We start from the raw sequence: 251,980 nt of genomic DNA, 5'->3' as shown, positions 1-251,980 counted from the left end.
TGTTAAAAATTTCCAGTAAGGGTGAGAAAAAAGGAGGAAACCTGTATTTGAGTCTTGGTTATGCACTGTCTTTTTTCTAAGCACCTCTGTCATTTAATACCTATGCTTAAATCTTTATTAAAACTTTGCTTAGTAAATTCCAACTTTGCTTCAAAGGAAAAAAAGAATTGGAAAAAGGAATGATTATTGCTGCATGTGGGAATGCAGCTCCCACCTTTTGAAGAGTTCTTAGGTGGAGGAGAGAGGAATTAATAAAGGATAGATAGAAAGAGAGACCTAGACAATGAGAAGAAAGACAGAAAAACAGGATAACTTCGGGAGGGCCTGGGTCAATACCCAACAGCCTTGTCCTTTATTGAAAAGAGCTTTTTATAACATGCCAAGGGGAGAGGCAAAAGACCTCCCCCTTGCACAATCAAAGCACACCATATAGACAAATGTAGAGCCTTCCAAACACCTGGTAACCATGCCTGTGGTCAAATCATCCCATTATGCAGTTCTTCTGGGTAAAGCAAGCCCAGATTCTCTGGCCCTGAGTAAGTTCTCACTAGGAAACCTTGTGGATCTCCACATCTCCCCCTTCTTAATATTTTAAAGGGCCCCTCAGATCCTTCAGATGGACTGTGCCTTTCACCTTAGGTCACCTTCTACCACTAGACAGCCTTACCCATCACTGAGATACACTTTCCACCAAGTGCACTCTGTCTTAAGTTGACAGCTAGCAAGGAGGACTTACCTGTCTCTGACTACCAGCCTCTGGCAAGGGAGAGTGCAGAGCTTAACACTATGCAACCCTGAATCAGGTTCCCACTAAGATCTTGCAAATAGCTGGAATGATTATAGCAATACTCCTGCTCCTTATGGTTGCTAGGCCTCCTAGTAAAGGAGTAGAGGATGATAAAGATGGAATGGCCTTTTTGAATGGGTCTAAGATGTCTATAGCAGTCTCAACCACACCAAGCCCTTTTTTAAATCAATAAACTCTTGATGCAACCACATCAAATAAATCAGCAAACTTCTTATAACATTAACAGGTTAAAATAATTCTAACAAGTATTACTATGCATAATTACATTTCTTACAAGCTTACATCCAAAAGCAAACTTGCAATAGAACTATTTACACTTTACAAACCTTAGCAAACACCCAAAAGCAATTTCTTAATACAACTTTTTACATTTCTTGCTAACAAAACATAAGGTACATTAACACAAGTTAACATTAATTCATTCAAGGGAGAAGAAAAAAATTTTTTAATTAAAGAGATTGAGGCATATTAACTCTCCCTTTTCTTTATAATTTTTTAAGCTGCATCTTGAACCTGGGTAGAAAAAAACCAAACTTCTCCATTTCTATACAAAACAGTTCATGAGTCACCACATTTAATAAAGCATATATGCATACACAAAACAATACATAAGTCATCACAGTTGATAGAGTCTATATGCATAAGTAAATTCAAAATCGTCCTATTGCAATTGAATCACTCCTGTCCATCCCATTTCTTAAGTCTGAAAAGTTCAAAAAGTGAGTTCTGCTACCAGTCTTAAATTTCCTCTGAGCACTTGAAATCAGGGCCTGGCTCGTCAGCTGCCCTGAAGTCCCTGTATAGCAGTATAAGTCATAATGCCTCTGAAGCAAACAGCTCCAAATATGAGAAGTCCCATGACCAAAACTTTTTTGGAATTCCCCTGAATGCAACAATTTAGTTCAAACACCAGTCTCTGAAACTTCACTTTTAGTTACAGCAGCATTTTATGGCAGTCTTATCCTAGGAACTCTGCCTCAACAGCCTTGTCCTTTATTGAAAAGAGCTTTTAATAATATGCCAAAGGGAGAGGCAAAAGACCTCACTCTTGCATGACCAAAGCACATCATGAAGACAAGTGCAGAACCTTCAAAACACCTGGTAACCACACCTGTGGTCAAATCATCCCATTATGCAGTCCTGCTGGGTAAAGCAAGCCCAGATTCTCTAGCCCTGAGTAAGTTCTCACTATGAAATCTCTGTGGGTTTACACAGCTACAAGTTAGCTAGTATTGTGCTGGTATTACGCAAAATACAATATTTTTAAACAAGTATACAGTGCCAGGAGTTGGGCTATGTCTGTTAGCAATCTTGTGTGGGTTTTTTGGTGAGGGACTTGGAGGACTGGCCTCCATGTTAGCAGAGGAAGACCCTGATGACCTTGAACTCCTGATCCTCTTGATCTGTCTCCCAAGCACCAAGACTAAAGGCATCCATCACCATGCCTCACTCTGGTTTCTATTCTTCATAAAAACTTTATGAGAAAGGTATTATATTTTTATTATTATTATCATCATCATCATCATCATCATCATCATTATCTTGCTTGCAGACAAGAAAGTTGAGCTTCAGAGGGACAGTGAGTTGGCTCAGCAGGTAAAGGTGCCTGCTGTCAAGCCTAACTGCATGAGTTCAGTCCACATGGTGAAGGGAAAGAACTAGCTCCCACAACCAGTCTTCTGATACCCATCCACACTGTGGCATACACCCACTCTCACACAAAATAAATAAAATGCTTTTTCTTTATTTTTTAGAAGGTTGAGCTACAGTGAGGTAGTGTAGCTGGCCCAACACCACACACTCTGTTACTTGAAGCAGGTGAGCTGGCTAGCACCAGACTCTGTACTCCCACCCACCAGCTCTACTTCATTCTTGTGTCCACCAGCTCTTGCCATGGGATGATCTTTCTGTATGCTGTGAATATGTGTTGCTAAAGAAACTGTTTTTGGCCTATGGCAAGACAGGATAAGAGTCAGGTGGGAAATTCTAGAGAGATGCAGGGAGAAGTGGGTTGAGTTAGGCAGACACCAGCCCACTGCCCAAGGAGCAACATGTCAGCAGACAGGTAATGCCACAGCCATGTGGCAAAACATAGATTAATAGAAATGGGTTAATTTAAGATGAGAGAGCTAGCAAGAAGCCTGGGCCATAGGCTAAACAGTTTGTAATTAATATAAGCCTCTGTGTATTCACTTGGGACTGACAGGCTGTGAGATATGGGCAAACTTCTGACTACATTTGGCACCCAGATGTGGTGGCAAAAAACCTGAGAGAACTTAAGAAGAGATTCTAGAACAGAGTTAAGAGCAGCTTCCTATTTTTTGTCTCTCATGTGGGCCATGGTACAGAGACTCCAAAATACAGAGAAGCCACAACATCCAAACTTGAGCACAGCATGGCAAATTCCTGCCACAATAAGCAGATGCATCTCCAAGCCTCAAAGTATGTTGTGTGGCAGATTTAGCTTTTGCTATAATGTTTCTGGGCTGCACACTGCCTGGTGGATGCATAGATCCATTGCTTCCTGAACTGGCAGTAAATGTACCTCCACCATGTTGGGGAAGCTGAACAGGTGGAGTCAGCAGTCAAAGCCACAGATTCAGTCCTAGCCAAACAGCTTAACAGTTTAAAAACTCTCCTGGTCAGAAAATAATTACAGATACACAATAAGAACAGATTCAGATGGAAAAAAACTCTAAACAGGTTACATTGTGTTTAAAAATATATGTATGCTTGAGAGAGAAAGGAAAAAGGGTAGAAAATGTCCTTAAAAAAAGAAATAAGAGTAATAAAAAATATAATAAGCCACATCAAGGTGGAAAATACATAGAGAGTCTAGATTATGTATATTATTATGTTTTCTTTGAATTTTTTGACTGTTAATGAGCTAACCTCAGAGAGACATTTGGTTTGGGGGGCTGCTAAGCTAAATACATACATACATATATATAGCTTTTCAAGACAGGATTTTTCTGTGTAGCTTTTGTGCCTTTCCTGGAACTCACTTTGTAGCCCAGGCTGGCCTTGAACTCACAGAGATCCACCTGCCTCTGCCTCCCACATGCTGGGATGATCCAACTTCATAGACTACTCTAGTCAGGATTTGACCATAATCCTAAATTTTCTCAGCATCCCTATAAGATTAACAGCACACTCAATCAGCAGAAGTAGCATAGAAAATTGTTCCCACATTCCCAAAAAAAAATGGATTATGGATGCTTGTCTTTGTTTAGGGGGTTTGGTTACAAATTGTTATTGGTCATAGTCAATCTCTTTCTAAAAAAAGAAAGGGGATATGATATAAAATGTATGATATAGAAATGATAGGATGAAAGGGTAGCTTATTGAATCTACTTTTATCCCCAAAACAACAGTTAATATCAAAATATTTTACATTGGTATGAATTTCAGTTTATTGATACAAACTTAGTTTTGTTATACTGTATGTATATTTCTACTCTTCCTTAAGGTATTATGTTTATGCAACTCATTTAAAATTGTAATGTATAGTTAAGAAATACAGACTAATAATTAGTCATCCACAATAATCAAACTTATAGTCATGTTAGTTAAGTTTTCTATGTATACAAAGATATACTTTAATTAGGTAGGTAATCTTCAAACACTTCAAGGACCTGCAGAATATGATATTTAAAATGTTTTAAAAACTTAAATTTTTCTGGACAATGAGATATGTATGCTCCTGGCAGCACCAATTTACTTCAAAGAGGAAGATGGGCATTGAAGACACTCCATATGGAGTTTCTCTTCTTGGCAAAACTTGCCATTTGGGCAAGAAACTGCTCTTGCCTGGACCGCTTGATAGTATGTTGTATAAACTGGACATACAGGACCCATAGGAAGATGACCACTGAACTTTGTCAAAACAAGACAAGATGGTTCTTCAGGTTCCTGCTTCACAGAAGATACTGCCAGACATTCTGCAAGACACAGAGGAAAGTGACTGATGAACTTTGCCAAAATAGGTGGCACAGTTTTTCAAATTTCCTCTTAACTAAAAACTATGCCAGAGACTCTAGGCCTATAGGCTAAAGATGGACGCCCCAGTGTTACAGAGGAACTTTGGGTGACTGTCCAGGTAGCTTGTCATTTCTAGAATTTTGGAAGTTGCTTGCAATACAATTCCTGTTTACTCAGATAATATTATATCCTTCTGGGGTCTTTGATGGAGTTGAAGACTAGATAGTTAAAATTATAGTTTTCCTTAGTCATGATAAAAGGTAAATTAGATATTAAATTTTAGACTCACAAAACTAGGAGAGATGATATTCTCTTTAATTTTGCTAAATATGAATAGACTAGATATTGTAACTGTAACTCTTGCTTGATGACTGTTCTATTATATGTAATTTTACTACATTAAAATGAAAACCTTCCTTTTTGATAAGACAGAAAAGGGAAAGTGCTGTGGGATGATCTTTCTGTATGCTGTGAATATGGGTTGCTACTATTGGTTAATAAAGAAGCTGTTTTGGCCTATGGTAAGGAAGGATAAGAGCCAGGGAAATCTGAGAGAGATATAGGGAGAAGAGGATGGATTCAGGACAGATGCTAGCCAGTTGCACAAGAAGCAACATATAAGCAGACTGGAAACACCACGGCTGCATAATAAAATATAAGTTAATAGAAATGGTTTAATTTAAGACGAAAGAGAGAGCTAGCAAGAAGCCTGAGCCATAGGCCATCCAGTTTGCAATTAATATAAGCCTCTGGGTGTTCGCTTGGGAGTAAGAGGCTGCAGGACACAGGAAAACTTCCAAGTACAAGATCTACTTCATCCTTGTCCACCAGCTCTACTTCATTCATCCTTGTGTCCACCAGCTTTACTTCATCCTTATATTCTTTGCCCTGGTACCTGCCACCTCTAAATGATCTATTTCCAAAGCTTCCTTTGGGCTCATATCTCTGTTATGACTGATGAGAGATATGTTTCTTTTGGATACTTGAGGCAAGTAGAAGAGGTTGGGGATGGGGATACCAAAACACAGGCAGACAGACATATAGTCACAATGAATTGTTACATATTTTATGTAATTCTCAAAGAGTGGGACTCAAGCCTCCAAACATAAAGAAATGAGAAGAACAAAATGCTAACTACCCAGATTTAGCCAATACATGCTGCATGCATATCAATGTATCACACTGTGTATCATTAATGAGTATAAATAGTCCATGTTAATAAAAAAAAAAAAAAGATGTGCCAGGTGATGGTGGCACACACCTTTAATCCCAGCACTCGGGAGGCAGAAGCAGGTGGATCTCTATGAGTTCAAGGCCAGCCTGGGCTCCAGAGTGAGTTCCAAGAAAGACTCTAAAGCTACACAGAGAAACCCTGTCTCAAAAAAAAAGCCAAAAAAAAGATGCAAACATTTAAAGATTTTTATTAAATAAATGTTATGTTTTTCTCCATGAAAGAAAGAAGTACCCTGTCCCTGACTAGCATTTGTGTAAATGTATGAAACTTAACCTGGAGAAAAGTATGCTCTTGACCAATAATAAATTAGTTATTAAATGATAAGCAATGAGGGCTGGAGAGATGGATCAGTGGTTTAGATCACTTATTTCTCTTGCAGAGGACCTGGGTTTAATTCCCAGTCATGTTGACTCACAACCAACTATGATTCCAGTTCCTGGGGATCCTTTACCCTCTTCTGGCCTCCACAGGCACCAGGCATGTATGTGCACACATACATATATGCAGACAAAATACTTACACATATAAAATAAAATAAATAAATCTTTAACAATTTTAATGATAAATAAACTCTCAGGAGTTTTGAGCACGTACTGCTCTTGGAGAGTACTTGCATTCAGTTCCCAGTACCCACATGCAGCTTACAGTAGCCTGTGCCTCCAGCCCAAGGAAAGAGATGTACTTCTGTACTTTTCAGGCACCTCTACCTGTATGTGCACATTCTCACACAGAGACACACAATTTTGTTTTTAACCTTAATAATAAATAAAGCCTGAGTGTTGTTTTAACTAAGCATCTATCATTCTATTTTACCAATAAACACTCAGGAACCAGATGCTGGGGTGAAAACCTAGTAGCTCACAGAGTCAAAGAAAGCATCTGGCTGACCGTCTTCCTCTGCTGACATCCCAGAAAGAGAGCTTTTTCCTATGTCAACTCAAACAAAACTCCTCAAACTCAATGTCCCTCCCTTCTGCTTTCTGTGCATCCCTCTATCCATCTTCCTGACTCAATTTTACTCTCTGTTTTTTTCCTGTCAACTGGTTGCTTGCTCCACCTCTTAACATATGGTTGAATTTATTTAATCCTGTTTACAATATTCAAGCAGAAAGCTCTTGGATTAAAGGTGTGTGCTAGGGCTGAGCCACACCACAGCTAGAAAGAGGTTTATCCAATAAATAATGCAATCTTGGGGTTTACAGTGTGATCAAATATCCTGCAACACCTGGGTTCTGAATGTTTTGTGCAAGCCAAGTGACTAGCTTGGTGATTTTTCCAATTGAAGTATAACCAGAAGCAGTCAGCAAAATTGTTAACATACAAACTGGTAGACCCTGATCCCAGAACTGCTGCTTCAACAGGTCTGGGGCAGAGCCCAAACATGTGCATCTGACAAGGTCCCAGGAGCTCTGACGCTGCTAGTGGAGAACCACGCTTTGGAATTTTTTTTACATGGTGTGACACAAGTCAGGACTCACAAGTGTAAGCACCCAGTGCCACTGCTCTCAAACTGAGAGTTCCTCTTACCCCAGACCCCCACCCCACCCATAACCTCATCCTAAAATAGGTAAATGACAGAAGAAAAAAAACATACACCTCAATCTGCAATAAACAACTGGAGTTGTTTACTGAAAAACAAAGTAATTGATTTGGGAGTGGTGGAAGTTTGAATGTGTTTCTTTCTTTTTGAAATTCATGATTACTTTTTTAAATTTTTACACTTATTTACTTATTGTGTGTGTGGACATGCATGTGTCACAATGTGCACACAGACATCAGAGGACATCTGTGGAAGTAGGTTCTCTCCTTCAACCCTGTGGATTCCAGAAATGAACTCAGGCTATCCAGCCTAGCTGTTATAAATTATTATGCAAGGGGGGGGAACCCCTGAGGGTATCCTGGGCATGCAGGGAAACATGTTGGACAGATGCAGTGGCGGGATGGGCAGATGCATGCCAGGAGGGCATGGCAGTCACCAGTAATTCACAACCCAGATGCTGCATCTATGTGGAGAGTTTATTATAATAGAGAGATGAAGATAAAGATAGGAAAGAGAAAGACAGAGAGAAAGAGAGAGGAGAGGGGAGAGAGAGAGAGAGAGAGAGAGAGAGAGAGAGAGAGAGAGAGAGAGAGAGAAAACACTTTGTAGGAGGAAAATTGGAAGAGAGAGAGAGGATGGGACGAAGTCTTTCCTTAAAGAGAGGCTTTCACATCAGGATGCAGGGCAGTGCCAAGGGATGGGACTTCAAGGAGTGGATCAGAATATTAACACTAGCAGTTAGCACCCTTATGAGATACCTCACCAGCCCCTAATTACTTCTAACCTGAGAGGAAATCAGAATATATCTGTTTGAAACTTTTGGGGTTGCATTAGTGCCAAAATATCTAATTAAATTCACTTATCAGTGTAAAGAATAAAAATTTCATTTGTTACAAAAGTCTAAAAAAAAAAAAAAAAAAAAACCTGCAGGGGTGAAAACTAAAGCACTCATGCGCCCTCTAGTGGGAATTGAGTTCTTCATCATTCAAAGGCTGCAAAACACAAAACTTCTAAATCTCACCTAAACAATAAATGAGATTGTTATATTTTTAACACTCTAAAGTTGGTGAGTATTTTATTTCTTAAAGAAAAAAGATTAATAGATAAGATATATTTGGAAAGTTCAATTATAAAAATAAAAAGAAGCCGGGCGGTGGTGGCGCACGCCTTTAATCCCAGCACTCGGGAGGCAGAGCCAGGCGGATCTCTGTGAGTTCGAGGCCAGCCTGGTCTCCAAAGCGAGTTCCAGGAAAGGCGCAAAGCTACACAGAGAAACCCTGTCTCGAAAAACCAAAAAAAAAAAAAATAAAATAAAATAAAAATAAAAAAAAAAATAAAAAGAAGTTAAATAAAGCTTGTGTTATCATCTGTTGATAATTCTTGCCTAAACCAATTAATATTGTGCTGGCAGAAAATATTTTAACATAAAGTATTAGGAAGAAATTCAGCAATATGTTAACATACAGTCATAGAATTATAGTAAACTCTTGTGATTATCCCATTATTAATATTCTGTTGGTCTCACTTGAAAATGCCTGATTCCCATTTGCTTAGATTTTTGTAAAAGTGGTTTTTAATTTTGTAAAGTTTCCTAATCACCAATCTCTCTAGGTTTAAATCAGACCTAAAGGATTCAGTTAATATCTTTTTACTTTAAGATTTTATTTTTATTTTATATGTTTGGGTGTTTCGTTAGCGTATCTGTCTGTGCACCCCATGTGTGTAGGGCCCTTGAAGGCTGGAAGAGGATGCTGGACCATCTGGAACTGGATCTAGACAGTTGTGACAGAGTTATACATGTGGATGTTAGGAACCAAACCTGGGTCCTCTGGAAAGGCAGCCAGTGATCTCTTAACAGCTGATCCATCTCTCCAGTCCTTTTAAAAATTGCTCTTTATTATTATTATTATTACTATTTGTATATGATGGCATGTGGATGGAGATAAAAGGACAACAGGTCAGTCTTCTCCCTCCATGTGCGGTCCAGGGATCCAAGTCAAATCGGCATGGCAGTAAGTGGCTTCAACACTGAGCCATCTCACTCATGAGTCCGCGTCTTTTCATTTTTTTTTTTTTTTTTTTTTTGCTGTTTTTGTGTCTTTATTGGGGTTCATTATGGGTAGGAACTGTCACCTTAAGGTATGCCCCTCCCACCCAAGCATGTTCATTCTAATCCTCCTGGGATGCTTTCTGGGACTTTTTCTTTTTCTTTGTGCTGCTCTTTGTGCAGCTAACAGCAGCTTCAGGTTCCTCCTTAAAAGAAAACTTCCTTTTCTTCTTGGGGATGCTGGGGCTTGCTGCCTCTTCTGGTTCACTGGCCGTTTCGTCTTTTCATTTTTAACTAGTAAGACCAGACTAAATCCAGTTCCCAGAACATATTGCTATTTTGCACTTTTCTGCTTTTTTTTTTCATAGATTGATTTTCCCTTTGATTTCCACTCCTCTCCCAGGGCCTCTGTGCTGCATTACCACTGGGGCATCATTTACACAGGACATAAGTTGTGCTAGCATGGCCCCTGGCACCTTCAACTCTGTTTTCATATATGGTGAAGTCACACCTGTCATTCAGGCTCATTTCAATATTCATCTTTCTCAGGAAGCTTCCACAGAAGGTTTCAGTAGCCTGTAAACATGGTTTCTATCACAGGCCTCTAATACCTTTTTGTTTTTCAATTCTGTTTATTTTCTCTTTTCTGTTATCAGAGTTGAGGAGAAAGACTATGACTTCTCTTTGTAGACTCAATTCCTAAACCAATGTCTCATATGTTCAGTGAGTACTAGTATTATAATGTAGATATGATGTGTCCCCAGTAAGATGACATATGAGAACAGCTTAGTCCCCAACAGAGATAGCATCTATTATTTTAACCTCATGTTATAGGACAGTATTACTAACAAGTACTTCATTTTGTGAGACCAAAACTGACATCACCTTCTCTGCAAACTTCTCAAAGCTAAGATTTCCTGGTCTTCCCCTCTTCCTCTTACCCATTACTTGAATCACAAACCAAACCAACTGGGAGGCAGTGAGATCATGAGGGTGCTAGTCCCCTCAATGATTTCTGAGCAAATGAATTGCCAGGAGGGGGTCCTGAGATGTAGCTTTGAAGGGAATCTTGTCCTCAGACCCTTCCTTTTGCTTTCTCCTTGCTTCCTGGCCACTGTAAGAAGAGTGACTTTGCTCTAACAAATGTCCTGCTGCCATGATATTCTGCTTCTCTTCAAGCCTCAGCAATAGATACCAACTATGAACTGAAACCTCTGAAACTGAGTCAAAACCACCTTGCTTGAGTTGCTTACCCGAGGCATTTTCTCAAAGTGGGACAAAGCTAACTGACATAGCTAGTTACACTGGAATCTTAAGTTCAGGCTGTCTCACTTTCAAGGTTGAATTGCTGGAGGTGAGAAATTCTGGCATCCAGTGCATCTCTTTACATTATCCATAATTACCATGTATATACAAAGTTAATTGAACCTCATAATCTCCTGATGAGATTTGCCCTTTTGATTTTAATACAGTTTTACGAAGTTAAACAAATCACAAAGGCATCCTATGTGAATTGAAGTTCCCAGAAAGGAAAGAAAAAAACTGTTTAAAATTCTACTAGGCCAAATGACTTGAGTTTGATCCCTAGAACCCCATAAAAAAAGACAGCTCTGGTGGCATGTGCTTATAACCCTAAAGGTAGGGAGATGGAGACAGGTGGGTCTTTGGGGCTCACTGGCCAGCCAGTCTAGCCTATTCAGTACAGTGAAAGGCCATATCTCAGCAAACAAGAAAACAAACTCCTGAAGCTGTTCTCTTGACTCCTGTACATGCACACTCACACAATTGCACTCACATGCACACATATACACACATGATGACACTTAAGAATCTATGAGTTAGAGGGAGCTGAGATTTTAAATAATCATAATAGTGTTATAGAGAATCTATTTAAGGAAATTATACCACAACAATCCTCAACCTAGAGAAAGAATTGAACATCCAAATGCAAGTAGCATTTAAATAGTAAATTGACTTTAGAAGGAAATACTCTCTCCATGACACATTATAGTCAAGATGTAAAAAACAAGCACCAACAAAGGACACTAGAGCTGTAAAGGAAAACACCAACTCCCCTACAAAGGCAAACACCAGCATAACACAAACCTGTCATCAACAACAAGAGTCACAAGAATGTACAATGTAGTATTCCAACACCTGAAAGGAAGGAAACTGCCAAGAAAGATTGCTAAATCTAGCAAAGCTAACAAAAATTAAGTCAGTTCATGACCACCAAACCAAACTGCGGAAGATACAAAAGAAATATGAAACAGAGAGGAGAAAATAGAATGTTAGTCACAGAGGCACACAAGAAGAATAAATGAGCAAAGGAAAGCTACAAAGGAATCCATCATGTTCAACACAGCATACCAGCAAATCCCTAATACTAATAGAAGATAAAAAAAAAAAAAAAACCATAATCCAACTAACCAGAAAAGCAAGTAACAAAATTATAGGAATTAAAGTCTGGGTGTGATGGCAATGCTTGTAATTCTAGCATGTGAGAGGCTGATGTGAAAGACTCGGGAATTCAAAATCATCTCTGGCTACATGGTCAGTTTGAAGCTGCTCTACAAAAGACCCTGTCAAAAAAGAAAAAAAAATTACACAGGCTTGGGAGATGACTCACCAGGTAAAAGGTTCATCATGCAAATGCCACAACTTGAGTTCAGCCCCCAGAACCCACATTAAAAAGTGTGTACAGTGGTGTGCATCTATAATCCCAACACCTCCACAGAGATATGCAAGGCAAAAGCAGGAGAATTAGTAGAAGCTCAGAAACTTACAGGTTAGCAAGCCTAGAGTACACTGCCCAAGGGCAGAAATAACAAGGGAGACACTGTCTCAGTGTGGTGCTAGGTGAAAATCAACTGTTGAAAGTTGTTCTGAGACCTCCATATGTGCACTGTAGCAATACACATACACATTAAATAAATAAAATAAAATTACAAGAATTAACAAGTCCCTTTCAACAGTCTTAAAAGTCAAGGGTTTCTATTTACCAAGAATAAGATACAAATTAACTGACAGGATTTAAAAAATTATATCGGCCGGGCGGTGGTGGCGCACGCCTTTAATCCCAGCACTCGGGAGGCAGAGCCAGGCGGATCTCTGTGAGTTCGAGGCCAGCCTGGGCTACCAAGTGAGTTCCAGGAAAAGGCGCAAAGCTACACAAAGAAACCCTGTCTCGAAAAACCAAAAAAAAATAAAAATAAAAATAAATAAATAAAAAAAATTATATCAAATTGTTACTTATCTCAAAAAAACACACTTCAATGGCAAGACACTCACAGACTCATAGTCAAAGGATGCAAGTCAATTTATCAAGCAAATAGAAACCAAAAACAAGATGGCACAGATACTCTGATTTATGGTATCTAATAAAGTAGACTTCAAACCAAAACTGACACAAAGGTCATTACATAAGAATAAAGGCAATAATAAGATCAAGAAGGTATAACAGTTACAAATATATGTGCACAGGATACAGAGAGGTAAGATGAGTCAGATGAGATCTCACATAATGATAGTTCATTTTAATATCTTGTTCTCATCTCTAGATAGGTCTTCTCAACTAAATAATCACTTCAAAGAAACTTCGGATTTAAACTATGCTATAGAGCAAATAGACTTAACAGAATAGTCTAGCTAATACATATTGAATGCACATTATTCTCAGTGTCCCATAGAACCTTCTCAAAAATGTATTACATTATAGCTGACAAAACAATCCATAACAAGTACAAAAGGGCTAAGTAACTTATTGTGTCTTAGCAGATCAAAGCAGAATAAAACTAGAAACCAATAGCAAAATAAAAAACTACAGAAACTATACCAATATTCCAGTTTAAATAAGACACTCTTGTATTTTTAGCAAGTCATTAAAAAAATAACCATGGGACAAATGTAAAAAAAAAAAATCTAGAATAAAATGCAATCTCCCTTGGGAATGAAGAGGCAGCAGGAGCTGGATCAGCAACATGGGGCAGCTTTGTTCTGTATCATGAGTATACTGTAGTATTTTACCTGATAATAAACTCTGACTGGATCTCAGACTTCCTTCCCTCTTTACCTGACACCCAATCCAATGACCGCCTAATCCCACCCAGCCCCATGGCTAGCCTGTGTGGACTGCTGGCCCTAGGACTCTACAGAGCCCGTCAGTGTTTGTGCCTTCCCCCACCCCCACCCCCACCTTCCAGTCCCCCACACAATGCTAAGCCACTGGTCTCTGCAAAGCTCTTCCCATAAAAATAAATAAATAAGATAGATAGATAGATAGATAGATAGATAGATAGATAGATAGGGTAAAAGAATAAGGGAAGGATACTCTGTAGACCTTTCCCAGGTCAATGGTGGGAAATACCACAATGCAGGGAATTAGGGCCCTGCTCACTGCTACTGTGAATGAGATGCTAGAAAAATTTACTGAGGAGATCAGCAGCTTAGCTGGGATCAATCCAATTTCAGTCATAATTGTTATTAGTCTGGAAATTTATATCTTATCTTTAATAAAGTGGTTTAATAACAGTTCCAAAAATGAGAAACTGACTGAAAAGATAAGGGCTTGGAACATACTATGCAAGCCTTATAGATAGTCACTAAGGGAGATAGGACAATTTTGATTGATAAGATAAAGGCCTTAGAAGTTCTTATAAATGAAGAGAACAAAAAAGTGACTGATAATATGTGAACTTTAGAACAACTTACTACTCAGGAGATACAAGCCTTACAAAAGGCAAGTACTAATAAATTACAAGCCTTAGAAAAATTTATTAGAACTCATAATAAAAGCATTCAGACACAGACAGAATAATTCAGAGGAGAATCAACCTCGCCATTACCTTATGGAATTAGAGAAGAGTGGCCTAAGGTTGTTAAAACACCAACCATGATTTAAACTATTACTGTTTATGAAAAGAGTGACAAGTATCCCCAGGGATATACAGAAGTTAAATGGGATCCTATACAAATGTTAGACTTAAAGAGTATTATGGAAGCAATAGTTTCCTATGGTATACATCCAGCATATATGAGGCAGATTTGAATACATGGTCCTCTTAGAACAAAATTACTCCAAAGGACTGGAAATATTAGTTGCAGCAGTACTGGAATATGGTCCTCAGTTAGAGTGGAACAGCTGGTTGAAAGAAGCTAAGGTCCTTGAACAGCAAGGTAGGGTTAGAGGTTTTGAGATTTCCCAAGATCAAATATTTGGCGAGGGCCTTTATGCTGATATGGATAGTCAGGCTATATATGATGAACACATCTTGTCCCTATGCTGTACAGCAGCTTTAAATGCTTGGGATAAGACTCAGGAATCAGGAAAGAGGACCAATCCATATACTAAAGTAATACAAGGCTGAAAAGAACCCTTCACTGAATTTTTACAAAGATTGACTTCAGCTGTAAATAGAATGATATCAGATACAGAAGTTAGACAAGTACTAATTCAGTCTTTGGCATTTGGAATGCTAATTTACAATCAGATCAGCACCCATAGGAGAATAAATCCAACACATGGTCAATATTGAGTCTTAACTATAATGATGCTTGGGTGGAAGAGGTGATTTCCAAAGGCTTAAGGAAAAATCAAAATGTCAAGTGTTTTAACTGTGGTAAACAAGGTCATCTCAGAAGAAATTGTAGGCAGGGCATTCCTAGAAAGAATGTTTCTTCTAGAGATAACCCAAAGAGAAGGCCCCAACCTTCTGGATTATGGAGAAGATGTGGCAAAGGCCGACATTGGACCAATGAGTGCAGATCAACAAGGGACAGGCAAGGCAACCCTTTACCATTGGGAAACACCTTGGGGGGCCTCTTGCAAGCCCCCATGATGAACTTGGTTCAGTCATTCCCTGTCACCATAGGGGAATCTCCTCTTTGATGTAGCTGAAGACTAGATAGTTATAATTTTTCTTGGTTATGATAAAAAGTAAATTAGATATGAAACTTTAGACTCACAAATATAGGATAGATAAAATATTTTCTCTAATTTTACAAAATACAAATAGACTAGATATTGTAACTGTAATTCTTGCTTGATATATGTAATTTTACTAGGTTAAAGTTAAAACTTCTTTTTGTTTAGAAAGAAAAGGGGAAGTAATGGGGGAATGTCTTTTTGTATGCTGTGAAAATATGTTGCTCTGATTGGTTGTTAAATAAAGCTGTTTGGTGAGGCAGAATAGGGTTAGGCGGGACATTCTAACTAGAGAGGAGGAAGGAGAAAGGAAGAACAGAGAGGATGCTGCCAGCTGCCACCCCGAGAAGCAAGATGTAAAGATACTGGTAAGCCACGAGCCATGTGGCAAAGTATAAATTTATAGAAATAGGTTAATTTAAGATGTAAGATCTAGCTAGCAAGAAGCCTGAGCCAATAAGCCATACAGTTCATAATTAATATAAACCTCTGTGTATTCATTTAGGTCTGACTAGCTGCATGACCAAGAGGATGCAGGAGCCAGGGGAGCACAGGAAAACTTTCAGCTACAAAAAGATCTAGTGTCTGTGGTAAAAAAAAGAAAAAAGAAAAAAGAAAAAAACATGCTTCTTGGGGCTGGAGAGATGGCTCAGAGGTTAAGAGCATTGACTGTTCTTCCAGAGGTCCTGAGTTCAATTGCCAGCAACCACATGGTGGCTCACAGGCATCTGTAATGAGATCTGGTGTCCTCTTCTGGCCTGCAGTCATACATGCTGTATACATAATAAATAAATAAATCTTAAAAAAAAAAAACATACTTCTCTGGATAAAACAAAAGCTTCAGGAGAAATCATAAAACAAATATTTTGACAGACTTCTATAAATGATCAAAGACCAAAGCTAAGGGTATGAATAAATGACATTGTAATTGAAGGTGTTTTAGACATAGGGGCAGATGTAACTATAATTGCACCAGAATCATGGCATCTAAAGTGGCCTCTTCAGGAGATAGATGTCAAGCTTTTAGAGATTGGAAGTAAAACAAAGCACAACATGGGTTGAATGTATAGAGCTAGAAGGACAGAGAGAAAAATTAAAGCCATATGTGGTTAATATAGCAATGAATTTATATGGATGTAATTTGTTACAGCAATGGAATATCCATATTAACATTCTTCCAATCTCATAAACAGACCATAAACAAATACATGTTTCTGGGGAAAATGTTAAAAGGTATTATAAAGAGCAGTGATGAAACATTCAGGCTGTAGAAAAAAAGGGGGGCACAACATCTTTCAGAGGTACCAATAGCCCTACCTTTAAAATGGTTACCTAAATACCTGTCTGAGTGGAACAATGACCTTTGACACCAGAAAAATTTCAGGCCTTAGAACAGCTGGTACAGGAGCAGATAAATGGTCATTGTATTGATTAATCAACCAGTTCTTGGAATTCTCCTATATTTGTTATTAAAAAGAAATCTGAAAAAAATGGAAAATGCTGTCATATTTGAGAGTCATAAAGTAACAACCAATGGGCTCTTTACAGCCTGGAATTCCTTTGCCTTCTCTGTTACCTAAAGGATGGTCTATTATAGTTATTGATTTAAAAGACTGTTTCTTCACTATTCCTCTACAAGAAAATGATATGGAAAAATTTGCCTTAAAATACTTCAAGACCTACAGAAAATGGCATTTAAAATGTTTTCATAACTTAGAATTCTTTTGACATGAGACATGTCTGCTCCTGGCAGCACTAATCTACTCCTGAAAAGATGATGAGCACCAAAGACACCCCATAAGGAGTTTGTTTTCCTTTAGGCAAAACCAGCCTATTGGGCAAGAAACTGCCCTTGCCTCCACTGCTGACATTAAGTATACCATCCAATCTGGACAAGCAGGATACAAAGAAAAGTGGCTGCCAAACTTTTCCAAGACAGGATAGGACAGTCTTTCAAATTTTCCTGCTTCTGAAAGAGGTCTGTCAAATATTCTAGGCCTATAAACCAAAGTTGGATGCCCCACTGTTACAGAGAAACCTTGGGTGACTATTATTCCTTGTATTTTTTGGAAGTTGCTTGCTTGTACTTCCTGCTTACTCAGGCAATATTATTTTCTGTCTCAGGTCTTTCATGGGATTGAAGACTAGATAGTTACAAATACAGTCATCCCAAATCTTAGCTAAAAACATAACAGACACAAAACTTAGTCTTCAGGAGAAGACAATTATTGGAGTAATCTCTATATATTTGCCTATTACCTATGGTCTGGACATATAGAATGTGTTTCTTACTTGATAATTGTTCTTGTTATATGTAGTTTCATTTTTAATAGGTTATTACCTTTCCTTTCTTCTGGACAATACTTGATAATAGTTTTTATTGTATTACCTTTCCTTTCTTCTGGAAAATTCTTGGTAATAGTTTTTATTGTATATAGGTTAATTATGTTAGGATCAGAACCTTCCTTCTTAATTAGATAAAAAGGGGGAAATGATATGGGGATTACTGACACTAGCCTGCTAGCCAATTGTAAGGAGTAGCTTAACCCAATGGTCATGGTCTACTCTGGAGAGATATGACCCAATGAGAAGTGGGGGAGGGTACTCTCTCTTGGCCAGTGTACTGCTGGCAGTGAGCTATTGAGAAATGTGGCTGGCAGTTTGGTCCCCATCTCCCTTGGGAACAAAGAGGCAGCAGCAGCTGGATCAGTGTCAATGTGGCAACTTCATTCTGTATTATGAAAGTACTGTACTGATTTTACCTGTTAATAAATTCTAACTTGATCTCAGACTTCCTTCCCTCTTTACCAAAGTAGTTGATAGATGTACTAAAGATCAAGCAGAAATTAATGAGACAGAGACTACAATGACAAGGCATAGAACCAATCAGAATTGTTTATTCCAAAAAGGTAAATAAGAACTACAGGTCCCCAGGCAATTTAATCAAAAGAAGGGTAGCAAATACCTAAGCTAATAAAATCAATGATAGAAAAGGGAATATTACAGTGAATTTCAATGAAATTCAGAGAATCAGAAATACTGTGAATACATACATCAAAAAAACATGAAAATATGGAAGAAATAGATAAATTCCTAGACACAGATAACATAGCAAAATTAACTCAAAAGAAAATAAACAATTCAGAGATCCCTTAACAAGCATGAAGACAGAGAGAGAGCAATAAACCATCTCCCAATGTGGTAAAACTCAAGAGCAAATGGATTCAGGATCTAATTCTATCAAACCTTTACAGCAACAGTTCTCAACCTGTGGGTTGTGACAGTATGAATCATAGCAGTAGCAAAATTACAGTTATGAAATAGCTACAAAAACAATTTTTTAGATAGAGGTCACCACAACATGAGGAACTTTATTAAAGGGTCACAGTACTAGGAAGGCTGAAAGCTGCTGCTTTAGAAAGGCTAGCACCAATGCTACTTAAATTTTAAATTGTTCTATGAAATAGAAAAGGAAGAAATGATGAAAAATTCCTTCTAAAGATTATCAAAGTTGAATATGGAGCCAGCAACAAAACTGTAAAGCAAAATACTTGATAAACATAGACACAAAATTTTTTCAGCTTTTTAGCATGTATTTACTTAGTGTGCATGTGTGTGTGTGTGTGATCACAGCATGTACATGGAGGTCAGAGCTAGTCTTCTCCTTCACCATGTGTGCTCAGGGGACCAAACTTGGGTCATCCGGTTTGTCATCAGGCACTTCTAACCATGTAACCACCTCACCAGCCCGACACAAAGATTACTAATAAAATACTGCATGGTGAATTCAAGAACACATTAAAAAGATCATACATCACAATCAAGTTGGTTTCATCTAAGGATGTAAGGCTGGTCCAACATACACAAATCAAATAATGTCATTCAGCGCATAAATAGACTTAAGAGCAAAAATCACTACTAGACATGGTAAGATATGCCTTTAATCCCAGCACTTGAAAGAAGGACCTCTGTGAGTTTGAGGCCTATATAGAAGGTTCCAGGCAGACCAGGAGAACACAGTGAGACCTGGTCTCAAAAATAAAACATTTATAAAAGAACAGAAATCACATAAAAGGCCTTTGACAAAGTTCAACATCTCTTCATGACTAAAGCCCTGGGAAAACTAGAAATACAAGGAATATAGCCCAACAAAATAAAGTCTATATACAACAGATCTATAGACAAAATTATCCAAAATGGGGAACTCAAAGCATTTCATTTAAAATCAGGAACACTGTTTCCATGCTTAATCAATACATCATTCATAGTCTCAGCTAGAGTATTAAGACAAGAAATCAAAATAAAAAGGATCCACATAAGATAGGAAGATATCAAGGTGTCCCTATGTGATAGTTTGAATGTAAGTGGCCTCCATAATCTCATGGGGAGTGGCACTATTAGGAGGTGTGTCTTTGTTGGAGTGGATATGGACTTTTTGGAGGAAGTGTGTCACTATGGGGACAAGCTTTGAGGTTTCTTATGCTCAGTATACCACCCAATGTCTCAGTAGACTTCTTGTTGCCAGCTAGATGTAGGAATCTTAGCTATTTCTCTAGGACCACATCTGCCTGCACATAACCATGCTCCCTGCCATGATGATAATGGACTGAACCTCTGAAACTGTAAGTGAGCCCCCTCAATTAAATGTTTTCTTATAAGAGTTGTCATGTTCATGGTGTCTTTTCACAGCAATAGAAACTTTAACTAAGACATCCTATTTGCAGAAGACATGATCTAATACTTAAGAACCCTTGAGACTCTTCCAGAAAGTTAGATCTGATAAATACTATCATCAAATTAACAGAAGACAGAGTACAAAAATCAGTAGCTTTTCTACACAGCAACAACAAACTTGCAGGGGGAAAAGACAGAAAAACAATCCCATTAGCAACTAGGAAGGCTTTAGAGGGGATGACTCCAAAACTGTGGGCTTCTGCTAGGAAACTGAAACTCCATATCAACTCAAGCTCAATCCATCAGAAACCAACTATCTTCTAATGAGGGACTTCCATTTTAAACAATAAAATATTTTCTTTGTCTTCTTTGGGGGAAGGTGTGTGTAGTGATATATTATGTACCCTAATAAAATTTATCTGAAGATCAGGGAACAGAACAGCCACCAGATTAAACATAGAGGCTAGGCAGTGGTAGCACACACCTTTAATCCTAGCACTGGGAGGCAGAGATCTATCTGGATCTTTGTGAGTTCAAAGCCACCCTGGACTACATGAGATTGACTCAGTCTAGGAGAGAAAACAGCCAGGCAGTGGTGGTACATACCTTTAATCCCACTACTGGGAAGTACACATGCCTTTAATCCCAGGAAGTAATGGTTGGGTGGAGAAAGGTATAGAAGGCGTGAGGAAGCAGGAACTAAAGGCTTTTTGGCAGAAGCGTCCCTTTCAGCTAGAGACTCTTTTCAGCTGTAGCTGTTTTGGCTGAGGACTAAGAGGCATTTTGGCTGAGACCCCTTCAGGTGAGGACTCGGAGGATTTCAGTCAGAGGATTCATAGAGTTGGTGAGGTGAAATGTGGAAGTGGCTTGTTCCTTTATCTCTCTGATCTTTCAGTATTTACTCCAATATCTGGTACTGGGGTTTTTATTATAAAACTGTTTAGTAATTCATGTTATGGGGGGAGTTGAGACAGTCTCTCTATGTAGCTCTTGTATGGCCTGGAACTTAACATATAGACCAGGCTGGCCTTCAACTCACAGAGATCCTTCTGCCTCTGTCTTCAGAGCGCTGGGATTAAAGGTGTGCATCACCATGCAAGATCCATTTTTTGTTTTCTTTTCTTTTTTTAAATTTTTTAATTTATTATGCATACAGTGTTCTGCCTGCATCCCTGATTGTCTTCTTTTCATAAACACCTTACAAAAGTTTTCCCTGGCACCCTCTCAATAGAACCCCAAGTGATTGTGATCTGTGCTGCTCACAAACCTTTCCTCAAATAAATCCTTCACAGTTTGAAGGCATCTGAATTTATCTTTAAACACAGCAACCAAGCTTTACAAATAATAAAAACTAAAACCAAAATTTTGCATGAGAAAATACCAGGAGGCTGGAGAGTTATAAGTCTCAGTGCCCAAAGGCTCAGGTTTACAAACAAAAAGACAAGAAAATATTAAGGAGGGGGAAAATATTAGACCAAATCAAATTAAAGGAGCCTTGACAACAGGGTAGGAGAGTATCTCATGATCCCTGTCAACCTTTTATTTGTAGGTGTTAAATCCAAGGAAGTCCTTATTTTAAGGAATTAAAATGTAAATGAATTTGCTTAAGAAATAGCTGTGTTTCCTCATGTTCTGGTATCAACTCCACACATGCTTACTGATCATGAGAATGATGGAAGAACAGGGAGAGGGAGGGAAAGGAGAGCTCTAAAAACAGGAGCTACCAAACATGGATGCTCAAATGAAAGGGATGATAAAAGAAACCATGGGTCTTTTATTCTTTTATTCTTGTTGCCTCCCTGAGGCTGTTTGCCCTGGGAGGGCAGAAGAAACCACCAGTCTACTTGGCACCTTGTGGAACCAGGCAGTCAGGCACCATTGTGAGCAAATATATGGTGGGGTATGGGAGAAAGAGAGGCAAAATGGTTCATTCCTGTGGAGAGAGGCAGATCTAAAGAGGCAAAGGTGGTGAGGAGCCTGCTGAAGTGGATGGCCTGCTTACCACCCAGGCTACTGCAGCTGTGGTCTGTGTTGATGTCCATAGCTCCTGTTATCACTGAAAGTTGTGAGGATAGGGTTGCAGAGAATTGGCCCTGCCCCTTACTGGCTGCAGCACTAGGAAGAGCTGGCCCTGCACCTCAAATGGGCAGCACGGTAGAACATCTGGTGGTGTGGGTGAGGGTGAGCTGGACCCCAACGGTGTGAGAACAGGAGAACTGGCCCTGCTCCTTGCTGTCTGCTGCACTGGGTGAGCTAGCTGGGCAGTGTTAGAGAGCTCATCCTGGTGGTGAGGATGAGGGAAAGCCAGAAGGCTAACCAACCCAGCTATCACCCAGGCCCAGAACCAGGGCTATGAGTTGGCCCACCCCAACATTCATCCCATCTTTGAATTGCTGGAGCATGTGAAGGGGCCATTCCTACAGATCCAAAGCTGCAGGATCTCCATGACACAGGCCACAACAGGATATTCAAGAGCATTTTCAGTGGGGGCTACTATCAACAGTATAGCAAAGACAGAGATTTCGAACCAGACCAATGACTCATTGCAATAAACACCTGCAAGTAAATATGTATGGACTAAAATGCATAGTGTGTGTCTCATTGTGTCATACTACAGCTTCTATGACAATTTTTTTCTTTTAAATTTTATTTTATTTTATTTTATTTTATTTTATTTTATTTTATTTTATTTTATTTTGGAGAGGAGGTTGCAAGGACAAAGGACAGGGAGATGAGATCAAGATGCAGGATGTAAAATCCAAAAAGAATCAATAAAAAGTTTTAAAATACATATGAAAGACTAAAAATATAATCAAATAGTAAAGTTAATATTATTGCTCAAATTTAAAGCCTTTTTATTACATTTATTTGTTGTAGAATATTATTTTCAGATGTGTTACATTTGTTTATGCTGTAGAAGATTTGTTTTAATGATGCAAAGATGTGTTGTATTTGTTTATGTTGCATTTGTTTAACTCTGTGAAGCTGTGTTACTTTGCCTGTCTAAAACACCTGATATTTAGCTAATAAAGAGCTGAATGGCCAATAGTGAGGCAGGAGAAAGGATAGGTGGAGCTGGCAGGCAGAGAGAATAAATAGAAGTAGAACTCTGGGAGGAGGAAGGAAAAAAAAGCAAGAGAACAAGAAGGAGAAGGACATCAGGGGCCAGCCACACAGCCACACAGCCAGACATGGAATAAAAAGGAAAAAAAAAGATATACAGAAATAGAGAAAGGGTAAATGCCCAGAGGCAAAAGGTAGATGGGATAATTTAAAGTTAAGAAAAGCTGGCTAGAAACAAGCCAAGCTAAGGCCAGGCATTTATAAGAAATAATAAGTCTGTATGTGTGCTTATTTGGGAGCTGGGTGGTGGGCCCCCCAAAAGAGTAAAAAGAACAAACACAACCAACAACATTTTGGTGTTCCAACATGGGCTGGATTTCCATGTAAGGTCTGAGAAAGCTGAAAAAAAAGAAAAAGGACACAGCTCCTTTAAATACTAAATAAAAATGGCAAGCTAAGTAAAAACCACTTGTGGCAACACAGGTACCAGCTTCCTACAGTTAGGAAAGTTGAATGCAGTTCCTCTTCACACACCTCCAAGCAGGCCATGAGCTTTAGGCTTCAATTTCATGACCTGAGGGCAAGGCAGAGCCAGCTGATAGAGCCACATGGAGAATCCAGGTGTAGCTTAGCAGTCTAAAGTTTGCTTGTGCAGTCAAAAAGATTTTGGATATACAGTAAAAGAGGTCCAGATAGAAATAACCTCTAAACAGGTTCTAGTGTGTTTTACAGTATGTAGGCTTAAAATAAAACAATATGGGTACAGACAGTCATAAAAAGAAATGAATAGCTGAAAAATAAAAGTGTTTAAAGAGAGAATATAAAAAAAGAATAAGCCACATAGAGATGGAAAATACACAAGGAGTCTGGATCCTGTATGTTATTGTGTTGATTTTTAATTTTTTTGGTGACTGATGGGCAAGAGACAGTTGCTGAGACATAGAATTATGAGCAGGACTACAAAATTGAACCAACCTATATACTTTAGGAATGCCTTAACTGTAAAAAAAAAAAAAGAAGTCAAAAAAAAAAAAAAAAAACAAAAAAAGAAGTCAAAATGTATTTTTCAAATGGAATTTTTTTTTAAAATGCTTTGGAGTTTTGTTCCTACAGGAGACTAGAGGTTGTGGATTCCTTCAGGAATAATATGGATCAGGTTTGATCAAGTGAGACCTCCTGAAACTTGACAGATGATATCTATCAGCAAAGATTACTGCTGGTCTTCCCAGGACTTGAAATTTTCTCAGGAACCCCTGGGGATGCCTTCATCCACAGACAGCAGGAAGCAGGTTGGAGAACATGATGCCCACATTCCCAAGAGGGATGTGGGAGGCTTTTGGTTAAGTGGTATATCATGCATGTTTGTAATATTTAGGTTAATATAGGAATATAGGATAAAAAGACAACTATTAATCTCAGATATTGTGCATAGGCATGGACTTTTTATTGACAGAAATTTAAAGTTACTTTTGATATACTGTATATATGTTTCAACTCTTCTTTGGGGTATTATGCTTATGCAGCTCATTTAAAAATGCAATGTCTGAATAAGAAATGAGGTTAGTAGTTAATCTATAATAATCAAACTTATAATCATATTAGTTATGTTTTCTAGGTTAAATAGATATTCTTTAGACAGATAAATGGTCTTCAAATAATTCAAAGACCTATAGAATATGGCATTTAAAATGTTTTATTAACGAAGTTTTTCATGATAATGAGACACATCTGCTCCTGGCATCACCAATTTACTTCAGAGAAGATGAGCATTAAAGAAACTCCTTATGGAGTATGCTTTCATTGTGGCAAGGTTAGCCATTTGGGCAAGAAACTTCTTTTGCTTTGATTCCTTCACAGTATGCTATATAAACTGGACATGCAGGACCCACAGGAAAGTGACTGCTGAACTTTGCCACAACACGATGGGATGATCCTTCAGGGTTCCTGCTTCATCGAAGAGTCTGCCAGAAATTCTGCAGAACACAGAGGAAAGCAACTGATAAACATTGCCAATACAATGCAGGAAAGTCCTTCAAATTTCCTACTTCACTGAAAAAAATCTGCCAGACACTCTAGGCCTGTAGGCTGAAGATAAGTGCCCCAACATTGCACAGGTACTTTGGGTGACTGTCCAGGCAGCAAGATATCTCTATTGTTAGGTAATATTACACCCTTTGATAGAGATGAAGACTGGGTAGTTATAGTTGCCATTTTCCTTAGTTATGATAGAAAGTAAATTAGGTATACAACTTTAGAATAGATAATGGAGTATTTTCTCAGAATTTGATGAATACAAATGGACTGAATATTATAAACATAATTCTTACTTGATAATTGTTTTGTGTGTAGTTTTACTATGTTAAAATTAAAACCTTTTTATTCAGACAAAAAGGGGAAAGTGTTGTAGAATATTATTTTAGATGTGTTACATTTTTTAACAATGCAAAGATGTGTTGTATTTGTTTATGTTGCATTTGTTTAACTCTGTGAAGCTGTGTTACTTTGCCTGTCTAAACCACCTGATATTTAGCTAATAAAGAGCTGAATGGCCAATAGTGAGGCAGGAGAAAGGATAAGTGGAGCTGGCAGGCAGAGAGAATAAATAGAAGTAGAACTCTGGGAGGAGGAAGGAAAAAAGAGCAAGAGAACAAGAAGGAGAAGGACATCAGGGGCCAGCCACCCAGCCAGACATGGAATAAAAAGGAAAGAAAAGATATACAGAAACAGAGAAAGGTAAATGCCCAAAGGCAAAAGTTAGATGAGATGTTGGGGTTCACAGAGGTTTTCTAGTGAGATCTGAGCTTGCTTTACACAGCAAGGCTGCATTAGGGGATGGCTTGACCATGTGTGTGGTCACCAGGTATTTGGAATGTTCTGCACTTGGCTGTGCTGGGGGGGGGGGGGGGTCTTTTGCTCCACCCCTTGGCATTTCTATAAATGGTGAGTTTTGACTCAGGCCTTCTCAAGGCTATCCTATGTTTCTCTCTGTCTCTCTACCTCTATATTTCTATCTAAATATTTCTCACTTCTCCCTCCTCAAGAGTACCTTGGGAGAAAAAGTGGGAGTAAGTCTCCCACAATAGGATAATTTAAAGTTAAGAAAAGCTGGCTACAAAAAAGCCAAGCTAAGGCCAGGCATTTATAAGTAAGAATAAGTCTCTGTGTGATTTATTTGGGAACTCGGTGGTTCCCCCCACCCAAAGAGCAAAAGAGCAAAAACAACCAACTATGGGGGGCCTGCTCCCACTCCCCCAACCCTGGTACTCTTGAGCAGGGAGAAGTGAGAAATATTTAGACAGAAATATAGAGGAGAGAGACAGATAGAAACGCAGGATAGCCTCAGGAGGGCCTGGATCAAAACTCACTGGCCCCTTCTGTCTCTGCTAAAGGATTATTTATAGAAATGCCAAGGGGTGGAGCAAAAGATCTTCTATCACAGCTAAGCACAGAACATTCAAAACACCTGGCAACCACGCCCATGGTCAAGCCATCCCCTAATGCAGCCCTGCTGTGTAAAGCAAGCTCAGATCTCACTAGGAAACCCCTATGGATCCCAACAACCAACATTTATTTATTTGTTATTTGTGGAGTATGGTTGTGGGTATTTGTGTATCAGTATTCTACAAGATTGAAACAGTCTACCCTGCAGGGAGGCTCCTTAATCTTGAAGGTAAACAACTCAGAATAGCTTCAGGAAGTTCCTGAAACTAATCAGATTCTCTATGCCCCCCCTGAGAATGAACAATAAAGACTACTGAGAGTCTCTATTACTCTCAGACAAGCAGAGCAGCAAAGACTCTGAAACCAGACCACAGCTTCCTGGAAGAAGCAAAAAATACCTCAGCTGCCTGGAAGAGGTTTAGGTCAAGTAGTCACTTGGAAAGAACACTCTCTAACCTGCTGAGCTGCCTGCAGACTGTGCAATATGCTCCAGATTACTAGCTTTCATTGAGCTGTCACTCATGCTGGGGCAGGACTTGGTGACACAAGGTCTCCTCAAGTTATTTCTGCTCATGTAGGTAACTTCTTGCCTATATTCTAAGTAACCTGATAAAATGCATTTGTTCACCAAGTGGGACTTTGGTGGTAACCATACGTTGATCTGTCATGGGCTCCCTATATGGGGTGAGTAGACATGTGTATTGTGTCTCCTCAGTAAGAGTCTTGTCACCCAATGTGGGAAAGTGTGGTTTGCATATGTACCCTGACCAGCATTTGAGGACCTGAGACTAGAACTCTGCTCATCAGTCTTGGCAGCAAGCACCCTTACCTGCTGAGTCATATCACAGCCTGTAATAAGTCTTGTTTTTATAAGTGATATCAATAAATAACCACAAAGAGAAGTTTTACTTTAAATACAAGCCTTTCAGAAAATACCACATAACCTTGGATACCATCTCTTTAAAAGATAACAAGTCAGCTGGGCGGTGGTGGCACATGCCTTTAATCCCAGCACTTGGGAGGCAGAAGCAGGTGGATCTTTGTGAGTTCAAGGCCAGCCTGGTCTACAGAGCGAGATCCAGGAAAGGCGCAAAGCTGCACAGAGAAACCCTGTCTCAAAAAACCAAAAAAAAAGATAACAAGTCACAGAAGACATAGAATTGTAATGAAGGTTAAGGGAGAGAGAAAAACTAGGCACCTTTGTATACAATTGAAAGGTCTAAATTTTCCCAATTTTACAATTGGGCCTGAGTTTCAGTTTCCTAAAATGATAATGATGGAGATATCATGTATCAGGCCTGAGCCAGCCCCCACAGTACCTCAAGGCAGTGACAAAAAGGACAGTTCCTGTAACCTCCCTAAATCATACCCTATCTTGCCAAAGTATGCCCCCAAAATGGTACAATTATAACCACAGCCAATTAAAATTGTACTAATGTATCTACCAATTATGTTTAGATGACCTAACTGTTCCATGAATTCCCCTAGCTGAGCTTAAAAGGGACCTGCGTGCTCCTTTTGGGGTCGCCATTTTGTACAAATGGTAGACCCCTGCATGCTGGAATAAATGTTCTTTGCTTTTATACACTATTTGGGTCTGGGGTCTTTTTCAGCAATTCTCAGACCCTTACACCTGCTACCAGCAGCTCCGCCTGTCTGCTGAGCAGCCTGTTTTATTCATGTCCCAGACACAGTGAGTGCATTTTAACACAAAAACTTAAGTTACTCCAAGACCACTTAGGTCCAGATCAATGTTATCATTTTACACAACTTGCCAAAATCCAAATTCTTGGTTTCCTTCCCTCCTGGCCATTCCTTGGGTCAAATGTCAAATGGAACCAGAGAAAAATGGATGGAGAATAATTTTCACATTCTCCCTTGGCAAACTTTGAAGTGAGCCTACCCCAAAAATCAGTTAAAAGATGTCATTATTCTGTTAAGAAAACAGAGCAAATTTAAGGAAGAAGAGAAAATGTTAATGTCATCTGAAATTCCCTCTAGCATCATCAACCCAGAACAACTCCCAAAGTCTCCTCCAGATTTCAATGCACATTAATTACAACTGTCAAACACAGTTACTCTGAACTGTAATCATCTAAGCTCATTTGACTGAGCGTGCAGTGTAGGGTTGGCAAAGAAGACTTGTGCTCAATTGCTGTTCATTCATGCTGACTCAAAAGAACTGTTTTGTTTTGTCAAAGAGAACAACAACCCACTCTCCTAAAAACAGTTAACCAAAGGTGAATGTTTAAACAGCAGTCCAATGTTGTTCATTTCGTTAGAAACCAACACAAGTACAAACACTAATTAAAGTCTATTTTCAGAGGACTCTGGTTATTGCAAAGCTGTAAAACTTTCTCTGAAACAGTGTGTGACAAGGCGTGAAACCATGAGACTGTGATCAGCAAGGAAATACAATTGTAGGAAAGAATGGCAGCTACTGGTGCCAGCAAATCAGTTCAAGAAGTAACAAAGCAACCACCAAAGTGGTGATTGGCAGCACCCTGGCACAGAGAGTACCAAGAGGATCTAGATATTGCATCCAGCTGTTTTGAGACCTGGGAAATAGGCCAGTCCCCACAATGGGAGAAATGCCTTTCTCATATTCTCTTTTATTGAGCTGAAGAAAATTGTCATACCAAGACACAAAAAAACAGGCTAAAGGGGTATTTTAATTACCCTTCATCTTTCTGAAAAAAGGTGGAGGCTTTCAGTTAGCCGAAAGTTCAGAGCCCCAAAACAAAAACTATGCCTTCCGTCTATACCAGCAAGGCTGGGTAACAAAAACAAGGAAATAGTCCTAGCCACTGTTAGGATTTCCTTCCAGATGGAAACTGCAAACCAGCAGAAGGATCTAGTCACAGCCCTCTTAATGAACACACAATAAGGAAGAGCTGTTTCTGTTTTCTATTTTTAAAAAGCAAGGAACAATGTTATATGCATTTGCTTTTCACTGATGTGAAGATGAACACACATCTTCATTACTAATAAAACACATGAGGCAGGGTGATCCTATAAAGACAAGAAATTTCTTAACAGCACAGTTTTGTAAGTTCAGGGACATCACATTGGCAATGGCTTGGCTCCAGAAAAAGCCTTCTTATCTGCATTATGTCACCATAGGAGTACATGTGAGGAGAAACACATCTCAAAACAGAAAAGCAGGGAAAAGCTAGAGTCCCACAGTTCTTCCCAAAGGCACATCCCCAGTTGACCTGAAGACTTGTCACTAGAGCCCATCTCTTAAATGTTTCATACCATCTTCCAATACTGTCAACTTGAAGGCCAAGCTTCCAATGCATGAGACTTTATCCTCAACATCTAAACCAAGGAAGTTCTCTTTCTGGCTTGTTCCAGAAATGTCATCTATATTTTGGATAGTACACCAAGGTGCCAATTATGTACATAATCTTTATGAAATGCAATGCAATTGGCAGTCATGCATATATACACACTTGCCATGTGTTATTTGTGATTGTTACACACTTTTGAAATGATTCCAAATACTTGCATAGTTTTGGAAATGATGTTTTTGTTTTGGAGTGTAGTCTCTCCTCCCTTTGAGAATACATCTTATCAGACCCCATATGTGAGAGCCTGCAATGAACTCACTCTCTCTCGGGAATATTCTGTCAAATTTTATCGGATTTTCCATATGTGAGTTACTGACCTCAACCATTGACTACAAGTGCTTATAAGGTCAGGAGTTTGCCTCACATTGATGGCAAGGCTGAACTCTGCCAGCTGTCCCTGAAAATAGACAGCATTCATTGTGATGAACTGTACTCTGGGATCAGATTTGTACAGAAGACTCAACTCAGGCTCCGGATTCTAAGATTTCCCACACCAGCACCAGAAATGCCCCCTAGTGTCAAGGACCACAAGTTGCCTCAAATTTCTAAGATCATCAGGCTGGCTCCTCCTAAGAATCACGACTACAAAGCCACATCTGAAACATTTGGTTGCTTTGTATTTGAAGTCACATCTCCTCTTATAAGGACACTAATGTAAGATGAAGTGCTAAACGGTCTTTTTTTTTTTTTTGGTTTTTCGAGACAGGGTTTCTCTGTGTACTTTTGGTGCCTGTCCTGGAACTCACTCTGTAGCCCAGGCTGGCCTCGAACTCACAGAGATCCGCCTGCCTCTGCCTCCTGAGTGCTGGGATTAAAGGCATGTGCCACCACCGCCCAGCACAGTCTTAATAAAAAACCCAGAGCCAGATATTGGGGTTAAAACTGAGAGACCAGAAAAACAGAAAGAAGACAGCCACACTCTCACTACTTGGAGATCCTCCACCAAAGAGACCTACTTCCTGTATAACCATGCCTATATGCATTTCTGTTCTGCCATCTCACTTCCTCTCTCTGCCCAGATACATCACTTTCTCTTCCTGCCCAGCTCTGTCACTTCCTGTCTCTCTGTATAAACCTCCAGATCTTTATGGTTAGTGCTGGGATTAAAGGTATGTACCACCTGGCTCTGTTCCCAGTGTGGCCTTGAACTCACAGAGATCCACATGGATCTCTGCCTTCTGAGTGATAGGATTAAAGGCATGTGCTACCATTGCCTGACCTCTATGTTTACTAAAGTGGCTGGCTTTTTCCTCTCATCCACAGATAAACTTTATTAGGGTGCACAATATATTGGGGACACAATACATCACCACATTTCCCCTTTTTGTCTAAAATAAAAAAATTTTTAAAGTTATAACTAATATAAGAAAAACTATATACAATAAGTACAATAACTATATACAATATATACACGCAATAAATACATCAACAGAGAAAATACTTCATTATCTATCCTACTTTGGTGAGTCCAAAATGTACCTAATTCATTTTCTATCCTAATTTATACTACCAACTGAAAACTATCTTTTGATATCTTTCAAATTTATACACTTAATACCTCTTAGTGAGTTTCTTTTCTGAATTTCTAAACAAGGAAAACTATAACTATCTAATCTTCAACTCCTTCAGAGACCAAGAAGGAAATAATAACACCTAGTAAAACAGGAAGTGTAAACAAGTGACTTCCAAAAAATGTTAGTTATGACAGAGACAGCCAGCTGCCTGGACAGTCACCTGAGGTTCCTCTGCAATGTTGGGGCATCCATTCTTTGTCCTACAGGCTTAGCGTATTTGATAGACTCATCTGTGAAGCAGGATTTTCTTTCTTTTTTTTTTTGTTTGTTTGTTTTTTGGTTTTTCGAGACAGGGTTTCTCTGTGTAGCTTTGCGCCTTTCCTGGAATTCACTTGGTAGTCCAGGCAGCCTTGAACTCACAGAGATCCGCCTGGCTCTGCCTCCCGAGTGCTGGGATTAAAGGCGTGCACCACCACCACCCGGCCGGGAAGCAGGATTTTCTAAACAGCCTTCCTACCTTGTCTTGGCAAGGATCAGCAGTCCTTTCTTTTGTGTCCTGCTTGACCATTTTGGACAGCATACTGTCAGCAGTCGATATGAGGGCAATTTCGTGCCCAGTGGCTAATTTTTGCCACAGTGAAAGTAAACTCCATATGGAGTTTCTTCAATCCCCATCATTTTCTCTGAAGTAGATTGCTGCTGACAGGAGCAGACATGTCTCATAGTCATTAAAAAAAGAAAAAGAAAAAAATCTGTGTTATTAAATCATCTTAAATGCCATAGTCTGTAGATCTCTGAAGTGTTTGAAGAATACCTGTATATCTAAAATATATCTCTGCTTGAACTTGAAAACATACCTAATATGACTACAAGTTCAATTGTAATAACTAACTACTAACTTTCATTTCTTTATATCCTAATAGTTGGCAATAATAACTTTCAAGGATTAGCAAATTGCATTTCATTGTTAACTGAACTGTAGAGGTACAGTACCTTGAACCAGATTAAAAATATACGTACAATATTTTCTAACAAAATCAATCTCAAATTCATATCAATATATATAATTTGTATACAACATACAAAAATCCAATCCAATATAAAATATTTAAAATTAGTAGCTGCTTTTCTTTTTTCTTTTTTTTCTTTTTTTTTTTTTTTTTTTGGTTTTTTGAGACAGGGTTTCTCTGTGTAGCTTTGCGACTTTCCTGGAACTCACTCTGTAGCCCAGGTTGGGCTCAAACTCACAGAGATGCACCTGGCTCTGCCTCCCGAGTGCTGGGATTAAAGGCGTGTGCCACCACTGCCCAGCAGTAGCTTCCTTTTAAAAGTAGATCAATAATATACCTTTTTATCTATATCATATCTATATCCTCTCTTTTTTCTTTTCAGAGTAGATTCAATAAACTACCCTTTATTCTATCCTTTCTATATCTTTTTTCAGAGTAGTTTCAATAATCTACCTCTTATCTACACCCTCCTTTTTCTTTTCTTTTTTTTCAGACAAAAGACTTAAATCTAATCTCCTTTGTTTAGCCTTTTTCCTGACCATTAACAATAACAACTTGTAACCAACCATCCTAAACAATGACAATTATCCAAAACCCATAGAAAGACCAAAAACCACCCACTCCACCTATTGGGAATGTGGGCATCATGTTCTTAAAATTACTTCCTGCTGTTTGAAGGCAAAAGCATTTTTAGGGGATCCTGAAAAGAAAATCTTGGGATTAATTGTCAAGTTCTAGGAAAGGTAGCTGCATCATCTGTTGTCCGGTCTCTGCATAATGTGAAAGTGCAGGGCTTGTCTCAAGTCCTTGCTCGAGTAGTCTATGAAGCTGGATCATCTCAACTAACCATCTCAAAATTGTCCTGAGCAGTTTGTAGTCCAAAGTTGATCTTTGGGTGATGTTTGTCAGCTTAATGGCATTATTATTGTCCATGTGGAATTGTCATTGTGGGGGTCCCATCATCTTTCTGAAGACTTCAAATTCACTGTTAGGCCTGGTCATGATTCCCTGCAGAAAACTGATAGAGACTCCAACACAAAAACATGTACAGGCAGCTAGATGAAGCCTTTTTTCTAGAATTAGTTAGTACTCTATATGATCATTAATATCATGACAAAGGTTAAAATATATATTAATCTTATAAATTTTGATATAAAATTCATACCTTAAGAAAAGTTTAAAGAATCAAAATAGAACCAAAGAATTATGAGATTAGTGGCAATAGAATAGTCTCTTAATTTTTTCGGTTTTCTTCTGTCCCATATTAGATGACACTTCTGACATAATACAGAGATGTTTGCATTTTCCTTTTAACAACATGCTTGGGTTTAGAGAAGGAGAGAGCCACGTTCCAACTCCAAAGCCAGCTTTAATTTTTAATTGAACTGGGACTACAAAAAGACCATTTGTGTTATGTGTCGTCTGTGGAGAACAGCAGAAACAAACATTTAGGAAGACTTATGAAATCTCATATGTGATATAACAATAGGCCAATTGACTCTTTTTCTTGGAACAATTTTCTCTGGATGATTTGTCCTTTTTCTTCAGATGTCTCATTTGTCCAGTGTTATTCAGATTCCTTAGCTGGATGCCTTTATCTCCTGAAAGACAAAAACAAAAATCCTTCCCCAACCCTAACTTTGGGGAGGTTCCCTTTTGGCAAGTTATATCTGATTAAATGAAAAAGCATGTGTTAGTGGTATAAGTTAGTTTAAATTGGATGTTCATGCTGGTTGATGAACTATCACCTCTTCTAATTAAGAGGTCTCTCTTGTTCAAATCGAAACTTTATCAATTTTGATGGTATCCATAGTTTATCTTTTCCTGTAGAAACAAAAGCAAAACCTCATCTCCAAGTAACACATCTTCTGGTTTCCATTCTGGAGGTCAGCACATCCTTAAAGTATATAGGCTGATTTAATTCTGTAGGTTTTTTTTTCTATTATCCAATACTTCTCTACAGCTGTTGTTCCTTTCTCATTAGCATTGAGAAAATTCAAAATTAATAGAGGATTATTTAATCTATTTCTGGGGGTATTTGTTACCCCTTTCTGTTTATTTAGCATATCCTTTAGAGTTTGATTTGATCTTTCTATAACTGCTTAAAATGTAGGATTATGTAGTATACCTGTAATATGCTTTTTATTGTAATAAGCAAAACACTGTTTCATTTTACCAGAGACATATGCTGGAGCATTGTCAGTTTTAATTTGTGCAGGTATATCCATGATGGTCATAACTTCTAGCAAATGTGTGATTACAGAATCAGCCTTTTCAAAACTCAGAGCAGTTGCCCACTGAAATCCTGAATAGGTATCAATGGTGTGGTGTACATATGTCAGTTTTCCAAATTCTGCAAAATGAAACACATCCATCTGCCAGATTTTATCCCTCTGAGTACCTTTTGGGTTATATCCTGCTGGTGGTGGAGTTTGGTTATAAAAACAGCAAGTAGGACATTTCTTTATAATTGCCTTGGCTTGTAGCCAGGTTATGGAAAAATGCTTTTTTAAGCCCTTACTATTGACATGATTTTTTTATGAAATTCTGAAGCATCCAGCACATTTCCTATCAATGGTTTATTGATCTCATCATTACCTTGTGCTAGAGGTCCTGACATACATGTATGGGATATAAGTTATATATAAGGGATGCTTCCTATTCCTGATCATATCTTGTAACTGAATAAATGAAGTTAATTCTGACTCATCAGGGATAAATTCTGCTGTCTCAACATGTAAGGCCACTCTTCCAGCATACTGAGAATCAGAAACCATTTTATATCCTAAATAATTAATAGAATCTCCCCTTTGTATCTTTTCAGGAACAATTTGTAATCTCCAATAAGGCAAAAATTTCTTCACTTCTTCAAACATTCTTTCTAAAGTATCTGCATTTGAATCAGTCAGTAAAATATCATCAATATAATGATAAACTATAGATTCAGGAAATTGTTTACATATTACTTCCAACAGCTGTCATGCAAAATATTGGCACAGGGTTGGGCTATTTAACATCCTCTGTGGGAGAACACTCCATTGCTATCTCTTAGCTGGCTAAGAATTATTATAAGTAGGCACCATGAAGGCAAGTCTTTCTCTGTCTTTTTCTTGCAAGGGTATTGAGAAGAAATAGTCTTTTAAATCGATAACTGTAAGAGGCCATCCTTTAGGTAACAGAGTAGGCAAAGGAATTCCAGATTGTAGAGAGCCCATTGGCTGAATTACCTTGTTAATTGCTCTTAGGTCTGTTACCATTCTCCACTTACCAGATTTCTTTTCAATAACAAATACAGGAGAATTCCAAGGGTTGTTTGATTCTTCAATATGCTGAGCATTTAACTGCTCTTGTATCAACTCTTCTAAAGCCTGCAATTTCTCTGTTGTTAAAGGCCATTGCTGAACCCATACAGGCTTGTCTGTTAACCATTTTAAAGGTAGAGCTGTTGGTATGTTTGAAAGAGCAACAGCTGTTGTGCCCTGTTATTGTACAATCTGTGTAACATACATCTTAAATTATTAATAAATTCTTATTAATTAAAAAACTCAGTGCCAGCAATAGGGTAAATTCTGAAAGATCAGCAAGACAGAACAAGCCACAGCTATCCTCACCTCATCAACTCCTCAGTTGATCTATTTCCTCAAACTGGAAGCCTCTGAGTCCTCATCTGAATGGATCTCAGCTGAACTGTTGCTAAAAGCCTAAAAGCTTAAACACCTCTAGTTCCTGATCCTCATGCCTTATATAACTTCCTGCTTCCTACCATCACTTCCTGGGATTAAAGGTGTGTGCCACAATGCCTGACTGTTTCCAGTGTGGCCTTGAACTCAGAGTTCTGGATGGATCTCTGCCTCCCAAGTGACAGGATTAAAGGTGTGTGTGTCACTATTTTCTGGCCTCTATGTCTATCTAATGGCTGTTCTGTTCTATGACCCCAGATAAGTTTATTAGAGTGCACAATATATTTGGGGACACAATATCACCCCAAATCTGGATGGCCAATGACTGTTCTTTATCATATCTCCTATTATTTCTCTCAGAAACATATGTTAGTTTATGGTTTGTTTCTGAGATTGGAGAAATGTCAATCTGGGTATTCCATTGTTGTAATAGATCACAGCCCCATAAATTCATAGCTATATTAGCCATATATGGCTTTAATTTTCCTCTCTGTTCTTCTGGACCTATACATTCAACCCATCTTGCACTCTGTTTCACTTGAGATAATGTTCTAATCCCTAACAATTGAACATTTACCTCCTGAAGAGGCCAATTTGGATGCCAAGATTCTGGTGCAATTATTGTGACAACTGCACCTATGTCTACAAGACCCTCCAAGAGAACATCATTTACTCGTATTTTTAATTTTGGTCTTTGTTCATTTATAGAAGTTTACTAAAAATTCACTTTATGGTTTCTCCTGAATTTCCTGTTCTCTCTGCTATAGCTGTTCTATCACCCCAAGCTGTCTGGTTTATTCCAATAGGCATTTGGTTATTTAATTGCTCTGAGAAGGGGTTTCTTCTATGATGGCAGAAAAAGACTGAACTGAATTTCCCATGAAGGCCTTTGAGAGGCCCCTCAGGGAGTTTCCCAATGGCAAAGGTTTACCTTGTCTGTCCCTTGTTGATCTACATTTGTTTGTCCAATGTTTACCTCTATCACAACTTCTGCATAATACAGGAGGGAGTAGCATTCTGTTGCCATTGTTCTTTGAAGAAACATTGTTTATAGGAATGCCCTGTTTACAGTCTCTTTTTAGGTGGCCTTGTTTATGGCAATTAAAGCATCTGACATTATTTTTCTTCAAACCTCTTGAAATCACCTCTCCTATCCACATATCATCATAGTCATGAGATTCAGTATTGAATGTGTCCCTGATCCAATCCTCCAAGGGTACTGATCTCACCTTTATTGGCCTGATTACGCTTTTGCATGATGCATTGGCATTCTCAATTATTATTTGTCTAGCTTCTAAATTTGATATCATTCTATTTACTGCTGAAGACAGCCTTTGTAAGAAATCCATGAAGGTTTCTTTTGGGCCCTATATAATTTCCATAAATGACTTAATTTTCTTCCCTCCTCCTCAATTCTGTCCCATGCATTCATGGCTTCCATGTGGCATAGAATTAGGGTTTGGTTGTCATATAAACATTGTCTTTGTATATCAGTGTAATCCTTCTCGAAGAAGTTGATCTTGGGAAATTTCCACACATCTAGCCCTACACTGTTGTATAGTTTTAGCCTCCTCTTTCCACCAGGTTCTCCACTGTAACTGTGGCCCAGCCTCTAGGACTGTTGTAATCAAATCTTTCCAGTCCTGAGGGATAATTCTATTACAGTTTGATCACAAGTTTAACATCTGCTTTACAAATACAGAATGCATACCATATGATACTATAGCTTCTTTAAATATCCTTAAATCTAACATTTTCACCAGAGTCCAATTAGCTCATCCACCCCCTTGAGCATTTGGCAGTTCCTATAAGGTTACTGGGTAGATTATGTTTGCTATCTGGTAACCTTAGGCTGTTTCTCTGTAACCATATAATTAAATGCTGATATAGGTTCACCTTTAAATTCTTCTGTCTGGGTCTGAATTTCTCTATAATTCACTTTAACAAGTTGTTCTAAAGCTTTTATCTTGGCACTCAAAATGGCCAACCTCTTTAATGCTAAAATAAAAATGATCAAACAAATAATATTCATAATTGATGTTATGCACATCCCATCATGTTCCATTTTCAGACTGTCTAATGTGTTATCAAACAGAGACCAAATTCTTTCCATTGTAAAAATGTTTCCCATTTTCTAATGTGGGAGAATATTCTCTTTTAACTAATTTCTCCCTTTAAGCTATCTTAATTGACTCACCAAGTCCACTGACTGTGTAGAACAATAGAAGTCCAAGGGAATTTCAAAGCAGCTACTTAGTGTGGTGGCAGTCCAAGATGGAAATCCAGAGAGAGCCCACCACCCACCAGAAGAGAAAAAGTCAAAGAGACTCTGGCCCATGTGGGGCAGAGACTCTGGCTGTGTGTAGCTTGGGCCTGAGCCATGCAGCTTGGGCCTGAGAAGGGGGCCTATAAGGCCACAAGTGACTTTTTAGTGAATTCTTGCCACAAACATTAGGGTGCCAGATGTAAGATGAAATGCTAAATGGTCTTATTAATAAAAAGTCCAGATCCAGATACTGGGGTTAAAACCAAGGGATCAGAAAAGCAGAAAGAAGCCAGACATGTTCTCACTACTTGGAGATCCTCTGCCAAAGAGAGCTACTTCCTTTATACCCATGACTATATGCCTTTTTATTCTGCCATTTTCTCTCTCTGTCCAGATACATCACTTTCTCTTCCTGCCCAGCTCTGTCACTTCCTGTCTCTCTGTACAAACCTCCAGATCTTTATGGTTAGTGCTGGGATTAAAGGTATGTGCCACCTGGCTCTGTTCCCAGTGTGGCCTTGAACTCACAGAGATCCAGATGGATCCGCCTCCTGAGTGATAGGATTAAAGGCATGTGCTACCATTGTCTGACCTCTATGTTTACTATAGTGGCTGGCTTTTTCCTCTGATAGACTTTATTAGGGTGCACAATATACTGGGGACACAATATATCACCACACACTAATTCCACTGGAACCTACCATTAGGATCTCATTTGACCCTATTCCAAATTCAGTCACACTGAGGGCTAAGGCTTCAACATGAATTTGCTGGGGCAAGGGACTGTAGCTGGAGTTTTCCTGCCTGGCCCATAGTCAGGGCAAATCTCTCTCACCTGCTAGTCCCACAGCCATCAGACCTGACCAAGTAAACACAGAGACTTATATTGGTTTCAAACTGTATGGCCATGGCAGGCTTCTTGCTAACTGTTCTTACAGCTTAATTTAATCCATTTCCATTAATCTATACCTTGCCACATGGCTCATGGCTTACCGGCATCTTCACATGCTGTTTGTCATCATGGCGGCTGGCAGTGTCTCTCTGACTCAGCCTTCCACTTCCCAGCTTTATTCTCCTCCTTGTCCCGCCTACACTTCCTGCCTAGCCAATGGCCAATCAGTGTTTTATTTATTGACTAATTAGCAACACATTTGCCATACAGAACATCCCACAGCAAGGGACAATTCAGTCCATTGTCCATCCCCCCTCAATTCTGAACTTACATTAATCCTCTACCATTCATTTTTTCCCTCATGGCATCACAAAAGAGGTAAACTAGAAAATTAAGTATGCCTATTTCCTTCTAAAACTTTTTATCAGGAACCTCTAAAGGCACATAGCAATGCTGCTGCAATGTGGGACTAGACTCTAGAGTAAAATCAAGTTTATTAAAGAGTGATCAAATAGGTACACTCACAACAGAGAACAGAGCTGAGATGCCCCGATGATTCAACTGTAGCTGTGCTGCCATTCTTCCCAGCGGAGACAGAGCCAAGCTGTCAGCCACACTTCTTTGCTGCTGTATCCTGCTCAGACTGGCCCAAGAGAAAAGAGACCCCTTCCTCTTGAATTCTTAAAGGGTCACATCTCTTCAGAGAAAACCACACCCATAGGGCCAAACCACTCCCATAGGTCGTTGGTCTGAATGAAAGAACATTTCCCACAACATTTCCCCTTTTTTGTCTAAAATAAAAGGAAGGTTCTAATCCTAACATAAGTAGAAATTATATACAATAAGAACATTTAATATGTGTTGTCCAGAGGGATAGAAATGTAATGATCTTAACAAAATATGAAGCTACATACAACAAGAACAATTATCAAGTAAGAAAAACATCCTAGATGTCCAGAGCATAGGTAATAGACAATTTTTAAGAGATTACTCCAATAGTTGTCCTTTCCTGAAAGATCTAAGTTTTGCATTAATCTGTCCATATCTAGGATTTGGGAAGATTATAATTGTATCTATCTAGTCTTCAACCCCATCAAAGACCTAGGGAGGAAAATAATAGCACCTGAGTAAGCAGGAAGTGCAAACAAGCAACTTCCAAAAAATTCAAGGAATGACAGAAACAGTGACTGCCTGAACAGTCACCCAAGTTTTCTCTGTAACATTGGGGCATCCAACTTTGGCTTATAGGCCTAGAATATCTGACAGACCTTTTTCAGAAGCAGGGAAATTTAAAGGACTGTCCTATCCTGTCTTGGCAAAGTTCTGCAGTAACTTTTCTTTGTGTCCTGCTTGTTCAGACTGGACAGTGTACTTACTGTCAGCAGTGGAGGCAAGGGCAGTTTCTTGCCCAATAGGCCAGTTGCCAAAAGGAAAACAAATGCCATATGGAGTGTCTTCAGTGCCCATCATTCTCTTGGGAGTAGATAGGAGCTACTAGGAGCAGACATGTCTCATGTCAAAAGAATTCTAAGTTATGAAAACATTTTAAATGCCATATTCTTTTTTTCCCCCCGGAGCTGAGGACCAAACCCAGGGCCTTGCACTTGCTAGGCAAGCGCTCTACCACTGAGCTAAATTCCCAGCCCCTATGCCATATTCTTTAGGTCTTTGAAATGTTTGAAGATCACCTATCTATTTGGGAACATATATCTGCATGCCTAGAAAACCTAACTAACATAACTGTAAGTTTGACAAACACGGGTGACTATTAACCTATAATTCTTTGTTATATATTATATTTTTAAGTAAGTCTGACATGAGACCTCAGTTCTCCTCTCTTCTTTAAAGATCATGGCTCCATTTCTAGCATGAACATTATAGAGTGAAGAATCACCAGCTTTTTTTTTTTTTTAATGAAGCAAACCAACCAGAATTAACCTAATATGGTCAAATTTCCAACATACTTCACAATTTCTTTTCAAATTCAGTATTCGAAGGTATGAAGAATCAAAGCAAATATAGTTCACATCCCCTCTGGCCTTCTACAACTTTTCTATATATTTTCAGGTCAGTGTTTTTATCTCCATTCCTTTGATTCAGCCAGATATTTTTACTTTAGACAAATTCCTCTTTCCTTTCCCTTCTCTTCATTATTCCAGTCTCCTGCCTTCTCTCTTACTTTCCAGACAATACAAAATCTTTTCCTGAAGTCTTTCTTGTGGTTTCCCTCCATAGTCTGGAATATTGTATGGCTACAATATTTTAAACATATATCATAACAAAAATAACTCTAAATGTGTATTAACACATAAAAACCTGTACTAACATAAAGCTCTGATACTAGCAGTAGTTTTTTCTTACCCTAACCAATAACAATTTGTAACCAATTCCTCTAAGCTGTAAATTGTATCAACCTTTTAGTCCTGAGAGGCAGCAGGTCTCCAAGCCCATCTCACAGATCATGGAATTTTTCCCAAGTATCCCCCACCCCTGCCCTTGGCTGGTGGGGCCAAACTGCCAGCTAGATCCCCTCCTCTCGAATTCTTAAAGGGTCATATCTCTTCAGAGAACCGTTCCCATTGGTCATTGGTCCAAATGACAGAATTCCCACAACACTGCTGTCTGGTGATGGTGCTGTTTCTAAAGTAGATTCATTCTTCCAGCCTCTAAAATAAGTTCCTTCTAAATGTCACACACCTTCTCTCTTCTCCCTTAATCTCAGGTGCTGTCCCTGCCTCAAACTTCTCCAAAGAGAGAAACCTTCAAATTCATCTGTATCTATGCCCAATCTCACATTCCCTCCCACCTTTTAATTAAACAGCATGTTTAATTATTGGTAGAAATATTAAGGCAACTCCATGTAGTTAAAAGGGAGGTTTATTTTGTGGGGTAACTTACAAGTGAAGGGATAGGTTACAGGGTCTGGGAAAGGTGCAGTGCAGTCCACTGGTGTTCTCTGGAGAACTCTGCTTGGTCCAACTGCAGTGTCCAGGGTTCAGGAACCAAGAGAGCTGGCCCATTCAGATCTCAGGTCTTCAGGGGTCCTCTCTCAGCTCCGCCTTGTAGGCGTGACAGTTACCGAAGCCTCAATGGGGGTAGTACTTGCAGGTCAAAGCTGGAACAGCTGCCCACTACATTTAATGAGAGTTTTTGCTAAGATATCAAAACTGAAAACAATTAATGACCACTACTTCTAGTCAATTTTAGCTGTCAGCATGACATGATCCAGAATCTGAAGGGTTGGGGAAATGCATCTATCAGACAGGTCTACAGGGAATGATCTTGATTGCTAATTGATGTAGGAGGACCATCCCACTGCAAGTGATTTATACCTAGGCCGGTGGTTTAAGAAAGCTAACATGCATGTACGTACATGTGCACCAGAGAGAGAGACAGAAACAAAGAGAGACAGAGACAGACAGAGAGAGACAGAGACAGAGAGAGAGACAGACAGAGACAGACAGAGAGACAGAGACAGAGAGAGACAGAGAGACAGACAGAAAACAAGAGGAATGTTCCTCTGTGGTTTCTGCTTGAAGATCCTGCTTTAGTTCCTGACCTGATTTTCCTTAATAAAGGGTTGTGACCTGGAAAAATAGGTGAACTAAATCTGTTCCTTCCTGAATTGTTTTTTGTCATGGTGTTTTACCATAGCAACAGGAAGCAAATTAAAATACCACTACCAACATTCTATAAAATATAAAAGTAGACAGGCTCCATAATAAATTCTCAGCACCCATGCCAACTGAATGAGAACATTAATGTTTGAAAGTGGGATTAAGGAGAACTGTTGAAGAAGAGCTGCCACCCTCCCTGGAAATAACATGCCATTCTACCCACTCCACAAGAGAGACAGGACACACCCAACCATCCCCACACTCAGTTAGACCAAGCAAGGGGGCAGAGAAAGAGGAAAAAATCAGCATCTTCCCCAAATTCACTCATTTATTTGCCAAGCAATAGACCTATGTTGTCATGAGACAGGAGCTTTCAGAAAGCTGGTATATGCCCCTAGAACTAAAGTACTCTATCGTGAACTTTAAGTCCATTTTGACATGGGATTGCTGATTGCTTTTGTTGGTGATGGTGTGGTCTGTTTTGTAACCTAGTTTGGCCTGAAACTCTCTGTGTAGCCCATTCTGGCCTCAGACTTGTAGAGATCCTCCTGCCTCAGTCTTGTGGATTCCAGGATTAGAAACGTGCACCAGCATGGCCAGTTGGGATTGCTGGTTGTCTAGACATTTCCTTACTTCCTCTTCTACCTCCCCTGCATGTGGGCAAGCTGATATGAAAGCTCACATCCTTCCTCCTTTGGCACCTGTGGGACAAACAAACACAGGACCTCTGCCCATACATGCATAGGGCCCCCACATGAGCCCTTGCCTAAAATCACAATAAAAACCCCAGATTACTCCCCTGTCTCTACTTTTAGACCACTTTCAGATCAGGTTCTGAAAGTCTACCTTGTTGTCCTCCAGAGCCTTTCTGTGTAAGTAGTAAACATTTTCATACCCTCTTAGATATGCAAACTAAGAGGGTGATAGTCTATCTTGCTGCTTCAAAGTTTACATAGCAGGTAAATTTAAGACTAGATACTACTGGGCCAGCAAGATGGCTCATCAGGTAAGATTGCTTGCCACTAAAGCTGACTTCCTGAGTTAAACTCCTGGAACCCACATTATAGAAGAAATTAATTGTCTTCCAATATCAACAATGTGCCTTGGTGTGTGCATGCTCATGTCCACACACACATATATACACAAAAATTTAATTTTAAACAAAAATTTAAAATATAAAAAATAGAAATTAGTGATTGCTCCTTGCATAAAATGTGAACAGCAAAGACTGACTAGACCCACTTGAACTGGCAGAGCAAAAAGAGAGGTAAAAACACCAGGTTTAGTAGCCTTATGCCTATAATATCAGCATTTGAGAAGCAGAGGTAAGAAAATGCTGAGAGAGGCCAGCCTGTACTGCACAATTGGATCCTGTCTCAAGAAGCAGAAACCAGGAAGGAAGGAAGGAAGGAAGGAAGGAAGGAAGGAAGGAAGGACGGAAGGAAGGGGAAGGGAAGGAAAAGGAAAGGAGAGGAGAGGGGAGGGAAGGGAAGGGACAAGAAGGGAAGGAAAGATGGAAGAAAGGAAGGTAGGGGAAGGGGAGGTAGGGGAAGGGAAGGAAGGAAGAAAGGAAGGAAGGAAGGAAGGAAGGAAGGAAGGAAGGAAGGAAGGGGAAAAGAGAGACAGACAGAGAGGCAGAAGCTAATAGTTAAGACAAGCTACAACCCCACCTATCTGTGGCACAGAAATGTATGAGTTCACTGTCTAAAAGAACCTGGGAATTCCATTTTGAAGGAACCTCATCCAAGATAGCTGAAGCTAAAGCAAGAGGGTCTCCTCAGCAATGTGAATCAATGCAACAGCCATAAGGACCAGAGACTGAGAAGACCACAAAAGAACATCTAGAAAGTGCTCACATTAGGATATTGTGCTTGTAATCCCGACAGACAACTACCCATTAGCAGGGTCAGCTTTTGCACGTCTACTTTAATAGCAGACATGAAAACCAGCCAGTGTTAGTAAATAAACACATTATTAAGAGCTAGGGAGATGGCTCAGTGGGTAAGAGTACAGAAGACATGAGTTTGAATCTCCAGCACCATGAAAAAGTGATCATGGCAGTTTATGCCTACAACTCCAGTGTTGTAGGGCAGAGACAAGCAGATGCTGGAAACTCAAGGGCCAGCCAGCCTAGCCAAATAATGAGAGGCCTTTGTCCAGGAAATAAGGTGAGCAGTGATAGAGAAGGACATCCAACATCTTCCTCTAGCTTCTGCATGCTCATACACCTGCACACATACATTCACGTACATGCATACACACCACAAGACACACACACACACGCACACACTTCTTTCCTCACTCATTTGCTCCTTTTTCCTGTATTCCAATTCTGAAACAACTCTAAAACTTACAAAGCAGGATGTAGCTATTTTGGCTTGTTTGTTTGTTTGTTTGTTTTACTATTTGGGGGCCCACCACAAGGCACCCAAATAAATACATGGAGACTTATTCTTACAGATGAACACCTGGCCTTTCCTTGGCTTGTTTCTAATCAGCTTTTCTAACTTAAATTATCCTATTTCTCTTTAACTACATTTTGCCTCTGGGCTTTTTATGTTTCTTTATTCTATATATCTTTCCTTACTTCTTACTCCATGGCTGGCTGTGTAGCTAAGTGACTGGCCCCTGGTATCCTTCTTTCTTCCTTGTCATGCTCCTCACTCTTTGCTATCCTCCCTATATTTCTCCTCCTATTTATTCTGTCTTCCAGACACACCTGTTTTTCTCTCCTGCCAAGCTATGGACCATTCAGCTCTTTATTGGACCAATTAGGTGTTTTAGGCAAGCAAAGTAACACAGCTTTACAGAGTTAAACAAATGCAACATAACAGAATGCAACACATCTTTGCATCATTAAACAAATATTCCACAGCATAAATGAATGTAACACATCTTAAACTAATATTCCACAACAGCAGGAAGAATACCCCTCTTGAAACTATGAAAGAAAAATTTAACATTAAATCTCTGAACTAGTGAGGGAGAGCCTCAGCTTCTGCCTGAGCTGCATTAGATCTGGAAAGAACATTCAATTCTTTGTCACACAGCAACGTTGAGAAAAATGGATAATCTGAACAGCCCTTGACCCCATCAGCCTGTCCCTTCATCTCCATCCCATGTGAAGATATTGTCAAGATCTTAGACTTCCTGGCTTACAGAGGGTAAAATTGCTTACAACAGCCAGCTTATGGTATTCTATCAGAGCCATCTAAGCCAGCCACTTGAAGAATAAGGTCTCAGAGGACACAAACACAAAAAACCTTGATAGCACTCAAGCACCTCTCCATGGAACTGAAACAGCAAGAAGCACTAGAATAATTGGAGAGCTGAGCCAAGCAAATAGGGCCACCTAGCAAGAGGAAAGGGACAGAGGGACATAGCCATTGCCCCATGAAGAGTTATGGCTCTCCTACAGACAATCAATGGCTGCTGAAGAAGGGGAATCAGTCTTCTCCAGAGACAAGACTCCTGGTAGGTTATCCAACCTCAAGTGGTCAGGCCAAAAAGCATACACAAAAGAACAACAATAAATGGACTCTGCAGGTTTTACACACATGCCACATCATGTGTATGTGTGTGTGTGTGTACACATATATTTTCAGATACATAACAGTAAAAATTGAAGAAGAGATCAATAATTTGAGAGGGAGTGAGGGGACATAGTGAAAGACCCCCACCAAAGGCCCAGACACAGTTCCAAAGGCCCAGACACAGTTCTCCCAGAAACCCAAAAGAGCTGAGGGAAGAGATACCTTAAAAATAAACAGAACTGAGTCAGTTCCCCCTTCCTGGAGAGGGTGAAGTCAGGTGTTTTCAAAAGAACAGAGTCAGGATGTCTGGTGGTGACCAATTAACCACGATTATGGACCATTATGCCCCTCTCCGGAGATAACATGACCAGACCCCAGAGATGGGTTGTAAAACTCCTAACAGGGCAAACAGATAAGCTAGAATAAGACAAAGTCCAGGCCTGGGAAAAACTGGACCAATCAAGGACGGACCCGTACTAACCCCCTCCCCTCTAAGAAATTTTGTGGGTTTTGCCTATAAAAACTAACTTCCCCAAGAAAGAGTAACTCCTCCCTGCCTCACTGTGCTGCGGCCAGTGAGTGCTTGAGATGAGTTCTCTGTTGCGACTTGTAACAGAAATAAACCTTGCTATTGCATTCTGGACATCTTCGGTCTCCAGTGGTCTCTTTGGGGGTCCTAATCTGGGCAGAACAATAGTAGGATTTGGAGGGGGTAGAAATGATGTGGATACAGTACTCATAAAATTCACAAAAAAAATTAAATTTTAAATTAAAAGAGAGTACTATGGCCCTCCATTTTTCATTTCTTTTTTTCTTTTGCTCTCTGATCTCTCATTTGTGCCTCCCTAGCTGTCAGACCCAGCCAAAATCCACAAGTCTGAGAGCTAGAGTATTATACCTCATAAACAAGAAAGGTAATGAATGTACAGGGGAAGGCAGATTAGAAATACTCAGCAGAATGTATCCCATATTGCTTGCATCCATGCTGGCTCTGTCTCTACATCCTTGATAGACTCTGCCTCCTTGGGGTTCAGGTCCAGGTCCTGTCTTTCTACTATCTTTTTAGGTGATGTCATACAGGTCCCTGGATTGTGATGTCATTGACATGACAACTACTTTCATATTTACATTATCTTAGTTTTCTCTGAGTTCTATGCTTAGATCTGTCTTTTGACAAGTACCCTGTCTTAGACACTGCCTTCCTGACTCATCTAAGACTATTATATAGCCCTAAATCCTCCTTGCCTATATCGAAACCATCAAGTCTTTCCAATCACCTCTCTAAAATATATTCCAACTCTAAGGATTCTGTCCTTAATTACGTCATCAGCCTGCGATGGCGTCCCAGCCTAAAAAGTGGGTGGGCCCTCTGTGCATCCCTCTCTTTCCTTTCTGCTCCTTCCTTCTGTCTGTCCTCTCTCTCCTTCCATCTGTCCCCTCCCCCTCCCTCTCTTTCTCTCTCTCCCCTTCTCTCCCAATAAAGCTCTAAAAAGGTAACCATGGCTCGTGAGTCTCCTCCAGCACTCTCCTCTGGCAGTCTCCACCAGCACCAACCATTACACTTCTCTTTCTTTTCCCCTCTGTTCTGTTCTAAATTGGGAACCAAAGAGACCATCTTAGACTCTAAATCAGCTCATACTTAAACTTCGAATCTTTATTAAACCCTGTAGCAGCTCCCCATTCCCAACCTTATCTCTCCCACACTTAACTACTGACCCAGCAGTTCCCTGTCTTCACAGAAGTCACATTCTTCCCTAACTCAGGGGCAGCCCTCTCATTACAGGTCACTTATCCCTCTGTTGGAAAAGCTGAGTTGCCTTCTTTCTCATGCTTCTGCTGAGCTAAATTCTCTGCTCCTTAGAAAGATTCTCCCTGGTCACCCTATTTGAAAAATCATCCTCCCCTATCCCATTATTCTCTCTTTGCAGCAGTTTTATTTCCATATCATTAACCAGACTCTAACTTGTCTATGCAGTTCTGGTTGTCTCAGATTAAGCTTCAAACTGTGTAAAAGTAGGGATTACTCCCTGTGACAGCAACCTATTCCTGAGTCTAAAACAGCCTATGGTATAGCATAGGGCTAACATTGAGGTTTAGCCATTGGCGTCACTGGGATAATGAATATATGGAGAAGTGGGAAGGCACTGCCTTTGGTTATTTCTGTGAGGATGCTCCAGAGACAAGCATGTGAACTAGTAGAATGAATAAGGAAGATCTGCCTCTCAGTCTCTCCTAGTCACCCTCTGTCCTTCTCTCTCCTGCTCCTTTCCCTCTCGGTCCCCTCTGTCTCCTTCTCCCTTCCCCTCTTCTTTTTCCTGTTCCCTCTCCCTCTCCATTGTTCTCTCTCCTCTCCACTCCCTTCTCATTCTCCCTCTTCATCACTCATCCTTTCTTCTCCCTTCCTGCTCTGTGTCTGCAGACTAATACTGTAGCTATTCAATAAATGCTGTGATAGGAAAATTCCCACTGGGCTACACCTGGTCTGGCTCCAGAGTGCTAGCACCTACCCTTAATCCATCTTTTGTTTCTTGGTTACCTTTTGTTTCTCTTGTTGCCCTCTGTGTGAGTCTTGTCTGAGAGTTTCCCAAGGGCACAAAGCATATGCAACACTTGTTCAGGAAAAATCCAGCAAACTGTGATATTCCTAAATTGGATATTTGCATTTGTCATTGTCTCTTTGGAGGCCTAGTCAGGTTGTTTTGAGGATATGTAAATCAACTTACTTAATTGTAAATTTTGAGAACAATAAAAATCTCTTTGGCTAAGGGAAAATGTCTCAGTCCCAGGAGAGACTGAGTCCCCCTGTAGCTGGAAAGGCTAAGACATCCTAAAAGTGTACTGTGTCTTCTTCCCATGGACCTGCATGAACCCACACCAGTACACCAACAAAGCTGCACCATATTCTGTGTGAAAGGAAGAACTTTAGTTCCATAAGAATGCTTGCATTCGGATCTGCAGCAGCCCTAAAAGGTAGGTTTCATCAGTTCCATTTTACATGAGGAAAGATGGGGAGCAGCAGGAGAGGAGGCAGCTTACCTGAGTCATAGGGTTTAGAAGCTGAAAGTAGTAAAATTCTAACCTAGGGAATTTGGTGTCATAGCCAGCACTTTCAAACTACCGTCATATTCTTAATCAATGTTTCTGGAAACCAATGAATAAACTAGAATGTCAGGCGTAGATTTACCTCTATGCCAAAGACCTGCTTCAGGGGGGAGTCCAGGTCCCAAAGAGGATGCATAGAGGGGATGTGGCTTTGGTGGAGGGAAAGAAGGAAGATATGGACAAGATCTGAAGGTGAATTGAGATGGCTGCCAGCAGCATTTAATTAAAAATAAGACTACACATTTTATATTGTATAGTTGCACACAGGATCAAATGGGAGACAAAAGGAGTGTGAGCTGGGGCATGGCTTGAGATCAGGAGTTGAGGAATCTAGCATTGACCTTGATGATAGGCACCAGTCAAATGTTAAGGGAAGGACCACAAGTTCCTCTTGCTAGAGATAGGAATGACAGCAGAAACATTCCTCAAGTCTTCAAGGGATAAGGGTCCCCTTATCCAAATGTCTGACCTTGGGAAAAGGACTTCTGGGGAGCAGACCCTATACTACAATTTCTTAAGTCTTACCATATGGGGCCTTTCCCCCTTGTAATGGTCCCAAAAGGGAAGTCTTGATGTTTTACTCTTTTGCCATTATACCATACCATTCTGATTTCTCTGTATTTATTAACTGAACTCTTGCCCTTAATGGCCTCAAGCTCTAGATCTGAATTGTAGGCATTTTATCCTTGGGACCAGATGTGTCTAGTAAATCTCTAATATTCCTGTTCTTGGTGTAATTAGGAGGGCACAATGGAATTCCTGGTTCCACAGTGGTGGGGATTTTTTCCCCCAAAGGATTATTTTGTTTAGAGCAGTTATCATTGTACACATTTTTTCCCTTTACCAGAGCCCACACAAAATTTCCCAAAGGGAAAGAAAGGCATTAATATTGAGAATCATTAAAAATGAAGTAAAAAGGTGCTGGAGAAGTGTTGTCTGCAATGTCAAGATGCTGGAACTTTAGTTGCCAAGTGGTCCACTATAGGAGCCCATTTTCAGGTTTACTAGTGGCTTTACCCAGCAGGTCTGCATAGAGAAGATGATTGGATCACGGGACTGAGTACAGGTGTCTGAGATGGTCCATACATGGCTGTGCTGGGGGAAGGCCTTTTGCTCTACCCCTTGGCATTTATACCCTAGGGCAGAGACAGTCTGGGCCTGTTGGAATAGGTTCCAGGCTCTCTTGAGGTTATCCTGTATTTTCTGTTTATCTCCACACTCTAAATCCTTCTATCTAATATTTCCTGCTGCTCATACTCAAGAGCACTCTGGGGAAATGTGGGGGCAGTGTGTAGCTCCCCCACAGAATGGTGCCATGAACAGGGACTGAAGACAAAGGAATAATGTTAGTTTTTCGACTGCGTTGTGTGCTTACCCTGCAAGGAAATGCCACGAAACACGACAGAATCCGCTAACAAGAGTTTTATTAAAGGGACAGAGAGTGAGCAGGCCTGTGGGAAACACGTGTGTGGAGAGGAAAGAAGAAGAAGAAGAAACCGGGAACATGGCGCCGGATTTTAAAGGCTGGGCGTGGACAGATCAGCGTCACTACTACACGCAAGCGCGTAGATCACATGGCCACGTTGCGCGCTTACGTGGCTAGTGGGACGTCATGGATCTTGGTCCCGCGAGATGCCCTGACCCGGAAATGGCTATCTGGACCTGGACCTAGCTAGGCGGAAGTATCCGCCAGGCATAGGCAGACACGTCTGACCGTGGGGGCTTGTTGTAAACCTTTCAAATAATAATATTTATAATTATTTCAGAGTGATTGGTGAAAGTGAGAGTGGACCACCAGTGTTTTAGTGAATGAAAAAAATGAAATGGGGCACAGGGTCTTATCCTCAAGAGACTAGAAGGATGTCCGATGCTGCAGCACAAAATCTCCTTTCTCAAGATTTCTTTCTGTCTCTTTCTCAATTTCTATCTGTGAAAAATAAGGAAAATATAGTGTAGCAATATAGTGCAGGAAAAACTTAGAAATGTAAGGTAGTGTAGAAAATTTTACTTAAGATAAAGTAGACAACTAGACAGAAAAACTAAGTCTTCAATTTTCTTACTTTGGGGGCTTTGAATGCAAACTGGGAAAATCTATCTTCTTTGAGCTTTACGGGCAGAGAAAAGTTCTTCTTTGAGCTTATCAGCAGAAAAAGATTCCTATGGAAGCCTTTAACATGGTTGTAATAATTCTGTCCTTAATTACATCATCAGCCTGCGACAGCGTCCCAGTCTAAAAAGTGGGCGGGCCCTCTGTGCATCCCTCTTTCCTTTCTGTTCCTTCCTTCCATCTGTCCTCTCTCTCTCTCTCTCCCTCTCTCTCTCCCTCTCCCTCTCCCTCCTCTCTCTCTCACCTCCCCCTCCCTCTCTCCCACTCTTCCTCCCTCCCTTTCTCTCTCCCCCTCCCAATAAAGCTCTATAAAGGTAACCATGGCTGTGATTCTTCCGACCAGCACTCTCCTCCGCCAGCATGGCCGCCTCCAGTGGTGGCCAGCCACGAGGAGCCGTGCCACAGCGTAACCAACATCCATTTAACCAACACTGGGGACAGCTGAAATGCCAAGTCCAAACAGCAGGAGAAAGTGATTTCTCCCTGAAGCAAAATACAAGGGGTAATAAGCCAAAGTTTAGGAGTTTGGGATGAACTTGATGGTCTTTCTCTCTCTTGGGGAAAAAAAAAAAGCCAAGAAGCCTTTCAGAACTCTCTGAGTTCCTTTCTGTAAGTGCAAACATAAGACTCACCTGTTAATGACAACTACCGGAAACCACCTGTGATGCACTCTAAGGAAAAATAACAAACCTCTTAGAAAAGCAAAACCTCTCTAAGTTCTGCCTTTCTTTCAAGCCAGAAAAATCCTCCCTGCAATGAGGGAGGCAAGGCTTGAGTTCCCAAAAACCTCTCTTCTAAGCTCTGTCTCTTCAAGCCAGTCAGTAAAAGACAGTGGTCAGAATCCCCTGAGGAAATGCTTGGGAGAAGCTACAGAGTGCCCAATGGGACAGGAAACTGTGTGGTAAAAGCAGTAAAAGCCAAACCTTTCAGCGGCAGCTGAGCTGAGGCATCAAGGGTTTTGTTTCTGAGTGAGTATCTATCAGAATGAAAAGGTACAACTAATCCTCCTAATGCAAAAATCCCCTGAAGCGACAGAAACCCTCTCTGTTAGCATTGTATCCGCACTTCTAACCTACAACTGAGAAGCAACTAGCCAGTACCTCCAAGTTTGAGTGCATTTCGGAGACACCAGGGTTCCTACACTTGTCAACAGCCTCCGCAAGCGCAGAGCTGAGACAGGAAAGTGCAGGACCCAGGGAGATTACTAGCATATAGGCAAAGCCGAAGCCAGTGGAAATGGCACAGTTGCCAGCTTTCCTGCAAGTCCTGGGTTGATAGGTGGGGCTACACAGTATCCACAGCGCAAAAAAATCTCTCTGAGAAAAGCTCTTTCCTATCAGAAAAAGGACCTTTCTAAAACAAATGTTTTGAGGTGAGGGAGTGTAGCCCTGAGGGGTTAATTGCCTCTGATGATAAGCAATCTCGCTTCCCTCAGTGATAGACTATACCCTGTAAACTGGAATAAATCCTTTTCTCCTCCTAAAGTTGCTTTTAATCATGGTGCTGGAGAACTGGGCCAGGTGAAGGCCTGATTAGGGAGGTGCACCTGTCCTAATGCGAAAGCAGAGGTCTTGCTGGCGGGTGGTGGCGCACGCCTTTAATCCCAGCACTCGGGAGGCAGAGGCAGGCAGATCTTTGTGAGTTCGAGGCCAGCCTGGACTACAGAGTGAGTTCCAGGAAAGGCACAACACTACACAGAGAAACCCTGTCTCGAAAACCAAAAAAAAAAAAAAAAAAAAAAACAAGCAGAGGTCTGAACACAAGCTGCACAGACCCTGAAAATAGAAATGGAGAAGGGACAAATTCCTCCCCAGAAGGTGCAAGACCTGGGGAAAGCTGCTAGAGTTTGAGGCAGATTCAGGGGGAAAAGCCTCTACCTTCAGAAGCAGAAAAGCTGCCACTGTGGCATCAGGAAAAGTTTCTGGGGCAGAGGGAATAAACTGAGACCAAACTGAGAGCTGTCTGGGAGAAAATCTCTCTGAAGGAACTGTGGTAAAGCTCTGTTTTAAGTGCTTTGTTTTTTAAGTGCTGTCTGGCTAAGGAAAATGCGCTACGCCCCCAGGAAGTTGGTATCAGAAGTGCCCACCTCAAATGCAGGCTGGTGGAGCAGGTGCAACTCTGATCTGGGGCCAGAAAAACGTCTATTGAAGCCAGTTCAGGGAGAATGGAAATCTTCCCATCTCCCATGGATGACAGCTCAAAATGCTTGGTTCAAACCTCCTGGATGAAAACTTTGAAAGCAAGCTCAGTAAAACAGAACAAGAAGTTGGCTCCTGAACCTGAAAAGAACTATGGGGAATGGAGTAACAGCAGGCTGATATAAGAGAAATGCATTCTGGGAAAGGTAGTTTTTCTGCTAAAAATGGCAACATTGCCTGGAAAAAAATTTTCAGCTCGAAAAAATGTTCATAGTAAACTTAAAATACAGCTTTTAAAAGATTAAGAAGGAGCAAAATCATCTATGAAGTTGTTAAATGTTAGTTCCAAGGAAAAATTATAAGAATACGAAACTTGGAGCTGTGCAGTTTTTTGGGGTTTTTTTTTTTTTTTTTTTTTTGGCTACTTTGGAGAAATACCTTATTTTCCCTAATAGCTGTGCAGTTTTTTTTTACGCTAGTTGGATGACAAAAAGCTACCTATAAGAGCAAAGAAGCCACTTTAAAACCCTTAAAAAGCAAGGGAAAGCAGTCTGTACACAGAACATTGTTTTAGATATGAAGAAACTTATGGGCAATTAAAAAGTTCTTTGCCTGTGATTTATCACAGGGACAAATAGCCAAATGAATGGAAACACATGAACTATGAACCAATGGCTGAGGGGTCCCCACTGGATCAGGCCCTCCGAATGGGTGAGACAGTTGATTGGCTTGATCTGTTTGGGAGGCATCCAGGCAGTGGGACCGGGTCCTGTGCTCATTGCATGAGTTGGCTGTTTGAAATCTGGGGCCTATGCAGGATTGTTTGGCTCGGCCTGGGAGGAGGGGACTAGACCTACCTGGACTGAGTCTACCAGGTTGACCTCAGTCTGTGGGGAAGGCTTTGCCCTGGAGGAGATGGGAATGGGGGGGGGGGGGTTTGGGGGAACGTGAGGGGGACGGGAGGGGGGAGAACAAGGGAATCCGTGGCTGATATGTAGAACTGAATTGTATTGCAAAATAAATTAAAATAAATTAAAAAAAAAAAAGTTCTTTGCCTTTTGAACAAACAGCCTGCAATGAATGATTCTTTTTCAAATCTAATAAGGGGACAAGGAAACAGGCATTCAAAAAGGAATAACTGCTTTATTTTATTTTATTTTATTTTATTTATTTACTTATTTATTTTTGGTTTTTCGAGACAGGGTTTCTCTGTGTAGCTTTGCGCCTTTTCCTGGAACTCACTTGGTAGCCCAGGCTGGCCTCGAACTCACAGAGATCTGCCTGGCTCTGCCTCCCGAGTGCTGGGATTAAAGGTGTGCACCACCAACGCCCGGCAATAACTGCTTTATAGATGGATATCAAGCTTCAAAAAATCCAGCTGTCTTACAAAATAGAGTTGCTTCATAAGAAAACAATGTTAAATCAGGATGTTTGCTTAGTGGATGCACTAATGTTTGTGAGAGCAATCTGAGTTAAATAACTCACAGTTAGAGTGTATCACAGCTGCTAACAATAATATCATTAGGGGTTGAGAAGTTAATGAAGACTATGAAACAAGAAAGCCTATTTATGTTCTTGACTCCTTTGAATAGTAGCAGTTTTGGTGAAAATATTGGGCTCACAAAAATCTATCAGAAACATCAGCATTGTTTTTTTTGTTTGTTTGTTTTTCTTTTTTTTTAATTTTTATTTTTATTTTGCAATACAATTCAGTTCTACATATCAGCCACGGATTCCCTTGTTCTCCCCCCTATGGCCCCCCTCACCTTCCCCCCAGCCCACCCCCCATTCCCACCTCCTCCAGGGCAAAGCCTCCCCTGCGGACTGAGATCAACCTGGTAGACTCAGTCCAGGTAGGTCCAGTCCCCTCCTCCCAGGCTGAGCCAAGCGATCCTGCTTAGGCCCCAGGTTTCAAACAGCCAACTCATGCAATGAGCACAGGACCCGGTCTCACTGCCTGGATGCCTTCCAAATAGATCAAGCCAATCAACTGTCTCACCCATTCAGAGGGCCTGATCCAGTTGGTGACCCCTCAGCCATTGGTTCATAGTTCATGTGTTTCCATTTGTTTGGCTATTTGTCCCTGTGCTTTATCCAACCTTGGTCTCAACAATTCTCACTCATATAAACCCTCCTCATTCTTGCTAATTGGACTCCCAGAGATCCACCTGGGGCCTAGCCATGGATCTCTGCATCCAGATCCCTCAGTAGTTGGATGAGGTTTCTAGCACAACAATTAGGGTGTTTGGCCATCCCATCACCAGAGTAGGTCAGTTCCGGCTGTCTCTCGACCATTGCCAGCAGTCTGTTGTGGGGTTATCTTTGTGGATTTCTGTGGGCCTCTCTAGCACTTTGCTTCTTCCTATTCTCATGTGGTCTTCATTTACCATGGTCTCCTATTCCTTGTTCTCCCTCTCTGTTGTTGATCCAGCTGGGATCTCCCGCTCCCCCAAGCTCTCTTTCCCTCGACCCTCACCCTTCACTACCCCCACTCATGTCCAGGCTGTTCATGTAGATCTCTTCCATTTCTCCGTCATTGGGCGATCCCCATGTCTTTCTTGGGCTCCTGTTTTCCAGGTAGCTTCCCTGGTGATGTGAGTAGCAGTCCAGTCATCCTTGTTCCACATCTAGTATCTTCCTATGAGTGAGTACATACCATGTTTGTCTTTCTGAGTCTGGGTTACCTCACTCAGGATGATTTTTTCTAGATCCATCCATTTGTCTGCAAACCTCATGATGTCATTGTTTTTCCCTGCTGAGTAGTATTCCATTGTGTATATGTACCACATTTTGTTTATCCATTCTTCAGTTGAAGGGCATCTAGGTTGTTTCCATGTTCTGGCTATTACAAACAATGCTGATATGAACATAGCTGAACAAGTGCTCTTGTGGTGTGGTTGAGCATTCCTTGGGTATATGCCCAAGAGTGGTATAGCTGCATCTTGGGGGAGATGGATTCCCAATTTTCTAAGAAAGCACCATATTGATTTCCAAAGTGGTTGTACAAGCTTGCATTCCCACCAGCAGTGGAGGAGAGTTCCCCTAGCTCCACATCCTCTCCAGCATAAGGTGTCTTCAGTGTTTTTGATCTTAGCCATTCTGACAGGCGTAAGGTGGTATCTCAGAGTTGTTTTGATTTGCATTTCTCTGATGATTAGGGATGTTGAGCAATTCCTTAAATGTCTTTCGGCCATTTGAGTTTCCTCTGTTGAGAATTCTCTGTTTAGTTCTATAGCCCATTTCTTAATTGGACTGTTGGGCATTTTGATGTCTAATTTCTTGAGTTCCTTATATATTCTGGATATCAGTCCTCTGTCAGATGTGGGGTTGGTGAAGATCTTTTCCCATTCTGTAGGCTGTCTCTTTGCCTTGTTGATCGTATCCTTTGCTCTACAAAAGCTTCTCAGTTTCAAGGGGTCCCATTGATTGATTGTTTCTCTCAGTGTCTGTGCTACTGGTGTTCTATATAGAAAGTGGTCTCCTATGCCAATGCGTTCAAGACTACTTCCTACTTTCTCTTCTAGCAGGTTCAGAGTAGCTGGATTTGTGTTGAGGTCCTTGATCCACTTGGACTTAAGTTTTGTGCACTGTGATAGATATGGATCTATTTGCAGCCTTCTACAGAAACATCAGCATTGTTAAAAGAACTCATGGCAAATACAGCTTTAACTCTTGATGGAAAATTGTCTGTTGAGTTACCAGCTGAGCAATCCAGAAACAGAACATTCCTTACAAGGTTTTCTTATCTCTTTTCTTTCTTTTTGGGTTTGCTGTAAACTAAGATAGCTCTTAATAGAGTTTTTGTAGAAGATCTGGAAGCATAAAGTACTATTTAGCAACAGAACTCATTAAATCCCAGAGTTAAGAGAGTCATTAAAGAAATAGACTCTTGGCCGGGCGGTGGTGGCGCACACCTTTAATCCCAGCACTTGGGAGGCAGAGCCAGGTGGATCTCTGTGAGTTCGAGGCCAGCCTGGGCTACCAAGTGAGTTCCAGGAAAAGGCGCAAAGCTACACAGAGAAACCCTGTCTCGAAAAACCAAAAAAAGAAAAAAGAAATACACTCTTGTTTCAAAAAGAACTCTCAGAACTATCAAAGCTAATTATAAACTCTGAATTTTAGAAATGATTTGCATTCAGCCTGTCTAGTTAAGAGACTCTTTCTAATAGTTATAGTGATAATAATTAAGAAGTAGAAAATTACTCTGTCTTGTTACATCTCTTCTAAGTGTTCAGAAATTTTTTAGGTGTTTGCTAAGTTAGATATATGCTAATGGTAGCCCTATAGAGTTTGCTTAATAGTTCTTAGGAATATAAGTGTGTAAAATAGATCTATAGAATTTAAGACATGCAGTAACAGGTTTGTAAGAAGTAAAAACGTGAAGGAAATGGCCATGATGTAAGTTTAAAGAAGTATATAGGAAATATATTTGCTAATATAGTCCTATAGAGTTGTAAGAAATAAGTATATGTTAATATGTTATATGTGAGTTTGTGAAAAAGTGTAAATATTGAGTGTGAGTCTATGCTTAATGTATGTGGTGAAGGAACCTTAGACACAGAAGATAGTATCCTAGGAGACTGCAAGCTGGCAGTCTGAGCAGGTTTCAAAAGCTCCAGAAGCCGCTAAGAAGCTAAGAATGGCAAATGTCAGAACTAGCACAACAACCACAAACAGGCGTCTGCAGCTGAGATCCACTGGAAAATCAATGCAACACAGAAAAACCTGAGATAGTAGCAAAAACGATGCAGTTTAAAATGCTACTGTAACTAAAAATGTCTCTGGTTTGAGAATGAAAGTTTCAGAGATGCTTGTTTGAACTAAAATTGTTAACAGCAAAAAGGTTTTGGTTGTAAAATGTTTCTTCATATTTAGAAATAGAAGTCTAGTACCAGAATTTTTTTTGAACTTTTTGAACTTAAAAAATGAGATAAAACTACAAAAAGGTTTTGATTGTGGATTTCTTCATATTTGGAAGGCTGATACCAGAATTTATTATTTAAATTTTGGGACTTAAGAAATGAACAATAGTGATTTCATTGCAATGGGACAATTTTGAATTTACTTATGGTGATGACCTAGGAACTGTTTTATGGAACTGTGTATGTAAAAATGGAATTACTTATGGAACTGGTTTTGTGTTACAAATGGAACTGTTTAAACAAAAAAGTTTGGGTTTTCTTCTAACTAGGTTTGAGGTTTTGTTTTAAAAAAATTATTTATAAATATAAAGGAGTAGTTACGAGTGAATTAAGTTGAATGTATGTTTGCAGAAATTATGTTAACCTATTGATATTAATGCACCCTGGTTTTGTGAAGTTAAGGAAATATTTAAGTTTGATGTGAAAACATCAGAAGCTTTTCTTATGTTCTGTTAGCAAGAAATTCAAATGGTTCTATTAAGAGTTTAAGTTGTAAGACTGAGAAAATTGTAACTATTTATAGCACCATTTATGTTAGTTCAAATGGTTCTATTAAGAGTTCACTTTGCTGGGCAGTGGTGGTGCATGCCTTTAATCCCAGCACTTGGGAGGCAGAGCCAGGCGAATCTTTGTGAGTTCGAGTCCAGCCTGGTCTACAAAGTGAGATCCAGGACAGGCTCCAAAGCTACACAGAGAAACCCTGTCTGAAAAAAAAAAAGAGTTCACTTTAAGTTGTAAGATTGTGAGAATTGTAACTATGTACAGCAATATTTATGTTAACCTGTTAATGGTAATGATGAAGCTAAGGGATTCTTTAAGTTTGCAGTTACATTAAGAGTTTTTGGTTTACACCAGGTGGTGGTGGCGGCGGCGGCGGCGGCGGCGGCGGCGGCGGCGGCGGCGGCGGCGGCGGCGGCGGCGGCGGCGCACGCCTTTAATCCCAGCACTCAGGAGGCAGAGCCAGGCAGATTTCTGTGAGTTCGAGGCCAGCCTGGGCTACCAAGTGAGTTCCAGGAAAAGGCACAAAGCTACACAGAGAAACCCTATCTCAAAAAAAAAAAAAAAAAGTTTTTGGTTTAAAAAGGGCTGGATGCAGCTAAAGACGGCTGTAGTCACCTTGAATCCAATCCAAAACCAAAATGCCATCTTTATCATCCTCTTCTCCCATACTGGGAGGTGTGACAGCTATGGAGATTGCGGTGAGCTCTTAATGAGGAGTTGTTTTTTATATATTAAAAAAGGGGGACCTGTGGGAGCCCATTTTCAGGTTTACTAGTGGCTTTACCCAGCAAATCTGCATAGAGAGGATAATTAGGACCATGGGCCTGAGTGCAGGTGTCTGAGATGGTCCGTGTGTGGCTGTGCTGGGGGAAGGCCTTTTACTCCACCCCTTGGCATTTCCATAAATACCCAAGGCAGAGACAGTCTGGGCCTGTTGGAATAGGTTCCAGGCCCTCTTGAGGCTGTCCTGTATTTTCTATCTGCTTATCTCCACACTCTAAATCCTCCTATCTAATATTTCCTGCTGCTCGTACTCAAGAGCACTCTGGGGAAATGTGGGGGTGGTGGGTAGCCTCCCCTCCCCCTGAAAGGACCAAGCAGATGCCATAACAGGCTGCTCAGTCTTCTCTCAGAAATCAGGCCTCAGTTCCAGTTTCCTGAGACTGAGCAAGCAGTTTCTGGGAGGGCCATGAACAAAAGACATAGTCCTTGCAGTAGCTCCCTTTCTGCATGTACTCTGACTGCTCAAAGTTAAGCCAGATGTTTACTGTCTGGGACCCCTCACCAACTTAGAGTTATGTGCATGAGTCAAGGACAGAGCTTAGACCATTGAGCCAGCCCCCACAGTCAGTACGTGCTAGGCCAGCCAGCCCCCGTGGCAGCTCAAGGACAAAGCCTGGGACTTGTGCTGGACTGCCCCCAAAGTGATAATTGTAACCACCAACCAGTAAATTCAAAGGTTACATACCCTCACCCAATTAAAAGAGAACAGAGACCTTCAAAAATAAAAATAAACCAATCCGAGTTGCACCCGTGCAAAACCCCCAACTCCCCCCCCCAAACTGCCCTGAAGGGCTTGTGGTTTTTGCCTTTAAATAGCTAGCCTCACAAAGAAAGAGCAACTCCTCCCTGCCTCACTCTATTGGGTGTGGGAATGAGTTCCCTGTCTAGACTTGTATCTATAGAATCAACCTTGCTGTTGCATTCTGGATATCCATGGTCTATGATGGTCTCTTTGGGTCGTGATCTGGGCATAACACCCCCAGTCCACACTATCTCCCCCTTTTTTATTTTTTAATTTATATGTCTGGAAATCATGTTGAAGAGATCTAACAGGGCTTGTCAATCGCTAGAGGGTGACTGGAACAAGTATAAGAATGAGCACAACGGCTAGAAAAATGCCCAAATTGCTAATAAATGACCAAAAGGTTTTTCCTGTCAGAAAGGAATTTAAAGAATTCATACATCTTTTCACCACCAAGGAAGCTGAGAGAGATTGTAGCAGAGCCTCTGAGGAAAGGGCAGCCCAGCCCTTGAGCTGGAGAATTCAGGGTCGAGGGCAGGGTATGTGAGCCACACCCTGTAACAGATAGGGACTGAGGATGCTGAGAGAAGCTGGCAGCCAGGTCCAGCTTTGATATGTTAATTAGGCTCCTTAGCCTATTGTCCTGAGTTTGAAACTTAACATTTCACTTTTTTTGCTGACAATAAATGAATGATCAGGGACAAGGAAATCCATCTATGATTATATTCTGCTGACATTGGGGTGTGGTAGCTAGGGACCCAAAAAGCTGGAATGTTGACCAAATCCAGGAAGAGCAGCTGTTTCACTTGTCCAGGCTCCACCCCCACATTTCTGGAGCTAGGAAAACTGTTAGGCAACAGTTGGAGCAGTATGTAGTCTTTAAATGATTGGAAATCAGCTGCAACAGATGCATAGTAGGGGCAGAACATAGTTAAAGTTTTTTTTTCTTTTAGGTGTACATTTGAAACTTCCAGGTCCATGGTCCTGGCAGCTGAGGGAGGAGAGTCCCAAGACCAGGAAAGGGAAGAGTTCCTACCCCATAGGAACAGGCAGGTGGGGAAACAGGCTATTGACTGACAGTACTTATCTAGAGTCTATTTGAGAGGTGGATCCAAGTCGATTCCCTGAAGCTTACAAGAACTTTTTCTAAGTTCACAAAAAGTTCCAGATATGTTGGCATTACCATTGTTTGTAATCTGTACCATTGGGTGTAAATTCACACTGTAGCCAGACGGTGGTGGCACACGCCTTTAAGCCTAGCACTTGGGAGACAGAGGCAGGTGGATCTCTGTAAGTTCTAGACCAGCCTGGCTACAGAGTGAGTTCCAGGACAGGCACCAAAAGCGACACAGAGAAACCCTGTCTCGAAAAACCAAAAGAAAAAAAAAAAATCACATTGTAGAAAAGTCAATTAACTGATGTCTGTAAAGAGCTGGAGTTGATTCATGCTTTTGAATCCTAGCAAAAGCTTTATCTTTGGGTTAAAAAGTATGAACATTTTTTTCCTCTGTCCAGAGAGCCAGATATAGACTGAACAGGTCACCATGCAGTCCACACCACCTATATGTCTGCCTGGGGAAAGGACAGGGCATCTTACTCAGTACTGAGTTCACCAGAATGACACATGGGACAAAGAGTGCATGTGCCAAGCACACAGACGTACATGCAAAGACACAGAGGCATGAGAAAAAGTGGAGCATTGCAGGGGAGTATGTTCAGTTTATTTGGAGTATAAAAAGGAGATAGAGATAAATAGATTGGTAAATTAAAGTTCATAAAAAAAACAAGTAGAAAACGAAATGTTTATACACCATGAGAAACAGGAAGCTACTGAAATTTGAAATAAGACACCTTGTATTTGAGATCAGAAAGCACCACTTGGCTGTGATGTAAAACTTTGTAAGATTTTGTGTGTCCTTGCACTTCTGTGGAGATCAGAGTTCAGCCTGCTGGAGTCTGCCCTCTCCTTTTATCGTGTGGATTATAGGAATCAAGCTCAGACCATCAGACTTGGTGACAAAGGGATGAGCCATCTTGCAGGCACCAAAGCAGTGTTTTAAAGTTGAATAGGCTGTGTTCTTTCTTAAGAAAACTCTCTTGCATGCCTCAGTGTCCCCTGATACTTTTAGTTACAATGTTAGTAAATGTCGACAAATGTATAATAAGATGTAGACTCATTAGTCTTGCAGTTTTTGGACAGTTATCTGTCTCAAGAAAAAGTAAAAAGTAAAATAAATGTATATCATTTCAAACCAAACTACAAACCAAATTACACTTTGATTAAGCATATCTTTTTTTTTTTTTTTTTTTTTTTTGGTTTTTTGAGACAGGGTTTCTCTGTGTAGCTTTGCGCCTTTTCCTGGAACTCACTTGGTAGCCCAGGCTGGCCTCGAACTCACAGAGATCCGCCTGGCTCTGCCTCCCGAGTGCTGGGATTAAAGGCGTGCGCCACCACCGCCCGGCTGATTAAGCATATCTTAATGCAATGATGCTTTACTTTAGTAACATTGCCACACAAAGAATACGGTGGTATTATCTTGATGTAGTTTAATTTGACTATGAAAGAAAAAAGAGAAAAGGGGATATAAGAAACACTGCTAGTGGATTTAGATGGAAGCACCTTTAATATTCTCCAAGAGTCATAGAGGAATTCCTTTTAAATTACACTGTAGCTGTGGAACATAGTTAGCAAAACTATACTTCCAGAAAGGTGAAAACCTCAGAAATCAGTTTCAGTTGCTACAGTCACAAGAATTTAAACTTTGTTATATTTCTGTCTTTGTGCTAACCCTAAAACTGCCTAGCATAAAAATACTGTGAAAAAAAGCTCTGGCACAGATTTCAAAGCTTGTATTAGCTTTTGAGTTTATGACTCAATTACTACCATTCTAATCATTTTAGACTGACATAAGGAAGTAAAGATAGACTCCTTCGCCATTTTTTATGCACCTTTCCAACATTTACAACTGAACAAAAACTAAATTGTTCCAGGGGGTTCTCAAAAAAGAGCTAGTTTGTTTTGTTTTGTTTTGTTTGCTTATGTATGTGTATATGGTATTTGTGTGTATGTGTATGCGAGTTGACATGTGTGTGGATACATATGTGTATGCAGGTGCACCAGCATGTGGTATGCACGTGACATCTGCCTGTGGAGGCCAGAGATTCACATACGGTGTCTTGCCCAATAAGGCTCTACTGATTTTTTGAGTCAGGGTCTCTTGCTGAACCTGGAGCTCTCAGGCAAGTCTAGCAAGCCAGCTTGGTCTGTGGAATTAATATGAGCCTCCAAGAGCTGGAATTACAGGCAGCTGCCACTGGGTGAGAGGGAGATCTCTTCCAAAGCCCTTCCATAGATATGAAGCTAGTCCTTACTTAACCGAACCAAATAATTATGGTTTGTTCAGTACTAATTTTTTTTTTTACCATAATCAGGGCATATTTTTTTTTAAGATTTATTTATTTATTATGTATACAATTCTGCCTGCATGTGTGCCTGCAGGACAGAAGAGGGCACCAGATCTCATTACAGATGGTTGTGAGCCACCATGTGGTTGCTGGGAATTGAACTCAGGACCCCTGGAAGAGCAGCCAGTGCTCTTAACCTTTGAGCCATCTCTCCAACCCACTAATTTATTGTTACATATATTTATTAAATACATTGTTCCAAGACTTTCTTTTAAACCGTGATAAAACAGACAGAGAGAGAGAATTATTTAAAGGGCTTTCTTTAATTCTGTGTAACTTTTTAAAGCTATTTATTTTTCACTAGTAAGGTCAGAAAAAAAAAAGGAGGAGGGGGGAAGTTGAACAGAAACGCATTCTGGTGGTTTGACCCTTTCGGGCTTCCCTGGCGGTATCTCGGCTCCCCAGAAACGAAACCGCGACAGGCCCCGCCCACAAGGCCCCGCCCACACGCGGACTGGCCAATGAGGAGCCGCTCGGGGCGCGCGCGCGGGTGTCATGGCGGCCTGCAGGCAGTGCTGCTCTTACTTGCGGCTCCGGCCGCTGGGCTGCGGTCCTCTCCGTCTCCTCGGCCGGCCCGGGCGGAGTCGGGCACTCACCTCTTCGCAGGTGCGAGAGCTGTGGAGCAGCACCGGGTCCCGAGCGGTGGCTGTGGACCTGGGCCACAGGTAAGGAACAGCGCGACTTCGCCGACTTTTCACGCGGTGTCCCGTCCAGCCAGCCTTGGTAGCCAAATCTCCCAGGGTGGGACTCCAGCAGCCTGAGTCTCTTTTAACCTCTCTACTCCACACCTGAGTTCGAGATTTCCTTTTCCGGATCTGAAGTCTGTCTCCCTGGGCCCTCCCCTTTCCCATCTGACCGCTGCCCATTGCTTCTTGATCCAACCCCTACCTCTGTGGTGGATTTCCTTCTGAGTCTGACCTGCCTGTGCCCCTGACACCCTTTCTCTGTATTTTCCGAAACCTTGGGCTCTGAATTGGGAAACCTGCCACCTCGAGGTACCCCGTTGTCTGTGTGCGCAGCTCAATTCTGCCAAAAGCGAGGCTAGTGTGAACCTGAGTGGGAAGGGACCGTCGTGTTGTTGAATACCAGTTATATGATAAACACAGCCCTGTTAAACCTGTAGTGAAGGTACTATTGCCTTACTTTGTAGTTAAGACAACAGAGGGTCAAAAAGGGTGAATTTCTCAGAATTAACAAAGCTAGGACACCTGCACACAGACACACACGAGGAAGAGAGACAGAGAGATGAGAGTGAACATGTTTTTTCCCTGAAGCTCTACTTTCTGTGGCAGACAGCTGCCCCTGTCCTTCCTTGGCATCTTTCCCATCTCACCAGGTCCTGCTTATTGTGTCATTCTTCTTATTTATTTTATTTTCAGAGTATTTAGGTAGGCATTCACTCACATGGTTCGTCATATTAAAACTTCAGAGCTCTTCCCCCAGTTCCCATAACCCCCAGTTTCAAACCCCAGAGGCCATCCATGTAGTATGGGTCCTCTATGCATTTGGAGATATTTTATACATATAATATTGAAAAGTAAATTGGTAAGAGGCAAAGTGAACAACAACAAAAAATCATAAACTCAATAGTTTTCTTGGCAACCACCAAAGTCCATGTTCCCGAAACATAATCATCCCGTCTTTCTGCATTATCAGAATTCATTGAGTAACAACAAATTCACACACTATGTCAGTTCTGTTAACCAAAATTTGCCAAGTAGTTCTACTTTACCTTGATACATGCTGGCTGTTGGCGAACATGGTGTTTTTTATTCTGCTGGCAGTTACTAATATCAACTCTCAGAGTACACCTTACATCCCACACAGTAATAATAACTGTGTGTTTGTATATATGTTGGTTGCAGGGTGACTACAGAATCAACTATGCTGCATATTCAAGGAGTTGAAAAAGACTTACTAGACAAAAAGCAAAGAGCTAGGACAGATAGAGACCGCTGCTGGAGACCCATAGGGGCAGGCCACAGGGTGGGGCTCAGTTGAGGAGCTGAGGGTCATAACTGAATTCAGATGGGTGACATACAGATATATAGGCCTACAACAGTTTGAGTGGCGCATGCCAACCAGCTCAGCTGAAGCCTTGGGAACAGTCGGTTCTCTACTAATGAGACAGCAGATCATTGGGTTCATCACTAGTGGTGGTAGATGTCCTTCTGGGGCCCAGGTGAGAGAGTTGCACCCTTCATTGGTTGGCTGAGTTTGATGAGTTCTTGGCCCTGTTTTTTTCTTACACACCTTTAATATACCTGTGTGCTCATATATATGTTCTCAAAATGTTTGATAAGTTTATAGGTCATACCTTTTTACTTTTAGAACTAAGTTATGTACACACCTGTGCCTTATGGATGGTTCTAGACAGGAGCTATGTCTACTTGCATAAGTTACATCTAATGTGTTTGGGCTTTTAATGCACATCAAAAAAGACATTGTTTAATCCAAGTTTATGAAGATTTACTCCTGCTGCTTTTTCCCCCAAGAGTTTTAAATTTTTTGTTCTAAAAGAGCTATACCTAAAAGGAATAGTGTCTATTTTGAGTTTTTACTTTTGTGTAGAGTATGTGGCCATCCAGCCATCTCCACACCTTTGACTGAAAAAGACTATTCTTCCACCATTAAATTATCTTGACACTGTTGAGCATGAAAGTCATTATTAATAGTATTATTATTTATTAAGTTTTTAAGTTAGCATTCAAAATACTGTTATTTATCAGAAGATAAAAGTCTTTATTATTTTTAACATAGCATAACAAAATACTATTATATATCAGAACATGAAAGTATTTGTAGTCAATATTCAAAAGTGTATACTTTTTCCAGAAAGTAATGGGGGAAAATTTTAAGGTATTTTAATTAGGGAAGAGAAGAGTTCACATGTTAAGGTTTCTACAGCGAATGAGTCATGAGATGGGACTACCATTAGTAGTTAGGAATCCTGTTTCTCCCTGACCTGCTTACCCGTCCTCCAGGTGAGTCCTTTGCCTTGGTTTCTATCATCCAGCTGCACTTACATCTCCTGCATACTTTGGCTTTTTTTTTTTTTTAAGATTCTCCAATTATTTTTACTAAGCTAAGACATGTGCTGGTGTCATTTTGTATTAATTTTTTATTTTTAAACAGAAAATTAGAAATATCCTCTGGAAAACTGGCAAGATTTGCGGATGGCTGTGCTGTGGTACAGGTAAGAAACTAGTCTGTATTTTAAAGTGAAAGTGTGGCTGGGTATCTGTGTGCCATCATAAGTCATCATATGGTATTAGGAATTAGTTCAGATACAACTAAGTATTTCTGTGTCAGAACTATGCATGCTAGGCCAGCAAAGTCAGTGTTGGATCTATTAAATGACCTTTAGGAACTCTTCCAAACTTTGGCCTTTATTATATTCTGTTAATAAAATCTATTATGCTTTTGTTCTAGAAAAGGTGTTTTTATTATGCTTTTTATTCTTGAAAATTTTTCTTTATACTGTAAATTTTCTCATAAAGAGTAAAAAATGTGATTCAATTAATAGATGTGACTAAGCCATTAGCCATTTCTCCATGTGAAAACCTCAGTGAGTATTCTAATACTGATCATGATCAGATAGAAAGGATCAATATTGCACTGGTTACAGTCATGGAAAAGAGCTCTTTTATTGAGCCAGGTGTGGTGTTGCAAGCCCTTAAACCCCACGCTCTGGACCTCTGTAGGCAGAAGAAGGTGGATCTCCCAGGCCAAGGAGGGCCACATAGTGAGACATGATTTCAGAGAGAGAGAGAGAGAGAGAGAGAGAGAGCGCTTTCATTGAGTTTATTTGGAGTGGGGATTCATTCAGTTGCTGTTTACACATTAATGTCTGATTTCAAAGAAATTTACTGGTATTTTTGTATATGTTCAACCAAGTCAGGCGATACTGCAGTAATGGTCACAGCGGTCAGTAAAACAAAACCCTCACCTTCCCAGTTCATGCCCCTGGTGGTAAGTATTTGCTTATTTATCTGCCTCCAGAATAGTATAAATGTAGCGTTTTTAACACCCTGTCAAGTGTCTGAAGTTAAAATTAAACTACACAACAAAGGATTGTTCTTACATGTTTGAGACTGTGTCAGTTAAGAGGATGTGAACTGATGGCTAAGAGTGAGCTTATGTCATTTGTCGAGGTTGACAAGCTCGTTGGAAGTGTGCAAGTATGTTGGTGTTAAGGAAGCAATGATTCGTTGTCTTTGTGGGTATTCTTCCAGTTTAAGTGTGCAATTATATGTTAAGTGAAGGATTAATTAGGATTTTTGTGTTTTTCTAATATGCTAAGCAGAAGGCAATTGTGTCTCACAGGGTTGATGCACAAAGTGGGGAGGAAGGGGCACTATTTGACTGGATCAAGGTGAGTTGCTGTGGAAAGTAGTGAGACTCAGCAGTCACCTGACTGCCAATGAAGGGCTTGTTTTCATCAGAGTTGAAGCACTCTATATACTCTTCTCCCCCTAAGTGGTTTAAAAGAATGCTACAAGCAAATTAAATATTATCTTCCTGTCCTCTAGAATATGTTGTCAGCACCTCAGGAAGTTGGTGCTCATGTAGCAGTTCTTGGGATGTGAGACTTAACTCTTCACTGCTACTCCAGGTTGACTACAGACAGAAGGCTGCTGCAGCAGGGAGAGTCCCAACAAACTACCTTAGACGAGAGATTGGCTCTTCTGACAAAGAAGTTCTTACAAGTCGAATAATAGGTAAGATACTAGCAGGGGTGCTGCCCCTCTCCACGTGACTTTTCCACCTCTGCTCTACAGGGTCTCCTAAGCTTCCTTTCGTTGTATGACTGTGGTTGTTATTTACTATCAGATGTATGCTTCATGAGAGGAAAAACTTGTGTCTTCACTATCAAATCCTTATACCTAGTGTAGAGGCATTCAGTAAATACTGACTGAATGAATCCGTTGAACATGTGAATACCATGTCCATGTCTGTTCTCTGTTAAATGTATCCCTTGTGGTTTTTCATTTTTATGTTCAACTTAGTAACTCCTAAAAGCATTGTATTTATCACCTATTGAAGTATGTCTATCATCTTCCAGGTCTTTTTTGAGAAGGAAGAGGCATGAGTGTGTGGGTGGGTGGCTGTGGGGGGGGGGGGGGGGGGGGGCGGTGGTGGTGGTGAGGGGGGGGGATGGAGGAGTGGTAGTGGGTGGTGCTGATGGTGGTGATGAAACACTAGGCTATTCACATGCTAGGTAAGCACTGTATACTAAGTAAAGTTACCAACCTAAAAATATTTCAGCTCTTTGACATCTACAAATATTATGGGATCATATGTAGTCTACAGCTTTTCTACCCAATGATTGCTAGCTTGTACATATTTTTTTTTTGCTTGTATATATTTATATACATTCCTCAGACACAGTGAACCAGATGAAGGTTTTCTTTGTGTCTGCTATTGGTCTTCAGCCTCTTCCTCTGATTTGTTGTTAGGTAATTATCTGTATTAATGAAAGTATTTATACTTATCAGTGTTTTTCTTAACACGTAGTCTTTTTGTTTGTGTCTGTGACATATTCAACAGCTGTCTATTAGTTCAGTAGTTTTGAATTCTAAGCAGCTCTGCCAGGGCCATTTAATATTTTTTTCTTTGTTTTGACAGATCGTTCAATTCGACCTCTCTTTCCAGCTGGCTATTTTTATGATACTCAGGTAAATTCTGCTTTGGTTTGTTACCAGATAATATATTTAAAATTATTTAATCCCTATAACTCTTTTTAAAGAAAGCTTTATAAAGAATTTTTATGGTACTTATGGATATACTTCAAGTCACTTTAAAAGGCAGTACTTTGAAAAACTATGTGATTGGTGTCATTTTGAGCTAATGCCTGAATTATGAGTATGAGTAAGGGATTGTTGGGAACTCTCTAGCAAGGCTGAACAAGAATCTAAAAAGTTCTGTGTTAGAAAATAAATGAGTGTATATAAAAGTGTGATAGGGATGGGTGTAGCCAGACTAGGTGGCTGGATTTTGTAGGTCTAATTTATAATAGTCCATTAGGATAATCAACATAACTATTTGTTTTGATTTGGTAAACAACATCTAAATCTCTATAGCTCAGTCTGGGTTTGAACTCTGTGCATAGCCTAGACTAGCCTCAAACACATGGCAGTCTGTCTGCCTTGGCCTTCCAGGTACTGAGATTACAGCAATGAGCCATCATGACCAGCTTATCACAATTTTTTTTCTGTTTTTTTCAGGACAGAGTTTCTCTGTGTAGTTTGGAGCCTATCCTGGAACTCTCTCTGTAGACTAATCTGGCCTTGAACTCACAGAGATCCACCTGTCTCTGCCTCCCCAGTGCTGGGATTAAAGGCGTGCGCCACCACTGCCTGGCTCACAATTAATTTTTGTAATACATCTTTATTTCTAGGTCTTCTGAACTTCTATTATATTTTATAATACTTTTTGAATATTCTTTTCTTTCCTCAAGGTGATCATATTATTAGTTAGGTATACTTAGAAAGCCATTTTATTAACTGCACTAAATAGTATACCTTTGAGAGGACATCAGAGTCTCAAGGAAATTATTCTTTTAAAAATTTAACATAGGTACATCATTGCAATATGAACTGATAATAATTCAAGTACGTAGCTAACATTTACAGACTACTGTAGCATATCTAGTATTGTCACAGGTTCTTTACACCCCACAGTTCTGTAGTTCTACAGAACTCCTCAGGAAGATGCTATTGTTTCTCAAAGAAACAGAACTGAGTATGCGATTTGGTAGTAAAAATGAAGCCCTGGGTTCAACAATGCCTGGGAGACACACACACACACACCACGTACCCTTAAAAAGAAAATGAGGAAACTGAAGTTTTAAATGCCTAGTGTCAAAGATTTAGTTAAATGATATCTAACTTTAAGGGATTTGGATATTGATCATATAGTTCTTTTATTTTAGGCCAAGTTGCTAATTTAAATCATAATCTGCCAACATCAGTGGCTGTTGTTGTTGTTGTCTATATGTCTAATTTGTTTCCCTTGTTGCCAGGTGATTTGTAATCTGCTAGCAGTAGATGGCATCAATGAACCTGATATCCTGGCAATTAATGGTGGTAAGTATAAGAATACCAGCTAAAGTGATCACTGTTGATTTTTTTTTTTAAAGCAATGAAATACTGTAATTTCATTTTTTTATTTTTCTCCTTTTTTAAAGCTTCCGTAGCTCTCTCTTTATCAGACATTCCTTGGAATGGACCTATTGGTAAGTTACAATTTGAAAGTATGAGCCGCTGTTTGTATTCTTTCAGTGATGATGAGCATGTTGTTGGTGCTGATTTATTACTTCTTGGGAAGCTGAACTAGATAGCATTCTAAGATTTCTTGCAGGTCTTTCAGGCCTTTTCATTCTTGCTTTGGGTTTTGTTACTAGTAACGCTGTTACAGTGCTATTGATTTTATGGCCTAGACTTCTTAGTTCCCTTTCTTTGTGAGATCTTTTCTTTCTTTACAGTGGGGAATTACCACAGTACATACTTTTTCAAGATAAAACAAACATGTTTGTAACTTAAAACTCCTATAAGGGTAACCATACAGTCTGCTAATGACTTCAGTTTGTAACTGTCGAGTGTCCTCAGTACTAGCAACAGGGTAAGCACTGAAGGAAAAACGGCTGTCTGGGTAGCAGCAGTAGAAAGGTTGAAGAGGCTCTTCTTGCTTTTAGCATGAGTAAGGGGAAGAGAGGGAGATTTAGTTACAAAGAGTACTTATTATAATGGCACAGACAAGGTGCTTGAAAAAATGATATAGAAGGGCAGGTCTTCTTAAAGTAGCTAGTGTGTAAGGGAAACGTCAGTGGGAGAGAAGTGCAAGCGTTTGCTTTGGATGGAGTAGTCTGGATATAGAGAAGAGCAAGAGCGTGATCAAAAGGTGTGCAAAAATCATTTGACTTGAGGGATTCAGAGCATCCCACTGAGCCTACCAAGGAAGATGGGATAAGGGTCTTTCTGGACTTCATTTACATGGGAGAAATAGAAATTTCATTCTGTTGTCAGAAAGACAGTGGATTGAAGCTGCTACTAGAATAATACTGTGAAAATTGCCAGTTTTAATTAAACAATTGCTAACATTTTAATATGTTTTAGGGGCAGTACGAATAGGAATGATTGATGGAGAATGTGTTGTTAACCCAACAAGGAAAGAAATGTCTTCTAGTACTTTAAATTTAGTGGTTGCTGGAGCACCTAAAAGCCAAATTGGTAAATAATTTAAATATATTCAGTCTGGATTTTACTTGCAAGTTGTACTTTCTTCTTTTGTTATTTGTGTCTTTGTTTTTCATTTTAAAATACTCTGCTGGTGAAAGGTTCTCTGACAGTAATCATCTCCTTCCTCTCTAACTAGTCATGTTGGAAGCCTCCGCAGAAAACGTTCTCCAGCAGGACTTTTGTCATGCTGTTAAAGTGGGAGTGAAGCATACACAGCAGATAATTCAGGGCATCCAGCAGTTGGTAAAAGAGATTGGTGTTGCCAAGAGGACACCCCAGAAGATATTCACCCCTTCACCAGAGATTGTGAAATATGCTCATAAGTAAGGACACCTGTGCAGATGGGACATTGTCACCAGGTTCAGTTTCCTCTGAGGAAATGCACTTTGTATTGCTTCACATGTAGCCCTTAAGTCATTACTGTAAACATCTGTCTGATACCTACAGGGGCATAAACCCAGCATACGGCATAAACTTAACCCAAGACATAAATTTAAATCTCAAGTGAAAAGGACAGACATTTGTTGTTTAAAAATCAGATCCTTTATCTCTCCATGTCCAGGGAAAAGATAGGATATTTGAATATCTAGGAAACTGTTGGATTTCTCAAAAAGAACCAGCCCTATGCCTAGGGCTTACAACGGTGCCTGGCAATGCTTAGAACAGGGAGGCACTCAGCAAATATCAGTGAATCTGAGTTGGAATTAGATGAGCAGTGAAGACAGAGGAAGTATCATGCCATGTGAGTGACTTGCCTGAAAGATGGAAAGAAATCTGTTCTGGGTTAGAATAAGCATGTAGCAGTGACATGCAGCAACATTTAAGTTTTGTGAAGTGCTAATTATTTAGTTTGTAGTTCATTGCTGTTTAATATTTGTTTCAGTTATAAGAACTTCATAGTTCTATTATTGTTTTGACAACATTTATTTTATACTTAATAGAATTGCCATGGAGAAACTCTATGCAGTTTTTACGGATTATGAACATGATAAAGTAAGTATACCTTAAGTTTTGTTTGAAGATTACTTCTGTTATAACTCATTCACACCCTGTTGGTGCATGTCAGTCCTGTTTGTCTTCAAGAAGTCTCTGGCCAGGCCTGAGGCTGTGGCTCAGGAGTAGAGAGTTGTCCTGCGTTCATGAGACCTGTGGTGGACTGGCAGCACTGCAGAGTGAGGAAGTCTCTCGCAAACGTTAATAGAGCGATTCCTCTTTAGAGCTCACACCCACACCCACGTGTGTCTTGCTTCTTTTCCGGTGCCTTTCTTCCTCTTAGCCCTACTGCTTAAAAACTCTCACCTTCAACTGGACTTTCCTTTGTAAAGCTAAGTCAAAGCCTACCTGTTTGTTTCTCTATTCTTTTGTTAATATGCATTTTAAGGAAATGGGCAAATGTAATTTGAACTAATTAAATCAGGTTTTAATCTTCAAGGAATGTTCTTACAGTGCGCTATTTGTGTAGCATTGAAAACAGAAATGAGAATGTTTCATATTTATATACTAACATCAATGCTGTTTTAGATTTCTAGAGATGAAGCTGTTAACAAGATAAGACTAGATACAGAGGAGCAACTAAAGGGTAAATTCTGTTTTCATTTCTAAGGGGGTTGAAAGAAAACCATTGTTGTTTTTTTTTAAACACATACATTTGTTTTCAAATTTCAGTAGTAAGACCTTGACAAACTCAGTTATTCTCATAATTCCTCAGTTTTATCTTAAATCTGTAATAATGACAGACCATGGAGTGACTGCCATGTTAACTTCTAGAATGTGGCTAACACTAGGCTTGAGTATATAAAAAATATTCCTTTCTTATCTGCTTCAGGGTCTTAATGTGCTAGTCCTTTGCCTGTCATTTGAAAACCTAAAAAATATTTTTTTAATTCTTGAGTCAAAAAAAGAAAAAGCAGCTGGGCACACACCTTTACTCTCAGCAGTTGGGTGGCAGAGGCAGGAGGATCTCTGTTAGTTTTAGGCCAGGCTGATCTGCATAGTTCCAGAACAGCCAGGGTTGTATAGAGAGACCCTGTCTCAAAAATCAAGAAAAAGAAAAGAGAGCCAAGGAAGGAGAAAAGACCCCAGGTTGGGGTCTAGCTCAGCAGTGTTCGCCCAGCATGCATGAGGCCCTGTGTTATTCCTCCAATACTAAAAACAAAGAGCACTTAACAATACATTCTTGAGTCTATCTGTGACATAATACCAATAATTTCTGGTTTATATATATTAAATGATATTTGCATCTGTGCCTGGCACATACATAGACATCATTTAACACGCTACTATTGTTACTCCTAACATTGTCTGGAATCACAAGAGGTGGTTAACTCTCCACAAATCACTAAGCAGAATATCTTATTATATAACATTATTCTTGTAACCCCTTAAATATGAGGAAATATTGACTACAGTTCTTAATAATTTTTCTACCAAGAGAGAAGTGCCCTCTTGTGGGAGTATTTATTCGATTTTAAAATAAAAATTCTTCTGCTGCATTTATGTTAATGCCATTACTTATAATTATCTTCAACATAGTTTAGGTTTTTTTTATCAAGGGTAAGAAATTATGGTCAGCAAGATGGCTCAGCAGTCAGCAATGCTTGCTGAGCAAGCCTGGAAACCTGAGTTTGACCCCTGGAATTCACAAAAAGGTGGAAGAAAAGAACTGATTCCATATAGTTGCCCTCTGACCTCTATACCTACACCATGGCATGCATACCCGTACACATTTGTCATGCTTACATATGCAGTAATCAATTGATCAATAAGTTTTTAAGAGAATGGAAATGAGTCAGAGGTAGTGGTTCAGGCCTGTAAGCACCCTGGAAGCTAAGGCAGTAGCATTGTGGATTCAAGGACATCCTGGGCTACACAGCAAGACTGTCTTAAAAAAGCAAAACTAACAAGTATTTTAAACTGAGAGTCTGGCTTTGTAAAAACCTGTCTCATGTGTGAACCCTGGGTTCTGCCCAGCACTTCCAAAAAAAACGCTCGTTGTGTGATGAAAATACAATTCTATCTCTTTCTGTGGCCATATTTTATGTTCAGATTGCTTTAAAATTATACATTACTTAATAAAGCAAGAGACTGGTCCACGACATTACTTAAAGGCAGTGTAACAACATTTAAAAGCATAAGCCTGTGAGGCAGGCAGATGAGTATCATGTCACAGCTGGATGGTTCTCTAGATGTGCTGTGTGATCTCAGGCAGTGGGTTGTTTGTTTCTTTTTCTTATAGTCCTCCACTTGCCAGGCAGGCAGCCTGCCATAGCCTTCAGCCCCAGCCCTACTTTACTTTAGGCCTTGCCTGTCTTCTGGTTTTTTGGGGGTTTTGTGTGTGTGTTTGTTTGTTTGTTTGTTTTGGGGGGTGGTGGTAATAATAGACTCTTCCTTATAGGCTGTTATGGAAGTTAGAGGCATTTAAAACAAAGCATGCCTGTAAAGAGCCTGGCCCATGAAAATAGTTGGTAAGTGTTAGTTTAAAAGGTAGCTGGGCAGCTGGTAGGGATTTGTAATGAAGAAAACGGTTTCTCCGTTTACAGATTAAAAGTTCACAAAGTAAAAGATAATTGAAGGTCAGCTATTAGTTAACCCTTTTCCTAATGTAGGTGTCTGGATTGGTCAGGTAACACGACAGAAGAGAAGTGGATCATAGCATGTCGTTCTGGTAAAAACACAAGCTAAGTTCCTAGGACTGGCTTAAGAGCGTTTGATTTATGTGCTTTGTTTGCCCAAGACCTAAGTGTTCGGACATCTCCCTTGGTTTATCTGCAATACTTGATTTGATGCTGTGAACCTTGGAGAACTTATCTTCCCAAAAGATGTTTTTTATTTTGTTTTGATTTGTCTCTTTTCTATAGAAAAATTTCCAGAGGTCGACCAATTTGAAATAATAGAATCCTTCAATGTTGTTGCAAAGGAGGTTTTCAGAAGTATTATTTTGAATGAATACAAAAGGTAAACATACCCTCCTGTGGTAGAATTGAAGCAGGTGTGTGCCTGCAAGTTGCCTTGAAAGTAGCAGCTGACTTAAAGGAGGGAATGTATGTTCATTTTATAAATGAGCACCTGTTGGCAAGTGTATGGATTGTGTGGCTGTGGCTCTCTCTTGATGTATAAATCACACTTCCAGACACTGATTCGGTGGGACTCAGATTGGAACCCAAGTATTTATATTACTGTTTACAGTTCTAACAAGTTACTGTAGGCAGCTGGTGTTGAGAACTTAATGCAGAGATAAATACTTTTCTGACTTCCTATACGACTTTACTACTTTATTACAGGTGTGATGGACGGGATTTGACTTCACTTAGGAATATAAATTGTGAGGTAGATATGTTTAAAACACTTCATGGATCAGCATTATTTCAGAGGGGACAGACACAGGTAAAATATGTTTGAAAGTTATTTGTTTAATTATATCTTCAATGTAGATACTGTACGTTTGGGGTGTGTGTGCGTGTGTGTGTGCGTGTGTGTGTGTGTGTGTGTGTGTGTGTGTGTGTGTGTGTGTGTGTGTCTGTCTGTGTGTCTGTGTCCGTATTTGAAATCAGGGAATCCCTTTTGTTGTTTATAACTACATTTGCATAGGAAGCTGGACTGTGAGCTTCTACTCTCTCCATTCCCCATCTCTCATCACCAGAATTACAGATGCATACTACTGTGCCCAGCTCTTTTGTTTGTTTGTTTTTGGTTTTCAAGACAAGGTTTCTGTAGTCCTGCTGTCCTGGAACTCGATCTGTAGACCAGGCTGGCCGCTAACTCACAGAGATCCACCTGCCTCTGCCTCCCAAGTGCTGGGATTAAAGGTGTGGGCCACTGCCACCCATCTTTTTTTTTTTTTTTTTCTTTTTTGAGATCGGGTCTCACTGATGTATTGTGTTTTATTTTGTTGTGATAGTGTTACTGTAGCCTAGGTTGGTCTGGAACTCATAAATAAGCCTTTGCTTTCTGAGTGCCTAAAAGTACAGGCATGCATCACTATGCATAGCCTCAATATGTTTATTAATATAATTTAAATACTTTTAAGGCATAATTTCAATGTAGTAAAGTATACATTTTTAACATATATGGAATTTTTGTGTGTAGTTTGTTGTTTATTGTTCTTGGAGTCCCACTGTGTGGTTTGGGCTGGCCTGGAGCTTACTCTGCAGCACAAGCTGACCCCAAACTTGTGTTCCTCCTGCCTTGCTGCCCTGAGTGCACAGCTTAGCCCAGTGTCTTAAATGTTTGATTTGATATGTTTCAATGTATATACATGGACAACAGGTGCAACAATTAAAATTAATTAATGTGCGACGGGCGGTGGTGGCGCACGCCTTTAATCCCAGCACTCAGGAGGAAGAGACAGGTGGATCTCTGTGAGTTCGAGGCCAGCCTGGACTACCAAGTGAGTTCCAGGACAGCTAGGACTTTACACAGAGAAACCCTGTCTCGAAAAACCAAAAAAAAAAAAAAAAAAAAAGAATTAATATACTGGTACCAGGCCATAGCTCAGTTTTGGGACTTCTCCAGCATGTGAGAAGCCCTGGGTTCAGTCCCCAACACCACAAAAAGAAAGCACACAAGCATGATAAGCACACAGTAACTCCAAAAGTATTCTCACCTGTCTTTGTAGCACCTTCTTCCTGCTTGCCTTCCTCCAGGAAACTACTTTTATTGCTATAAGTTCACTTTATTTCCAGGACTATTGTCTATTTTAATTTTTGTTTTAATATTAGAAGTAGCACAAAACTAAGTTACTTATTCTCCTTGTTCTAGGGTATGTTGTCATTGTTCATCCATTCATGATCCTTTGTTTGCTTTCTACATTCACTGTGAACCTGTCATACTCTTCCTCTTGGAGAAGTTTAGATCAAGAGTGAACCCAAATTTGAATTCTCCACTTCCCATGTCTTCAATCTGCCACTCTTGTCTGTTTCCAGCAATGGACTTTGCTCTGTATTTATTGAGCAGCACAGAAAACATGATATGGGAAAGGAATGAAGACTCTCTTAATCAGTTCTTTACCAGAGTTCACAAGGGAAGAAATTATGTCCACTGTTGCCACAAACAGTTATTGTGGATACTTGTCTTCTTTAAGGTTGCTTTCAACCTATTGGCTGCTGTCAGCAAATGATCATCACAGCACACACACACACACACACACACACACACACACACACATACACACACACGAAGGAAAGACAACTGAGGCAGAGTAAGGTTAGTTATATTGCTTTCTTCAAGGCTAGTTAAATAGGCTGAATGCACTGTAGAGAAACAGATTGAATACATAGTTTTAAATGGTCTCAAGGCCTATTGTAGACTTGATTGTGAGGTTGAGCAGAAATTCAGTTTCTAAAGGCAAGAGTTATTTTCAGAAAAAGCTGTTTTAATACCTGATGATCCAAGTTTTCAGTAATACTATTTCCATCATTCTGACCAGACTGACTTCAGTATTGTCCTGTAGGTCTTCAGACAGACTCTTGGTTTTTGTTTTTGTTTGTTTTTTTTCTAATCTGAAAATGCTTCTGTTTTGCCATTATATTTAGTCCTTTTTCTTAGGATAGAATTATGGATTGGATTGGTGGTGGGAGTGTTTGCTTTTTTTTCTTTGAGTACTTAAAGATGTGGTATTTCTTGTTCTTTATTTTTTATCTGATAAGGACTCATCCAAATCATTCCCTATATATTATTTATTGTTTTTATGTGAGTTCTGTCAAGATGTGTTCTTTGTCTTTGGATTTCAGCAGTATGACTATGAAAAGGTGCTTTTCTTGGAATATGTTATGCTTAGAATTTCAAGCTTGGGTCTACAAATATGTCTTTTCATTAAGCCTGACCAGTTTCAACCATTATTTTTTTCAAATATTACTTTTCTTGCCTTACTTTCTTCTCTCTTGGAGTTGCAAATGCATATTCCATACTCTTTCATATTATCGTACAGGACCCTGTGAATGTGTTCCCTTCAGAGTGGGTGACTTCCATTTTCCTTTCCTTTTTATCTTCCTCTTTCCTTTCTCCCATGCTTAAGATCGAATTCAGGACCATGCTAGTTAACTGCTCTGCAGTGAGCTGCCGCCAACAACTGGATATCTTGTATCTGTCTGTCTGTCTATTCTCTGACTTTGTCATTGTTCAGTGCCTCATTTATAAGTCTAGCTGCAAGAAATCTTTGACATGAATCAGATTTCAGCCAAGGATCCTGTTCCATTCCTTGTCTTTTCTCTTGAGAATGTTTCCAGGTTGCTTCTGATGCTGAACCTTGGGAATGATATACTGTTGATCTCTAGGCTGTGTTTTCAATCTACAAAGAGGTTTTTTTTGTTGTTGTTGTTTTGTTGTTTTTTTTTTTTTTTGACTGAACCTGTGTTGAGGCTTCTTTTATGGAATAACATTCTTTTTTTATGAATATTCCTTCTTCTTTCTCCCCCTCAGCAGCCCTAGTGAGCAATACTTAGGCTATGTGTTAGCCTTTTGAATTGTTGAGATTTACAGTGAGCTTGAGTATTTCAGGGTGAATGTATACTTCCTGCAATAACTGCCATTGCTAGCATTATGTATTTGTACATTAGTATGTATTTATATATTAAACTTTTTTCTTCAAAAAAATTAAGTTTGCTAGATATTTTTAGTTTGGGGCTGGGATTATAGCTAGTATGCAAGGCCCTCAATTCAATCCCCAACACACACATACATACACACACACACACACACACACACACACACACACACACACACACACACACACACGGAAAGAGAGAGAGAAAGAAAATGAACAGACAAACTGCGTATGCATGTTTGTATGTATGTGTACTCATTTATACATGAATATTTCCTTTTGGTTTTAATCTTTGTTGTTAATATTTTCAAGCTTAAAGAATAATTTTTTCTCTTCGTAGGTACTCTGTACTGTTACATTTGATTCATTGGAATCCAGTATTAAGTCAGATCAAATTATAACAGCTATAAAGTAAGTTATATTTTTATGTTATATTTTGTGTTTTCACTAAATAGTCTTTTTGTGTGCACTAGTACTTTATTCTACTCTCATCACTAGCAAACCCTTAAAGGGCATTGCTGTGCTGTTTGTTTGCTCTTTTGAGATAAGGCCTCAGTGTGTAGCCCCAGCTTGCTTCAGGTTCATAGCAGTTATCCTGCTTCAACCTTCTGAGTGCTGGAATTATAGATAGGAGCCCCCAGAGCTGACTTGGTTATTATGTTTATAGCCTCTGTCTCTATACACTTCATTTTATGTCTACACAGTCAGAATTGCAAAGAATGCTTCTTTGTTGGTAGACCATATTTTCTTCTAAATCGTTGGTTTGGAACACATTTACAAAGCATTCATTCTGTAATGTGATTTCATTTAGCTTATGTCCCTAGAAACATTCTCTGGGACCAACTTCTCAGGTAATCTTGAATAAATTTTGTATTACAAAAGAGAGGATAGATCCATAAGAGTGAAATCCTGGGTGCTAGAAATAAGCCACAGACTATTAATGAACACTGTCTGGTCTCAACTGATACTATAATTTTGTGTTCCCTCCTGTTCCTACAAACTCACCAGCCCCACTGCATCATCATCTTGAGACTCGTAGCCTTCCTGCCTAACTGATGGTAGTAACCCCTAATGTTTTCAGGATTGCTACCCCCATCCCCATTTCTCATGTACATAATAAATTAACAGTGTGGAGACTGGAGGTGTGTAGCTCAGTTAGTAGAGTGTTTGCCTAACATATACAAAATCCCGGATTCAGTCTCCATCACCACCTGAATCGGGCATAGTGGTGCACACCTGTAGTCAGCACAGAGGCACGAAGAGCAGTAACCCAAGGCTTGTCCTTGACTACATAGCAAATTGGAGAGCACACTAGGTACATGAGACCATGTCTCTAAAAAGCAATAATGTGACTTTTTTCTTTTGAAGGAAAATTGTTTTCCACAATCAATTTAGAAACCAGTTGTAAGTCCCAGCTGCAGGCAGATGTCTCGCTTGCAGCTACTCAAGGGGCTGAAGCAGGAGCATTGCCTTAGTGTCTGCATAGTAAGAGACTATACAAAACAAAACAAATGCCCAGCCATCCTCTGTTTTTCAAGTGTTACGTTTCAGACCAACACTCCTTAATACTTGATTGTTTTTCTGAAAGCATAAAGAACCATTTTTAGTGGTTTATGGAAATAAATTTGCTTATGTCCATATAATGTTTTTAATATTATTCCTTTTTCTTACAGTGGGGTAAAAGATAAAAATTTCATGCTGCACTATGAGGTAAGATTACTTTTTCTCCCAACATTTTTATTGTGAAAAGTTTCTAGGATATAGCAAAACTAAAAGAACTTGATAGTGTGCTCACTCCCTCGGTCCTCCCATTAACATTTTATTATTTATCTGTGAAGACTGATTTGGTAATTATTTTATTGCTTAGAAAAGAGATGTAGATGAGTAGCTTTCCAGTCAGTAACTTCCTGTTCCCAGTCCCCACATGGTGGTTTATATAATCACCCCAACTCCAAATCTAGCACCTTCTTCTGGCCTCCACGGACTCCAGGCACACACATACACAGACAGACATATAGGCAAAACACTCATGTACATAAAATAAAAATAAATAGATCTTTGAATGAAATAAATTTCCATAACCATTTCCTACCCTCTAATCTACTTACACACTAGAAATAGCTAATTTTAAGGTTTTTAAAAAGTAACTTAACTTTATTTTATGTGCATGGGTATAAAGGTGTCAGATCCCCTGGAACTGGAGTTACAGACAGTTGTGAGCTGCCATGTGGGTGCTGGGAATTGAACCCGGGTCCTCTGAAAGAGCAGCCCCACAAATAGCTAATTTTAGTAATGTGATACATACTTCGGATTTTTCAGACATCTTCCAGACAGATAGATACATGGATAGATGATAGATACGTAGAAGATAGATAGATAGATAGATGGATGGATAGATAGAGAATACTTTTTAGAATAAAAAGTGGGATTCGGGGCTGGAGAGATGGCTCAGCGGTTAAGAACACTGGCTGCTCTTCCAGAGGTCCTGAGTTCAATTCCCAGCAACCACATGGTGGCTCACAGCCATCTGTAATGAGATCTGGTGCCCTCTTCTGGCCCGCAGGGATTCATGCAAGCAGAGCACTGTATACATAATAAATAAATAAATGTTTAAAAAAAAAAAAGTGGGATTCTGTTGTTTTGTAATTTATTTTATTTTGAAGTTTCCTCCTTATGCAACCAATGAAATTGGCAAAGTTACTGGTGTAAATAGAAGAGAACTTGGGCATGGTGAGTACAATTCTCAGCTTGTGTTACATTCTTAGAGAGACTAAGTGCATTTTGCTCATTGTTTTGTATTCTGCTTTAGGTGCTCTTGCTGAGAAAGCTTTGTGTCCTGTTATTCCCAAAGATTTTCCTTTTACCATCAGAGTCACATCCGAAGTCCTTGAGTCAAACGGTACGATATTGCAGTATTTCTTTCCTAGAAAAGATTAGAATCCCTGACTCAGTCTTCACCTGCCTAAGGCTACATTGTCATGATTACTACTACAGAACTTCAAGTCTGCTGCAGGAGAAAATATGCTAAGTTGTTCATACCGTTGTCTTGAATCTGTTCTTAGCTACTGAGTTATTTTGAAAGCTCTTTAAAAACAAGTATTTATCTCTTTGTATGTATTATAATACACCTGATTTGGGTAACTTTATTTTTTTGCAAACAAACAGCAGAGCAAGTTAAGCTTGGAGAGGGATCCATCAGACAAGGGTAGCTGCCACATATTAGAGATGAATAATAAATAAGGGGGCGCCTAAAGAGAAACAAGGCTGAAAGGTCAAAGTTAAATAGAATAAATTAGTCCATGAGTCAAGACTAGGTATCATCATGAGGCAGAATGGGTACAGTTCTTCAGGGTCTAGCAGTCATGTCAGGTGGTCACAGATTTTAAGACAACACCAAAGTTAGCTCAGAATGAAGACTTTTCTGTTCTTTACTAGTTGGGACTAGACTTCTGGTCCATTGAGAGAACTAGGGCCCTATATCTATACCTTCTGATTAAGGCAACAGAAATAGCACTAGTCTTTCTGGGAGGTTTCTGTGCTCAGAATCTCTGCAACAAAATGGCACATTAGAATTCTTCATAGTAATGGGAATCCTATTCAATACTCTGGAGAAACTTAGTTTATTTCAATTAATTTAAATTTAAGTAACTACTTGTTGGCCAATGGCTACCATATTGTACCATGTTGCTATGTACTTTGTAACTTAGGAGAAATTGACTTAAATGTTTTATATTTTTATTTGTTTGTTTATGTATTGGTGTGGTCATAGGTATGAGTGGGGGGTGGGTTAGGGTTGGCAGAAATGTGTGTGTGCAGACATACAGAGACCAGAGAGAAAATCATGTTATCCCACTCTCTCACTTGCCACCTTATTTCCTTGATACAGGATTTCTCACTGACCCTGGAGCTAGGCTGGCAGCCAGCAAGCCACAGTGATCCCCCTGTCTCTGTACCCCATGGCACTAGAGTTCCATGCACATCTGGCCACACACCCAGCCTTTTTGTTATCGGTACAAGGGATTCAAACTCAGGTCCTCATACCTGCACAGCCCCTTAAGTGATTTTACAAAGAAGGAAGAAAAGACTACTAATTGTTTACGTTCAAGTATAATATATTATAAGGAATTGACACTAGTCATTTTCTATATTTTAAGAAATCAATATATTACAATACAAGTGGTTCTTTTTTTTCAATAGGGTCATCTTCTATGGCATCTGCATGTGGTGGAAGTTTGGCATTAATGGATGCAGGTAAAAAAAAATTATGTCTCCAAACTGTTAGTACATATATATATATATATATATATATATATTTTTTAAAGATTTATTTATTATGTATACAGTGTTCTGTTTGCATGTATCCCTGCAGGCCAGAAGAGGGAGCCAGATCCCATTACAGATGGTTGTGAGCCACCATGTGGGTGCTGGGAATTGAACTCAGGACCTCTGGAAGAACAGTCAGTGTTCTTAACCTCTGAGCCATCTCTCCAGCCCTACATATATATTTTATGAGCACAGAATATAAGATTTGTTTAAGTTGGATTTAATGAGTCAAAATCAGATTATAGATTACCAACCTAGGCCAGACACAAGATAATTACAAAGTAGAACATCAGAAAGACATTGACTGAAGTTCTTATTTTCAACTAAAAGATACTGCATATTTATTTATTTATTTATTTATTTATTTATTTTTGGTTTTTCGAGACAGGGTTTCTCTGTGTAGCTTTGCGCCTTTCCTGGATCTCACTCTGTAGACCAGGCTGGCCTCGAACTCACAAAGATCCGCCTGCCTCTGCCTCCCAAGTGCTGGGATTAAAGACGTGCGCCACCACCGCCCGGCGACACTGCATATTTATAATACACTAAAAATTATATACTTGCTTTGGTGACCCAATGCACTTTCTCCCATTCCAAAAGTGGAGACTTATAGAATTGATTCCAGTCAATAAAGCAGTTTCAATTAGTAAACAAAAGAATTTTGTTTTAGAATTCATAAGACAAAGTAACCCTGTAATCTTTGAGTCAGTTTATAGTAGCCATGGAGAGAGTAGCACTCCAAAAATATGCTCAGAATTGTAGGAAGGTATACTGAAACTAGCTTGATGCAATCCCCGTCTGTGACCCTGAAAGAAAAAGTTCACATTTTAGGCTTTCAAGAGCACCGTCTAACAAACAGGTACAATGCTACTCAAAAAGAAAGAGCAGAGGTACCCAAAGGCACTGCTACAAGGATTTCTCTGCTGAGTTGTCAAATTCTCAACATAGATATGAAATATAGAAAGGAGAATGTCTTACTTAGGGTTTCTTTCTACTGCTGTGAAGAGGCACCATGACTAAGAAAACTCTTTTTTTTTTTTTTAAAGATTTATTTACTTATTATGTATACAGTGCTCTGCTTGCATGAATCCCTGCAGGCCAGAAGAGGGCACCAGATCTCATTACAGATGGCTGTGAGCCACCATGTGGTTGCTGGGAATTGAACTCAGGACCTCTGGAAGAGCAGCCAGTGCTCTTAAGTGCTGAGCCATCTCTCCAGCCCAAGAAAACTCTTATAAAGGAAAACATTTAATTGGGGCTGACTTACAATTTCAGAGGTTTAGTCAATTATCATCATGGTGAGAAGCATAGCATCCAGGCAGACATGGTGCTGGAGAAGGAGCTGGGAGTTTTGTATCTTGATCCATAGGCAGCAGCAGGAGACTGTGGTACAGCTTGAGCGTATAAGACCTCAAAGCCTGTCTTTACAGTGACACACTTCCTCCAACAAGGCTCCTCTAATCGTGCCACTCCCTATGGGTCAAGCATTCAAATACATGAGTCTCTGGGGGCCATGCCCTACAAAGCACCACAGAGGATAAACTAAAGAGGAAGTGAAGCAGTCGTGTGAGTGTATTTTAATGTTACTTAGAAACATTAAAGCAGGCCAAAGCAAACACTGCTAATGACCTTTTCCTAGTTCTAGTCAGTAGAGGTAAATATATTACAACTTTCTATTGTTTTCTGTTCTCTCATTGGCTCTCTTAGCCCAGCTACATCACTTCCTCTTCCTACACAGCTCTGTCACTTTCTGTCTGTCTGTACAGACCTCCAGACCTCTATGGTTGGTACTGGGATTAAAGGCCTGTGTCACCACGCTTGGCTCTATTCCCTAGTGTGGCCTTGAACACACAAAGATCCTGCCTGCTAAGAGATAGATTAAGGGCGTAATGGCTTTCTTTTTCCTCTGATTCTCCAGGCAAGCTTTATTTATCAAAGCACAAATAAAATATCACCACACTGAATTTCTAGGAACAGCATATACACTATATCTATATTAATTATTTTTCTGTTGCTGTGATAAAATACCATGACCAAAGCAACTTATGAAAAAGTGTTCAGCCAGGCAGTGGTGGCACACGCCTTTAATTCCAGCACTTGGGAGGTAGAGGCAGGCAGATCTCTGTGAATTTGAGGCCAGCCTAGGCTACAGAGTGAGTTCCAGGACAGCTAGGACTATTACACAGAGAAACCCTGTCTCGAAAAATTAAAAAAAACAAAAACCAAGAAAACAGAATAAGAAAAAGAAAAAGAAAGGGTTCAAGTTGGCCTTTACTGGCGAAATTATTAAGGCCACTCCATGTAGTTAAAAGGAAGATTTATTTAGTGAGTAGGTCGCGGGATCTGGGGAAGGTGTATCGCAGTCCAGCGGTGTTCTCTGGAGCTCTGCTCGGTCAACCTCCACAGTCCAGGGTCCCAGAACAGAGAGAGAGCGCTGGCCCATCCAGATCTCGGGTCTCCAGGGGCCTCCCTTGGCCCTGCCTCGTAGGCGTGACAGTTGCCGAAGCCTCAATGGGGGTTGGAACTTCCAGATCAAAGCTGGAATGGCTACCCACTACAGGCCTGCAATTAAAGAGGGTCAAGGAGCTGAGAGATCATATCTTCAACTGCAAACACAAAGCAGAGAGAGAAAACTGGAAATGGGGGCCAGTCTATGAACTCTCAAAGCCTGCCTCCATTTATAGACTTCCTCCATTAAAGCCTAACCACCTCCCAAACAGCACCACAAACTGGGGACATTCTCATCCAGACCACCTCAATGTCTTAAACATTTTTGGACCCCCAGCTTGGGGCTAGAGAGATGGCTGAGAAGTTAGTAGCATATACTGCTCTTATACAGGACCTGAGTTCAGTTCCCAGCACCCACTTATAACATCAGCTTCGAAGGGTCTGGCTCCAAGTATAGCCCACACATACACATGACTAGAAAATAAATCTTTAACATAACAAATCTCCGGCTTTCAGATATAACTAAGTGATACGGTGCTTGCTTAGCATGCAGGAGCATTTGTATTAAGCATCCCCATCACCACAACAAACAAACAAACCAACCTTCTAAGAGCAGGTTATGGAAAGCTTAAAGGATTCTATGTTTTAGTTTTATTTCTTTAACTAGATTCTATTTCAGTAAAGAACTCCAGGAAACAGTTTGTCTAAGCAGACCCAGGCTGTGGCCAAGAGATCCAAGTGTAAGGAATAGGCAATTAAGATAACATTGTAGAAGCGGATGAGATGGCTCACTGGTTAAGAGCACTTGATGCTCATCCAAAGGACCTGGATTTGGTTCCAGCACCCTTATGGTGGCTCATAGCCATCTATAACTCAAGTTCCAGGGAATCCATTGCACTCTACTGGCATCCACAGGCAGCAAGCACACACCTAGTACACTGATACATTTGGACAAAACACTCATATATATAAAGCAAAATAAATAAATCTTTAAAAAAGAAGACATTATTGCAGTAATAGTTAAAACCAGAAGTATAGATAAGATCACCTAGAATGAAAGGAGCTATCCATCACATTGCTTTATTCTGAAATAAATTCCAAGTGGTCAAAACTTAAACATTAAAGAAAAAAAGAGAAAAGCAGAAGATTTTATTAAAACTTGGAGAAGAAATGTCTTTCTAAGCAAAATCTAAAAACCATGATCTCATAAACTATAAGAATTCCACTCCATAAAAAACCTCATTGTTACCAAAGTGAACAAGCCAAGCAACACATTTTAATTTAATAACAAATGTTGGAGAGCTCCTATAGCTTTAAGAGAAGAAAAGGTTTTCAAGAGTGCATACAAGTCAGTATGAAAAGACAAATAACAAAGTAAAATAAAATTGTGCCACATTAACATAAAAAGAAACCAAATAAAATTTAAAAAAATAACCATTTTTCAATTAGCAAAAATAAAAGGGGAGGATTAACAAGAATTATCAAGAAAGACTTGTCGAGTTAGAGGCAGGAAGAACAGAAGCTCAAAGCCAGCCTTGACTATATAACAAATTTTGGCCATTCTAGGCCACATGAGACCCTGTATCTATCTGTCTGTCTGTCTCTGTCTCTCTGTCTCTGTCTCTCTCTCACAGATACACACACATACAAGTTAAAGTTTGACAGTTTGAACAAGTATAAATGCCCACGCCCTTTGACTAAGTACCTCCTCTATGGCATATTAGAGTAGATGGTTCAGTGCAGTGCACTGATGACCTAAGTTTGATCCCAGGATCCCACAGTGGCAGGAGGGAACAGACTCCAGAGTTGTCCTCTGACCTCTACATGCACACAGTAGAACACATGTGACTATACTTAAATACACAAATAAAAATTTAAAAATTTTGTTTTAACTCGAAGTGGTGTAACATACCTTTAATCCCAGTACTTTTGAGACTGAGGCAGACAGATCTTCAAGGCCAGCCAGGACTACACAGTGAAATCCTGTCTCATTTTATATAGGGCTGGAGAGATGGTTCAGAGGTTAAGAGCACCAACTGCTTTTCCAGAGGTCCTGAGTTCAATTCCCAGCACCCACATGGTGGCTCACAACCATCTGTAATGAGATCTGGCACCCTTTTCTGTATACATAATAAATAAATAAATCTTTTAAAAAATTGTTTTATATATGGGAGCCATGCATGGTAGTATATATTTCATACTTATAACCATAGCACTTGGGAGACTGAGGCAGGAAGATCTTATCTCAAAATAATGAGGAAAACATATATGTACTCTTTTATATTTTATTTATTTATTACATATATGGGGATTAGTATGCAGTAGATTTGTTGCTAAATAAAAAGGGCAAGGTACCAGATAATGCATACATCATGTTTCTCACAAATAATTTAAAGATTATGTTTATATGTACAACATCTATAGTTGTATACAGAAATTTCTAGAAAACTATTCTAATAGTACTGCCCTGGGGAAGTGAACTGGACAGGGTTTAAAGAAGGAACCAAAAGCAAAATAGCAGAGCACAGATAACTTCAGTTTGCTCTCTTAGGTTTTTGCCAAGTGTGGTTATTATCTGTTGTGGGAGTCCGTTTTCGGGTTCCTCGTGGCTTTACCCAGCAGGTCCTCATAGAGGATGATTAGGACCACGGGCTTGAGTGCAGGTGCCCGAGATGGTCTGCACTTGGCTGTGCTGGGGGAGGAGGTCATTTGTTCCACCCCTTGGTGTCTCTATAAATACCCTGGGGCAGAGACAGTCGGGGCCATTGGAAAAGGTTCCGGGCCCTCTCGAGGCTATCCTGTATTTTCTATCTGTTTATCTCCGCCATATAAATCCTTCTATCTAATATTTCCTGCTGCTCACACTCAAGAAAACTCTGGGGAACTGTGGGGGTGGTGGGTAAACGCCCCACAATCTGTTGCTTCACAAGTCATTATTAAAGGATCAAAAAGAAATGAGATGGGGCTTTTCAGCTCGATTTGGTAACTTAGAGAATACCATCTCCTTACATTAAAATAATGTCAGCAGAATTTCAGCATGTTTCATGCTACCACATATATTATACACAAACCTTTTTGTTGTTTTTTTAATTCTAGGAGTCCCAATTTCATCTGCTGTTGCGGGTGTAGCAGTGGGATTGGTTACTAAAAACAATCCAGAGAAAGGTGAAATAGAAGATTATCGTTTGCTGACAGATATTCTGGCAAGTATATTCCCAGTTTGAAATATATACAAGTATATTTAAAAGTATGTGCTTAGACCAGTCATGGTGGCATACACCTGTATAGGCTGAGGCAGAGATATCAGTAGTCATAATCTAATCTAGATTACATAGCAAGTTCCAGACCAACACGGGCCATGTGGTGAGTCAAAAAAAAAATCAAAGACATATAGAAACCTCAGCCTCGAACAGTGGTTCTCAACCTGTGGGTCCCATCCCCCTTTGGAGGGGGTCAAATGACCTTTCCACAGGAGTCAACTAAGACCAATGTATAACACAGATATTTACATTACAATTCATAATAGTAGCAAAACTACAGTTATGAAGTAGCAACGAATAATTTTATGGTTGGAAGTCACCACAACATGAGGAACTGTATTAAAGGGTCACAGCATTAGGAAGGGTCAGGACCACTAGAAGAATGTTTGTACTTCCGGAGTAAACATGCAGTGTTTATTTCTTCCGTTTGCCTTGGATTTTAAAGGCTATATATCACTATATACTTATCTAGAATGGCTCCCTTTGGAATAATTCTAAATTAATTTTTATGTATTTATTAGGAACAGGCATGAGCTAACCATAAGATGATATTTCCAAAGACAAGCTTGTGCGCTGGAGCAGCAGCCAAGCAACAGAGGCGGCTCCGCATTTAACGTTAGAGGACACGGCTTACCGCCAGAGCTAGGACTTGACATTCTTCTACAGTGACTGTGGGTGAATTGGGTTCTTTAAAACTTTACCATACTCTCTTGAATTGTTGAAGGGAATTGAAGATTACAATGGTGACATGGATTTCAAAATAGCCGGTACAAATAAGGGAATAACTGCATTACAGGTATACCTTGTTTCATTTTTAAATATGTGAATGATGGTGTGAGCCGCTATTTATGTATTTAGTCTATTTATTTTTGGCTGTTCTATATTAGGCTGATATTAAATTACCTGGAATACCAATTAAAATTGTGATGGAAGCCATTCAGCAAGCATCAGGTAAGTCAATATGCCTTATGCTGCTCTCATTTCTGTCTAGCCTGTTAATAGGACCTATAATTCCCGCTAAGCTTACTATAAAATATCAGTGTAGCCAATGGAAGAATGTTTGCCTGTGATGTATTGGGTCAGATCCCCATCAAAACAGGAAGAGTGGGGCCCTGTAACTTCACATGATTAAGTATTAATTATTGATCACATGACAGACTACCCAAACTTTTTGAAAAAAGCAATGAAATTTTAATTTTTTACGAAGTAAGCAGCTTTCTGAGCAAGGAGTTTGGAGAAGTGTGTGAGGAATAGAAGTGACCCTGAAGATAATTGGAATATGAAGAGCCTCCATTCCTGAGCAGAGTTGTGATTGCACACCAGAGAAACTAAGAGGGAAACCATGTCAGATCACACTTACTTATTCTATTGCTGTTTCCTCTAGTGGCAAAGAAGGAAATATTACAGATAATGAGCAGAGCAATTTCAAAACCTCGAGCATCTAGAAAAGAAAATGGACCAGTTGTAGGTAAGACATTAAACTTATTACTGATAGCTTGATAAACGTTAGTGTTTAAACATTATTACTACTTTAAAATGTTTTTCTCTTAACAAAGTAAAAATAAGTACTTTTATTGCTAAATGCTTTCAAAGAAAAAACTTCTTTTATAATCATTCACTTATTTGTGTGTGAGTGTGGGTGGGCATGCACATGCTACACTGTGTGTCTGGCAGTCAGAGGACAACTTGTGGGACTTGATTCTCTTCTTCTACCATAGGAGTCCTAGAGATTGAACTCAGGTTATTAGGCCTCACAGCACATGCCTTTACCCACTCAGCCATCTTACTAGCCCTAAAAGAAAGATTTAAAATATTCTTTCCATAAAGAAATGGAAAAGTGGCCAGGCGGTGGTGGCGCACGCCTTTAATCTCGGCACTCGGGAGGCAGAGCCAGGCAGATCTCTGTGAGTTCCAGGCCAGCCTGATCTACAGAGTGAGATCCAGGACAGGCACCAAAACTACTCAGAAAAAAACAAAAAAAGAGAAAAAAAAAAATGGAAAAGTGAGAACATATATGTTTACTCAGATTTAATCATTACACTATGTATACATGTATCAAAAATCACAATAAATACATAAAATTTCTGTGTTCTTATATATCATTTAAAAAATAAATTTGTTTATATTGAAAGAAAACCAAACTTTAAATTTGAGAACACACTTAAGTACATTTTTCAGTAATTTTAATCACAATGAATTTCTTCTGTTTCATAATGAAAGATCTGTACATACGTTTTGGTTCATATATCTTTGCCTTCTTTACATGATTGTGTGCATTGCATTTCAGAAACAGTTAAGGTTCCATTGTCAAAACGAGCAAAATTTGTTGGACCTGGTGGATATCACTTAAAAAAACTTCAAGCTGACACAGGTAAGAGTTAAATACCAAACCATGTAAGTTTGCTATTTCATCTTACTGCGTTACTCCAAAAATAGTATCTAAGAGATAAGGGAAAGATCAGAGGAAAAGTACAAGATACCTCGCCTGTGAGTTTTCTGTGGGACTCTTTTGTCAGTCAACGAATTTTAATGCTCAGCTCTACTGCAGAAGAATAAAGAGGCATGGTGGAGCATGCCCGTGACCCCAGTTTTTGATGACAGCCTGGACACAATGTAGCAAGACACTGTCTCAGAAAAGAGAAAGGATGACAGAATCCATCATACTCCTTTCATAATTAGACTTGAACATTCCCAGATAATTTTTAGTTTTTATAACTAAATAACTTAGAGGTTATTAAGTCCTCCTACTTCTTCAGCTTTGATTTAGTTTCATTTAGACTTTTTTTGTTTAAAGAGTATATGCGGAGGCCAGGTGCATCCAGGGGCAGAGGCAGGCAGCTCTCAGTGAGTTCAAGGCTAGCCTGCTGTACATACTGAGTTCCAAGCCAGCCAGCCGAGGCCACATTTATTTGAGACTTTGTTTCAAAACAAACAAAAACAACAAGAATATTTGCAGAAATGGTCACATTTTAACTTGTTTCTTCTAGAAGCAATGTTGAGATGACCTAATAGTTATTTTGAGCATGTTAGAAGACAAGAAGCCGAGTTGCCTTAGCCAGTATTAAAGAGTAAGAAACTGACATGATTCATTCTGAAGGATGAAAATAAAAGTGTTCCGCTACAATTTCTAGTCATAATTAAAGAGCAAAACAAAAGCCATCAAAACTAGCTCTGCTGTGTTAGGATATAGTTCACTGTTATATCCATGGGACCCAGTACCTGGCAGGAGAGTGACTCCTTCACTAAGGGACAGTCATTAGACACAGAGAAACCCAAACCAGCTGCTTCCAGGTCCCTCCCTAGTCTCACATTTGCTTTTTAGATTAGTCTCCTCTAGCATGAGCTTGTTCATTTTATTGTGTTACCTCTTTTTTGTCCCTCCCACCCCTCACCATGATGCTGGGTTTATTCTAAAGGTGTAACAATTAGTCAGGTTGATGAAGAAACCTTCTCCATATTTGCACCAACACCTAGTGCAATGCATGAGGCAAGAGACTTCATTACTGAAATTTGCAGAGATGATGTAAGTATAGATCTTAGGATAGTTTTTCTTTCTTTCTTTCTTTTTTTTTTTTGCTGTTATCTTTATTAACCTAATGATTTATTTTGCACTTTACAGCAAGAACAACAATTAGAATTTGGAGCAGTTTATACTGCTACAATAACTGAAATCAGGTAATTACAAATAACAATGGGTTCACTTTTTACTGCAAGCCCAGAATCACTTTGTATTTAGATACATGCCAATAACCGTGTGTGTGTGTGTGTGTGTGTGTGTGTGTGTGTGTGTGTGTGTGTGTGTGTGAGAGAGAGAGAGAGAGAGAGAGAGAGAGAGAGATTGTACGTAGCTGGGAGTGACTCTGTTTTCTCTCTTTATTCTTACATATGTGGATGTTTTGCCTGCCAGTATGTCTACCTACCATGCTGTGCCTGAAGAGGCGAGAAGAGGATGTTGAATCCCTCAGGACTAGAATTAGATGGTTGTGAGCCACTAGGCAGGTGCTGGGAATCGAACCTGAGTTCTCTGAAAGATCAAGAAGGGCACTTAGCCACTGAACTTCCCTCCAGCCCCACCTCCTTTTTGTGTTTTGTTGTGTTTATTATTTGTTTTATATGTTTGGATGTTTTGCTTACATGTATATCTTGCACCATATGTGTGTCTGGTGCCTACAGAGGCCAGAAGAGAGCATCAGAGTTCCTTGAACTAGTTACAGATGGATGTGAGCAGCTATGTAGGTGCTGAGACCCAAACCCGAGTCCTCGGGAATAGCAGCCAGTACTCTTAATTGCTGATCCACCTCTCCAACTGACTCTGGCCTTCTGATCCTCCGGCTTCCACCTCTGTAATGCTAGGAGGTGTACACCCCCATGACTTGTTTTTGTAGTGCTGAGGACCAAACCCTGAGCCATGGGCATGGGAGTCCTCTACAGCTGACCTACATCCCTAGCCCCATGGAATTCTTTTCTTTTTTTTTTAAGTTTATTTTATTTTCTGTGCCATTGTGGTTTTCAATTCTATAATAGATTCTGCCAGAATTTTTTTCTTAAACCAAATTTTTTACCATATTTTATTTTCATTTTTTTGAATTTCAATTTATTTTGAATTTTTCAGTTCAAAATTTGCCACATTTTCTACCAATTTTATTTTCCCCAAAACTGTAAGCCTAAAACATATAAATTAGTATTTCCTTTTTATTGCTATTGTTTCTGCAACTATTATTTGATATTTAATTAACACATTTCAAATCACTTTCAACTTCAGAGTATTTTTACCAAATGAAATTATCTCAAAATGCCACTTCTAAAAAAAAAAAAATTATTTAGAGTATTTCTTGAAAGTTTTTTAAAATTGATGAAAGAGAATGGGATAATCTGTTTAACATTACAGGTGAAAAATAAGCAATACAGTTGTTTTCTGACTAGAGAACTTCGCATAGGCATCCATTGTTAGGTCCAGTTGCCCTCTTCTACATGGCACACAGACGTATAGACATACTTACGGGCCAAACATTCTTACACACTAAATAAATCCAAAGTAATGAAATCTTATAAATATGAAGAGAAACACAGGTGAGTATCTAAACACTTTTTCTTTATCTTTCTTGGCCATTTGAGTCACAAATATTTAAATATAGGTCATAATTTCCTATTGAAAAGTATTTGAGCTCAGGATGTGTGACTTACGATCAGCACTCTTGTTAATTATGTGTGAGATCCTATGTTCAATCCCCCAAGTACTGTGAGACAGGAAGGGGAGGGACAGAGACAAAGGGGGAGAGGATATGAGAGAAGTGTATTTGTTATATAGTCATAAGAATGTATCCTAGAAGCCAGGCCTGATGGTACACACCTTTGGTCCCAGCACTCAGGAAGCAGAGGCAAGAGGATCTCTGTGTGTTCGAGGCCAGCCAGGTCCTACATAGTGAGTTCCAGGACTATACAGGAGACCCTGTCTCAAAAAAACCAAGAAGAATAATATATCCTAGAATGTAGTCTGGAGACTCATTTGACACCCTGCTTCAGAGAAAGCATCAGTTCTGTTTGTCAGTACACATACTTATTGTTTTAACCAAGCTGATCTCTCTTTGTAGAGACACTGGAGTAATGGTAAAACTGTATCCAAACATGACTGCTGTGCTACTTCATAACACCCAACTTGACCAACGAAAGGTAAAAGGAAGAATGCGCGCGCGCGCGCGTGCGTGTGTGTGTGTGTGTGTATGTGTGTGTGTGTGTGGTGACTGTGCACGGTGTGAGTACACATGTGTATGCAGGCATGGGGTGTCTGCTCTGGGACCCCCATCTTATTCCCTTGAGACTTGGTCTCTCACAACCTGCAGTTTGCCATTCCTCATCTAAGCCGGTGGCCCCAAGCTCCAAAGACCTTCCCTCTCTAGGGTCACAGTCACATGAATAACTAACTATTCCTGGCTTTTTATACAGATGCTGGGGATTTGAACTCAAGTCCTCATTTTTGTGCAGCAAATGTCCTTATCTTCTGAGCCATCTCCCCAGACCACACTTGACTTCAGGAAAGGCGCAAAGCTATACAGAGAAACCCTGTCTCAAAAAACAAAAAAACAACAACAACAAAAAATAATAATATAAAAATTATGTAAACTGTTGAGAATTGTGTATTGTACCTAGTAATAGTTTAAGTATACCAGCCACTAATGTTTGTAATGATGAAATGTAAAGAAATTAAACAGCCCTCTTTAAAGGACTGTAGTTTGAATATTCACTTGTACCGCTTCAGTTACTCATGAAAGGACGTTGTTGGCATGTTGAGTGAGCGGCACCCCTAGCCCACATTTCACAGGGCACACTAAATAGACGTTTGAAGGGCTGCACACTGAGGTGGTTTTCATTTTCTCCTGACTACTTTTATGTTGTTTTCAACCTTTGTAATTAATAGATTTTATTAGAAAAACAAATACAGCTGTTCACTTGGGGAAAGGTGTTCACTTCTGTTGTTGCTAGATAATTACATATAACTAATAAACTTTTTTTTTTAGATTAAACATCCCACTGCCCTAGGATTAGAAGTTGGCCAAGAAATTCAGGTACTTGTGTTCAGTTCTTCAAAGGTGTGAATTTTACTTAAAGTTCCAATTAGTATTTTTGAAGGAATAGAATAAGCACCTTTGGCTTATATTTCTGTACAGTGTTTCTTTTAGAAGTCAGGGTGGCTTAACCAGACTTGCTAAGGATTTAGAATAAGATCCTTCCCCTCAAAGAGATCACAATTTAGCTTTAAAAAAAAAATCCACTTTAAAACTGTGCATTTGTGTCATTTGGAAACAGACTTAATAACATGGTTGAAAGCCTTGTCATCTTTTAGCAGTTGAGACTTTGTACTTGACATTAAATTAAATTTTTTAACTTACTAAGAATAATGTTGTTGGGGTCTAGAGTTCTGATACTAAAACTGGCCCTGTCTTGTAGTCCTCTATCAGTGAATAGAAGTTGTTGCTGATCTGGGTGTGTTCTGGTTACACCTGAGTAAGGCCATGAGTTTATTCCCATTCCAGGCTCTTATTGTTGAAGCATCTCTGGGTAAAGATGAGGCCCAAGATAACATCCCTCCACATAATGTTTACTTTACATCAAAGGGGACCTTAAGCCTGTTGCCTTTTCCCTTGTTTGTCTTCTTCATGGAAAACTCTAATCTAGTGCATTGGTACCTGAATCATAGAGAAAATACAAAGCCCTATCTGAACTGTGACTTTGGTCTTAAAGTATAGGGACCTAGAAACCATAAAAAGGCACAGTTTTAGAAGACTCTAATTTGAAAACTAAATGTCTGCTCTCTTTTGGTTGATTGGTTTGTTTTAGTCAGTAGCTCAGGCTAGCATCAAACTCAAGCCTCCTACGGAGTTCTGGGATTATAATAGGGCATTATGCTTTGATTCTTTTTTTGTCTTTTTATAACAGCTATTTAACCAGATTGTATTTATTGAGTGTGTCTCTACATATTACTGAGCTGTGCTTTTATTAGACACATATAAATATTAATTACTGCCTTATTTGGACAACGTAAATTTAAATGTTTTTGAAGTTACATGTCAACTTTAAAGTCAATCTGTTTCTTTAACGTAGGTCAAATATTTTGGCCGTGATCCAGCTGATGGAAGAATGAGGCTTTCTCGAAAAGTACTTCAGTCTCCAGCTATAACTGCTGTCAAGACTCTCAGTGACAGAAGCAGCATTGTAATGGGAGAGCCTGTTCCACAGTCATCGTCGAACTCTTCCCCTTGACCCCTTTTGGAAATGGTATTCAACAGTGACATTCTGCAAAACAAATTTTAATAGTCCTGTTTAATGTGTAGATTATATATAATTTAAATATAATTATTTGTATTAAAATGCTCATTTCTATAGGAGGATTTTTTTTGTCCCACCACCCAGCTCTTAAATCACAACATGGAGATTTATTATTAATTATGAAACCTTGGCCAATAGCTTAGGCTTGTTTTTAACTAGCTCTTATAACTTAAATTAATCCATTTCTATTAAACAGTGTGTTGCCCCACGTTCATTTACCTAATCTACATACCATCCATCCTGCTTTCCTGCTTCCTCCATGTCTCCACCCTTCTTCTTCCCAGCATCCTCTGTGCCTGGAAAGCCTGCCTAGCTATTGGCCGTTCAGCTCTTTATTAAACCAATCTGAGTGACACATCTTCACAGTGTACACAAAGATTATTCTACAACACATTTCATGTGCCTTTTTTATTTCAGGAGCAACCTATATTTGCTTATTTTTATTTAGATTATAAATCAATAAATATTTATTATTAAAAGTAAGCTATTTTTATATCTTAGGAAAGATTACCTTTTTGTTCCTGTAATTGTAAACTACTGAAAAATAATAGACCATTTATGCTCTCCTAAGGATCTTTTCCTGTACCTTCTTTCTCTTCATATATAGAAATAGCCATTTTCCGTTAGTCATCTTATGGCTCACCTCTGCCCAACAACTGTGCTTGCCTACTCCTATTTTACATACTAGAGCTTGCCATTTTGAAAGCTAGAACCTTTTCTTCAGAGCAATTACACATTTAATTGGCATTGAGGGAGCTAATTTGATTCAGTTTTTAATGGTATATCTTTCAGTCACAAAACCATAATATAGTGGTATGAATCTTATAAATGGGATTCTTGCTAGAGTGATTTTTTTTTTTTTTTTTTTTTTATGGTTTTGGTTTTGGTTTTGGTTTTTCAAGACAGGGTTTCTCTGTGTAGCCCTGGATGTCCTTGAACTTGCTCTGTAGACCAGGCTGGCCTCAAAATCACTGAGATCCCAAGTGCTAGGATTAACCATGTCCAACTTTTTTTAATTACCTAAATATAAAACATTATGCACCCATCAGATAACACTAGGTCGTTCTTTGTGTATGTAATTGGCACTGAGTGGATATATATTCTTGGTATAAAAGGTGGGGTAGCCAATCAGATTAATGATATAATTTCTAACTGTCAAGTTCATTGTCATAATTTTTTTTTCTTTAGACAAGGTCTTACTGTGCAGCCTCAGATGTCCTGAAACTGACCCTAGAGTGCTGCAGTCGAGGCATGTGCCACCATACCCAGCTGATTGCTGTACTTTAAAACATGCGATTAGTCCACAAAAAGTAAAAACTACATAATTTAGACTGTCTAATCCTTTTACAAATCTTATAAAAACATATGTGAATTCTTACTCAGGCAGGGCTAATTCATAAGACATTAAATATGTATCTGTCCAAGCCAAAGACTTTTAAGATACATTTATACATAAGTCAACAAACATTATTCTGTGTGAAATAGCATATTAGACAGCATTGATACCCTTTCTAAAATAGTGACAATTAATGGAAAATTAAAGATCAAATTTGATTTCTATATTTGATATACTGTTATTTAGTAATAGTAGCCAACCACCATAATCCTTAGTTTAAGGGACAATAACCGTTAGTGGTTGGATTTTAGAATTATATTTTTGTTTTCTTAAATTTGCTCTTATTTTTCAAAGGGACCCTAAACTGCTAATAATTTGGAAAAACTGAAGCCAGTTCTTAGAACTCCAGAGGAGTACCACAGAGTTAAATGGGCAGCAGAAGCACTTCACCTCTGCATAAACCAGGAACCACCATTTGAGCCAGAACTTCTGTCTTTATTCAGATCGTGGTAGTGTTCCATAATTGTTTGTTTGTTTTTGTTTTTTTCAAGACAGGGTTTCTCAGTGTAGCTTTGGAGCCTGTTCTACAACTCACTCTGTAGACTAGGCTGGCCTCGAACTCACAGAGATCCTCCTGCCTCTGCCTCCTGAGTGCTGGGATTAAAGGTGTGTGGGTAATTTCTAATGAAGGTTTTGTTTTGTTTTATTTGATTTTGTTTTTTGGAGACAGGGTTTCTCTATGTAGCCACAGCTGTCCGGGAACTTGCTCTATAGACCAGGCTGTCCTTGAACTCAGAGAATTGCTGGTGTGTGCCACCACCACCAGGCCCTCTAATGAAGTTTATAATCTGGGGCTGTCATATGCCAAAAACTAATTTATAGTACCCGAATACTGGTATTTGCAAATTGTTTTTTATGACCTTTTTTTGACATACCATGAATTAAGTGTTCTGATTTTCTCATATTTATTTGTTTGTTTGTTTTGTGCACTTAGAAGCCATTATGCATGTGTGGGGATCAGGACAACCTGTAGAAGTTGTTTCTCTTCTACTATGTAGGTTCCAGGAAACAAACTCGGGTCATCAGACTTTACAATAATTATTGCACCTTTACTGAGCCATCTTATTTGCTCAAATTATGGTTTTTATGTGATTATTTTTTTCCTCTTCCAAAACATCTTAAATCCCTGGATCAGCAGCTGTCTGTGTTCAGCTCAGCCAGGCATCATATTCACTCACTCATTACTGTGGACTAAGCTCTAACATGTGCAGGATATCAGAAAGCAGAGCTGAAGCGTGAAGAAAGCTGGCAGTCCACAAGTGTAGAACATCTGATGAAGTGCAGGTGCTCTCAATTAGAAAGGTGTCGGGGTGAGGGGTTGGAGTGTCTATCCTACTGCTGCAGTATAGACTATGAACAAGATGAACTTCACGGGGAAAAAGATTTGTTTGGCTTAGAGAGCCCAGATCACAGTCTACTGAGGGAGCCAAGGCAGAAACTGAAGCAGAGGTCATGAGGAATGCTGCTTACTGGCTTGCTCCCCATGGCTTACTCAGCCTACCATCTTTTTTTTATATATATATAAATATTTATCATTATCATCATCATTTTATATATATGGGGCGTGGGGTTCTCAAGACAGGGTTTCTCTGTGTAGACCAGGCTGGCCTCACAGAGATCTGCCTGCCTCTGCCCCCCAAGAGCTGGGCTTAAAGGTGTGCGCCACCATCACCCGGCAACCCAGCCTGCTACCTTATAACATCTAGGACCACCTATCCCATTGAACTGGGCCCTGGCACATCAAGCATTAATCAATAAAATGCCCCCATAGACTTGACTATAGAAGCATTTTCTCACTTGAGGCTCCCTTTTCCCAGATGATCCTGGCTTGCATAAAGTTGACAAAAAATTATACACACACAACACACACACACACACACACACATCAACCAGGACAAGTGATAAGAAGTTACTGTTTGAAATGAAATGATCAAGAACCACTTCACTGAATAGATAATATTTAAAAAGAGACCTGAATGAAGTAGAGGAAGGAGATGTGAAGACATTTGAGAAACAGAATTTCAGATAGAGGCCTTCACTTTCATTTGGTATTCTATATTCAAAAACAAAAATAACGATTTTATAAACCAATTTCACATAGTATAGTCCTTTGCTTTGTATTAAGAATACAGATCAGGGATGGAGAGATGGCTCAGAGGTTAAGAGCATTGACTGCTCTTCCAGAGGTCCTCACCTCAATTCCCAGCACCCCATGGTGGCTCCCACCATCTGTAATGAGATCTGATGACCCACATTGTGGGAAGAGAAGCGTCTCCCTCCAGTTGTTCTCAGACTCCAGATACACATCATGGTGCTTGAGCACCACTGCCAGGTAAATAAATGTAATAAAATTTATTTTTTAAAAAAAAGAATATAGACAAGTGGAGATAGCAGGTAACATTTTCAAAACATTTAATCAGGAGTAAACAGAATCATGAACAGTTTAAAAGACTTTGACAAATACTTTCTCATTAAAGTTGACAATAGGAAAGGCAGACAGTAGAAATGGAAAAGAAAATATACTCATTGAGTGATAAGGATAAAAAAGCAGTGTTTAAGCCTCATGGGTGGATAGAATATAGGGTTGAAAAAGAAGCAGTTATGTTGCCAGTTTTAGCCTGAAGGTTGTGAAGATAATAGGCTCTGATATCAGTGGAAAACTTGCTAGATACAGTGAAGCCATCAACCAGCATAGAGATGGCTGTCAGAGGAAGCAGCTGGAGACTGCTGTATGGTTTTTGTGGAGTCTTATCTAGCCAGAGAGAGAGGGTATCTAACCAAAGAAAGCATTCCATCCAAGTCAAGCTGGTCAGCAAGTGAAGTCACTGGGGTTGTATACAGGATCAATGGGCAACAGACGTGAAGAAATTCCTGCCCCAGTGGTGAATCTTGTGACCCTCCCCTTCTCAACTGGAGAATGTTAATAAGCCCTGAATTCAGTCCCTGGCAACACACACCAAACAAAAAAACCTGCCTCTTAGGACTATAGTGCTACAGTATGATGTACTGTTTCCTTTGGAAACTTAATATAGTTACTAATTAATAAAAAGTTGATAGACACTCAAGTAAAGGGTTCTTGCAATGTAGCCCTGACTTCCCTGGAACTCACTATAAAACAGGCTGATAACAACTTGAAGCTATCTTTTGTTCTCTGCTTCCTGAGTGTTAGAGTTGCATATATGCATCATGGCTCTGATTTTTGTTGTTTCAGGTTTTCGTTTGTTTGTTTGTTTTTGAAAGTCATGTTAGGGGCCAATGAGATGGCTCAGCAGATATAGGCACTTGCCACCAAGTCTGACAACCTAAGTTCAATGCCTAGGTCCATGTGATGGAAAGAACTGATCCCCCCAAGTTGTCCTCTGACTTCACACATACTGGCAGGTGATTGCACATATGCACAATAAATATAAAAAGGTTTAAAAGAAAAGGTTGGGCCAGCAAGATGCTTTTGTGGGTAAAGGCACTTGCCATCAAGCCTGAGTTCGATCCTAGAGACCCACATATGTTGTAGAATATTATTTTAAGATGTGTTACATTTGTTTATGCTGTGGAACATTTGTTTAATTATGCAAAGCTGTGTTGCATTTTTTTTATGTTGCATTTGTTTTAACTCTGTGAAGATGTGATTCTTTGCCTGTCTAAAATACCTGATGGTCTAATAAAGAGCTAAACTGGCTAATAGCAAGACAGGAGAAAGGATAGGCAAGGCTGGTAGCCAGAGAGAATAAACAGAAGAAGTCTAGGAAAAGGAGCAAGAACAAGGAAAGGAAGACACCAGGGGCCAGCCACCCAACCACACAGCCAGCCATGGAGTAAGAGTGAAAGTAAGATTATTGAAGTAAGAAAAGGAAAGAGCCCAGAGGCAAATGGTAGATGGCATAATTTAAGAAAAGCTGGCAAGAAACAAGCCAAGCTAAATGCTGGGAATGTATAATTAAGAATAAACCTCCATGTGTGGTTTATTTGGGAGCTGGGTAGTGGGCCCCCCAAAGGAACAAAAACAACCAACAACACACATAGTATAAAGAGAATACTGGCTCACACAAGTCCTGACCTCCACATTTGTGTAATGGCACATGTATATGCACATACACACACTAAATAAATAAACATGTATTTTTAAATTATGTGATAGGTATAACAAAAGTTCAACCCCAGAACACACATAAAAAGCTAAACATGGTGGTTTGCACTTGTAATTCCAACACTGGGGAGATGGAGACAGGTACGTGGTGCTCCCTGGCCAGCCAACATAGCCTTACTTGAAAATTCCAAGCTAGTAAAGAGACTGTCTCAAAATGAATGACACTGGAGGTTTATTGGTGGCCTCTCTATACACACACACACAGTCATTTCATACAGTGATGAGTTGGTCATAGTGGCAGGCACCTGTAATCCCCAAGCTCCTCATAGTAAAGCTGTAGAATCTCTTGAGTCCAATTTGGGTAACAGTGAGACCTCTTCTTAAAAAAAAAAAAAGAAAAGAAAGAAATCACAAAAAGTTGGGTAGAGAAAACAGGATATTAACTTAAAAAAAAAAAAGGGAAACTTTCTAAGAAGTAGAATTTGAATTGCTTCTTAATATAGAGAAGTCATGTGAACCTGACTTAGGGATGACAACAAAGGGGAGAGGCAGACTTGAGAAGAAGCAGTTTCATAAGTGGATGAAGATAAACGGGATAAACAGTGAAAAGGTTTAGATTTTTTTTTCTGTATGTGCTAGGAGCACTGAAGAACACCATGTTTCGTAAAATCTACATCGAGCAGTTGCCTGCTAATATTTTTTAATTGTGGCTATAAAATTCCCATAATTGCCAAGAATTCATAAACTAGAAGAGACGATGCTAAAAAGTAAAACACGGGCTGGAGAGATGGCTCAGAGGTTAAGAGCACTGGCTGTTCTTCCAGAGGTCCTGAGTTCAATTCCACAACCATCTGTAATGAGATCTGGCTCCTCCTTCTGGCCTGCAGGGATGCATGCAAACAGAACACTGTATACATAATAAATAAATCTTTAAAAAAAACCACACAAAATGTGTAGATAATTAACATAAATTTTAATAAAATATTGAGGGGCAAACATATCACCAGATGCCAAGAAAATGGCTTACAAAACTCAGTGTACATAATGTCCTTAATTTTGCAAATATAATAAAAAATTAGAAACAGGCTGAAGAGGTGGCTCACTTGGCGCTCTTGCAGAGGATCTGAGATGGGTTCCCAGCACCCACATGGTGGCTTATAACCTGTAAACCACAGTACCGGGGGATCTGACACCCTCTTCTGACCTAAGCAGGATCCTGAATGCATATGGTGTACACATAAATAGATCTTTAAAGTATTAGAAACAACACTGGAGGCATGGCCGTCAAAGTCAGGAACAAAATAACCACCATTATTCAAAACTCTGGTGGTCTTCTTATCAATGTATGAGATTAAAAGGGGATGTCAGAAAAACAAAAACATTTGCAGATGACCACCCAAACCACTTATTACAAAACAATTAGGATTTACAAATGAGCATGCCAATCATGCTTCATCAGGAAATAGCTGTCTTCTCCAGGAGTCCAAAGCTGGCTCATCTCACATTTCCAGGCTTTGAATAGCTAAGCCAGCAGTGAGTTTGTCCCATTCCTGTAGTCCATAATAGGGTTAAATATCTGCTCCCAAAGAGTACAAGTCAATAAAGTTATAAAGCCCTCTAACTGAACACTTTGAAAACCTAATCCAAAGTATACTCTGACTTCCCAATACCACATGCTAGCTGATTTTAGTTCCTTCAAGTGTATAATACCCTCTTTAACAGGCCCAGCAAGTCCCCACAGATTGTGCTAAGATTTAAACCTAATTACCATTCTCTTCACATTTCTCTTCACAGCTAGAAGAGAAAATCAGAGCAAATAAAGGACATTTCAAGAGGGAGGGAAGTGCTTGCTTTCACAAGGACTTATGAGCTGCTTCTACAAGGTCTAAGGGTCCAGAGGTGTCTTGAATACCAAAATCCCTAAGGGGCTCTCATCCACATTTTTTTTATTAAGAAATATTTTATTCATTCCACATACCAACCACAGATCGCCCCCTTCCCTCCCCAGACCACCCCCCCATCCCCTCCTCCAAAAAGGTATGGCCTCCCATGGGGAGTCAGCAAAGCATGGTACATTCAGTTGAGGCAGGTCTAAGCCCCTCCCCCTGCATCAAGGCTGTGTAAGATGTCCCACCATAGGCAATGGGCTCCAAAAAGCCAGTTCATGCACCAGGGATACATCCTATTTCTACTGTCAGGGGACCCTCAAATAGACCAAGCTACACAACTGTCTTGCCTATGCAGAGGTCCCAGTCCAGTCCTATGCAGGCTCCACAGCTGTCGTCCAAAATTCGTGAGTTCCCACTAGCTTGGTTCAGTTGTCTCTGTAGGTTTCCCCATCATGGTCTTGAAGCCCCTTGCTCATATAATCCCTCTTCCTTCTCTTCGACTGGACTCCTGGAGCTCGGCTTGGTGCTTGGCTGTGGCTCTCTGCATCTGTTTCCATCAGTTACTGGATGATAGCTCTATGATGACAGGATATTCACCAATCTGGATTACCAGGGTAGGCCAGCTCAGGCACCTCATCCACATTTTAAGGCTTCAGGTTTTCCTAGTGAGAGCCTTGATTACATAGCAGAGACTAGGCTGAGCATTCAAATATCTTTAGATAGAGCTCCATGACCCCCAAATCCCATGTCTACCCTTAAACTGCAAGAAATAAGTTGAGCTCAAGACTATCCCTTGGGACCTAGATTTAGCCTCTGAAATACCCTGAATATCTCAATTGCAGTCTCTAAGTATTTCCTCCATATTTTTCAGGTGCCTGAATTTTTGCACAGGCAACATGGTTCCCCTCCTTTAGAATATTTGTAGCCCAATAGCTGGTGATCAGCATCAGAATGGCCACATTGTGCCAGAGACTACATAAAACCATTTCCAAATCCAATCCTACTGCTTGTTTTCTTAACTTAGTTAATATCACCTGTGATGGCTATTCTTGGTTGTCAACTTGATTACATCTGGAACAAAAACCCAACCAGCTGGGTAGTACATGTGGTGGTCTGAATGAAAATGGACCCCACAGGCTCATAGGGAGTGGCACTATCTGAAAGGATTAGGTGTGGCCATGTTAAGAGGAAGTGTGTCAGTGGGGGTGGGCTTAGGGGTTTTATAAGTTCAAGCTAGGCCCAGTGGCTTAGTCTCCCAGCTGCCTGTGTATCCAGATGTACAACTCTCAGCTACCTCTCCGGCACCATGTCTGCCTGTGCACTGCCATGCTTCCTGCCATGATGAAAATGGACTGAATCTCTGAACTATAAGCCAGCCCCAATTAAATGTTTTCCCCTATAAGAGTTGTGGTCATGGTGCCTTTTCACAGCAATAAAATCCTAAGACAGTATACGTAGGTACAGAGGGATTTTTTTCTTAATTAAACATTTGAAGTGGGAAGACCGACATTTAATCTAGATCTTTTGAGGTGTGAAGATTCACCTTTAATCTGGGCCACACCTGCTGGTAGCCTATGTAAAGGACATAGAAGAAGGAAGGTTGCTTTTTTTGCCTCCATGTTCCTGCTCTTGCTTTCACTGACAAGTCCAGTCCTTCTCTGGACCCTACTTCTTTGTGATTCTGGCATATATGGAAGACCAGCTGAGACATCCAGCCTTGTGGACTTGAACTACTAGATTCTTAGACCTTCCATTGGTATATAGCCATTATGGGACTAGCTGGCCCACACTCTGTAAGCGCATGCGCACGTATATATGTGTGTGTGTGTGTGTGTGTGTGTGTGTGTGTGTGTGTGTGTGTGTGTGTGTGTGTAAACCCCCCCTTCCCATCAGTTATGTTTCTCTAGAGAATCCTGACCTTTGTCAGTTTTGGTCCTCAGAGAAGCAAAAGGGATTACAGTTAGCTTCCATATTTGAGTTTTGCATACATGCATTTGACCAACCTATTTTTTTTTTAAATCCAAAAATGCCTGTCAGGCAGGGGAGATGTCTCTGTGGGTAAAAGTGCTTGCCACCAGGACGGACAACCTGAGCTCCATTTCCAGGACCCACGTGATGAAAGAAGGACATGTTGTGGCAAAGCCCCTCCCCTTACCAAATAAATAAATGTCATTTTTTTTAAAAGCCTTTATGGCACTGATGTTTCAGCAGTTAAGAACTCTTGCAGCGGACCAGCATTCAGTACCCAGAACCCACATCAGGCTGCTCACACCTGTCTATAACTTCAGTTACATGGTATCCAACACCTTCAGGTTCTCTAAGGATACCTGAACTCATATGCACACATCCACACACATTCATGCACATAATGGTTAAAAATCTTTTAAAAAGGCCTTTATGTTAAACACATATTTTTGTTCATTATTCATCCTCTAAACAATCCAGTATAACAAGTAGCATTTGTATTAAAATAGGTATTATAATCCAGAGATGATGAAAATTATTCTACAGGACCTGATAGGTTATAAGCAAAACATACACCATTTGATATAAGGGACTTCAGCATATACAGAATTTGGTATTGATATGAGTCCTGGAATCAATTATTCAAGTCACCAAGAGACTACTACACTACACACACACACACACACACACACACACACACACACACACACACGAAAAACTTTTTCTAAAATAAGATAAACCATGAAACATAAGGGAAAAGAAAAATGTTCAAAAATTATTTAATATTTCAAGATAGTGATAGTCGCATTAAACCAAGTATGTAACTCTATAGGCCACACACCAAAAGCGGGCCCCATTCTAGCATCACACACATGTGTGAGGGGGCTCTAATGGGGAGTGATGTAGTCAGTGTTTCCTGGAGAAAAACTCAACAGCAGGAAGCAGGCGCTGGAGACCTTGCATTGCCAAAGTTTCTCTGTCCTTTCATTTATTTTTTTATGTATAAAGGTATTACTTATAAAAAAACAAAGGACATCGGGGCTCGGTTGGACTAGAACTTTTTAGGGTAGATCTCTGATGCTGTCTTGAAAAAGACTGTTAGAGAAGACGTGGTTATGGTGCAGTGCTTTCAGACTAGAGCATGCATTGGGCTCTGCACTGTAGATTCCTGCTCTAGCCTTCTGTCCCCGCATCTCTAAGTATTAACGGAGCCAAAAACACTACAGAAAATGCTCTGGGAACCCTGATACTCCCTGTCATAAAGGCTAAATGGACTTCCAGAATCTGTCCAGTGGTTTTGCTAAGGCCTTTCTCCTGAGGAATGGGCAATCGAAAGATGCTTAGAAATAACCCTGGGAGTGGCCTCTAACATGGGGGGGGGGGGGGAGGCCTACGGAAAGCTTTCAATGGCCTTTCCAAAATAAATATTTTCCCCAGCTCAATGTACATTTTGTCCATATAAGTCACAGCAATGCCCAGCACACATGGATAACAACTGAAGTCCCGCTATATACCGTAGGCTGGCCCGGACCTCTCAGACCCTCGTGTCTCAGCGTTCCCAAGTGCAGTCGTTACAGGCAGGTAGAACGCCAGGCTATATATTGAGAAAAGCAATTATAAATCAAATTTTGAAATTATTTTTAATCAAGCGCCTACTGTACACAAGATCCACCTTTCAGCGTACTGAAGTGTTCACACCTAACTAATCTCGTCAAGTGTGGTGATGACTACAACTCCCAAAATACACCGCGGGGTCAACATGTGCACTTATCCCACGTTTTTCAGGTCAGAGCCGAGAGGCGGCCGAGCTGAAGGGCCCTATCAAGAACGGAGAGGCGGCTAGAACCACACGATGAGCCGCGAGCGTCGCACCCGAGGGGCGGCGGCTGCACCCGCGCGGGCCTCGCCTCCAGCTCCGCATCTTCCTGACGCGCAAACCCAGCCTCTCAATGGCCGGCTCTCGAGACCGGCGGTAGAACGCTTCTGTGGAGCGCCAGTCGCCTGCTGCTCACGGTGGCCCTGGGACACTGTGTGTGGGTGAAGGGGCCGAGCACTCGGACTTCTCAGCCTGCCGCTGCTCTTTCCTTAGAGCAAGCCGGAGCCGACAACCCGCCACGTGCCCACCACCCACCCTACAAATCCCCAAGAACAACTCAGCAACGCCACCGCTCCAGCCACCGTCTACAGAAAACCTCGCGAGAACTCCCCGCCCAGCTGAGATTCCCGAGCCAGGAGGCGGGCCGAAAGAAGAGGAAGTCCCTCCTGGGCCTGCTCGCCTCCGTCGCGTAGTTCTCGCGAGAGCGCCAGTTTGGCTTTCCGGAAGTGTGTTCGGAGGTAGAGGTGCTGTGCTTTGGACTCGTCGGCCACCGTAGCCCCTGCTAGGACAGCCCGTGCGAACCTGCTGGAAGAGGAAGAGAAAGGCAGAGAGAGTCGGGTTACAAGATGGCGGATCTGTAGTAGTTACCGCGGCGGGCGGCGGCAGCGAGAGAGCGAGCGTGTTCTGGGGAGCAAAGGGAAGGCACGGAGGTTGTGCGCAGGGGTGAAGGGAGGGGAACGGCGGGCACGAGCGGAGGGCGCTCGATGGCTCCTGTCACTGCTTCTCGCGGCTAGACCTTTGGAGCCATGGTAAACTCGGGCCTCTCCAGAGCCGCCGCCGCCGGCGGCTCTCAGGAGTGAGGGGTACCGGCGAGGTAGCGAGGAGGCGGCGGCTGGAGCGGGGGCCAGCAGCCACCATGTCGGACACACGGCGGCGAGTGAAGGTCTATACGCTGAACGAAGACCGGCAATGGGACGACCGAGGCACCGGGCACGTCTCCTCCACGTACGTCGAGGAGCTCAAGGGGATGTCGCTGCTGGTTCGCGCCGAGTCCGACGGTAAGGTTACTGGAACGCTGCAGTAGAGGAGAGTGCCTTCGGCTGCGGCAAGCCTGCGGGCCAGCGCTGGCTCGGGACAGCGCACTGGTCTTGAGCCTGCCCTTCTCTACGATAAAAACAAACTGCTGGGCCAGGACTTACTCTCCGTCAGACGTGGGCTCCCAGTTCCTCCGCCTCCATCCCTATTAAGGATTTGACTCCTTCCCCTCCAATCCCTGCCTGGTTGTTGAGGTTTGGAATGGAAGAGTGGGAAGTCGGTAGGAGACCAGATAGGAATCTCGCCCGTGAGATGACACCCACTACCCGCTTTATGTACGGTCTTGTCGTTTGTGTGTCTAGTATAAAAGGGTTAGTGGAACTGTTCTGAGTGTCTTATAAACAGGTTTCAGTTGTTGCAGTCGACAAGTACTGAGGAAAACTAAAACGGACTCTTTCTTGGAGTTAGTACAGACTGTTGCCACGATTCAGACACGGGCACATACGTCTTTACTTTTTGATCCCTCCAGGTTGCCTTTATAGAAGAGTGGAAAAAGTTCCACTCTTCTGTAAAGGGTTCCACAGTCTCAGCAAGTTAGAAAACTAAAGCAGACTTTGAAGTTGTGTATGTTGATTGCAGAATTCATAGAAAGCATTTTAATATTAAAAACTGACAGCCATAATTGAAACAGCTATTATCTGTACTCAAGAACTGATATATGTAGGTAATAGAAGAACAATCTTAGATTTATTTTCGGCAATGTTGTACTAATGCAGAGTCCCTTTATTAGTCAAAGGCATTTATTTCTACACTATGAGTTTTTTTGATGCTGTTCATTGTCATAGGAGAAGGATAAGTGTAATTTGTATAGTAAGTCTCTCCAAGGCCCTTGTAATTTGTTGTGTTAGACAGGAAATGCAATGAAACAGCTTTTGTTAAAGTTAGTCTTCAAATGGTCTGTTAGGCCCAAATGGTCAGTTAGACCCTAAAAGTTTTATTTTAGTTTTCTCATAGTCTGAATATTGGTTTCACATAAATTTTTTCCCTCTAAAGACATGGAGATGGTAAATATGTAGCCTAGATCTGGGGAGAAAATATAAATTAAAATACATTTTATAGCTTCAGATGTTCAGCTAGTGAGAAGACGTGAAACATTTGTAAGATGTGTGCTATTGATGAAGGCTTTATAATTTGAGACTTACATCCTTTTTTTTTTTTTTAAACTCTTTCAGGATCTCTACTCTTGGAGTCAAAGATAAATCCAAATACTGCATATCAGAAACAGCAGGCAAGTAGTTGTTAATCTTTAAATTGAAAGACTGAATCTGTCATCCCGAAGTAGTAATCTGACAAAGATGGAAATAGTTTCCATACAAGAAAAATAAAGCTTGGTAACTAAAGTTAGAGACCATGTGTATTTACCTTTCAGGTTGGTAGAGTTGAAGACTGAAAAGTAGTTTTTATATTGGCGGTTTAAAATTGTTTTTTAATTTAGCCACTGTTTGTATTAGAAAACAATGTATTCTTTGGTCTTGTTTAAAGTAAGCCAAGTCTCTGCTATATGCTCTGAACTGAAATATTTGTTCTGAATCACATTTGAAAGAAATGGCTTAAAAGAAGGTTCAAACTCCTCAGTTACCACCATTAAGAAAAAAATTCAACCGTGGTAGGGCATACCTTTAATCCCACCACTTGGGAGGCAGAGGCAGGTAGATCTCTGAATTCGAAAACAGCCTGGTCTACAAAGCAAGTTCCAGGACAGCCAGGGCTACATAGAAAAACCAAAATTAGGAGCTAGAGAGATGGCTCAGTGGTTAAGAGCACTGACTGCTCTTCCAGAGGTCCCAGGTTCAATTCCCAGCACCCACATGGCAGCTCACACCTGTCTGTAACTCCAGTTCCGGGGGACCTGACACCCTCACACAGACGTACATGCAGGGAAAGCACCAATGCACATAAAATAAAAAAGAAAAAGAAAGAAAAACCAAAATCAAAGGGGGATACTTTTAAAGCAAGGAAAGCCTGTGTGTGGTGTGAAATTGGAGCCTATTAAGTTTTTTTTAAGTAGCGTTTAAGTTCTGCTTTAAATTGTATGTGTATTTTTTAATAAATTAATTGATACTCTATAAATATACTGGTAATTAATGTAACTTTTAATATTATTTATCACTTTGGAAAAGGAAATCTGTGTTGTTTTAGTTTTCCTAATTAGTTAACATGAAGATGATAGCACTGAGTCATCCTTTATTTGTGAATGTTTTCATTTTTATTATGAAATATCAAAATTGAATAGTGTAGAGAGTAATATAATGGGCTCTGTTGTAGCACCATCAGATTTACCAATATTAACATATTATATCCTTTTCAGTCTTTTTGTAATATTTAATATGAGTAGAGGTAAAAAAAAAATCTTTGGGCCGGGCGGTGGTGGCGCACGCCTTTAATCCCAGCACTCGGGAGGCAGAGCCAGGCGGATCTCTGTGAGTTCGAGGCCAGCCTGGGCTACCAAGTGAGTTCCAGGAGAGGCGCAAAGCTACAGAGAAACCCTGTCTCGAAAAACCAAAAAAAAAAAAAAAAAAAAAATCTTTGTATCTATCTCATTTTATCCATTCTCTATTCCCCCTGTGGTAACTCTGTACTAAAATTGCTGTGTATTCTTTCCATACATGCTTTTATACCTTTCCTGCATATGTCTTTTGTGTGTTTTTAAATTTTTACACTATTGATACCATACTTCTACATGTATTCTGAAATTTGTATTTTCACACTTTTTGGAAGATTTGTGTTATTGTAGGTAGATTTTAAAAATGCTGTATTATATTCTGATGAATTGATATATATCAATGAGACATTTGGATTATTTCCTCTCTGTGTGCGTGTGGTATGTAAAGTCACAATGACAGACTTTGTAAGGAAAAGAGAAATTATTTTAGGTTTATAATTATAGCATCAACTCTACCTTCAAGGTCTATGAAAATTTGGATGCTATAAACACTTCACATAAGAAATAAAATTACATTTATTGCAAAGCTTATTAATAGTAAAAATTTTAATGTAAATAATTATGCATGCAGTACATTCTTAGTTCCTTGAAATATTTTAGTATTCAACTGGTAGCTTTTTTTCCTCTTAGACAATTTTATATGTGTCTTTCTTTTGGTGAATAATTCAATTAAAACATTTGTCTTGAATATTTGAATGTTTCTCTGTATCTTAGATATGTTTAAGGAAATTTAAATAAATGTGATTTCTAACTCAACTAGGCTGATAGTTAGTTATCTGTGTTTGCATGGAGTTTTAGCTACTTGTGAGCTTTTGCTTGTTTGTGGAGAAGTATTAATATTTTGCCATCTTTCTCCTACCTATATGAATATAAAATGATAAGGACATTGCTAAGTGTGACTCCTAAGTCATGAACAGTTCCCTACACATTTAGTTGTAATAACAATTCTTAACTTGTGTAAGTGATCTTTTAGCTACTATTACTATTGAAAAGATCATATTAGCCAGATGGCGGTGGCGCACGCCTTTAATCCCAGCACTCAGGAGGCAGAGCCAGGTGGATCTCTGAGTTCGAGACCAGCCTGGTCTATAGAGCGAGATCCAGGACAGGCACCGAAATTATACAGAGAAACCTTGTCTCGAAGAGGAAAAAAGAAAAGAAAAGAAAAGAAAAGATCATATTTATAAAACAGTTCTCTATCACTTAAAAAATGTGCAATGGTTCTTTTAATACTTAAGAATTTTGAAGCATACTTTCATGTATAATGTTACTATCTAGAAAACTAGTTCCAGATATATTGGATTTTTTTTAATACACTTAAGTATGCAAAGCATTGGAGAAAATAAATTTTAAAGATTTATGGCATCTGAAAATGTTTTCTATAACCAGTCACATTTAAGTAATGTAGTTCAAGGCTGCATATCTTTATGACATTTTCATATACATCCCCTACATGGACACACATACATACTCTAAGAGTTGTAAGAGAATTCTTTGGTAATGAAAGGAATATGGAAAAGCATTGTGTGAATACAGGAGTGAAAACATGTAAGTGGAGTCACCTGTTTTATTTTCTTTAATCCTTTTTAAATTGGGAGGACCTTTCTAGTGGAAGTCATAGAGCCATTTGAAGTTAAATTTAGTTTCTTTGTAATACGTGCAGTTTTTTCCTATTTTAACCAAAGTCTTGCTCAGGTTGCACTTTTTACCAGGTTACACAAATTGGAATTTTAATACATCATTATTTTTATGTTTACTAGAATTATCACATTATCAACATTTGAGATTTTAAAGATTATTCTAGAAAGTTACTTCCAAAATTTAAAAAAAAAGTTATTCATAGATGGGTTTTTAATTAAAAACATGAGCAAATGGCTTGTTTATAGAATATTTTGCTATATTAAAATATGTTGAATAAATTCAGAGATAATTATTTAATATTCACAGTTACAGTTCTAAAATTATCCAACTGCTTAATTGTTTGCTCAGAATACATTGGTTTCCCTTTCCCAAAAGCAAAGTACTGGATTAATGGGCTTGCTTAAAATGTATTAGAATAAGTAGTTGTCAAATAACTGAATAGCAGAAGGCTATCAGTCATTCACAGTACTTCCTACCATGTCTAATACTGAAAAAGGTAATAGATGGAAAGGAGTTGTATTTCCTTAATACACTGACACATTAGAAAGAAAAGAAAATGTTTATGCAGTACAGCATGAAACAAAGTGTCTGATACATGTTTCAGATTTTAGTTACTTAAAATCAATCCTGCTGATCTTGACTAAATCAGAAGTCAAAATCATAGTATTCCTCTATAAATGCATATTTAACATAGTTTTGTGCTCATGAGTCCTCACCCTGGTGAAACAATAGAATAATAAGATACCTAATAAATTTTTTAGCCTGGACCTCAGTGAAAATGCATGAAAGCATTTCCTATGGAGGCAGCTGAGGTACAGAAAGGTTATGGATGAGAATGTAAAACAGGTATATTACAACACGAAATATTATAAACAGCAAACTTGTATTCCACAGGTGTGGGCAGTAGAAAATCAGAGACAGGAGAAGGTGTTAGAGGCTGGAATCTATAAGAACTTCATTCTTGGTAGAGATGGTAGTTGCTGAAATCAATAATATACCTGCTTGAATTGCAGTCTATTCACAGAAGTTTTTGTTTGTTTGTTTTTTATTTGAGAGTTTGGTGTACCAAGCAAGAGTGGGCCATTATCAATTCTTATTGGAGACCTAAAATGATGAAAGTGATACTGTGTTTAAGGAAACCAGTGGACAGCAACATGAGTAATAGATGAGAGGAGCATGGTGGAACAAAAAAGCTTTGGGTGGGAAAACCTTTTGGAATAATTGTGATTCAAGAAATGAAAATCTGGTAAATAGACTTGAAGCAGAACTCTGGTGTGTTTTCAAGGAACTACTAGAGGACATGGTGAAGGATTGGCCATCAAAAAAGAAATCAGGCCGCTGCCTGCTGATTGTTTTGTGTTTTTATTATTATTTAGTGTTTTGGGTCAGAAAGTGAGGGTTCTTTTCAGAAAGTGAGACATTGAGCAGGCTTGCATTCTTTTAGTGTGAGGCTTGGTTATTAAATAAATCTTTTTTATGTTCAGCGTGTTGACATGGGTAATTAAAAATGAGTATTTGAGCCGGGCGGTGGTGGCGCACGCCTTTAATCCCAGCACTCGGGAGGCAGAGCCAGGCGGATCTCTGTGAGTTCGAGGCCAGCCTGGACTACCAAGTGAGTTCCAGGAAAGGCGCAAAGCTACAAATAGAAACCCTGTCTCGAAAAACCAAAAAAAAAAAATGAGTATTTGTTTTAAGTCTCTCCTACCTCTAGTCCATGTGGTTTGTATTGTTAACAGTCATTACCATTTTCTTTTTTTGTTTTTGTTATTGGTTGGTTGGTTGGTTGGTTGGTTTTTGAAATAGGGTCTCACTCTGTAGCCTTGGCTGTCCTGGAACTCACTGTGTAGACTGAGCTGGCCTCAAACTCGTAGAGATAGGTCTGCCTCTGTCTCTCTCAAGTGCTGGGATTAAACGTGTGAGCCACCATGGCAATCTCCTTCCCATTTTCTTATAGTCCATCGTCTTCCAATGATGCATATATAAACAGACATGTGTAGGCATACTCTCCCTTTCATAGGCACACATGACAGCATTCTGTATGCTGTTCTGGGCCTTTTGTTTTGTTTTGTTTTGTTTTAAACTTGTGAAGTAAATGAAGTCTTATTTATTTCACTTATTGATTTTTATCTTCGTGTATATATTGTAAATGAAGTCTTAATATTAAGCATCTGGAGCTAGTGGAAGGGTTTGAGTTAGTAAAGCAGATCCTCTCTATCATTTAATCATTTTATGATTAAAATGAACTTTTTGCTCCAGCAAGGGACCACCCCCTTGGTAGACAGAAATTATGAACAAAGCTTAAGTCAGCTTTGTTGAACTGCCCACAGTATTCATTGACCCAGTAATTAGTAGGGTGTTGTTTACAGGCTGCTCCTAATCTTCTTTAGGGTTGTTTTGTTTTTTAAATTAAGTTTGAAAATTTTTGAAGAAGTGGCTTGGTTTTGGTTCTGTTTGTGGTGTGTGTGTGTGTGGAGGGGGGTTGTCAAATCCAGTACCTTGCACATGCTAAGTAAGCACTCTGCCATTGACCTACTTCCCAGTCCTTGGAAGAGTTTTCAGATTACCTGGCAGGTGCGATACCATGATCACAGAGGTGGTTTTCTCAGGATGAGGCTTATCCATTGTACTCCAAATGTGCTGACCCCTGCGGTTTCCCCAAATGTGATAAAGGGGACTTGGTTTGTACTCTTGCCTGAAACAAACTGACAAAAAAATGACATGATCCAAAATACATTATATCAGTCTTCAGATGTTGGTGAAAGGTAATAAATGAAAGAATATTTGGGGTTGGGATCACTCTGTAGTCCAAGCAGGCAGTTGATTAAGGAGACGCGGAGATGTTGAAAGAGACAGATAAGTTTAAACGAATTTATTTATTTATTTTATGTGTGTGTTTTGCCTGCACCTGCGGAGGCCAGAAGAGGGCATCAGATCCTCTTGGGTTTGTATTTAAACGTGCTTGTAAGCTGCCATGTGGGTGCTGGAAATTCAACCAGGGTCCTCTGGAAGAGCAGCCAGTGTAATGTCTCTCTAACCCCTAAAAGGTTTTTTGTTTTTGTTTTTGTTTTAAGGTCTTAAAGGTTTTTACTTTTATGTACAAGATTAGCACAATCTTTTCCACTGGGTAGGTGGCCTTGAATAATCCCACTCAAAGAAGTCAATGCCCTACATGGAGAAATGGCTCAGGACAAATTATAGAAATGATACCTGAAAGGATAGTTTTCCTAAGTGGATTTTGAGGGTAGAGTTGAAAGAGCTGGTGAAGGATTAGGCCCAGATAATAAGAAGAAAAAGGCTGGGCTGAGGAATCAAGTCCAGGGTCTCATACAGGCTAAACCAGTTCTGTGCTATTGAGTTGCACCCTGAGCCAGGTATTTTTGTTATTTCTTTGAGTTGATTAAGCCTCACACATGCTAGGCAAAAGCTTTACCTTTGATATCTCAAACCCATTTTTAGCTTTTAGCTTTGGGACAGAGACTTGCTAAGTTGCCAGGACTGACCTTAAACTCATTGTGGAACCCAGGCAGACCTTCACCTTGCAATTATCCTGCCTCCTACTCCTGAGTAACTGCAGTTACAGGTATGTGCCAACAGGCCCAGTTGTTGTAGTTGCTTTAATTGAAAAAAACATAATAGTTCAATAAAATTTAGAATGTTGGCTTCAAAGTTAGTTATGTGGGGAATAGAGTACTGAGTGTATAAAAAAGTTTTCTTGCAGATTGTGGCAGTCGACAGCTTTACTTCCAGCACTTGGGAAGCAATGGCAAATGGCATGCAAAGGTGTGTTGAGACCAGCCTGGTCTACCTACTGAGCTTCAGGCCATCCAGAGCCACACAAACCCCTGTCTCTCAATAAAAACAAAAGCAAAAACCAAGAAAAGGAAAGGAAAGAAATTGATGATGTAAGGGCACTCAATTACTTTAGTTCAGGTTTTGTTGTTTTACCTGCACATATTTTTTAGGAAGTCAGAGTCAGAATGATTTGGGCCTTAGATACCTGCATAACCAATTTGGATTTTATTCTGTACTTGTAGTGGTAATCCAAAATAGAATATGTAGTATGAAGCATAAGGAGTTTAAAGAGTTATTTGTTTATTATTTAATTGGGGGGTGGGAGGCAGGCAAGGGCATGTGCCCATGAGTGCAGGTGATCGATCAGAGGCCAGAAGTATTGGATCCCTCTGGAGCTGGAGTTACAGGTGGCTGTGAGCTGCCCAACTTAGGTGATGGGCACCAAACTCGGGTCTATGCTCTTAACCACAAAGCCATCTCTCTTGCTCTACATGTGGATTTTAAAAGAAACCTGCCTCTTTATTGGGTTTTCTCAAAAGGAAATGATAGTTATGGTTGATGTGTAGTAAGTCAGTGGTTGAGTCCCAAAAGCTACGTGGCCTTCTGAGTGAAAAGTAACATTTCTGTGAGAAGTCTTTTGCTCATACTGTCAGTTATTGTTGCCTAGCTACTTAACCCTAACAAAACAGATCAAGTAAAACAGTTGAAAACAATATAAATAGAAATGAAGATAATAGTCAAACTTACATTTAGACTCCTATTGTTAGCAGTCAGCAGTGTGACAAACTGGAAACTATGATGCTGTGACAAGAAGTTAGGACTCCACAAAATTTTCAGATATTAAAAAATATTTTAGCCAGGCAAAGTTGGTGCACGCCTTTAATCCCAGCTCTCAGGAGGCAGAGGCAATTAGATCTCTCAATTCAAGGCCAACCTGATCTACAGATTTTGTTCCAGGACAGCCAGGACTATACAGAGAAACCCTGTCTCAATAATAATAATAATAATAATAATAATAATAATAATAATAATAATAATAATAATTTTCTACCATTTGCAGGTTTACTATGCTCTTAAGTTCTAAAAATACTGATGGTTAATAGTAAATAGTTAACCATTCAAACATTAAACATTTTCTTATTTCATCTTTATATAATCCTTTTGTTTCTTTTGTATGTGTGTTGTATGAAGTAATTGTTGCTTTGAGACAGGGTCTAAGGATGTAGTCCTGGTTGGTCTAGAACTTATATAGACCTGGCTGTCCTCGAAGTCACAGAGATCCACTTGCCTCTGCCTCCTTAAAGGTGTACACCACTACACTCAGCTTGTATATAAGATATTAGTAAATTAAGACATAATCTATGTTTTGGAGACTATTTATTCATGAATCTTCAAATGGGTTGTTAAGATGATTTGGACTGAGGGGAAGATGGAGAACCTGAGTGGGTGCTCAGATGCATTAAGTGGATCTGACTATAGTTGCTCTGCCTTTATCTTTAGAACTTTTTTATTACCTGCCCCCACACGCACCTTAGGATGGGGGTGTGTGTGTGTGTGTGAGTGAATGTATGTGTATGCATGGGTGCAGGTATTGCAGAAGACTGAAGAGAGTATAACTCCCCTATGGTTGGAGTTGCAGGCACTTACAAGCTATGTATGCCATATGAGTGCTGGGAACCAAACTCTGGTCTTATACAATAGCAACAAGTGCTCTTAACTGCTGAACCATCTCTCCACACATCTCCCTTCTACTAGTTTTTAAAAAGGGTTTGAAAGCACATCTGTAGATGGTATAAGCAACTGAAGCACCTCAAAATTTGAAATAATAATTTTGATGGCAAATTTTCTTTTTAAGGTATATAATCAGGAAGAGGGTAGAGCAAAGATTTCCAAAATGCTAGCTGGGATTGCAGGCACACCCAGCTTATGTGTGTGCTGGTTAGTTTTTGCCAACTTGGCACAAACTAGAGTCATTTGGGAAGAAGGAACCTTGATTGAAAAATTGATTCCAGACTGACCTAGGCCCTCTGCATTATGTGTGTAGCTTGGTCTTCTTGTAGGACTTTTAACAACTTTTAACAATGGGAGCAGGGGTGTCTCTCTGTCTAACTCTTTTCCTGTCTTTTGGGACCCCATTCCTCCCTCATAATGGGTTTACCTTGCCCAGCCTTAATACAAGGGGAGGTGCTTAGTCTTACTGCAACTTGATGTGCCATGTTTTGTTGCTATCCATGGGAGGCCTGCCCTTTTCTGAAGAAAAAGGGAGGAGGAGTGGATTGGGGGTGTGAGGAGAAGGAAGGGAAGCTGGAGTTGGGATGTAAAATAAATAAATAAATTTAAAAGAAAAGGGGAAAATGATTCCATCAGTTGCTTGGTGGGCATGTTGTGGAGCATTTTCTTGATTACTGATTGATGGAGAAGGGCCCAGCTCACTGTAAGCATTGCCATTCCATGGCAGATGTAGGCAGATAAGAAACTGAGCATGCCAATAAGCAGCTTTCCTCCATTATCTCTGTTTCTGTTCTTACCTTCAGATTACTGCCATGCATTCCTGTTTTGGCTTTTTGGCTTCCCTCAATGATGAAAATAAACAAACTCTCCTCTTCCAGTTGTTTCAGTCATGTAGTTTATTATACCAACAGAAAAATGACTAGGACAGTTTGGGGGGGGTGACAAACCCAGGGCTTCATGCATGCTAGACACATTCTGTCAAGTGAGCTACATCTCCAGCCCCATTTCTCATTTTTTTAACTTAAATTTATTTAATTAATTAAATAGTGGTACAGGGTCTCACTTTGTAATCCTGACTGGCCTGGAATTCACTATATAAACCAGGCTGGCCTCAACCTCACAGATGCACCTGCTTCTGCCTCCCAAGTGCTGAGATCAAAGCCTTGTTGGTTTCACCTATGTTTTTAAAACAAAAGTTTACTTTGTATCCAAAACAACCCTGTTCGTTCATTTTATTAGATTATTACATAGTGAATTTAATGTTTGATGTGTATATGTGTGCATTTTAATTAAATCTAAATCTTAGAAATAATTACAGAGTTTGAAAATCTAACCTTTTAAAATTAAGGGCACAATTGAGAATACTCTATGAATAATAAATCTTAGGTTATTCTTTCTGAAAACTGCTGATAGGCCACACTTCCTAAGCTTCCCCATACAGTACCAACAGGGACCAAATATTCAAATGACAGAGTGTATGAGGGACTTACCACCATATTCTGCTCCCTGGTACCCAGAGTCTCGGCCATACCATAATGCAAAATGCGTCTAGTCCAACTTTAAAGTCCTTAGTTTTTTACAGTCTTAACACTGTAAAAGTTAAAAGTCTCTTCTGAGACTCAAAGCAGTATCTTAACTGAAACTCTCTATAAAATCAAAAAGCAAATTACATATTTTCATCATATAATGGCATAGGGAGGAATGAGAGCATAGAAAATACTGGACCAAAGCAAAGAAACCCAGTAAGGCAAATTCTAAAATGTCTGATAGTGGCTCCACTCCTTTGCTCCCTGCCTGTCCCTTGAGCTGGTTCCACTCTCTGTGTGCAGCTTTCCTAGGCAGATATTCATGTTTCTAATGTCTCAACATTTGGGGATCTCTAATTCAAGTCGGGCTGCACTTGCACAGTTTCATGCAGTGACCTCTCAGGGGTTCCATGAAGGAAATTCCCTACCACACTCAGTGGCCCTCTGAAACCACCGAAGGTTCTATGGCTCCAATTTCTCTTGTGTCCTTCATGACTCTAAAGCCAGCATCATGTACTTGACACTGCCAAGTTCAGCCACCAACTTGAGATTAACTTTGGCCTACTGGAATCATATCTGTAGAAGCTTTTGTTTGTTGTTGTTTATAGGACTAAAACCATAGCAGCAGCAGAAAACCACCTTGTAATCTCTTACAAGTTTGACTTTTAGCTGGGTAGGATCTTGCCCTGGCAGCACATATGGTGGTTTGAATGAGAATGACCCCCATAGGTACATATGTTTGAATGTTTGGTTTCAAAAGCCTACCTTATTCTCATTAGCTTTCTTTCTGTGCCATGCTTATGGATCAGATATAAGCTTTCAGCTACTGCTCCAACACTGTGCCTGCTGCCATGCTCCCCCCTACCCCCATAATGACTGTAAACTCTACTGTCCTCTGGAACCATGAATGCCGAATTAAATGCTTTCTTTTATAAGTTGCTTGATCATGATGTCTCTTCACAGCAATAGGAAAGTAACTGAGACAGTACCCTTTATCTGTCCAGTACAGCACAAGCATCTCCTTAAGCTCCTTATTTCTTTTCTGCAGAAGCCTTGGGTATAACATTAAGTTTCCTAGTGTTCTTTTTATTTTCAAACTCTACGTTCTGTAAATCTTTTTACCCCACTTACTCTTTTTCATTGCATTCCTGCTTAAGAGTGTTACTGATAAACATGAAACAGAGTCAGTATTAGTATTAGGCTGTCTTGAAATCTCAGGAAAAGGAATTAGTCCATTACCTTTTATTTATTCATTCATTTATTTGTTTGTTTGTTTTTTGGGGGGGGTTGTTTTAGAGACAGGGTTTCTTTTTGTAGCCTTGGTTATCCTGGAACTAGCTCTGTAGACCAGGCTGGCCTGTGCCTTCTGAGTGCTGGGATAAAAGATGTGTGTCATACCACCTGCCGTTCCATTTTAATTTAATCTCAGGCATGTTCTCAGGACAAGGACAGAAAGCAGCCACACACTGCCAAAATATCACAGAACTGGTCTCTAGCCCAGTTGTTAATGTTGTTCCTCTCTGAAACCTCTGGGCCAGGCCTCCACAGCCCACATTGCTCTCAGCACTACACTTTTAGTCTCCTACTGGGAAGGTCCATAAAGCTCTGCTTACCATGTCAACTATTTATCTAGTCCAGCCTCTCAGAGTCTTCCATATTCTTCAGAAAAATATAGTCACATGGTTAGGTTCTTCATAGCAACAGTTCATTCCCTGGTACCAGCATATGTATTTGTTGCTTTTCTGTTTTTGTGACAAAACACTATTTCCAAAGCAAACTTATAGAAGGGTTTATTTGGGCTTACACTTCCAAAGTCCATAAGAGTCTGTCACTGTTAGAGTGAGGAAGCATGGCAACAGGAGCAGCTGGGACCTCAGGGCTCACATCTTGAACCACAAACAGGAAACAGGAACAAACTGGAACTGGTACAGATGTTGGAACTCTTAAAGCCTACATCCAAGGCCAAAAAGGCCATACTCCTAAGCTTTCCCAAATACTTCCAACTGGACACCAAGTATTCAAGTGTCAGAGGCTGTGGGGCATATTTACCATTCAAAGCACCACACATACAAACATTCACACATAAAACAAAAATAAACTTTTTTTTTTTTTTGGTTTTGTTTTTTTCCGAGACAGGGTTTCTCAATGTAGTTTTGGTGCCTGTTCTGGAGCTCCCTCTGTAGACCAGGCTGGCCTGGAACTCACAGAGATCTGCCTGGCTCTACCTTCCGAGTGCTGGGATTAAAGGTGTACGCCGCTCCACCGCCTGGCAAAAATAAACTTTTATATATATGACAATATAGGATTAAACCTAAATTTGTCTGAAGGTATTTGCATGCTTTTAATCATTTGACAACCAGTTAAAAAGAAAGGGTCGGCATGTAGGTTGTTGGTGAATAGAATGGCTGACTTCTGGACAGCAGAAAGTAGATGGTTGGAAAGTCTACAATCTTGCCTAAGAAGGTTTAGCTAGAGCCTCGTAACCTATTTTAGCTTATTTAGAAATTGCTCAGTGTCTTTGTTTGTTTGTTTGTTTGGAGACAGGGTTTCTCTGTGTTGTTTTGGTGCCTGTCCTGGATCTCGCTCTGTAGACCAGGCTGGCCTCGAACTCACAGAGATCCACCTGGCTCTGCCTCCCGAGTGCTGGGATTAAAGGCGTGCGCCGCCGCCGCCGCCGCCGCCGCCGCCGCCGCCGCCGCCGCCGCCGCCGCCGCCGCCGCCGCCGCCGCCACCACCACCACCACCACCACCACCACCACCACCACTGCCAGGTGCTCAGTGTCATATATAATACCAAAGTTTGCCGGGCGGTGGTGGCGCACGCCTTTAATCCCAGCACTCGGGAGGCAGAGCCAGGCGGATCTCTGTGAGTTCGAGGCCAGCCTGGGCTACCAAGTGAGTTCCAGGACAGGCGCAAAGCTACACAGAGAAACCCTGTCTCGAAAAACCAAAAAAAAAAAAAAAAAAAAAAAAAAAAAAAAAGAGAGAGGAAAAAAAAAAGGAAAATAATACCAAAGTTTCTCTTCCATTGAGAGTATAGTACAAAACTTTAAAGGTGTAGCAGAATACTTTATAGATGTGCTCTGTCGCTTGAATGTATTTTAACTGCCAGTTCTTTTAAATTTTGTTTCTATTTCATAGATATATCTTTTCTAGTGTGGTAATGAGAAGTCTTTTTTTTTTTTTTTTTTAAACAGGATACATTAATTGTTTGGTCAGAAGCTGAAAATTATGATCTGGCTCTAAGTTTTCAAGAAAAAGCTGGCTGTGATGAGATCTGGGAAAAAATTTGTCAAGTAAGGTTTCTTTTTATGTATCTTTATAAATATGATTGTACACATTGTTCATTTTTTTTCACTTAAGGAGTATGTGTTAAACTATGGGAAGGTAATAGAGTGAGATTTTAATACTCTAGCATCGATTTTTATGTGCGTTTTTCTGGTGCTGGGGATCTGACCCAGGTCCTAATTCATGCTAAATAAATGTTTTGCCGCCTTTAGTCCTAGCACTAGAGAGGCAGAGGCAAACGGATCCCTAAGGTTGAGGACAGCTTGGTCTACAAAGCCAGTTCCAAGAAAGCCAGTGCTAGACAGAGAACCCTGTCTTGAAAAAAAATAAAACAAAGGAAGTGCTCTGCTGCTGACCTGATCCTCAGTCTTAGATATTTTTTTATTTATTGCATCTGATTATTTCACTTTAAATTAGGAACAACAACATTATCATAATTTTTAAGCTTTTTTTTTTTTAATGTGAGCAAGACTGTGAGTGTAACTCAATTGTTAGAGTGCTTCCCTATCACACAGGAGGCCTTGGGTCCAGGTCCAGCCCCAGCTTGGTAATCCTAGCATGGTGGTGAGCACCTGTAATCCCAACAATCAGGAGGTAAAAGCAAGAGGATTGGAAGTCTAAGATCATCCTCAGCTTCATGGTAAGTTTGAGGCCAGCCTAAGCCATATGAGGCTGTGTCTCAGAACAGAGATTGGAGGCATGAGGAATGTGCTCAGTAGTGTAGAATGACTGTAAAACTCCCTCCCAGACAACTCCTGCACTCAGCTGCACATAATGCAGCAAGATTACCATCTCCTGTTAATATAGAGTATTAGTTGCAATTAATAAACTAGTGTTAAATACTATTTTTAACTAAAACTCATGCTCTGTTTTGATCGCAGCTGTTTCTTAATGTCTATTTTCTTTTCCTATGGTGCCACATTGCACCACTCATGTCTTCTCATGTCTTCTTCTCTTCTTAGGCTTTTTTTTAGCTGTGATACTTAGTAATTGGAATTTTAAATTGATTGTGTCTTTTTGTTTTTAATGACAGATCCGTTTCAGTGAATACCTAGTACAGGTCTTTATTTCTAATAGGTTGATTTTATTATTTGGCTATTATCAGTCTCACTTGAGCTTTTGTCTATGATTCTGTTTGTTAACAAGTCTCACTCAACAGCCAGGCTGGCCTCAAACTGCATGAGCTACCATACCAAGGTCCTTCTGGTGATTCTTAAAATTTTATAATTTTTTTTGTAAATCTGACCATAATCATTTTTGTTTGGCTTTTGTTTTTTTGGGGGGCGGGGTTTTTGTTTTTGTTGTTGTTTTCTTTTATGGTTTTTTTTTTTTTGTTGTTTTTTTTTTAATTTTTTTCAAGACAGGGTTTCTCTGTGTAACAGTCTTAGCTGTCCTGGGTTTCGCTCTGTAGACCAGGCTGGCCTCACACTCACAGAGGTTTGCCTGCCTCTGCCTCCCAAGTGCTGAGATTAAAGACATGTGCCACCACCACCTGGCTCTTGTATGGATGTTTTTAATTTGTGCCAAATACTTCAAGAAATTGTAGCCAGGCATATTGATGCAAACCCATTTTCCCAGCTTTTAGAAGGTGAAAACCAAAGGATCAAGAGTTTGTGGTCATCCCAAGGAGGGAAGGAGAGTGAGTGAGTGAGTGAGTGAGTGTGTGTGTGTGTGTGTGTGTGTGTGTGTGTGTGTGTGTGTGTGTAGCTAGATTAGATTAGGTAAATAGATATACAGATATACATACAGATATGTGTATGTGTATATGTGTGTGTGTGTAGATAGATAGATAGATATAGACATGTATGTGTATGTATATGTGTGTGTATATATTATATGAATGAATTTGAGACTAGCGTAGAATACATGAGGCCCTATCTTAAAAACACAAAGAAAAATTTAAATGAATCTTCCTCTTCCCTCTGACATGTAGCCCTGAGTCAGCAAATTTTTAGCTGGAAATGGACAGTTTCTTTTACATGATATTTGTTAGCATTATTAATATACATTATTAAATAGCAGAACTCTGATATATAAAAATCCAGTATAGAGTGTTTCATGTATTCATGCAAAGTGTACATGGAGTAAAGTTGAAATTGTTACACTGTCGTTTTGCCTTTCTGTTTTTCCTGTCTTTAAATCTGCAAATAAATTTTATTTTGTTTCTCTCTTGTGTATTCCTTTAAAAACCAGCTGTATTTTTAGCATATTAAAACTCTGTATATTAGAATTTAAGAACTAAAAATGATCTGAATTGTTAACCTTTCATATATTTTCAGTAAATACTTACTATTCTGCTCTTAATTTATACTTTAATCCATGAGAAACTTATCTAAGTAAAAACACATACTTGAAGTATAAAACTATTAAAATCACTAAATTATAAAAAAAAATGGAAACATTTATGAAGCTGTTTTGAGTATTTTAATGGCATATGGAAGTAACTTTTAAATGATAAAATTTCAAAAATTAGAAAGATTAACACCTTTTTTAGAATTGCAATGTTGGTTTTTCTATCTGCTGTAACATAGCTGTGCATAGTAATATTTTTCAGTAAATAGCATATTAGATTATACCTGTTTATCATCTCAGCCCTTTCTGTTTAATATATGGTTTGAAATATACATACATATATGCCTGAGACTTCATGTATTTGTCCTAGAAAAAAATTTTTAAGTATTACATTTATTTACTTGTGTGTCGGTGTATTGTATGAGCACATGTGCCACAGAGCATGTGTGGAGGAGCACAGTGTGGGGCAGTTCTCTCCTTCCACCCTCTTGGTCCCAGGGATCAAACTCAGGTCATCAGGTTCAGCATCAAGTTCCTTTACCTGCTGAGATATTTTGCTGACGCTGCCCTAGAAATTTTTACTAAATTGTCTTTTACTGTTTCTTTTCAGGTAGTTCTGAAGGGTCACAAGACCACTTGTAGATACAATAGTTGATTGAAAAGATTCAAAAGAACTCAAAAAAGATGTTTTCTATCTAGTTACATTTTACTACTATAGTAGCACATACAGATTAAAACCAAATGGGAAAAAGCACATGGGGCAAAAGTTTGAGGACAGTTCCATACTTGAGTTTCCAAGTCTGTGTTCTGATAGTCATACAGACAGCACTTTAGTTCTCTCAGCCTCAGTGTATGGCAGCACATTAAGTGTTGTCAACCAGAGCAGCTTACTCAAGTATTTGTGTCCAGGGTTTTACTAGAGATAAGTTACATCAGGTTGGCTGACCTTAGACTCCAGCTTCTCCAGAGGTCAAGGATGCCCCCTAATCCAAGGAACGCACCGTAAACCACATTGTTAGCATGGAATAATGCATAGCCCTAGGTCCCCACATAATAAGTCACCTCTTTAAGATATAGGATATTACAGGTGTCTAGGAGTTGCCCCTAAGGTCCTGGACAAACCTTTCTTTGGGTAGGTCAATCCCTCAGCCAAGATGCTCTTCCACTGGAGTGATCAGCATATTTGAGGACCTGAGGGCTAGTGAGATGGCTCAGAGGGTAAAGATGCTTGCCACCAAGTCTGACAACCTTAGTTTGATTCCCCCAGAACACATGGTAGAAGGAAAGAATCAACTTGGACAAGTTATCCTCTGACCTCCACAGTACCTTCCCACAAGGAAAAAGTAAAACAATTCTTTTTAATGATTTTATGTGTATTGATGCTTTGCCTACATGTACGTCTGTGCACTATGGGCATGTGGAGCCATGGGAGGCCAGAAGAGGGTGTTGGATCCCTGGAGACAGACTTAGAGATGGTTATGAGACATCATGTGGGAATCAAACCTGCATCCTTGCTGCTCTTAATCACTGAGCCATCTCTCCAGCCCTGTAAAGCAAATTTTTAAATGGTCATATTTGACTAAGCATCTACATTTAGTATAGTACTTAAAATGACAGAACAGTAGAGTCATTATGAATATGCCAGACATTTGAAGGAGCCAATATAGGATAGACATTATTAAAACACGGGCCAGTGCAAAGAACCCACAGTGAAAGCAGGGAACCAATTCCACAGAGTTGTTCTTTGACCTCCACAGACACACCATGGCACTGGCCACACCCACTAATTATAATCATAAATAAATATAAAGAAACAACTACACTATTCTATAAAATTTGGGGGTTTTGTTTGTTTGTTTTATACTAATTCTGTTACTATTTCCTCCTCGATTTACTACAGTCTGTACCTCACAGTAACTGTTGAGAACTTTCCTGATGACCTTCCTGATCTCAGTCTCTGGAACCCCCCACATGGTAGATGAACGGAACTGTTGTCCTCTGAACTCCATCTATGCACTGTGACATGAACACACACCCAAAATGATTTGTTTTTTAAACATAGCTGTTTAACATAGAATTTACCCAAGATGGACTTAGTACACACCTTTAATCCCAGGACTCATGAGGCAGAGGCAGGTGGATCTCTGAGTTCAAGGTCATCCTGGTCTACAAAGTAAGTTAGTTACAGGACAGCCAGAGTTATACAGTGAGACCTTGTCTTTAAAAAAAGGAAAGAATAAAAGAGAGAAGAAAAGAAAGAAAAGGGGAAAGAAGTATTGGTAGGTCAGAAGTGGTAGCACATACTTTTAATCCCAGCACTGAGAAGGCAGAGGCAAGTGGGTCTCTGAATTCGAGGCTAACCTGGTCTACATAGAAGTTCCAGACCAGTTAGGACTACAAAGAGTGACCCTGTCTCAAGAAAGAAACAAAGAAATTAGCCAGTGCCTAACAGATCTAGATTTTCCCCAGGCCAGTCATTTTCTTTTGGCATTACATCCTCAGGAAGCTTCAGTGTAGTTTCCCGATATATTTGATTATCGGTATTGCAGAATTTAATACATAAAAGTTGAGTCAACAGTACCAATGTTGTATAATAATATTAAAGTATGATGCTAAATAAAACTAAGAAGTAAAGAGTCAGTATCCTTTCAGACATCTGGTATAATTGAGCCAGATGTTCTTAGCCTTTGAGGGACATATCATTGGATTTCTGTTACTACGTTAGTCATCTAGTTATTCCTTTGCCCTCTGTTGTTATTTCTCCTCTTCACTTGTCTTCTCCCCCACAGCGGGATTATGAACCAGCATGTCCTGCATTTGTTGGTTTCTGGGGCTCCAGTTGAGGTCCTCAGGCTTATTTGGCAAGTGCTTTGTCAACTGACTCACTGCCCCAGTCCTGAGAATGTCATTTCTTAACTAGACTGGCCTTGAATTCCTGATTCTACTGCCTCAACCTCTCAAGCACTGAGATTACAGGTGAGCCACTGTGCTCAGTGTTCATGGTACTTTTACTTAAATTCGATGGTCAGTGATTTGATTTCCAGAGTGTTGAACTATTTTGTATTTTAAGATAACCAGATGTACTTGGGTGTTTTTAGGTTCAAGGTAAGGACCCATCAGTAGAAGTCACACAGGACCTCATTGATGAATCAGAAGAAGAACGATTTGAAGAAATGCCAGAAACTAGTCATCTTATTGACCTGCCCACATGTGAACTCAGTAAACTTGAAGAGATTGCTGACTTAGTTACCTCAGTTCTTTCCTCACCTATCCGTAGGGAAAAGCTGGCTCTGGCCTTGGAAAATGAAGGCTATATCAAAAAACTACTGCAGCTGTTCCAAGCTTGTGAGGACCTAGAAAACACTGAAGGCTTACACCATCTGTATGAGATTATTAGAGGAATCTTATTCCTAAATAAGGCAACTCTTTTTGAGGTAATGTTTTCTGATGAGTGTATCATGGATGTCGTGGGATGCCTTGAATATGACCCTGCTTTGGCCCAACCAAAAAGGCATAGAGAATTCTTGACCAAAACCGCAAAGTTTAAGGAAGTTATACCAATAACAGACTCGGAACTAAGGCAAAAAATACATCAGACTTACAGGGTACAGTACATTCAGGACATCATTTTGCCTACACCGTCTGTTTTTGAAGAAAATTTCCTTTCTACTCTTACATCTTTTATTTTCTTCAACAAAGTTGAAATAGTCAGCATGTTGCAGGTAAGTAAATTATTTTTCACAATTCTATTTTCAGGCATTATGTTCTTAATAACTTGAGCTGGTAATAAAGACTTACTTAGTTTACCTTAATTGTTCTATTAAACATAGCATGTCTGTCTTTTTTTAAAAGATTTTTAGTATAAAGTGCTTTTTTTATTACATTTATTGTGTTTGTGTATTATATGTGCTATACTATGTGGGTGGGCATGTTAGAGGACAGCTTGTAGGAGTTGGTTCTGTCCTTCTACCAGTGTGGGTTCCAAGGACTGAACTTAGATCATTACGCCTATCAGCAAGTACCTTTACCTGAGCCATCTCCCTGTGCTGGGTCTCATGAAACCCAGTCTGGCCTTGAATTGACAATGTAGCTAGGAATAACTCCTAATGGGACTACACACATGCACCACTGCTCCTGACCCTACCTACCAATTTTTCATTATTCTTCAGTAAAGGGCAAAAGGAAAGTTAAATATAAATATTAGGTTCCCATTATAGTAATATATATAATATATTATATATATATTAATATTATACATAATATTTATATATAATACATATATATATAAAATATTGTAGTAAATGGGATCTTGTGTTTTGTTAGTTTCTTTATATTTTTATTTGGCTGACCTTGAACTTGGAATTTTCCTCCTTATATTTCCTGAGCACTGTGATTTCACTATATACATTTCAGGATGCTTTTTACCCCCAGACAGAAAATCAGTATCAGGAAATTGAAAATGTGGTCATACTCTGGAGTTGATATAAAGGACGTCAGATTCTCAAAATAGCTTTCAAGTGATTGCTTGACTTAAGGGTTTTCAAATCCACAATAGTAAATCATAACATTTTTTTATAGTTGAAAAATAAGGTCTGAATATGTAGTTCAGTGGTAGAGTATGCTTACTTATCAGTCCCCAGTACTGTCAAATAGTTTAAATAAGTTGTATAAACTAATCTATAAATATTTGTAAAATTTTGTGTGTCATTTTATATATATTTTATAATTTTATTTATGAAATCTATGATATAAAGCAAAGCTTTAAAGGAATTTTATTTTGTTTGTTCATTGTTATTTTTTAAGGCTGGGTCTCACTAGTAGCTTTGGCTGGTCTGAAACTCACTATGTAGGGCAGACTGGCCTTGAACTCATAATGATCCTCTTGCCTCTGCCTTCTGAGTGCTGGGATTAAAGGCTTGTGCTACCATACTTAGCCTTTTATTTATTTATGATTCATGAGAGATACATTTCATGAAATTGTTATGAACTTTAAACTACCTGTTGTTTGTCTGTTTTGTTCTTGTTTGTGGCACTGAGGATCTATCTCATGGCTAGAAAAACACTGCCCAGCCCTGATTTAGAACCTCTTCCCCAGGGGTTTTGTTACCTAGAAAAGTAGCTACATATACTGTGACAGTTGTCTCATTAAAACAAAAGCTTTTAAAGTTTAGAGAAAATAAAAATTAAAATGATCTAAAGTGATGATTATTTTCATAACGTAGACAAGCAAGGATTTAGGAGAAAATATTCTAGCTACAGGCTTTATATTGTCAAATCATTTGCTTCCTAACATATACCCTGAAACATCAGGCTTCACAGCTTAAAGAAATCCCAAAAATGAATGCTCTGAATTAGCTGGGGGAGGGAGGTGAATAAGCTAGGAATCAGGAAGCATTCTCCTAATGAACATACTTGATATTGCCTTTATGAATGGTTTCGGCGGTTTTGGCTGTCACCTCTTAAGTGCTGAATCATGTGCAAAGAATTTAAAGGGAAAATGCATTTATCAAGACCTTGGAACTTTCTCCTTTGAAAATATTCTGAAAACATTTAAAAATCTTTAGCAAAAAAGAATAAAAATTCAATCTGGGAGATCTGTGGGAAAATAGTTTATGAAAGATGTGAATAGGGGAAATATATATTTACAAATATTACAGTTTTAGAATAAGTCACTTGAAATTACATTTCATAGAGGTGGGTTTTGAAATATGCTCGTTTCCTCTAAATGTGTCAAGCCATGATATATAATGTCTAAAAGGAGTCAGTGAAATACATAAAGAAGCACCATTCTGAGTCACTCATTTAAAACCCTATTTTATCTCTTTACTTTGTCTCTGAGCACCCCCCATTGATGCTTAGTACTTTCTAACTAGTGAGGACTGTATCTTCAGATTAGTGCTCCGCCTTATTTTGGAAACAGTGTAGAGATCCTTAGTTAATGCATGATCCATATTTTAAAAGACAGATATAGGAAATACATATTTTATATCTAGTGATATCAGTCAGAGATACTACCATTACAAGTTCTTTTAGAATATGTTAATTTAATTTAATAGAAATTATGTTTCATAGAGAAGGGTTTTGAGAATATAATGAAATCTTAACAGCACCATAATTTCACTAGTTGTCTTTTAAATCTCTAAAGTGAATTTTGATATTATATAATTTTACTTTGTAATTTTCTTACTGTAGAAAATACAGGTAAACTGGAGAAAATTACTTGCCTCACTCCAACAAACACAATTATAATTTAAACATCCTTTCTACATTTTAGACATACAAATTTATATTGAAAAATCATCAAATTTAAATTTATAATGAAAATAAAAAAGGATTATAAAAATGTATACCTACTTGTCCTGGGGTCATAGCTCAGTGGTACATTATTTGTCTAGCATGCACAAGGCCTTGGGGTTGATCCTTGGCTCTATATACTCTTTTAATGAGTGCTAGGGAAATTAATACCTGTCTTTTAATAGCTCTGAGTCATCAGGTGTAATTACCGTAGTGACTTGTCACTTTATTTTGTCCTTGGCTGTAGATTAAAGTGCTCTGTATGATCTCACATGTTGAAGACTTCCTGCCTGCCTGCCGCCATAATCCAGCTCCCTTCACTGCTGCACTTGTGCCCTGTCTTGTTTTCTTTGTCTGGTACATTCGAACTGACAGTGAGATCCTCAGGTTTATTTGAGCTGTGTTTAAATTAAGAGTAAATAAAAACTGAGTTAGAAAAGTTGTCAGAATGAAAGTGAATAAATTTATTGCTCTACCTCTAGAGCTCTTGTTTGTTTTGCCTACTACTGTGTAGTGAGATTTCTAGTTAAGTACATATTAATGGATAAGTTTCATAAAACTGTAAATATATCCTCAAATTCAGGTTTCATGATGAAAATGCTTTTGAATTTTGATCTGATTTTACTATACTTTGTGTAAGGCATATGCATAATGTAAGTGTGCTTTTGCTAATATGTCATAGCAGTTATTTCTTCTCATTCAGGAAGATGAGAAGTTTTTGTCTGAAGTTTTTGCACAATTAACAGATGAGGCTACAGATGACGATAAACGGCGTGAATTGGTAAGTTATTTATTCAGTTTCTAAAACTTATTTTTAAATGTTTCAGAAAACATTTTAAGATATTATATGTGTCATTCACACACTCACAAATGCCCCTCCCCCAGGAAATTTAAATGCCTTATAGCATGACAGAACTACAGACATTTGTTATAGTGGTAGGTATTTACATAATGGAGATTCAGAAACAAAACAACAGATGGAAGGAAAACACTTCTAAAATAAATAAATGATAAATCATTTGGTTCCTTAGAAATGTGTGTGCGCGCGCGCGCGCGCGCACACACACACACACACACACACACACACACACACACACACACACACACCCCTGTTTTTCAAGACAGGGTTTCTCTGTGTAGCTTTGGCTGTCCTGGAACTCACTCTGTAGACCAGGCTGACCCGAATTCACAGAGATCCACCTGCCTCTGCCTCCAGAATGCTGGGATTAAAGACATGTGCCACCACTGCGGGACGAAATGTTTACTTTTTAATGGCTTGGAGTTTGTTTTGCTTTTGTTTTGAGAGGTAACTGTATTTTAGAGGGGAAAGTAACAATTACTGTTTACCAGCGGTTAAAATTTTGTTGTGTTTTTTGCAGTTCCCTTGGTAATCCAAACACAGTTTTTTTGCAGGATGGTTTTTATGCAAGTGCCCTATCTGGCATTTTTTACATTAGGTTTAGAGAAGATCAGTGTTTGAGAAATAAAGCTAAGTTTACATTTAATATGATGCTGGAGTTTTGTTGTTGGTTTTTGTGTGTGCACATGCATATATCTATGTCTTCATTTATATTTTACATTGGGGGAGTAGTGCACATATGTATGAGTGGAGGTCAGAGGACAGCCTTAGGAGTTGGTGCTCTCTCTGTCATGTGGGTTCCTGGAGTCAGGCTCAAGTTGTCAGGCTTGACAGCAAGGGACTTCACCCACTGAATCATCTGGTCTACCCCGGGCTTTGTTTTTAAAGAGACAGAGTGTATTTATTAACTGTTGCCTAGGTTGGCCTCAAATTCTTGATCCTCCTGCCTCCTGAGTGCTGGGAAGATAGTATAAGCCAGTGTGCTCAGCACTAGCTTTTAATATAGTTTTTAAATGTAGATTTTGAGGAACCAGGATATGTGAAAAGATGAGGTCCTTTAGAAGGATGAATTCCGCCGAACTCTGGAAGCTAAACTTAAAGTATGCATGGTTTTGTCTTCATGTTTATTGACTTATCACTTTAATTTTTAACCTCACAGGTGAATTTCTTCAAGGAATTTTGTGCATTTTCTCAGACATTACAACCTCAAAACAGGGATGCTTTTTTTAAAACCTTGGCAAAATTGGGAATTCTTCCAGCTCTTGAAATTGTAATGGTAATTATGGTTTCTTGTGCTTTTGGAGTTGTGAATTTGTCATAGATTCATAATTTTGGATGATAAAATATTTGCATAGTGCTGATTCATTCATCTCTTATTGAGACACCACAAGGATGATTTCAGTTACCAGATTTTAAGATTTGTACCATCCATGTTTGTGTTTGTTTTTTCAAAGACTTGTCTTTCCTTAAGTGACACTATGTTTCATAGAATTGGGTAAGTTGTCTTCACTTTTCAGTACAGTTAGTAGAATTAGGACATACTGAACCAAGGAGCCTAAGCTTCAGTACAGGAGTAGGGTTATAATTCTCAGATTTCAGTTACATATATTTGATTCATAGACATTCAGATAAAAAATTTAAATGAGAATAACTTTAAGTATTCATTTTTAAATAAGTGTCTTTTATGAAAATTTATTGTTTGTTTTTTTTGTATGTGTGTGTTTATGTGAATGTATGCCACATGTGTGCCTGTGTCAGTGGATTACAAGTGTGCACCACTACACTCAGTTCTATGCTGACTCTTATGTATAAACTCTGAATTTTTGTTGTTGTGTTGTTTTCTGAGACAGGGTTTCTCTGTGTACCTCTGATGTCCTCGAACTCACAGAGATCCATCTGCCTCTGCCTCCCAAGTGCTGAATATTTCTTTAAAGATGGTAAAAGCCATTAGAAATAAGTACTGAGTGGCTTCCAAATATACCAGTCATAGAAAAGAAAAAAAGGGATATTTTAATTCAGTTTGGTGTCTTAATCCAAAAATTGGGAGGGGATACATCTATCTGGGGAAGGAAAAGAAGAGGTATTGCAGATTGAAGTTGAATGTTAATCTAAAAATCTAAGAGGTTATTCGTGGATTTGAAAGAGAGGAGGGGAATGCAAGAATAACCTTAGTTACCTTCTCTAATGTAGCTTTCCTTTTGTCAGGGCATGGATGACTTGCAGGTCAGATCAGCTGCTACAGATATATTTTCTTATCTGGTAGAGTTTAGTCCATCTATGGTCCGAGAATTTGTGATGCAAGAAGCCCAGCAGAGCGATGATGTAAGTAATGATGCTGTAGTTCTGTGCTACCCATTGAGAAGAGCTAACTGTTGCAAAGAAGTCATAACCATAATCTTAAATTTAAGAATATATAGGACTAATGGAAGACATTTTAATCCCTTAGAAGTACAGACCAAGCAGTTACCTTGTGTATCTAAGAATTTGTTTTTACTTATTCTTACTCTGGTCCCTTTTTTGTTTTTCTTATTCTTACTCAGTTTCTTTTTCAAAATGGAATTGAAAGTTGAATAAGAAAAATAATTGTATTTCCCCACTATAAAAATATTTATACAAAATGAACTGAAGTTATAGATCTGCCTGCCTCTACTTCGAAAGTACTGGCATTAAAGGCATGTGCACCATTGACCAGCTAACAACATTATTGCTTTTTTTTAATGTGTTTTATTTTTAGTCTTAATATATGTTTATATTTTTGCTTTCTGCATTTCTTAGTTGCTTCCAATGTTTCTTGGCTTATTGTTATTGTTTGTTTTGTTTTGTTGTTGTTCTGCTTTCTGTTGTAAGATTTGTGTGTGCGTGCATCAAGCACATTCACACAGGTACTACCAGGGGCCAGGAGAAGTCATCAGAGTCTTTGAATCTATAATCACAAGCAGTTGTCTGCCACCCAATCTTTGTGTTAGGAACCACTTAGGCTGTCTACTTTTGCTTTGAGACACTTAGCATGTACATCAGACTGGCTTTGATTCACAGCCCTCTGTTGCACGAGTCCTAAATGATAATAAAAACTCAGAGCCAGATATTGGGGTAAATGCTGAAAGATCAGTGGAAACAAGCCACAGCCACTTCTCACCTCTCCAACTCCTGAGCCAAAAAGAGAAGTTCCTGTCTCCACGAGTCCTCAGCCAAAAAGGCCTAATTCCTGTCTCCTCCCACCTTAAATGCCTTTCTCTGCCCAGCCATATCACTTCCTGTCTCAGCCTAGTGCTGGGATTAAAGGTGTGTGATCCCAAGTGCCAGAATCAAAGGTGTGCGCCACCACTGCCCAGTCCTCTGTGGCTGGCTCTGTCCTCTGATCTTCAGGCAAGCTTTATTTCTTAGATTACAAATACATCACCACAGCTCTGCCTCAGCCTCTCAAGTGCTGTCATGCAGACATGTGTCACCATCACTTTACATTTTTTACAGAAAGCTTGGAATGCTTCTATAGTTTAGACAATAAATAAGTAATAGTTTGTGCATGGTGTCTCATACCTGAATCTCAACACTTTGGGGTTCGAGACAGAAGGGTTGCCACAAGTTCAAGGCCAGCTTGGACCTTCTTACATACTCTGTTAGAACAAGACTTTTGTTGGTTGTTTTTTTACTGTTGACTTTTTGTTCTTTTAGGGGGCCCACCACCCAGCTCCCATATAAATTACACACAGAGGCTTATTCTTAATTTATAAATGCCTGGCTTTAGCTTGACTTATTACTTGCCAGCTTTTTGTAACTTTAACATCTACCTTTTGCCTCTGGACTTTGACCTTTCTCTTACTTCTGTAATCTTACTTACTCCGTGGCTGGCTTCTAGCATCCTCTTTCTTTCTCTCTCGTTCCATCTTCCTGTTGACCTTTTCCCTAGATTTCTCCTCCTATTTATTCTCTTTGCCTGCCAGCCCTGCCTATCCTTTCTCCTGCCTCGCTATTGGCCGTTCAGCTCTTTATTAGACTATCAGGTGCCTTAGACAAGCAAAGTAACACAGCTTCACAAATTTAAACATATGCAACATAAAAGAATACAACATGTCTTTGCATCATTAAACAAGTGTTTCACAGCTTAAACTAATATAACACATCTTAAAATAGTATTCTACACAAGAACCCTGTCTGAACCACCATCCCCCAAAAACGTTTTGTTAAGTATGATAACCATGGTGGCTGTTTTTGTTCGGTTGGTTTGGGGGTGTTTGTTTGTTTGGAGGACATTGGTTGTAGGTTTTGTTTAGATTAATTTTTCACTTATGTGTAGGTAAGTGGTGCATGTATGCTGGTACTTGGGGAGGCCAGAATAGGGTATCCATTACCCTGCTGCTGGAGTTATAGGCAATTTTGAGCTGTCTGTTGTGGGAGCCTGTTTTCCTGCTGCTTGGACTTAGCATTTCAGCTCTCCCCAGGCCAAAAGCTTCCATAGGAAACTTTTTTCTGCCCGATAAGCTCAAAGAAGAGCTTTTTTTACTAACTGTAAAGCTCAAAGATTTTTTTCCCCGTTTGCGTTCATAGCCCCCAAAGTTAGAAAATTGAGGAGGTTTTATGTCTAGTTGCCTTATCTTAAATTTTTTCTACACAATCTTACACTTCTAAATTTTTACTACAGTATATTGCTACACTATACTTTATACTTATTTTTCACAGATAGAAATTGAGAAAGAGATAGAAGATAGAAATTTTGATAGAAGAGGTTTTTGCACTGCAGCATTGGACATCCTTCCAGTCCATTTTTTCCTTTTCTCTTGAGGATAAAAGCCCCTGCCCCTTATTAATATTTATATTCCATGACAACACTAGGCATACCCCTCTTTTTCTACTGGCAGGACCTGACAACGCACTTTTGTCATAAACTCTGTAATAAAACTATTATTTTCCTTTGTCTTTAGTCCCTGTTCATTTATCTTTAGTCCCCTCCCCTTTTTTTTTATCTTTTTCTTTTTTTTTTTTTCTTTAGTCCCTGTTCATGGCGCCATTCTGCGGGGCATTTACCCACCAACTCCTCAGTTCCCCAGAGTTTTCTTAAGTGCAAGCAGCAGGAAATATTAGATAGAAGGAATTAGATTGTGGAGATAAACAGAAAATAAAGGATAGCCTCCAGAGGGCCTGGAACCTGTTCCAACAGGCCCTGACTGTCTCTGCCCCAGGGTATTTATAGAAATGCTAAGGGGTGGAGCAAAAGACCTCCCCCCAGCACAGCCAAGTGCAGACCATCTCAGACATCTGCACTCAGGCCTATGGTCCTAATCATCCTCTCTATGAGGACCTGCTAGGTAAAGCCACGAGGAACCTGAAAACAGGCTCCCACAGTCTGTCATGGGTGCTGGGAACTTAACTCTGATCCTTTGAAAGAGCAGGACCTGCTTTTAACTGCTGAGCTGTCTCTCTAGACTCCTGAACACCAGATGATGCTGAACCCTAGTTTATTATTTATCTTACTGTGATATTCTTAATGCCAGCCTTTATAGAAGATAACTTTGACATTAATATTTCTGTTGAAATTAACATTCTATCTTTGATTCTTACATGGTTAAAAGGTATTCATCTTAAATAACCATAAATCTCAACTCATACCATGATAATTGTGAACAATTAACTTTTTAAAATTCTTTTTTTTAATATTTATTTATTTATTACATATACAACATGTTTGCCTGCAGGCCAGAAGAGGGCACCAGATCTCATTACAGATGGTTGGGAGCCACCATGTGGTTGCTAGGAGTTGAACTCAGGACCTCTGGAAGAGCAGTCAGTGCTCTTAACCTCTGAGCTATCTCTCCAGCCCAACTTTTTAAAATTCTTAACTCTTAAAAATTTGATTTGTTTTCATTAGCAGTATTTTCTTGTTTATATTTAATTGATAACAGAGAAGTAGTTACTAATTTTTCAGAATGAAAACTTAAGTTTCTGTCCTTGGCCCCTCTCTTTGAGATTAAGGTCTTACGTTGCTTTAAGCTGGCCTTGAAATCACATGTTCAAGCAATCCTTCCACCTCAGTGCTGCCCACTTTCCTGTTTTCTTAAACTTACAGTCTGAAAAGAACATTCATTCATTCATTCATTCATTCATTTTATTTTCTTTTATTCCCCTACTCTTAAGATAGGGTCTTAAGTACTTTATTACCATTATGTGGCTTAGGCTGACCTCAAGCTTCTTCTCCTGCCTCTGCTTCCCAAGTGTTGACATATGCCACCATGCCCAGTTTATGCAGTGCTGTGCATCAGACCCAGGCTTCATGCATGCCTAGGCAAGTGTTCTATGTGCTAAGTATGTCCTGAGCCTCTTCCTGAGCTGTATAATGTTACCGAGCATGATATACATATACTACACTATTTTATATAGTTGTAAGTATATAAGATTTTAGTGTCTTCAGGGATTGGTGGTCTAGAACCAAGCTTGCCTTTTCAGGAACCAAATGGCAACTATATTACTTTTAGGTGGATTTGGTAGTACATTGCAATAGGCTAATTTTAATTGATGAGCTGAGTGCCTTTGGGACAAGATCTTGCCATCCCATATTTCTGTATACAGCATAACCTCCAGATCTGTGGTTCACTTGAGTCCATTAGGATCTGAGTTTTACTGGGCATATGGAATACAGTTTATTTATAATAATAATGGGTGTTTGGCATGTCCTACAGCTCACCTAACTAATTTCCCTAGGGTCTTTTCTTTTGTGATAACTATTGTCTAACTAGTTGTCAGGTTTTTTTCCATGTTTTGCTCATTTCTGGTAGAAGGATAAATCCAGTTGTCACTAAATCTTGGTCAGAAGCAGAAGCCTGGTTGGATTCTTATTTTTGAAGCAAATTGTATTGTACTTCACTGGATCATATTTGGGATTGGGCTGTTTGTGGATTCATGCCTCTTTATTGCTTTCTTCCATAATTGTTTCTCACTAGAATGAGACTAGGGTTTTTTTTTTTCTTTCTTTTTTTAAACCCATTTGCAAGCCTTGATAGCCCACTCCTTTAATCCCAGCATTCAGGAGCAGAGGCAGGTAGAGCTCTCTGAGTTTGAGGCCAGCCTGGTCTACATAGTGATTTCCAGGCCAGCTAAGGCTGCATAGTGAGACTCCCGTTTTGGGGGGGGGGGGGGGGCTTCCATGTATTTAGAGAGAGGGAGGGTGAGGAGAAGTAGTATCTCAGATGTGGAGGTGTGTCCAATTTCTAGTTTCTTGGAGGATTGCTTGAGCTCAGAGTTCAAGATCAGCCTGGGCAACTTAGCAAGTTCCATCTCTTTAATGCTTTCCCCGAATTTGTCTCATCCATTTCTCAATTGTGATGTTTTGTTTAGCATAGTCCTAGCAACAGTGGGCTGCTGTCCATTTATTTATACCATTATAGCTGGAGTGTGTTATAGGTACATCATCTAGGGTTGTGTAACTGTCTTAGTTACTTTTCTACTTCTGTGACAAACACTGTGAACATGACAACTTATGGAAGAGTTTATTGGTGCTTACAGTTCCAGATGGTGAGTCCATGATCATCATGGCAATGGGGCATGACAGCAGGCAGGCAAGGATGGACCAGTGGCTGAGAGCTCACATCACATCACAAGCAAAAGGCAGAGAGTGCTAATTGGGAAGCCTTCAAGCCCATCTCTAGTGACAACTCCTATACCTTCCCAAACAGTTCTACCATCTGAGGACCAAATATTCAAATCCATGAGCTTGTAGGGCCATTTTCATTCAAACCATTATAATTACAAAAAGATGTTATTACAAAAAGAGTCTAATAACAAATTGCTTAGAATATACTTTTGATGACAGAATGTTTTTCCTTTAACATGACAATCACTTTTATCCTACTGTAATGCTTAAGATTGCTGTTAAAAAAGAAAAAAAAAAAGGTGGTTCAGTCAGTAAAGTGCTTTGCCACACAAGCATGAGTACCAGAGTTTGGGTCCCCAGAACCCATGTCAAAAAAAATAAAAAATAAAAATAAAACCTAGCACCTGTAATCCCAGTGCTGGGTTAATGAAAACAGGATGTCTGTGTTAATCAGTGAGAGACCCTGTCTCAAAAAGTAATGTGCAAGCTGGGCAAGGTAGCACACACCTTTAATCCCAGCACTTGAGAGGCAGAGCCAAATGAATCTCTGTGAGTTCAAGACCAGCCTGGTCTACATATTGAGTTGCAGAGTTCCAGGACAGCCAATGACTCCATAAAGAAAGTCATCTCAGAAAAACAACAATCAAAAAACTGGAGGAAGATGCTGGACATTAGGCTTCTGTACACGTATACTGCACACATATACAAAGAATAAACTTATGTAACAGTAAACCTGATACTAAGTCACTTTATGACATTATTCTCAGATCTTGTGAAAATTTGTGTGCCAAGTTACTGCTTGCGCTTTTTCTAGGAAGAGTTTTCTGTTTAAAGATTGAAATGATCATATGTGTTTGATCAACCTATTGATTTATACCTAGAGCTAAAACCTAGAATGGTAACAGTGAACAGTCTCTGTCTCTCTCTGAGTCTCTATCTCTGTGTGTGTCTGTTCACTTGAAATATTTTCAGAACTTTGAGAAACAGGAAAAAAAATCTTTTAAGTAAGGTATTATATGCTTTGATTTTTTTTTTTTTTCCTGTGCTCTGATTTTGTTCCTTCAGTTGGTGTGTTTGTCTTATGTCAAGGTCTTATAGAAACATATTTTCTTTCAGGATATACTTCTTATAAATGTGGTGATTGAACAAATGATCTGTGATACTGACCCTGAACTAGGAGGTGCAGTTCAGTTAATGGGACTTCTTCGTACTCTAATTGATCCAGAGAACATGTTGGCTACAACTAATGTAAGAACTCACACTGAGATTAAAGGTGTTTTGGCCTTATCCGTCTTAAATGGTTTTATAATAAGATTTTTAGAAACAACAAATTCTTTGAAAAGTATTTGTACTTAAAAACCAATGGTATTCTTGCAATTAATTTTCAGTGAATTACAGCATTGTTACCTGTTCAGCTCCTTTTTTGTTGTTAGCTTTTTCGTTTATTTGTTATGGGTAGAGGGTATGCATGGAGATCCAAGGATAACTTGCAGGCAGTAGCTCTGTGCTGCTACCACATGGGACCCACAGATGAAACTCAGGCTTGGTCATGATTGACAGCAGTTGGTTTCTCTGCTGAGCCCTTACTGGCCCAGGAATATTAATTAGATTAGGAATTTAGTTTTTGTTCTTTGGCTTCTATATGATAACTTGTTTAAAAACTTTGTACACAGCATTATTTTTTAATATTTTTTTTTGGTTTTTCGAGACACAGTTTCACTGTGTAACCCTGGCTGTCCTGGAACTCACTCTGTAGACTAGGCTGGCCTCAAACTCACAGAGATCCACCTGGCTCTGCCTCCCAAGTGCAGGAATTAAAGGTGTGCACCACCACTGCCCATAAAAAAATATAATAATAATTTTTTTTTTTTTTCGAGACAGGGTTTCTCTGTAGTTTTGCGCCTTTCCTGGAACTCACTTTGTAGACCAGGCTGGCCTCGAACTCACAGAGATCCGCCTGCCTCTGCCTCCTGAGTGCTGGGATTAAAGGCGTGCGCCACCACCGCCCGGCAATAATAATTTTTAATAATAGTTTTTAAATAATACTGGACTGTATTTTAAGATAGTAAACAGGGTAGCAGATTTTATTTTACGTGGTCTTACCACAATAAAAAGCAAGAAAATTGATATAAACCAAAGAGTTTTATTGTTTGTTTTTGGTTTTTGAGACAAGACTTCTCTGTGTATCCCTGGCTGTCTTAGAACTCTCTCTGCAGACCAGGCTGGCCTCGAACTCAGAGATCCGCCTGCCTCTGCCTCCTGAGTGCTGGGATTAAAGATAAGCACCACCACTGACCACTCAACCCTTCTTCTTTTTTTTTTTTTGGTTTGTTTTTTGAGACAAGGTTTCTCTGTGTAGCTTTGCGCCTTTCCTGGCACTCACTCTGTAGCCCAGGCTGGCCTCGAACTCATAGAGATCCACCTGGCTCTGACTCCCGAGTGCTGGGATTAAAGGTATGCGCCACCACCGCCCGCCTCAGCCCTAAGATTCTTAATTACATAAATCATGAAAGGTTCAAGGAGGATTCCACAATATTAATAGTGGTTATATGAAATATCATTTTTTCCTTAATAAAATTCCCTCATAATTAGAGTATGTACATTATTTTTAAACTGTTGTAAGTAGCTGGGCGATGGTGGCACAGATTTGGATGAACAGTGAAATGTAGGGCGTCAGTGCCTCTTCACTCCCCCCCAACTCACCCCCCCCCCCCACTTGAGGAATCAACCCAAGACCCTGCACATACTAGTCAAATGCTTAAGCACCAAAGTACATTTGCAAGTCCTCGAGCTCCAAGTTTTAATCCCCTAAAATATTTACAATCATAATCCCAGGGAAAGGTGACTCAGCAGGTAAGTGCATTTGGTCTCTTGCAGAACAGACTTTAGTTCCTTGTACCCATGTTAGGCAGTTTACATCCACCAAGGATTCCAGGCCCCTTTCTGGCATCTGCAGGCATCCACATGCTTGTGTGTACACATACACGCATGTGAATGAAAATAAGTTTTTTAAATCATAATCCTCACAGCTTTCAAGTACCCAGTGTATTGCTGTTGGTTGTGATCACCATGTTGTTCAGTGGATTGGTCTATTCTTCATTGCACTTCCAAATGCCAGCATCTTTAAAAGTTTCTGAATTTCCTTGGAAAAACTGTTTCTACTTTTTTCACTTTCATTTTTTTTAATGTCTAATGTGAATTATTAGACTTCATATCTGGAATTCAGATTGAAGTATATGTATCTAAGATTGCTTCTTTGACTCTAGGTAGTTTAAGATTCTTTTACATTATCTTAAAGTAATGTTGTTAGAGTATGACCTTCACTGCTAATTCTTGAAAATCTTTCTTAAATGCAATGGTAATAAAGTGTTTTTTTTTTAAACATTTTATTTCAGAAAACTGAAAAGAGTGAGTTTTTAAATTTCTTCTACAACCATTGCATGCATGTCCTCACAGCTCCACTTTTGACCAATACGTCAGAAGACAAATGTGAGAAGGGTAAGTTCTCTTGTTTATTTGCATACGGTGACCATAAAGTATTACTTGGTGCTTTATATGACAGAGAAGTTATTACTGAAATATTTAAAGTGTAATATGAAGTCACGATTGTCCTTGTTCGAGAGTGTCTTTGGTAAGAACTATCAATGCATAATTTGTGGGACAAGGGTTTTCTTCCTAGTGTGTATTTTTTGTTGCTTTTCCATATTTGTTGCATAAGTTATGCTCATGACTTACTAATGACAAGTTCTAGTTTATGAATTAAAGTGAAATGGAGACAAAGATGGTTTTGAAGCATTGTGAGTAAAGAACTGTTTAGGCATTTGTAGCTGTATAGGTCCAATTTGGCAGCAATTTTTGGTTTAGTAGAGTAACCAACTAAGAGGATGCCATCCGTGGTCAGATGTGGCAACAGGCTTATAATTTCTGTACTGAGAGGTGGAGGCAAGAGGTTCAGGAATTAAAAGCCAGTTCTAGCTACCTAGTAAATTCAAGGCTAGCCTGAGCTATGAGTCTTAAAGGAGACGGGTGAAATCAATCAAGACAATGTTTATGAAATTAATAAAAGTTACAACATAGGCATACCCCATGTAATAACTCTAATTACTTTCTGATTATATACCCTAAAGAGAATTTTTACTTACATGATAGGTTCAGAACTGTTACTATATTATTTATGACAGGGAAATGAACAGATTGTAGAGTATCTGTATAATGGAAAATTGCAGTTAAAGTAATTGAAATGAATTTTGGTGTATCAACTAAATTATCAAAACTGCTAAGTTGCCAGGTGGTGGTGGCATACTCATTTAATTCCACCACTCAGGAGGAAGAGGCAAGTAGATCTCTATTTGTTCAGGGCCAGAAACTGTCTGCGGACCAGGGGTAGGGAGGTGTTAGGTAAGCTTTTAAAAAAAGAAGAAAAAAAGGAAGCATGTTCCAGATTTTTGTTGTAGTATGTAAGTTAAAATAGTTCATTTTCATGGTCATTTTAACACTTACACCATAAGCAAATACATAGCTAGTACTGTTAGATATATATGTACTGCCTGTTGGCTTTATCACAACTAACTTAACATACTTTTTTGAGTTAAAAAAAAAAAAAAAAACAAAACCGGGCGGTGGTGGCGCACGCCTTTAATCCCAGCACTCGGGAGGCAGAGCCAGGCGGATCTCTGTGAGTTCGAGGCCAGCCTGGTCTCCAAAGCGAGTTCCAGGAAAGGCGCAAAGCTACGCAGAGAAACCCTGTCTCGAAAAACCAAAAAAAAAAAAAAAACAAAAAACCATGTTGGGATTTTCTGTGTGCCACTTCACCTTCTCGTCCCCTGTACCACAACCTTAGTGCCTAAGGATGTGCCCAGGAGTTTGGTCTCCTGTACTGGCTTCAGTTCTTGTGGTTTGTGTATGTATTATTTTTCCATTTCATATTTTATTTGTTTACTTCTGTTGAGATCTATTCATAGTGATGTCTAGGTTCCTTAGGTATTAAATCTGGCATAGATAGTATTCTGAGTATTAGCAGTTTAACCATTCTTCTTCCTGTGTACATTTGTTTCAGGCTTTCCCCAGTTGTAAATAATGTTCCTGTGTACATTGCATTTTTCTGTGCAAATGAGCTTATATGTGCTCTAGAAAGTATCCTTTTGCCAGGCACATATTTTTAAGCATAAACACATTGTTAAAGTATGCATTGCTCTGAAGTTTTAAACTTCCAGCATTTTGTGTTTTTTAATGTGATGCAGAAATATATCCTAATTGTTAAATGGTGAATAAAAAGAAAAATATGTGTTTGTCTTACCTGTTTTTAATCTCGCCTTTTTATCAGAGCACTTTCACTGTTACTGTCTTCTTTGTCTCTGTTGTTTGTGAGACAGGGTTTCTCTGTGTAGCCCTGACTGTCCTGGAACTCACTGTGTAGACCAGGCTGGCCTCAAACTCACAGAGACCCACCTGCCTCTGCCTCTGCCTCTCTGCCTCTCCCTGCCTCCCTGCCTCCCTGCCCCCCTGCCCCCCTGCCCCCCTGCCCCTGCCTCTGCCCCTGCCCCTGCCTGGATTAAAGGTTTGCACCACTATGCCTGGCTCACTACTATTATATTTTAATAATCTACCTCTGCACCTAATTCTATAAAAGATATATAATATTCAACCAAAGTAAACAACTCAATAGTTATTATGAAATTAAAAAGAAATTATGATTGAGGTTGTTTGTATATTGTGAAATATTAGGAAAGTGTAAGATTGTTAGCTGAAGTAGTTTATTTTAATTTTTCTTTTAAAGATAATATGCTTGGATCTAACAAAACCAATACAATTTGCCCTGGTAAGTAAAAATAAATATTTTATGAGTACAAATTATGAGGTTTTTCTTAATCAGCATAGTGGGGGGCGGGGAGTGTGGGTGTGTGTGTAGATAAGAGAAGTATTTTTTAACATAAAAATAAAATCCAAGGATAGACTTGCCCTTTTATTATAAGGAAGAAAGTCTACTTTCCAACTATAAATGATGAGAAACAGATTGTTTTCTCTGTAAATTTGTTGTTGTTTTAACATTGCTTTGAGAAATGATTATCTGTAAGTTGATAATTCAGTTCTTATATTTTAGATGTAATTGACTACCATCCCTTAGGATCCATACTTTAGCACAGTGCTATACTTGGTCTATGAGTCTTCATCTTTTTCCATTTGCTTCTCTTTAGAATATGCATTCAAGGTATGGGCCTGATGATATTGAAGCTATGTGCATTTAAAATTATATTCTTTCTACCAACCTTATCAAAGCCCCAGGAGAAACAACAGAAACCTCTAGGAGAGCTTCCACAGACGAATGTTCAGAGATTGAATTAAAGTGATTTCTTGACTTAAAATAGAAAAGGGAAAACAATATAACTAACGGTACAGATCACTGTTTTAAAATATCTTTTGTGTGGGTCTGGAAAATGGCTTAGCAAATGAGCCTGGAGACCTGTGTTCCATCCCTAGAACCTACATAAAGGTGGAAAGGAGATACTATCCTTTGACCCCCACAGGATTCCCACACATACATCACACACAAGCACAATAATACCCTTTAAAACTTCCCATAGAGCTAGAGAGATGGCTCAGCAGTTGAGAGCACATTCTGCTCTTGGGCAGAAGATCTGAGTTCACTTTCTAGCACTTATTTCATAGCTCAAACTGCCTGTAACTTAATCTCCAAAGTATAAGACTCTCTCTTCTGGCCTTCAGAGGCACCTGCACTCATGTGCACAAATTCACACAAATATATACTTAAAAATAACAAATCTTACATAATTAAAAATAAAAAATATGAGAAACTTTCATGGTTAAGGACTAGTTCTAATTTTGCATCTGGTATACTGGCTGTTACAGAACTTAGTTTGGAACAAGTAAGACTCTTCTTGAACTTGACATAAAAATAGTCAAGTTTTATTTTGTGTGTTTGAAGAACATTTTGTTAATTAAAAGAATGCTGCATTATTTCCAGAAGCAGTCAAGATCCATAAAATGTTTGTTTGGGCTACAGAGGCTCTTCTCTTCCAGAAAAACAGAGTTCAGTTCCTAACACCCACATTGCACAGTTCACAGCTGCCTGGAACACCCTCTCCAGGGGACCCACATCTTCATCTGAACACACATGGGGGAGTGGGCAAGGATATGTTCAAGTGTGTAATATTCCTGTTGAAATCAAATAGTTGTACTAGATGGCATTGATTGTGTTAACTTTTTATTTGGCTGGATTCTGTAATTTCCTCTCAGGGTAGTATTTCTTTTCTAAAACATTATAAAATGGTTATTTATATTAAGTCCTTGGTAGATATTAAAGTTTGATGTACAGTTGTTTTATGAAGCAGAGCATCTTTAGAAGGGTAACCGAAAAGGTAGCTTCAGTGATCTGAATGCCATGAGTTGGTGCATTCAAGGTGGTTACTGATAAAATCTCAGTGAAATAGTTTTTGTTTGATACTTAAATAGCAAAAAATAACATTTTTCTTAAAGATGGCTTTTTTAAAATGTCAAACTCCACTGGGACTGCACAGACAGCACAGTTGGTAGAGATTACATGTAGGCTGTCTTCTGGTCCCCAGACCTCACAAGGTAGGAGGAGAGAGCCCACTCCTGAAAACTGTCCTCTGCAACCACACTAGCACTTCCATGCACATACATGAATAAATTTAAAAGAAATTGCATTGAGCTACTTCAGGCAAGAACTTTTGAGGCCTTTCCTCCTTTCATGTATTTGTTCATATTTGCAGTGATAGCACTAAGAATACATTGCGAGGAAAATGTCAGTGTGACAGGCTTTATTATCACATTTGTAGATTTATATTGAGCTTTTCTTTCTTTTACTACATTTTTTAACACAGCCTTAAAACAGATACTTTTAAATAGTCTACATATATAAAAGTAATATTTATGTACCCTTTTTAAATTATATAAAATGTACTTTTGCTCTAAGATATAGAATGTATTTATTCTCTTTAGGTGTATTATATTTATTCTCACTAGATATCTTTCTTTTGTAGATAATTATCAAACAGCACAGCTACTTGCCTTAATTTTAGAGTTACTCACATTTTGTGTGGAACATCACACATACCACATAAAAAACTATATCATGAACAAGGACTTGCTAAGAAGAGTTTTGGTGTTGATGAATTCAAAGCACACTTTCTTGGCCTTGTGTAAGTAACACTTTAATGAGCATTTTTGTAAAAATGGTTTAAGAAATACTTTTTAGTAGAGGTAAGTGCCAGTTCATATGAAGTCATCTGCTTTTTAGCAGTGTGTGTGATGTTAATGAGATGGCTAAGAGAACCAACTGCTTTTGCTTCGTGTTCTGTTATCTGAGGGCAAAAGCAAGGGGAGTGGGACATAGTGGTTTCCCACATGCATATTGCTTACATTTAGATTGAATTGAATTATCCTAGGTTTTGTTGGATACAGTACCATGTGCAGTAACAGCATTGCTTGATAGAACTGTTCTGGTATGTTGGAGCTTCATCAAACTATCATATTTTACGTGTGTGTGTGTGTGTGGGTTGGTGGGTGGGTGGGTGGGTGCATGCGTGCGTGCGTGCGTGCACACCTGTACCTCAAGTTCATTATGTAGTCAAGGGCGGCCTTGATCTAATATTCCTTCCTTTACTCTTGAGTACTGGGATTACAGACAAGTGCTATTGTATCCAGTTTATGCAGCTCTGAGTATTGAACTGAGGCCATTGTGCATGCCAGGCAATTCTACCAGCTAAGCAACAATGCCAGCCTTGTTTGGTACTCTTAATCCCCCTATCCTCCTTTATTTTTAGGTCCTTAAAATGGTCCTTAAAATGATCACACCTGTAATCCCAGCAGTTGGAAGGTGGAGGCAGGAGGATCAGGACGAATTCAGGATCATTCTTCAATACATAGCAATTCATACATTGGCCTGGGACATGACACCTTGACTCAAAAGGACAAAACAAGCAAAAATTTAAACAACGCTAACAGCCTGTGGTTTTTGTTTATTTTTTTTCCTGTACATAAACATATTCATACACATACAGGGGTTTTTTACCTTTATGAAAATTAGATTGTGCTAGTACATTTCAATATCCTTCACTACTGCAAATTATTTGGTTTTATTTTTTTCTTTGTAATAATAGCTAAATAACACTTCATGATATGATTTCCACAAACGTTTTACCATCTAAAGCATAGATTACAGAATTGTTTTTGCTTTTTCACCCATTCCCAACTACACTATGTCTAGTACAATAATCTTTTATATGCTAATGTATTTCTGTAAGATTCACAATTGTCAGGCAAACTTTTTTTTTGTTTTTCGAGACAGGGTTTCTCTGTGTAGCTTTGGAGCCTGTCCTGGATCTCACTCTGTAAATCAGGTTGGCCTCAAACTCACAGAGATCCGCCTGGCTCTGCCTCCCAAGTGCTGGGATTAAAGGTGTGTGCCACCACCGCCCGGCGTTTGTGTACTTTTTCATATATTGTTTTTAAATTTCAACATCTACCTACCTACCCAGGTTACTTTCCCAAAAACTGAAGCCTTGCAAAAGCTAAAGCATTTGGCATTTTCCCAGCATCATATAATGCCACACTATGGATAGATGGATGGGTGGAAGGAAGGAAGGAAGGAAGGAAGGAAGGAAGGAAGGAAGGAAGGAAGGAAGGAAGGAAGGAAGGAAGGAAGGAAGGAAGGAAGGAAGGATGAATGAATGAATGATAGGATGGATGATAGGAAAAAGGGGCAGGGGAAGCAAGGCCTCACTCTGAAGTCCCAAGCTATCTTGGAATGTATTACATAGCTCTGGTTTATCTTGAACTTATGACAGTCCTCCTGCCTCTCCCTGGTGCTGAAATTATAGTCAAGCCACTACTCCCAGCTGTATTGCTAATTTTTGGGGGGAGGGGTGTTTTCAAGACACAGTTTGTCTGTGTAACAGCCCTATAGCTATCCTGGAAATCACTTTGTAGACCAGGATGACCTTGAACTCACAGAGATCCACCTGCCTCTGCCTCTCAAGTGCTAGGATTAAAGGTGTGCACCACTATGCCTGGCAATAATGCTAATTTTAAAAGTAGTTGTCCAGTGATGAAATGTGTAGGTTCTAATTTGCATTACCCCTGATAGAATATTTTCATATATTAACATAATTGTTGAGGATATCTCCTGGAGCTGCCCCTTCCAAACTCCACCCCTGAGAAAGCCCGCCACACCAAGGCTCCATCCCCAGGGTCCCGCCCAAGACTCTCCCTTGTAGTCCCCCTCATGGCTCCCCTCATGGCTTCTCCTCTTCCTCTGGGACCACTCAAGAATGTTCTGCTCAGATTAAACCTAGATTTACTAATTTGGCCTGGTCTGACTTATTTCATCGGCAATGGCGTTACTACCAGGGGATTTAAACTTTTCAATAATTTTTATATGTTTTTTGAAATAGTCTCATGTAGCTCAGCTGACCTGAAACTATATGGCTATGGATGATCCTTATACTAATGCCTCTACCCCCAAAATGTAGGTATAGGTCTGAGTCATCATTGTCAGCCTAATTTGCATTTTCATCTGTTGTGAACTGAGGGTTATCTTTTTCATAGAACCTTTTGTGTATTACAGTTTATGTTTTAGGAGGAGATGTATCTTTATTGAGACTGGGAAATGTCTCAGTTGAGACTTGCGAGCACAAGGACTTGAATTTGATTCCCAGAACCCATGTGCAGGGCTAGTGGTGTGCACATTTATAATACTACCTCTGGGGAGGCAGAGACTGGAGGATCTTTGAGGCTTGTTGCTTGGCCAGTCTGTCCTAGTTAGTGGGCTTCAGGCCAATGAGAGGTCATGTCTCAAGGTTGATGACACACCTAACACACAAACATTCACATATTGGCACATACACATTTTAAAAATGCTTCATGATTTATTATAAATTTAGTTTACCTTCCTTTCATTTATGTTTGGAGCCGTCATGCTTAGGAACTTTTCTATGTTGTAAGATAATACAAATATTCTCTTCAGTATTTTTATTACTTGCTTTTTGTGTTTGCTTGTGTAATATATATGAAATGTATTTTAGAATGTGGTATGATAGCTAGCCACCTATGTCAACACCTTCATTAAATAAATTTTTTCCATGGAATGAAAATGCCACTTCTGCTATATAGTAAATTAATAAAACACTTGTACCTTATTTCTGTAATATCTATTATCTAATCTCATCAGATGAAATAATAACAGTATTGTTATATTTCTAGAAGATTTAAATGCCTGCCTTTTGAGTTTGCCCCATTAAGTTTCATATTTTTCTTGGTTATCTATAGACATTTATTCTTTAATGATAACAAAAGTTATAATCAGTTCATCTCATTTTGGAATTACATTGGTATACTAATTTTGAAAGAATTTATTTTCTCATGTTAGGTTTTCCATGAATAGTCCTTTAGATGATTACATATTGTACCCATTAAGTCGATAAATCCTGATTCGATGAAATTCAGTATGTAAATCTTTGTATTGTTTCCATCATAACAAAGCAAAGCTGTTGCAGCTATAGTTTGAAAGTCTTTTGGTTCATTCAGCAGCAGCATATGAGTCTGTGCACTCAGACCTTTTCCAGTGTGTGTATATGTTTTGTTTGTATTGGGTGGTGGGTTGGGGTGTGTGTGTGCATGCATTCATTTTATATCAGGCACAGTTTCTTTATTTATGAGTTTATGTCTTTAACAGAGTTAAAATGAGAGACACATAAAATTTGGAAGTCCTGGCTAATGATATCTGTAGAAGAAATTAAACTAAGGGGGAAGTTATAAGGTAAAAAGTATCAACACATAAAAATAAAGGATAAAAGTTGTAGTGTTTGATGTTCTGTAAGCATTTTAGCAATAATACTGCTAATTCTATTTGAATAGTAAAAGCTAATTAAAGAAGGGAATGCTGTTTTCAATATTGTAAAATATGAAATGCCAAGTTAAAGTCCTTAATTATTACTCTTGTTTTTTGTTAGCAAATGTAGTCTCTGATCTACCATAATTCATACATAATTGGCAAATAAGGAAATAATGTCATAATACGAACGTAGTATTGATTCACAAGTGAGTGTTCAAGATAAAAGCATCAAGAGTAGTTGGAGATCTGCATTCTTCATTGAAAATGTTTTAAAAGTTTAGATCTGTTACGTTACTGATAGTCTCTTTGATTGGATTTCAAGAAAATTAAAAGCAAATATCTGCCTCCACACATTCCTACCCTAGAAATGCAATAGTCTGTGCCACACCTATGCCCACTCAGCCTCCCAATTCTGAGCCTCCTGTACTGCACACACTATCTCTGCTTTAAGTATTACTAGCATTGGCATTCTACAGATAATTCTCACTCTAGCGTGTCTGCGGTGTTAGAGAATAAATTGGTGGAATCAGTTCTTTCCTCCCACCTTCAGGTGGGTTCTGGGTGTTGAATTTGGTCACCAAGCCCTTATCCACTGAGCCAATCCAGTTGTGATTCCTAAACTTTTGTTGTTGTTTGTTTGTTTGTTTGTTTGTTTGTTTCAAAGACCCTTTTTTTCATTCTTATTTTGGAAAAATTTCAAATATTGCTTTATGTCAAAAATATCTGTAAGATAACTTGGGTAAATTCATTAACCCCTTTTAAATTTTTTTAATTAGGTGCTCTTCGCTTTATGAGGCGGATAATTGGCCTTAAGGATGAATTTTATAATCGTTACATCACCAAAGGAAATCTTTTTGAACCAGTTATAAATGCCCTTTTGGATAACGGAACTCGGTACAATCTCTTAAATTCAGCTGTTATTGAATTGTTTGAATTTATAAGAGTGGTAAGTTAATATTAAAGATCTCTTAGTAATCATATATAAACATAATTTTATATAAAAATAAAATTGTATGTAATCAAATTGAGTTTTCATCCTATATTCCTGAAATTATTTATTCCATTTGTCTTAGAATCTAATAAATTGAAATTTTAAAAGTCACTTTTTATTCTTTCTTGTACATGGTTAGAATGACAGTGGTTTCTTTGAGGTGGGTCACTTGAGGATCATATATGGGTCCTTCTATGTGGTAGGGAAGCTCCACCACCAGGTCACTCCCCAAACCACTGTTGAAAATTAGGACATTTAAAAGTGAAATGAAAGTCTTGTAACTCATATTTGCTCACTTTTCTTGGGAACATGTTTTAGGATCATGTGTAGCATGTTGGACATTTCAAGCAAGACATTCTTGTGATCTATTGTGAAACAGCAGTTTTCTATCATAGGAGTAATAATATATGAATGCAGAAAATGGAAGTTTTTCTTTAGTAGAATTCTATACAAGATGCTAAACAGGATGGAATTTTAAAATTTTAAGGATGAGAGAACTGGGAAGTTAGAAGTAATCCAGCTGCCTTTTGTTACAGTTCAGGAAACTGAGGCAACAGAAATGACTCCTCCTGGTGAAGCCTTAGGACAATTAAAAGCACATGCAGCAAATGCAGCTGTGGCCCAGCACTTTTTTCTCATGGAAGAGTGAGAGAGAGCAGTGTACACATACTGGAGATAAGCTGATCACTACAGTCAGCACAACCAGTTCACCTCTTGTGCATCTAGAAATACTCGAGTCGTTTCATCAAGGAAATGGCCATGTGAAAAGAATGTGAAAGGGGAAAAGCTAAATCTCATTCTCTTATTTTGTTTCTTACAAGTCAGATTTCTAATCATTTGCTGTTCTTATATGGAGTTTATTTAGCTAACTCAGTTGTTTTTCTAAGAGTGGCGACTTGCCAGGAGTACAATTTTAGAAGAGCTGAAGAGAACAGAATTTAGTTTAGCCTTGGAAGACAAGCAGCATAGTCAATTATCTCAGCTGTTCTCTGTTCTGCCTTTTGTGAGCTTTCTATGGGACTTAGATCAGTTTTTCCTTTAGCATTTTGGTAAGATGCTGATAAAAATAAATTGGGTTTACACCTCTCTCCCAAAGCCTTTGACAGAGTTTACTTTTTTTTTCTGAAAATTGATGTTTAATACACTGAATCTTGAACCTTAACATGTCTTTGTTCCATTTACAACAGTTTACTGCCAAAGTAGAAAATGTAGAGTTCCAGTTAAGTAGTTTATCCTGTTTGTATATACAATAAAATGAAAGGAATCTGCTTGTTATCTACTTAGATAGGACTTACCCTACTTTGACAGCAGTTAAATAGGAAATCATTAACATTTACTGAACATACGGACTTAACATTTGTTTTCTAATAAGCTCTTAAGGCCTAAATTTTGTCATTTTGTAAAATGAGTATAACTTTATTTCATAGGATTATGAGAATCATATATAAAATTGTAAAGGTATTCTTTAAATTATGAAGTACTGTATAAAGCACTAAGACATACACTAAATCCATTGCTTTTCAAATGTTCTTATAGCCCCTAAAGGGCTCCAGTGAACTGCCTCTCCTTGTCCAAGTTCTCTGTGGAGTCCTGTCCTGGCTCATGTATAAGGAATCTAGGACATTTATTTTTAGAAGGTGATTTTGAAAAACCTTTTTTGATCAACTTTGGAACTATTCAAGTTTTTTTTTTCTCAACAAGTATTATATTGTTTTATAAATATGAATTTATTGCCTATACAGGAAGATATCAAGTCTCTTACTGCACATATAGTCGAAAACTTTTATAAAGCACTTGAATCGATTGAATATGTTCAGACATTCAAAGGATTGAAGACTAAATATGAACAAGAAAAAGACAGACAAAATCAGAAATTGAACAGGTATTGTTTAAGTGTATTAACATTTGTAGAAAGCAAAATTAAGTACGAAATTGTCCACAGTTTAGATGTTAACATGTGAAATATACTATTAGCATAGCCTTTTATAGTTAGGTCAACTGTCCTTCCTGTCCCTTCTATTATATGATAACTTGATACTGTATGTAGTAACTCAAGATGGATTCTTAATTTAGTTTACAGCATGCATAAACATTTGAAGAGATCTCTGACTACATCTTACATGATGACAGATAATTTTGATGTACTGTACATCATAACTTAAAAGTAAATTAGTTCATCCTGGTATTTATCCTTCTCAGATTTATCTGGTCATGACCTTGTAGTCATTAGTCAATATCGGTAATATATTTCTTACAGTGTACCATCTATATTGCGTAGTAACCGATTTCGCAGAGATGCGAAAGCCTTGGAAGATGATGAAGAAATGTGGTTTAATGAGGATGATGATGAAGAAGGAAAGGCAGTTGTGACACCAATCGAAAAATCTAAGACTGAAGATGATTTTCCAGATAGCTATGAAAAATTTATGGAGACTAAAAAAGGTACTGAGATCCTGAATGTTCATATAGTACTGCCTCTCTCTTCGTAAAACAGCCTGAATTTGATCCTTAGCACTGCACACACACACACACACACACACACACACACACACACACACACACACACACTCATAGTAATAATTAACCTTTACTTGTTGGGGAAAATCTGGCCAAGGTTTGTAAAACAAACACAAGAGTTGTATGCTGAATCATACTCTTTTTTAAAGTAATCCACATTTTCCAAAATATTTTAGATGTTTATATTTAAAAATGTTTTCCTTGAAAGATGATATTTTTGATGCTATTCATTTTGGGTTTAAAAAATTTTAGTTTATACTATTATTTAAAGCAAAGTCTCAATGTGTAGCCTTGTTCTGACCTAGAACTCACTGTTACCCAATCTCAGCTTCTCAAATGCTGTGATCACTGTGTATGCCACCACACCTGTCCTCAGTTAGCAGTTTGTTGTCTATACTCTCTGAGCAGACCAGTCTTGGCTTTGTTTCTTTACGAAAATGAATTTCATTGAGGATTTTCATTATGATTGAATTGGTTGAGTGCTTCTATAATTAAGTTACTGAGACTATACCAAGAGATGTTTAGAAAACTCTACCTCTGATATTTACAGCCTGACCAAATTGAGCTCAAAGAAGTAACTTTGCTCTTTGAAAGTTCTGCTGTTATTAAAGTTGCTTAAAGATATAATGGGGAAAGCTGGGCATGGTGGCATACACCTGTAATCCCAGCATTCTTGGACTGAGGCCATAGAAGCACAGTGAACTCAGGCATACAAAGACCCTGTCTCCAAAAAAAGCAAAAACCCTCCCCTAACCTCAGCACTCAAGAGGTGGAGACAGGAGGATTAGAAGTTGAAGGTGATCCTCAGCTACAAAGCAAGTTTGAGACCAGCCTAAGCCACATTAGACACTGCCTTAAAGGGTGAAGGTGAATTTTCCTTCTTGTTGTGTAGAACTAAGCTATTGCTTGTATCTTTCAAGAGAAATACTCACTTTAATTCTGTGCCCTAAAGAACATTGACCTGTAAATACCTTTTGAATGTTTAATAAAAATTTATGTATTGAAAGGCAAAATTATCTCTTGGACATATTTTGAATGTGACATATTCTACAGGCAGGCATCTCTTCTTAGAAAACTCATTCAGTTGACTTAGTACATTTTCTTTCAGCTGTTCTCCAGTCTGACTCATTTCCTATTCATGTGTGCCATGCATTCCACACAAGGGAATTATTGGTGTTCTAAAGAACATTATTTTACTTTTTTATTTATGTAATTGCTAGAGCTTGAACTCAGGGCCTTGAGTGTGTTTGGCTAGTGTTCTGCCTCTAAGCTATATATCCCCATCCTAGAACAGGTGCTTTTCATTTTTTTAGCAAATTCTTTTTCTTTCAGTCTGTAGAGATACTGCCCTCAATATTGTCAAAAGAAGCAGAAAGGCCTGCTTAAGTATTTCATCCATTGTGGGGTGCATGCTGTTAGGAAATGTGTTCACAGAATATTAACCAGACTTGAAACGGGTTTGGACACTTAGACTATAAAAGAAATAAGTGGACACTTATACTAGAAGAAATAAGTAAAGCAATGTGGAGTTTTTAGGGAGTAAGTTGTCTTGAGGCACTTGAAGTGGTGACTTGTAAGAGGGTCAAGAACTCAGAGTCAGTGAGTGGAAGACAGTAAGAGAACTCAGACTGCTAATAGCTTTCCAAGTAAACACTGAGTTAAAGCAGTATACCTTCTACTGTAAGAAGGTTGGTTCTGCTCTGTGAGGTTCCTAAGGTCCTGACCAACAGGAATATGTACATACCTTGTACTCTTAGAAAGCAGAGGCAAAGTTACATGATGCCACTTTGAAAAGTGCTTTGATTTAGCAGTATTTAATACAGACTCCATTTTACTTTTGCTTTAGCAAAAGAAAGTGAAGACAAGGAAAACCTTCCTAAAAGGACATCTTCTGGTGGCTTCAAATTTACTTTCTCCCATTCCCCCAGTGCTGCTAATGGAACAAACAGCACAAACAGTAAGTCTGTGGTGGCTCAGACAACACCGGCAAGTTCTAATGGGTCCTCTTCCAAAACTACAAACTTGGCTGCATCAGTAACAGCCACTAAGGTACGTGAAATAAGCACTACACACAAACTTTGCCTTTTCCATATGTAAAACTACTCTGTTTAATCAAGATGATTAGATAAAAATTTCAAAGAATGAAAAAGTTATGTTGTCCTCAGAACTTGACTCCCAACATCATTTGCAAACTCTTAAGTTCACCTTGCATATCACAGAAAGTTTAGGATAAACATTTTTTTTCTTCTGTTGTTAGGACTTTTTGGTCATTTTATTTAGCTAAAAGTCATAATATATGTGAGCATATTCTCCCTCCCTCCCCAAGCACCAGCCCTATATTGTGGCATTTAAGTTGGTTCCATTACCTCACTGGTCTATTAGTGTTACACTTTAAAATATTTTGTTGAATAAATTATTAATGGAATGTCTTTATCCACATTGTTAAAATCCTCTTCAAAGGTCTGTACCAGTTTTTGTTCCTGTGAGCAGTGTATGAGTATACCTGGTGCAGTATATCATTAACAGTGTTGTGAAAATTATTGTTAATCTCTTCACCAGTTGGGTAAGGGTATGTGTGTGATATCTCTTTCCCCAGTATGTATCTACTAACAGTAGTAAGGTTGAATTTGCTCTTCGGTGTTTTGTCTGTTCATAGTGCCTTATAAAATTGGTTTATATTTTTCTTAATTTGAATGATTTTTTTTCAGGTAAGAGTATTAGCCTTTCTATAAATTTCATAGCAAATGTATTTCTCATTGGTTTAATGTTATAAACAAGTTTATATTTTGAACTTCTTCATTTGTTACCTTTTTTAAACTTTCAAAGTTTTCATTATATGAAACCATCCTTTTCCCCCTAGAAAAGGCATAATTAGCTTTAAGAAGTATAAATACAGGACAATTGCTGGTATAAGGGTAGATGAACAAATATAAGGATATATTAACATAGTATAAAACCAAACTTGATTCAGTCTGAGCACTAACATTGTTTTAGTTAGGGTTTCTATTGCTGTGAAGAGACACCATGACCTTGGCAACTCTTATAAAGGAAGACATTTAACTGGGGTGGCTCCCTTACAGTTTGAGAGATTCAGTCCATTATCATGATGGGAAGCAAGAGATTCAGTCCATTATCATGATGGGAAGCATGGCAACATACAGGGAGATGTGGTACTGGAGTAGTTAGCTGAGAATCCTACATCTTGCAGGCAATAGGCAGTCAACTGAGACACTGGGTGTTATCCTGAGCGGAGGAAACCTCTCAAAGCCCACCCCCAAAGTGACACACTTCCTCCAACAATGCCATACCCACTCCAGCAAAACCACACATCCTAATAGTGCCACTCCCTATGAGATTATGGGGGCCTGTTACATTCAAACAACCACAGACATTTAAAAAATTAAAAATGAGCACTCGGAAGACAGAGGTAGTCGGACCTCTGTGAGTTCAAGGCCAGCCTGATGTACAGAGCGAGTTCCAGGAGAGCCAGGGATTCACAAAGAAACTCTGTCTCCAAAAAAAAAAAAAAAAAAAAATTAAAAAACAGCCAGCATGGTGGCAGGCTCCCTTAATCCCAGCACTCTACAGAAAGAGGCAGAAGCAGGTACATTTCTGTGCTTTTGAGGCCAACCTGGTCTACTTAGTGAGTTCTAAGTTAGCTAGAGATACATAGAGAGACCACTTAAAAATGAATAAGATAGGGCTGGAGAGATGGCTCAGCAGTTAAAAGCACTGGCTGTTCTTCCAGAGGTCCTGAGTTCAATTCCCAGCAACCACATGGTGGCTCACAACCATCCGTAATGAGATCTGGTTCCCTCTTCTGGCCTGCAAGCATGCATGTAGGCAGAACACTATACACATAATTAATTATTAATTAATTAATTAATCTTTAAAAATAAATAAGATAAAAACCATAAAGAAACTAAAGAGAATGCATGTTTTTTTTTCTTTTAAGTCTGAGTTTATTGTTTAACAGAAATATGTATGTAAGCTCTTGATTAAAGCTCCCATAAAGTTGTATCTTTGGTGAGATCAAGCATTTTCTTTTTTCTATTTTTCCTTTTTGTTTTTCAAGACAGGGTTTCTCTGTGTAGCTCTAGATATCCTGGAACTTGCTCTGTAGACCAGGCTGGCCTTGAATTCACAGAGATCCTCCTATCTCTGCCTCCCAGGTGCTGAGATTAAAGGAATGTATCACCCCACTGCCTGACTACATTCTGTGTTTTCTTCTCACTAAATAACCTAGCATTTAACAGTCTCATAATCTCAGCACTTTGACCAGTTTTCCATTCTGGTTTGCAGCTTGGTTTTTTACAGTGTGTGATATCTGATCAATGGGGTAGATAGCATGGCAAATGCCTGTGGGTTTTGTGGTTTTTTTTTTTTGGAGGGGGGCATCTTAGAAGCCTCACCACTCATAAGGAATGTAGTTCAACCCTGCTACTGGGACCCCTCCTCAACCATTGCCCTAAACCTCCATATCTCCTCTCTGTCTTAGACTGTATCTCTCCTAGAACCCAGCTCTCTGTACTCTTTCTTGACTTAATGCTTCATTTTTATGTAGTATATCATGAGAGGTAAAACATGAGACCATACAGGTATGAAAATGTTATTGTTCTAGCCTTCTTGATTGACAGTTGGAATACAGTAAAGAACCAGAAATGACAGGCCTCTCTAAGGTCGAAGCTTACTGCTGTAAAGAAATTCAAAGACATTTCTTATTCCTCAGCTCTTTTATCTTTTTCCTAAAAACATTGTGGGTTTTAGTCTTATTCTGAAATTAAACATTTATTCTTCAGTTTTAGAACATTTTCTATTCTTTTTTTATTGGATGATGTTTTCTGATTGATTAGCTGAGCTACTAATTAGCCAGCTGCTTTCTTGAGTTTAATTTCTTATCTTCCAGATAATTTTTTTCAGTAACATGAAAGTACAAATGTACTTTTTACCTCATTGATGCCAAAATATATTTGTCCTACATCTTCTGGAGCAATAGATAAAACTAGTGATATTCTTAGAAAGCAAAGACTCTCATCAGTATAGAGTTTCACACCAAAAATTGATGCATACAGAAGTAAATTTAATTAGTTCACAAACTTATAACAAATTATGGCCATATTTCTAAATAGTAGCTGATTCTTCATCAGTAGTGGCCTCTAGTTTTAGAATCGGTGTTAATTGCTACTGTTGAAGGCTGCAAAGGTATCAGCTACTAGTGAAATTAATATGAATGCTATAAAAACAATGTATTTCCATTGTTTAGTATAAAACATCCCATTTCTATGGGAAAGAATGTTTACAGAATCAGTTGAAAGCAGGTATAGTGAAGCATGCCTATAAGTCAAGCACTCTGGAGGCCAAGGTATAAAAAGCTCTGAGTTGGAATCTAACCTGGGATACTATTGCAAAATCCTGTCTCAAAACAACAAAACCAGACTGAGAAACTATTGGTAGATGCTAAAACAAACACTACTTCTGCTATAGAATAAAGAAGGACACCCTATATATTACTTTTAGTAAGCTTTCCAAGTCAGAATGTTTAAAAAGACTGCGGGTAGAATTTAAAAAGATGAATAACTAACCCCTGTTACTGAGAATTACCACAGTTTCTTGCAGTTATAAGCATCATAGCAAAGTGAACTTTACATATATCATTTCTGATTGTACATTTGTCTGCAATAGAATTTGCATTACCCTATTTCCAAGTGCAAATACTCAATAAAATAGGAACAAATGGATAATTTCTTAACATACTGTCTAACACCAAAAGTTAGTTTTGTACTTAGGAAATATTAGGGATATTCCCACTTAATCAGGAACAAGACAGAATGTTGCTGTCACTACTATTATTTAACCATGATTGTAAGGTATTAGTGCATTTCCTGAAACAACCAAAACTATTACTGTATAATTTCTTATTATATGGTAAAATGTGCTTGTATACTTCAAACTATAATTGGTTATAATTTACTCCTTTGCAGGGAGAAAAAAAGATCATCCTCTTTTACAGTTAATTTAGTTATTTTTTTTTTTTTTTGATCCTTTACTCCTTATGTGCCTGGTGGTTATTGGATTTTCTTTCATATAAACAAAACAAAACAAAAACTAACCAGGCATGGTTGCACATGCCTGTAATCCCAGCAGTTGGGAATCTGTGGCAACCATGTTCCAGCTTTGAAGATAGTGTGTGCTGTATGCTGAGTTCCCATCTGCATGACAAGCTCGTCTCAAAACAAGAAAACACCCTAGAAGCTATGATTACCTGCCTCTGCAGTCCAAGCTATTTAGGAGGCTGCCAGGCAGAAGTATCATGAGTCATGAAGGTCTCAGGAATTGGGGCAGGGGTAAGGTGAGGTGGGGAGTACTACAGAGGAGGAAGAATGGCAGGTTTTAAAAAAGGTGTGAGATAGTTCAATAAGAAAAATTGTTTTCAGGGCTGGAGGGCTCAGCAGTTAAAAATAGGACCCAGGGTCAATTTCTAGTACCCATATGTCAGCTCACAACTGACTGTAACTCCAATTCCAGGGTATCTGACACCTTCACACAGATAAACATGCAGGCAAAACACCAATGCACAGAAAATAAAAATAAATCACCAGGCGTGGTGGTTTATGCCTTTAACCCCAGCACTTAGGAGGCAAAGGCAGGCAGATCCCTGAGTTTGAGGCCAGCCTAGTTTACAAAGCAAGTTCCAGGACAGCTAGGGCTGGCTGTTACACAGAGAAACCCTGTCTCAAAATAACAAAAATAAATAAATTTTATTAGAAAAAAGAAAAATTCTTTTCAACAAATACTACATATTGGTTAACCACATGCAAGAAAGATACTCAACTCCTAACTCACTTAATACAAACTTAAAAGACCTAAACATAAATACAGAGATCTCAGAAAACAGGAATAAACAGCCATGACCTTAAATTAGGTAGTTATATATAATACCCAAAGCATATATGACAAAAGAAAAAAAGATGGCATCATGATCAGAAATTACACTGGTATTAAGTAAAAAGGATAGACCACCACATGAGTTGCAAAGCCTATAAGAAGTTGGATCCAGAGCATATCAAGGACTTTTACCAGTAATCAAACTCCAAAGGACATACACAGACATTTCTCCAAAGGAAATAAATATACAAATAACCTAAATAAGCACATGAGAAAATGTTTGGCATCATTACTGAGACAAATAAAAAAAGCACAGCAAAGAGCTGAAGGGATGGTTCATAGGTAAAGCGCTTGCTGTGAGAAAGAAGGTCTGGGTTCAGAATCCCAGGAACCCACACAAGGTGCCTTTGTTATGCCAGCATTCCCACTGCAATGGGAGGAGCCATGAGAATCCCCAGAAAAGATGATCCATGAGCAAAGGCTTGCTGTGAAAGCATGAAGATGATCCAGCTTCAGAATCCCAGGGACTCATAAAAGGTGCCCTTGGTTATTCCAGCATTCCCACTGCAAGATGGGAGGAGCCATGAAAATCCCCACAAGCTTCAGATCAGCTAGCATGGCATATGCAACAGCAGGCCACAGTCTCTGATATAAAACAAGATAGAATGTGAAGATCAACACCCAAGGTTGTCTTCTGCTCCCTTTACTACACACTGCACATGCCCCATGGCAGAAATGCTTATACTCATACACATTCCCCAAAGATTTTTTAAGTAACACAATAAGCAATTCACACCCACTAGAATGGCTATATTTTTTTTTTAATGGACAAATGTTGGCTAGAATACAGAGAAATTGCAATCCATATTCATTGCTGATGGGGAGGTAACATGAAATAGCAGCTTTGGAAGACAGACTAGTAGGCCCAATTCCCACTCTCCCAAAGCTAAACACATTAACTATAGGACCCAGCAAGCTATTCGATTCCTACAGAAAAGTTGAAACAAGCTGTTGTGTGTGAGCAGCATTCTGAAAACTGAAGTAGGATTGTGAGTTAAAGACCATCATGGACTACATAGCAATCCTGTCTCAGAGAAACACTGAAAACATGTTGACTCTAAAATTAGTATGTGATTGTTGACATTATTATTCATAATGGCAAAAAAAAAAAAAAAAAAGTGGGACAACACAAATGACTGCCAACTCATGAATTGGGCCAATAGTGCTATTAGCCAGAAAAAGAAATGAAACAGTAATAAGTGCTACGACATAGACTAGCAGTCCGTACAATGTATTACATGTTACATGAATTGCTGGGAATAAATCCTTCAGGGGTTGGGGGTGGAAGGCAAGTAGATCAGTGGTTGCTTGTACCCTGGAAAGAAGGAGCTATGGGGAATGGCAGTTAATGGGTTAGGGACATTACTGGGGAGGAAGGTTGAAGATGTTACAATTTAGGAGGGATAGCTGTATAACATTGTGACACTAAGAACACTGAATTGTACGCTTGAGAGGGGTCACTCTACTGTGGATTTAAAGCAGTGATTTGCTTTAGACAGAGGAGCTTGCTTAGCTTAGTTCTTTCCCACTCAGCACCAGGACCCCACCTACTCCCACCACCACCCTTCACTGACCTCACCATGGTGTTCATTTTTACAGCATAACTCTTACATCTGGGAAGTGTAGGCTTTGTGTTCTGAGAGAAGGCTTGGAGTTATGGGGAGCTGGTATTCAGAGTTTAAATTTTCCAATTTTTCAGTCTGTTACTCTTTGCCTTAAGTACCAGATTTTTTGGAATTCATATTTCCTATAATTTCATAGCAACAGGAAAGGATTTCCTGGCTATCAAGAGACTGAATCTGTTTGGCCAGCTTGTCTTCCTCTTTTCCTCAGTGTTGTGATGTTTTTATTGCCTGCTCTGGTCTGGAGTCTTGGGATAAATCAGTTCCATTTGCATTTCTTTTTCCCCTTGTATATGTTTAGTTCTTGTTTCTTCCAGTTATGCAAGTTACCTTGCCTCTAGTTTTTCTATTAAAAAAAAAATGAATTGGGAACTTTCTTCTTTCTTCTCATTTTCTATGTAGAGCTGTATCTTTTAAATTTACTTTCATTTTAGATAATTTAAGGACATAGTAAATGATTATAAGACTTCCAGGAGCTTTAGTCACTGAACTCTCCTATACAAATGTAACAGCATTGAAACCCGAAATCAGACAATGAAATCAGTATGTCCTAACATTTAAGCCTTATACCTCTTTTTTTGTTTTTTGGTTTTTTGTTTTTTTTGTTTTTTTGTTTTTTGAGACAGGGTTTCTCCATGTAGTTTTGGAGCCTGTTCTAGATCTCACTCTGTAGACGAGGCTGGCCTCGAACTCATAGGTTCTACCTCCCAAGTGCTGGGATTAAAGGCGTGTGCCACTGCCGCCCAACCCTCTTTCTAATTCAAACTTAAGATGTATGATTTAGCTAAGCCAGAATTAGGAATTTTCTAAATAATGCCTTCTTTAGTTCATAGACTGATAACTGCTTCTAGATGCTCAGAGTCCTTCTGACTGATATTACAGTGTTTCACTTATTCTTTGTTACTTTCAGGTATTTGTGTTTACATATGGAGCCACTTATGAAGGACAAGTTACTTTGATTGATTTGTTTAGCTTTGAGAGGTACAAAGGGTTTGAACTCAACAGTATTAGTAACCTCTTAACCTGTAGGTCATGCATAAGTTTCATAGAATCGGTCCAAAATGAGTGCAATCCTGAAAATGCCTGCCGTGTTTTGCAGAGTGCCCAAACCCTGAAATATACCTCATCCTTATTTTTAGCCATTAGCTTTTCGAAACCATTTCTTGTTTCTATTATCTATCTTCAGCCATTTAAATTGTTCCTTAAAAAGTCGGTGGTAGCGCATGACTTTAATAACAGTACTCGGAGGCAGAGGCAGGGGGAGGGAATCTCTGAGTTTGAGGCCAGCCTGGTCTACTGAGTGAGTTTCAGGACAGTCAGAACTGTTACACAGAGGAATGCTGTCTGGGGTGGGGGTAGGGATTATTCAATAGAATGAAAAAAAAATAATATATACTTTATAATGAAATAAACTTACGTAAAAACTAGAGACTTCTCAGATGAAGTGAGAGAAATGAACTAGTTTATGTCCAAGGTGCCTTTCATTTTTTTTCCAGGTGTTGTTGGTCCTACTGTTTGAAGTAGGGGGAAAGTCATTTTCCTAATGACATTTTGTTAAAGTGAATTCTGAAGGTTCATGAAAAAGCCAAGAAACAGCAGAACAGCTGAGGGTGGGACTGCCACCAGCAGTTCCTCTCTTCCATTCAGATGTCTAATATCAGATATGCTAATTAGAAAAATGCCTTTTAATCTCTCTTACTGACTATATTTGTACCATGCCGTTTTTCATGCTAATTTGGTTTTTTTTTTAAGGTTACATGTGTTAAGGCATGTTTTTCATTCTTCAATAGGGGAGTTTGGTTGGCTTAGTGGACTATCCAGATGATGAAGAGGAAGATGAGGAAGAAGAATCATCCCCCAGGAAAAGACCTCGACTTGGCTCATAGAATACTTGCTGGGAGACTCCCAACACATGATGTTACTAAAACGCTGCAGCTGCTCACTGAGCTCAAGTCTGACTTGGAAAGCTTTCTCATGGAACTCAACACACACACGGAGTAGCAGAGACTCAGTTATCAGATAGGAAAGTGTAGTTGTTTAAGAAAAACCAGGCTCCCTGAGAACTTAATTGTTTCCTACTGATTAAACAGTTTGCCTTTTGGGCTGTCCAAAATCAGAAGAGGAAGAAGAAGAAGAAATGATTGTTGGAGCCTGGGTGAATGAAAGCTTCCCAGCAAGTAAAGTCTCAGGTTTGGGGGAGGAAGGGTTGTTAATGCAGGGTTGCTTCAGGGGATCCAACCTATAGAACATTGTGAGACTTCAGTACCCAATAACATTGCTTGTATAATGGTGCTGGCCATGTTGTTGTTTTAATCAGCTGCCTCTTTTTAAAAGAACTTTTTTATGTAAAACAAATTGAACTGTCATTAGAAATGAAGTTACGTTGTTGGGACCATTTCTTTAAAGATTTCACAGAAGTCAGCCTTTGGTGTTTGACAGGACATATACCCTAGGTAACAGCACATACCAATTTCTCTACACCAGAGACTTCTAGTACATAAAAACAAAAACAAAAACAAGCTGGGTTCCAAATGGATAGTTAGCACTTTTAGAGGTAACAGCAGTATTCTGAAATGGTCCTCTTCAAAACTCAGGAGTAGCTAGAAGAGGGTGTTCCCAGTACTCCCCCAGTACAGTCTTTCTGCTTTCTCAGTAAAGTTAGGTCTGGGTCTTCTGGGGCTGCTGACAAATTTATAGAGACCAATAAAGAATGGTGCTGAATTAAGAGGCATTTACTATCTAGAAGCCATTTTATCCTAGAGTCATGCAGCATAGCACGGGAAGCTTTTCCACAGACAAGGATGTAACATGAAAGCTGCTTTTTTAAGAGAGTAAAAAGCACATTCCATGTACGTAAATGAATTTAAAATAATTGAGGCAAACTATTAAGAGCTTTTATTTTTAGAACAGCAAGTTAATTGTAAATATTTTAATGTTAGTTTGCTCATCTATGATCTGAGATCATTGCTGAGATGAGAAAAATGACCCCAAACTACAATTTAATGCATTGGGAAAAATAAAAATAAAAATAAAAATTCCAGCTCCAGTCTTTCAATCAGCTCTGTAATGTGTTGTGGGTCCATTTTTCCTGGAATAGCTTAAAAGCAGTTTCCTGTGTTGGAGATTTTGGAGTTAATTTTAATTTTGGCTATTGTTTGGAAAAGATGGGCTGTCTGTGTAGATATGAAGTATAGTTTTTCCATAAAACAGATGTTTATTTTGTATTAAAAATACCACTGTACTTGTTTTACACCATTTGTATACATGTGGTGATATTAATGTAAAATTTGAGAATTAAAATGTGACCCTGTAATTCCATAATTGAGACTTGTGTTTGTTTTGTTGTAAATATAAGTAAATTCTATTTTTGAGATATGTCCAATTTACATTATCTTTTAAAAGCTTATAAAATCCATAAAGACTTGTTATAAACCACTAGATCAGAAAGTCTTAAAAGCAAGAGTCAACCATAAATATTGCTTACAGGAGGTAAACGTTGGTCAAACATAACATCAGAGTACCACAGCATGAAGCCATTCTGACCTCTAAACAAAGGTGCACATACAGCAAGCCTCCATATCATAAGTGACCTGTGATACCTTCAACTAGCATCATTGACTTATATGATAGGCATTCTTCCAAGCAGGTGTTATCAAGCCTTTTCCATCAGAGCACTTAGATTGCTTAGAATCTAAGCAGCCCTGACCTTTATAACTGTTCTGTTCCTATATAACTTCAAGTTCAAAGTGTCATCTCTGTACCTTATAAAGACTCCTTCGATTTTCCTTTCTGAGAAACTTCAAACTTTTAAGTCATTATTATGGGAAAGTGTTTCTTATAGCAGAAATGAATGTTTTCTTAAAATACAAGGGCAACAGTTGTGTAATACATATGCTCACCTTCAAGATGAATGGATCCTTGGAAGGCACAACTAGGAAGATTCCACATTAGCCTCTGTCCTAAGTGACGACCCTGATGCAGGCTGGGGTGCATTATGTCCACTCAGTTCAAGTCAGAGCACACATGTGTATGCCTTAGGTCCTAAAAATACCTGTAAACATGTACCTAATAAAAAGCTATTTTTAATAAAAAGTTGTGTGAAACTGATGTGTTTTCATCACTGGTTTTTCTGAAGTTTGAAGGTTGGAGCTTAAAGTATAATTTTAGATTCAAGCAGATAAGATGAAATTTCAGAAAAACCCCAGTTGAGGCCAGCAAGATTGCTAAGTGGGTAAAGGAATTTGCTGCCAAGCCTGTTTGATCCCTGGAACTCAACACAGTACAAATTGCCCCCTGACCTCCACAGGCACAATGGCATATGCATGCCCATATAAATACAAAATGTCTGTTTAAAAAAAAAAAAAGAATGTTCAGTAACTAGAAAAAGGTGGGTATAAATTGTAACTAAGTTTTGGAAAGCAAGATCATTCTGATTACCTTTAAGCAAAGAGACTAGAATTTTTTCCAGGGCCTTAGAAAGACCAAATGGTAAGTAGCATTTTCCTCAACAGGTTTAGTCCGTCAGTTGATCCTTTTGTCTGTTTTCATTGCAACATTTATAGAAAAGGTTATAATTCTCCCACATTTATTTTACAAGGCTTGTTTGTCCTTTAAATATAAAGCTCTCTTACCTTTGTCCAAGATACTGCCTTTGGATTGCATCATACTGGGTAAACCTAAAACCACAGTAGTTCACCTGTCTTGCTGCAGCAGCCACACCTTTAAAAATGGAAGTTTCCAATTCCCCACAAGGCTTTCCACATTACTCTAACCTGCTGTCTGTCACCTTTCATATGCTAGCCCTCCTATTCACACATGTTCTGGTTCAGCTTCAAGGCATGTGTTTCTAAATTACTGTATACCCTCTTTTCTGTAAACACCTGATCAGTTGACAGCTTACTTGCCCAAGGCAGCACAGCCAGCCTGCCATGTTATCACTGCACTTTACCCTTTTAATACTGCTCTTTGGGCCTTCGATAGCCCCATGAAAGCAAGAACCCTGTCTGTCAGTCTGGTTGACGACTATGTGTATCATGCTTAGCACAAACAGTGTCTAGTAAGGACGAATGAAAGCATGCACTATCAACTAATTTCTTTCTGTAGCCCCTTTTGAAGAGAAAACATTCAAATTCTTTTTATTTATTTATTTGTTTATTTTGGTTAGGATAGGTTCATGTAACCTAGGCTGGCCTCCAGTTTGCTTTGTTACTGAGAATGACCTTGAACTCCTGACCCTCCTGTTCAGCGTCCTGGGTGCTAGGATTATAGGCACATACCACCATAACCTGGCTCTATGCAGGAATTTCTGTTAAACTGCCTTCCCTCTTACCCTTTACCTGTTTAAAATAATAATAATGAGTTTATAATTGCATTTAGAAAAGCAGGTATTTGCTTAAAACTAACAGTCTTTGTTTAAGGATTAAATAATTTATTTTTAAGAAAACTTGGACTTCTGTTTCGCTAACTCTTCATATTACTTATTAATAACTTCTTCTTTAAGTTTCTCTGCAAGCAATCGCCTCTTTAGTAATGTTTGTTTCTCCTCTGCTGTCATTTCTGGCTTCTCTGTCATTTCCTTAAAAAAAAAAAAAAGACAAAAAATTTGGCTACAATTAAAAATTAGCTTCATATGTCTAAAATTCTTAACATTACTTCAAAAGAACAAAAATTAAGGGCATTTTCAGTAAAACTTAAAAGTCAATGACCAAGTTTCTTAGATCTCTTCTTGGAGAAGCACTGGGAAGCATGGGGTATGGACAGAACATTGCAAACATTTGAAATGGCTAAGGTAAGACAGACCACTGACCCTAAGGAACTCAGCATGGGAAGTCAACAAAAATGTATAATGAGATGATTATTTCTACCTCACAGAATTCTCATCTAAACTCTCCTGAGAGATTTAGCAGTTGTCACACTAGCAGATGGTTAATTTGAGTGGGTCAACCAACAAAATTCATTGGAGACTTTCTTGCACAAACTAAAAACTCTTCCCCTGGACTGCACAATCAACACCTTAACCCTAGCCATACCTCCACCTCCCTGGTAGGCTTTCCTTTTTGCTCAGTATTCTGGATCTGTTTTGCTCTCATGTCCTTTCTCATGGACATCAGTTTATCTCTCTTCTGCTTGAGATAATGCTCTCGTTGCCGTAACTCTTCTGTTCCAAGTGCTGACAAATTCTGGTTCAGATAAGAGAAAGAACTGTCTGTATTCAAGTCCACACAACAAGTGGCAAAGACATCTACTGGATCAGTTTTAAGTTACAAGATCTAACAAAGACAAGTGTATAGCTCTGTATGGCCTTGCTTATAGTAAGTTAGCTTTTACTTACTGCTATTGGTCCTTCCATGCTTGAATGTTCTAAACCAGGAATCTTCAGACCTTTTTGTGGGAGGGAGGAAGTTTCAGGCAACAGCTCCATCTTTCTTGCCAAGGGTTGTACTGACTGATTAGCAAAATGCACTTTAACTTCTGGCAGTAAATAGTGAGACCAATTAAGATATTGTAACTTAAAGAACCACACTATTATGGAAAACATAGACACTTCCTAATTGAAACATCACATAAATACATCACAAATAACATCTTTGGTTTCCAAACTTGCTTCTAAGCATGTGACTGTACACTTAACAAAACTGATTTTCTGTCTTACAACATTAGTTGTCAACAGCAATGACTTGTTTTCGATTACATACTGAAAATAACTTAGTGCATACCAATGCACTAAGAAAATGTAACCATTTCTAAAGCAAAGAGAAACTTAAAAGCACATGTAATATAAGCATTCAGTACTTCAATAACTGTGCCATAAGGTATTAACATTCTAATTGCTTCTATAGTCTATTTTCTATAAGAAAATTAAGTAATTGTTTTTTTTGAAGCCTAGCAAGATAACTCAAAGTTAAATCTCTGGCCACCAAGTATGATGACATATATGAGTTTGATCCCAGGACCCACATGGAGGAAGGACAGAACCAACTCCTGCAAGTTGTTTTTGACCACATGCACACAGTACAGAGTGGCACATATATACATACACAGGTCTCTCAGCCTCTTAGTCTCTTGTGTATATACACACACAAGTAAATCATCGTTTTTTGAGGGGGTGGGGTTTAGGAGATGGTTCTGTGGGAAAAGAGGTGTGAGAGAATGAGAACCCTATTTTGAATCTCCCCCCCCCCACACACACACACACTCATTTTAAAAAGCTAATCTTGGCAGAGGACATCAACCCCAGAGACAAATGGATCTCAGAGGCTTGCTGGCCAGTCAGCCTCGCCAATCAGTTCTAGGATCAATGAAGAGACCCTATCTCAAACAATAAAGTGGAGAGCAACAGAGAAAGACACTTGACCTCAACCTCTGACCTCTAATGCTCATCCACGAGTATTCACATATATGCACACAGACATACATAGGCCACACATGCACAACAAAAAATAAAAGATGAAAACATTTTTAATTTAAGTACATGGGCTATGAAAACAGTGAGACATGGAAAGACATACATTAAAATGATAGAAGTAAAATGAAAGACCATGGTACACATCTCAAAGGATTAATAATCCTGCCAGGTGTGTATAACCAGAAAAGGATCACTGGTGTAATAATACACAGTAGCCTGAGTGCACTGCCAGGGAGACTAGAGGAAACCTTTTGCAGGCCTCCATGAAAAGACAAGCTAGAGCAGCACTTCCAAACAGTCTAGGCAGAGGCCACAGAACCTATGAGATGAAACAAGTTGTTGCTAATATTCAGGTTATATTAGAACAGCCATTCTTACTAGAGATTATTTTACTAGAAGTAGTATTGGCACCTTAAACATGGAGCCACAGAATTGGAGAAGGAAGGAGCTCACACACGTAAGCATCTCTATTCAACTCATGCACTTACTCAGCTTTGAATGTGTTAGATATGGACACACACTTTCCCAAGCTTCAAAGAGGAAAGTAGTAAAGCCAAAACACCGTTAGCTTTCCTGATTTTTAAAGAAAGGATTAGAAAGCCTGACGAAACATCTCTGGCAACTCCATCAGAGAACAGATGCTACTATTTTAGTAGGAACCAAGAGAAGACGGGAACAAAAGGGCAAAAGATACAAACCAAACACCTTGATTCTTTTAGAAGTAAGACTTCTTACTAGGGTCCCAACATTCTACATGAAGTGATCCCAAAAATCAGACACTCCAATTTTAAAAAGCCCTGAGAAATTAAAAAACATTACTTTTGAAATTATCTGCTACTTGTCTTGCTATTGATGGTAAACTGTATTTTATGTGGTCTATGATGCAATTTTGTCTTTTGTTATTTTTATTTATTTAGAGACAGGATCTCACTATGTACTGTCTGGCCTAGAACTTACTATGTAGACCCCACTAGCCTCAAACTCTCAGAGATTGGCCTCCCTCTACCTGGAGAGTGCTGAGATTAAAGAAGTGCACCACACCAGTTTGTTTTATTTTTTTGAAACAGGGTGTCATGTAACCCAGACCGGTCATGAACTCTCCTATGGCCAAGGATGGCTTTGCCTCCACCTCCTGAGTGCTGGATTAAAGATACGTGTCACTGTCCACCTGAAGTTTTCACTTAGGTACTACCAAGCAATATTCAAATTATATCAGATACAAGCTCTAAACAATACATGGGAGTGTGCAGAAACCCAAAATTAAATCTGGGTCACACATTAAACACAGGAAACCTTGTATATATGATTCATATGAACTCATTTCAATTTAGGAACTAGATGAGAAAAAATGATCAGACATAATAAAAGTACAGAAGGGAACTTTTATAAATGTGTTTCTGTTCTATATCCCTGACCAGTTTTAACCAAGATTACAATTTCTTCAAAACCAATGAGTACTGTAAATAAACTAAGAAAAAGGGGAACTTTGACAATTGGACAAATGTCTACAATTCAAAAGCCAGATTAAAGGCCCCTGCCTGCAACCCCAGCACTCAGCAGGCTGAAGCAGTGGATCTCTGAGTTCAAGGCCAGCCAGTACAGAAGAAAATAGTATTTTTTTTTTTTTTTTTTTTTTTTTACTATTTTGCTATACTAGAGTCAGGAGGCACATTTCACTACTTAGGAGCTCAGAACACTTTTGAAGTTACTTTCTTGAATTTATTATTTGGAAAAAAAATGAAAGATAAGGAACATGATGTCTACCTCACATTCTTTATCTTTTCAATTGAGAAAAGATATGTGAAACCATAGAAACCTGTGAAAAAATAAAATGAAATCACGATCATGATTCAATTTCTGTTGCAGTTACCTGTTCTCCTATACAGTATAAGAAACTATTCAAGGTGGATGTGATACATACTGAACAAGTTCATCTGCTAGGATTTCGTTTAAGGACATAATAACTAAACATCTAGAGAAATTGGCTGTTCCTTATTTTCTAGTTTTAACTTAAGGTAATTTTTAAAAGTAATTTTCAATATTAACCCTCCAAGTTGAGCTTCCAGCTCACAAATACAAATGTTACTATATGCTATTGAAATTGTTTGTTACTCTCTGGGTTCCAAACTTCACTTAGAAATGTAGAAATGACATTCACTTTCAGCAGAGTATTTCTACCTGCAAACAAACTAAACTTGGAAAGAATTTTTAAGTTCCAAAGCCACTCAGTGTTCCAATGCTTTTGAGGGTTAAATGTGTTCTGGAGCAAACATACTCTCAGGGTTTATGCACTAAAGTGCAGTACACCTCAAGCTTACCTGAGGGTGGCTGTACAAAATGTTCACCATCCCCTTGGGAATTACTCAGTTTTGCAGCTTCAGTAGTATACACTGGTGGTTCTTCCATTTTAGCCTCTGATGACTTCAGGATTCCATAACACAATTTAAAAAAGGGAAAAAAATTAATGTTGACCAATCAATAGTTAAGGGATCCAAAGATGTTATTTAAAACATTACTATACACTCAACTAAATAATGAACAGGTTTTCCCAGAATTTTAAACATGTTAATAACATTTTATAGCTCCTAATTTTTTTCTTTCTTTATTACTTTTTATTTTTTGGTTTTTCAAGACAGGGTTTCTCTGTGTAAAAGCCCTGGCTGTCCTGGAACTCACTCTGTAGACCAGGCTAACCTCGAACGCACAGAGAACCTCCTGCCTCTGCCTCCCGAGTGCTGGGATTAAAGGTGTGTGCCACCATGCCCAGCTAGCTCCTACTTTATTATTATTATTATTATTACTATTATTTTACTTATTTTGATGTGTATTTTGCCTGCATGTATGTATGTACACTGCATGCATGCCTAGTGCCCACAGAGATTGGGAGCGGGCATCATAACCCCTGGAACTGGAGATTCGGACAGCTGTGAGACACTGTGTGAGTGCTGGAAACTGAACCTGGGTCCTCTGGAAGAATAGCAAGTACTCTTAACTGCTGAGCCATCTCTCCAGTTCCTATACCTCCTACTTTTTGAGGCAAGTAATATTCTGTTTCAAATAATGCAGTACTAATGATAACCAATGCAGTGGGAATTAAGATGTAGAAAGAACTATACTGAAAGCCATGGTTGCTATTTCAACATAATAAAGGGGTCAAAAAAACAAGGAAAGTAAAATTTTTCTCTTTTCTTTGAATACTGAAAACTAAGGGATTTATTTATTTGGTAGAGTGAACATAGATGAATGAGAAAGAACTCTGAACAGTCGAAGGAGCTTTGTGGTGGTCTCAATGAGAATGGCCCCCATAGGCTCCTGTCTGAATGCTTGGTTCCCACTTGGTGAACTGTTTAGGAAGAATTTGGAGGTGTGGCCTTGTTATGGAGGTGTGTCACTGGGTGGGGGAGGGGCTCTGAGGCTTCTGCCTGATGCCTAGGGATAAAATATAAGCTCGGCTACTGCTCCAGCACTGTGTCAATCTGCCTGCCTGCTGTCATGTTCCCCTCCATGATAGTTATGACTCTGAAACTGTAAACAAGGTCCCAATTAAATGCTCTTTTATAAGTTGCCTGGTTCATGGTGCCTCCTCGAAGCAATAGAGCAGTAATAAAGACTGTAACACAAATTCTAAATGGTCTTTTAATAAAAAATCCTGGTGCCAGATATTGGAGTAAATGCTGAAAGATAGCAAAGACGAAGGAAAAGGCCACTGCCACGTCTCACCTCTAGGACTCAGCCTGAAAAGCCTTTCTAGCCGAAAAGCTTTAGTTCCTGTCTCCTCACGCCTTATATACCTTTCTCCGCCAACCATATCACTTCCTTTTTAGTGCTGGGATTAAAGGCATGTGACTTCCAAGTATTGAGATTAACAGTGTGTGCACTGGGGTTCTTTCTGCAATGGGCAGTGTTAATGTAGAGGTGTGTAACTGGGTAAGTGACTGCTGAGTGCTCAGCCTGAAACGACATCTGTACCCACACTGCAACCCCACCCCAAGGCTCAAAGGGCCTCCTGGAAGGGGGGGGCAGAGAGGATGTAAGAACCAGAGGGTGGGAGGAGTGCTGCGGAGCCTGCCTCCAGACAGGACATGGCTGCTGCACCCCTGAACTCACAGCATCTGTGCCGCCTGTACAAGTCTTGCACAAAATCAAATCACTATTCCAGCATGCAGGAGGGAGAGGATGGGAGGCCCCAGCCCGAGCTGAGGAGCTACAGACAGTTAATGACTGCTAAGTGTCATTTCTCTTTTCCCAGTGGTGTAGAGATAAGGAGCCATGATTGAGAAAATAGCCCCACACCAATGCTCATGTAAACAACCCTAATTAAACTCAGTGGGTTATAAAACAGGCATGAAAGCAGGAGGGGGCTTCTTAGGAAGAGGCAATGGGGTGAATACAGTCAAAATACATTATATACATGGATGAAACTGTCAAATAAAAATAAGGAATTGTTAAAAAGAGGAGGATGGGAAGATGGCCCAGTTGGTAGTTACTGCCACATCACGTGGGGACCGGAGTGCTCAGATCCCTAGAACAGCACATATAAAAGCCAGTGGGCACGGCAGCTAACCTTTGATACCTGCAAACAAGATGGAGAGGGTATTCCCTGAGCAAACTGGCTAAGCAGCCAGATTAGCCAAAACAACAGAATCTGGATTCAGTAAGAGACCCTGCCTCTATAAAATGTGGAGAAATTGAGGGGCCACCTGACACTAACCTTGGGCGCGTGCGCACGTGCGCGTGCGCGCGCGCGCACGCGCACACACACACACACACACACACACACACGCACACGCACACGCACACGCACACACACGCATACATTCACACAAGGCACATCCAGTACCTGTTCCGACTAGAAGGAAAAGGTATTTTCCATCTTTTAAAAAAGGATAAAAAGTAAAATATAAATACTTTGACTTGCTAAGAGAATATGACTACTCTGAGGAGTTCTATAGAAACGTAAATGTTAACAGTAAAAGACAAGTGTAGACTCAGCAAGAACAGGGCGATGCCAACAGGATATACTTCTGCTGCATTTACGTCCTGCAAGCACCTGCTTTTTTCGTTTCCTTTCTTCCTCCTGGTCATATTCTTCTTTTGATTTTCTGAAATACAAGAAAGTTAAAAATAAATGTTTTGTTTTGTTTTTTGAGACAGGGTCTCATTATGTAGCCTTGGCTATCCTGGAACTCACTCTGTAGACCAGGCTGGCCTCCAACTCACAGAGATCAACCCTCTGCCTCCCAAGCACTGGGATTAAAGGTGTACACCACCCACCCAGCTAAAAAGTAAATTTCTTCATCATCAAAGAACAAATATGCAGCATGTTACCCTGACATTATTATAGTCTGGACAAGATGTTTCACCACAGAGACGTAGAACAATCATCTCTACAAACCTGCTCTACAGTCACCTGTAACAGGCAGCAAAATAGAGCTATTAATAGACTATATGGGTTTACCTAATGAACCCTAGTTGAACAACAATCAACAGATTTGAAATCCTAAACCTTTTTTTTTTTTTAAGTTAGCATACAAATGAGTGATCTAAACCCACATTTTAATGGCAAACTCCACAGGAAAGACACATTCTGGTCAGGAGTGGTGGGCAGATGCTTATAAATCCAATACTTGGAAGGTAGAGGCAGGAGGTTCAGGAATTTAAGGTCATCCTCAGCTACATAATGAATTCAAGGCCAGCCTGAACTATAGAAGATGCTGTTTCAAAAACAAAAACAAACTTTGAATCTCTCTGAAATGCTGTGGAATACTGCTTTTGTACACTGGTTTAATAAAATGCTGATTGGCCAGTAGCCAGGCAGGAAGTATAGGTGGGATAAGCAGAAAAGGAGAATTCTGGGAAGAGGAAGGCTTAGTCAGGAGACGCCAGCCTGCCATCTAGGGAGTAGCATGTAATGGCACACAGGTAAAGCCATGGAACACGTGGTGACATATAGATTAACAGAAATGGGCTGAGTTTAAGTATAAGAGCTAGTCAGTAGTTAGCCTGAGCTAATGACTGAGCAATTTTAATTAATATAAGCCTCTGTGTGTTTACTTGGGGGATGCGAGTAAGAGAGATTTGTACCAACCGCTAGCAGGCTGGGACACAGGAAATCTTCCGATTACATAGAAATGTTACCTCCTTCCTGACAGGACTGTTTTCCCTCATTCTGGCCTGTCCAGTGGCATCTGAGCTATCCTAATCAAGTTGTCCTGCTGCCTATCAATTTCTTTAAGCAGTTCAGAGTCAGTCTGACTAGGAAACAGCTGAGGCCAACTATCTTATATGTCCAAAGCTAAACTTTAGAAACTAAAAATCTAAAAGTACCAAAATTGGTTTGTGCTATGTCAGCCCCAGTGGGAAGAGCCTTAACCACCCTGATAAGAGTCAGGAACTAGCCACAGTAAGGGAAGAAGAAAGGTTGCAGGAGACACTTCTGGAAAGTTCCAGGGCAATCAGTCCAAATTACCAGTCCTCAACACAAATACCCTTCCCTTTGCACACATATGCCCCTGCCACAGGGCAGGATCTGGCAGTAAAGGGCTGTGTCCACCACCTACACTTCTGCCTCAGTCTCTACAACCACCCACATTCCCTAAAATTAGGCACTAAGCCTTGGAACTCCTGTCATAGTTTCCCACTAGGTCCATCTTTCTAAACAGTGACTACAGACTTCCTTTTCCTCTAAGTCAAGCACATTCTCACAGATTAAAAATTACATGCTACTATGGCTCCTCCCTTCCAAAGCTCCCACAGTAACCAGGAGTAATGGCTTCAAGCGGAAAATAATAGCTAACCTTTTTTTGGTTAAAGGGCGGCACACCTCATGCCAAGCATCTGGTTGAGATGGGAAGAAGTGATTGGCAAGATACTTACCTGAGATCAATACCTCCTACTGTCCTCCCTTGTAGGTTACCTGTCACTCCTCAGCTGGGCAGCTGGGGCAGATAGGTACAGATGCCCAGTCTCCAACTTTGCATGAGTGGCCTCTAATATTGAGACACAGCAGACAGGGAGAACTCTGCTCAGCTCAGGACACACTCTTCCCTTCCCTAATCTGTGGAGTCTATTGCAGCTTTTTTCCATTGGTGGCTAGTTCCTTCATCCTATGATAAAGGACGTGTGGGGTGAGGGGAGGGAAATCCTCTCAATTGGACTGATCCAGTATAAGTGATATGAAAATATTTTTCTACAATTAAATATAATACAAATTGGTCATCTAACAGGAAAATCCAAACTGCTCTAAAATAAACAGCTTTGCAAAGCACATCAACAGAATGCTCAAAAGGTCTTAAATTTGGTAATGTTTGGATTTCAGGTTTTCTGATTAGGGATGCTCAACCTATCTGTGATCTGTGCAAGTATTCCAAAATCTGAGACACTCCGGTCTTAAGCATTTGGATCAGGGATACTTTAGCTGTGTATACGTAGCTAAAAAATAAAAAAATAATTTTGTTAGTCCTGCTAGTTGGTCATATTTTCTAGTGAAAAGTTAATATCCATTCAGATCATATACAACACTACTAACATTTATTCAAAAGCAGTTGAAGCAGCTCACCTGAGGACCTCCCTCAGGATTTTCATCTCTTCCTGTTCAAGATCACTGACTACATCGGCGCCATCAGTTAAGCAGTCGGGTAACACACCTGTTCAAAACCAAACAGCACATGGAAGACCATCAACTCAACTGAAAACACTCACTTCTCACTGTTCTGGTTCATCAGGTATAAATTAGTTTACAACTTATGACTTAATTTTTTTTAAGCCTTATCTTTTTAATTATGTTCTGTTTTAACTTTCTCACATTTTAGGGACTAAGCCCCATAAAAACCAGTCACAATTTTAGCTAGAAGCATTTCACAGTAATAACTTGTATTGACTATCTAAAAAAAGAATGAGTGGGACAATGTGAAGCTCAGTGGTAGGACCTGTAACTAGCATGCACGAGCCCTGGGCTCAAGTCTCAGCACCAAAAAGAAAAGAAAAGCTGGAGTTATGGAACCATGGCTGTGCAGGTGAAGGCCCTTGCACCCAGCCTGATGACCTGAGTTTGAGTCCAGGGATCCACATAGTAGGAAGGAAACTCTAGAAGTTGTCTTTGACATCCACATGCACATCATGTCACTCATGCCCTATCTATCTATATATCTATCTATTACTATATATCTCTCACACAATTAATTAATTAAACAATTTAAAACAAAACTTGAAAGAAACTATCGAAATAAAAACAATAGATGTTATGGTCTTCCATTATCTCACATTATCTACTACTGATCTCACTGAGCCAGGGTTAATGAAATGCTTTTAAAGGTGAACTATAAGTGGGAAAGTTTACAAAACAAAATGGTGTTTTGTTAAAGGTCTCCATTTGAACTGCAATATTAGTGAAAGGGCCTGCTTACTATGTGCAATGATAGCATGTGCTGAACAGTGGGGGTATGAAGACCAATAACACTATCTCTGCCCTTGATGCATCTTTTCAGATATTGGCAATAGCTTTAAATCATGATTGTGCCAATTTCCACCCCTCACTCCCCCAACACAAATTCACAGGAAGAAATTTAACTGTTGGTTTAATTTACTTATATCTCCCTGATAAGGGAGGTTGGTAATGAGTGCTCTGTTCATGTCTATATTCTATAGCATTAGCAGAATGTACCTTTATTTTACCTTCCATTTCTTTATTCAAATGTGCAAAGTGGGATTCTGGATTAGCTTTAAAGTAGTTTTATTATTCTAATTCCCTTGATGCTAAACATTTTGGGCTAAACATTCTGTTGAGTTAATTGTAGTCATTTGTAAAGAACAAGCAGGAAGATGAATGCACCCTTCACCCATGAGAAGAGTTACACCTGTAAACACATCATCTGAAGTGTAATTTTGCTCAGTCAGAAGATATCAAATCATTCTCCTAGAAACTTTTCTAAGGAGAATTAAAAACAGGAACAACGCAACAGTATGAAATTCTTTCAAATTATCAAAATGCATTTTCTCCAAATTATTTGATCAGATACAAACAAGAATCAAGAAAGCCTTTGAATTTTTCTTACAAGAAATAAAATTCACCAGGTGGTGGTGGTGCATACCAGCACTCAGGAGGCAGAGGCAGGTGGATCTCTGAGTTCAATGCCAGCCTAGTCTACAGAGCAAGTTCCAGGACAGCCAGGGTTACAGGGAAACCCTGTCTCGGGAAAAAAAAAAAAGGGGGTGGGGTGGGGTGGTGGGGAAGGAAGGAAATTTCCAAACATCTTGCTTTGAGCACAATGTAAGTTCATAATTAAAGACTGCACTAAAAGTTTCAATGCATATGATAAATTTAACTTTAGACACAGGGCAAACTGCCCTATACTGTGTACTGACAGCAGTCATTATTCTATGTCATTCCTCTCTTCTCCAATAAATCCAAGTTCTGTGCAGTCATCCGGCAGCCATCACATAAAGGTCAGATGCTCCCTCCCCTCAGCAGAGTGGTACTTGATTGAGTCAAGCTATCACAATGATCTCATCCCCTTCCAGACAGTTTAAGAAAGGCCTGAGTGGAAGGCTCTTGGAGGGTTTGCACAAAATGTTATCTTGATAACAAAAAGAAAATCACACAGAAGGAAACATTCATTTCCTCACAAAACACTGAGTCTGCACTGGAAGCAGAAAAAAAGAAGCAGGGAATGTCAGAAATAAAAATGGCAAGTGTCAGCGGCCTTGAAGACATCACCGAGCCACTAGAGTAACCAATTCTGGGCCTGTCTCCCTCGGGAAGACTGCTCAATAGTTCTACATCAACTTGACACAAGCTAGAGTTATCTGAAAGGAAGGAACCTCAGTTGAGACGATGCCTCCATAAGGTACAGCTGTAGGGCAGTTTCTTAATTAGTGATTGATGGAGGAGGACCCAGCTCATTGTGGGTGGTGCCATCCCTGGGCTGGGTTCTAGAAAACAGGCTGAGCAAGCCACGGGAAGCAAGTCAGTAAGCAGTATTACTCCATGGCCTTTGCATCAGCTCCTGCCACTAGGTTCCTGCCCTGCTTGGGTTCCTGTCCTGACTTCCTTCAATGATGGACTATGATGCAGAAGTGTAAGCCTAGTAAACCCTTTCCTCCCCATGTTGCTTTGGTCATGGTGTTTCATCACAGCAACTGTAACCCTAACTAATAAAACACAGACTGTAATGTTTAACTGCTTATGTCATTTTCATTGGGGTATTCTATTACTGGCAATCTGAAGCATACAGCTTATATACAAGCTGCAGAAGTGTGTGTGTGTGTGTGTGTGTGTGTGTGTGTGTGTGTGTGTGTGTATAGATATGCCGCCAAACTGAAAAACTAGAGTCCGCTGGTCAAGCTCTCATTTCTTTTATCAAACCTTATCCTCTCAAAACAAGTTTTACAAACACAAAGCAATTATCTATCCCACAGACCAGATTAAAGCTAGTTTCAGGAATTTGAGAAGACTTTCCAGAATAAAGCACAGCAGTAAAACAAGAAAAAGAAGCTCTTCCAATTTTATCTACTTCAAAGGTAACCCATTGTATTGCGCTCTTCAGGGTCAGGGTGGTTTTCTGTCTTAACCACAGACAACTCTATGACCCACTGTAAAAAGCAGCTCAACTTTAAAGCACGGCTAAGCCAGTGGCTATTTAAAGAGTAAGGCTCAACTCACACAGACAATAAAAGATCTACAGCATTCTGATATTAGTCTCACAGCAACAGAAGCACTACTTGTTGGGGCTGGTAGGATGGCTCAGTGGGTAAAGGTGCTTGCCGCCAATCCTGATGACCTATGTTTGATTCCTAGGATCCACCCCAGAAAAGCCGTCTTCTGACCACATGTGCACCATGGCACATATGCACCCCCTCAAAATAAAAACAAGCCCTATTTATTGCACATTCCACACCCTTAAGGGTAAACAGCACAACTGAAATGCTGCTCCCATACCTTCGAGAAACAACCAAATGGCAAGTCTTGCTGCCAGATTAGTCAAGTACTGGTCCTTGTGGCCCAGGACCAGCAGCTCCAGCAACAGCTAGGAACCTGTCAAAGATGCAGGGGATCAGGTCCCACCCAAGACCCACTAGGGCATAAACTGGAGCCTGCCAGCTGACTCCAGTGCATACTGGAGTCTGAAAAACATTTCCTTCTAAGGTCTTAATTGTGACAAGCCAGAGGAGTAGTTCCCTGTCCTCAACAGTAACCATAGCCACTCAAAACACTAAACTAACACAATGGCCTGACAGAAAAGCAGGCCTCAAAAAACTAAAGCATCATTAAATTCTTGTCTTCTTCCATTGAAATGTCGCATGCCAAATTACTAAATTTACATCCTTAAATCTCTTACACTAGCCAAAGACTTTCAAATGTGAAATAATGCAGAAAAGGTAATTACATTTAAGACGGTTAGAATAATTATAAAACAAACAAACAAAAAAACCCAAACCCTGCACTTGGTACTCAGATTCCTAACTTCAACACTTTACCATTCCTCTCCTGGATTATTCGGATGGCTTGAAGCTGCATCTCAATGTTCTTCTGGACCATCATTGCTTTAAAGATAGTAAAATCCTCCGCTGCCAACACGGGCTGCAAAATGGCCTGTGGGAGGAAGTCTGCAGGTTAAATGAAGACTCAAGTTTGAAACTATTTGCCCCTCATTCAAATCACCATTTGCACTGAAAAGCAGCACATTAATTCATGCTGCATCAGTACCACGGTTAGAAGACTCAAGTGGACAATCTTAAGATAAAAAAACAGCGGGGTTTCACTACATAGCCCCAGCTGGCCTCAAACTCCTAATTCTCCTGCCTTAGCCTCCCAAGTGCTGGGTTGCAGGGTGTATAGCTATACCCTGCCAAGATTTTTTTAAAGCCTTTAAAATAGGGTTCTCAGAGCTAATTCACTCAACCCCTAGTCCCCCAGGGGTGAGACAGGCTGCCTCCTTTCCCAGCCAGTGTTAAATGGAAAACAACACAGCAGTCTGACTTGCTTTTCTACAGTTATCACCTCAGGATCTGGGCTTGTTTTCAGTGCAAATGGTACCTATCTGGTTTACATCCTATCTCCTGAAATTTATTTTGGGTTTAATAATTATTCAAGAACTATAAAACTGTCCCTTAATGAAAGTACCAAGTTAAGCCAGGTGGTGGTGGTGTACACCTTTAGTCCCAGGATCCAGGAGGCAGAGGTAACAGATCTCTGTGAGTTCAAGGCCTGTCAGGTCTACAGTGTGAGTTCCAGGACAGCCAGGGCTACACAGAGAAACCTTGTCTCAAAAGAAAAAAATTAAAAATTAAAAAAAAAAAACCCAAGAATGTACCAAGTTAAACTAACTGACAAAAAAATGGAGTCTTACAGGTAAAAAATTATATGTTAGAGACAGTTGGGAATTATGAAAAGTCAAAACCTAAAAGTATAATAAATGAAGACTGAAGTGGGACTGGAGCAGTGGCTCAGATGTTAAGAGCACTGTCCTTGCAAAGGACCCACATTCAATTCCCAGCACCCACATGGTGGCTCACAACCATCTCTGCAACTCTAGTCTTAGGGGATCTGATACCCTCTTCTTGCCTCTGAGGGCACCAGGCATACATGTGGTACACAGACACACAGGCAAAACACCCTTATTCATAAAATAAAAATAAATAAATGTTTAATATAATAAAGGTATCTACCATTAACATAACTATTTCACTAACTATTAGTAATGTTACATATAGCCAAGAACAAACCAATTTCCAATTAATTAGCAGAATAAGATTTGAAATGCATGGAAACCCAAAGGAAACACTCAGGTCTTATCTTACCAGAATTTAATTTCCAGCTCTATCTAAGATGAATGGAAAAGCTGGCCACACAAAACCATGCAGAGGTAACCAAGAGTGTGCTGTTTACTAGAAGGCAATGGCAATATTCTTACAAAGAACATCTTGACCAGAGCCTTCACCAAAGAATTCCACTTGAAAGGGATGAGCCCCTCCCCCAGCAACCAGCTCATACTCCAGATGTACAGCGGATCAAAAGGAAAGGCAAGAGCAGTTCTCAGTGACATCTACAGTGAGTGTGCTATACAGAAAAAGGTAGAGTACTTCCTTAAATTCTGTCTGGGTGATCAGGGGTCCCGGGGCAGCGGATGGCAAACATTAGCTTTGTACTGAAACAGTATGGGCAGCTTCTGTCTGAATCCCCTTTGGGGGTTATTCCACCACATAATAAGTCATGGGGCTTCCTGGCCTATTAATGACACTAAGTACTTTATCCTCACCAGCAAACCTTTAAAATGACATTGCTTCTCTGTTTTATTTTTGGCTTTTTGAGACAGGGTCTCACTCTGTAACCTATTGGCCTCAAACTCAATTGTAACCTCCTGAGACCGAGTATTGGGATTACAGGTGTGAGCCACAATACCCAACTATGGGCACTGCTATTTGTCAAACAAATTTTCTAGCAGCAAGTTCGAAATTGAACTTGTAATTGTGATCTTTGACCCCTCTTAATAAATCCAAGAAAGAATAATTATTAATAAAGCATATTCTTGAGCTCTGTTTCAGATATAAAAAATTACAATCTTTACAGGATGAGTGTCCACATACCTCCACAGATTCTTAAAACATTAAGGTTTCAGAAACATTGGCATATTAGAGAAGGAAAAGAGTCTTGATATCAAAAGCCTACCTCCAATATGACTATAGGAACCAGTAGCCCTGTGGCCCTGGATAGTATTTAATCCTCAGCATCAACAAAAATAACTCTAACATTTATATAATACTTCATGGAGTCTAAGATTCTAGAGATTAGTAAAATAGGCCATTTTTTTAATGTGTCACTTAGAAAAAACTACCAATTAAATAATAAGACTACCAATTACATAAAACATTCTTATTTTAAATGTTATGATATATTCTCTGGCTTCGAGAAATGGCTCAGCAGGTAAGAGGACCCAGACTCAATTCCAAACACCCACATAATGGCGTACAACCATCTGTAAGTCCAGTTCCAGTGGATCAACACCCTCTTCTGACATCTGCAGTCTCCACACATAAGGTACACAGACATACACACAAAATAAAAACTTTAAAAACCACTTTTGCTTCTGAATAAAACAAATATAGTAACAACTGTCTCACAGAGTATTAAATGAATTAAGTAAAATTTTATGATCTGAAAAGTAAATGTAAAAGTAATTGTTCTGTTCCTTTTTAAAGTTTTATTTTTATTATTTGTAATTATGTGTCTGTGTGTGAGTACAGGGATCCTTAAAGACTACAGAAGTAAGATCCCCCAGAGCTGGAACCACAGCTGGTTGTGAGCCACCTAATGGGAGTGCTGGGCACTGAATTCAGGTCTGAAAGAACAGGGTGTGCTCTTAACTGCTGAGCTACCTCTCCTGCCCCAGTGTTCTGGTTCTTTAAATACTTGGTGAAATTGATAAACTCTTGACCCAGCTAAGAAAAAGCCAGTCTGGGCTCTATAGTGAGTTTGAGGCCAGCCTAGACTACTCAAGACTCTATCTCAAGAAAACAAGCCAGGCGGTGGTGGCGCACGCCTTTAATCCCAGCACTTGGGAGGCAGAGGCAGGTGGATCTCTGTGAGTTCGAGGCCAGCTTGGGCTACAGAGTGAGTTCCAGGAAAGGCACAAACCCTGTCTTAAAAAACAAAAAAAGAAAGAAAGAAAGAAAGAAAGAAAGAAAGAAAGAAAGAAAGAAAGAAAGAAAGAAAGAAAGAAAGAAAGAAACCAAAAGTAAGCTAAATAAAAGTCAGTTATCATCATACTTAAGAACTCAGATGCTTTCCCATTATGATAAGATATAAAAATAAATAAAAGGGGTTGTCACTTATTGATCATAGAAAAGATAATGGAGACACACACAAACAACTCTGCCCACTAACTTGATGACCAGTTTGCCAAAACTCACACTGCGGTAATAAGGAATGACTAGATAAGTCTATTCATTACTAAAAGGTTAATCAGTGATTAATGACTGTACAAGACAGAAAATACAAAGTCAACATGGGTTTACAGGTAAAATCTACCTAACATTTGAGAGAGAAATTAGACTCCTTCTCTACAGTCTCTCCGAGAGTACTGAGGCAGAGAGAATACGTATTAACTCATTTCCTGAGGCCAATACTACCCTAATTCCAAAATCAGACAAAGACTTTAAAAGGAAAACTAAAGGAAGGTCAGAGATGCAAAAATGCCCAACAGAATTTTAGCAAATTTAGTTCAACAATGTATAAAAAGAATTACATAGCATAACAAACTGGAAATTTTTCCAATAATTCAAAGGGGATTCAGCATTTAAAAATAACTCACTATATCAGCTACCAACAGACTAGAGGCTACCATTTGACCCTATCAATAAACATAGAAAAGAGCCTTTGACAAAAATCTAATAAGCATTCACGTTTTAAAAACATAAAAAAAAAAAAAAAAAGCCAGGTGATCGTGGCGCACACCTTTAATCCCAGCACGTGAGGCACAGACAGGTGGATCTCTGTGAGTTCAAGGTCAGCCTGGTCTGCAGAGCAAGTTCTACACAGAGAAATCCTGTCTCAAAAAACAAACAAACATTTTTCAGCAAATGGGAATGAACAGGAATTTCCTCACCCTTGTAAAGATCATCTATTTTCAATTTTTTTAAAACGTATGTGTGTGTATGCCTGTGTAAGTTCATGTGTATCACACGCACACAGGTGCCTGTGGAGGCCCACAAGAAGATGGCTCATATCCCCTGCCGCTGGAGTTACAGACAGCTGTGAGCCACTCACTCTTTGTGAATGATATAGGAACCAAGCCTGGGTCCTCTGCAAAAGCAGTAAGTACTCTGAACTGCTGAGCTATCTCTCCAGGACCCAAGACAGCTATACAAGGGTTATTGGCGAATGCCTGTAACCCCAGCTCTTGGGAAGTACAGGCAGGACAATAAGGAGTTCAAGGCCAGTCTGGGCTACATAGTGGGTCTGAGATCAACCTAGGCTACTCAAGGGACAAGGATAAACAAAAACCACAGTTAAGGTCACACTTAAGAAACTAGAATCTTTCCCACTAAGATCAGCAATGAGGCCAAGATGACACCTCACAATTCCCACTCAACACAGTATACAAGTCCTAGCTAATGGAAGAAGTTGAGTTTTGGGTTTTGGGTTTTTTGTTTTGTTTTGTTTTACCAACTGGAAAGGAAATAAAAACTCCTTTTGCTTGGGGCTGGAGAGACGGCTCAGCAGTTAAGAGCACTTGCTGCTCTTCCAGAGGACCCAAGCTCAGTTTCCAGCATCCATCTATAACATCTGCAAACATCTGTAATCCAGCTCTAGGAGCTGGACACCTCAGCCTCTGAGTACACTTGAAGTGCACACATCCTCATGCAAAACACACACGCCTACACATAAAATAAAAAATTAAATCAAGGGCCTGGAGAGATGGCTCAGAGGTTAAGAGCACTGGCTGCTCTTCCAGAGGTCCTGAGTTCAATTCCCAGCAACCACATGGTGGCTCACAACCATCTACAGTGAGATCTGGTGCCCTCTTCTGGCATGCAGGCATACATGCAGGCAGAACACAGAACACTGTATACATAATAAATAAATAAAATCTTTAAAAAAAAAATTAAATCAAAAAGCTTTGTTCATAGATGACAACTGTAGAAAATATAAGGAAAAAAGTTATCTGTTTTGCAGTGTACCAACGATGAACAATTAGAATTTGAATTTCAAAACAGTAGCATTCATATTAACAACACAGAAAAGAAATGTGAAGAAACTAAACAGAATTATCGATATCAGGGCTTCTCAAACTTTCTCTACTTGCAAACTCTTTTCTTTTTTTTTTTTTGGTTTTTCGAGACAGGGTTTCTCTGTGTAGCTTTGTGCCTTTCCTGGAACTCACTTGGTAGACCAGGCTGGCCTCGAACTCACAGAGATCCGCCTGCCTCTGCCTCCTGAGTGCTGGGATTAAAGGTGTGTGCCACCACAGCCCGGCACAAACTCTTTTCAATATAAGATTTTAAGAAATGAAACATCTGTTCAATTTTCTGTAAACCTAAAATCGCTCTAAAATATTCTATTTTTTATCTTAATTAACATTCATATAGTAGTGTTTATCATTATGTATGCTTTGGGAAATTAAATGGAAATACTATATTATATAATATTCTCAATACTGCTAGTTACTAAAAATAAGCATAATTTTCTCAAATTATTATTACTATACAAGAAATGCTTCTACAATTATCAGTTTCCATCTGACAAAAGTAAAAGTTAAATCAACTAAAACATCAAAACAAAACAAATTTCTATTCTTTGCTATATTGAAGTCCCTGGCTTTTGCTGTATTAAACTTAGTTATAAACTATATACACTCACACACACACAAAAATAAAACCCACAAGTTTTACAAGTTCTACATAGCAGAAAAGCAAGCTGTTAAAAGGAGAGCTAGATAAAAGCACTCTCACAGAATCTGACAGCCTGAGTTTACTCCCTGGAGCCCACATGGTATGAGAGAGCTAACTCCACCAAGTTGTCTATGACCTCTACTCACACATGCGCATACACAAATGCAGAAGAAAAACTATCTGCTAGAGCCATGCTTCTCAACCTTCCTACACTGCGACCCTTTAATACAGTTCCTCATGTTGTGGTGATCCCAATCATAACATTATTTTCGTTTCTACTTCATAACTGTAATTTTGCTGTTATAAATCATAATGTAAATAATTTGATATGTGACCCCCAACAGGGTCATGACTCCCAGGTTGAGAACTGCTGTACTATAGGGATGCTCTTTTTCTTTTTGGTTTTGGTTTTTTCCAAGACAGCGTTTTCACTGTGTAACCTGGCTGTCCTGGAACTTACTCTGTAGACCAGGCTGGCCTTGAACTTACGAGATCCATCTGCCTCTACCTCCCGAGTGCTGGGATCAAGGTGTGTGCCACCACCACCTAACTGCTTTTTTTATTTTTAAGAGGGGTTGTTTTTCGTGTATGTGTGGGGGGGGGAGGTTAGGGGGGGTGTGGGTGGGTGTGGATGTGAGTGTGGATGTGAGTGTGGATGTGGGTGTGTGTATTTACTATTATAACACCTCACCTGATGTCCTGTTTGCCACTCTTGTGGCTTTAATACATCAGAATGCCAGGCCTAATGATGACAAAATAAGGCAAAAGTATTCTGCAAGTCTCCTTCAGTTCAATTCAATGAAAGCAGCAGCTAGTCTAGAGAATCAATACCAAACCAATGGAAACAAAAAATACCCCTAAACTACTCTTGCTTCTTGAGCTGGATTTTAGGCACCCCAGACTGGCATACTGGAATCCACATTCTAATTTTCATGTGTGAAAATGGAATTACTGCAAAGCAGTCAATAATGTGTTTCAAGATACCTTTCACACACACTGACAGCCCAGCACTGATTCACTGCTGCCATTCAGCAGCTAGTAACTAAGAGCTTGCTCTAGAGAATAAGCTAACAAACCCATGACCCTGGCCTGTCAGCACAATGCTAATCAACCACCAATATAGCTATAGCTAATTAAGAAGTGCTTCAATTTACTCAGAGACCACTTAACACACAACAGGCATTATACTAAATGTTTGCTATACATTGTCACTTACGCTTCACAAAACCCTTTAAAGGGAGTACTACTGCTTTTATACGAATGTGCAAATTTTGTGTCCTGAATCTTTCAATACTGGCTGAAAGATGATGAGCAAAGACTGGTTTGCAGTTATACATTTTTGATTCCTTTGGGCTAAGAAAGGGACAGTGGAGTGTTGGGAAGAGGGCTGTTGTAGTGGGTAGCTGTTCCAGCTTTGACCTGGAAGTACTACCCCTAGTGAGGCTTCTGGTAACTGCTGTGCCTACCTATGACGTGCCCCTGGGGCGGGGCTGAGACAGGAGCCCTTAAGACCTGAGATCCGGATGTGCTGGCTCTCATGGTTCCTGGTGATCCTGGATGCTGGATGGTAGACCAAGCGGAGTCTCCAGAGAACCCAGCTGGGCTGCACCTCACCTCTCCCAGATCCTGTAACCAACCCTTTTACTGGCTGTAAGTTACCCCAAAATAAACCTCCTTTTTAACTACGTGGAGTTGCCTTAATAATTTCCCCCAATAGGCTGTTAATATTTTAGAGTAAGGAATGGTATAAAGAAAGCCAGGTGCATGTGTGCTTGTGAGGGGCCTGGACAGATGACAGGACACAACGTTGACAACAGGACAACAGCAGTGTAACAGGCAATCCTCACGACCACCCTGCTACACAAATATGGGTTATTTAGCAGAGGACAGGAAGCAAAGCGAGCTTTTAAGATCACTGTTTGGATAAGAGTGACAGCCCCCTCCTGAGCCTCCACGCAAGGCTTCCAGGTGGACTGCCTGGACTGGTAAGTTTGCTCTCCTACTGATGTAGCTGCTGTGTACTATTTGACTTGGGAGCGGCTGGGTACTATTTCTCTGCTTTAGTTTCTTCATTTATAGGTGGAAGCTAAATGGTACCAAGAAGATAAAGTGAGTAATACCAATAAAATGTCTAAAACATCAATTAGGGAATTGAGGAAGGTGGTTCACCCTTGTAATCTCAGAACCTGGGAGGGCAAAACAGAAGCTTCTAAGTTCAAGACCAACCCAAGCTACATTATGAGTTTGAGGCTGGCCTGGGTTACACAGCAAGTCCCTGTCTCAAAATAAATAAAATGAAAACACCTTTAAAAAGCATATCAATTCACAAGAACTCTCAATAAGCATTATTTATAATATACCTATTAGCCACTCAGCCCAGAAGTGCAGAACTAAAGAGACAATCAAACCAGTTTCCTGAAGAGTCCGAGAGCTGGCTCAGCAGTTGAGAGGACTTGCACTTGCAGCTCCTGCAGGTTCACTGCCAGCACCCACATGGCAGCTCACAGCTAGCCCTAACTCCACTTCTGGGGATCCAAGCCCTCTTCTGGCCTTCATGGTACCAGACATGCACACAGTATACATACATACATCCATGTAGGTAAAGCACTCATACACAAAAATAAACAAAAACAGTTTCACAAGAAGTCCCAAAAACTAGAAACTGCATTTGCTAAAAACAGAAAAAAGGCAACTACAGAATTACCAGAGTCCTACAGAAATGAAACCATATCCAGATAAATTCTGTGATCTTAGCAACTCTGAGATCAGGATGTTTGTTTTTAATTCCAGCACTTCACATTATTTCTTAAGGTGGTTAAAAATGGACATATCAGGTCAATGTTTTTACCTCACACAATGTCTACTTTGCTGATGTCTAATATCACAACTCTTATACCTCCACAATCAAACATACTGAATTTAAAGAAAGCCCTGGGAAAACATTAACAGAGTAAAACAAAAGCTAAAACCTGTGATGTACGTGTCTTTGCCAGAGGGGAGGTGCATGCTTCTTGAAACTGATCTTCATTAATTCCAATTTCTTTAAGGTAACTTTCTAACAGCTTTTCAACCTAAAAAGAAAAGGTTTAACTTTTATAATTTACATAGGAAAAATCCAAATGACATTCCACCTGTTTAGAATGCTCTTTGTAATTAACATAAGCACTATTATATAAGACATGGAAGTAATGTCTTTCACCAATAAACTAACAACAAAAATGTTTTTTCTGGCCAAGAATCATATGAAGTTTAATTTCCTCCACTAGAGGTAGACCAAGCTTACGAGGGTGAGTAAGCATGGTACAGCTCCTCTACCTACTGCCTTTTTAAAATACTCAGAGGCTCCTATAAGCAGGCAAAGCACAAGCACTTGCCTAGAGGCAACAGCTCAAGAAGAATTGAATTTACAAATGAAAGATCCCCATAGCTACAATAAATCATTACTTAGAGTCTAAAACAGAAAAAATACAAAAATCATTTGAAAAGATGCTCAGAAGAGTTATGAGCCTGAGAACAGTGAGAGCTGCTGGAGCAGGATGAACTGTGATGCTCAAGAACTGTAATGGAGGCTGCACAGGTGGTTTGGCAGATAAGAGCACCTGTTGACATGCAGAAGACCCAGGTTCGATTACCAGCACCCACATGGTGGTTCACAACCATCTGTAACTCCAGTTACAAGGAACCCAACCCCCCTCTTTTGACCTCTGTGGCTACAGACACATATATGGTGCACATGCATGCAGGCAAAACACCCATATACATAAAGTAAATAAATCTTAAAAAATAATTTTAAATAATTTTAATTTTAAAAAGCATTTTTTTTTCATTTAAAAAGACAGGTGTTACAAAATGCCTCTTAAAATCATAAAAAAAAAAAAAAAAAGCCAGCCATTTAGTCCTAGCACTGGGGAGGCAGAGGCACATAAATCTCTGGGAGATCAAGGCCAACATGGTTTACACAGTGAGTTCCAGGCCAGCCAAGGCTGCATAGTGAGACCCCTATCTCAAACAAAACAAAACAAAAATCAATGGGAAAATACTCACTAGCTCTTTGTACTCCTGATGAATTTCTGTATAGGTCAATTTGCTTTCTTCTTCATCATCAAAAACTAAATTTATAAGAGAATAGGACAGTGTAAAAAAACAAATTATTTCATTAAGTACAAATATACAAATGAACTTGCAGAAGCCTGTTCTTCCTTTCCACCATGTGGGTTGTGGGATCAGACTCAGGAGCCATCTCCCCAGCTCCTTATTTTTAACATTTATGTACTTGCACTTGCCACTTTCTATTTTACTGTTTACACATGTGTCTTCTCTTGCTAGACTATAAACTTCTCAAACATAGGATTTCTATCCCCAGTTTCTGGTCCAAGGTAACTCAAAAAATAATGAAATGTTGATACCGCAAAGCTGTCTACATTAGTCTTCAGATTATCTGAAGTAGAGAACAGCACATTGACAGCCCCACCTCAGTGAAGTACGAACGGTTATCCAGAGTGTTCCTGACATTACTTCTCTTGAGTCTGCACTTGTTCTGTACGACACTACACACACATTCAATACAAACGCTACTTAAACTCTTTTCGGACAGTTCTGAAACCACATCACTGCAGCATGTCTGCAAGCCTAGCTTTGTTTCTCTGTAAAAACGTAGGTACCATCAGCCGGGCGGTGGTGGCGCACACCGTTAATCCTAGCACTTGGGAGGCAGAGACAAGCTGATCTCTGTGAGTTCGAGGCCAGCCTGGACTACAGAGCAAGTTCCAGGATAGGCCCCAAAGCTACACAAAGAAACCCTGTCTCGAAAAAAACAATCAAAAAGTACCATCATCTGTTACTATGAAGACACACCCACTAGACACCTGTGGAAAGAAAATATCCCCCCCCGCCCCCTTTCCGTTCAGCATTCAGTCCGTAAATTAAATCAATGGGTGAAATAATCTCTCCTAAAGGAGGTCAGGCTTCATCAATCTTTTAACAGCATTTTAAATTCTTCAGAGGGACACAGGTAAATTACTTTGCTATTTGAACCTCCTTAAAACTTACCTGCAAATACACTTAACTGGTGTATTTTAACAGTTATAATAAAATAAAAGGTTCAGTGGTCAAACAAAATTCTTTCTTTACTAGATCCATGGTATCTCAGGGTCGAAATAAGTCTTGCAAGACAATTCAGGAGTAAGAACCCTCTGTTAGCTGAATCTCTGCCAAATGTACTCAGATACTGCGAATGCCTGGGAACCCATTACCTTTTCTGTCTGGCCAACTCATCCTGGAATAGTATATAAAACATTTCTTTGACTGAAATGTGTTTGCCTGCAGCTTACACTTACCCCAGTTCTACCGCACTGATCTTTACAGATAAGACTAATCCCTCTAACCTACGGCACAAGTTGAGAGGATTGATGGATATTGCTACCCTCCAAGTATTGCCTAGGTAAATAACCACGATAAAGATTGGATGTGACGTCGTTTGTGGTCCTTTTCTATGAGTAGAGTTCATTTTGTCTTTATGATATGAACTCGGATATGAAACGATCAGAAAGCGGTGCTGCAGATCCTTTGAAAGTATTCCACATTTGTATGCCTGCCTCGTTTGTTAGAAAGGTCTTCCTCTCATCGCCTGCTTCGGTCCTGCAGGAGGAATCGCATGCCCTCCTTTGCAGATGAAACGGCCGGAGTGAATTTAGTTTTCATTTGGGAGACATCCCAGGGGTCAAAAGGAGCTCGAGGAAAAACGACGCTTCTCCCAAATAACTGGGGAAGATGCTGGTTACCCAAACAGTCCACTTAGGAACGTGTGGGATGAAGTGGCAGGCCCAACATGGTATTAAAGTCTAATGTGTTCGGGACGTGTGCTCAGGCCTGAGTGGGTGGCAGGTATTGGTGCCCACTCTCAGGTCTGCAAAGTAACTCCCATCATGCAATTCCTTCTACAAAATTAACCCTAGGCCCCGGCGGGCAGAGACAGCGGGTGACATTCGGCTTGTTCAGGGTCTGGTTTTTACCTTCGCATTTCTGCTCTACAAAGTCCAAGATGGGGATGGACCAATCCGGGCCCCGCAGGAACCCAGCGATGCTCTCCACCACCCATTCCACCTCGTCCTCTTCTTCCGCAGCCATCCCGCCCGTACCGGGCGACGCGGATGCCTAGGCCAGACTCCCCGGCCTGCTCGGGCCTTTCGGCCGCAGGAAGCCGACGGAGAATGCGGGCAGCGCGGCCCCGGCAGTCGCCAGGCCCCCTGGTTAGACACTACAAACCAGTAAACGTAAAATGGTCGCTATGACAACCTACGCAGCGGCCCGGAAGTGAAGCCGTCCCCGCCTACGTGCCTGGAGGGGGCGGGGTTAGGAGCGTTCCTATTGGCTGGAAGAGACCGGTAGCGGCGCCAACGATAGCCCTCCGCTCATTGGCCCGCAGTTGCTAGGCTGAGAGCAGAAGGGAGGGCATTGGCTACAGAGCCTGGGATCGGCATTCGCCTTCCCAGTGCGCCGCTCGGGAATGGGCGTAGCTCCCCAGGACGACCTCATCCCAGCTCATCCCTAAGCGTTTTCAGATCCTCTGGCCCAGAAGCCTATGTACCTGAAGGATGATTTGAAAATACAAAGCTGAGCAAAGCTCCATGAGGTTTACTGATTAAGTCTGCAGCCCGTTCGCCTGGTGTAGTTCTAAGGATGAGTCTTTAACTCCTGATCTTAGGTGACGATAGCTAAGTTTATGGCAAGGACACAATCAAAGTTAATCTTCATTTAAATAGGCCTTCATAACCAGTTTTTAAAAAGAGTCATGACATTAGGGCCAGAGGACTCCCAATCACACAAAAATCTTATAACTAGGTGTGGCCTACACCTTTAATCCCAATACTCTTGATAGGCAAAAGTAAGTGGGTATCTGTGGGTTCCAGGCCAGCCAAGGCTAACCTGTCTCATAAATAAATAATAACTCTTGACATCAAATTCAGTCAAAAGCCCTGGCTCCTGAACATGAGAAAGAGCCCCCCTCCCACCCTCCCCTTTGAGGTCTAGAGAAGCACAGTTGCATTCTTCTAGTGAGAAGTCTCTGCCCTCGGCATAGAAATACACTAGTTTACTTCTCCCATATCCCTCTGAGAGTGGTGAGGAGCTGAGAGAGCAGAGAATACAATCTGCAGTTTCATCATAGTGGGAGTGGAGGAGTCGTAGCCAGAACCAGAAGTGTGGTTGGTCAACAGCAAAGGACCAGGTCAAGCTGGGGGCAGGAGCTCATGATGGAAGACCCAGGAGGAACCAAGTGGGTGGGTATTAGGGACAGCCAGAGGATCCTGAGGATCACTCCCAATATATTCAAAGATGATAGAGGGCCCAACTGTCAAGGTAGCAATTGGTATGTTAATCATTTAGTTCACCCTTTCTCCTGTCCAAAAATTCAGTTATAGACCAGGAGGTCGTATCTGTGGGGATTTTTCTTGTTGCCCTGTCTTACAGCCATGTAGCTGTGGAGGTTAAAGAGAGGTCTTTATCTCAACCAACCATAATTTGGTAATAAGGTTATCACCTAGTGTTGACATTTAGGCATCTGTACTGGCCTGCTGTTAGGGTCCTGACAGGATATACCTCAGCTGCAGCCACTAAGAGCACCTCCTATGTGTAAGGATTCTGTCCTTAATTACGCCATCAGCCTTAACGGGCGTCCCAGCCTAAAAAGCAGGTGGGCCCTCTGTGCGCCCTTCCTTCCTCTCCTTTCCACTCCTTCCTTCTGGACCTCCTTCTCTTTCCTCTCTCTGTCTCTGTCCCCCCCCCCCACTCCCAATAAAGCTCTAAAAAGGTAACCATGGCTGTGATTCCTCCTCCGGCATTCTCCTCCGTCAGCATGACTGCCGCGGTGCCAGCCAAGAGCAGCAGCGCCATTTAACCAACACTATGTGCATTTGCTACATTTCCTTATAAAAAGTGGGCCTTGTATACCTCCTGTCTCTCTCTCTCTTTCTTTTCCTTCACTCTCATCCCCAGGGACCAGTCTCTGCCCCCTTTTCTGCCCTTTCCCCTCCCCTCAATAAACTGTTGTACCCATTTCACAAAACCCCTTGAGACCACCAAAGAGCCAGTTTCCCATGCAAGCACATAAGGGTCCTTTTATTGTCAGGTTCAAACCTGGGCCACCACACAGCAGATGAGGAAAATGTGGCAGTGGCGGCAGGCCCAGGAGTAGAGAGTTTTTACACAAGCCGGGAATTACATGCTTCAGCAACTTGGGATTGGGTAGAAGGGATATGGGGCAAGGTGATTTTTTGAAACTATTGGTCTAGACTTTGGGCGCAAAACCACATTTGAAACCATTGGGTTGGACTTTTTGGTGGGGAACCACAACTTGATATCCATGACCAGTATTATTACTGTAGGCCATGCTGATGTCTGTGGGCCAGGTTCATTTCTATGGCCCATGTTGCCACAGAGGGCCATATAGATAGATGTACATGGTCTATGTCATATTCTGAAACCATGTTGATATTCGTGGTCCGTGCTGCCACCAAGGGCCATGTTGACATGAGTGGCCTATGCAATCACCTGAGGCCATGTATGTCCATGGTCCATGCTGCCACTAAGGGCCATGTCTGGGTCCGTGGTCCTTCTGCAGCTGGGGGCTGGATTCATGTCTGTGACTCATGTTACCACCAGATACCATCCAGATGTCCATGGTCTGCTGCTGAGGGCCATGCAGATGTCCATGGTCAATGCTACTACAAGAGGCCATGTTGGGGGTCTGTGGTGATTTGAAAGAAAATGGCCCACAAATGGAGTGGCACTATTAGGAGGTGTGGCCTTATTGGAGGAAGTGTGTCAATATGGGGCTGGCTTCGAGATCTCTTTTCTCGAGCTTCTCTCAGTGTGACTGTCAGTCAACTTCCTGTTGCCTGCACCACGTCTGCCTGCATGCCGCCATGCTCCCCACCATGATTATAACGACTGAACTCTGAAACTGTAAGCAAGCCACCTCAATTAAATGTTTTCTTTATAAGAATTGCTGTGGTCATGGTGTTTCCTCACAATAGAAAACCCTAACTAAGACCAGGTCCATGGTCCTGCTGTAGATAGAGGTTGTGTTGATGTCTGTGGCACATATTACCACCAAAGGCCACGTGGATGTCTGGTCTGTGCTACCACCTGAAGCCATATTGATGGCCATGGGCCACATAGAAGATTGTTTTGTTGTTTTTGTATTTGTTTTGGATTTTTGAGGCAGAGTTTCTCTGTGTAGCCCTGGCTGTCCTGGAACTTACTCTGTAGATGAAGTTGGCCTCAAATTCACAGAGATCTGCCTGCCTCTGCCTCCCTAGTGCTGGATCAAAGGCATGAGCCACCATTCCCAGTTTGAGGTCTTAACTCTAAAACTGAACTTGGGAATCCAAGTTCTGAAAATCCCTGCTATGTTCAGGAAGACTTTCTGTTATCACTGTGTATCCAGAGTTAAAATGAGATTATCACAGTGACCAGAGAAGCTCTTTGTGTCTGGAGTTAGTCTGAGCCTCAAAAGCCCTACATTTTGTAGGGAGATTTGGGTCTCTGAAGAAAAAAAAAATATCTTCACAAGACTGGCTTTTGGAGAATCAGATCTAAAGTGAATTTTTTGTCTTGTATATTAATGTTACCTATCTCCTGAATGAGGCAGTTTCCAGAGAGAAACTTCAGAAGTGGCCTACCCCCAAAGACCAGAGGAAAGATAGTCCAGATGAGTAACTTAGGTGGAGGTTCCTGTCATTCAAAGACAAATAAGGACCAATAATCTGGGTGGACTAGAATACAATGGGTGTTTCAGCCCGTGCCTTTAATCCCAGCATTTGAGAAACAGTAGCAGGTAGATTTCTCTGAGTTCAAGACCAGCCTGGTCTACATAGTGAGTTACAGGACAGCCAGAACTACTTAGTGAGACCTTGTCTCAAAAAAATCAAAACAAGGAAAAAAAGAATATGAAATAAATTGTCCTTAGTGTCTAACACTGTGAACCAGGAGGTACTGGAGGAATCTGTCTCAAGAGAATGTAAGGACTGGCAAATTTAATAGTTATTTTTCTAATTCTCATTATTGTGACTAAATATCTGATAAGAAGAGCCTCAGGGAGGAATGGTCTCTGTTGCTTTCAGCTCAAGGAAACACAGCCCACTCTGACTGCAGAAGGGTGGTGGAGACAGTCACATTGTCTCCAAAGTCAGTAGGTAGATAAGTGATGGTGCCCAGTTAGCATTCTCCTTTTTATTCAGTCAAAGACCCAGACCATCAATGGTGCCACCCACACTTAGGGTGGGGCTTCCCCCTCAGCTAGCCCTGTCAACAAATTCCCCTCACAGGCATGCACAGGGCTTTGTCTCCTGGGTGATTCCACATCCTCTCAACTTAACCATACAATTCATAGGGTGAATTGGGACCACAGCCTCATTCATGACCTTCAGATACCAGACCATTCTGTAGAAGGCATCTGACCTCTTTACGCCAAATAGGGATGCTACATAGAGAGTTTGCCAATGATACAGGTTGTAAGCTTTTTTTGTGTTTCAGGACCTTTGAAGAATGTTGTTGGGGTCTTTAAGGACAACTGTAATATGAGTGACCATTAGTGAATTTCTCGCAATGGATGTATTCCAGGTTCTGGCAGAGGGTGGGGGCTTGTCAGGTGATGTAAGAGTCTATAGTAGAGAGATAGTAAGGACATCTGAGGTCCGAGACAGCCCAGGCCACTATAGAACAGAGCACAAGAATACTATAAAAAGCTTCTGGAGTCAGCTGGGCCTGGTGGTGGTGCACAGCTTTACTCCCAGAACTCGGGAGGCAAAGGCAGGGTGATCTCTGAGTTCAAGGCCTGTCTGGTCTACAGAGAAAGTTCCAGGACAGCCAGGGCTACACAGAGAAACCCTGTGTGGTAATATTTTATCTGTGTATCCCAATAAAGTTTATCCGAGGATCAGAGGAAAAAGCCAGCCACTATAGTAAACTTAAAAGTCAGGCAATGGCAGCACATGCCTTTAATCCTGGCATTCAGGAGGCCGAGATTCATCTGGATCTCTGTGAGTTCAAGGCCACACTGGGAAAAGAGCCACAAACTAACTATGGAGGTCTGGAGGTCTGTACAGACAGATAGGAAGTGACAGAGCTGGGCAGAAAGAGGAAGTGATATAGCTGGGTGGAGAGAGGAAGTGAGAAGGCAGGCACAGAAAGGACATAGGCATGAGTAAACAGGAAGTAGCTCTTTTTGGAGGCTGAGGAGTTGGTGAGGTGAGGTTGGCTGTGGCTTGTCCTTTTCCTCTGATCTCTCAGTTTTTACCTCAATATCTGGCTCCAGATTTTTATTAATAAGACTGTTTAGCAATTTGTCTTACAACCCTGTCTTGGAAAACAAAAATAAAAACAACAAACAAACAAAGAAAAAGCCTCTAGAGTCTCAAAATGCCTCAAGCAGGTCTGAAGTTTAAAAATAATGTCCCTACCTATAAGGGGAATGCAATACCTCGGTGGGATCAAAAAAGAAGTAGTAAAAAAAAATTGTCTGTTGCACATATTAAGAAGGCTATGGTCTGGAGGGATGGCTCCATGATGAAGAGCTGTTCATTCAGAGGGCCTGGGTTCAATTCTCAACACTCAGGTAGAGGCTCACAACCCTGTGTAACTCCAGTTCTAGGGGATCCTATGCTCTCATCTGGCATCAGGCACACATACAGTACACTTATATACATCCAGGCGAAACTCTCATAAAATAAAAATTTTTTGAATTCAAAAAAGAAGGATGTAAACCCAAAAAGGAAAAGGAAAAGAAGAAGGATATAAAAATCAAACTGAGCCGGGCAGTGGTGGTGCACGCCTTTAATCCCAGCACTCGGGAGGCAGAGGCAGGCGGATCTCTGTGAGTTCGAGGCCAGCCTGGGCTACAGAGTGAGTTCCAGGAAAGGCACAAAGCTACACAGAGAAACCCTGTCTCGAAAAACAAAAACAAAAACAAAAACAAAAAACCCCCAAAAAAGGCATATATGGGGTTGGGGATTTAGCTCAGTGTTAGAGTGCTTGCCTGGCAAGCACAAGGCCCTGGGTTCGGTCCTCAGCTGGGGGGGGGGGGGGTCAAACTGATTCGGTTACTATCAATATCAGTGAGAAGGATCAGGGACCAGAAGTTCTAACAAGAAGTGGTCAGGGGAGAAAAAGTCACTCCCTTGTTGGTAAGGAATATAACTTTGGTCCCTGCCATACCTAGAGTCACCAGGGGCTCATTCATAGACATGAAGAATACAGGAGCCTGTGTAGCCTCAGGAAGCCTCAGTTCTCAAAGGAAGGAAGAGGGGCCTCTTTCCCTCCTGTGCTTTTCATAGTTCAGGAACAAAGTCAAGGGGCATTTGTTCTTTTTCAGGGTTGAGCTAAGCATGAAGTCCTTTGGGTGGAGATAGACCCTCCCTCACAAAAGAGAGGGGGACTTCTCTTCTAGTGTATCTACTTTGAAAGACTGGATATATATATGGTCAAGGATGGGGCATATAACCCAATGGATTTGGGACTATCTTGGGGACTTCTCTTCCAGTGTATCTACTTTGAAAGACTGGATATATATATGGTCAAGGATGGGGCATATAACCCAATGGATTTGGGACTATCTTGGGGACTTCTCTTCCAGTGTATCTACTTTGAAAGACTGGATATATATATGGTCAAGGATGGGGCATATAACCCAATGGATTTGGGACTATCTTGGGGACTTCTCTTCCAGTGTATCTACTTTGAAAGACTGGATATATATATGGTCAAGGATGGGGCATATAACCCAATGGATTTGGGACTATCTTGGGGACTTCTCTTCCAGTGTATCTACTTTGAAAGACTGGATATATATATATATGGTCAAGGATGGGGCATATAACCCAATGGGTTTGGGACTGTCTTGGCCACTACAAGATTCCTTTGACTCAAGGCTGGCGTGGTTGTGGTGCAGAGAACCGGATAGCCACTAGATGGAGTGCTAGGATTTCCTGAGATGACAAGGAACTAAGTATGGTCCTGGCTACAAACTGGCCTGGTCTTTCCTCTTCCCCTCTCTCAGTTCAACCAGGCTGGCTCTTGAGGTTTCCGCCCAGTTTTTAAGGACCTTGAAGGCTATGTTTAATAAAATAGTGAAAGGACCCTGGGGTTAGGGTGAGCATATCGTTTAATCTCTGAAGTTTTGCTTACTAGCTGGAGTGGCTTGGCTTTAAAGATGTACAGGTAGGATGGCTTGACTTCCAAACTCCCTCAGTTGGCTATACTTGTACTTGGTTTCAGCCAGCCTAGACTGAAAGAGAGTGGTGTTTTCAGAAGCTCCGTGTGTTTCTCTTGACACTAGCCCTTTTCATACCCTCTATAGCTTTGGTGAGTCTTTCTCCCAACATTATCTTTGTCAGTGGGCTGACCAAGAGTCTGAGTCAGACATGGGTCAGAGCTTTGCCAGGGCTAGTGTAAAGAGAGTCCAGTGGGATACATGGTATCCCTTAGCAACTGGCGATGTCAAGGCCATGAATGCTTGGATATAAGGAACCTGAATTTTTTCCTAAATTGTGACAAAAAAGGTCTAATTGTAGGTTAAAATTATAGCTTCATGTGCCATGAACTAGGCAATGATCTTGATCTGGAGTGGGTTTAAGGACAAATTTGGTTACAAACAAAAAACTGAGCCTTTTCTTTTTGAGAATCTGAGTGTCAAATTCAAAGTCTTGAGAGTACATTCCAGGGGTCACAGGAGTCAGAGGAGATAGCATGAAACCATCATGTGGATCTGACCTGAGGTTCAATTTCCCCCAAAGGCATCCTCTGCTGTCAGAGATGAGCTTTAATCTCCCTGCCTTGGGTGTGCCAGGGAGCCTCCTGGCTGGTCGGGGCAAACCTGACTTCATTTCAGAGCTACACCCACATAATTGGTCAGGTCAGACTAACCAGGAAAGGAAACCTTTCAAATAAGAGCTGACATAAGGTGGGGGGGAGTGGCACCTCATTGTTCTGGGGAAAGCGAAACCTAGCTATCTGGAGGTCTCTGGGATCAGGAAGTGTGGTACGAAGGGGAACATCAGGTGTAAACATCACTTCACATTTTCTGCCTGCTCTCGGGAAAGCTACACAAATGTTGAGATAGAGAAAAGAGTGAGCAGGAGAAAAAAAGGAATCCTCCCCGTCTGTGCAGATGCATCCTGGACATGCTGCCAACGCCAGCCCACCATGTATCTGGAGGGGGCTCCGACAAGGAAGAAAGTGGCCACTTTCCTTTGCAGACCATATAACTGGACATCTTCCCCTTTACCTTGCTTTCGCCTTGGGTAGAATCTGTCAGTTTCTAAAGGCACATAATACTTTGTTAGCATTTCCAGCATCACCTAGCCAGCCCCATGATCTATGGCTGCACGTGCCCCGTCAGTATTCAGGCAAATGCTTAGTCAGCCCAAGGTCCTGTGGCCGCCCGTCATTATGTAGTCTGTGCATGTGCTGTGTGGCTTCATAGTTTCTATGTGCATGTGCTAAATCCCCTTATTAAAGACAAACCCCTCCCCCTCTCTCTTTTCCACCACTTCTTCATCCGCTTCTGCACTCTCCATCTCTCACCCCCTCCCGTCTCTCTTTCTCTTCCTCTCTCTTTTTCTCTCCTAGGGTCCTTTCTTCTTCTTTCTCTTCTTCCTGCAGCTTCTCCACAGAAGCCTCCATTCTCTCCCCCTCTCTCCTCCGCCCTTAATAAAATCCTCAACATGAGCCCTGTTGCCTGGTGTGTCTGTCTGCGCCTTCCGCCATTTGTAAATGATAACATTGGTGCCGTGAAACTCGACAGGCTCTCCTGGCAATCTGAGGCATGCCAGGACCCTGGACTCACTCTACCTGCAACAGGCCCACCTTCCGGCTCACCTATGGCTCAAGCGCCCCATCCACCAATGGCAATTGTGTAAGTCTCCCGTCAGTCGCTGTAAACATTTCCCTGAGTCCGAGGAGCTCACGGTTGATTGTCTGCCACCCCTCTGGTACTCTTAGAGGCAGAGGTACCCCCAGCCACAGTCCTTTAAGCCGTGGCTGGCTCTCTTCACCTGACTCCACCTCTACCTTTGGAGCTGCAATCCTGCAGCTTCATTAGACTCTGACTCCTTTTCCTGTCTCCACCCGTAGCTGCCCATAATCCCACAGCTCCTCTAGACCCTTATGGTTCTGGAAACCCATTTCTGACCCTTTCCTATGGATGAGACCCTCTTAGAACTTGGTTTTCGTCCATTCCTTCTGGCCTCTATGGAAGCCCTGCTACCAGGTGCCGAGTCACCTCTGGCTTAGCTAGGCTAAGCCTAACCCCCATTGAGTGTGGTGATGACCCTCTAAACAGCTTGGTCCTTGTTCAGTCCTTTCTGAGTCCTGGATGCCCACAACTACAGGCTGCAGTGACCCTTTTCTTTCCCTTTCCCATCCGTGGGAACCGTGTCATCTACACCCTCTCAATCTCCCTTGAGATGCCTCTTAAAAAACCTCCAGCCCCTACACTTGCCACATGACCTGAAGAGCCCTAAATTTATTCACTTTTGCAATCCAATCGAATTTGGCCTCAGTACTCCTTAGCTATCAATACAAATGGCTGTCTAACGGCCCCTAAATTCCATATTTTTCAGGACGTTATAACTACTGTGAGTGATAGGGGTAGTGAAAAGAGAGTCCCCTTTCCCTACATTCAAACTTTCTCTTTTCTTTGCTCCAAGCCTTCTCTCTTCCATTCTTCCTGTTCCTCTCTCTTGCTTCTCTTCCTCTTGTCTGCCTGCTTCTCTCAGGTCCCCAGCCTGACACAGCCTTTCACTGTTTTACTCTCTGCCTCCCAATAAACCCCTCACACTAACTCTGTTGTATGTGGCATGTTTGCTTAGTGGCCTACCCTGGCAGGGCTCACCAAAGGTGCCCACTTCACACCAGGACCTCACTCACTTGCTGCACCTGAAACCAATCTGCTTTCTCATTCACCGATGGCTTTGCCCTCCATTCAGTACTGGACAACTGGGTCCTTTGCAGGGCCACCCACCTCTGGCCATTCCCCTGGATGTGAGTCTGGCCTCAGTATTCCTTGGATCAGGCAGTTGGGGAACCGAGAAAGAATTTTATGTCTGTGTGCTCTCCCTCTCTAAATGTCCTGTCTAGGTCTGCTGCAGTGTCAGAATCAGAGACGGAGAAGCCAGCTTCGTCTCACTCGGCACACGCTTGTTTTCCTTTTCTTTTAATTTATTCAGTGTGTGTAACTTGGATTCAACTGTGCATATATATGAATGTAACTATTGTTTAAAACATGAGCACTCGGTGGAGCCAGAGTTCTTTGCTCAGGCCTTGTTGACCCTGACTCAGGAGGACTCAGCAACTGGACTATGCCTATCTTAGGTTGGCTTGCCTAACAAGCTCTTACCCTTTATTGACTACCAGCCCTTGAAGAACATCCATTCCTGGAGAGCTTCCTGAATGGAGAGGATGCCTTTTGAATTTCAGAGAACTAGGCATGCATAACCTCCTGTGAAAGGCTATGAGCAGGTTATCTAAGAGCCATTAAAACCTGAAGTGTCACCTTAGTTGCTGCCCCTTGCTGTCTGATGTGCTGCAGGAGGCACATAAAGAGAATAAGAATTAACAGTATCACCCTGCCAATCAAAGCACATGTGATCACCCAGGAGGGATCAAATGGCCTTTTAAAGTTGTCCCAGAACTTAGTTAAAAAAATCTGTCTCCATTGACATTTCCAGGACCTTGGTCATATAGAGAAAAGATATTTGATCGTGGAGTAGAATAGAGTAATTAAGGGGGTGAGGCAAATTGTCTGGAAGCATGAGTTTCAGGCCATTAGGGACATGTCTCTTACTAATTCTATTTCTTAGGAATTGGACAAGAGAAAGAAAAAAGGGGGTGTAAAGCAAAGAGCTTCCTCCACAGACTAGGCACCTTCCAATTTTTAAATAAAGGTTAGGAAAGGGCAGGCCTAGGGAAGAGTTGGTGATAAATATCACAGGGAAAGCAGGGGAGTTAATTGCCACTGGCAACAGAATGGGAGGCAAGGGAATCAGAGCTGATAGATCTTCTGCTTTTGAGGGAATAAAAGGGACAATGGTGGTGAGTATGTACATTACCCATCCATGGCCAATTCTTCTTTGGTGGAGGTGGGCTGGTCCATGGCAGGATGCACATCTCTTGTTGGGACCCATATTGGCATAGTTGCACTCTGAGGAAAAACACAAGCATACCCTCTCCCATGGGTCATCAGGGGGGCTGGTGGCTGCCATTGGAGGGAGATAGGGTCTTTTCATCTTACTAGGGGTAGAGGTGTGCCCCAGGGCAGGAGCGCCCAATGTTTATATGCTGGACTGTGTCCCACCTCATCAAAGCTGAGAAAATCTGCATGGAAAAGGACTTCAATTAGGGCCAAATGGAGATCCCTTTTTGTCTCTGGTGATAAGGTCTTGGCCAACAGTTCTTTAAGAGTTCTGTTGGCTCTTTCCATAATGGCTTGCCCCTGAGGATTATAGGGGATACCAGTGGTAGGAGAGATCTTCCAGGATCCAGGAAGTCATTAAACTGTTGAGAGGCATAGGCAGGGCCATTGTCAGTCTTTATAGCCCAAGGCACCTTCATGACCAACATGGCCTATTTAAGGGCTTTAATAGCATTAACAGTCTTTTCCCCAGAAAGGGCAAGGGCATACACAAAGGAAGAGCACATATCCACTATCACATGAACATATCTAAGATTACCAAAAGAAGTATAATGTGTAACTTCCATTTGTCAAATGGCATTGGGCAATAAGCCACAGGGGTTGACCCCCACATATTGACATGGACCCAAAGGGGCAAGAGGGGCACAGGAGGCACATGACCAAGACAAATGCTTGCACTGGAAAATTGGCAGTTCAGGGAGAAGCCTATGCAGGTTCTGTGGAGACAGGTGACATTGCTAGTGAACAGCCCTGGTTTGTTATAGGTCTATACTAGCTGTTAATATGATAGTATCCATAACCTCATTTCCTTGGGACAATATTCCTGGCAACTTGGAGTGGCATCTAATATGTGATGCTTACCAGGGCTCAGTCCTCTGATTTAAGACATCTTGTATGAGCATCTCAGTGCTGGCAATGGGGGTCAGTGAGTCTTTGACTGAAGAAAGGGCCAGTACACAAACTGCCTGTATTGCATACTGGCTGTCAGAAAAAATATTAACGGGCTCAGTCTGGCGCTCCACTAGAACCTTGAGGAGGGCCAATAGCTCACCCAACTGAACAGAACCAGGGCTAGGATAACATATGTAACATCTTTGGAGCCAGGGCACTGGATAAGAACACCATATCTGTTTTTATTGGAATCTGAAAAGGCCAGGGTGGTATGACCATGTTCCACAAATGTGGACTGGGTTACCTCAAATAACATACTCCAACCTGTAGTCAACAATATGAACTTTTTACATTAGAACAAAAGTAACTCATAAATCAGCTGGGCAGTGGTGCTGCACACCTTTAATTCCAGTGCTCAGTCTGCAAAGAAAGTTCCAGGACAGCCAGGGATGCACAGAGAAACACTGTCTCAGGAAAAAAAAAAAAAAAAAAAGGAAATCAAGGCATTTACCAAGTACATGGTGGGGACAGCAAGTGGTAACGTTACCATAAAGTGAAGAAGACTGTGCTGTTACAGATTCAGTCTGATGGCTTGATGGCTTGGCTTTCCCGTTGCTGGAAGCTGGTGGTCTACTAAGAATACACCCCAAAGGTTTTATGGGAGTCAAGAGCATGTTAGTTCCACCAGAGATGGGCAGCATGTGGTTACTAGGTGGACTATAGAAAGTCCCAAATACCTTGGGCTGTGGATCTACATTCCAGTTCTCCACAGGCATCTGATCAATCAGCTTTTCAGAATCATCCTCACTTGTTGGCTTTTTCTGGGAACTTCTATTCACACTGGAGTTGAGGGCTCCTATCCTTTCCCACATTCCTTGGTGTATATTCACATGTGCATTTGTGCATATGATGAGGGTGTGGAACATGTGCATGTCAAGGTGTATGTGAAAGTCAGAGGACAACTTTGTGGAGTGGCTCCTCCTATCTTTATGTGGGTTGCAGGCATTGAACTCAGGTATTTGGGCTTGCACAGCAAGGTCTTTCTTGTCTTTTTAATCCCATCTTAGCCCCTTCTGAGAACCATTCCTATAGGACAAGGTGCCTTCAAACGTAGGCTTTCTGCAGATGTCAGCTTCTGTCCTGACTGAGTAGTGAGACTTTAATTATTTTGAAGTTCACTCACTGCTGTAGTGTAACTTTTTCCTCTGAGCATAACACGAACATCCCATAATCTTCATGGAACAGAGATAACCATGGCCTGAAGGTAAAAGTTTCTGTCCCACCAGCAACTCCCAAGTACCAAGCAGCCATTTCCCAAATTACCATACAGAAACTTATATTACTTATAAATGCTTGGCCAGTAGCTCAGGCTTACTACTAACTAGCTCTTACACTTAAATTAACCCCTAATCCTTATCTATACTCAGTCATGTGACTTGGTACCTTTTGTTAGTACAACATTCTCATCTTGCTTCCATCTTGCATTCTCATCCAGTTCCTTGCTGGCAACTCCTGACTCTGCCCTTCCTCTTCCCAGCATTTTTAGTTTGGTCACCCAACCTATACTTCCTGCCTAACTACTGGCCAATCAGTGTTTTATTAAACCAATTTGAGTGACAAATCTTTAATGTACAAGAGGATTATTCTGCAGCATTTTCCCCTTTTTTTCTAATTAAAAAGGAAGGTTTTAATTTAACATAGTAAGATTATATACAACAAAAACAGTTATTAAGTAAGAATTACAATAACACTATCTAATCCATTTGTATTTGGCAAAATTAGAGAAAATACTTATCTGTCTTATCTTGGTGAGTCTAAAGTTTTATATCTAATTCACTTTCTATTATAGATAAGGAAAACTATAATTATAACTATTTAGTCTTCAACTCCATCAAAGACCCCAGAAGAGTGAAATGTTACCTAATGACAGGGACCCCCAACTGCCTGGACAGTCACCTAAAGTTCCTCTGCAATGTCGGGGTATCCAGCTCTGGTCTACAGGCCTAGCATATCTGACAGAATTTCCTGTGAGGAAGGAAATTTTGTCCCACCTTGTCTTGAAAAGTTATGCAGTCACATTCTTTTGTGTCCTGCTTGTCCAATTTGGACAGCATACTGTCAGCAATCAAGGCAAGGGCAATTTCTTGCCCAGTGGCTAACTTTTGCCACAAAGAAAGTAAACTCCATATGGAGTTTTTTTTGATGCCCATCATCTTCTCTGAAGTAGATTAGTGCTGCCAGAAGCAGATGTGTCTCACTGTCAAGAAAAGTCTAAGTTCTTAAAACATTTTAAATGTCATTATCAGTAGAGCATGAGACTCTTAATCTCTGGGTCATGGGTTCATGCCCAACATTGGGTGCCAGGCATTGGAAATTTTGAGGTCCAGCTTGTTAATTTCCTTCCCAAGGTCCCACTACTAATGGCAGGGAATGAATCTAGATACATGGAGCTCTTTTGTCCAACTCACTTATTCATCTGCCACCATAATCCTGTTTGGTTCTCTTGGGGACTGGTCTATATCTCAGCAAAAACACCAGCAACCTTCATGTTTACAATACAACACAAAAGTTGCAAGGTCCCCACCAGAAGCTTCCTGGTGAACTTCATTGGCAACCCAAAGCGGGAGTGACTAAAGGTGGCGTTAGATAGCAGCTGGAATAAATCAGAAAATGAATTTCTGTGCTAGAAATATGTCCTCACATGTGATTAGGTGAAGACATTATGAATCTATCATAAATGTCCTCAAACTACAAACTTACAAGTGATAGGGTAAAAGATCTGTAAGTCACTAAAATAAAACTGCCTCTTTTTCTCTGCTGCAGTTTTTCTGACAGGGTGGGGAAGGAGTACTGACAGCCAGTCAATCTGCATTACAGCTTGAAGCACCTGGTGAGAAGAAAACCCTTTGTTCTAAGAAGTAGCTCTGGTGCTGCAAAAGGAGGGAAGATCTGAGCTTGATTTGCACAAGAAGCAAAGTTAGGCACCTAGGAGCCAGGCACTTAACCTAGGAGCCAAGCTGTCACCAAAAGGATGTTTTACCTTAGTTCAGGGTCCTTGGATGCTTTGTTTGGAGCTGGCCCTATCTTTGGATATAGCTAAAGGAGATATTGGCAAAAGGCAGATAACCAATTCAAATGCTAAAAAGAGAGCAGGCCTTGTCTACATGACCTTATCCAAGTACTTTGAATGTATATGCCCAAGGAGGTTCACATACACCATTCTTGGGAAATTATGAGCATAAGAAATTCATAGCAAGAAACAGCTGAATATTAAAAGCTGAATAACACCAAATATTCCTTGATAAATGGCTTCCCTCTTAAAGGACTCCTAGGTCAATTAAGGTGCAGCTTATTATATATAGCTGGACTCCTATTTCATATTCTTGTGGCCCATGACATGCCAAATTCTGTAGGACTTTGAAGTGTTTGAAGATTGCCTATCTGAAATATATCTCTGTATGACTTTGAAAACATATCTAACAAGATTACATTTGCTGTTATAGATAACTATTATTCTGTATTTCTTAATTATATATTGCATTTTTAAATGAGCTGCATAAACATAATACCTTAAACAAGAGTAGAAATATACATATAGTATAACAAAATTAACTTTAAATTGGTATCAATAAACCAAAATCCATACCAATGCAAAACATGTAAGATTAAGAGTTGATTTTTTATTAAAGTAGATTCAATTATCTACCCTTTTATCCTATCATTTCTATATCCCCTCTTTTTCTTTTCAGAACAAGATACCTGAATCTAATCTCTTTTGTTTAGCTTTTTTCCTGACCATTATCTGTAACAACTTACAACCAATGTCCCTAAACAATGACAAACATTCATAATTTATTTTTGGGAATGTGGGCATAGTTCTCTAGACTGCTTCCTGCTGATTGGGGGTGCTGGTAATCCTTGAGGGATCCTGAGAAAATTTAGGATTATGGTCAAGTCCTGACTGGAGTGTTCTGTGAGGTTGAGTCATCTCAGCCAACAACCTTGAAGCTGTTCTGGATGCAGAACTCAGAAGAAACTGCAACAGAGGTGCTCTGAAACATTGGATCATGGTGCCATCTGTTCTCATCAGAGATGTTTCAGGGGGTCTTCCTTGACCAAAACTGATTTTTCTTAACCCAGAATGAATCCAGAGCCTCTCATTTCCTGTGGAAATAAAAGCATAACCTCTTCTCCAAAGTAACGTATCTTTTGACTTAAATTTTGAAGTCAAGGCATTTTCAAAATATATAGGTTGGACTAATCCAGCAACATTTATAATCAAATGTCTTTTAGCAGCTGTTGCTCCTTCCTCAGCTGTCAAACAATTCAAAGACAACACAATAACATACAGTGTCCAGACTCTCTGTGTATTCTCCATCTTTATGTGGCTTTTTTTATATTACTTTACTCCCTTTTTAAGTAGTTTACTTTATTATTTTAAAACTATATATTTATTCTTTATGACTGTCTATACCTTCTCTTTACTCTTCCTAGCCTATGTATATTTTTAAACATACTGTAAACCATTTAAAGGCTTTTGTTCTGAATCTGTCTTTACTGCATATCTTTATCTTTTTCTGATTACACAAGACTTTAAACTGCTAAGCAGGCATGGCTAGGACCAAAGCGGCAGTTTTGGCAGCTGGCTATGCCCCATTCCTTGGTCTGTAAGAGCTTAGCTTTATGGTAGAGGTAATGGTAGAACTCATGTTTACCATTCAAGTTCTGGGGAGTTTTTTGGTCCATGCCGCCACCAAGTAGAGTGTTACTTGCTGTTCATAAACCCCATTTAGGTGATTCAGTAGCAGGACTCCCCAAAAGAGCCACCAATGCCACCAGCATGAACCAGGAAGCTGCATCTTAAAAGAGCTGGGCCTCTGTTTACCTCTAGCAAATAGCCTACCGCCCTCCCAAAAAAGGTTATCAAGAAGCCATACTTGTTTCTGTTCTTTTGTGTCTAGAATCCCTTTTAAAGCATTCTCGGATTTTATGTGGAAATTCTTGCCAAACATTTGGGTACCATATGAAGGTGGAAGTTTCTGTCCCCCAGAAACTCCCAAATACCCAGGAGCCACCACCCAAATCACCACACAGAGGCTTATATTACTTATAAATGCTCAGCTATTAGCTCAGGCTTATTACTAACTAGCTCTTACAATTAAATTAACCCATAATTTTTATCTATGTTTAGCCACTTGGCTTGGTACCTTTTCTTAGTACAACATTCTCATCTTGCTTCCTCTGTGACTGGCTGGTGACAACTCCTGACTCTGCTCTTCCTCTTCCCAGCATTCTTAGTATGGTTGCCCCACCTATACTTCCTGCCTGACTACTGACTAATCAGTGATTTATTAAACCAATTCAAGTGGCAAATCTTTACAGTGTACAAGAGGATTATTCCACAGCACCGACCAGCGAGTCATCATAACTATTTCAGCAGAATAATACAGCAGTGACAGCTGAGGTTGCTGTGTGGTCATGGGGCCGTTATCTCTCCCAGATAGGAGGGACTAAGGGTCTCAGTAGCCTCACCTGGGACTCCAGCCATTATTCCTTCCCTCTCCCACCCAGCTGTGCATGTTCTTTGAGAGATATTAAAGTATGTAGGAGGTGGAAGGCTACCTGAAAGTTGGACTTTGACGCAGGTTCTGGGAAAGCATAACCTACGATGGGATGGGACATTTGGTGAGCCACACTCCTGTAAGACTTGAGTGGGGTCATTTCTACAGTTGCCTGTTCTCTATTTGGGATGTATAGACATTTGTTCATGTCTCCCCCAAAAAGTAACAAAATACTCATTATGTGGTAAATATGTTTCATTTATTGTGTTTCCTGTGAGGCTTATTCAGTTTTTCTTCCCTTCTTTAAGTATTGGGACCATAAAAAGTTCCCTGTATTGCAGTCATTCTTGACTCTCTCCTTATATGCACTATTCTGTACCAGGCTTTTTCTTTTGGGTAACCAACCAGCTCCCAAATCATGACACAGAGACTTAATATTAGTTATGAATGCTTGGCCTAGCTTAGACTCATTTTTGGCTAGCTCTTTTAACTTAAATTAACATGTTTCTCTTTATATACCTTTTGCCATGGGGCTTTTTACCTTTCTTTTTTCTGTGTATCTTACTTTTACTGCTTCTTGTGTCCGGTGGTTGGCCACGGCCTGCCCGGCTCCGGCGTCTTCCTCTCTTTCTTCCTCATGTGTTCCCCTCTCTTCTTCTCTCGTTCCTTTCCCAAGCTTATATTTATCCTCCTATTCATTCTCTCTAACCTCAAGCCTCATCTCTCTCTCTCCTGCCTAGCTATTGGATGTCCAGCTTTTTATTAGACCAACCAGGTGCCTTAGGCAGACAGGGTGAAACAATGCAACACGTCTGTGCATAATTAAACACACATCCTTACACCGTTAAACAAGTGCAGCATAAACACATATAACACATCTTTGCCCAGTTAAAATAATATCCCACAACACTGTATGCTACAATTACTTTGATTTTTAAAATCCATAAACAGTTGTATACTGTCTGTGCTCACACAGATGCTTGCAATCACCAATCTATTTATTTTAAATAGTTTCCCCAAGAAAAAAATTACTAAACTGATTTTTTTCTTTTAAAGACAGAGACTGTATCCCAGACTGGCTTTTATTAAGATCAACCCACATGAGTCTATTTAATAGTTAATAAGAATTTATTAAGATATAAATTGAGGAAACACACTCACAAATACAGAACAGAATAGACAGCTGAAGTCGTCCTTGGATCTGACTGGGAACAAATCTACCTCACAGGCAACAGGGAGAAGGGGTATGTGACCCTTCTCCATTTCCCTTTAAGAGGTCATGTACAATGGCAAAAAGCACTGCCTCCTTCAGGCCCTACAGCCCAAGGTCATGGGTAAAGTAAATGTCACCACATTTCCCCTTTTTGTCTAAATAAAAAGGTTCTAAACTTAATACAAACTATATACAATAAGAATGATTATCAAATATTGTCCAGGAAAAACAAAGGGTAATAACATAAACTAAAAGGGAACTACAACCAATAGAATAACATCAAACAAGAAAGTCATGCTAAATGTTCAGAAATGTCCAGAACATAAGTAAATGGCAAATTACAAAGATTACTCCAATAGCCATCCTATTTTGAAGATTCTAACTCTAGTACTAATATGTTCTAGTTAAGATATGAAAAGATTGTAACTGTAACTATCTAGTCTTCAACTTCATCAAAGACCTGAGAAGGAAAATATAATACCTGAGAAAACAGAAAATGCAAACAAGCAATTTCCAAACTTCATTCGAGACTAGACAGAGACAGCTGGCAGTCTGAACAGTCACCTAAAGTTTCTCAGCATTGTTGGGGCATCCAATTTGGCTATAAGCCTAGAATATCTGACAGACCATTTTCAGAAGCAGGAATTTTGAAAGACCATCTTACTCTGTCTTGGCAGAGTTCAGCAGTCACTTTTCCTTGTGTCCTGTTCATCTAGAAAGGACAGCATTCATACTGTCAGCAGTTGAGGCAAAGGCAACTCTTTGCCCAGCAGGCCAATTTGTGCCAAGAAGAAGACAGACTTCCAAATGGAAATGTCTCAGAAGCCCAACATTCTCTCAGGATCAGATCAGTGCTACCAGGAGCAATTGTGTTTCGTGTCAACAGAATTCTAAGTTATCAAAACATTTAAATGCCATATTCTCCATGTCTATTAAGTGTTTGAAGACTACCTATCCATTTGACATATGTTTCTATAATTCTGAAGACCCTAACTAACATAACTATGGAAATGACAAGCATGGGTGACTATAAATCTGTAAGTCTTCTCTACCTAAATAACCTAAGGACTAAGGGTTCACAGAAACAAGGTAAACAGTCTGTAAGCAGAAGTACCATATAAGGACAATAACCTCAAGATTGTGACAATATACAAAATATCTTAAACAGAGGTAGAAATGTATAGTGCAATATGAAATATGACAACAATATCATTAATATGTACCAATGTGCAAAATATCCTAAACAGAGGTAGAACATACATACAGTATGATAAATATAATATTATATTAGTATCAATATACAAAATATTTCAAACAGAAGTACAAATATATGTACAATACAACAAATACAGTTTTGCATTTGTATCAATATACAAATTATCTTAAATAGGAATGTAAGAAAAGTTAACATTTGTATCAAATATACAAGAATCCATATCAGTGCAAATTATCCAAGACTGATAGTTTGCTAAAACAGTTTACTAGTAGATACAATAATCTACCTTAATATCCTAAACCTATCCATTCCCCTTTTTCTTTTCTAAAGGAGAATACTGAGTTGAAATTTTATTGTTCCACTCCCAACCCTATAACCACCCATCCATAACCCTGAGAAAATTGAAACCTTTGGGAGAGGGGTGTCATTTTCTTAGAATTGTTTCATTCTGTTTAGGGGGCAACAGTATCTCTGTGGGGTCCTGTAAGAAAGTTTAGATAGTTAGGTCTCAATAGGACTAGCTGTAGAGTCTGCAGCCAGTCTCAGAGTAATGAGATTCTGGCTAAAAGTGTAGTATGATGGACCATCTCATCTTAGAACTGTCCTGGAGAGTTTTCAGCCCAAACATGGTCATTGAGTAATGTTCTTAGGTACAATGTCATTTTTCTGGACTGAGTAGAGTCATTGTTGTGGGGCCCCATCTTCCTTGTGGAGACTTCAGAGATTGCTGTTAAGAAGACTTATTTTCACTGTGGAAAACTTGAACATTATTAACATCAAAATGGAAAGTTTGAATTTTAAGATGACATGACATGTGAGGAAGGATTTCGATTTATATCCTGCCTTTCCTGATCTATTTTTATCAGTATAGAATGTGGGGACTCCAGAGATTGGTTTTTGCTGTACAATATGAGGAAGGATCCATTCAGTTCTTTTTATGAATTTTATTCTCTTGCTTCTGGGATAGCAATTGTTAATCTCTCCCAAAAAGTTACTGCAGGCTCTCTGCCAGTATTCATTATCTTTCCATAATGAGGAAATTCCCTCATTAATTAAAGGTACTACAATTTCTGTTGGTTCCATTCCTGTTAACTGATGAAGTCTTAATTTTCCTTTTAGACTCAAATCAGAGATCTTTTCTACACAAGTTTTTAACTTCTTACTTGGTTTACATGGTAGAAATATCCATTCCAATAGAATCCAATCTTCCCTCTGCATCAAAATCCCTGTGGAGCAGGGGGAGTGTCTGGAGGGGAGTATGACCAGAACACAGTTAAGTTCTGGATTCACATGATCTACATGGGCCTCTCATATTTTCTTTTCTACTAGAGACAATTCCTTCTCAGCTTCACCTGATAATTCTCTTGGACTATGTAAGTCCTTGTCCCCTTTTAGGGTATTGGGAAAATTTACCAGTCCATCTTTAGGTATTCCAATGATGGTCTGTAAGTTGGAAATGCTTCCTAACAATTTTTGAAAATCATTAAGAGTCTGCAATCCATCTCTGCTGACTTGTACCTTCTGGAGTCTGATTTTTTGTATATCCTAATTAATTAATAGAATTTCCTCTTTGTATTTTTTTCAGGAGCAATTTGTAATCACCAGTGAGGCAAAACTTTCTTTACTTCTTCAAACATGTTTTCTAAGGTACCTAACTTTGGACTAGCTAATAAGATATCACCCACATAATGGTAGATTATAGATTGTGGAAATTTTGCATGAATTATTTCCAACGGTTTTGGCACAAAATATTGGCACAGGGTAGGGTATGTAATATTCCCTGCAAGGGGACATTCCATTTATATCCCTTGACTGGCTAGGAATTATTGTAAGTAGGTACTGTGAAGGTAAATTTTTCTCTATCCTTGTCTTGTAGAGGTATGATAAAGAAACAGTGTTTTAAGTCAATAACTATAATAGGCCATTCTTTAGGTAACAGACAGGGCAAGGACATCCCATTCTGTAGGGAGCCCATAGGCTGAATTACTTTATTTATAGCTCTCAGATCTGTCAACATTCTCCATTTACCAGATTTCTTTTTAACAACAAATACAGGAGAATTCCAAGGGCTGGTAGATTCTTCAGTGTGTTGAGCATTAAACTGCTCCTGATATAGCTGTTCCAAAGCTTGTAGTTTCTCTTGTGTCATAGGCCATTGCCCAACCCAGACAGGTTTATCTTTTAGCCATTTTAAAGGCAGGGCCATCAGTCCTTCTGAGAGTTCAATGCGCTTCTGGCAGTGATTACAAGAACCACTGTGCATGAGCTGCCTGGTCTACAGGCTCCCACAGCCACTGTATGCAGGTGGTCACCTGAGCAGGGGTCAGGCAGTTCCTAGGGTGCTCTCGAGGGCTCTGCAGGTTGGAGAAACTCACCAGCAGCCGCCTGTGGATGTTAGGGTTTGTTCACATGAGTGACCCCAGTGGAGGAACGTGGGGCTCAGATCCATGTGGTTGGCCCAAGTGGCTCTGGGGTGCTAGAGAGGCAGGCTTGCCGTGAGCACGAGTCTCTGAGCAAATCTGCCACCGTTGCCTCGGAGGCTGCGGTCAAGAGCCACGGGGAATGTGGGCTTTTTGTTCCATGGGTGCCACTTATTAAGATCGATCCATGTGAGTCTATTTAATGGGTAACAGGGATTTATTAAGATACAAATTGATGAGATACACTCATGAATACAGAACAGAGTAGACAGCTAAAGTCGTCCTCGGATCTGACCGGGAGCGAATCCACCTTGCAGGCCCCTTCTCCCTTTCCTTTTAAGAGGTCACATACAATGGCAAGAAGCACCACCTCCTTCGGGCCCTACAGCCCAAGGTCATGGGCAGAGCAAATTCCACTCCAGGGCCTCCTGCCTCCATGTCCTGCTCTGTGCCAGCACACCCAGGGCAGGCCCTATGTCACATGTCTTGATGGCCCCAGCCCAGGTGGACATGTCTGTGTAAATTTTTACACACCTTTCTTGCAATAGAGAAGTTTCATATCTTTTGATCATTTTTTTTTCTTTAGCTGAGACAGCAAGAAAGATGATTTGTTGTACACATTATATTTGGCTGCAAGTGAGGATAGAGCTAGTCTTCACTGTCATGGGTCCAGCACAGAGGGCCAGTGGGGACTTTTTGAACAAGGCAGTCTCTCAGAGATGGCCTCTGTGATGAAAGGGTGGAATTTCAGATCCTTTGAGACCTACTACAGACAGTAGCACACAGGCCAACTCGGAACAGCCCCCAGGCCTGTAGCACCCCTGTTTCTGTTTCCTCAGTGGCAGTGTATGCACCGGCTAGCTCACCACCCCCCACCCACCCCCACCCCCGCCTTCCTCTCATGGCGCAGGAGTTTACAGGAAGGTGGTGCCAAGGACAGAGTTCTTAACCATTTCTAATTGGGATATTGGGGGGGGGGGTTAAATTTTGTTGTTTTTTTTCTCATGGATCTGAAATGGCTTTTTATACATTATTAGGAGAATTTTTGTCATTATGTTACATACCTATAATCTAGTACTTGGAAAATGGAGGCAGGAGGATCAGAGTTCAAGGACAGCTTTGGCTGCACAATAAATTTGATTGTTTGATTTTAATTTTTTTCAGGGGAGGACACTCACTATGTAGTCTAGGCGGGCCTAAAACTCACTATGTGAGCCCAACCTGGCCCCAAGACCCCTGATTGCCCAAGCCTCCCAAGAACTAGGATTATGGATGTGCCTGGCCATACCTGGCATATACAGCAAGTTTGAGGCCAGCCTTGTCTCACAAACAAACCAAGTGGATTTGTTTCATATGCTACAATAATGTTTCTCATTTGTTTTTTTGAATCTAGGGAAAAAAAGTTTTCCAACTGAGTGTGTTAATACTCACCTGTGATCTCAGCACTTGCGAAGCAGGATTTCTGCAAGTTGGAAGCCAGCTTCATTCATATAGTGAGTTTGAGGACAGCCAGGGCTACCTAGCAAGATGCTGTCTCAAAACAAGAACAGAATATAAATATAAGGTTTTTGCTTTTTAATTGAAAAATAGAAAATTTTGTATATATTATATTGACACACTTCAGAGTGAGTAACATTGCAAAGTGACTAATTAAGCTAATTAACATATGCACTGCTTCCCTTTGTCTTGTGAGGTACCTTTTAATTTATTCCTTGTATCTTCCACTTATTGGAGTTTTGCATTTTCCTGAGACTTTAATTATCTCCTGCAGTGGATATCTGTGTTCCAGCCAGCATTTGGATGTGGTAAGGGGTACAGGTTTTCAATTCCCTAAAAAGAGGTAGAAGAAGAGGAGGTTAGGATTTTAGACTAAAATACTGTGACAGCTGAGGTGGATTACTGCCATTTATTGTTCTGTTTTCTCGTCTTCAAAATTGGCTCAAAATAGCAATCCCACAGTGCTCTTGAGCTGGTCCTTTTATAGAAAGCTGGTGGTGTGGTTGCTAATGCACCTGTGGGCCACAAAGTGCCACCCAGCTCACTCCAAAACACTTGGCATTAGAGTGTTACCTCCAGCCTCTTCCATGTGCTTTTCAGTTCTGCTAGGAGCAGATAACTGTGAAGCACAGGCTCCTCTTTTCTTTTTTCTTAAATGTGGGCAGTGAGGATTCCTCAGGCTTACACATGCTCTCATTATTTCAAATGCTTGAATTCACTTTTCTCCTTAAAACATGAGGCTTTTCTTGGTATTAAGTATTTGAGGTTCTTATAATCAGGATGCTCACACGAATAATGTGCTTATCATGAAATAAAAACAAACTCAGAACAGATGCACACTCTTACATGTGGATGCAGTGAGGTAAGAGTAGGAACATGGTATAGTGCCTGTTATAGTATTTTCAGTGTTTCAACAGTAATGCCAAACAGTCTTGAAGTATCACAGCTCAGTTTGGCAACTGTTATTCTTCTCTACTACATATGAACACAGTTTCACATTAAAGATACACATAACAGGGCTGGAGAGATGGTTCAGAGGTTAAGAGCACTAGCTGCTCTTCCACAGTTCATAAATTCAATTCTCAGCAACCACATGGTGGCTCACAGCCATCTGTAATGAGATCTGGCGCCCTCAGGCATACATGCAGGCAGAACACTGTATACATAATAAATCTTTTTTAAAAAAAGATACACATAACAGAAGAGATTGAAAGAGATAGACACAAATAAGCATACACACATATATACACATCCACACATTTATACTTTTACTGTAGGGCTGACATGAGGTTTAATTAGAAAATATAAAAAATACTTCATACCATGTTAGTGTGTATTTAGCATTTGCTAAGTATTATTTTATATGTGTTCTGTGGTAGGAATATGTGTTGACAGGTACCTAGACTGATTACAAAAAACTTGACTATTGTAAATAGTGCCACAGTAAATATGACTCTACAGAAATGTGTTTGCGTTGCTGATTTATTTCCTTCAGATCTGTACCCAGGAATACAAAGCTGGGTCACATAGCAGCTATACTTCTAAGGACTCTGTTGTTTGCTGTGGGATGTTCTGTATGTTAAATGTGTTGTTCTGATTGGTTATTAAATAAAACACTGATTGGCCAGTAGCCAGGCAGGAGATATAGGCGGGACAAGGAGAGAGGAGAATTCTGGGAAGTGGAAGGCTGAGCAAGAGAGACACTGCCAGTCACTGCCATGACAAGCGAGATGTAAGTTACCGGTAAGCCACGAGCCACGTAGCAAAGTATAGATTAATAGAAATGGGTTAATTTAAGATAGAAGAAGTAGATAGCAAGAAGCCTGCCACAGCCATACAGTTTGAAAGCAATATAAGTCTCTGTGTTTACTTGGTCGGGTCTGAGCGGCTGTGGGACTGGCGGGTGAGAGAGATTTGTCCTGACTGTGGGCCAGGCAGGAAAACTCCAGCTACAGTTGTTGTTTTGTTTGTTGGAAGCAGAGTTCATGCAGCTTCAACTGGACTTGAACTTACTACATAGCCAAGGGTGACTTTGGACTCCTCTGCCTCCACTTCCCAAGTACTAATGTTATAGGTATGTGCCACTATGCCCTGTTTATATGGTATTGGGGGTTGGAACCATTGCTTTGGCCATGCTAAGCAAAAATTCTATCAACCAAACTATATCCCGGCCCCCATGCAATTCCTTTATGTCTTTAACCTAATACAATGCTATAGCTGTGATTAAAATTCTTTTTATGTATATGAGTGTTTTTTCCAATATGTGAGCACTGCTAGTATGTGCCTGGTGTCCACAGAAGCCAGAAAAAAAGCACTGGATCCCTGAAACTGGAGTTACCGCCAGATGTGTGCTATCATACATGTGCTGGGTACCGAGCCTGTCCTCCATAAGAGCAGTTCCCTCTATGAAATTTTTAGCTTTTATGTTTATTGTTTTTTAAAGGTAGGGTTCATTTATAGCCTTGCACTCACTGTGGACATCCAGACTGACCTCTGACCTTCAGTGGTTCACCTGCCTCTGCCTCCAAAGCACTGGGATTAGAGGGATAAGCCAATCTTGCCTAGCTCTCATCTTTTTATTGTAGTATTTTACATCCATGATGTAAGTGAGCTCATAATATATTTTAAATTCTCTAGGGAACATGTGAACAAGCTCTACTCCCTCATCAGGTCCTAACAACCAATCCAAAGTACAATTCCACCACAGTTTACCTGGTGTGGTGATTTGAAAGAAAATGGCCCCCAAAGGGAGTGGCACTATTAGGAGGTGTGGACTTGTTGGAGTAGGTGTGACCTGGTTGGAGGAAGTGTGTCACTGTGGTGGCAGGCTTTGAGGTCTCTTTGGCGCAAGCTTCCCTCAGTATGATACTCAGTCCACTTCCTGTTGTCATCTGATCAAGATGTAGCCAGCACCATGTCTCTGCATGCCCCCATACTCCCTGCCATGACGATAATGGACTGAATCTCTGAAGTGTAAGCTGCCACCTCAATTAAATGTTTTCCTTTATAAGAGCTGCCATGGTCATGGTGTCTCTTCACAGCAATAGAAACCCTAACTAATACACCTGGGGAACCAATATATTTATCAGGCTTACTGATAGAGTGAGGGTGAGGGGTTATTGTCAGGAGTGTGGGTGACCCCAAAGAGGTCTCACCAAAGGCCTTCACCCAGCATGCATGATAGCTCTCCCATAGCTGCATAGGTCAGCCCTGCTTCCTCTACTCTTCCCCAACCTATAAGCTCTAGCCCCTCCCAAGGCCATACAGTTATCTCAGAATTGTGTACAAAAGGCTGGGAGGAGTGGCCAGATACTCAGGTGCTCAGAGTATCTCAGTAGAGGACTGGAGAAATGATTGTGACTTTTGTAGGAATAAGTCTCCTTACTTTCACAAATGAATCTCGAATGCTTGGCACTAAAAGACTAAGTTAGAATTTAGGTCACAGCTGAGTATAGTGGTACATGCCTTAAATCCCCAGCACTCTGGAGGTAGAGGAGGAAGATCTCTGTGAGTTTGGGGCCATCCTGGTCTACATAGTTCCAGGACATCCAGGACTACATAGTGAGACCCTATCTTGAAAACAGCAGCAGCAACAACAAAGAATTTGAACCATATAACAAAGTATCTGACATAATCAACTTGAAGAGAAAGATAGTTTCTGAGGTTTCAGTCCTTGACTGCAGAGGCAGAACATCATGGTGTCATGAGGCTGTGATAGGCTACTCACCTCAAGACAGGAAGAAGAGGAAAGGGACCAGGAAAAATAGAGCCTCCCAAGCACAGAGCCCCAGTGACCTCCTTCCTCCAACCAGGCCTCACTGCCTGATTTTTACCCCAGAACGGTGCCATTATATTATGACTCCATTGAGGGGTTAATCCACTGATAGGCCAGACCCCCAGAATCCAATCACTTTCCAAGAGCCCGTGAGCTAGAACTAAGTCTCCAGGCCTGTGGCAGGTATTTCCTATTCAAACTAGAAGAGACTCTGTGAACATTTGATGGTAAGTTAATGATGACCCAGTAAACAGCATCTCACATTTGCCTAAAAATAAAGTGTTGCTCTTTTCTGACCCTGAGGAAGCGGTAAAGGTGTGACTCCTCACAGAGGGTTTGTTTTTAACTCAGGAAAAACATGCTTGAATTCTAGGTCAAATGCCCTAAAGTTACTATTAGCAATGGGTTTTAAATACAAATGAACTAGACATGTCATTTAAAATATAATTTACTGTCCATGTAGCCTTTATTGAAGCTATAGGAAGACTTTTTACAAGTTCTAAATTATAGGTTCTTTGTAAAATATTCTTACCCAGTTATTACATTATATAATAGCAAAGAGCTGGAGGAGGCTTCTTTGGGTTGGCAAATAAATAATTCCCTGCCATGTCTTCAGAAGCTCCCAATGAATCCTGCATTTTCAGCATTGTGAATATAGCATCTCAAAATTTCCTTCCTCTTCTCAGTTCTGTGCTACGTTCCTCAAAAGTCTATAAAATATTCTGCAGCTCAGTTTAAAATAGAGAAAAAGACATAGCAAAACCTGGACTTTCTAAACGCCAGCTGACCATATTCACCTGGTGTAAAGTACTATAGAGCAATCCTTTTTAACTTCTTGAGTGCACGTTGCAAAGAGCACCACACTGGGCATGGTGACTCAGCATGTTCGTTCCAACTGTACGGCAACTTGCTTATTTTCAGAACAGAACATTTGTTGTTGTTATCTTGATATTTTTAGAGTCTCATGTAGCCCAGGCTGGCCTCAAACTTGCTGTATAGCTAAGGATGGCCTTGAACTCCTGTTCCTCCTTCACCGCCCAAGCCTTGAGATTGTTGGGATTGCACACCCAACCTACATGCAGTTCATTTGTCTCTACATGTTCAGGGTCATTTTGATTTTTTATCCTTTTGTTTTACCTACATTTTTTATCATTAGGGACTTTTCATTATTTTATTTGTGATATAGTTTTCTTATTTCTTTTACTTTCTTTTCCTCCTTTCTATATTTGTCTGTTTACTAAATTGACTCTTTAATTTGTTTTCTTTTGTATTCCTTACCTATTGATGTCATCCTTTCATTCCCTTAACTACTGAATTTGCAGGTTTGGATAGGACACCTAATTTCTAGAACATGTTTTTATATACCATGTTTCTAATTAGCAGTGTCTGCTAAACTCCCCCTCTGACTTGTTGGCCCAGCCTTGCTTGTTTGAGACAGGGAGGGTCTTATTCTGAAGCCCTGGCTGGCCAGGAACTCACTATGTAGACCAGGCTGACCTCAAACTCACAGAGATCCATCTGCCTCTGCTTTCTCAGTGCCGGAATTAAAGTCATGCACTACCATACCCAACTTGGTTTTTTGCTTTACAGGTGAGTATCTTGTGTCCCAGTCTGGATTCAAATTCTCTATATACTGGAGCATGAACTTGAATTTCTGACCATCTGCCCCCACTTCTGAGTGCTGGCTTACAGGCACTCCCCACCATGCCTAATTATGCGTTGTTGATTGAACCCAAGGGTTTCATGAGTGCTAGGCAAACTCTCTACCAACCAAGCCACTGTGCCACTCTTGCCGCTGAACATTTTTGATCCGATACTCCAGTAGTAAAAACATTTGAACACCTCTCCTTTAATTTATGAACGTGTGTGGATATGACTGCAAATTGTGTACATCTACATATACACATGACTGTAAATCATTATATATAATTAAAAACAGAGCCACAGTTAAATTTAACAAAAGGTAAGATAAAAATATTTAGGCTAAAGTGTTTGTTTTTGCTTTATTGGGGGGCCCACCACCCAGCTCCCAAATAAATCACACACAGAGGCTTATTCTTAATTAAGACTGACAGGCCTTAGCTTGGCTTGTTTCTTGCCAGTTTTTCTTAACTTATATTATCCCATCTACCTTTTGCCTCTGGGCTTTTCCCTTTCTCTATTTCTGTAACATCTTTCTTACTCTGCTGTGTGGCTGGGTGGCTGGCCCCTTCTTTTCTTGCTCATTGATCTCTCCCCTCAAATTTCTCCTTCCATTTATTCTCTCTGACTGCCAGCCCCACCTATCCTTTCTCCTGCCTCACTATTGGCCAGTGAGCTCTTTATTAGACCAATCAGGTGTTTTAGACAGGCAAAGTAACACAGCTTCACAGAGTTTATTTAACTCTGTTTAATGCAGCATAAAGGATTGCAATACATCTTTGCATCATTAAAGCAAATATTCCACAGCAAAAATAAAGGTAACACATCTTAAAATAGTAATCTACAACACTAAAGTTCTAAGATTCACAAATTTGGGTTTTATCCATCTGAGATAGTAGAAAGCCACATTCCAGGGGAAACAGTGATAATTTTGAGATTCATATTTGGAACTCAGTTCAAGATTTGGAAATCAACTCGAGATTCTCACACAAAGGAGCTCTTCTCCCTTCAGGGAGGGGAGCAATCCCTGATATGGGGAGAGGGCAGGGTTGGGAGGTGGGGGACTTCATTCTCTGATGTGGGAGGGGTGGGGGAGACTTTATTTCCCTATATAGAAGATGACGAGGTAGGGAACACTTCATGAAACTTTTTCAGTGATGACAGAAACTTAATTTTTGTTTATTTTAAATTTTATTTAATTGCCTTTTCATGAATAGATGGGTTTATTTCAGCAAGAAGTTTGAAACTCTTGCCTTAAGCAAGGGTACTACCATTCTTATATCAGGAACAAGTGATTTCTTACACTGCTGAATGTATAAAAGTTCTTGTTCTAGTGAGATTTCTATTGCTGTTGTGAACACCACAATCAAAAGAAGCTTGGGGTGGAACAGTTTATTTTGGCTCACACTTTATAGTCCATCAATGTGGGAAGTCAAGGTTGGAACTCAAGGCAGGAATCTGGAGGCAGGAGCTGAGCCAGGGACTGTAGAGGAACACTGTAAGTCAAAAGAACGCCTCTAAAGACTGTTTACAGGCCAATCTTATAGAGACTTTCCTTAACTGAGGTTCCCTCTTCTCAGGTGACCCTTGCTTTTTGTCAAGCTGATGAAAATCTGATTGGTTCAACACTATCAACAAACAGACTCACACCCTGACTATTGTGTTCTGTCTGCTTAATTAACTTCAACTTCTTCATCAGACTAGTCCTTCAGTTGGAGGAGGAGGGGGGATCTTTGAAAAGTAATGTATGTGCACTGAATCAGACTTTAATTGTTTGCATGTGTGTATGGGTGTGGTGTATATGTGTGTATGTTGGTGGTTGTTTTTTACTCTTTTTACCCTTTGGGGGCCCACCTCCCACCTTCCAAATAAATACATGGAGACTTATTCATTCTTATAAATGCCTGGCCTTAGCTTGGCTTGTTTCTTGCCAGCTTTTCTTAACTTTAAATTATCCTGTCTACCTTTTGCCTCTGGGCTTTTAACTTTCTCTATTTCTGTATTTCTTTTCTTTCCTTCTTATTTTGTGTCTGGCTGTGTGGCTGTGTGGCTGTGTGGCTGGCTTCTTCTTTTCTTGCTCCTTGATCTCTCCTCTCAGATTTCACCTCCAATTTATTCTCTCTGCCTGCTAGCCCTGTCTATCCTTTCTCCTGCCTTGCTATTGGCTGGTCAGCTCTTTATTAGACCAATCAGGTGTTTTAGACAGGCAAAGTAACATAGCTTCACGGAGTTAAACAAAAGCAACATAAAAGAATGCAACACATCTTTGCATCATCAAAGCAAATGTTCCACAGCATAAACAAATGTAACACATCTTAAAACAATATTCTATACAACATGTGTATATATTTGTGTTTGCGTGTGTGTGTGTGTGTGTGTGCTGTGGGATGGTCTGTATGTCAAATGTGTTGCTGATTGGTCAATAAATAAATCACTGATTGGCCCGTGGCCACGCAGGAAGTGTAGGCGGGACAAGGAGGAGAATAGAGCTGGGAAGTGGAAGGCTGAGTCAGAGAGACACTGCCAGCCGCCATGATGAGAAACAGCATGTAAAGATGCCGGTAAGCCATGAGCCATGTGGCAAGGTATAGATTAATGGAAATGGATTAATTTAAGCTGTAAGAACAGTTAGCAAGAAGCCTGCCACGGCCATATAGTTTGTAACCAATATAAGTCTCTGTGTTTACTTGGTTGGGTCTGACAGCTGTGGGACTGGCAGGTGAGAGAGATTTGTCCTGACTGTGGGCCAGGCAGGAAAACTCTAGCTACATGTGTGCAGATACTTGTGTACATACATGTAGACTCTAGAGGTTGATGTCTGGTCTTACTCACTTTCCACCTTATGTGTTGAGGCAAAATCTATCATTTGGACTTGGAGCCAGCTTGATCTGCTAATCCTCTGTCTCCTGAGATTACAGATGGGCCACCATGCCTGCCCAGCATTTACATTAGAGCTATGGATCAGAATTCTGTTCCCCACAATTACAGGGCAAATGTTTTACCCACTGAGGCATATATTTATATTTTGTTGAATCAAAATTGTGTATTTGACTTGCATTTTTAATTTTTAATATGAACAATTGCAAATATATACAAAAGAAGCACTGTTTCAGTAATTCTCAACATTATTTTGGCAATGAAATATCATGCCAGTGTGTATGGGAAATAATTAAAGTTGGGAGGTGGTATCTAAGCCATGTTAAAGGCAAACTTGCCTCTCTATTGGCTACTAGAAAGAACTGTAGACTAAAGAAGCCAACAGCCAACTCTAGGCATCTTGTGGTAGAATAAATGTGACTGATTCTGGCCACCAGAGGGCAGATCACCGAGAAAGAAAAGAAAGGCCAAATCCGTAGCCACCAAGACCTAGCTAGCTTCAGGCTCTGCTATCTCCAGAAAACTTAACTTTCTCCTCAGTGTTGGAGGGGAGAAGGGAGAGGCATTGCTTTAAAACATAGTCATATATTTAGTTACCTGATAGTGTGTTGTTATCATTTAGACTATCTTTTATGTTTTTAAATATATTTTATTATTTTAAGGGCTTCAGAGTGTATATATATATATATATATATATATATATATATATATATATATATATATATATAGAGAGAGAGAGAGAGAGAGAGAGAGAGAGATTATGCATCAATCTATAAGATAACTATTTTGAAGGAAAATTGAGATATTTAGTACACTCATTTTTCCAATGGAACGACATGATGTTGGAGCTGGGGATGCAGTTCAGTTGACAGTGTGTCTCCTCAGGATGGACAAAGCCTAGGTCTGTCTCTAGCACCACACAGAAGCTGGTGTGGCAGTGCTGCATATAATCCTAGCACGAGAAGAAGACAGGGTTTGCCCTGGATACACACTGTAAACATTCAGGGCTAGCCTGCCCCAAGAAATAAATGCTTTCTCCATTCACTTAAGTCTTTGTGTCTCTCTTAAAAATTCATTTTAGATCTATTTATTTTATTTTGTGTGTGAGTGTTTTGGCTTTATCTATACATGTACACCACAGAAGACAGAAGGTGTTCCTTGAAACTGGAGTTACTGATGGTTGTGAGCCACCATGTGGATGCTGGGAAATGAACTCTTGTCCTCTGTGAGAGTAACAAGTACTCTTAACTGCTTAGCCATCTCTCCAGCCCCTCAATTTTGTTTCATAAATTCTGATGCAGTTCACCTTTAGACAGATGAATATCACCCATTAAAATTTTACACAGAGAGGCTAGAGAGATGGCATAGAGGTTAGGAGCAGGTGATGCCCTTGTAGAGGACCCGGGTTCCGTTCCCAGCTCCAATCAACAAGCCCTGGTTGTCTGTAATTCCAGTTCCAGGCTATCCAATGTTCTCTCTGGCCTCCAACAGCAGCAGGCATGAACTCAGCATAATTACATACATGCAGGCAAACGTTCACACCGTAACATTTTTTTTACATAGAAATGACTTTAATTTATATATAAATTAAAGTTATAAGTGGATTTCAATCATTTTAAAGAACTATATTGATTTTTTTTTGCAGAAAGAGCTTTAAACTCTATCTTTTCTTGCTTCTATTATTGCTCATTTGCTTGTTTGTTTTAGGTTTTTGAGTCAGGGTCTCCATATAACTGAGGCTGATGTCCAATTCACATATAGTTAAGGCTGGTCTTGAATTGTTGCCTGTCCTGCCTCATTTCCCATGTCGGGAGAGTAAGGCCTGGACCGTGACACCTGGCTCCAATTGAAAATGATTTTATAGAAGTGTGCTGGACTTTGTGGTCAGCATTCGATTGCTGTGTTTTGGAAGTGCTGACACAGCAGGCTTGTGCTGCCGTGTCTGGTTTGTGGTGCTAGGACCGAGCCCACGGCTCTGTGGTGCTAGGACCGAGCCCACAGCTCTGTGGTGCTAGGACCGAGCCCAAGGCTCTGTGCGTGCTAGGACCGAGCCCAAGGCTCTGTGCGTGCTAGGCAAGCACTCTTCCTCTGAGCTTCAACCTTAGCCTCCCAGCTAGTTCTTAATTTTCTTGCTTGGCAAACTTATAATACAAAAAGTATAAAATTTTTGTTTTGCCTTTATAATGTTTTGCCTTTTTTCATATGTCATCACATAGGCTAAAATGATTAGGTGATATGAAATATTTAATAATGATAAATAATACATTTTACCAGGTTCTGACTTTTTATTTGTAATCCTCCTTTTTGTTTAATTTTGCATAGTAATATTTTTTTATTGATAATATAAATGTTAAGGTAACTTTTCAACATTTGCTTAAAAGATCATGTAATTTTTCTTAATAAGTTTATAAGAAATTAAGATTTTAAAAAGTTTGAATGGGGTGTATGTGTGGATAAAACTGCGTACAAAAGCCCCATGTTGTTAAATGAAAATTCCACTGCTGGGTGGGATAATTTCCCATGAAAATAATTTTTATTATTTAATAAGTTAATGTGTTTACTTTATTAATATATTTCTCTGTGATCAGTTTTTCATTCTGGAATAAGTTTCTTTGGTCTAGGTTAAAGTTGTAATATATTACTAGACTATGTTTGCTAGTATTTTGTTTTGAGATTTACAAAATGGATCCTTCTTTTTAAAGTCTTTGATGTTCCACATCTCTGTTCAGTTAGACTGCCAAAGATCTGGAAAACATCAGTCATTTTTCTCTGTTTTGTGCTCCAGCATTTATAATACAAATGCTCCTGAGGGACTTCCAAAATAATACTTATTTTTTGTTTGATTGTTTTTTTGAGACAGTGTTTCTCTGTGCAACATCCCTGGCCATCCTGGAACTCCCTTTGTAGACCACGCTGGCCTCACAGAGATCCATCCTCTTGCCTCTGCCTCCCAGAGCTGGGATTATAGGTGTGCACCACCACCCAGCTAGAATCCTATATCTTAAATGTTTAAAGGGGATGTTTATATTACAGTGGAGGTGTTTTAACCTTAAAGGGCTGTCAAATACAAGATGTTTGTTTGTTTTTCTCAATACAATGTATTATAGAAATGCCTTCCAAAGCTACTGCAGAAGAGGATTTCCTGAGTGTGTTCTAGGTCATACTGTGCCATTCAGGAGACAAACCCTTTCTTTCTCTTTGATGTCTTGCTCAATTCAGGAAAAAATATAATAATATACCCAACATGTTATACCAGTTAAATGTGGCTGCATACATTTCTCTAGTGCTGGTAGATGATATTCACAAGTCATTACATTTCGTACCATCTGGTAGGTATTAATATTTTAAGGAAATTTTCTTAGGGGAAAAAGCAATAAGGAATTTGACACTAGAGACAACAGACACTAGTTCTGCATCTTGCTTCTAGCAGTAATTTCTGGTTTTGGTAAAATTCAAAATGAATACTATTGAGAAAGCTTAATTATGACCCTTCCTCATGTAGCTGGTCTATGATCAGCCTTGTTTACCAGATCTTTCTGCCATGATGGAAATATGTTACTTGTATGTGTCCAATGAGCCTGTGTCCAGTGACTCCTTGGGATTTGAAATGTGGCTAGTGTAACTGAGGAGCTAAATTTTCTTCTTATCTGACTCTAATTACTTTAAATGTAAATAGGTATGTATAGCCAATGTCTACCTTATTAGCAACTTCAGAGCAGAAACTGCTTCAAGCCATGGGTGCGTTAAAATTATCTTTCACCACTAAATGTTCTCTTATCCAAAAACTTCACTGTCTGTATTCTGACACTGCAGAGTTACCATCACTCTGCTCAACAAAATGATTTATGCTTGAGTTCCCCCCCCCTTTTTTCAGATTTATTTTTGTTTCATGAGTGTTTTGCCTGCCTGCATGTGTGGGCACAACTTGTATGCAGTACCCACAGAAACCAGAAGATGATGTGGAGATCGTTAGAAGTGCAGCTACAGATAGCCGTTAGCTGCCCTGTGGGATGCTGGGACCCAAATCTGGGACCGCTGCTCTTAACTGCTGAGACATCTTTCCTGCTCTAAACATGCTTGGATTTTTAAAACTTGGCTGAGGTTTGCAGGGCAGGGGTGGCTCAGGGGTTGTCCTCTTGCCTCTACATGTATGTCCACACTCACACATCACATACACATACTTAGTAGTGGTAGTAGTAATATAGTAATACAACCTTGGTTTAATGCTTGCTCTGTGAGCCCCATCCTTCCATCGCTCTGACTGTGTGTGTCTCCTCCACAGATATTTTTTTCTATTAAAATTTTTCATTTACTTTACATATCAACCACAGTTTCCCCTCCCTCCTTTCCTCCTGTTCGCTCTTCCTACCTCCTGTTCAGAAAGGGACAGGCCTTCCATGGGAGTCAACAAAGCATGGCATATCAAGTTGAGGCAGGACCAAACTCCTCCCCTGCATCTAGGCTGGGTGAAGCATCCCAGCACCAGGAAGCCAGCTCAAGTGCCAGGGACAGGTCCTGATCCTACTGCTAGGAGCCCCACAAACAGACCAAGCTACACAACTATCACACACATGCAGAGGGCCTAGGTCAGTCCCATGCAGACTCCCTAGCTGTTAGTCCAGAGTCTGTGAGCTCCCACTAGCTCAGCTCTGCTGTCTCCGTGGGTTCTCTCACCAGTTCTTGACCCTGCTTGGCTGTGAATCTCTGCATTTGCTTCCATCAGTTACTGGATAAAGACATTCCAATGACAATCAGGGTAGTCACCAATCTGATTACAGGAGAAGGCCAGTTCAGGCACCCTCATCACTATTGCTAGGAGTCTTAGCTGGGATCATCGTTGTGGATTCCGGGGTTTTTTTCTCGCACCAGGTTTCTCCCTAACCCTCAAATGTCCCCCTCCCCATGAAGATATCTCTTTCATTACTCTCCCCCTCCTTCCTGCTCCCAATTGGACCAACCTGATCCCTCACGTTCCCATCCCCCACCCCCATACCCCTCTTCCACACCCCCACTTCCCCCCCCCCCCCAGTTAACTCAGGAGATCTCATCTATTTCCCCTTCCCAGAGGGATTCATGGGTCCCTCTTTGGGTCCTCCTTGTTACCTAGCTTCCACCCTCACACCTGTTTTGCTATGCTCTTCCCTTGCTCACAGGCTTTCACTTCTTTCTGTCTTGGTAGTTTTTCATCAACCTTACTGATATTTTTCTATTTTTTAAATAAGGTAATTTGGTTTAAATACAAGACATGAACATCATGCCAAACATAACATGAATAAGTCTGTCAGTAAAATTGCCAAAGATGAAGAAGATTAAAAAGAGATGACAAAAAATTAATGAGAACCATGAGTAGAACCAGGTAGTACTTTGATATGAAAATTGCAGCTGTACATTGAACTGCTTTTCAAAAAGGAATCTGTTTCACTGAATCTATTACTGTAATTATGCTTTAAGCTTGCTAAAAATCTGCACTTCAATATACAACAGTTTTATACATAGTGGCACATCCAATTCCATTGTTATTAAAATTTTAAGGTTTGGTAGTTGTATTGGGCAGCCATCTTGCATACTTTGCTCCTGTATGCAGTGTGGATGCATATTTTAAAAGTAGACAGTTTTAAATGACCTAGTAGTTCAAGGAATTATTTCAGTAAATTCTCTTTGGGTTAACAGATCCCAGAGTACTATTTTTAGAAATTGGAACAGCCATTCATTTAAAGCTAAATCATCTTTACAAATTTATCTTCTAAGTCATAATTGTTAGTAGTTAGGAATAACAGTAGCTGCCCAACTACAAAAAGCCAAAAACTAATTTCAAATGAAATTGTCTGTGACCAAAATGCAGAGAGCGAAAGTTTTAATATAGGGCTAGTTGAATGCTTAAAAATTCAATTTCAAGTTTGAAATATATTTTTTCTATCATGGAAAAAATTGCCAACACAGATGCCAATCTGGTGGTGGAGGCAGCTCTAGATGGGGCTGACTGTTCAGGAAAGGTGGTCGAGGCACTTACTCACTTAGAGCACAACCAAGCTGCTTAGGTTGGCATTGTGATAAAATACAATTTTATTGTCTTGTTCTTCACCAGTTAACAACTTATAATGTAATTTAAGCTTGTATTTTTCCCCAAGGAACATATTTTGCAAAGAAATAATAATGTGAACACACAGGAAATAATATGACCTGGGGCCAGTGAGATGGTTTGGCAGGAAAAGGTGGTCACTAACAAGCCTGATCACATGAGTTGAATCCTAGGAATGCTCCTAGTGGAATGAGAGATCTGATTTCCTTAAACTGTTCTCTGACATGCACATGCTCAGCCTGGTGATGTGTGTGCATATACACTAAAAAAAAAAAAATAATAATAATAATAATTGTGATAAAAATTTAAACTAGTGTGGTGTTTAGGGAATTATTTGCTATTTATTCTCTTTCTTTTTTTATTTGAGGATTTCCCACATGAGAGCCCTGATTTCATACAAGAATACATTATATTTGCATTATTTCCACCTTCTCTTCCCCCTTTCCAAGTTCTTTATTTCTCCATAACCATCCCCTAGAATTCATATCCTCCTGTATATTAACTTTTGTTACACATACACACACACACACACACACATGCATGTGTGTGCGTGCGTGCGTGCGTGCGTGTGTGCGTGCACGCAAAATTCAATGAATGATGCCCTTAAGAGCTGACTGACCATTTAGGATTGAGATCTCATTCCAGAAAGCAAATAAACTGGTTTGTCACCCCTCGGCAGACATTGACTGCCTTTTCTTCTAGGATGGGACCTTGTTTTCCTTCATCCATGTTGACATGTGGAAGCCCAGCCAGGAGACTGACTCCCATATTTTATGACAGGGTATTCTTGAGGAATGAGGAATAAGAGACATTAGATAGAAGGATAGAGGGGAGAGAAACAGATAGAAACACAGGATAGCCTCAGGAGGGCCTGGATCATCAGCCACTGGCCCCTCCTGTCTCTTCTAAAGGGCTATTTATAGGAATGCCAAGGGGTGGAGCATTGCAATGCCAAGACCTCCCCTTAGCTCATCCAAATGTAGACCCTTTCAATCACCTAGTAACCATGCACATGGTCAAGCAATCCTCTAATGCAGCTCTGCTGGGTAAAACAAGCTCAGATCTCACTAGGAAACCTCTGTGGGCCTCTACAATGCTCCCTTCTTGATATAATAAAGGGCTCCCTAGGCCCCTCATATAGACTGTGCCTGTCTTAGGTTGTTCTTCTTGATTAATTTTACATACATACATTGAGGAAGCTATCAAGAAGAAACTTGCCCATCTTTGGCTCCCAGTCTCTGGCAAGAGGGTGTACAAAGCCTAACTCAGCTCTGGCCCAGATCCCTACTAAGAGCTTGCAAACATCCACAGCAATCTCCATAGCTGCCATACCTCCCAGTAAAGGAGTAGAGGATAACAAAGATAGAATATCCTGCCACACCAACTCCAGTGTCGTCCGTGTGACATGAACAATTATGTCAATAATAGCGGACGGGAGATACGTGTCCCATGGGACTAAGCTCCCTGAAGGTCCCTGGCAGAGTGCCCGTGTTATGCCTCCTTCTTGAAGAAGACGTGCTTCACAGATCATGAGCTCCCTGGGCTATGGATTGTGTATAACTGCTTTTCTGATAATGTTCTAATTAATCTATAAAACATAGCCAAAATTAATGAATGCTTGGGTTGTGAACTATGGAGGAGAGGGGAAGCTGGACATGAACCTTATTTAGATACAGCAAAATGAGCTATTCCTTAAAGACCCCAAGCCGCTAGATAATAGAAAGTATAATAGTTCAGGCACTTCTAGGGAATGAACACTCACCCACTAGGAATCCTTTAGGAATCTCAACTAAAGTGATTTATGGCAGAAAACATTATCTCATAGGAGGCAGATGGTGGGCCCCTCCATTGAGGAAGTTCAATATGGGAAATGTAAGGACTACAGCAGAACCCCTTCCCCCTACAGGCCTAAAAGTATAACAGTCCATATTTCAGCAGGTAAAAAGGTTTTATATTAAAAGAGATATGTGATAAAAGAACTGAAGAAAGACTTAGGGAGGATCTGCAGCATCCAAATTGGCTAAGTGGGTCATGAGAACCAAAAAAGTAAAAATACATAATAAACTAGCGAGCAGCTGAGATAAAGATGAAGGACACAGCTGCAACCTCAAAGAAACCTTCACAAGTCTAGGGACTGTACTAAGTTTAAAAAACACAGACTGCTCTTTGGGTCATAAAGTTCTTATAGGTGAAGGGATATGTCTAGCACCGATTAATAATTGTGTGCTTGCTGTTTTTTAAAGATGATGTAATTGAATTATTGCCAAGCTCTTGTTGTTTCCTGTATGACTTGATAGTTTTCTTTTCTGTATATAAACTACTGATTTGCAGAAGTAAAATTACAGCAGATTCAAACCACTTCTGAGTGTGTTGTCTGTCTGTCATTCACCGAATCCTTGCCTTCCTGACTACCCAAGCTCTGGTCCCCCTACGGTCGTGGTATCCCTGATGGGCCAGTCTGTGACAATATCCCTTTTGGAATGGGTCTAAGCTAACTACAGCAGTCTTAGCTGCACTAAGCCCTCTTCTTCTAAACAGAAATAGAGGAAGAGTGGAAACTTTTAGAAAGAAGACATAAAAGCTCCCCTATTATGACACCTTCACTTAAATTTGACTTAAATATGACACCAATATTATATTTTGGGCTATTATAGAAATGTTCAAATATATCTGGTATAAACATTTCTATACATATTTACAACTAGCATGAATAAAACTCTGCTATACATATTTACACTTTTTATCACTATACATATTTACACTTTTTACAAACTTACATTATACATATTTATACTTTTTACAAACTTATATTCAAAAGGAAACTCCACTATATGTATTTACACTTTTTACAGACTTACATTATACATATTTACACTTTTTACAAACTTACATTCAAAAGCAAATTCTATAGGACTACTTTATAAACTTTAGCAACATCTAGAAAAGATTTCTTAACTGAACTATTATATTTTCTTTCAACAAGACAGAAAGTATGCAAATCATCTCTAAGTTTGGAGTTTATAGTCAGCTTTGATATCATTCTGAAAGTTTTCTTGAGAGTTTGAAGTCAAAGCCTAATTCATCAGTGGCTCTAAGCTTTATTTGGTAACTAAGGAAAAAATTCCCTCTTCTTAATTTTTTAAAGTTGCTTTTTTTTTTTTTTTTTTTTGGTTTTTTCGAGACAGGGTTTCTCTGTGTAGCTTTGCGCCTTTCCTGGAACTCACTTGGTAGTCCAGGCTGGCCTCGAACTCACAGAGATCCACCTGGCTCTGCCTCCCAAGTGCTGGGATTAAAGGCGTGCGCCACCACCGCCCGGCTTAAAGTTGCTTTTTAAGTTGTAAGATAGCTAGATTTTCTGGAGTTTGGTCCCCATCTACAAAGCCATGACTCTTTTTCTGAATACATGCTTCTTTGTTCCCCATTATATTTGCAAAGGGATCACTCACTGCAGGCTGTTGTTCAAAAGGCAAAAACTTCTCTGATTATCCACTTTGTCAAGGGTTTCAAAATGGCTTGAGAAGTGTTATTAGCATTTTAATTGCCTTCTGACAGGCATCACCTGTTTCTCATTCTTCCATAGCAAATAATCCCCACCCGACAGGCAGGTTATTCTCCTGTCTCTCATTCCCAGGAGGCAAGCTAACAAAGCTGATGGAAAAAATGGCATTTGGGGGAGTTTTGGGGGTTATACTGGCAGTATTTCCTTTAGGCATTTTGCTGCTAAGTTACCAGGAAGATTTGAAATTTTTTTTGTCGCAGTCTATCTGCCTTTTCTTTGGGCTTGCTTGCCTACACCACCTTGCTTTTATATATTACACTTCCCAAACTGCCTTTCTCTATAGTATCATGCTGTTATAAACTACATTATGGACTACATTTCTCAAGCTGCCTTTTTGCATCTGCCACACTTCCATTTCTGTTTACATGGTTTGTATTCATACTGAAAATCAAGGTCAAGTGAGCTGTTTTGCCACAGGAGGTTTCTGTTCTCCCTGAACTGGCATTGACAGGTGTACTTCCTTCACCTGATATTTTTCCTGGAGTGAGCTGCATCTGCCCATGCACGCTTATGGATTGGCACTTGTTTCCCACCTTACCGGGTCAGTCAAAGAAAACGAAAGCACTTGAAATAAAAGCCTTTTCAGAGAGATTTTTTTCCCTGATAGCTCTCCTGTTTATCCCTGCTTGTCCCTTCCCCCAAGATGCAGATTCCCTGATGCCTTAGCCAAGGCTCAGTTTCTCTGCTAAGTGCTTTCTGTTCTGGGGGTAGAGGCTTGAGTCCCCAGTATAGGAACTTAGATCCTGCCTCCCTTATTGCAGGGAGGATTTCTAGGCCTCCATTGCTGTCTTCATACCAGCAGCCCCTCCCCAGGTACTGCACCACCTCTCGCTGTGGCTCCACCATTGGGGAAATGTCCCTGCTTGGCTTTCTGTCTACACTTTCTCAGGTGTAGGCTCTGGCCACAGGGGATTCTAGCTGCTGTTTGTCTAATACTGACTTGAAGGAGAGACAAGACTAGTGGAGAGGATTTGCCATATTCCAAGAGGTTTTTTGTTATTTTTAGGGCAATTACAGGTGACTTTTCTCATTCTGATAGATTTTCCAGGTGAGTTTAATTTTGCCCTTTGTGGTGGTATTTTACTTGTACTGAAATGTGATTTTAATTGTATGTTAATAAATAAAGTTGCCCAGGGGTCAGAGCTATTAGAGCCATAGCAAGAGTGTGGCGGTGGTGGTGCACGCCTTCAATCCCAGCACTTGGTAAACAGAGCTAGGTAGATCTCTGTGTGTTCAAGGATACAGCCAACATTGGAGACACACACCTTTAATCTCAATACCATAGAGGACCTGGAGGGCTGTACATACAGGCAGTGATGACACAGTCATGTGTTTGGGTTTACAACCAATGAGAAGGCAGAACAGAAAGACTATATAAGATAAACACACAGGAAGTAGGCACCTTCTTTTTGGAGAGCTCTCTTGGCTGAAGCAGGAAGGGTGAGGCTCTTAGCTCTGACCTCTTGGCTTTCTTCTCTGAATCGGCTCTGTGTTTCTTATTTAATAAGACGGTTGGTTATATCTACAGCCCTTACTGGAGGAAAAAAAATCTGTGAAGGAAAGACTGCTGTGGAATGTTCTGTATGGCAAATGTGTTGCTAATTAGTTAATAAATAAAACACTGATTGGCCATTGGCTAGGCAGGAAGTGTAGGCGGGACAAGGAGGAGAATAAAGCTGGGAAGTGGAAGGCTGAGTCAGAGAGACGCTGCCAGCTGCCACGATGAGAAACAGAATGTGAAGATACCGGTAAGCCACGAGCCATGTGGCAAGGTATAGATTAATGGAAATGGATTAATTTAAGCTGTAAGAACAGTTAGCAAGAAGCCTGCCACGGCCATACAGTTTGTAACCAGTATAAGTCTCTGTGTTTACTTGGTCGGGTCTGAGTGGCTGTGGAACTGGCGGGTGACAGAGATTTGTCCTGACTGTGGGCCAGGCAGGAAAACTCCAGCTACAAATGGCATCCAACGTGGTGGCAAGAGTTTCCACCTAAAACCTGAGAAAAGATTCTAAAACGGAGCTAAAAACAGTTCCTAATTGTCTCTCTCAAATGAGCGGCAGCTGCTGGTTTGAGCTACTGGTGGGTTCCTAGCGTGCGTGCTCGACCTGCCTATGGCGGGAATGAGGCCTTTGCAAGTGGCACTTTGAGCTGCATGGTAGATTTAGCCTTTGCTGGTGCAGAGCAAAAGGGGAGGTTTCTGGGCTACACGCTGCTTGGCTAAAAGCATAGACCCCTGATAGCTCCCAGAGCTGGCGGTAAACCATGGCCATGTTGGGAAGCTGAGGTGGGTGGATCCAGCAGCCACAGCTGCTGCAGTTTAAGGCAATAGATTCACAATAAGACAGATTCAGATGTAATAGTTTACAATGTGTGTAAAAGATACATAGGCTTGAAAGAGACAAAAAAGATGATATATAGAGTTATAGAAATAAATACATAGTTTTAAAAAATAAAGTCTTTAAAGAGACAGTAAAGGTAGTATAAAAAATAAGCCACGTAAAAATGGATATTACACAGAGAATCTGCATTGTGTTGTCTTTGGGACTTTTAACTGCAGAAAAATATTTGATTGTAAAAGCTGTTGAGTTATGCCAAAATGTATATTTTAAAGGTACCTTGACTTCAAAATTTGGATATAAGGATATGTTACTTTGGAAAGGAGACTCTGCTTTTGTTTCCACAGAAAGCCAGAGGCTATGGATTTGTTCCAGATTAAGACACATCAGGTTTGACCAGCCAAGACCCCCTGAAAGGTCTCCGATGACACCATGGCCCAGATGATCCAACATCCAGAATGGTTTCAAGGCAACTGGCTCAGACGATACACCCTCATGGACTATTCCATAATCCTAAAATTTTCTTTGTTTCCCCATAAGATACAGCGCCCCCCTCCAGCAGGAAGTAGTAAGAGAAGCTACGCCCAAATTCCCAAATTGTATGTAATTTTACTTTGTTAAGGTTAAAACCTTCCTTTTGAAAAAAAAAAAAAAAGGGAAGTGCTGTGGAATGTTCTGTATGGCAAATGTGTTGCTAATTAGTTAATAAATAAAACACTGATTGGCCATTGGCTAGGCAGGAAGTGTAGGCGGGACAAGGAGGAGAATAAAGCTGGGAAGTGGAAGGCTGAGTCAGAGAGACGCTGCAGCTGCCACGATGAGAAACAGAATGTGAAGATACCGGTAAGCCACGAGCCATGTGGCAAGGTATAGATTAATGGAAATGGATTAATTTAAGCTGTAAGAACAGTTAGCAAGAAGCCTGCCACGGCCATACAGTTTGTAACCAGTATAAGTCTCTGTGTTTACTTGGTCGGGTCTGAGTGGCTGTGGGACTGGCGGGTGACAGAGATTTGTCCTGACTGTGGGCCAGGCAGGAAAACTCCAACTACAAAAGACCTTAAAAGTTTTCAGTTTTTTAGAGAAAGATTACTCATTTTTCCCCAAGACTTCTGTTCCCTAAACTTTGGCTTCATGGTCAATAGGAAACTAATTCATTTAATATACGGTGTTTTCATACAGTGGTGATGCCAGCAGAGTGAAGAGTTTTATTTCATCCGTATCCACCTCAGGGAAAATACTTTTCCTGCCACTCAGGACTTAGATCTAAGCTATCCACAGGCCAAAAGATTTTTCTACCTGTTTTCTTTTATCATATTTTTTCATGACTCTGGTTCTTCCAAGTTTGTGTTTGTAGTCCCATAGCTGGAGAATCAAGGACATAGCTCCTCTGTCTTTTTGCTTATCTTATTCTACCCTACCCTAAGTTTCTTTTTACCCAATATTCCTAATTCTACATTTATTCTAAATTTCTTCTTACACTATATTCCTATATTCTATCTTACATTTTCCTTAATTTTTAAATATAGAAATTAAGAGAGAGAGAAAAGAAAGAAAGACCTAGTTAGAGAGAGATACTCACTACAGCCTCACTTTTAACTTTGACATTCAGCTGCCTTACTAAACTTCCAAGAATAAAATACCATCACCTTTATTTTTAATTCATTATTGGGCATGCCCCCTTACACCCATGACACCCCCTAGGACTCCTTTTGCCAAGTCCCTGTCCCTGTTCCTGGTGCCATTTGTGGGAGCCCAGCTGGGATACCACCTCCAACATTTTATGACAGGGTATTCTTGAGGAATGAGGAATAAGAGACATTAGATAGAAGGATAGAGGGGAGAGAAACAGATAGAAACACAGGATAGCCTCAGGAGGGCCTGGATCATTATCCACTGGCCCCTCTTATCTCTTCTAAAGAGCCATTTATAGGAATGCCAAGGGGTGGAGCAAAAGACCTCCCCCTAGCTCAGCCAAGTGTAGACCCTTCCAATCACCTGGTAACCATGCACATAGTCAAGCAATCCTCTAATGCAACTCTGCTGGATAAAGCAAGCTCAGATCTCACTAGGAAACCTTTGTGAGCCTCCACAACATGTCAACTGATGTGGTCTTCGCAGATCTTATGCAAACAGCCATATCATTAAGAGTTTATAGAAGCAACATTTCTTAAAAAGAGAGAGATGTAAGGGGAATATAATTCTTAGTTTTGAGTACAGTTTGGGCTGTAATCTCATCAATAAGTCAACAAAACAAAACATTCTATGCTGTGGAATAATCCTCTTGTGTACTGAAAAGATTTGTCACTTTAATTGGTTTAATAAAATGCTGATTGGCCAATAGTCAGACAGGAAGTGTAGGTGGGGTGACCAAACTAAGAATGCTGGGAAGAGGAAGGACAGAGAAGGAGTCACAAGTCAGATGCAGAGGAAGCAAGATGAGAATTTCTACTGAAAAAAGGTACTAAGCCATGAGGCTAAATATAAATAAGAATTATGAGTTAATTTAAGTGTAAGAGCTAGTTAGTAATAAGCCTGAGCTACTGGCTGAGCATTTATAAGTAATATTAAGCTTCTGAGTCAATTATTTGGGAAGTGGCTGCCAGATATTTGAGAGTTGTTGTTGGGAGATAAACTTCTGCCTACAATTCTACACCATTCAAACAGAAAGAAAACCTTCATTTTGTCTTGTGTTGCTTCTTGTTGGTTTGAGCTGGAGTCTTCTCTATGCTGCTCAGGTGAGCTAAATTCCAGATCCTCCTGAGTGTCTGTGGTATTGGGCACACATATCTACATTTGGCTTAGAAAGATATTTGAATTCTGGAAAATGGTTGCAAAGATGTTGAGAGAGCTAGAAGAGAAGCATTGATAGGAAGACACACCTGCTACCAGGCAAGTATTCACGTCTCAAGGTTCTGTGTGGCTGGTGGAGGAGCTCCACATTCAGAGACAGGAAGCACCACCTCCTTTGGGCTGTATAGGCCAAGGTCATGGGTAGAACAAATACCACTACATTTCCCCTTTTTGTCTAAAAAGGTTCTAATTTTTTTAAGAAAAAATTTTTTAATTCATTTTATATACCAATCACAGATCCCCCTTTTCCCTCCACCTGCCCCTCCAGCCTCTCAAAGGTTCTAATCTTATTTATTTATTTATTTATTTATTTATTTATTTATTTATTTATTTATTATGTACACAGAAGAGGGTGCCAGATCTCATTACAGATGGTTGTGAGCCACCATGTGGGTGCTGGGAATTGAACTCTGGACCTCTGGAAGAACAGTCAGTTCTCTTAACCTCTGAGCCATCTCTCCAGCCCCGAAGGTTCTAATCTTAATACAAACTATATACAATAAGAATGATTATCAAGTATTGTCCAGGATAAACAAAGGATAATAACATTTAAAAAATGGAACTACAACCAACAAGAATAACATCAAACAAGAAAGACATGCGAAACATCCAGAAATGTCCAGAAAAAGGGTAAATGGTAAATTACCAAGATTACTCCAATAGCTATCCTGCTTGAAGATCTAACTCTAGTACTAATATGTTCTAGTTCAGATATGAGAAGATTGTAACTATCTAGTCTTGAACTCCATCAAAGACCTGAGAAGGAACATAATAATACCTGAGAAAACAGAAAATTCAAGCAAGCAATTTCCAAACTTCTTGCAAGAATAGACAGAGACAGCAGGCAGCCTGGACAGTAACCTAAAGTTTCTCAGCATTGTTGGGGCATCCAATTTGGCTACAGGCCTAGAATATCTGACAGGCCATTTTCAGAAGCAGGACTTTTGAAAGACCATCTTACCCTGTCTTGGCAAAGTTCAGCAGTCACTTTTCCTTGTGTCCTGCTCATCCTGAAAGGACAGCATAGAATCATACAACTTTTTATGTTCATCAGAAACATATAATTCCACAGACTTTATTCTATCAATTAGTGATTATCTTTTCTCCTTAGAAATGATCTGAATGGCATTAAGATTGCTCTGAAGAGTTATTGTTTTATTCATTAAGTATTTATATTTATTATCAATATAATTAAAACTGATTGTTCAGTTATTATTAATGGACTGAAGTTTTGTGGTAAATTAGCAGGTTCCAAAGAAAGAATCCTTCTATTTAAGTCCTGTATCAGTCCCATCAATGACCCATTTTTGCTGTTGTTAAGCCAATTTTTTAATGAATCACTATGCTAATTGCTATCATGTTGAACATTGTATACATACCAGGAAGGTCATATATGTCCTGTAGTATTTCATTCATAGTACAAACAAAAAAGTTTTAAAATTCCTGAATGGTGAAATTGTCTGTCATTTTTTGAGAAATATTCAATATTTATAAAGGAAAATTTATTAATTTGTTTATTTATTAATCAGTTTAAAGTGTAAAATTATCAAGTTATTTACCTCAGATAAAATCCTCAAAAGAGCCGGGCGGTGGTGGCGCACGCCTTTAATCCCAGCACTTGGGAGGCAGAGCCAGGCGGATCTCTGTGAGTTCGAGGCCAGCCTGGACTACCAAGTGAGTTCCAGGAAAGGCGCAAAGCTACACAGAGAAACCCTGTCTCAAAAAACCGAAAAAAAAAAAATAAAATAAAAAAATCCTCAAAAGATTGTCCTACGTGTCTAGATGTTCCAGATGTAATTAACCAGGTTAGGTGAATGGCTGGTTCTTTGCATGATTTTTGGATGTAGTATTGTTGCTTGGCCAGTAGGTGTCTGAGGTGTAGCACCAAAACAGGTCTGGTGCACGCTGATTCAGGCTCCCCTGCATGGGCTCTATGAATCAACCCAGGCAACTCCTACCCATGAGCACTGAGCAGAACTCCTGAGATCACAACAGATGGCAATACACCAAACAATTAGAAGCGCTGCCTGGGACACCTGCAGACACTCTGCGGACCTGGCTGAACACGCGAGTTTCAAAGGATGGAGTTGGCAGCAGCTATACCAAACAGTTTTAAAAGAAAATGAACAGTCTGCTGTTAGTCTCTAACCAGGCGGGGGTCTGCTACCCAACCCAGCCACTGTAAGTACAGAACTAGAAAGATGCCTTTCTCTCTGATGCAGTGCTCTATGGACGCAGAACGTGCGTGCTTCGGGTAGCGGTTAGAAGAACTGTTGCGTGTGAGCTGCACAGCCTCCAGGCTCCCAGCACAGCCCCTGTATTCAGGTGGTCACCTGAGCAGGGGTCAGGCAGTTCCCAGGGGGTTCACACAGGCTTTGCAGGTTAGAGAAACTCACCAGTAGCCGCCTGTGGGCATTAGGGTTTGGTCACGGGAGTAGTCCCAGTAGGGGCACGTGGGGTTCAGATCTACCTGGTTGGGCACCATGGACCATGCGGCAGCAAAAAGATTAATAGGAATGGGTTAATTTAAATATAAGAGCTGGTTAATAATAAGCCTGAGTCATCGGCCAAACATTTATAATTAATATAAACCTCTGTGTGGTCATTTGAAAAGCGGCTGCCAGGTGTTTGATTGCTGGCAGGACAGACTTCCGTTTACAGCAGGATCTCTCTTTGAGCCTGAACCTAGCTGTTTCTGTTTGACTGGGTCACCAGCAAGTCCCGAGGACCCAACTGTCTCTCCCTTCACATAGCGGGTTACAGGTGCAGACAAACACTTGGCTTTTCTGTGAGCTATGGAGATCTGAACTCAGGTTCTCATGCTGTATGAGCTGCTCTCAGCCATGATTACTCACTGAGCCATCTCTCCAACCCTCAAATTTATTTTTTACTTCAACCTATCACTTGTAAGACACACATTTTAATATCAGCTTACATATGTAATGTTTTCATGAAGCAGTACTTACCTTTTCTTTAGGTATTGTATTCTGATACCCCAGTTTCATTTATTTTCATTATTATATGCAATAATCCCACAGTTTACTAGTAGATCATAGCCTCACCTGAGTAACACTGAGTATTAATGAGTGTTACTCAACTGAGTAATCCTACAGGGTCAAAATGTAAACTTTCTGATAGAATATTTTTCTGTTTTATTTTTCGTGGAATCCTAACCATTCATCCATAATACATATAACATGATTTCATTTAAAACTTTCTTTTAAATGTTTGTTCATTTAAATATCTTTATTAATATGACAAAATGTATTCATTTGTTCAAAGTAAACCTTGGACCCATGACAGTTTGGAAATCAAGCTCAATGTCAAGAAAGGCTTCTCAGCAGTGAGAGGGCACACTCTAGAGACAAGTTTCAAACACGTTGTCATCAGATTGAGTTCTGCTTTTCTATTACTCAGTTTGCGCATTTCTCCTTTTTATTTTTAATATTTCCCCTTTTTGTGTCTAGGAAATTATTTGCTTTTTCTCCTATATTTTAGGCTCATTTATTGCCCCCCCCCAGTCTCTCTGGCTACTATTTGTAGTTGGAGTGTTATTTAAAAAAATTTTTTTTGTTTCAGTATCCATCCATTTTGTATATGGGTCCAAGAGATTTTCATTACATTTTCAAAGAAAGTTATCTGTTTAAAAGTATGCCTGTTACAATTTAGCTAGCTTTCTAGAGGTTGGTAATGAGTGAATTTTGAGATCATAAATTATTTTTTGCTCTGTTATGCTGAGAAACCAACATGCCCCCCAAGTTTTGAAAACAATAAAGTTTGCCAGTCATTTGTTGTGAATATTGGTTAAAGTTCTGTTCCCGAATCTGCATTCTAGCTTGTAGGCTGAAAGAGCAGCCCTTACAAAGGAGATTGCAGTCAGCTCATAGCCACACCACAGGCGCCTCTCACACGACTTCTTTTCTAATATGGGATGTACATCCATTCTACACACATTCCAGAGGCCAAAGAAAGTCAAATGCTAAACTTTTTAATAGATTTTTTTCATACACTACATTCTGATCATGGTTTCCCCTCCCCCAGCTCCTCCTAGGTCCTTCCCATCTCCCCACATCTGCACCCTTTCTTTCTCTCACTAGAAAACAAGCAGACATCCAAGAAATATATTAAGTAAGGTCAACTAATAAACAAACAACAGGACCAAACAAGCCAACAGAAAAGACAGCCCAAGAAAAGCACAGGAAACACAGAAGCAGAGACACATACATTTATTTGTACACACAGAAATCCCATAAAAACACAAAACTGGGAACCATAATATGTGACCAAAAGACTTGTACGGTTAGAAATAAAAGCTCCACAAAGCATTATGATCCCAAAACATCTAATATAATTGAGTACATTTTCTGCTGTCCTTCTGCTGCTGGGCTTGGCGCCTGCCTGTAAGTGCGATTTGTGTTGCCAGTCAAACTCTGTTGGAGAAAACTAATTTTTCCTTTGTGAACAGTTACCAGTTGGAGATAGCTTCTGGGTTAGGAATGAGGACTTGTGTCCATTTCTCCCCCTCAGTGTTGGGACCCCGTCTGGTTTGGACCTCTGCAGGCCCTGTGCTACAGCCTGCGAGCTCATGTGTGCATCAGTCCTGTTGTATCTGGAAGACATGGTTTCTTTGGTGTCTCTCCTCCCTACTGCCTCGTCTTCCGCAGAGTTCCCTGAGTCCCAAGCATATCTTGCAGGCAGATCACCATTGTAGAGCTAGGAGTTTGTAGCTGGGTTAGTGTTTGCCTTTTTTCTCTAGAGTACCTTCCAGTACCACAAACACTAGACAGCAAAGGTGAAGGTTCTAGGTAGACACTTGGCTTTCCTATGTGCAGTGAGTTACATAGATGTTGTCTTCAGCAATAGGGCCTTACCTTCAGTTTTTGGAGAGCAACCAATAGCCTTGGCAATAGCCTGAATTATTTGTGGGTTTCCTTGGGGCTTCTTTGGCCAATAGCTTCATTAAATGTAACCCATTCCCGGAATTAGAGGTTTCATTTGGTGAAAGATGTCTAGTTGGGGCTTTGTCTCCCCCATTATTTGGTGATTCCATTTAGATTTCTTTCATATGTGTATTTTTTTTTTTTTTTTTTTTTTTTGGTATTTCGAGATAGGGTTTCTCTGTGTAGCTTTGCGCCTTTCCTGGAACTCACTTGGTAGTCCAGGCTGGCCTCGAACTCACAGAGATCCGCCTGGCTCTGCCTCCCGAGTGCTGGGATTAAAGGCGTGCGCCACCACCGCCCGGCACATATGTGTATTTTTTAAGAAGCTTCTTGTGGTGTTTTGAAAGAAAATGACCCCCAAAGGGAGCGGCACTATCAGGAAGTGTGGCTTTGTAGGAGTAGGTATGGCCTTGTTGGAGGAAGTATGTCACCATGGGGGTGGGCTTTGAGGTCTCATATATGCCCAAGCCATGCCCAGTGCCTCAATATACTTCCCGATGCCTTCTGCTTAAGATGTAGCCAGCACCATGTCTACTTGCATCTGCCATGCGCCCCACAATAATGATAATGGACTGAACCTCTGAACTGTATGGCCGACACCTCAATTAAATATTTTCCTTTAGAAGAGTTGCCATGGGCATGGTGTCTCCTCACAGGAATCAAAGTTATTTGTTTTCTTGATGTCTGTTTTTTTTTTTGTTTTTTTTAGTTCTTTATATATTTTAGATATTAGCCTTCTATGAATAAAAGTCTTTTCCCTGGCTGATAGGCTGCTGCTTTGTCTGAATGATGGTGTCCTTTGTCTTACAAAAGATATTAATTGTTGATCTTAGTGCCTGCAGTGAGCAGTGTCCCATTCAGAAAGTCTCCTGTGCCAATGAGTCCAAGGATTTTCCTCACTTTCCCTTCTATCAGATTCAGTGTTTCTGGCACTGTTAAGGTCCTTGATCCATTTGGAGTTGAGTTCTGTGCAGGATGGTAAGTATGGATCTATTTTGATTCTTGTTCATGGAGCCCTCCAGTTTGACCAGCACAATTTGTTGAAGATGCTGTCTTTTTTCCAGTGTGTATTTCTGGCTTCTTTATAAAAAGCCAGGTGTCCTTATGTGTGTGGATTTATGTCTGGGTCTTCAGTTCTGTTCCATTGAACAACATGTCTGATTTTCTGCCAGTACCATGCTGTTTTTATTACTATAGCTCTGAAATACAGTTTGGGATTGGAGATAATGATACCTCCAGCAGTTCCTTTATTATTCAGAATTGTTTTAGCTACCTTGAGTTTTTTGTGTTTCCATATGAAAATGAAAATTGTCTTTTCAATTTCTGTGAAGAATTGTGTTGGAATTTTAATTGCATTTGAATCTGTAGATTGCTTTTGGTAGGATGGCCATTTTTACTATGCTACTCCTAAAGATCCATGTGCATAGGAGATCTTTCCATCTTCTGATGTCTTCTTCAACTTCTTTCTTAAATGTCTTCAAGTTTTTATCATACAAGTCTATCAACTGCTTGGTTAAAGCTACCCCAAGACTTTTTTTAGGCCACTGTGAAAGCTGTTGTTTTTCTGATGCCTTTCTTTGTTTGTCATTTGTACTGATTTTTCATGTTAATTTTGTGTCTTGCTGCTTTACTGAAAGTGTTTATCAGCTGTAGGAGTTTCCTGGTGGAATTTTTAGGGTCACATATGTCATCTGCAAATAAAGATACTTTGACTTCTTCCTTTCCTATTTGTATCCCCTTGATCTCCTTCCATTGTCTTGGTTTCTGTTGCCCTCTTTATATCTTAAGAATGAATGGTGGCTGTGGGTTGCCTGGTAGGGAGTGTTTCTGAGTCCCTGCCAGGTGTGACCACTAGGGGTCCCCAGGTAGAACATGTTTCTAGGTATTGTGGGTTGATGTAAAGAATGGGGATGATCTAGAAGGGGTAGGGGCTGAAATGGTCCATGGGAAGGAGCAAACCTGGGTTTACCTCAAGGTTTGGTAGCATCTCTAGAGGGTAGAGCCATAGTGGGAGGACAGATCCTTGCAGGTGGGCTGGGGATGAGACTGGGGGATTAGAAGTGGGGGCTAGGAAGGAGAGTTAAGATCGCCTACCTAATTCCCAAGCCAGCATGGCCAGTGGGTTCCCAGATAGAGACTCATGCTAAACTTGATGAGTGGTTTGATGAGCATAGTTCTTTCCTAGGGAGGACAGCAAGCAAAGGACCTCCCAGAATGCCACCTCCAGTTTGTCCTTGCATCTCTGTCAGTTCTTATGGTCCTCAAGTGCCACTTGTAGATGTATCCAAAGGAAATGAAGTCAGTATACCAGAGACACTGAGACTTCCTTGCTTTTTGTTGTTGTTGGTTGATGGGGTGAAATAGACTGACAACTGCCTGTTGAATTGGGCTCCAGCCAGATCCCTGCATAGCTCCTTTGTTCTTAGTGCGGTGGTAAGAGTAGAACATTATCACCAGAAATGTTCTAGAGAGATTGGAAGTGTGATTTAAGAAGGGGAAAGACTAAAAAGATGTTTCCGTTAAATGATGAGTGGAGAAAGGACATGTAGTACATTTGCACTAAGGAATTTATTGTTTTGTGTGATGCAGAGAATGATTTACAATAGCCATATTTCAGTTTTGAATGAGTGAGCTTAAGTATATAGCAAGCCAAAGTAAAATAATACATAACAAGATATACAGATAGTAGATGGATAGATGATAGATAGATAGATAGAGAAAAACATCAAATAGGGTATTCAAAACATCTAACAGAAGCCCTGCTGAGGCAATCAGCTGGAGCTCCTGACAGGCAGTCCTCTGCTCTTCTCAAGAGCAGAGTGCCCCTTTGGTGAGGCTTAAAGTAAAAGAACAAATAACAACACATAGAGATAACATCATCAAATTGAGCATTCACAATATTCAGCAGAAACTGACTGGTGAAGTTGAGGGAGCCAGGTGAAGTTCCCAACTTGCTTTCTTACCATGGATAAATTTCCCATGGATGAAGTTTTGACTTCTTTTTTTCCACTATAGGCATGCTTAAAATTTTTATTTACCTTTATATGTATGAATGTTTGGTTTGCATGCATATACATTCACCAAATGCATGCCTGGTGGCCAAGGAGGCAAGAAGAGGACATGTAACTGGAGTGACAAACAGTTGTGAGCCACCATGTGGGTACTAGTAATCTCGTCCAGTTTCTCTGCAAGAACAGCAAATGCTGTTGTCTGACGTCTTCCCAGCCCCTCGGCTCTGAGCACTTCCATATCGTGGAATAAACAGTAGCAACATCTGTGGAAACAGTTCATATTCCAGCTGTTCTCAAAGACATGATACTTTTACTCTTGGTCTGTTTTATTGTTCTCTTCCCCTCATTGCCAAAATTAAGGGATTCAGACCATCTCCAGATAGGGAGGACACTTAGAGAAAAAATGCTGGGCTATGAAATGGGAGACAGATAACCCACTTCCAGAGTCAGCTTCTCAGTGAGTTCAAACCACACACAACAATTTACTAATATACTGTACATTACAATTATTTATTCATA

General features: G+C 39.9%; 3 protein-coding genes and 1 long non-coding RNA gene across 10 annotated transcripts; 2 read left to right on the top strand and 2 right to left on the bottom strand.

Annotated features, from left to right (window-relative positions):
- Positions 1 to 64,795: 64,795 nt before the first annotated feature.
- Pnpt1 (polyribonucleotide nucleotidyltransferase 1) lies at positions 64,796 to 100,268 on the top strand. The gene is made up of 29 exons (XM_052734614.1): positions 64,796 to 65,001; positions 67,472 to 67,532; positions 68,234 to 68,308; positions 68,952 to 69,057; positions 69,965 to 70,014; positions 71,361 to 71,424; positions 71,526 to 71,573; positions 72,454 to 72,567; positions 72,713 to 72,899; positions 73,518 to 73,569; positions 74,098 to 74,155; positions 76,434 to 76,530; positions 76,857 to 76,959; positions 80,457 to 80,527; positions 81,790 to 81,826; positions 82,780 to 82,846; positions 82,926 to 83,015; positions 84,314 to 84,367; positions 89,981 to 90,087; positions 90,869 to 90,940; positions 91,032 to 91,095; positions 91,529 to 91,612; positions 92,432 to 92,515; positions 93,561 to 93,667; positions 93,764 to 93,819; positions 95,736 to 95,814; positions 96,660 to 96,707; positions 97,744 to 97,917; positions 99,659 to 100,268. The coding sequence occupies exons 1-28, from the start codon at positions 64,832 to 64,834 to the stop codon at positions 97,900 to 97,902; spliced, it is 2,364 nt and encodes a 787-aa protein (XP_052590574.1). The 5' UTR covers positions 64,796 to 64,831; the 3' UTR covers positions 97,903 to 97,917; positions 99,659 to 100,268.
- Positions 100,269 to 104,402: 4,134 nt separating this feature from the next.
- Positions 104,403 to 108,929, bottom strand: LOC128108268 (uncharacterized). Its single transcript, XR_008217404.1, has 2 exons — positions 108,817 to 108,929; positions 104,403 to 105,913 (listed from the first exon to the last, which is right to left on the bottom strand). It is a non-coding gene; the product is annotated as an uncharacterized LOC128108268 (long non-coding RNA).
- On the top strand, positions 107,665 to 168,929 carry Ppp4r3b (protein phosphatase 4 regulatory subunit 3B). 5 transcript variants are annotated; one of them, XM_052734609.1, is made up of 16 exons: positions 108,837 to 110,176; positions 111,386 to 111,441; positions 124,544 to 124,642; positions 130,025 to 130,648; positions 133,924 to 134,001; positions 135,239 to 135,355; positions 136,285 to 136,401; positions 142,778 to 142,909; positions 145,057 to 145,159; positions 147,438 to 147,479; positions 149,683 to 149,841; positions 154,310 to 154,479; positions 156,267 to 156,406; positions 156,803 to 156,966; positions 158,888 to 159,090; positions 167,399 to 168,929. In XM_052734609.1, the coding sequence occupies exons 1-16, from the start codon at positions 110,035 to 110,037 to the stop codon at positions 167,492 to 167,494; spliced, it is 2,442 nt and encodes an 813-aa protein (XP_052590569.1). In that variant the 5' UTR covers positions 108,837 to 110,034; the 3' UTR covers positions 167,495 to 168,929. The 5 variants fall into 5 exon arrangements, with proteins under 5 accessions (XP_052590573.1, XP_052590569.1, XP_052590571.1 ...); XM_052734608.1 differs by having other exon boundaries at positions 108,841 to 110,176; positions 156,782 to 156,966; XM_052734611.1 differs by lacking the exon at positions 124,544 to 124,642 and having other exon boundaries at positions 108,840 to 110,176; positions 156,782 to 156,966.
- Cfap36 (cilia and flagella associated protein 36) lies at positions 162,082 to 196,699 on the bottom strand. 3 transcript variants are annotated; one of them, XR_008217403.1, is made up of 11 exons: positions 196,413 to 196,696; positions 194,446 to 194,510; positions 193,371 to 193,472; positions 184,489 to 184,603; positions 180,572 to 180,659; positions 178,064 to 178,115; positions 175,332 to 175,434; positions 171,940 to 172,079; positions 171,638 to 171,787; positions 169,508 to 171,183; positions 162,082 to 164,571 (listed from the first exon to the last, which is right to left on the bottom strand). XR_008217403.1 is itself a non-coding variant. In XM_052734616.1 (10 exons), exons 1-10 carry the CDS (start codon positions 196,525 to 196,527, stop codon positions 171,082 to 171,084), a joined length of 942 nt encoding a protein of 313 aa, XP_052590576.1. In that variant the 5' UTR covers positions 196,528 to 196,699; the 3' UTR covers positions 168,481 to 171,081. The 3 variants fall into 3 exon arrangements, 2 of the variants coding, with proteins under 2 accessions (XP_052590576.1, XP_052590575.1); XM_052734616.1 differs by lacking the exon at positions 162,082 to 164,571 and having other exon boundaries at positions 168,481 to 171,183; positions 171,940 to 171,989; positions 196,413 to 196,699; XM_052734615.1 differs by lacking the exon at positions 162,082 to 164,571 and having other exon boundaries at positions 168,481 to 171,183.
- Between the last annotated feature and the right edge of the window lie 55,281 nt (positions 196,700 to 251,980).

This window comes from Peromyscus californicus, unplaced genomic scaffold, assembly GCF_007827085.1.
Source record: "Peromyscus californicus insignis strain IS unplaced genomic scaffold, ASM782708v3 Scaffold_13__1_contigs__length_99412109, whole genome shotgun sequence".
Lineage (NCBI taxonomy): Eukaryota > Metazoa > Chordata > Mammalia > Rodentia > Cricetidae > Peromyscus > Peromyscus californicus.
The sequence above is the reverse complement of the archived record's forward strand: the minus strand, read 5'-3'. Positions and strand labels throughout refer to the sequence as shown.

Coding starts and splice junctions, on each gene's coding strand:
- Ppp4r3b (XM_052734608.1), top strand. CDS start 110,035: ATGTCGGACACACGGCGGCGAGTGAAGGTCTATACGCTGAACGAAGAC. Junction 134,002..135,238: donor ACGATAAACGGCGTGAATTG/GTAAGTTATTTA, acceptor TTAACCTCACAG/GTGAATTTCTTCAAGGAATT. Junction 149,842..154,309: donor GCACACTTTCTTGGCCTTGT/GTAAGTAACACT, acceptor TTTTTTAATTAG/GTGCTCTTCGCTTTATGAGG.
- Pnpt1 (XM_052734614.1), top strand. CDS start 64,832: ATGGCGGCCTGCAGGCAGTGCTGCTCTTACTTGCGGCTCCGGCCGCTG. Junction 68,309..68,951: donor CCCAGTTCATGCCCCTGGTG/GTAAGTATTTGC, acceptor CTGCTACTCCAG/GTTGACTACAGACAGAAGGC. Junction 95,815..96,659: donor CCCAACTTGACCAACGAAAG/GTAAAAGGAAGA, acceptor TTTTTTTTTTAG/ATTAAACATCCCACTGCCCT.
- Cfap36 (XM_052734615.1), bottom strand. CDS start 196,527: ATGGCTGCGGAAGAAGAGGACGAGGTGGAATGGGTGGTGGAGAGCATC. Junction 194,511..196,412: donor TGTAGAGCAGAAATGCGAAG/GTAAAAACCAGA, acceptor TTATAAATTTAG/TTTTTGATGATGAAGAAGAA. Junction 193,473..194,445: donor ATCAGGAGTACAAAGAGCTA/GTGAGTATTTTC, acceptor TTTTCTTTTTAG/GTTGAAAAGCTGTTAGAAAG.